This window comes from Pituophis catenifer, unplaced genomic scaffold (assembly GCF_029215685.1).
Source record: "Pituophis catenifer annectens isolate HBS135680 unplaced genomic scaffold, rPitCat1.0.hap2 SCAF_4, whole genome shotgun sequence".
Classification (NCBI taxonomy): domain Eukaryota; kingdom Metazoa; phylum Chordata; class Lepidosauria; order Squamata; family Colubridae; genus Pituophis; species Pituophis catenifer.
Window position 1 is genome coordinate 106851808 of NW_027256884.1, and position 288358 is coordinate 107140165.

A 288358-nucleotide genomic window follows, 5' to 3' on the forward strand; every position below is an offset into this window, starting at 1 on the left:
TATCAAGTAATGTATGTGGAGATCATATTTTTATTCTCCACCAAGTCATTAAGAAATGTACGAATATACAAAAGATGTTTTATCATATGTTCACTGATTAAACATGAGAAAATGAATAGTTTGAATTAAGAAATGCTTTCTATGAATAGAATGTCGCGGTTAGTTGCTGAATGTAATAAGAACAGTATATGACAGAAGTAAAACGTTCATGAGAATAAATTATGTGCTTAGCAAATTGTTTAATACTATGCAGGGACAAGTTGTATAGTGCCTCTTCGATTGTCTAATCTTATTTACAGATAAATGTAACAGGAATGCTTGGAGGGAAAAGGTATGTTGGCTGGGGACATGAATCTATACGTACTTTTATATGCAGACAATGCCCTGCTGCTGGCTGAGAAATCAAGTGATTTGCAGCAAGCGTTAGCTTGCATCTCAAAAGTTGATTTCCATTTGCAATCCAAGCCTTAATGCTTGACAGAGCCAAAAGCATAAATCCCAAACAACAATGTGTTACATTGCGGAACCTTTGCAAAGATCCTTTCATTTTTGAAACCCCAAACGGAAAAATATTCCATCGTTCAAGAAAATTCATGATAAAATTGGTTGGGATCATGCTAGGATGGGCAACTGCCTGTTGACATGAGTATTTGTTTGGAGCAGAACTGCATTTAGAGGGTGCATGCACAATTTCATGCCACTTATTTTCTGATTTCCTCCCAGATTTTGGGAGGGGGAATTGGGAGCCCTTTCATTCATTTTTTTAAAAAAGTGAGTTTATTGAGATCTTATAGCGCATTATAATGCGCATTATAGCGCATTTTCTGTAGATTAAAATTCCAATACTTTAAAAAATACTCCATGATGTCTTGCGATCAATTCTTTCCAACTGTAAAATCATACAATGAAATCAACAGCAGAGACTCTGGCTCAAATGCCAGGGGAAACAGCTACGTTTTCAGAACCTTACGAACGGCTAACAGGGTCAGGACCTCTCTACGAGATGTTGTTCCATAAGGGAGGGGCTGTTATAGAGGACACAACTTCTAGGCCCAACAAAATAAAACTGTTTACAAAATAGAACAGAACAGAATAACAAAGTTGGAAGGGACCTTGGAGATCTTCTAGTCCAACCCCCTGCTTAGGCAGGAAACCCTATACCATTTCAGACAAATGGTTATCCAATTTCTTCTTTAAAACTTCCAGTGTTGGAGAATTCACAGCTTCTGAAAGCAAGTTGTTCCACTGGTTAATTGTTCTGTCAGGAAATTTCTTCTTAGTTCTACAGTAGGTTGCTTCTCTCGATTAGTTTCCACCCATTGCTTCTTGTCCTGCCCACGGGTGCTTTGGAGAATAGCTTGACTCCATCTTCCTTGTGGCAGCCCCTGAGATATTGGAACACTGCTATCATGTCACTCCTAGTCCTTCTTTTCATCAGACTAGACATACTCAGCTCCAGCAATGATTCTTTATACGTTTTAGCCTTCAGTCCCCTAATCAACTTCGTTGCTCTTTGCACTCTAGTTTCTAGAGTCTCAATATTTTTTAACATTGTGACGACCAAAACTGGATGCAGTTTTCCAAGTGTGGCCTTACCTTACAAAAGGGAACCTGGAGCTTGCCTGCTGTAGTAGATCTGTGGGGCAAGGGGAAGAGTGGAAGAAAAGCAGTCCTGCTAGTAGCCTGGTCCTGTGCTATGTACAGAGTTTTACAGGTGAAAACCAGCACCAGCACCTGCCCCTGGGGAATCTGTGTAGTTCATGGAGCAAAAGTGTTATTTGGTCATAGCGACAGATGGTGAAAACTGCCCATGCTGTTGTGGTCTGCATTTCAGCTTCTGAATGCTTTTCAAGGGCAGTTCCATGTACAGCATATTGCATCAATCCAAATAGGAGGTTGCAGACACATTGGAAGAAGTTAGTATGAAAGCATAATGTCTAAGAATAATAATGTAAGAAATGTATGCCTTGGAATAATCCTAATTTGAATTTGAACATTATCATTGTCATTGTTGTTGTCAGCCAGTCATGTCCAATTCTTGGCCATTCTAGGGACCAACATTCTCCATGCCCCTCTGTCTTGCACCACCTCCTTCAGATTCTCTATGCTATGCTCATCCCGATGTCATCCTTTATAACGTCCAGCCAAAGAATATTAGGACTTCTTTTTCCACTGATCACTCTCAGCATGATTGATTTTTTGAGTGAGTCAGCTCACATGACACAACCATAGTATAATAGTCTTTGTCTGGCAGTCTTGAAAATTATCATTATGTTAATTATTACTGTAGAACAGTATTGTCAAACATGCTTTAAACTAAGTTACAAAAAGAGAAATTTAGATAGTCAAAAAAATTTAAATGGCAGTATTCACTGAAATCTTCTTGATTTCACAATCATGTTTTCCCAGGCTAGAGAATTCTAGGAGTTGAAATCTACACATATTAAAGTTCTCAAATTTTGAGATGCTTTAACATCATCTAAAACTCCCAATTTACTGTTGATATCGGAATGTATTTTGGAGGATTCTATGTTCATAGTTTGGTTGTGTGTATGTATGTGTATCTATGTACATACACACAATTAAAAAGCATTGCTAAGATTGATGTTATTTGCAAGAACTCTTTAATTGTGAAGTTCTTAAATAGTAGTTAAGTATATTTTTATGACCTTAAAATCAAACCATTCAAAAGGTTCTTTTTCTTGCTTAGTGGGTACCATAGAGAATGTTTTAAAAATAGTCAAGTTCATTGTGGTTGATTGTCCAGTTCATTGTGTTGTAAATGGTGAGCAGATTCTTAATCTTGATATGGGCTTGTCCTGCTATTTGCACTTCAGGAACAGCCTCATGTAAAGCATGTTGCAGTAATCGAAAGGAGCAGCTACAAAGACATGGATTACTTTGAGCACCACTTCCCAGACCAAGAATGGCACAATTGGCACACCAGTCAAAGGTGCGCAAAGGATCTCCTAGCAATGGCTGCCACCTGCTCTTTCAGGAGGACCCTCATATTGTACGCTGGGTGTTTGGGGGTAGTGCAACCCCATTCAGAATCAAAGATGAAAGAACTTTGTCTCTGGAGATACAAATATCCTATCCACAGCCACTCTGTCTTGCTACGGTTGAGTCAAGAGTCCCAAAGGTGCTTATTCAAAAGTCAACTGGACTTTCTTGGTTTTTCCTTGAAAAAGTTCTATTTCCCATCGAAGAAGCTTCTTCAGTTCTAACTTTTCATCCAAGAAGCTTCTTCAGAAAGTCCAGTTGCCTTTTGGAAAATCACCTTTAGGACAACTATGACCTGGATAATTGAGAATCTCTACAGACATTGATGATCTCTCACCCTGTTCTGTGTACGGAGATCCATGGAGATTGTGAGTTAAAGTCTTTTTTTTTTTTTTTTGGCAGCAAGACATTGGAAGGAACAGATGTTCCAGTGTCAGTAATTGAGAGGAGGAGGGGAAGAAACCATAAAAAAAACATGCCAAAAATGAAGGGTAGTGAAGGGCGTGGCATATGATTTTAGATTACAGGAAAGCATATTTTTCTTCTTACTTATTCAGCTTGCTTGGTCACTCATTCATCATGTGAGTGTTAGGAGCATCTTCCCAATGGTGTTGTATAGTTCTGCTCCATGTCAGACCAAGTGCTTGTTTCATTATTCTTTCCCTGGAGATTGTGTGAGTCTGGGGAAGAATGGACTTCAGCTTATTCCTGAGAAGACTGAGTAGCTATTGATTTTAGGTCCCCTAGATTTGTTGACTTTTGATCTTCAGTTATAAATGGGGTAGCACTCTTCCTAGCAATTTGGGGGTCTTCTTGAATTCTCAGCTCCTGCTCTGTTGACAAAAAGTAACAGTACGATATGTTATTCTATTTTAAACCATTTTGTTTTATTTCACACGGTAAACATAAATAATAATCCATCCCATTCAGTACAAAAAGCATAGTAGATCTGAATCAGCAGATGTATCCATTGTTTAAGGCACTGAGAGAAGGAAATACAGAAACTATAGAAAACAGTGACTCATTTAATTCAAACACTTCAATTCAAGTCATCTTGAGTCAGACCACTGAGTACACTTAAAAAAAATCCAAGCTGCATTCATAGTAAGTGTATACTGCTTTATTGATTTTGATTAAATAATTAATTTTCCAAATTGGCCAATGGTCTAAGAATGACAGTGCTTTGGACCACAATGCTTTGTGCTATTAAAAAAACCCACAAAACTACAATACCGCTTTAAGAATTTTTCTGGTTACAATATAGCAAAGATTGATTTATATCTTTAACTGCCTTTGATGGAAGAAATTTTACAGTATTAGAAAAGTTAGGATAGGATAGTGTACCAAATACAATTTTTTAAATTAAGGCTACAATAAATTTTGCTTGTATGTTTTTTAAGACGAAAGGGAGTCTGAGATGATGGTAGATTAGATGTTTCATCTAATGATCCTAATTTACTTTTTGATTCACTGCATTCAGTTTATTTGTTCCATTAGTATTTCAATGCTGTTAGAAGAGGGGAAAAATGAAGAATCAGTAGAGCTGTGTGCATTTAAAAAATGATTCAACAGAAGTGCTTTGGATGTTTGGGCAAGCACAACACAAAGGCTCTTAAAGCAGACGCAGACTTGCACAGAAGCTTGAAAAAAGGGGCTGTTTTAATGAGTATCAAAAAATAAAAAATGCTGAGCTGCTATGAAGGTGAAACATTTCTTCCTAACCATTTTTGAAGCATGTGCAATCCTTGCCAGTAACTGCTGCTTCTTGAATTGATTCCAAGCAATTAAAGTTCTTATGGGAAACGGAATGCCGTGTTATTGTCACACGGCACTTAAACCTTGCTAGATGAAGAAACAAAATGAAGGCAATACTTTTTACTCTGATTCTGGGCAAACATTTTATCCTATTCTGCTGTGCCGATTTTAAATAATTGCAAAATGATTACATGAGATAAAATATGTATGTGGAAGAGCTATTGTATTTTCTTTCCTTCAAAATGTATTCTTTTCTTTGGGAAGCAAAAGAATTGGAGAGAACAAAGAAAAACTTGTTGATGAACTGGCAAAAGCATCTTAAAGGTGGTAATGATTACAAAATTCTAGGACAAAAGCATTAATTTTAAAACTTTAGGGCCAATAAAAAGAAGGAATAAATGCACAAATAAAAGTTTGCATTCATTTGATTTACAGCAGCAATATTCAGAGCATGGTCTAGTAATAACTGTGGATCCTGTGCGGTGTACACTCACAAGATTTAATATAAACTTATTTCCAACCTATCCTTCATTAGTACCTACACAAAGTAATGCACAATGTGGCAGTGGAGAGGTTAAATGCCTTGTGCAGACACTATATCCCTAAACAGTGGTTCTAATTATGGGATACAAATTATAGTGGTCCAAAAGGAAGAAAGCAGCATACTGTGCCAAAAAGTGGTACTGGATTGTGTCCATATTGTCTTGTACAATATGGGCAACAAATAATTATAAATAGAGCAATAAAATTTTATCTACATTCTAAATATTAAGACCATAACAATATTTAAATACTTTCACAGATTATAAATCCTCTCTGACATGTTTGCTTCCATATTCCAAATCTTGTACTTTTGGAGCCAACCATGTGAAATAAATCTTTACTGGATCAACATTCCAGTGTTTATGAAATGATATTGGAACTTGATGGGATAGGAAGTCCTTCGGGTAATCCATTGGGCGAGCCTAGAATTGAAGTAAAAGAGAGAATGAGTTGCATACTTATAAAATAATTTCTTCAATTATAAAAAAAAAGAAGCAAAGATAATGTATTCTTAAATCAGATACAGATACAGCCCTGTGAAGTGGATGACATGATAAGCACAGTAGGAATGTACGGTGTCTTTGTAGAAAATCTGTTCACCCTGACCTTTACAAATGTAGGTCTTTGTGACAAGATGAATCTAATATGGCAGTGAGACAGGGCTATTATTATTCCAATGAAACTTTGCATATACAATTTGAATGGCTGCAAATAGCTAATGTAACCGCTGTGTATATGGTAAACAAAGCTGTATTTTTTCTTTTTAGGAGAAGCATTACTAAATCCCATTATCTGATAACCAATAATGGATAAAACAAATTGTTCTACTGTCAACAACATTCTGAAAGAAAATAGAAAAGCTAAGCGTATTTTTTCCAGTAAGTTAAAAATATTGTGTTATTTAAGAGAAAGGTAGTTAGGCCTGAGAAAGTAGGATAGTGAAATGAAGGGAAAAGCAAAGCTTCTGGCCTTTGAAGCAATATAAATTAAAAAAATGAGCATTTTATTAGTCCTCCTTATTAAAGTATGGATTTAAATTATGCACTTAAGAATAATATTACCTTCATGCTTAGATGATATAAAAGGATATAAAACACTGTTTTTTCCTCCAAATTCTACAATCTGTCTGCCATGAGAACTGTGGTACTGGATAGACCATAAGATACATTGTACTTTATACCATATATTGTATATATAAATAAATACTGTATTTCTCCAAAAAGGCGACCCACCTTGAAAAGAAGCCCTATCATGTTTTTGAGTGCATGCGATCATATTAAGCCCCACCCTCAAAATTAGCCCTAATTAAGACCCTGCCCACCCCAGGGTGAGGGAGTGGGGTGAGGCACACAGGTAAAAAATTAAGCTAGGGTGGGGATGGGGGTGGTGGAGCTGCCCTACTTACCAGGCATCACACACCCTGACACTTGCCTTGCCTTCTTCTGCGGCTGCTTCTTCTGCGGCTGCTTGCCACCGCCTGCACGCATCGCCTGGCCTCCATTTCGCCTTTAGATGTCTGCTGGAAGGCATCTGCAGCCGATAACAGAACTCTGGATCGATCTGGAGTTGTGGCAAGTGGCCACAGAAGAAGTGGGCCAGCAGCGGACTCCTCCTGGGCATGGCTGTTGGTGCCACCGCCACGACGTGAGTCAATAATTAGAACCCTCCAAAAAGAAGACCTAGCCGTTTTTTCAAGGCTCAAAAGAAATAAGATCTGGACTTCTTTTTGGAGAAACACAGTAAATATATTGAGTTGCCTTTTGCTTCCACAATAAAGAGAATTTTTAAAGAATACAAGAATGTATCAATTTTGATCAGCTACTTGTATATGAAGGTAACTTGAATATACATTTTGCTTCCTCATCTGTTTTGCTTTCTCCATTTGAAATTTAAATGTTAAACTAAATCCCAAGAAATAAGAATAATAAATAAATGAATGGGCTATACTTTAAGAATTGTGCTTGCACTGTAAAAATGATTAAAATCTGACTTAATTTTCAACATAGCAAATGTTATTTATGCTCTGTCCTTAAACTTTCATATTTATTTTATAATAAAATTATTTTGCAATTCAGTGTGTGGCATCTCCAGGAACTTCTTTTTTCATGAGTCAAATACAGCATCCCTGAAAAGTTGCTGCTAATCAAACATCAATATGCAAAATGGATAGTTGTGATCTGGAATTATAGAATTTCCTCTACCTAATTTGTTTTATATTTTAATTTATTATTTAATCAATTTTTATTCTGCTTTCATATTAAGATTCATACATTTTGCCTTATGACTCTGCAGAATGTTAAAATTACTGTGAGGATTTATGCTTCCTTGAGGCCATATTGTACCAGAAGGCTGAATAGATGAAAAACTGGATGACTTTGGATAGCACCAAAGCATTTCTTCATCTGCAGTTAAGCATTTTGGCATAATAAGTTGTTTTACTTGCCACATAATGAGAAGACAGATTGAAATAAAAGCTTAAGAGGTAACAATTTCATAATCTGAATTGTTCAGCCAACAGTTACAGTAACAAGATCATCCCAGGACATTAATTATATACTTATCAAAAATTAAGAGTATTTAAGTAGATTCCCCAGAGTCTATATCTTCTAGAAGGATAAAGTGAAATAGCATTGGACCATTTCCTATTAGAAACCAACTCTATAGTCTAAACATGAAATGGCTGCTAATTGTTGATATGAGAATGCTAATAATATGTATAAATTGTTAATTTATTATTTAATGTAGTTTGCATACTTATGAAAAAAGCAGAATATAAATATTTTAAATAAATAATTGTTTATTTGAAACAGAAAAAGTTGCCCCAGCCACTAAATACGTCTGATATCAATATAATCATATGATCATTTCTTCATGTTTCAACATTTTTCAGAAGTTATACTAATTACATGAGTTTTTAAATGATATTCATGTTTCACTGAAACTTTAGGAGTCCATTTTTCATATAATCCCCCTTTGTCAGCATTTTCTATTGCTTTCACGTTACCATTACAAAAGGGTTCTAAATAAATTTGGTGATAATCAGCATATGTTAAAAAGTTAAGGCATTACAGTAGTGGCCAAAATTGTGGAAACCTTTCGGGAAAAATGTATTTTTGAGGTTTGATGGCTAATAACACCACTTTTTTTTGAGTTTCAAGATAATCATATTTCACTGCTGGAATGGCCTTGGAATAGTCCAGACCTTAATCCAATTGAAAATCTATGGAGCTAACTAAAGAAACTTGTTAGTCAGAAGCGACCCAGCAATAAAACCCAGTTAATAGAAGCAATCATTCAAACCTGGTTTCACATTATAACAGCTGCAGAACTAAAAGACTTGGTCCACTCCATGGGAAGACGTTGTAAGGCCGTAATTCATGCTAAAGGCTACCCAACTAAGTATTAACTGACATGATAATTTTTTTATATCTCATTTTTTCTATGGTGGTAATTTTGGTATATATCATTTTTTCTATGGTGATAATTTTTGTATATCTCATTCTGTGTTTCACTTTTCTTCTTTATACTGTAACTGCTATTCTAATAGCAAATCCTTCATAAAAGTTACTGCATTACATTCTTGATTAAATTATCTTTCTATTGATATATAATTTTATGGTACTACTCCAAAAAAAGTGGTGTTATTAGCTAGTTTTAGAAAATACACTTTTCCAAAAAGGCTTCCACAATTTTGGCCACTACTGTATATTTTGGAAATTACATTTGTTTGAACAATGATAAAACACAACTTAGGGAAGAATATTGTGTAGTTATATGTGGAAATTGAAAACCACAAAATCTGTGGTTAAAACTACAATGAAATATTTAATCTCTCCTGAATTTTTTTTTAAAAATGATCTAAACACGTCTTGTAATATTTTGACAGCTGTGTTGTGAGAAGATGCTCTAGTTGGAATTTGTATCAAGGCCAGATATTGATAAATATTGATAATATTTATGAAAATAAGTATGATTTGAAGCATCGGGATATTCATTGTATGTTCACCTGTTTCCACTTTATTATTCTGGAAGGGTTTAATTTGAGCAGACCAAAAAAAAAATCTTTTACTATCCTATTAATAATGTGTGTTCTGTATTTCATTGCCAAAGTTACAGCCTTCTACTTATAGTTTTGAAATGCCCTTGCATCCCTGTTCTCAGGTCTAAGTAGTAAAGATTCTAAGAAAAAGCAGGAATGGTTTTGTAATATATTTCCCAGCTGTTGTATCATTTTAATTAGGTTTTAAGGAAATTGAACTAATATTAACCATGAGATACTTAGTGACATATAATGACACTCACCTGATGGAAGAGAGGGCTGTGTGTAACTGGAATTCCTAAACCACTGAAACACATTCCAATTACCATATCATCAGGGGCATCATTGCTGTAGCACCTGCACTTACTAGCAAACAGTTTTTGGATTGCTTCTCTATTGAAGACCATCCTTTTAAGGCAAATCCAAAAAGAAATTAATAATCAAGAAGATAAGCATTATTATTGAGTAAAAAGTTTTATCTACTAACAGCAATTATGAGTTCTTAGCAGTCATTGCAAACAGATTATTACTGCTCTGGGTCTCCTAATGAAATCATAATGCCCTATGTTCTTCCATGTCTCTAGTCAACATAACCTAATGGATATCATTAGTTGTTATTGATAGCAGAATCTGTTTTAGGATTATTGACAAATTAGATGCTCAGTCATATACCACTTCCAAATACAACTCAACTGAGGAAAAAAAAAACCTTTCACAATACAACAAGGTTAAAAAGAGAAGCCAATAACTCTTGTTTTATTATCTGTGGGTTATTGACATTAAGCCAGTATTTTTAAAAGCCTGTCAACTTTCTTATTTGGACTAAGCCATGGATATTTTAGAAAAATCATGTAATAGCCTCACTCCCACATGCCTTTCACAGAAGATATTCTACAGCTACAATCTTCTAGTCTTTCAGGGAAGAGGCCCTTCAAATATACAGCTTTAATAAATCAGAAATGATCTCAAACTGTACTCACAGCTTTGAATTTCTTTTTGCTATGCTTATTTGTCTATTGAAATGCTACTGTAAATTACCATATTGCTATTTACAAAGTTAGGACATTTTTATATTTCATATTCTTGTAAAAATTCTGTGACAGTAGGACTACAAAAATCTCATTCATAATGGCAGAGCCTGGTATGAGAAGAAATCTATCCGTCATGAAAGCAACTGAAAACTTAAGTTATTGCTCTTATGTATCTTTACTCCTTTGAATAATTTAAATGACTTACCCTCCTCCACCAGTAATGTAACTATAGCCTCCTGATCCTAAACCATAGCCATAGCGTTCCCCGAGAACCACTGGCTCACTTGAGTCATAGCAACTGAGTAATTTCTGGAGCCTAGAGATGCTAGAACAAAAACCACATAGTGAAATATCATCTAATATATTTAATTACTTTTAAAAAATCCCAAACCCTGAAGCTATCAGCTTAAGCAAGCACATGTACGTAGCTGAAACGGAATATTTAAGAGAATGTCTTTTGAATATTTAAAATTTTCAGTAGTTACTTTAAAAAAAAACCCTCTTTGCTTCTAAAAAAATCTATATAATCATCAAATATTACTATAAAAAGAATAAGCTTTTCTGTCATACTCTTTGGGTCTTTTCTTCCATATAAAGGCCTATAACCTTGTTCCCTCCTAATTTTAATATTCTAAAGCAAAAGTTATTTTTATAAAACTCTTGTATCAGGCTGAATCATTTAACTTATTTCTACAATTACACCCCCACTGGTAAAAATGACAAAAATTCAGGGTTGATGTCTGCAGCAAATCATAATGATGTTGATGATATGTGCTCATCTGTGATTGTAATAAAGATCTGTTTCGATGATTTCATTATCATAGCCCTTGTGTGGTCTGTCCACCTGGTGCGATACCTGAATTGCAGTATTTCCATTGTAAATGTAGGATACACATTTCAACATTTGCCCCTTTCACAGAGGACTGTGAAATAGGATGTAGAGGACTATATCCAAATCTTGGTTATCTAATTACAGAATAAAGGTTTTTCAGCACTGATCGCCCATATCCACAAGCTATTATACTCAGAAAATTAGGGAGCTTCCCGTATGGAACTTCTCAATAATCTTTGGTTTTGCTGGCAGCTATCATTCACTTCTGGATGTGGTCGTTCTCCTCCTGAGAGGCAGGCCCATGGACTCCAGGTTCCTCCTGAACATATAATTCTTCTGGAGCAACGGTTGGAGTCACTGGCCAGTTTTGGCTGGTTTGCCAAATGCAGCACTTTTTAGAGCAGAAGGCTTTAGCGACAGTTACTCCTAGTTTTATTATCTCCCTATTGTGATGAGTACCCAGGACTGTCTATGAAAACAACCTGGACACTATAGTTGCTATAAAATGCCATGAACCAAATTGACATTTTAGGAACATTTCAGTAGTTTTATTTCCAATTCAAGTTTCAAGGTGCTGATATTAACTTATAATGGGGGTCATTTTTATCCTGTTTCTCCCATGGTTAGAATCTTTATTTTTTATTACTGTGATTTTTTAAAAAAGATTTTTATGCTTTATATTGTTTTATTTATTGCTGTGCACTATCCAGAATCACCTTTGGCGAAGTGGGTATCTATATAAATTTGATTAATAAATAAATAAAATAAAGTTGTATATTGTTTAGTACCAGATTTTTTATGGGATTGTCTCCTTTGAAAAGGAATCTGCCTATCCTGTTTCACCTACTTGGATAGGGAAGCTACAAATGCCTGAGCTTGGATGGGGAAAAACACAAAAGCAGATACAGAACCACTTCACAAGGGCATGGCACAACATAGGAGATCAAACCTTGCAGGACAAGATTCAGTGGTCCATCTGCATTTGAAAGACAAAGGCCACTCTTTTCAAGACAACAAAGTCCACATGTTGGATAAAGAGGATCACTGGTTTGAAGGAGGGGTAAGGCAGGGGTGAAATCTAAAATTTTTCCCTACCGGTTTTGTGGGTGTGGCTTGGTGGGGTGTGTGTCCTGTGACTGAGTGGGCGTGGCCAACTCAATGTCATTCACAGCCACGCCCACTCAGTCACAAGACCCCCCCCACTAAGCCACGCCCACAGAACCCGGTAGGAAAACTTTTTTAATTTCTATTCTGCCGCCCGCTCGCCACCCGCTCTCTCTTCACTTTGGGTCGGGGGCCAGGGCCCAGGGATGTGCCATTCCCCAGGGCCCTGGAGACACTGCCCGCTTCGACCAGTTCAGGCAATGCACCATTCCCCAACTCCGAACTTGCCCCGGAGCTGCCGCCCACTCACCCTTCGCCTTGGTTTGGGGTTGGGGTCTGGGGCCCAGGGACGTGCCATTCCCCAAGGTCCGGGAGCCACTGCCTGCTCGCCACCTGCCTCAACTGGGCCAGGGAATGCACCATTCCCCGACACCAGCCTTGCCCTGGAACCACTACCCCCTCTCCCTTCGCCATGCAGCATGTCTTTACCTTTTTCCTGCGCCTGGCTGCCAGGGAAGGCAAGAGCCAGAAAGTTACCGGAGCCACTCTCCTTCTTGAATGTGCCACCTCCATCGTCGCCCTGTTCCACGCACCAGCTGCGCAAGCACACACCCAACCTGCCACTGATGAATGAATGAATTAAACGGTGTGCGCTTGCGCAGCCAGTGCAAGACTTCTGGGCGGGTGGGTGAAGCCTCGAACTGCCATCGCTACCAGTTCTCCGAACTACCGGCCATCATCGCTACCAGATCAGCCGAGTCGGTCCGAGCCGGGAGCATTTCACCCCTGGGGTAAGGTAAAGGTGAAGTTTCCCCTCGCTCATATGTGCTAGTCATTCCTGACTCTAGGGGGCGGTGCTCATCTCTGTTTCAAAGCCAAAGAGCCAGCGCTGTCCGAAGATGTCTCCATGGTCATGTGGCTGGCATGACTAAACATCAAAGGCATACGGAACACTGTTACCTTCCCACCAATGGTGGTCCCTATTTTTCTACTTGCATTTTTTACGTGCTTTCGAACTGTTAGGTTGGCAGAAGCTGGGACAAGTAATGGGAGCTCACCCTGTTACGCAGCACTACGGATTCGAACTGCTAAACTGCTGACCTTTCAATCAACAAGCTCAGCATCTTAGCCGCTGAGACATCGCGTCCCTTTAAGAAGGAGGGGTATAAGAGGCCATTTATTTTAACATTGAGCAGCCCTCTCTCAACAGAGGGGGAGGGATAAGACACCACCTATCTCCAGTCTATAATACAGCTCTTGCATCAGTTCCAGGAAGATTCCACAATCAATTGCACTCTGATTCAGGTGACCCTGAGGGCAAAGATAAACCCCCCAAGTGGCCTCATGGGCTTTCAGAGAGAGTGCTAAGGTCCAGATGACTGCACAGGAATATAATCTTTCCATCCTCCACCCCCCCCCCTCCGGTCAGAACCTATCCTTCCATCCTCCCACTATCCAGGCTCAATTGTCAGTACTATCCTTCCACACACACCCCTACATCAGAATTGATGACACTTCTTGGATGAGAAGCGAAACTTTTTCTTCTTCCTCAAGGAAAAAACCCCCAGCCCATTTGCTTTTTGAAAAAGCACCTTTGAGGTAACTATGACCTGGATGACTGAGAAGCTCCACAGACACAGAAGCAGACCTTTTTAATTTTTGGCTGTTGCCAAAAATTCATATTGCTTGTGCTTTGGAAAGTGGCAAATGCACTGCTGTTCCCTATGGTATTTGTGGGCTGAATATCTTGTTGCATAAAGGTCATTTTTAACATTGCTCTTTAATTTTAGCATTTGATGTCAAATCTGAAATGTTTAATTATTGGTTTGAATTATTATTTATGATGATAATTTTTAGGAGTCTTTGGAAGTTGGTGGGATATTAATTTTTGGAATATACACTATATTGCATTTTTTAATAGGTATAATATATGTACCAAGATAAATAACAAGTGGGTATAGTTTTACTTTTAATTTAATCGCTCTGCTCTAGTAATATAGACTAGCTTTTAAATTATGCAGAAAAGAGGTTTGGGTGAATTTATATGATATAATTACATTTATATTCAAGTGTGATGTACATAAGGATATTTGGCATCAAACGGTGACATTTTAATTACTTCTGCAGAAGTGGTGGCTGTGTGATTAACTTTCCAGTGATTCTGTTGCCAATATGGAACATGAAATATAAGCTATCATAGATCAGCAAAAGCTGTATATTCCAAATACCAAAAAAAGCATGCCTAAATGGATTTCTTCTAATGTCCTATCTGTTTGGCATCAGTTAATTCGTTTACACATCAGTAAATATTAGACTATTGCTTCAAGACCTGGATGCTGGAAAAGATTGAGAAGCATGCCACTCTCATCACTAGTTTCCCCCATCCCCCAAAAAATCTGAAAGTGAGATCTTTTCACATCATATGACCTCTTTTGTTGCCAAAAATACTATATGTACAATCTTTCCTATGTTCCCAATGCAAGAATTGCTCCTTATTGCTACTTTTCCAAATGTAGCTATTCAAAAAGAATATAATCACATTACGTGAAGATTCTTTTTCTTTAAACATTGTGAACATTAATTTTTAAAATGTACTACAGTGATGCTGGCATTTCCATATTTGCTTTAGATAGTGAGATGGGAGGGGTGTGTGTGTGTGTGTGTGTGTGTATAATGCTCTCTCTCTCACACACACACATATATATACATACATACACACACACACATATAAAATAAGTAAATAAAAAATAAATAATATTGTGTAGACTATGTAAAAATAATTCTTAGTACTGGAAATGAATTACATTTTACACCTACAGCCACTGTAGAATTTCACAGAAAATTAGGCATACCTTCTGGTAAATTTCTCGTTTTTAAGTCATGCTTATTTTTTGTATAAGATAAAATTATTGGATGAAGCACTGAATCTTCAATTTAACAAATATAATGGGGTTTTAAACATGCTAGATTTCCTTCCATTCATTAAGCATGCAAGAACACAGGAAAGAGAGATTATTTTTTTCCTATTGTATTAATTGGAAAATGTAATTTTAAATCATACGTGCCATGTTTTAAATTCCTCATGTTCCATGATTTTAATTTTTAATACTAAAATCAGGACATTACCAATGGAATTGAGTATTTGTAGTTCTGAACTGAACTGTGGAGTCCTTGGTTCTCTGAGGTTGTACTGATGATATTACCTAATTTGGTAATGAAATATCTGCAAGGAAACAACCAAGCTCAGAGAGTCCCAAGAATCTCACAATCAGGACTTCTGAGGAAACTACAAACCTGGTACTTGCTTATGTTTTTCAAGGCAGTTTGCCAGAATCAAAATAAGTAGCATTCATACATGGAAAAAACAATTGGAATAAAAAATATAGAAGTCATTGACTTTGCCCATCAGGCTCCAATACCAAAGTTCAGGAAAACCTCCAAATATTTGGAAAGGCTTGGGGGCATGAAGGATAAAATTGTTTTAAAAATCTGCTTTTGTAAAAATCTGCTTGCAAAACTTTTGAACCCAACTTCCAAACATACTCGCATACTTACTAGGGTTGTACATTAGATTTGGTCAAAGCTCAGATGACAAGTTGGAATAGGGTAATTTGGAACAGGAGTTCCTTTTGTTACCCAGACAACAGTAAATAGATCTGAATAGACATCTGTTCTGGCCTTACATGAATAGTCTTGATTAGTTTCACCAGACTGCTGATACTTTAGAAAAGCTGATGAGCGGGTATGCCAAAAGGACAAGATGTTTCTATTACTTAGATAAGACATAATGACAGTGTAGGTGATGGAGGGAAGATACTGTAAGTGGGTGATTAAATCACAATGGCCACCTTTGGTTGCTGCAATCACAGAACTGTGGAAGCTGGAAAAATCTTTGGGATTGAAAAGAGCTCTATCATTTGTAGCCTTTTAGTGTCATCCAGTCTTTTTTTCTACATGGTTGTGTGAAAATGCTTTGGGAGCTACTTGACCTCTCCTAAAAACTTAGTTATTTTAAGATAAAGACCAGCGAGCTATACTGTCAAAACTATAAATCACCTCTACTGTATCCAGAAATAAACACCATCATTCCTTATGAACACTTCTTCCTCTGCATAATCTCCCTTAACCCATCTGTTTGAAATCTGGCATGCTTTCTCCCCATCATATGGTCTCCTAGCATAAAAGACTTCATTGCATTCTGTGCACAAATAGTAATGGTCAGATTTTAAAGGAACATGGCTTGAAAGCGCCTTCATCATTTTTAGTAAAATTTGTCATGCATCGTCCCTTTATAAAGATTTAGTTCTCTTGAAAATCGTATTCCTTGCTAGTGAAAAATAAAATATGATATTAAAACATGTTTTCCTGTTAGGCTAATGGAAAATAGTGTTTTTGCAATAAATTTCTTAAGCCAAGTGATATGTGTACCAGGATCAATCCATCCCCTCCCCTCCCCCCTGCCCAAAAAGAGTCCTGGAAACTGAACTTTGAGAATGTCAGAACCTGGTAACATACCTCATGATAACAGAATAAAAGAAATGGAAGGGACCTTGGAGGTCTTCTAGTCCAGGAGTCACCAATCTTTGGGACCTCAGGGACCACTAAATTCATAATTTTAAATCCCGTGGACCACTAATATGATTTTTTTAAAAAGATAAATAGTATTTAATGCAATATAAAAATGCAAATAATTTTTCTGCGGACCACCAAATTTTTCTCATGGACCACTGGTGGTGACCACTGTTCTAGTCCAACCCCCCATTCAGGCAGGAAACTGTACCATTTCAGATAAATCGTTGTACAACCTCTTAAAAATCTCCTGAAGCCCTTAGGTGACAAGTAAACATTCATGCTTGTCAGCCTGTGTGATCCAAAGATGAGCCATAGTCGATCATCAATTATGTCAATCTCCCCCCGCTCCATGGAAACAGAGCATGATGTGGCAAGGAGATTAAACTGCATACAGAAAGAAATAGTTATTCAGTGAAGAACAGCAGTTGCCAGATCCCCAATTCCAGTGATGGGCTCAGACATGCTGAGTGCTTACTGCATGACCAAGACAGAAGAGAAATATTGTTGTCTTGAACATCATAATCCTCCACTCTGCAGTATTTGAGTGAGTTTCTTGGTTTGGGCAACCAATGCCATCTTATTATTTGTACATTTCCCCCCATATATCCTCAGAAATCCCAATGCTAGAGCAATATTTCAAAATTGTCATCTTTTTAGACACTAATTCAATTTTATGCCACAAATGTCCAGTAATAAATTTATCATTTGGGAGATGCTTTTAATTTGTTCTGCTTGGATTTGTTGTCTGATCCCCCCAAAATTTCATTGCAACATGAATTGTCATGTTTCACATTTCATCTGGAGTCTGCAATCCTGCAAATAACAATAACAATAACAATAACAGACATTAGTATAATTCAATTTAATTTGATTCAGAAATTTTTACCTTATCAAGGTATCATCATCCACAATGACTAACCAAGGCATTTTAGCAGGACTATGATTTAAAAATCTTTCCAAAATGGCAAAAGTCTTTCCACAGTGACCTAGAAAGTAACAAAAGAAAAAAAAAAAGGAAACTGGGAAGTAGATATTGAGTAAAACTTTGGATATATATCCAAATAAGGTATGTCCTGTTACAGTATGGATCGATCAGCTTAGTAACAATTAATTAGAACATCTAAACAAAACTAGGAACTGGAAACACAATCTGCTTGGCTGGCTGCCCTTAATATAGCAATTGAAAAAGAGGGTAATCCTTGGCCATCTACTCTGCAGCACAGATCATTCTGCTAACATTCAACCATAAAAATGCTAACTTGGGACAGTGTTTTTGTTTGTTTGATACAATTAGAGTAAAGCTCTTTTCTTTTTAAACAACCAAGCCCAGCGTCCAAACTCTCAAAAATGGGCTGAACATTTAAATCTCATGTCCATGCCTACTATAGCCCTCAGAGACAGAAAAATAAATGAAAAGTAATGTGGAAGCTTCAATATGATTGCCTTTCCTTGCTGTAATTAAGACAAACATCTAGTCTAGGGGAGGGCTCTGCTCCAATATTTGACCATTCCTGCTCAGCCCAATCCCACATGACAGAAGGTAGAGGAACTGAGGCCACCGTTTGCAGGTATCACTTAAGTATCACTTTTCAGGCTGCAACTTGAAGCCATATTAGCAATAAGCATTTCATTGTTACAAACATTCACGTGGAATACTTGCTACAACTCATGGAAGAAATATCATATTAAAACCCACCTCTTTCGGTATTTGGTACTCCTATGTCAACAGTAGGTATTGAACTTTCTGCATAATCACTGTAGTATTCAATAAAAGTGGCTTCTCCTTCCCAGGTTTGTTTCACAATAGGTACTGAATTTAAAAAAAAATGAAGACACAGGCAGGAGAAGCAAAATGACCATTTGGAAATAATAATACTCATTTAGAATACATTGCCACGTCTTCACACCAAGTTCAATTTAGTATATCCTTTTAGATGGTGTCCTAGTCATAGACAGCTTATGTGTTTGCAGTATTTGGGCTAATGAAATAGTTCTTATGCAGCACTGAAATGACATGAATTTGAAGCCGCTATCCTAGTTGGTGGGATATAGCAGCCACAATATATTGACTTGCAAAGTAATCCTGAGATTAGAAATCCTTGTTTGCACAGGACAGTGTGAAATTAATGCTTTAAATGTTCGCATCAAAGGGGAAAAAAAGGATGAAAAGGAAGACATAAACACTATGAAAATGCTGGTGGCTGTAGAAATATCAAAACATGGATGTAGTCGCTCATGAACTGGAAAATTCAACAAGCTCTTATGTCAGGGCAGGGAAGTGAATGCCGCATTTTTGCTTTTCAAAAATTATTTTTAAAAATTCATTGTGTGTTGATCTAGAGAAAGCATATGACACAATGAATAGAACCAAATTATGGAATAGTTTGCATGAATATGGAGCTGAGGTTTGGTTGCTGCGTGTGATGGAAGTAAAGCAGGCGTGAGAATACATGAAGGAAAAGAGAAAGGTTGTGAGGTATGCAAAGAGCGTAAAACTGTGGTTGGATTTCTTCAGAAAGAGGTAAGGGGTTTAAAAAGCAGCAGACTTTGCTATAATTAAAACAAGTGATGAGTGAAATAGTTGGGTACTGAGAAAATAAATTCTCTCATCATCCTAAAAAGACTATCAAAGAATAAAAGTAATGTCTGAAACTCATTTATCATCTGTGTATATCACACTGATAGAACAGTTTACAGAGACAATAGGCTCAATACATCTTTGTTGTGATTTGAAGGAAAAAATGCTGAAGGCAATTTCCTTCAAACAAGGACATCAGATTAATTTACAATACAGCCTACTAAACTAGTCACTGCCTGACATAGAAGAGATGCAAAAAATAAGAGGACAGTTATGATGAAAGGAAAACTCTTCACGCTTCAAAGAGCTGTGATTAGAAGAGAAAAAAGCGATGCTTCATGTGGGCCAAAATCTTCACTTTCAACAAAACTCTGGTTAAAATTACTGTAAATATTTAACATTTAGATAATATGTATATGTTTATAAAACACAATACTGTATGCAATGGTGTCTATGGAGATTCTCAATCACTCATATCATGGTTGTCCCAAAGGTGCTTTTTAAAAAGCAACTGGACTTCATTTGTTTTTTCCTTGAAAACATTTCACTTCTCATTCAAGAAGCTTCTTCAGTTCTGAAGTAAAGAAGCTTCTTGAATAAGAAGTAAAACATTTTCAAGGAAAAAACCAAGAAAATCCAGTTGCCTTTTGAAAAGCACTTTTGGGATTTTATGCAAAGGTTTTATTCACTTCCATATATACATTAAAATATATTTCAACTAAAATAGAGCATCACTGGTTAATAATTTCTCGTATCACCCAACATTAGAGATAGGCTGCTATTGGCTTTCATTAGGATGTCAATAAGAATCACATAATTATTTGAGTGAAATGTAGGTCAATTCATGGCTTTCGTTTTTAGGAATATACTAGATTCTCAGTCTTATGTATCCAAAGCATCTAAGAAAAAAAACAACAACAACTCTCCAATAGATCACTGCCCAGAGTCACGTAATAGCAAGATGGATGGGAATAAATTTAATAAACAAATAAAATAAATCTCATATGTACATATTTAATAAATAAATATTCCATTGATTTGTTAGATTTATATCCCATCTTTTCTTGACAAGCTAAAGGCATAAGATGTTTTGTTTTGAAAACTGTGAATTTGCACCTTCAATGCAAATTTCAATTTCCTTCCTTACCACTTTTCCGACTAATTTTCTCACAAGTGATTTTTATTATATGTGAAAAATTCAAAAAGAGAATATGCTAAACAAAAAGGCTAGCTATACTTTTCAACATGTTATATAAATTAATAAAAACAGCTTCAGAAAAAAAAATGTAAATATACTCTTAATTCCAGAACTTACTTCTGTCTCCATGGAATTTCCTGCATGTTTTTACAGCAATAAAGATATCCGTTTTCTTCACAGGATCACCCTAAAAATAAAATACCATCTCCATATATTTTTCAATTTATATATTTTTCAATTTAGACTGATAATTATGAATTCATTTTTAAGAAAAAAAAACTATCGAAGAACACAATTCCATTCTCCACAAAATATTTAAAATACATTCTATATCTGAAAATGTAAACAATTTAAATAATCAAATGTTTCCTGGCAGCATTTGCCATTTAAACTATACTAGAAAGTCAGATTGCAGCCATGATTAGTGATAAATAAGAAAAAGGTATAGTCTAATTACCGCAGTCAATGAATACTATACTAAGATAAGGTTGGTTGAATCCCATTGATTTTAATGTGAGGGAGTTAAGCAGGTCATATCTCACTAATTTTGACTAGATCACATTTTCTTAGGATTCTGCTAGGACTTTTTTTTTTTCCTTTTTCCTGTAATCAAGTCAAATATTTATAAACATATATAAATACAAACATACACAAACGTATTTTCAATAAGAGCTATATTTTATGGCTATAAATGGTTAATTTCAGGATTCTTTGGATCTAAGCAGCAAATGTTTTTTATAAGGATTCCTGGTAGCTTCCTGGTAGATGGAAATCCAGTTTTTACAAGCATTCGGTCAAATGGTTTTTTTTTCTTCATGCAACATATCAGAAATAATAGCAGATAAGTGTATCAACTCTCTCTCTCTCTCTCTCTCTCTCTCTCTCTCTCTCTCTCTCTCTCTCTCTCTCTCCCTCCCTCCCCCTCTCCCCCCCCTCCCCTCTCTCTGGGTATCAGACATTGGTAAAACTGTAAATGTAGAAAAGTTAGAAACTAACTTGGGGGGAAAAACCCAAAACCATGAATGGAGAAACACCTCAAATAAATAAATAAATAAACCAGTAGTTGCAGAAAATATTGCTAAGATAAAATCAGAAAACCAAATTGGAAGTAGAGTAGAATAAATGTGTATTAACTGAACAATCATATTTTCCTTAATTTTTAATATTAAAGTTAAGAAAATGAATGGACTTTCAATATCAAAAAGCTAACACATTATTTTCAAAGGAATACAGTTAGTCCTCATTTAACAACCCTAATTGGGATCTGTGACTCTGCTGCTAAGCAAAGCGGTTACTAAGGAGGAAATCATGTGATTGTGACTGTGATTTCTGGATGGAAAGAGACAAGACTAGCCAGTTTCACAGGTTTGGCTTTGGTTTGCATCCTAATCATTCCCTCCATTCCCCTTTGGAATGCCTGCTTGTCTTATACACACCAAAAGTCATGTGATTGTATTGTAGCCTGGGGCTGGAACCAAATTCATGCTATGCATACAGTTTACAGTAGTTTCTTGAAGTCGATTCCTCTCTAATCTCTCCTCTATGTGAGAGGAGATGGGTTAAAAAACAGCAAGCAATTTCTGTAGGCAGCCTCTCCTTTGCCTGACCCTTTCTTGCTGTCAACGCAATCACATTGCTCTCAAATGCGTAGAAGAGCAAACAGCTTATTTTCTTGCAATCCCTTTCTCTTCAGTAAATTTGCCCCGCAAAAGGGGGGGGGGGGGAGAGAAAAAAAACAGAGGTCAAACACAAGATAACGCTACGGACAGTAAAGGTGGTTACTGACTGAGAGATGCTGAAAAGATTGTAAATGATCTGTAAAGTTATTTTTTCAGCATAGTTGTAACTTTGAATGATTGCTGAAAGAACGGTCAATAAGCAAAGACTACCTGTATGGCTTTGTTGTAAAAACTCATATGAAAGTTAAGAAGTTTGCAAAATAAGTGAAGAAAGCTCAGACTACCCAATCATTGCAGTTATCTCACACACAAATAAAACAGTGCCCAGAATTTCTCAATCCAACTTCAACAACCTACAGAAAGAGAACTGCCTGATGTACCAGCTGGGTTTAGAAGGGTCAGGAGCCCTTGGGATCATTTTACTAGCATAATGGAAAAGGCAAGGAAATTCTAAAAATGTCTAATTTTGTTTTGACTATGTAGGCCACACATAAGTTGTGGGTATCTCTTAAAAACATCTCATCTGCCTTTTGAAGAATTTGTATGATAACAAAAAATAAGAGAAGGGAATATGGAGGAACTAAGTGATTCAACTTTGGCACGAAGTGCATCGGGAATGATCTATTGTCACTTTCTTTAATTTATATGCAGAATATATCATGAGAAATGCAGGAATAGAAGAAGTAATATTTGGAATTACTGTAAAATTGTTTGGAGCAATAGTTACTTCAGGTATGTTCATGATATATTATGATAGTAGAAGCAGGCTAACTTAAGGAATCTCTTGTTGAAGATGAAGAAAGGGGAAGCGCCTATCTGACTGCTGCTCAATATTAACAAGAACTGAAATTATGTCAGAAATTCTGGGGTCTGATACAGGAGGTAACTATTATTTGGTGAAAGACTATCACAAGCCTATACGACATACCAAAATGCAAACACTTGCCACTGACATCCAAGTTACATGTTGTCAAAGTTGTTGCTATTAGTTATTCTAGATGGCTGCTGGAAAGTCTTAACAAAGAAAATGATTCCTTCGAGTTGTGGCGCTGGAGAAAATTGCAATAATTTGGACTGGAATAAGAACAAATCACTCAGAATTAGATGAAGTGAAACCAGGCTGCTAAAAGCAAGCATTAATAATGCGCCTAACCGTTAAATATTTTTGGACACATAATGCAACAGCAAGAGTCATCGGAAAAGATTCTACTGTTTGGACAAATCAAAAGCACTGGAAAAGAAGCCAACTGACAATAAGGAGGTTACATGACATAAATATGATCTTACAAGAACACAAAGAAGCAGTTACTGACCCTTAGTCCTGTACAGCGATGATCACTGAATCACCAAGAGTCAGAAGCAATTGAAAAACATATTGAAAGAAAAAGAAAAATATCTAAGCTCACTGATGATTACTATAATACCAGCTTTGAACATTCTAAATGTTTTACATAAATGATTTTATAATTCTTTCAGCTATATGACAGCATTCCTATTGCCATATTGCAAATCCCAGTAATATTAGCCCTATGTAGCAAATCACGACAAACAGATTATGGATGAGGGTTAAAGAAAATGTATTGCCTGCCTGTTGTTTCCCAATCCTATGTTTTCCCCTTTTAAAATAGCAATAGCACTTGTACTTATATACCGCTTAATAGTGCTTTACAGCCCTCTCTAGGCGGTTTACAGAGTCAGCATGTTGCCCCCAACAATCTAGGTAAAATCAGCAAAAACCACTCTTTTCTGAATTTGCGAACAAAAAATGTGGTGTTGGAGATGTTAAATCCAAGGCTAGTCAATTTGATGTAGTGGTTAAAATATCAGGCTAGAAACCCAGAAATGGTGAATTCTAGTCCCACATTCGGTAGAAAGCCAGCTGGGTGACCTTGTGAGGGTCACTCTCTCAGCCTTGGGTAGAAGAGAAAACCCTTGCAAGAAAACTGCAAGGACTAGACCAGGCAAATACCAGGAATAAAAAACTGACCTGAATACACCAACAAACAAACCTCTGAGATGGGTGACATCTTGGAACTGCCCCCCCCTCCCTTTTTCAATTTCAACTTGAAGAACCAGTTTCTACTCTGCAATGTCCCTTTTCTTCTTTCTCCATGCAAAACAGGAGTAGATGACATTGTAGGTAAGCACAAATAGGATCTGGCTCTAAGTTTGCTTTATTTATTTAACTCAAAATGCTAGGATTATAAAAGACATACCAGAGTTCTTCTTAATACAGAAGACAAATTTGCAGTCACAGTATTAACAAACAGTGCAGATTTTTCTCCTTCTTTGCATGAAATGGCATTTAGATATAGTGAATCAAGGAGACCTTTCAAATGTCTTGAGGGAAAAAAACCCAATCTATTTGTATATGGGAAGAAAAGTACCGAGAATCTAAGAAAACAAATTCTGCAGTTTTCTAGCCTATTTGAGAAAATGACTCCCCTTAAAAGCAAATGTCAACTTTGGAATGGATTTGGAAAATAAATCAGATAGATTTCCTTGCACAATTACAAGGGAAATCAAGAAATGATGATGAAACTGACTATAAAAAACAGATTGGTAATGTTTCCCACTCCAATTTTAATTATGTTTTCTGAAAAGTTACCTTTGTTATCAGGCATTTTCTTTGTACCGAAGCAAATAATTGAGAGAGAGGGAGAGAGAAAGACAAAGACAGAGATAGATAGAGAGGTATATGCTGAAAAGGCAATGAAAAGCATCCACTTTACTAGCTTCAGGCATGAGCAAAAGGAAGTGGTAACATTACCTATTTTGTTAAGCCACAATTGCTGCGTGGATAGAAGTTGCAAGTTGCATGCTAAAAACAGATTCATCCCGAAGTGCGGAAGTCTATGGAAATGTCCCTTTTACTGTCTATAAAAGTAAGATTCCTTTACTTTTACAGCAGAAGATTAAAAAGTCCTTTATTTGCATCTAACCAGTGACAAAATTCAGTATAAACTTTTTCTTCATTTCTTTTTCCTTCAATTTTATCAAATTGTTTATGCCTGCAAACTTCCCCATTTGGAAAGTTCTAACAAGATACATATGGGATAGAATAGAATACTTTCTCTATATTCTCTATCAGGAGAAGCAATCAGGAAGTACTTACACATTGTGGGAAGAAATTCGTGAATGTAGTGGCACAGGTAACACCATTAGGAGAGTTGAAGTCTTCTGTACAGAATTCAGGCACCGGTGTGAGTTGTGGTCCATTCCCTTTCTCCCAGATATATAATGCAATCTTTCAAAATGTAATCACATATTTATGTAGATATGCATTATCTATATACATTATCAGAGAGAGAATTACACTTAAAATTATTTATCAACTTTCAAAGAAATGTTATATAAACCCTTGGTGTTCCCTAGAGATTTTCTAAGAAACCTAAAAAAATGCAAAGCAGAAAAAGATGACACTTTCTTCTCAATTAAAATAAAAATCAACCAAAGGAAAATGATACGTTTCCATTACAAAGATGAAAAGTTCCAGCACATAATCCTGCAGACAACTCCTGGCATCTCTAATAAGGCCTGGAAATACCATGCTATGATTGACGAGCCATTCTAGTGGCTCTAGAACATCATTTTCCAAACTTGGCAACATGGTGGCTGGGGAATTATGGGAGTTGAATGCCACACAACTTAAAAATTACCAAGTTTGAAAAACACTGCTTTAGACACTGCAATATGATAGATAGAGCAATGGTCTGAACTACAATAAGGCAACTTCTTATGTTCCTCACAAGAAACATCAGCAAGGAATGTCTAAGAAAAAATGCAGATGGGAATATAAATTTTATAATCTTCTCAGATTCAATTTGGAATTAGAAGAAACAATGTATGACATGTTCCTTAGATGTTGCTTTTGAGCATGCCCAGAAACAATATTTTCTTTGGACCTCTTTCTCTGACACAAGTCACAATTGTTTGTTTCTCTGAGATATGGAAAGGGAAAACTAGGATGGTTGAGGAGGGCCAAGCTTAGAGTAAGGACAAATCAAGAAGACTGAGCACATAATGCTTTGCCTGCCCTATGAAACATCATTCCCACACAGAGGTCAGACTGGTCCCCACCTTGCTGACCTTCCAGAAATATATACAATATATATAATCTAAAATAGTTACATTGTACATGAATTAACTGTGGTCTCGGTTGACTATATAGTATGGTTTTATTTGTTGCAATGTTTGCGTGCTTTCTTTCTTTCTTTTTTTTCCTGGTTTCCAGCTATTGTTTGGTTTTAATCTTGAAGGCCACCGAGAGTCACATATGTAAGATGAATGGAGAAAGAAAGAAAGAAAGAAAGAAAGAAAGAAAGAAAGAAAGAAAGAAAGAAAGAAAGAAAGAAAGAAAGAAAGAAAGATTTTTCAAACTAGGGAGTCTGTATCTCATAGTCCTTTATTTGCAAATTTGCCCTTTTACTAATTTTATCACACGTATTACTAAATTACCTCATAAAACAGCACATACGCTTGGTGAATATTGTTTATTCCCAAGTGGAGAAGACGACAACACAAATTAAAAATAAGTTTAGTCAGGACTGACAAGAACAGATGGCAGGGAGGATTACAAAGGGCAGAGTTGTGTTTGCTTCTCTGTAGCTACTTTTAACATTCAGATACATTTGGCAAACAATCAAATAATAAAAGTAAAAGACTTATTTTAAAACCATGTTTATACCGAAAGTGGAATGATTGAGTATTTCTTAATGTAATATAAAACATGTAGCATTTTAGAAAATAATTAATGATTCAAATGCAACTTGACATTGGTGAAGAATTGGATTAGGGTATAATGCAGTAGGAGCCTGCCATTTCAGATTATTTTCAGAAACTTTTTTTTTTAAGACACTTTGAAAAGAATAATTTTAAAGATATCCATAATACCGTCAGCATGTGCCAGGAAAAAAATGGATTATAATTAAAATACATTAAAATAATTATATTCTATCCAAGGCCATAGAGCACTGAACATAAATGAGGAAATCAAGAAAAATATGACTTGAGGCATCAAATACTTTTCAATGCTTTGTATTGAGGCAGAATGAATCACAATTCTTTTTACTTTAATAACACTATTATTACCATAAAGTGCCACAATAAAAGGAAGAATAGTTAGTAATGTTTGAACATATATCTCATGAATAAATTCATCTTGGTTTCTGGAAAAAAAAAGAATTTTCAATGGCTCTCACAAACTTCTACAATCTCTACATTGTTAAAGAAATAAAACAGAATGTATAAGAAAAAGAAAGATCTAAATGCTTGGTAGGGTGTTTTTCAGAAATATTCCTTATTTACAAAGATTGCCTCCTTCCCTTCAGGATGGAATTCTCACTGCATAAGAGGCAGTTGTAGAGACTGCTGGCATTGGAATTACCATTACTGAACATTTCTATGCTGAAGTGGATGAGGTTGAATTTTTGAGGAAATTTCTGAGGGAAATCAAAGAATCATAAAATGACAGGGTTCTTGAGGCTATGATAGTCACTTTGCTCAACAGAAGAATCAAATCTAAATCATTCATATCATAGGGCTACCTACTCTCTGCCTGAAAATTTGTAGTTATATAAAGACTACCATCTCTCTGGAAATTAATTCACTATAGATTTAATGTCAATTTTTGCCTAGTATTCAGGTGAAATCTCCCTTCGTATAATTTAAATCCATTATTCCTTATCCTGTTATCGGAAATGAAGGAGAACAGATCTTGGCTTTCTTCTAGGTCACATTCCTTCAAATATTTGAAGATTTTATATAATCCTCCTGTGTTTTAATAAAAAGTCTGACCATGCCTAATTTCTTCAATCATTCTACATAGAACACAGATCATCCTTGTTGTCCTTCGCTGAACTTATTTCAGTTTGTCTGAATCTTCTTAAACTATGATGTATATAACTGTGAACAAAGTAGGGTTTGGCAAATGCAAAAGATAATGAAATTATTGTTTTTTTGATTAGGAAATTATACTGGTTCAATATGTCTAAAATTGCAGTTTTTGTAGCAAATCATTACTCTTGGAATCCAATTTCTGACCCTGGTGTCTACTTAGTAAATTTCCATGTATCCAGAACATCCTTAGCTGGTTTGTTATTTGGAATTTCACAGGGTTTTTTCAAATATTTTGCTGAAATCAAGGTAGTTATCTTTATGTCCAGTATTCCTGCTATTTCCATTTGTCAGGTACAAACAACCAGACTCACGTGTGCAGAGTCTGAGCTAACTACTTTTTATATTCTGCCTATACTACAGAAATCTTCCCAGTCTGACAGCCTGCTCCTAGGAACAATTAGATAGGCTCCAAGGAACATGGCGGGGGAGGGGGGGAGGCCTTAGCCCTTTTGTTGTTGCACAGTGACTCCAGGCTAGCTCCACATTTGATCCCTCCCTACTGCCAGGGTAGATGTCAAATCAAGAAAACTATATTTTATCTCTTACACTACTCTTAGAAGAAAAATATAGAAAGAAAAGCTGGGAATTTCCTGAAATAACTATGCTTGGCAGAGTTTGCCTCACAATTATATGTCAGTAATTAATTTTTCTTGGCATCACCACTTGAAACCTGTTTGAAAGATCTAAGTGCTTGTGGAAAGTTTAATCCATATTGTCTTTTTGCTTGGGCAGGTAATAGCAGACCTAAACAACAATGCAATTTTTATACATTCTTTTACTTGTTTTAATTAGATATTCTTGACAGCTTCATTTCCTTGAATTTCTGAGCAGGTGTGAATACTTTTAATATTTAGTTCATTTCCTCCTCCTCCCTTTCATTTGCTTCTGTTCCTTTTGAACAAATTATATCCTTCAGCTGCTGAAGTATAATCCTCAGAGACATCCCACTGGGTCTTTCATACTTCTACTAAATCATCCAGTACTAACATTTCAAACCCATCTTTTTTATTACTTATATGTTGAAAACAATAGACAATGAAGATAATGAATTTTATATGTTTTTTTAATTTTAAGGTTGAGCTCTTTAACAGGGCCCCCATTACATCAACACTCCCATTTCCTTCTGCACTGCACAAATTGCTTAGGATTCCATCTAAAGCCTTCCTGTTGAAGCTCATCATGGCTTGAGCAAATGCAGTTTTATTAGACTTTTATCATCTTATGCCACATTCAAAGGGCAAAATATGTTTATTACATGCATGAGCAGCCATTCAATCCTGGGAAAAGGTGCAACTGCTTATGGTGTTCCTGATAGGAGCAACATGTACTGTATATCCGTTTATATACAAAATCATTCTTTGCTCTTCAAATCTATAATTTCTGCAGAATCCTAGTCCTTAAAAACTATATCTCCTATATCTAAACCAATTCATAAATTGTTCATCAACAGCATTCTTCTTTTTTTCCCCATCCTTTTTGTGTGAACTTGAAAGAAGGATGGGAATACCTTAGGCTCCTGGTTCTTGATCTTTCTTCCTCATTAGATATTTTAGATACTCCTGGCAATATCATTTGTCCCCACATGGATAAGCAGGGAGAGATAATTGAAAGTTGTTCTGTCCCATCAATAATCTGTGCTCCTAGCAGACAGCACACTTCATGAGTCCACGGATCTTGTTAGTTTCTCACCTGCAGCAGTGAGTTGTCAATTATAGTCATTCATTTGTCTTCTTGCAGATGATATGACATGGTTTCACCTTTGAAAAACTCATGAATAAAGCAGTATGTCGATAAGAGTCACTGAATGGCATCCTGCAGAGGACAGACTATGAATACACAGTATTCATAATCCCTGTACTTGCTACTTGCAATTATTCTTAGCTAATGTATTTTTAATACAAAATTCTATAAAGAGGGGTTGTAAACCTCACCTACTTTTAGACTTGCTTTTGCCTCTAGCACTGATCAATAAACCAATTTATGCTACAGCAAAGATGTGTGGATCTCCACATTAAAAAAAAAATCAGCTATTATCCTGCACTAATGTGATTTTTGGCTACATAGGATTGCTATCAGAGATGAGATTATTGATACTTTGTTATCTGAATTTTATTATTGTATATAATGAACAAAAATACTAATATAACTTCTTTGTATTGTTTGGAACCTGATTATATGAAGTAAATCATGTTCAAGTGAATCAGAAAGGGCTTACCTCATGTTTTAAATCTATTGTAAAATCTGACTTTAAAGGTTCATTCTTCAATCTCCTTGCAAGCCTAAGCAATAAGAATAATAAAAACAAAATACTGATATATGGAAAAACATCGATCTTTTTAAATGAAGTTACCAACCATTACATAGTAATTCTGTAACCCTACCTTAGATGATGACATATAGTGTATAATTTCCAAATTTAAAACTGATGAAATATCAATGACTATTTGATAGAATCTGGCCATGGTTATAAAAACGATATGTGATTCATGAAACAGAATACAATGCTTAGAATATAGATAATGCCTACGCTGTTCCAATAATAGTGGAGAACTTCTATTTCTTTGCCCTCATGTCAATCAAAGTAGCTACCAAGATGAACCTTCCTTGGAGGTCAAAACCAGACCCTGCATGGCACTTTGAAGATATAGTCAGCTATATCTCTTTAAACTTGGTATACTACTTTGTTTAGTTGTTGGGTGCAACTATTTTCAACTTTAATATATGGGCAGTACAGCTGATCAAGACAGCCAGTTTGTTGTAGTGGTTATAAGATCAGGCTACAAGCCAGGAGCCTCTGAGTTCTAGTCTTGCCTAGGCACAAAGCCAGCTAGGTGACCTTGGACCAGTCACTCTCTCTCAGCCCTAGCAAAGAGGCAATGGCAAATTATCTTTCTTTGCCAAGAAAACAGCAGGGACTGGTGTAGGCAGTTGCCAAGTGTCAACACTGACTCGAAGGCAGTGTTCTCTCTCTCTCTCTCTCTCTCTTTCTCTCTCTCTCTCTCTCTCTCTCTCTCTCTCTCTCTCTCTCTCTCACACACACACACACACACACACACACACATTAAAAAATTGCATATTATACGATGGGTGAGATAGTTTGTCTTTCTGAAAAGCAGTGTTGTCAACTAACTTGAAAAATGTGTTTAAGCAGGGAACGTCCGGTTGACGTTGCGGCAAGACAGTCGGGGAAATAGTGGGCTCTGATGAGTCCCGCGAAAACCCCGGCTGCCGAACCGCCGCCGATGGGTCTGCGGACCAAACCTGTCCTGTAGGGCAGGGGAAGAAGAGGGGCGCCTCGGAAGACCGAGAGGAACAGGCAAGTTCTTCGGAGGTCAGAGGAAACCCTCTGTGAGGCGGCAGCGGGGGGCGGCAGACATGGCGGCTGCCACGAAGCTGTGACAACTGGGCAAGGAAAGTGCTGGAGGAAAGCGAAGTAAAACGGAGGCTTTTGAAGCTGGATGAGTGACAACAGTCCAGGCTTGCAACAAGGTTTGGAGCTACATTAGTAACTAGAAGACCCCTAGCCTAAAACAGCAGCTAAGTAACAAAGGGGCTTTGGAATGTTTTTTTAAATTGTAACTTTAAAGAACAAAGACCCGAGAAACAACTAATTTTGGAACAAGAACTAAGAGACTTAATTTAGAGATATGGTAAAAGGACTAAACACTTTAAAAATCTGAATTGGACTAAGGAAAAAAAAAAGAAGATTTGATACTTTTTTAACTAAAAGAAGAAAATAAAGTGGATGGTTATATAATAAGAAATAAAATGGAGTCTTGCATGACTAATGGGAAATGTGGATTATAGAGAGACACCATCTGGCATAAAGAGGAACTTTGTAACCTCCCTTTGTTATGAGAACTTTGAGCTCTACCAAAAAAAAAAAAAAAAATTGCTGAACTTTGGAGGAGGATTTTTCTTTCCTGACTGCAAACAGCTGGACTTTGGTGAAGAAGAGGAATTTACAATGGAACTCCTACAGTTGAACAAATAATAATTTGAATGTTAGTGCAGGAATAGAAGAAGGATTAAGCGCAGCCTTAAAAGAAAGAGATTTGATACACTATATCTGGAATAAAATATGAAAAGAGATTTAATTGGATTTATGGAGAATAAAATTAAAAACTTGGAAAATGGAAGGAAATTTATGTTTGCAGACGAGGAAATGAAGATAATGTGATTAAAAATAAAATAAAGTAAAGATGATTGTAATAAATTAAAGGGGGGTTTGGAGGTTTCTATAGAAATTAAAAATGTTAAATGAAACTAATTAATACATGTAAAATTATGTTTAATGCAAGAACTATGTTTTAATGGTAACATGTTAAGGTAAAGAATAAGGGTGAATATGATTCATTGAAAATGTTAAAAGGAATTTAAAAATATACTTAAAAATATGTTTTAAGCAAGAACCATATCTCAAGGTTAAAATGTTATGAATGCTATGAAAAAGGATAAAGAAAAATATGATTAAATGAAAAGCAATGCATAGATGGAGGGAAACAACAAAGAAAGGTTTAAGTAGAGATTGTTAAACCAACTATGAACATGCTTTATTTCACAGCCAAAAAGCTATAATATGCTGTATTGAACAGTCAAACAAATGGTCATGCTGGGTATCAGCCAAAACGAAACTTAATATGCCATGTAACGGCCAAAAAACAAAAATAGAGATGTTGTGTTCAACAGCCAAACAAACCTGAAGATGCCGTGTAACGGCCAAAAAACAAAATTAATATGATGTGTTTAACAGCCAAACAAAAGTCATGCTGGGCAATGGCCAAAAAATAAAAATATGCTATATTCAACATCCAAAACAAAGGTTTACGCTGTGATTAACAGTCAAGAAATAGAAATGATTGGTTTAACATCAAAGATAATAAAAAGAGATGGGATAACTAAAATGAGGAGGTGTATGTTGAGAGTGATAGTTAAGATAAAATGCATGTTAGGTTTAATAATAATTAAATAGTTAATGAATGTTTAATTTGTCTAATATAATTGTAAAACTTATATTGTTAAAATATCCATCTAAGCAAATGAAAGAGAAAAATGAATTGATAACTGATTAGGATTTAAGAAACGTTTTTTTTTGAAATAATGGCATAGTTATATAGATAGATATGAGGGAAATATTTGTTTAAAATATTGAGTTGTGTTAATTGAAAATAAGATTTGTTAATGATTTGTTTTAATTTGTGACCGGAGCAAAAGTTTTGAAAAGATGTGGGGTTTTTTGTTTAAAAAAAAAAAAAAAAAAAATCATCCAAAAAAGAAAGAAAGAAAAGAAAAATGTGTTTAAGCAATAAGAAATTCAGGACCTAAGATTCTTAGTTGTTAATAATATTCCTTTTTTAGGTAGGCAGGGAATATTCAAAACCTCAGGTAAATACTTTTGCTGTAAATCAGCCTTTCCAACCTGGCACTATTTCATTCTTGGACTCCAACTCCTAGAATTCCCATTTCATCATACCCACTAAGAGTTGCAGTCCCAACATAGCCGAAGATAATCTGCAAGCAGTTTATCCAGAAAAACAGATGAGAACAATCTTTTCAAATAATCTCAAGTGCCAAAGCACCAGAGTTGGAGAATATGAAACACACTTTATTAAAAAGCTCAATTTTGTGTATTTCACTGCAAATATTTAATCTTTCAAACCTGTGAGGCAGGCAAATGTGAACCACCTGGACTTCTGGAAAGACTGTTATTGCTAAGTAGCGTGTAACTGAATCTTGAAAACCTGTCTAAGCAATTGTCCTGCTTAGTTTATGTCTAACATAATTAAAGCAGGGTTGCTCCTTCTCATATTCCCCAAATCCCTGGCCTGGAGTGTCTCTTTTGCAACAGTTCTTTTTCCTCCTGTTATTAAAATAGTAATATATTAACTAAAATTGGTAATATGAAATTTAATATGAATATTTATATATTTCATTTTATAGAATTTATATTTTATATAAAATTATATATCTATTAGTTTAATCTGTGATATGCATTCTTCTCTGATATGCATTCTTCGAGAATATTTTTTCTCTTTTAGCTTTGTACTTTTTATAGTTTTAAAGTTTTTTAATAATAATAACGATGCATATATTGTGTTATAACTCTGTTTACTACCCAGAATTACTTGTTTGTGAGATATGGGCAGTTATATAAATTTGAATAAATACATTCTACTCTATAGGTTTTATTTATCTGTGATCATTTCTTATTACAGTGTTTGATTTAATTCTTCACTTCCATTGCTTTGCATTTTATTATGTATCAGATTATTTGAATCATCTTCCATCCTGGATTTTGTACCGAAACAGCCCTGGTGTAAGCAGGTTATCAATCCAGGTATAATCCTGCGATTTGATAAGGAGATGCCTCTGGTTGCCTGACAGAATGCCTCTATTGGAGATAGACTGTAACATGAGTATAGCAATCTTGCTATGTTGATTTATAGTTGGGCATCAGAGGAACATTGCTATAGAAATTCTGAATTTGACTTCAACCTGTGCTATTATATTGTAAAGTCCAATAATGTCTATTTTTCTGTTTTTCAACATTTACATGCTGTGATCCTGTCAATATTGTGGTAACATCAGTCTCTAATTCTCTTTGGACCATTTTCTAAAGCTGAGTTGAAGTGTAGCCATCTTTCACTGATTCACATAAAACTACACTGGTATGAAATGTTCTGTTTCCGCTGCCTAATCTTAACTTGCCTCTATTGATTTTGTTCTGAGTCATGCCGAATAGTTTTCTCCTCATTAGGCATGGGCAATGTATAATAGTAACCTAAATAATTTCCTGATTGTTTCAGCTTTGCTGCCTTCTCTTTCTCTTTAGCACATCACCAGCCAATAGGAAAGACATCTACCAAACCATGATACTGTAGCAGGGAAGAGGAAGGTCTGACTGTATGATCCCACCCATCATCTCTGGGTTCCATCCTATGTCTAATGTTCCATTTTATTGTAACCCAAGTTAAATGAAATTAAAAACAAACAATGGGTCATTCATGAAGAGGTAGCCTTATTGCTTTTTCCTTCACTTTTTTATATGAAGAACAAAGGCTAAGCTGCATTTTCCGGTTTTCTTTTCAGGATCCAATGGAGCAAGTTATTGATCCTATCATTTCACTTTTATGCTCTTTCAGCTTTCTGCTAAATTAGGCCAGAGGGTCAAAGCACTGACAGTTCTGCTGCACAAGTCGTGTAACACCTATTACACAATTTTACTAGTTCACTGTTTAAATTTATTAGTTGCTGATCACTTACACACACACACACACACACACACACACACACACACACACACACACACACACAAATATATAGCATCACATGTTTGTGGAATAGTCACTTTTACGGTACATGAAACTGGATTTTAAATGTTTTAAATGAGATAAAAGCTGGTAAGTAATTAGAGATTCTCAGTACATTTTATATGCATACACACCAAGATGGAGACTTTTAATGTTTAACAGCATTACTTCTCCAAAGTATTTTAAAAACACCAACTATTCAGTAAAACAATTTATAATAAATTACATCATTCAATCTTACTTTTTTACAAGTGGAATACTAAGTGCCCAGCCAGCAGCAAAATCTGGAAATTTGAAAACTGTAGGGTTTTCTGCAAAGGCATAATGGTGGATAATTGTAGATTCATCATCATGTAATGCTTTGCCTAAAAAAAATTCCTGTGGGAGAACAGAAATATTATTGAATGTGCTTAATGAATTTAACTTCACTAAGATCCTGAAGATCTATTACATGGTCCACAGAACCTTATAAGACTATTTTTCTCTTATTCGAGTGCACGAACACACAGAGAGTAAAGGCATCCTTAATTGTATAATAAATCATACTAATGCTTCATCTATCAAACTTAAAATGTAAACCAATTGTGAAGGTTTGGAAACTTGTGACCTTCGAGATATGGAGGAACCACAGTTCACTGCATCTTTCACCATTCGTTATGTTGATTGGAGGTTCTATTAGTGGTGGCATTTCAGCAAAATTAAAGTCTAGGTTTGCACAGGCAAAATTGGCTGGCAGACAAAACTAACTTTTAACCAAGAAATAAGAGATAACAAATAAGTCTTTGCTTACTTGATATATTCATACATCATATCAAATCTATTTTTTAAAAGTATGTTTTGATGAACAAGTGACATGGACTTGTTTGTGCAAAAACAGATGGTTCCAACATTATTCTAAACCTAAAACAAAGGATAAGCTTAACAGCTTATATGTGAGTCAGACCATGCTGCAAGAGTAGGTGAAAAAACAGTATATGCTAACTACTATCTAATTTACAGAAAACTAGTCAAACATTTTTTTAACAAAACAAAGCCTCCCACCCCACCAAACCACCCCAAAAATCCCTGCTTTGGGATAGGAGAAAAACAGGAACAAAAAACCCCCCAGGTAAGAATAAAAATCTGTTAAAAGTTTTTCCTCAATCAATTGCTGAATTTCTCAAGAGAGTACTTTTCTCTTTCTTTAAATATGTCCTCTGAATGCTTATTACATTATCCCCCTTGCCCCAAGAAAAACTAATTTCACTCAACTTCTTTATGAGGACAGAAAATCTCAACTTATAGTAACAGACACAAATTCTATTGTGTGCTTCTTCCACTTGAACTGGTTTTAGGGCTCACTTGTTCTAAATCACAGGTGTCAAACTTGCAGTGTCACGCTGCCATCACTTGACATTTCATGACATTTTTCCCTTTGCGGAGCTGGGGTGGGCATGGCCTACATGTGATGCATCCAGCCCGTGGGCTGCCAGTTTGACACCCCTGTTCTAAATGAAATATGTTTACTATGCTATGCATATTCCTAGCCTTCAGCTATTTGCAAACTAAGTAACACTATATGAATAAGTGTGAACTAGACTGCTAATTAATAGGTGTTAACTTTATGGTAGAATATTTCCATGACCAAGTATAATTTTAGCCACAGATAAGAAACCACTCAGAAGTAATACTTTCACACATGTATGCAAGATTTCCCAACATCTCAGTTTCTTATTAATAGTAAATGAACTAAGGTGAGAACCTGAACTAGTGTTCTTACAATTATTCCTATCAATATGTTGTTGATATATTTAAATATATAATAATTATTATTTTAGAATGTCTTGTACTATTTTTTACTAGTAGATGTAAAATAACTTGTAACTTTCTATATTTCAGCTCTTTGTAAATACTTCTTTAAAAAAATCTATGCAATAATGGTTTTGATCTTTTATACTGAATAGATCTTGATAATTGTAAGTTTCTATATTTCAGCTCTTTGTAAATACTTCTTTAAAAAAAATCTATGCAATAATGGTTTTGATCTTTTATACTGAATAGATCTTGATAATTGTAAGTTTCTATATTTCAGCTCTTTGTAAATACTTCTTTAAAAAAAATCTATGCAATAATGGTTTTGATCTTTTATACTGAATAGATCTTGATAATTGAGATTTTATTCTTATAATGTTGATATAAAACTGTAATTGTAATATAATGCAACTGTCAGTATATAATTTATTATCATTAATTACACTGGTCTAGGTTTTAGGCATGATGCATGTTAAATAAGAAGAAAACTGTTCTTTCTCATCTATTATAGTCATAGGTTTATCAAAATGCAAATTAATTCAGTTTTTGATTCTTTTTCACAGTTTGTAGTACATTTTGGAGTCAAACAATAAGAAATCATTTTTTAAAATATCACCTTAGCTTTGTCATATCTACTAAGTGTTTTCAGTAGTTTTACAATCTGTATTCTTGTATCTTCTTCACAGAAAAAAATCCATGAGGAGTTTTTGCTGTAGGAAACAGAAAACCTGAAAGAAAAAAAAAGTTTCATTTATTGTAAACATGATTTAGAAAGAATTCTGTGATTCAAGTATTTTTGCAGATATTAGGAAATATTTATAATCTTGCTCTATCTCTATTGTGGACATTATATTATTTATTAAAAACCAAATCAATATTGAGTCTTGGTGATTTAAAAAACAGTAAAAAAAGGACTACCACTGTCTCAACGTTAAAATATCTATGGTAAAAAAGTAAAGATAAAGGTTCCCCTCGCACATATGTGCTAGTCGTTCCCGACTCTAGGGGGCAGTGCTCATCTCCATTTCAAAGCTGAAGAGCCAGCATTGTCCGAAGATGTCTCCGTGGTCATGTGGCCGGCATGACTAAATGCCAAAGGTGCACAGAATGCTGTTACTTTCCCACCAAAAGTGATCCCTATTTTTCTACATGTATTTTTTACGTGCTTTTGAACTGCTAAGTTAGCAGAAGCTGGGACAAGTAACGGGAGCTCACCCTGTTATGCGGCCCTAGGGATTCGAATCGCTGAACTGCCGACCTTTCGACCGACAAGCTCAGCGTCAATCAAACTTACAGAAATGCAAGGACAAAATATAAAAGTGACACTGAGAAATACATAAAATTAGTCATCAAAGTCAAATGAAATAATAGTAACAAATCAATATAAACAATTCAAAGTGAAATAGAGTAAAATGGCAATAATGAAGCATTCATCAAATGCGCTTCAGAAAAGTTCATTTCAGTAGCTTTAGGGATGTTAAAAAGATGACTGCTTTGTCTGAACTACACTTGGACATATAAGCCCACTGTAAAAAAATATATATATCTACTGCTGATGCTATTTTCACCCATTTTACAGCAAATTATATTGATTATTTGACATATGTATCTGAACAGCTCACAATGCCATTTCCCACACATGCATTGTGTTGCTGACCGTTGTCCAAGTGACCGATTATTTCCTTGTAAATAAGTAGAGATGTTAAAAGTTATATAAGGCAGCCAGTCAGTTTCCATGGAATCAACTCTTCAACATTTTTATCAGTTAAGTTGGATGAGGGAAATTTATAAGAGCTGCAGATGATACAAACCTTCATGGGGTGTCCCACCAATTTAGATGAAACAGGAAAGATTTGGAAGGATCTAAATGGGCTTGAGGGCCCAGCAAAACTGAATAGAATGGGATTCAACAGAGAGAAATGTACAACTCTGCATCTGAGTAAGAAAAATATAAAGCAAAATATAGGTTGGGGGGCAAAAATTTGCCAATAGCACAAGTGAAACAAATTTTTATTGGGACTTGAAGGTAGCTAATTAGAAAAGACTTATGGAAGATTACTTTTTGTACATGGTACAAAAAATGAGACTATTGCATGAAGTTGGAAAAATACTGAAGGCCAACAATGAAGGATTAGATTGCGAAGACAGAATCTGCAGAAATGTCAAAACTGACCTTTCATCAGGGATAGGTCAACAAGTACTTTTATTAAAAGCTGGAAGCCTCTGTTGGACTTTTTGCTGGAAATGGGGGAAAAAATAAGTTGGTGATTTGTGGATTGCTGGTTAAAAAGGGTTGAATATAGCAGAACTTCGTATTTTTATTGAACAAAAATGAAATGTGAGCCAGTAATGTGATGCAGCTGCTTAAAAGGCAAATATTATTTTGGGTGCATTAACAGAAGCAAAAAGCCCAGTTCACGAGAAGTAAGCGTTCCCTTCTACTTTCCTCCATCCCCATTTGGAAGCCCCAGTTCTAAGCACCAGTTTAAAAAAGACAAAAATTGGAATGAGGATTCCCACTTCCAGATGGTGGGGGAAGGGAGTCTAAAAATGAAGTCCTATGAGAAAGGGTTAACGGATCTGGATATGATTAACCCCAAAAATATGATTCACGAGAAATATGACAGTAGTTTTCAAATATCTGAAGGGTTATCACATAGAAAAGTGGACTTCAGTTTTTAACCTAAAAAACTGAACGTTACAACAAGAACTGACAGAATAACCAATTAGAACAGGTAGCCCATGAATGAGAGAGAAATGAGAAACAACGAGATATTGGAGATATTAAACAGCAAAGGAATATAGAAATGTCTTTGAGTGTCCTATAGAAGAAACAGCCTCTCAATCTCTGGAGGATGACAGTCCTGAAAAGCAGAGGGGATGTGCTGCTATCAGTAAAAGGATAAGAAAATCATAATAATTGGTTACTCTAGGACCTGTCTGATAGAGTAACTTATGTGTTAATGTCTGGGAGCATGGATTAGGCAAATGATGGAGAAACTGCCAAAACTTTCATAGTCCACAGAAGATGACTAGAAAGGGGAAGCATAATATTCCAGCACAATAGCTAGTTACAGAAGTAGCTATTGTAACGGGATACCAACTTTCTGTGTGTCCACCAATGAAATAAACATCTTACGTTTAGCTGGAGTTCCTTATAATTTCTACAGCAGTTCCAGCATTCCATTGTGTTTTAACTCATGTACTATAGACCAGAAGTTTACAAATTTGATTTTATGTCCGTTTACATGGATTATTAATGGACTATTTTAAAGCCTTTCAGAATTATAAATGCACTTTTAAGTTTAACCTTCCCCTCTTCATACAATAGTATATCATGATGGTTTATTTGTTAGTCATACGAATACTTAATAGTTTTATAAATCTGGGTGTACAGTATTATGGGCTGGTATTTTACTCTAATCCTTTGATTTTATATACATATACTAACCTTTAGAATACTTTTTGATGCAAACATGTCTGATTAAGACAACTTTAAGGTAATTGAGAATATATATATATATATATATATATATATATATATATATATATATATATATATATATAAATAACTTAATGTTCCTAATATTCTGTATACTGTAGAAATAAATAATTGATACTGTAGAAATAAATAATTGATACTGTAGAAATAAATAATTATTAAACTTGTTATGTTCAATGACTCAATGAAAACTCAAAGATAACATCTTCTTACAAAGTGCATTCTTCATTTTCTATATACTAATGCTCAGACTATGACTGATAAACAAGATAAGCTTAGTACATATGATTTAATAGGTATGGTATAACTGAGACCACTGGGATGATTTTCATGATTAGAGCACAGGAACTCATGAACACAGCTTGTTCAAAATAAACAGAATTTTTAGAAAAGGAGGCAAATTTCCACTAAATATTGAAAATACTGCAGAGATCCAAGGGAATGAACTTGGCCATACTTAAAGAATCTAGACCAAAATAAATAGAAGAATAACAACAGATGTTGCTGATGTCTCCTGCCAATCACAAATCAAGAAAAAATGTTAATGATGTACTCTAAACCAAACTGCCAATCTTTCAAAGAACCAAGAGATTTTAGAACTTAGAATTTCTTAGACTTTAGAATTACCTGACATCCACTGAGAGACACTGCCAAGGATGGTTCTTCCAGGAAATGTAGGAGCTGTCTTGCTCATTGCTTTTTCCCTCAAAAGGTGAAGAAAGGTATAATGGGATCTGCTATTCTTGACTTGATCCTACCAAATAGGAGAGATTTAGTTGATGAATTGAAAATAGTAGGAACATTGGAAGGATTCTGGACATTAAGGGAAACTAAAACTAAATGTAAGCAAACATGTCTTCAAGAGCTGGATTTTAATAAATTCAGAGTAATGATCAATAAGTTCAGATATTAGAAGATGCAAATGGGAAAATAAATTCATGATTGGTAAGAGTGTCTAAAAATGAAATACCAAAAGTACTACTGAAAATAATTTCAATGAGGCAAAAAAGAAACTACACTAGAAGAAGCTACACAAAAACTTAATAAGGATTTGAAAATAAAAAAGAATATATATAGGGGGTGGAAAATCATCACAAAAAAAGCATATAGGGATAGTCTGGTATTGTATCAGGAAAGCTAAAATTCAGAACAAGAATGAGATTAATGAAGGATAATAAGACCATTAAGGGCCTTTTCAGTTACATTCTAAATTTTAATGGAATAGTGTTTCAACTGTTCAGAGGGAAAATGGTAAGAGATATAGCAAAGAACAAGCGTAACTACTATTTTGGTTCAGTGTCCTCTGAAGTGCATTCTGTCAGGAGATTGTGAAGAGTTGACTGAAAGGCAGGATTTACCTGAAAGCTGACAGAAAACAAGGCATAGAACAACTGACCCTGAATATGCTTAAATCTCCAGAACCTGATAGACTGCATCTTAGGTGACTGAAGGAATTTCTATCCATTATCTTTGAGAAAGTGGAAAGATCCAGATAGCTAGAGGAGGTAAACTGTTTCCTGTCTTTTTCTAAGGCTGAAATAGAGTAATGGATACCAGGGGACATTATAGAGCAGACGACAAAATGACCGTTTGTAAACACCTCAAAACACCATTTATTAGTTGCCAGAAGTATATATGGATTTATCAAGAAGTAATCACACTAATATTATTTCCCTTTTCAATTAGGTAATTTCTTTAGTTTAGCAAATCATAGGAATAATATGGATATAATATAATTTAACTTTCAGCAAAGCATTTGATAAAGTATCTTGTAACATTCTATAAAGGTGGGATGAAGTCCATTTGAAGGAGCCACAGTTGGCTTGAAAGAATGCTCACTGACAAAGACTGTACAAAGATTGCTCAGTGACAGCCTTTCATTAAACTAGGGTGAGGCACGATTGTAGTTAACTGCAAGTTGAAAAGGCAAAGTCAATACAGTAGAAGTATAATTTACATTAACAGAAATAAAAGTTTGGTATTATCAGAAGAAACAATTCTGTTATCTTCTGCACTGGCCAATATCAGAGCCATATTCATTACTGAGCAACACATTTGAAAAAGATACAGAAAAATTATAGAACATGAAAAGAAAGTCTGCAAGGATGATCAAAGTTCTGGAATTAAGTCTTACCAGCAGAGACTGAGGGAAGCGGACATATTCACCATTGAGAAAAGAAAACTGAAAGGGACTATGACAGCACTCTTTGAGTGTCTGAAAAATTGTCATATGAAAAGCCAAGATCTATTTTTTTATCAACATAGATGCAGGACACAAATTAATGCTCTTTTTACAGTATAAGGCAGTTTCTAAAAAATTCTTAATGGTAAGTTTGACATGGAACCAATTATCAAAGAAGAGAGCTTTTCTTTGCTGGATGTTTTTAAGTGGAGATTGATTCATGAACGCAGCAGTGGGATGAAAATTAACAGCCTAATGATCCCTTCCAACTCCAAGAGCCTGTAGTTCACAATGTCATACCTTGTTTTTACACTTACTCATGCATTAATGGTAAAATAGTCCATGTCCCTTCATGTCTGTCCATCTGATGAGTAAGCAGAACGGTAGGCATTTCCTTTTAAGAAAACACATTTCATGAACCACAGAGTAATGAACACCTTTAACAGAGTTAAAAATGGAATACTTTATTTCATGTTTTCCATAAATTAAACATTCCTATTCAAAAATATCAAAATTATTTTAAACACAAAAGAGTATTTTCTAAGGAACAGTAATAGTAATAAGTAATAAGATTAGCTATTCAAGTAAGTAGATTCACATAGGAACCTTATTGAAAATAAATGTTACATTCTGATCCACTGATATTTAGAATATTTAGAATATTGGCATTGATAGAGTATGCACAGAATCCTGAAGGTAAATGAAATGCAAATATCAGGCGTAAATGTTGTACAAGCATATTTCAGATGCTAATCCCAAAGGATATACCTCAGCATTTCTGAGATCTGTGAAAAAGCAACTGAGCTGCAATTCTACCTTTATTAAATTCCTTAAACTTGATTATTCTTTTAATATACAATGCACACTGCACAGGCAAAATGCTGTTTTTGAACACTTAGTGAACCTGGAAATAAAAGGCTCAAAAACAATCAAAATTAAATAAAAGACATTGTTCCATAGATCTGAAAAGAAGAATACCTTTGTATTTTTATTGTTTTGTAAAAACTGAATGTGCAGATATTATTAGGAGTATATACCCCAATCCCACTATAAATGCATTAGAACATTTATTTAGCTTAAAAATCCTACCTGCAGGCAACCCTACCTACTTAAGGCATGCATATATTTTTTAGTATCAGATGCATTTCCAGGTTTGATTATTGCAATTTGAATATATTTGATTGGCACTAAAAGACACTGGGCAGTTGCAATAGTCGACTCAGGAGTTAAATTCTGACCTGAGATTGAGAGTGTGAATCATATTTTAAATACACTGTTTTATTTTGTTTTTAAAAATCAACATAGTTTGATTTTTAAAATATGATATTGATACCCATATTGATACTCATTTTTGAGTCGAGTATATTTTTTTAAGCAATAGTATAAAAGTCAGTAATATAAAAGTTATTTTGTGAACCTAACTATATGTATGTCCATGCAGATATACATTACTGAGATCCATGATTATTTTTAATAAAATGAAGTGCTATTTTCACAATTGTATCTTGTATATTACTACTTTTAGTAAAAATATCTTTATTGCTTATTTTATATTTGCATGATAGAGAACATGCAGATAAGTGGCTGAACAGATTTTAAATAAAGGACAGTTTTTTCTTGTTTCACATTCATGGCTATACAGGAATCAACTATGATAGTATATTGCAAATGGCTGACTCTTACCAATTTTATATCCACCCCATTCATCATTTTTATAAATTTATTCCAGCCAATTTCTCTAGTGATTTATGAGTTTGCTCCTTTCCTCTCCCCCACAAAAAGCAGGGGCTGTATAAAAATGTGCACATTTTTTACATTTCTCCTGCAGCTTTTATTCATACTTTTTAAAAACAATTTTGTGACAAGCAATTAGCTAGTGCTTACTTCATCATTACATATATATTTTGTGATTGTCCTTTTTTAATACAATAGAGAGTTCTAAATAGGGATATAAAAGAAATCTATGATACATTTTTATAAGGGTAGATTTGGGAGATCTGTCAGAAGATACTGCAGTATAGAACAGATTGTAATGAATAAAACCATCTCTAGATATTCAAACTGAAAAATCAATTTTAGATACCGTAGAATTTGCTATTTTCCAGGACCATAAAATTTCTAATTCTGCACAAATGTCAAATTACAATCCTTTTGAAAACTAATCAAATAGGATGGCAGCTTAACTGCAAGCAGTTACACCATTTTTTTCCAAGTTTTTTATTTTATTTTACAATATATCAATATCAATGCATGAACAGTGTGGCATCTGGGTATCATACATTTTAGTACAAATAAAAATAGTGCTATTAATTATATTTCTTACATTCCTCAAGCTTATGTAGTTCTAGTATTAATAGACATATTTGTATTAAATTATGGACTTTCATTATTTAATTATTCAATGTTTCAATGTTATTCCAATGCCAATCACAATATTGTTTAAACATACATAATAATACCATCATTCAATTTCTAATCTTCCCTCTTATTACTTTTGTCTTATTGTATAAAAATGTGTATACTAATATTCCCTCACTTATTTCTATCCCTATTCTAACTTTTAATCATGCCACTTTTATATTTAAAAACAAATCCTTTCTATTCGTCATCTCTTGCCCGCTTTGATTGTTCATTTTTTTAACTTAAAGATTTCTTGAATCTTTATCCCTATCTACATATACATTTTAATACAAATAAAAATAGTGATATTAATCATATTTGTTACATTCCTCAGGCTTATGTAATTCTAGTGTTAATACACATATTTGTATTAAATTATAAACTTTCATTATTGTTGTGGTCCGCCGGTAGCCTGTGGAACTGGCAGAAGAGTCGGACAGTGAGGAGGTTGGGGAGGAACATAGGCCAGTCCTGGAGGCTGGGGAAGACTTGGACGAGGGCTCTGCGTTGGAGGCAGAGAAAGGGTCATCTGAGAAGTACGTGCTGCCTCCAGAGTCGGACCTCAGCAAGGCAGAGGAATAGGGGGAACCTATTCCCAGTACGCGCATGCGCAGAGCTGCCAGAAAGCAAGAACAGTTAAAACAAAATGGATGACTCAGGAGTAGGGCTTGGAGATGATTGACCCCTCCCATAAGACTTAAAAGAGGAGCAAAGGCACTTAGGCCTTTTGTTCTGCTCCAGCTACGGACCCCAAAGAACGCAGCACACACAAAATCTATACAAAGCTTATTTTACTCAAATAACTCAGTCTTTTTCAACCAAAGGCTGTTAATAAACTTTCTTAAGTTTAAGAAAGTTTAAGCCTACGAGATTTCTAAGGTAAGGTAATCACAGTCTTACTAGGGTTGGCAGAAAGCCCAGAAGCAATTTTGCAGAGAATCCAGACATGAAGGAGAGTGAACTAAAGTTGTTCCCTACAGCTTGCTGCAATCGGCGTTCCTCCTTAAATAGGCTAAGAGAGTGGCCAATTAGCCCCAAGCCTTACTCTCAAGGAGACCTCCTCCTGAGGAACTACTCCTGCCTTTTGGCAGCTCTGCGTGCCTGTGCATTGAGAAGAGGCTCCTCCTCTTCGTCCTCTTCACTTAAAGGAGCTTCTGGAGGTTCTGAAGGCACTGGCTGCATCCCTGCTTCTGACACCACATCTTCTCCAGCCTCCTCACTGTCCGACTCGAGCGCCAGCTGCACAGTCTGCTGGCGCAGCACCACACCAGCCTCCTTGTTGTTGGTATCAGCTACAATCTGCACAGGCTGCTGATGGGCCACAACACCTTTGCAGGAAGCAACGTTGTTAATTCTGTTCAGTTCTGTTCAGTCTGAAGCTCTGTTTGATTCTGGACTCCGTGTGGCTTTGCCAATTAGGTCTTTGGCAGCGTGTCAAGGGAGATAAAGATGGGTGATTATCAGCCTTATCCCAAAGGACTCTTTACAACTATTTGGGACTCATCTGTAAATGAGCAGAATTCAGGGCTGTTGCAATAAAAGAGGTTTTTAGGAGTATTCGTGTGTTTTACTGACTCAGGAAACCTAGGTCAGAACAATTATTTAATTTAATTCAATGTTTCAATATGTTATTCCAATGCCAATCACAATATTGTTTAAACATACATAATAATAGCATCATTCAATTTCTAATCTTCCCTCTTACTATTACTTTTAACTTATTGTATACAAATGTGTATACTAATATTCCCCCTCTCTCTTATTTCTATCCCTATTCTAGCTTTTAATCATGCCACCATTATATTTAGGAACAAATCCTTTCTATTTGTCATCTCTTGCCCGTTTTAAAGCTTTAATTGTTCATTTTTTAACTTGCCTCCCATATTCCTCTCTTGGATCTTTATCCCTATCTGCATCATTCTACGTCCTGACTATTCATTTTAAACATTTCTCCCATCTCTGCCCTTTTCCAATATCTAGCTTCCAAAATATCTACCCCTGCTCCTGTCTCCCTTTCAAAAATGTCTTCCTGCATCTCCGGTTTCCTTTTTAAATCTCTTAAAATGTTTTCCCCTTGGTTTATTTAATCAGTCATTATTGCTTTGGCTCCTCCTTTTCCTGGGCATCTTGATCACTTATTGTTCTTTGTATAATATTTCCTAGTTTTTCATCCATGCCATATATTAAATTCTTAATCTCCTTATGGTTTCTTATCAGAATGTCCTTGATGTTTTGAAACATTGACATCATTTATTCCCAAATTCCACTCATTTCACCCTGGTGTAACAGCTTGTCTTGTTTTAATAAGTCCCGCTCTTGTCCAGTAATCCAAAAACCATATAATCAAACCTAAAGTCACTCCCCAAAAAGAATTCAATGTTCACAATTTTTGTATTCCATAGTTAATCAATCTGTTCCTTTAAATAATCCCAAAAGCTTTCCAGAATCTCCTTAAATCCCCTTTATGCATTCAATCTTGTATCATAGCATTCAGGGGTCTCTTTAATGAAAAAATCTTCTTTATTCTCATATTTAAATCTCCAGCAGTCATAACATACGTCCATAAAACATATCCTTGTCAGAATTTTCCAGGATTTAAGAGTATGTTATATTTTCCTTTCGTCAGCAGATGGCACTCTCAGTTTAGATTTCAATGTTAACCAGTTTTATAACTCAAAATATAGAAACGAAGTTAATTTTCTAGGTAAATAGTTCCAGTATTTTTAAAATGCCTTTCCAGAACAACACCTGCTTGCCTTAAAAGTCCATTTTTTTGTTTTTTTAACAGGTTTTTTTTTTTGCTTTACTCCCTTTAATTCTTTTCTTTCAATTCTGAAGTTTTTCTCAAAGTGCTTAGGTGATGCTTTACCAAATAGTTGTGAGCCTCTTTTTCTGGATTATTTCTTTTTGGGGTTAGGTTTTAAATAAGAAAGAAACCTCCCATCCAGTTCCAGACACTGTTCACTAACTCCACTCCAGCAACAGTCTTAGGTGTTCCTCGGCTGTCCCAGCTTCGTGGCAGCCATCTTTAGGCTGCCTCTTCTCCTCGACATGGCTGAGAGGGAAAAAAAACCCGGGGTCCAGCAGGAGAGTTGCAACTCTCTGTGGTATCACAGGGCGCCTCTGGCTCCTTTCAGAGCCCACCAATGGTGAGAACTTGCACGGGAGTGCGGAGACCCACTCTTCGTGCCCGATCTCACTGCAACGTCAACCGGAAGTCACCATCAACTATTTACATCAGTATGAGTTGTACAAGGCAACAAAAAGTTGCCAAACTCCAAATAGATTTCTGGAATGTTGCAGTATAACACTTATATCTCTTAAATTACAAGAATTATACCCATCTAGGTACTTCCCAATGACAGCTATTTAACCATTAAAAGCCCTCAGCTGAACAGCTGTTTATCCTATTTGCTGAAGATATCTGGTTATTTGGAGATGTATCTGCATAAAACTGTTTATATTTCATTCTAGGAAGCCATATATCTAAGCCAATGTTTTTCAAACTTGGCAATTTTAAGATGTTGCCTTCAATAACTTCAACTCTCAGACTTCTTCAGTCCTGCTGTCTGGAGAATTCTGGGACTTGAAGTCTGCTCACCTTAAAGTTGCTAAGTTTGAAAAATACTGATCTCAACCTTTTTTCTTAGAGTTGTCAAAAATGTGATCATTTCAGGAAGGTTGTTTTAATTTATCTCATTTGCAAAAATACCATTGGTCTAATATTTTATCAGCCACCTGTTGTTGGAATGAAAATATAATGGAATATTATTCCTTATCAGAGAAGTTAAAGGTTATGGTCTATTTTTTTAGTGATCTTGGCAAAAAACTTGTAGAAAAAAAGGTGTTTTATTTCCAGGAATATCAGTGGCAAGAAATCTTTGGGCCATGTTGGGAGGTAAATTGAGTTTTGATAATGTGATTTATGAATATTTCACTCCTTGGAAAAAATCTACTGTGGTAAAATTCATTGGCTTATTGGAAAGCTTGGTTAGAAACTGGGATCATTACTTTAAATCAACTACTGTGTAATTACTATTTTAAGGTTTTTTTCCCGACTTCAATTCCTATTTCATCTTCACAATACACAACATTGGAGGGACGTTCAGCTTAATCATGTTCTAATATTCCATTATATTTTCAATATGGATCAGATGCTCTGGCTCCCTCAAAGGCACCTGAATTGCTTTCTTACTTGAAATCCATGACAAAAATAAAATCTGTAACTATCTCTATCAAAAGCTCAATAATATTTTTAAAGTGGATATTTCTGGGATATTACCAACATGAACTAAAATTCTGGAATTTCTGATAAAGCTACATCAATGGCTTCAAGTACTTAAAAAGTTAAAATTTATAGGTACATTGTAAATATAGGAAAAATTGTATTGAGGGTGTAGTGGCATTCCCAAATAATGAGATGTGTAAATATATTTGAGATGATAAGTTATGATTGCTGGGAATGTATGATTTATTAGTTTTGGAAAAGGCTAGATTCTCTACTAATCAAAAAATGCCGCAACATGTGTACTGCAGTATGGCAGAATTTTACATTATTATTATTATTATTATTATTATTATTATTATTATTATTATTATTATTATTATTTTATTAATTAAAAATTATGAACAAACATAGATACAACGAAACAACATGCAAAAATACAAACATAAATCAAGTCTTACGACTTCCTTCTTAAAGCTATCACATCGGTAGACTGTTTTTCTATTCTTATCTATATATCTATGTATTTACATATTTACATATGAGACAGTATAATAAGTTCCATACTTAAATTGTTATATTCCTTAGTTAGTACTCAAATTCTTGTCTCTACATTGACCTCTTTCTTTTGTATCCCTATGTATCTATTTTCATCTTTTTCTCCAACCAGTTATACCATTTTTGCCATACTAAGTAATAATCTGTGTCATCTTTTTCTTGTAGTTCTTTTATAAGTTTATCCATTTCTGCACATTCTGTAATTTTGGTGCAGTATGGCAGAAATTTTGTGATATCTTACAATAATATCTTCTGTTGTTCATGTTATAATAGTGAATTCATTGGTAAACCTTACTATTCACCAATGTTTAGTATAAGATAAAGATAGATTTTTCCCTTTTTTTTCTTTGTTTAAATTTTTAATTTGAACTTTTAACGTTTTCTTTCTGCCTTAAAGTTAAATATTGTGTTAAAAAAACTACGAAAAGTTTTAAAATCACACAATTATAATATGAAAATCAAACACCATATAATATTTCAAATATAATTACACTAGACAAATACCTCACAGTAACAGGGTACAACAGTAAAAAGTCCCAACTCAAAGGCCTTCAGAAATTGGCAAGTTTTAATGATCTTCCCAAATCAATATTGGCCAGAAAATACAATCACATTTCCAGGATGCTATTTCACAGAAGAGACAAGAAAAAAAAAGGATTTCTTCTTTAAGTCTTGATGATGACATTCCCTAACAATAGAAATTAGAAGAGAACCTGCACTTCCAAATTGTATTGGAAGATAAGAAGTCCGAAAGATACCAAGACCTCCAGTCATATAAAACTCTAAAGGTGACAACTAGCACCTTGAACTAAACCCAGGGCTAATAAGAAACCAGTGCAGCTGTCAAAATGGTGAGATGAAATGAACAAATTGATAAGTTCCTGTGACCCCTATTCTATTCTGGACCAATTGTGGCTTATAAGAGGGGTTGTTATTGGTGCACAAAATAGAGTTGTGTCCTCTTAGCTAACTGCCACTTGCTCATCAAACTAGTGTGAGTTAAAGAATCAACCAAATTGTGACTCATGCTTCAATACTAATGCAAATTCATGTACCAAGAGAACTTGCATACAAAGGTAATAAAAATATGATGCTGCAGATCATGTTTTAAAATTTATCATGACATCATAAATCATGTTTTATTATGCATTATGGACAAACATTGTGGCCTTGTGGCCTTCTCTGCCCCTTGTTCCACCCATCCTTTCTAGTATTGATGAAGAAGTACTAGTCTGCGTTTAGCTAGAATTCATCATTATCTTTCACAGTATTTTTACTCCAAATTTGTTGTTCTCCAAATACATTACAGCAGGGGTCTCCAACCCCTGAGCTGCGGCACACTATCGGACCACTGCTTATTCGAAACTGGGCCATACAAAGACTGGTGCACGTGTATAACTCAAGTCACACGAGTCACATGCATGTGCACACAGCTCAACTTGCAATTGAGCGACATGCTGCATGTGCACAGGCCCGCTGCTGTTGTGATCCGCCAGCAGCCTGCAGTTGGCAGCGGAGTCGGACAGCAATGAGGCTGAGGAAGAACATGGGCCAGTCCTGTCTATATTTTAATTAAGAATTTTTAGGCAACATGCATTTCCATCATCTACTGATTATTTTTATTTTCAGGGAATGAAGCTACAATCTTATATATGTAAAACGTATGTTATTTGATTCAATTCCAATTCCTCTTGTGTCAGGAACAAAATTCTTTAATTTACTTGATATGCATGGATGAGATGGTATAGGAAAATGCCCATATGGAATGGACCTCAGAGAATATAACAATTCTATATGAAGTCACTAATAGTGGCTACAATGTGGTAGTAATATCTTACTCTAATTTTTATTCATCATTATTTATCATGCAAATAAAAAATATCTTTCTTCAATATAACGGTTCTTTTCAGAATAACAATAATGCAGCCATTTCTTTCTTCTTCTTAGATATACTATTTATAACAGTACATTTAATAGTTCTAAATAAATGTAATAGAAAAAAGTTTCACTGTGTTTTATTACTGTTTACTCATTAGTTTGTGAAAATATATTGTAGTCAACCAATTCAAGGATACTGCAGTAACATAGAGCGCAGGAAAATTAACAATCCAATACCAAATCAGAAAATACAAAGATCCAGATAGAAACAAGAAAATGCATATCAGGCAGATAGAAAATAGAAACAAAACAATGTATGAAAATCATATCAGATATATTATCATTTTCCAGACTTTTCATGAATTTTATTCGTTTTTTAAAAAATTTACACAGGCAGGGATAATTTCCCTTGGTTGCAATATTAATTTTCCTTGTCTTGTTGATAGAATTGAAACTGCTGTTAAGTTTCAATTTCAATTATTAGTCAATCACCTTCTTGCTTATAGTTTCAAAATATGCCTATTGATAAATAGTTAGAGATAGCAATTTCCTCCGATAGCAACTTTTTGCAATTAGGATGATTATAAAAAAGTAACTTTGTCTCAATGCCAACATTTAGAACAACAAAAGCATTCAAAGTAAAACTGATTAAAGTCTGGTCAGTTTCAGGAAGTAGCTAGAGCCTGCCAGAGGATTCTACAGGAGTCCTTGCTTGCATACTGCCTTGTTTAAGGACTGTTCTAAGTTAAAACAGTGTAAACAAAATAGCTTTGTGACCAATCCTCACATTTATGACCATTGCAGTGCCCATCAGTCATATAATCACCATTCATGTGCTTTGCAGCCAGCGTATGTTTACCAGCATTGCAGCATCCTGTGGTCATGTGATCACCATTTGTGTGTTTACAACTGGCTGTGACAAGCAAGAAAAGTTAACAGAGAAGGCAGAAGTAAAATCATAAACCATGATCACGTGATGTTTCACTTAGTGACCATAGTCTTTCATTTAACAACCAAAGGGGAGGTAAGATTCTAAACCTGTTGTGATTGTGTGATTTTCTGCTTAGTGACTGGCACTTAGTGACTAAATTGCCAATCCAATTGGATTGCTAAACAAGGACTACCTGTAATCAATTAATTACCGTGACAGAACTAACCTTGTTAACTTGCAGCTAGCTCCTCTAACTCCCATGAACCCCAAACAGTCTTGATTTTATTTAAAAGGCAACAATGCAAATAAAGTTCTATTTGACTTTAAATTAAGAACTTAGCATTTATTTTGTCAGTAAAAACAAACATGCAAGAAATACATATTAATAAGTTAGGACCTTGTTATGATCAATTATTAAACAAAACTCAGGTATGAATTTTAATCTGCATGATGTGCCTAAATGAGGGGAAAAAAATCATGCAAAACAAAGGAAAAATCAAATAGCATAAGCATCATGTTAAAAAATAACTAAAGAATATATGAATGGAAGCTTAGAAGTCAACTCTTACCCAGTTGTAGAGGTGAATCTTTTCAGCTTTAAATGAAAAACATATCCTGGAATTATAATATATAGCGTACCTTTCCCAAAGAGGCAGCCTGTTTTAAAATACTTCGTTTAAGATCATCAGCTTTCTTCAAATGATAAGAATTCTTCTGACTCTGGATGACAAATACTATTTCCCTTAGCTCTGTAAATAGAAATAAATAAACGATGTCAACAATAGTTAAGTGAATTCAGTATTATTGTAAATAGCCCACTGAAAAATACCTTGAGTTTTCAAGTAATTTACGCATACATGAGTATCTCCTGAATTCTAAGAAACTGGCTGAAAAAAGCAAGAAAAAAGTTTTACATTTAAATAAAAGAATAATGCCAGAACCTTATTAACCACTGAAAATCCAATTCACAAACCATACTGTGGAAAATAAGATACAATAAAAATACAGATGTAATTTTACATGAATTTGTATAAGGAATTGGATTTTTAAAGTATTTGTTCAATGAACCGAAGGTAATTTACTATTTCATTTAGAGTAAAGAGTTTTAAATGCTACTCATTTTCTCGGATGCATTATGCTCCTGTAAAAAACAATCTAAACTTGTCTCACTGGTACAAAAAAAATTCACACCGTGGTACTTACAAGAATGATGATTTCCTTAACATATATAATAGAATCTATTGGGACTTTTAATTATCTCTTCACTCTTGTTTCAATACCGGTTAATTATCAGATCCTGAAGATAATTATACGTATAATAATTAAAAGGTATTGATTTCTTCTACCTAAAGAGCTGTATGCTGCCATATTATTAGTTGCACCAATAGGTTGCCCTGATGTTTGTCTTTCTTTCCCTTCCTTCCTTCCTTCCTTCCCTCCTTCCTTCCTTCCTTCCTTCCTTCCTATCTCTCTCTGTCTCTACCTACCTACTTACCTACCTACCTACCTACCTATCTACCCATCCATCCATCCATCATACTTCTTAACCACCCATCTTCCTTAGAGAGGGACTTTTTTTTTTTTATTAATTTGATTTATATGCCGCCCTTCTCCGGAGACTCAGGGCGGCTTACAATGTGCTCAGCAATAGCCTTCATCCTTTTGTATATTTATACAAAGTCAGTTTATTGCCCCCACAACTGGGTCCTCATTTTACCTACCTTAGAAAGGATGGAAGGCTGAGTCAACCTTGAGCCTTGGTGAGATTCAAACCTGCAGTAATTGCAGGCAGCTGATCTTAATAACCAGCTTAATAACAGGGTGCCTTAGACCACTGTACTACCAAGGCTCTTAATGACTTAATGTCAATATTGCTATACTGTAGATACAATTACATTAAACCATTTGTGCTAATTATGGCATTCTACATTTTGATCCAAGCATGATGAATGTCTCAATGGTTCAAAGACAGCTCAAAGAAATTATTCATCTTATCCACCAATTAATTTCCCAGGCCATACCTGACACCTAGGCCCTTGTTTCAACTATTACTAAGATCAAGAGAAAGGGGCTCTTACTGATAAACAAAGCTGATTAATATTTATATCAAAGTTTTAAAACAGCTTTCACGTTAATCAATGAGACGTTTAAAGCTTCATTGCTGCCCAGAAAGATTTTCAGGGGCTTTGCTTCTCCAATTCTGCCTGCAACCTTCTCTTAAAAATATTCAACCTTTCATCAAATAATGAAGGGGAAAAACAATGTTTATGTTTTGCTCTAAGACAATCACATCAGGAACCATCTCTGCTAATCTGGACTGTGGTTCTAACTGCTCTTTGTATCACCATCCCTTCCAGTCCATTTCTTTGAATCAAGGTCCCCTCTAGTCAGACCTATACTAAAGTTAACTTTACTGTATTTATGCTGTACCACATTTCAAAATATACAAAGCAGCTCACAATATAAAAATAGAAGACTAAATCATTTATCAAAAGTCAGCAAATAAGAGCAAGTTTATATTAATGTTCATATTAATAATGCACAGTCTCAGGAATATAGACTGTACAACTTCTATAGTATTCAGATGTATAACCTCTTTCAAATTCCCATAAGATATTTTCTGTGCCTAATTACACAGATGTCTGAAGTCAGGTCAGAGTAGCCAAACGCAAATGTACACAAAGGTCACAAACTATCCTACTTTGATGACACTTACTGAAAGACTAAAAACATGTGTCCTTCTCAATCACTCATGCAGGATCCGTATTCCATGAACATGGAGATCTAACTGTACCAGGGGTGAAATCCAGCAGGTTCTGACAGGTTCTGGAGAACCAGTAGCGGAAATTTTGAGTAGTTTGGAGAACTGGCAAATGCCACCTCTGGTCCCAGAATGGTGTAGGAATGGAGATTTTGCAGTATTCTTCCCCTGTCATGCCCACCAAGCCACACCACGCCCACCAAGCCACGCCCACAGAACTGATAGTAAAAAAATTTGGATTTCCCCACTGTACTATGTTGTTTAGTCTTCAGCTCCTAATGCTTTTTGCAATAACGTAATTTCACATCATCTTGTTTCAAACCATTTATAAACACAATCATAGAAAGAATGGTATTCAGCAGATAAACGTCTAATGCAGAGACTAATATAACCTTGCCAAGATGAAGTATAGTAACATCTTTTATCAGAAGTACTTAATCAGAAACAGAAGAGTGAAGAGGAAGAATCCATAACTCAGCAGTCAATGCATAATCCCCTTGGATCTTCACTAAAATTAATCACATTGCAGTGGCAGAAGAGGAGAAAGAACTTTGTCCATATCCATGAAGACCTACTGCAAGTCCCATTCCAACCCCAATATTTTGGACTTCAGCTCCCTTTAGCTAACCCAGTTGATGGCAAATAACTACAGTGCAAGTAGATATCATATTTCTTACTCCTGGAATAGATAGTATTGGGCTAGATCAGGGCTGTCAAACTCACAGCCCACAGGCCGGATGCGTCACACACTGGTCACGCCCAAGCCCGGTGTAGTGAAGGGGAAAAAGTCCCAATACATCATGTGACACCGCAAGTTTGACACCTCTGGGCTAGATGGACAATCTGTCCTAGCTAAATCAACGTATTTTTACTGAAAAGAGAACTTAATAGAGCAGAGGGTATTTGTTACTCTAGACTTTATAGCCTCCCAGAATAGCTTGTAGTTAATATCAACTAGAGTAGAACAGGAACGAAAGTGTGGTTGCTGTTCTTTCGTTATACAAGCCAGACTTCTTAAATGTATCTGGCTGGTGTCTGTGGGAAAACAATTGCATAAAGCATACATTTGTTCTGATCTAATGTGAAGTCTTTTTATGTTCTTATAAGTTGTTCTTGTGAGGATAAAGAAAATAATGTAAACTTGTGATCCAATCACTATACTATGATAGTAGTTACAAGGATTAAGGTCTAAGAAGGTACTACCAGGCATAATGTAACAATGAATGTAACACATATTATTCATCCTGACTAACAGTATAACAGTCTTACTATAAAGGTTAATATCAAATAGGTTGACTTACCTTTGCTTATTTGGCCTGAATGCTCATTTTTTCCTGGCATCTGAATTAAGAAATCAGAAACTACATTAACAATGCAATTGAACAGGAAAAAAAAATAACCCTTTTAAGACAGTTACAAGTGGTTAAAAATATTCACAACCTTAAATATCCACAAATATTCACCATTTACCGTATTTTTCGGAGTATAAGATGCACCTTAGAGGAAAATAAGAAAAAAGCTGATTGTAGGTAGATCTGCCTCCCGGAATACCCCCAATCTGCTGTTTCCAGAGATGAATTTTAGCAACAGGTTTGTTGGTTGTGAGCTCTGTGCCTTGCTTTTTTTTTTTCTGCCTCTGAAACTTCAAACTTTTTTTTCTGCCTCTAAAAGCCTCCGAAAAAGAGCCTCAGGAAAAAAGCCTTTTTTTCTGAAGCTTCTTTCAAAGGCTTTTTTTCTGAAGGACTATCTCTACTTTGTTCAATCTCCTTTCTTTGGTATTGGTTTGTAGATTAACGTCTTCCGATCTGTTGGTTATTGTGTCATTCTCCAGATTTGTTAACATAGTTTGGTTAGAACCTTTACTGATTCTTCTTTTGTTGCTTGCCATATTATTTTAGATAACAGCCTTTCAGAGGCTTTTTTTCTGAAGCTTCTTTCAGAGGCTTTTTTCAGCCTCTGAAATCGCCGTTTGGGAGGCTGGACAGGGCTACATTCGGAGTATAAGACGCACCCAGATTTTCACTCTCTTTTTTGGGGGAAAAAGGTACGTCTTAATACTCCGAAAAATACGGTATATTACAAGTTTTAAATATCTAATGAGCCTCACACTTACCAACTCAGTAATTCTTATAAAAGCCCAGCAAAAGTTAGACTGATCTTATTATTTTCATGTAGCCTAAAGCTGCCAGATGCATTGGTAGTTAAGCCTTTAATTCCCTGTTCACATTCTTAGTTACCACACTACACTATCCCTAGCTTAAATAGGTTTATTAGACGGGCCCCTGGCAGAACATTATTTTATACCACTTTATTAGAAATCGTAGTATAAAAAATTAGCTCCTGTGATCAAATTTGCCATTTTAAATTTTCTGTTTGTTATAATTGACTGGAACTTATATAGATAATTAAAAGAAACTACTTTTTCAAGTAAGTCCATGTGGCCAAATATTGATGAGAACGTACATCCCAGGAAAGCTCAAATCCTAATTATATTACAATCCAAATACAGCTGAAAAGGCCAAAACAAAATCTAATAATTTGGTGTTATGTACAAAGATCTCAGAACTTAGCACTGTGCTTTGGAGCAAAAAGTTCACCATAGCATCACCCTGGAAACCAAGTTCTAAAAATATCTTGACTATTATTCAGTAGTGACTAAGCAACTGATAGCAGATACTTGCTGAAATCGCCTATACATCATGTGGCAATCTCACTACTCAAGGGGAAGCATTTCCTAACCAATGAAATAGAGCAGCATCATAAAGAGGCAGAAGGGAATTAATTGTTTAAAGTATTTCTCAACAACCTGCAACATATAACCTCTTTACCCTATTCCAAATCCTTGCTCACTTTGATTTAACTTTACTGAATTTCTCCTGCAGCCCTTTAATCACTTTGCTTTTTCTTTCCCTTCCTTCCATCAGACATTAGCAGTCTACAGCCCACAATGTCCCTTTTATAGCATTCAGGGCATCCTCTGGCTGCAACTACTGACTGTTCTCATTTTAAGATAGGAAACTTTCCTGACATTTTGAGAGGAAAATATGCACTAAAAGATTAAAACATAAAACATCCCCATAAAAAACCCCTTCAAAATTTCCCAAATTCTGTATGATGCTTGGGTACCAAAAGATTACCGACAGCAGCTTTACAGAGTCCCTCCACCTTCCGCAGTAAAGCAGTGCATACAGGAATACAAAAAAATACTTGATGTAAATTTACGTAGCATTATTTCATGGAGCCTCTTTCAAACGTGTAATGTTCATGCAGAAAGAAAAATGTGTTTCTAGATATTAAGTTTATGCAAGCTGCTTGCATTTGCAGATATTACATTTTGCTTGCTGTTCGGGAAAGAGTTTGTTTTGAAATGTGAACACTTTAGAGGTGGCCCTCACCTCACAACCACTCGTTCAGTGATTGTTCAAACTTACAACGATGCTGAAGAGTGGGACTGACAAACAGTCCTCCAAATTCCACCTGTCCCAGCATCCCTGCAGTCAGGTAATGATTTTTACAAATGTTATTTAGAAAAGCCTTGTTTATATATGTAATTTTATGTGCTTTTATGACACTTTCTGTAGAATTCCTTTAGAGAGACATTTTATATCTTAAAAATTTGAATCAGGATCTGTTGTGCATATCAAATTGGTTACTGGTAATACTCATTTTGGCAATTTGTTTTTATAGACATTTAAAAGATGGTTTGTGTAACTGGGGACATTTTTTGTGTGTACAAAAAGTAAGCTTTCAAAATAATTAATTAAACTATCACTCAGTGATAAAAATCATTCAGTATCACTACTATAATAAATTAGAGCCCTCCGTTTGTGGCGTTGGCAACCGGCTTGCATTTATGACCATTTGAATGTGCCACTGTCACATGACTGAGATTTTCGGCACTTTTTCGCAGTTGCCAGTTTCCAGCAAAAACACAGATCAGGCAAATAAATAAATGTATAAAATTGACTGCAGTCACGTGATTACCCAATAAACAGTCACCCAACTTATGACAATAATTCCAGGCTCAATTCCAGGTGTAAGTACAAGATTACCTGGCTATTGAACCATAAATGAACAGTATTTTTTAATTTTGAATTTATAAGCTGCTCAACTCCAATGGACAGTAAGCGTGTGATGGGTATCAAAGCAGAATTTTAACATATGAGCTTACAAGGCTGTTCACAATCACAGCTGTGAAAAACTTCTTTGCATTTCAAGCAAACCTATTTACCAGTATATCAAAACTTGACATATTTTACAGGTAAATCTTTTCAAAGTTTCTTGCTATCTTTGGACAAGAAATTTAGTACCTCTGACAGAAGTTCAATCCAATCTTTTCCATTTTCAGCAGCAACATGTAGAATTAAAGCTGGAAAAAAGGAGAACAAAGTTATCCTCCCCTCAAGTGTGTGTCTTATTTTTTTAAATATGAGAAATTATGTTTACATAGATATTAAAAAGCAATTTAGATAATAATATCTCTTAAATGTGTAGAATGTCTATAATAGTCATTATTATAGACATTAGTTTCAAGCATGAGATAATTACATTTGAAATTAGTACTGTATTGCTTGCTGTAGTGTGAAAATGTTATGTCCATTCTTCCTGAAATAAAAAAAAATATTGATCTGATCTGAAGCCAATTTAGATAGTTTCAAGTCAAAACCAAATCTATACAGCCTTATATAAACACACATATAGCTTTGTCATCCAGCACTTCACTTTTCTAAATAACATGCATTTCATACCTATATTACCTTTACCCTTAGGTTAAGCTTAACGTTTTTATTTATTAAACAGGACTTCTTCAGAGGCTGAAATTGTTCACAGTTCATTTTTCCTGAAACAATGTCAGGATAACAAGTCTAAGAAACAGCCACAATCAGAATCTGGGCACAATCAGAACAGCAGCAGAAGCACCATTAATATGCTTCCCAAACATTTGCAGTCAAAGGCTTACAAGTCATAAGATAGACAAAACTAACATTATCTGGCATAATTTGAAAATAAGTTTGCCATAAGGGAGAGATTAAATGTTTTTCTATTGAAGCACCTGGTCTACCCCTATATGGGTGGGAGCATACTGCTTTCCTTTCAGCAAATATAAATTTGGTATAAAATGGTTTGTCGTGAATGCGACTGCTTGAGGGTTCCTGGATTGGAGCTGAAAGGCGAAAGGGAAGCAGTATGCTCCCTCCCATATTGGGGTAGATCAGGTGCTTCGATAGAAAAACACTTAATCTTTCCCCTGGCTCAAGCTGATAAAGGGAGGAGAACTTGTGGCTCAGAGATTAATGCAACTGCCTAATATGCAGGCAGCCCAAGTTTGAATCCGAGTAAGGGTATGGCTAGCTGATGAGAGCTAAATAGCTTGAAATAGATCTATGCTAGTCTCCCTTTATTTCTTTACCAGCAAATATAAATTTGGTATAAAATGGTTTGTCGTGAATGCGATTGCTTGAGGGCTCCTGGATTGGAGCTGAAAGGTGAAAGGGAAGCAGTATGCTCCGTCTCATATTGGGGTAGGCCAGGTGCTTCGATAGAAAAGCACTTTATATGTATGTATGTATGTATGTATGTATGTATGTATGTATATATGTATATGATCAGCAGAACTATTTTGAGTTCAAATTTATTTGGTAAATAATGGAAAAATACATAGTATAGTATTTGCCAATGCAGTTTAGTTAATCCAATGAACGGTCTAATACAACCTCAATTAGTTTTTCAAAGAATTTTAATATATTTTATACACATTATTTTTAATTGCTTACAGAAAACCTTATTTCTTCTTGTGATTCTTACTCTCACTGGGTTTTTTCCTTACTCTGCTTTAAAACCCATTACCCTGAATAATTTGATACTATCTTCATGTTTGGTCACAGAGTAGTTTACCTAAATACACACAGGGAAGTAATACTGTACTATATGAATATCGAAAGTGCATTTAATTTTTAAAGCATGATCTACAAGAAGCAGTTGGATACAGTCATTAAAAGACTTGCAGCAAGATTTTATAGGTGTTATACCTGTCAAGTGTGGTTGTATTGTGCGAAATAACGTTATTACTAGTTGTTATGGTGGCTACCTTTCTCAACAATGATAATTTTGTAATATATTGGTAATTTACCAGTGAGCCTGTTGCTTAAGAGTATTGTACAATAAAGTATGGACTCCTTTTAGACAATGAATTTTTGGGGAAAAAATCTTTTAAATAAGTCTGAAATCTGCTAAATAAGAAGAAAATTGTTTAACCTATTTCAGCAGAATGTAGCAGCACAATTGATAAATGCTTTGGGATGATTAACCCACTGATTTAGGTGCTGCATCAGATATTTCCCTTTTCTTCCAAGTGCAATTCAAGCGTTGCATGATTTGGATCAGATTACTTTTGGGACCATCTGCCCTGGTTAAATCTCCCTCTTCGATGTACTTCAATCAATGCTGTTCTGGAAGTTAGAGAGATGGATGAATATCGCTTTTTACTGCCTCAGTATCTCTCTCTCCCCCACCCTCCCTCTCTCCCGTTTCACAATCGTCTTATATGGTTACTCATCTCACACAAGTTTCAATTATATGGCCACCATTCTCACACAAGTCATTGTGTAATTCTACACAGGCAAATTACAACAGGGGACAGATGAAACAAGTGCCAAATGTTGCACAGAGCCAATAGCCTTTCAGATTCTTCTCTGATCTTCCAATTTTTTTTCTCTGATCACTTCTGTTGACCTAGTCAAGCAACCACATCAATCACCAGTTCCATAGGTTTGTATTTCTTGGAAGAAACAGATGACAGTTGGTGACCTTCTAACCCTACACAACTCTGCTGAGACTCTCCTCTCCCCACTGACATTTTGCCAAATGTCTCCACCATGACAGCTGTGTTCTGACCTAGGCTTCCTGATATAGTAAAAAGCACACAATTGGTCCAAAAACCCTTTTATTAATTTTAACGGCTGTGAATTCCTTTCATTCACAGCACGTGCTGAATCACCAAGAGTTTATAAATAGTCCAACAGAAGACTGCTACAGTCCTTCGGATAAGGCTGGTAAACACTCACCTTTATCTTCCTTGACACACTGCCAAAAACCTAATTGGCAATTATCTTGGCAAGGTCACACGGAAACAGAGTCAAAAACGGAGCTTCAAAGTACAAACCGACACCATCCATGTTGCTTCCAGCAAAGGCCCACATGCCTTTGTTCTTCCTTTATGTCTTATGGGAGGGGCCAATCATCTCCAAGCCTTACTCCTGAGTCGTCCCTTTTATTTTAACTGTTCTTGCCTTCTGGCAGCTCTGCGCATGCGCGCATTAGGAACAGGCTCCCCCTGTTCCTCTGCCTCTCTGATGTCCAACTCTGGAGGCTCTGGAGTCCGCACATAACTCCCAGATGGCCCTGGCCCAGAAGTGGATTTCAGCAGGTTCTGACCAGTTCTGGAGAACCAGGAACGGAAATTTTGAGTAGTTTGGAGAACCGGTAGTAAAACTTCTGACTGGCCTCGCCCCCATCTATGCTCTGCCTCCTGAGTCCCAACTGATCGGGAGGAAATGGGGATTTTGCAGTAACCTTCCCATGGATTGGGGTGGGAAAGTGGAAGAAGTAAACATCAAAGGAACAACTGGCCTGGTGTGGTGGTCTGGTAGTTCGTAAATGAAGGAGATGCAGCATAGGAGAAAAGTTCAATTCTTGCCAGCACATAGTTGGCACTAGTGAGCCCTCAAAGCTGCAGCTTATGATCCGGCAGCAGCCTGCAGAGCTGGCAGCAGAGTCAGACAGTTAGAAGGCTGGGGAAGAACATGGGCCAGTACTGGAGTCTGGGGAAGGCTCGGACGAGGGCTCTGCGTCAGAGACAGAAATGGGGCCAGGGCAGTGGTGGGTTTCAAAAAATTTTAGTAGGTGTGGCTTGTTCACACCCAGTTCTGTGGGTGTGGCTTGGTGGGCGTGGCTCGGTAAAATGTCCATTTTCTGCTGTTTCTCCTTTTACTCTTCTTTTTTCATCCAGTTGTGCCTTATACTTCCCCAATAACTCACAAAGGCAGACATAGATTAACTGAGAAAGAGGGTTAGCAAAAAAAAAAAGTTTTTTTTTTAATGAGGGAAATTTACTATCTCTAGTTTGCAGTCTTGAAGACACCTGTTTTTGAATCTGTGCCTATGCAGTGGCTTTCTATTTACATTATGGAAAGGTTGGCCAGTATTATTTGGATGTTCAAAGTTTAATGTTGATGTTTTTATTTGTATGTAAGAAAAAATATTTCCTTTTTTGCATCCCTTGTTTTTTGCATATGAGAGTAATAAAAGACTACAGAGCAAATGCATTCTATGAAACCACTATCTTTCAGACCAGCAACGACATCTTAAAACTGTGAGACTGCTCTTTCTTTCAGGAGGAACGTAACCCTTTTCACAACATGCTGAATGTGAATTCTCAAGTGCTATCTCCTACTGACCCGCAATACTGACCAGATTTAATTTCAGCCTGGCTTTCTTTACTCAGCCTATTAGCAAACTTAAGTAAGGGCATTTATTGCATTCTTAATTTTATTTAGATTATGACTGGATAATCAAAAATATTATTAGCTAATAAAAATTACTTTGTTGGAGAGCATTTAGGAGATAATGAGAGTGCACCATCTGTCCTAATGGGTTTTATTGTACACCTCCAGGAGTAATGCAGATTATGGTGATAAATGCCATGTAGAAAAAAATATATAGATAAGAAAACAGCAATCAATTTATGGAATCATGTAGGAAACCTCCATATTCTGTCAAATTGTTAAATTGTTTTTAAATTTTGTGAGTATATGTTTGTTTTAATATGGCTGTACACCGCCCTGAGTCCTTCGGGAGAAGGGCGGTATAGAAGTTTAATAAATAAATAAATAATAAATAAATAAATAAATGATTAAAGGTAAAGGTCCCCTCGCACATATGTGCTAGTCATTCCCGACTCTAGGGGTCGGTGCTCATCGCCGTTTCAAAGCTGAAGAGTCAGCGCTGTCCAAAGACGCCTCTGTGGTCATGTGGCCGGCATGACTAAACACCAAAGACGAACGGAACACTGTTACCTTCCCACCAAAGCTGATCCCTATTTTTCTGGTTGCATTTTTTATGTGCTTTTGAACTGCTAGGTTGGCAGAAGCTGGGACAAGTAATGGGAGCTCACTGAACTGCCGACTTTTCAATCGACAAGCTCAGCATCTTAGCACTGAGCCACCACGTCAAATGATTAAGTTTGAATACTTTAAATACCTTAAATCCATCCACAATTAAAACAGATAACCCATTTTTAAATTAGCAGATAAACTTTCCCACCAACAGTGACAGAGCAAGCCACTAGTATAAGGGTTTCCAACCCTTAGTCCCTGGACTAAGGGCCGTGGCGTGCCAGAAACCAGGCCATGCAAACAAGCAAAGCCCCATCTGTGGGATGCAGGCAGCATGCAAATCTACACCTTCAATCCGTGGAAAAATCTCTCCATGAAACCAGTCCCTGATGCCCAAAAGGTTAGGGGCTGCTTCACTAGCATACAAAAAGAAATCTATTCCCACTTCCTTCTAGTACTAACGATGTTACCTAGTTGAGTAATGAAATGTCTGCAAGAAAGCAATCAAGTTCAGAGCACCAAGGACCCACAGTTCATCTCTGAGCTACAACTTTTCTGTCAAAAACATTTTTCTTTATGATCTTAACTCTATGAAAGAAACCCTGTAAATAAATCTTACTTGTGTTTCATAATGCAGTCCTATGCAAATTAGACTTGTTGAGTTCAACGAGACTCACTAACACCGATGGGAATATAAAACTCATTTTAGGCATGTTTACACTGTCAAACATACACAGGGCATTTCCTTTTTACATTGAGTCAGTACTTCTCTTTCTCATTTGTTTACTTACTGCTCCACTGCCTCATGCCCCAAAGTTGAATCTATACGGGTATAATGTGCAAATTCCCTTTTGCATGTAAATACAGATCATATTTTTATTTCCTCTTCCTCTTCTCCAATCCTTTTCTCCATTGGTTTGGTAAATTATGCAGTACAGTTAGGTGTCAAAAGTGAATGCTTCCTAAATAAAACATATTCCCAGATCATCACTTAATGAATAATAGGGATGAAGCTTCAGCCCAGCAGTCATACAAGCTTACTTTTAGATTTCTACAACTGAAAAGTTCTAGAGAGAAAATGATTTAATTATTTAACTAAGAGTGTTGGCTTATGTATTATTCAGAAGTAACTCCCTTGAGTTTCTTGGGATTTTGGCAGAGATAAGTGCGAACATGGGATTGCAGATTTTTTGAACATCTATTTAAATCTTGGGTTCTCTAGGCCTGTCAATGAATAGGTGGTCTTATTTGGTTACATTAAATAAGATAAGCTGAACATGAGAAAAAGAATAAACAATAATATGTTTCCAAATAACATTTGTAATTGCTAACATTTCGATGGTATGATTTTAACAGTGCCTGCACTGTTAGTCTTCCATGTGAACTAGCAGAGGCTTCTTGTAACAAAGAGAGGATTTTCATCAATTTCTCCTCCTGCCTCTCAACACTATCTTTCTTGCTGATCTGAAAGGTCCCTTATTGCTGCCGGTAGCACATTTTCAGCAGGCAGCATCTTCAGAGGAAATGGAGAATCAACAGCCTCCCTTCCTCTATGAATAGTACAAGCCTATGTTGGATCCAAAGCTTTTCTACAAATGAAAGAAGACCATTAGAATGAATCACAGAAGTTTATTGGGCTTCCTCTTAGGTTTTATTATGTAATTGACAAATACACAAAAGGCAGTGACAGATCTCAGAAACTGCTTTTTTCTCTCTGTATGCCAAGTGATAGAAGTGAAATTATGTAACTTGGAACTTAATATATTCATTTTCCTTTTTTGTCTTCATTATTTTCCCTTATGTATTATGTTTTGTAGGCCTACAGACATTATATTTTAATTTTTGAATAGCAATTAGAATTAGAATACTACCACCATTAAAAGCATGTGCAAACACACACACACACACACACACACACACACACAAACACACACTTAAGGGCTATCTTTCATTTTTGTTCTTTCCTGGGAGATGTTTTAGTCTTATTTGAATTCAACATGTATTGGGTGGTTTCTTTTATTTATCTTTCATTGATAGCTCTGTGAGTCTCTGTCAATTTACAATCTTAGTTGGTGATAGATTGCTCTGCATAGAGTAAGTACTGGTAAATGTCTGTTCCTAGAGGGAAAAATCTGTTTGTAGAACATCAGGATGAAGGGAAGTACTTCTTATATTTATACTGCAATTTAACTTTCTTGGTTTAATATATTTATGGCATCTATGTGCCACCAGATATCAGAAATAGAAATGAAAATCAAAAGAAGAGATCCAAAAAGCCAATTTTTATCCACTACCTGATAATACTTTATGCTAATACATTTCTAGTTTCTCCATTTTTACTCTTAAGAGGATTTCAGTGTGCAAACCTGAGTAGGAAATGATTACTAAAAGACCGAAAGATAAATAACCCCTTTCAACATTCAATAAGAAAAAAGCTAGTTTTAAAATGCCATCTATCAACTGTCAGGAATCAGTTGAATCTGGAGACATGCAAACAGATATTAAAATAAGTTTTTCTACCATAACAAACATTTTTATTTTATAAAAATGTTGCCCAATATAGGGCAGTATTTACCGTACAGTAATTACAGTAGTATTCAAATATATTTTGCTAGTTTCAAAGCATCTTCTTCATGTCATTGTAGATGCTGAAGCTCTTAAATCCTTTTAACAGAATAGCTATACTACTAGAGAGGCCACAGGGACATTAAACAACTCCAACTCATCAAGGTGCATATGTTGATCAGCTTTTTGTAGCCATCTCACGAAGCTCCCCAGTGGCTTTTCTGCAGTTAATTGTGTTGCCCAAACTTACAGCAGCTGCCATTTTTAACTAGAAATTTAAACTAACGGAAAAACTATGTCTCAAATAAAGGGGAATGTTAACTAGACATGACATTCATTCTGAGTTCATAACCAAGATATAAGCATCGGAAAATTGTCAATCTTGGCTACTGAATCATATGGTCCATGCATGTAGTTGTGGGAACATAGTGTGTTTGTTTTCCCACATATCTGAAACCGATTTGCTTTTTTCTTTACATTTAATACATAATCAGCGTGTAAACTCCAAGCCAGTTCTGCCAAGATAACTCAGATGCCTATTTCTTCCTTCCTTTGTCATACTTAAACTTCACGCATCACTTGTTCAGTGACTCTGCCTTTCTAACTATATCCTATCACTTGCTATTCAACCCGCAAAAACCTATCTGAACGGGAAAAGAGATATTGCAGTAAGGTTATGAACGATAAGCTTGCAGGAACATCACCATACCCCTTGCCCTGCCTCAGAGAAGCAGCAGCCTCTGTGGCAGCTCAGAGAGGCAGGGCGGGTGTTTGTAGGCTGCTTCTTTGGCACACACACACACAAAAAAGAGGAGCTCCGGTGGCATTAAATTTTAACAGACGGCTAAATCTGCCCTGCTTAGCCATTTATCGAAACTTGCCTTTGGCCCAATTATTACGGAGAATGACTCGAGAGACGTTTCCCGCCTGACTGATCTGGTGGGAGACACAAAAGCCTGGGGAATCCATCCACCCTTCCTTGCCTTTTAACGCGTCCTGCACACCAATACATAAGGCCAGCGCGCTTCCCGTCGTCGCATCGGTGGCATAAGGCTCACCCAGCGGGGGCGGCAAATTTGACGCCATGCCCGCTTTCTGGTTTAAGGACTATGGGGGATGGGTGGGGGGGAAGCACTTTGAAGAGAGCTGGAAAGCGCCCTGCCTCTCCGGAGTTTTCAACTCGTTTCCGGGGTTAGTACTCCAACCCCCCTCGGTCCTCAACCTCAGCAAAAACAAAGATTTTGGGCTCTGGACTCCGGACTTTTCCCCCTGCCGGACAGGCTGCAACGCTAAACCGAAGAGGGACAGGAAACAGCGGCCGCCCTGAGCAACGCCGAGGGGTGAAGGGGAAGCGACTTCCCTCGGTTCTCCGCCAGCAGCCTATCCCGCGAACAAACTTCAAGGCGGGGGTGAAACCTCCCGCCGCATCCGCTTCCCCTCACGGATGGGGGAGAAAGCGGACCGAGCAGGGCTAGCGGCTGGAAAGCAGCTCTCGTGCGGCGATTGCTGCTGCTGCTGCTGGTGGCGGTGGCGCCTTTTCCTTTCCCGCCCCGAAGAGGGAAAGAGGCGGCGACAGCAGTTCCTCTTGCTCGGGCTGCCCGCAACTCAGCAACTCACTCACCCCAGGCGCAGCACGAGAGGAGGAAAAAAGCAGCCGAGGCGGAGGGAGTCCCGAGCCAGCCGCGCTCCTCCCCGCGTTGCATTTCAGCGGCGTCTCTTTGCTCGAGTTCGCAGCTCCGGGGGAGGGAAAGCGCTAGCCTGCGCTGGCCTCCGCGTCTTGCTGCAGCGGGAGCCGATTTCCAGCGGCTTCGGGATGGTCTCGGTGCCGGGCAGCTCTGTGGAAAGAAAATAAAAAGCGCCGCGTTGGAGATGGCGACGTCACCTAGTGAGAGAAATGGTCACTGGCCGGTGGGCGCGGAGAAGAGGGAGTGGGGGGGGAGTCGACCCCCAACCTTCGGGACTAGCTTTTCACACACGCCTCCAAACCCGTTTTCTTTCACCGGCGGGGCTTCCTGGTATCTAACCCTCTCCTTGCGGTTCGGTTTTTTGGCCCTTTCAAGCGCTGGAATCCTTAGCAGCACAGATAGACTGCACTGTACTGCTGCATTAGGGTTGCAGGTTATAAATATGCACTGTTGCACTGTCTGCTGCAGGGTAGGGAGCAACACTCCCCCCCTTCTAATTCAGCTGTGCCTCTAGTTCAGCTCAATATACAATGTGAGGTTGAGTATTGTGGTATATGGGAAAAATATCTCTAGTTTTCTTTTGGTCTTGGTAATACACTTTCTTTTCTGAACTAGGGTTCCCAAGGTCCACAGATTGATTTTAATGTATAAAGCAAAAGAGCTGACACAGCACCTCTTAGTGGTTATGTATTAAGCAACCTCTGAAATAATCTAAGCAACAGGTAAATTAGGTGCTATCTTTGCTATCCTGCACTGCTGCAGTCTGGATTTTTGGTTGAGGCTGCAACAATTGTAAAGTAGGACGTAAAGTGAAATTTGGATATAAGAGTGAAATAATACGGGATTGGCTTGAATGATCTCTAAAGGTCCCTTGATTTGTTATTTTAAGAGACAGTTGCTGAGTTCAAAAAGTGAAACTGCAGAGTTAACTAACTCTCCTTCCATGTCAAAATGCAGAACTAAAAACCACATGGATCAGTATGAATCAGCTTTCCTGCCTAAGCAATAAGGGGGCCTAGCCATTAAGACTGATTTCACATATTTCCTGTTTTTGCTACTACTGAAGACTATAAGACTGTGTGTTTTTAACAGAACGTTGTTCAGATGTTAGACGATTATATTTCTGTTTGAACCATTTTGGCCAAAATAAAGTTTCTCTTGATTTCGAAATCCGACTCCTTTAATTTTCTGCAACAATTGCACACACTACCTCCAAAATAACAGAATTTCACTATTGGATGATTTTAATGTTCAGTAACTCACCTCTCACCATCTTATTCCTGTGAGTGAAATTGGTACCAAAAGGGCTCCAAATTCAGGGCAGAATAGGTGGCTTGGCGGATTGCCTCCATGAAAAGTCACCATGTGTGAGTTGGGCAGCTGTATAAATGTGTTTAATAAATAAAAACACCTGAAATTATTTGTTTTTACAGGGTTACTTTTGATGAGAAAATGGCAGAGGAAGAATGAGGGATTCCGGGCTGGCCATCAGATAAACATTAACTGATTGGGCCATCTTTGTACTAACCTATTGGCTAAGGAGACCACATTATGCTTCGCTGTCAGCTCTTTGCAAGCACTATGGCTTCACAAAGCAGTTAACCTGTCAGTTACAGTTGTATCCTGGCAAGTATATAGAGTGTGAACATCACTCACTCTCAGATTCTGCTTTGTTTTCAGTGTCAGAGCAGAAGATTTGGGCAAATGGGATGGTAAGTCATCTGAGTCTGGATGTGCGCAGAATATGCAAGAGGGTAATAGGAATTTCAGACTGGAAAGCTAATATATGACTAATGTGTGAGCGTAACTATATGAGTGTTTGATATGATGAAGTAGTATGGTAAGAAAACATTTCAATACAGATAGTTTTCAACTGCAATTGAGACTAAAATATCCATCATAAATCAAGGAGGTCATAAAGCAAGCAATCAGATGACCAGCTCCAATTTTTTACTCCAGTCATTAAGCAAACCACATGGACATTAAGTGAATATAGCTTCCTCAATTGACTTTTTGTCAGAAATTGGTTGGGAAGGTCGCAAATCACAATTGCATGACTGCAGAACACTGCAGATAGTTTTAAGTGTGAACTGGTTGCCAAGTGCCCAAATTGTGATCACATGATGTAGGTAGGTGATGTGATAAGTGTCTGCACATTCAACATTTTTTGCTAATTAAAACGTGCTTTTTAAACACAAGCAAGACACAGAAATGGCAGGAGCTTCAGGTTCCTCATCTCCAACTTAAAAGAGAAATAAGGAACAGGTTAAATGTTATCACTCTAGAGAAGATTATTTGTGAGTTCTATTGTAACATCACCAAGTGTTCAGAAAATTTAAGAGAAAACAATTATATTTAACATTATCAATTGAACCATGACACTTCAGTAAGGGCATTTCAGAAAGGTTAACAAAAGTAAAGAATGGGCTGCCCTTTAAAGCAACATATTAAAAAATGCAGTAGAAATGCTGACAAAACTAACAATAACAACAAAAAAGGAGCAAGGGCCCTTATTACTAAGTAGATACACCTTGTGTTCTAAATTTTCAGGGTTTTAGTATATTATTTCTTGAAGAGACTGTATATGATTTCTTGAGAATCAATTACGTGCAAGAAATTTTTTTTTCATTGCTTTAAAATAATCTTATTGACTAAAATGAATTTATGTACAGGAAAATTATATGATAAATATCAATACAAATAGTCTATAAGGATTTGATCAGTATAAATTTTACAAAATTAAGTAATACATTAATATCACTTAAAGCAAATTCTAATGATATGTGCATTTATATATATATATATAATTGTTTTAATAACGAATACTCAAAGTAGATTCAGATTATCCTATTTTGGATATTTTATATGAAGATTAAGCTCTGGAAAAAGTTCTATTGCTAGGAAAGAGAAAAAGAAGGCAAGGTGGATGGCCTCAGTTACAGTGGCAATGCATGCAGTATTGGGAAACTTGAAAGAACAGGTTAGGGAAAGATCAATATGGAGAAACTCTATCTCACACGCAATCACTAGGAGTTGAAAATGAGTTGATGACACTTAATCAATCTTTTGTAATGCTTAAAATAAAATTAAGCGCCAAAGGCAATCTCAGAGACAGGACCAGGCAAATACAATTTTCTGCAGTCTAAGATTTCAATTTTACTACTAGATGCACTGAGGAAACAGGATTCTTTAAGTAATTACATTAAGGATTAGACTGTTAAGCTGCACTGATTTAAGTGAAGGCAAGATTATACTTACCTTCAAACTTTAAGTGTGCAGCTGGGAGTTGGGAAAATAATTTCAGAAAGTTTGTGCAGGTAGTGCTTGCTTATAGAGTGCCTCATTTTGTAGTTACAACAGTATAAAAGAAGCAGTTTTGCAAACAATCCTCCCATTTACTACTGTTGCAACATCCTGTGGTCAAATGATTATCATTTGCATGCTTCCCAAACACTTGCAACTAGCAGAATTAATAGAGAATTCAGATGTAAAATTATAAATTGCAGTCATATGATACTTCAGTTAACAATCATGGCCCTTATCAGTCCCAACTGTCACTAAGTGAGGACTATCTGTGTGCAAACATACAATGTTATGACTAGTATATGGCGACTATCTGGACTAATCCCTGCAGTTGTCTTGACATTTTGGAAATAGTTTGCCATTTTCTTCCTCTTAGCGCCTAGAGTGATTGGACCAAAGTCAACCAGCTGGCTTCATGACTAAGGCAGGACTAGAACTCATAGTCTCTCCATTTCTAATACAATGCCTTTAATCACTATATGAAACTGCATCTCATAATGACAGAATGGCATACAACACCCGATCTGTTATTTTACTTGTCCATTTTGGGAAAACAAAAGGACATTATGAATTACATTGGTGCTGAAAATGTATGCTAGAACAATACTAAAATATCATTTTTAAAATACTGTATACTGAATGTTCTCCTGAATGTGGTAATTTGACATTACCCTTCGCCCAACTACAGAATTGAACATGTTTCTCTTAATGAAAATTAAGAGAATTAATACATTATATATGTATTAATTCTCTAGTCCAGGCTTTTTGAAGTCAAATGAATAATCAAAAAAATTAAACTATGGTTGGAATGGCATGTATAATGGGAAAGACCTTGGGAGACTAGGTGAATGGACATTGCCAAGGGAACAGTCAGATATGAGACAGTCAAACAGGTAGCTGAATAGTGGGAAGCTTAGAAAAGACCTTTCCTAGTCTTTTGGACTATAAAGGACAAGAGAAATAGAATTGCAGTTCCTTCCCATCAATGTAGCTTTACAATAAAGTAGAATTAGCCCATCTGGTCAGGATTCCTATCTGCTTTATCCAGCAAGGCCAATAGTACGTGACGTGCTTGGCAATAATACAAGAATACAATAGTTAACGTACTTGAACATATAAGCCTTTTGTTTGGAAATACACATTCCCCAGTTCAGTAATATGCAAAATGGGATAATATGAAACACTTCCTAGTTTTGTGGTTCAGACATCCCATCCTAACCAATTATTAGATGAGCAGTGCCTTTCTTATGAGTGACTTGTTGTACAGGGCCATTAATCTTGGATAATTTAGGAAGCAGCATGTTGCATTTTTATTTTGAATTCTGAAGCCATTGCCTATATGAAATGTTGTCATAAACATTTAGGAACTAGCAATAAATGTTTAACTGCTATTATATAGCTATATATTATATTGCAGACATTTCCATTTGTAACTGATTCACGTGCCATCTTTGAAAATAGAACAAAGAAAACAAGATACCTCTCTAAAATACATAGCAGCAGACAAATACTGCAACAAAAAAGTCAAGTTTGAGAAAACCAGAGATGATAACATCCAGAAGTCCATAGTCAAGAGTGCCAAAACTACTCAATGCATGTATCCCCCTCCACAAACTTCCTATGACTGTGATGGCTAACCTATGGCATGCGTGCTGGAAGTGGCATGCAGAGCCATCTCTCCAGGTACGCGAACTGTTGCCTGTTGCTCTTCCGGGTTCCAGTGTGCCAGTCAGCTGGTTTTTACACGTCCGGGAATGCCGGAAACCAGAAGAGCAGCCACCCGGTACACATACGCATGCTGGGCGGCTGCTCTTCCAGTTTCTGGCACGCGCATGGGCAGCAGCCCCTTGGTCTTCCAGTTTCTGGTACACATGCATGCGCGAAGACCAGCTGGCATGCGCACTGGGCAGCTGCTCTTCCGGTTTCCGGCACGCATATGCACACTGGCCAGCTGGTCTTTGAAACGAAGATCAGGTGGCCAGTGCGCAAGCGCACGCTGGAAACTGGAAGAGCAGCCACCCGATACATGCATGCGCACCGGGCAGCTGCTCTTCCAGTTTCTGGCACACACACATACGCGCGCACACTGCCGTTTCGGCACTCAGTGCTGAAAAAGTTCACCAACACTGTCCTATGGTGAATAAAAATAATGTAAAGAAAGTGTTACCCTATTCAGCTGAATGCAACATGTCCTCTTTAATACGGGAAACAGTAAATCTTCCAGGATGCTCAATTATTCACTAGACTCATGGTTCCCAAACTGTAACGATGGTGCCCCGGGTCACTACAGCAAACTCACAGATGCACCACAGGATATTTTACTAGTTAATGAATGAAGATGTTAGTGAGTTCACTGCAGCATGCCGGAGAATCATGGCTCACATCTTGAAAGCCATTAGAGCACTGTGAAAAAAATACTGAGACACGAAGGTTGCTGTGAATCATCAAAGTTTGGGAAGTAGGCTGTAACCACATTCAATTACATATAATTAATGTCCCATTCTAAGTCAGAGATTAGGAAAAGCAAAATAGTAGCTATACAGCCTAATTCTAAAATGAATTACTCATAACCAGAAGATATTAAGAGTTAATAATCTGGCTGAACACCTAAACAGTCCAAGTCCTAGTAAGGATTCAAAAGGCAAAGTAAAGGCATGTAGGACTTGCTTCAAGTACTGAACATGGGATACCAAGTAGTAGATCTATTAGGCAGTTTCATTCAAGGGTAACCAACCATACAAATATTTGGTATCAGCAACAGAAATAGCAGTTAGACTTATATACTGCTTTGTAATGCTTTATAGCCCTCTCTAAGCTGTTTACAGAGTTAGCATATTGCCCCCAATAATCTGAGTCCTCATTTACCGAACTCAGAAGGATGGAAGGCTGAGTCAACCTTGAGCCAGTGAGAATTGAACTGCTGTCAGTTGGCAGAATTAGCCTGCAGTACTGCATTCTAACCACTGCGCCATCACAGCTCTTGGTGATGTATATTTTTAAAATAATGTTTTAGAACTAATGTTTAGAACTCACCTGACTGTGAGTTTTCTCCAACATTCATTGAACCAGCTCACTTTCTTTCAGAGTTCTGTTTACACATAAAAAAGAGATCCTGATAAATAATTACTATTAATTTATTGATTATCTACCATCAAGTCAGTGTCAAGTTTTCTAGACCACACAGTTTTTCTCCATGACAGCTGTAATGCAGATTTCCTTGACAATCTAACGCAGCTCTTAAAACAATGGCTATTTTTTTTTAAATTTCAGGCTGGCCCAGAAACTTGAAAAAAATTAAACTATTTGCTTATCATAGCACCTATTTGCTAATCTTTAAATTCTTTAAATAAAGATATTCTGCAGTTTACTTTCAGGTATTTTCAAAAGTAGATAGAAAAGAGCTGGGAAAGTTGCAGATAGTAGGCTAGCCTTCCCAAATTTGATCACTTAAGTTGTATGAGGCCTGCAACTCCTAGGATTCCCAGCGATTATGGATATCAGATAGGAAAGACTTAAGCAAACTTTGGGCCAAAACTTTGTTTTTGTGTTTTTCATCTTAAGGACTGTCTATTTTGTCATTAAAATATAAGTTTAGAGTAATTTACACTTAACTCCTAAAATCCTTGATCAATGCCTATTATAATACTTGTTACAAAAGGACCCCTCTTTAGGAATACATTAACAGGCAACAAAATGGCACAGAAGAATGGATGATCAGAATTGTTTCCAGGATATTAGCACAGGCATTTTTCTTAGTCACTTTTGACCCTGTTTCCATTGCATCATCTACAAATCAATTAGAGGTACGTATAGCTAATGTATGTTAAGTAGCTGAGCTTACAAGTTGGCTGTGAAACACAAGGAGGCTAAAAGCAGATTTGGCAAATTTACTTAATTAAATTTGTTTTGCCCGTTTGCAAATAAAGGAAATCACTTATTTTTATAAATGCCACAGCATCTCTACATTATACTCCCAAAACAGATAAATATAGCATTATTTTAGTAGTCACACTGCCAAGGTTGAGGGAACCCCTCCCAGATGAACTCCATATATTCTACCTCCTATGTTGCCCTTTCTGTTCTTGCAAGTTTCTTTTATCTCATTCCCAGCAATTTTGTCTTTTTCAAAAAAAATTTATTTGCTGCTTATTATTTACTGCTGGGGTGGTCAGAGAACGTGGGAAGAACATAGGACTCATAACAACTGCACTCAAGCTCTGTAGTCTGCAGGTTCTGAACTTCTGCTGAGAAGTTGACTCCAGTGGTATTTCTATCTTTTAAATTTACAAATTAAAATGGAAAACCTGCAATCCACACACCACATGCGACTTTTGGCAGCAAAAAGTGGGACCAGTTATGTTAAACGTATTCTGCCCACTTTGCTTGCAGCCAAATAATTACCATGTACGGCTGGCCTTCTAGGAACAGATTGCTCACTTCCTGCCACAGGGAACTCAGTTATCTATATTGGATTCCTGGAATAAATGGGATAGTTTTACTGTCCTTCCTTGCATCCAACAGATCTGTTCATGTTTGAAGGCCAATAATTCTCTTCAGCTGTGCTAAATAGCTAACAATGAGAATGACTACCATATGGCATCCACAAGCAAAAAAATTGCTGGAGCCAAAAACTGCATTATCACTTAATGGGGATAATCTAAGTTGGGTGTTTTTTAAAATCAGTATGTAATGCAGGAGTGGCTGAAATAGCTTCCTTTTTTAAAAAAAACCTGGGGTTGACTTCATATCTGGAAGGTGGGGGATTACTACTATCTTGGTGATAGTAATGATAGGCTGGGTAGTTAAGATATTTGGTAACAGGGCAATTCCTTGTATATTATACCCAAAGATATCCTGAAATCTAGTGCCAACCCAACCCAAAGCCAATCTTGTTTCATCTGATTAATAGCAATAAACAATAGCACTTAGACTTATATACCGCTTTACAGTGCTTTACAGCCCTCTCTAAGAGGTTTACAGAGTCAGCATATTGCCCTCAACAATTTGGCTCATTTTACCCACCTCGGAAGGATGGAAGGCTGAGTCAACCTTGAACCTGGTGAGATTTTAACTGCCAAATTGCAGACAGCCGGCAGTCAGCAGAAGTAGCCTGCACTCTAACAACTGTGCCACCACGGCTCATTATTAATATTAATATTAATACATTAGTTTAAAAAGTTTAATAAACTTTTAAATGTATTTTTAAATAAAATATCGGCCTCTTGTGCCTACGTTTTGCCTGGTTATGCTCAATAGAATCCTTTTTATATTTTACACTGTTACAAACATGATCTTAAAAAGCTACTGACTTGCTCAGTACCTGGATAGAAAACCAGGAAATCTGCAGACTGTAGGCTAGACAGGGAAGTTGAAAGACATGCCAGGCAAAGGGAACGGCAGACCATATCCATATTACATGACAAAAACTACATAGATACATCCATGAAGTGCCCAGGAGTCAAAATATTTTCAAAGAAGACTACCTTTTATAAGCAGGAAAACTGCATTTTCTGCTTGAGTAGATTTTAATAGACTTCTAACTGTTTTGCCCAAAGGTTTGTTACCTAAATTATAATTACGATATAAATAGTGGCTGACAGATGGCTGATAACCCATGCCTCTATTTTTAAATCAATAAAGCATTACACAGTGAGAGAATAGCCACAGGATTTATCTAAAATTCATGTTCCCCCAAGTAAACTGGTGCAACAGAAGTCGACTCTCTTTTCTGCCAAACACATAGATACTCTGAGCATGAAATACCACCATGCCTTCTTTCTGCAACAATCAGGCTGTCTCTCATGCTTCAAGAACCTTCAGCGCTCACTTCTGCCTGAAAGAGATAATGACAATATATTACTTTGGAACATGAAGGTCTTTCTGCAAAGTGCAGCTCTGGCAGTCTATGACTGATCTTAACCTGCAAGGACAAAAACATATATCTGGGCACCAAACTGCTACAGTGCCTGCACACAGCAACTGCAAAAAAAATGGCAATGGAGATATTTATTTGAGGTTTTTTTTTCTAGCTGTCAGAATAATGGAATACAAGGAAAAAAAAGATTCCAGATGTGGGAGAGTTTTCATAAATGTGTTCAGCTGGAAATCATCTTATAAATATTGTTAAAATTAAAAGTTAATACAAGTAAGCAGAACATTAGACAAAAATCACATTAGCATGCTAATCTAAACATTATTTAAAAACCAATTGTTATGTTTCCACATTCAGTTAACAATGTAATAATACCACAAATGCTCATCTTCCCTGCTTTTGGGATGCAAACCTTAGTAGATAACAATCTCATTTTAAATATGAAGCATGCTCCAAGATTCATCTCTGGCTCAGCGTTTTTGTTTGGAGAACCAACAGGTTCTTCATCTCTCACCTGCCTTCAGAATCACTTCCCTCTTTCTTCCTTCTTCCTCATCCCCACCCCCACTATCCTTGCAACCTATTCAGGAGCGGAGGGAAGAGAGACAGAAATCTACTCTATCCCTCACAAATGCCTAATATGCAGCACCAATTTGCAAATGAGAGCCAAGGCCACTGGAGAATACAATTTTCCAGCACCGCTAAGAAATTATTTCTTCTTTTCTATGCCCTCTCATTATAACAAGGAGATAGATGAGATGATAAACTGGAAGAAACGAAAGCAGCAAACAGATGGGTAGGAAAGGGAGAGGGGAGAGAGAGAGGTTAGAAAGTTGGTTAGCAAAGAAAGTTGGTTCTATTCCTGGTGACATCAAAGATACATCAGAATCCAGTTTGCACTGAAATTAGATTTGGAATCAAGCAAGTTATTTACTTGGTTCTGACCGAAATGGTTCAGTTTTTTTAAAGACAGATTATGCATGTTTCCCTTAAACAAATAAGTTCTATAATGTTTGAAGACTCATCTATGAAAGTCTGCAGCAATTAATGAGTTCAAAGATTCTAGATCTCTATCTAGATATAAGTTGTCTTATATTTTTACTGTATCAACTTAAAGATTCAATTCCAGAAAAGGAACCAGCCCCTGATTTAGTTAGCTGACTTTAACACAGTGAAATAGCAGCATTGATCCTGTTCTTCTGCTCCATCACAATCCCATCAATACCTTTCAGCTCATTCTGAAGTCTCTAATGGAAGTTAGATTTGGGCATCAATTGTTATGTCTGGTCTCCTACCATAGTCAAGGTTTTAGTTCTGTCTCGATTAACCTAGAATTCACTTGGTCTCCCAGACTGTTCTTCATAGTTCTTTCCCAATCACAGCTCTGTTTTATTGAGCTACGTACCTTGTCTGCATTTTTACAACCAATCCCATTTCATTTTATAAGTTTTCTATTTGTTTGGTTTATCCAGAATTTTACACTGCTTTGAAATACAAAGCTCTCTTCTTCTGGTTTGGTGTCGCGGGGATGCAGTCGGGGAAATGGCGGGGTTCTGATGAGCCCCACCAAAATCCTGACTGGCTAACCGCCGCTGACAGGTCTGCGGACTTACCCTGTCCTGAAGGGACAGGGGAAAAGAGAGGGACCCCTTGGGCGGCTGAGAGGAATGGGCAAGTTCCTCAGAGGCCAGAGGCAACCCTCTAAGTCAGCGGCGGGGGATAGCAGCCATGGCGGCTGCCTTGAGACTGCGACAGATCGGGACAAGCAAATTGCAGGAGGAAGGAAGAAAAGACAATGTGCTTCGGAGCTGGGTGAGTGACACCAGCCCAGGCGAGAACAACGCGTTAAAGAGGATATTAATAAATAAGACCCCCAGTCTTACTTAGTGGCTGAAGATCTGAGGGGCTTGAAGATTTTGGAAAAAGAAAGGGCGGGGGAAAGAAGTTTTAAACCCTTTAAGAACCTTATTTCACCACTGATTGGAGGGAATTGCTTATTAACAGAGCTGGATATTTGAACTTTCTTGTTAAAACTGAAATGAACTTGAAAAGAGAAAAGTGAAATTAAGGATTTGCCACCTTTAAAAGACAGACAAATAGATCAAACTGATTACATAAATGTTCAAAATAGTGTTTGAAGCTGTGACTAAGTGAAAGTGTTTATTGCGGTAACTTATTCTTTTCTGAAAAGAACCATTTGACTTGTTACATATTGTGGATTGCCTTGAAAAGAACCATGGCTTTTTGAACTTTGGAGATTCCTATTCTGTCATTAGATGGCTACATAAAGAAAGAAGAAATACAATGTTTAATAAACTTTTAATTAACTAGCGCAGCAATAAAAGACTTGGTGCAGGACCAGAAGTGGAGAAGCTGATGTTTTACTGGAAACGGACTTTATAATAGAATTAAAAAGGATATGCCAAGTTTTAAGCGTAGAAGTATTGACTTTAAATTGAAACGCATATGGACAGATAAGGAAAAATTACGTCGATGACCATGAATTTGAGCAAACTCTGGGAGCTCAGGGGAGCCTGACATGTTATAATCCATGGGGTCAGGCATGACTTAGCAACTGAGCAACAACATACTTCATTTTACTTCAAATCAGGAAGCTGATATTTTGCACAGCCAAGTGCATGCCTTGAAAAAAAATATGATAAGGAAGCAAAAGGAAGCAGGATAATTGAAACATCAATAGAAGAAGAGGGGGCTGTCAGTAGTAAAATATGAGGGAGGTAAAGCAAGATACCAGCTTGGAATTGCCTGCTGGTGCATAAAATGATACTTTAAAGGATGTTTTGCCCCAAGTCCTCTCAAACCTTGCAGATAACTGTATAGCAATAAAACATGCCATAACATTATACTTCAGATTACCTAGGTCATTATATAAAATTCCTTAAGGCTGAAAAAGAAAGATGTCTGAGCACCTGCAGCAGTTATATAATAGCAAAGAAAGGCTGTATACATGTTCAATGGTATTCATTAAAATATCTTATGCCTTTAGGCTAAAAACAGGTGCTATTACTTATCACTTAGGAGGCATTGTCACTCATCCCAGGGACCAAACCTGATTACCTAAAGTTCTGAGGAAATAATGACCACTTCTAATAATTTTAATACTGTTGAATCTCAGCAAAAAGTGAATAATGCTAATATTTTCTGTGTGGCAAGAGCTCCCCCTAGTATTCTAATTAGGCTTAAGGATTTTGTATGGCTTTACGTTAATGCTATGCTACTTATCACAGCAAGCTCCCATTTTATTAAAACCATATGAAATAACTTGCAGAATAAGTTCTGCTTTCTAAAAGATCACAAATGGGGAAGGGTTGATTACAATCGCTAATTAAAATTATAAATCAAGTAATCTCTAACTCTCCTTATTGATAGAAAATTCTGAAATATTTGATTCTGGGGAATTTTTTTTTCTAGAAGGCATTGTTTTCCGAAACAGTAGTCTTATTTATATGCTATGTTACTCATTTTATTCAAATACCATATATAGTATACATGAATGTCAGTGCTATGGACGATTTAGAGAAGTGTTTCTCAAACTTGGCAAATTTTAAGACTTGTGCACTTCAATTCACATAATTCTTGGTGGGGAATTCTAGACATTAAATTTTCCAGATCTTAAAAGTTGCAGAAATTGAGAAACACTGAGTAGAGCTAAGGAAATATACATTCCTGCCAGCCATAAAGCATTCTAAGTTGTTTTATATTAGTAATAAAGTCACAATCATGCCTACCAATATTATTGGGGGAAAGGATAACTATACGCACACTTTTGCACCCTGAACTCCTTGAAGGCATCTATAAAACAATTTTAAAGAGTCACAATTTGCAAAGAAAAAATAATATTAGGATGTCACTGTGAAGATGGGCAGTTTTAAAATTTGATAAATAAAATTTTACATCATTATCAAAATGTGTCATCAAGACTACTATAAATTTAAGTTCTAGAACTATAGCCTCATGTATGTAGTCCTTAGCAACATACTATAACTTTTGCTATAATCACTATAGGACTCCTTAATATGAACCTATTATGAGTTTACAATGTATATTAAAAATACCGAATACTAACACTGAAGATACGACATATTAAAAAAAAAACCATCCAACTTGACTTATAACTGTTGCAAACTTCTGTTCCAATCAAGTCTATAAAACAATGTTATTTTTTTAAAAAAATAAGATTTGGATGGAATTTGCATGAATTTTCTAAAGCCTACTCATTTAGTAACATTTAAGAAATATTGTAGCATTATTTGATGTAAAACAGTATTTTTTAAATGCTGTTGGGATTTTCTGCTTTTTTACAAGTATAGTTGCCCTTTCTGTTATCAAACTTCAAAAAGATAGGTGGACAGTCTTTTCTGCTAGAATAGTCTTTATGGTTTATAATTCTTTAAGCAGTGTTTTCAAAAAGTTCAGCAGACACTTTCTATGAAATACTAAAACATGCTAAGTTATGGAAATGATAGGTGCAGACATATTTTTGTTAGACACTCTCAAATGTATTTTTGAATTAAAGATTTGATTTTCCTACTTTTCTATCCTGTTGTTGGATTGCTTAAGTAGCCATTAAATGTACCCCTATAAGTTGACTGACGTACAGAAAACGACAGAATTTGGTCAAGGATTCAAAACTTGTAACTTGAACAGGAGATAACATACAAAGGAAATATAGGTACAAAGATTTATATATTTGGAAAATTTATATCATAGCTCAACTTCAACCCTGCAAGCAGCTTCCAATAAACCAAAACATACAGAAACAGGGTAAGCAATTCTAATTAAAATCACTATATAACCCTTAATATCACTCTCTGCTAAAGGGAACTCGAGTCAACCTAGCCTAGCCCCAATGTGCAAGGAAAAAGCCAGGTACCTACTGGTACATTGCATGTGACAACTGTCAAACTGAAGAAAACCCACAAGCAGGCTTTTATTTTGATCTCGATGGCATGGTAGCAGATGAGACATGAGAGTTTGGTAACTGTTCAATAATAAGGGCATTAGAGCAACATATACACAGTGGTTTCAATAGTTTTAATGCAGGAGAAACAAAAATTTTGACACATGGGGATTTTAGCAAATCTTCCATTAAGCACAGAAGATGGCCAGTGTGACATCCACCACCTTTGCCACATTCTGGCCCAAACAGATCAGCAAAAAAAAAAAAAGCAAAACTAAAATGGACTGCTTTCAACCCATCAACTGTCGTGGTCTGAAGTTTGATGACAATGGCGTATGTTCAGAAATGCAATTTATTTTGTTTTACATAACGTGTACATTAAGTACCCATCCACCATCACCACACTGGAAAGAGCTATTTTTTCCCCATGATGACGCAAATGTAGCATACAAAAATATCTAACAGTGAACTTAGAGCCTGACAGACTCCACCAATTTAAGGTGCAAAGTGTTATGGAAATGAATTTAAATATTTTTTTTAAAAAATGAAAACCAAGAAATGGAAAGCACCTATTAACCGACATTCCACTCATAAGCCCCCAAATCACACAGGTAACTTTCTCCTCCGAGTAACCCAAACACAGCAGCTCTCCAGAACTCCACTCCTTCCCACTAGCAAAATCCGCGCATGCCCCCCGCAGGACTCAACACCCCCCCCCCCCCCGTCTCGCCAGGCACGCCTCTTACCTGCGTCAAGCGGCGAAAGATTGAGAGCTGCTCGGCGTCCGAGGTCGTCCTGGCAACAGCAGCGTCACCAGATTCCGGGCGTTGCCATTGGCCGGGAGAGTTCGAGAATACCCGAGAAGGCGGAAGCGGAAGCCGCACGTGGAGCCGGCGAGTAGCCGCCGCAGATTCTGGAAACTTCTGCCTATTGTCATCTCCAAGTCTTTTTTTCGCTGGAGGTGGCGAGTTTCTCGCGCGCGGGTGGGGCGCGTGAGCGTGGCATCTTCCCTCAGCGGATGAGAGGCTCCTTTCCTCTCCCCCCCCCACCCATCCCTCTCGCGTCTCGGACTGACTTGGGAGTAGAAGGCAGCGAAGCGGGTGTTTCCTTCCAGGAGCGGCCAGTAGAGCTGCCCAGTCATGGCTGTGGTGGGCTTTGATCTAGGCTCGCAGAGCTGCTACATCGCGGTGGCGAGAGCAGGCGGAATAGAGACCGTGGCCAACGAGTTCAGCGACCGATGCACTCCGTACGTAGCCGGCAGCTGAGAGTTGGACGCGGAGGGTCGGTTGCTGCGAGGGGGGGGGGGGAGAAAGGGGGAAGGGTGGCGAATCGCCAGGAAAAGGGGAGGGGGAGGCAGCCCATCCTCAATAACGGGACTTGTCAATTCAGAAACGTGGGAAATTGGGTGTATTTATGGGGTTTAAAGCTGCAGAGTCATCCCAGGTAACCGCGGTTGGCATTCGAGGTTTATGTAGAGCTTATTCTTGAAGAATTGGACCTGGTTTAAGATTATAGCAGCACTCCCTTTTTATAGCGGGGGGGGGTTTGGTTATTTTGATCTTATTTCTTAATCAGTCTGTCTCTTTCCCTCCTTTTAGAGCCCTTATCCCCTTTTCGTTCAAAGTTCCATGTAAGGATGCTTTTGCAAGTTGGTATCCCTTTGTAAAGCCGTAGAGATGTCTCTGGAGTAGTTGTGCCTGCGAGCATCCTCCCTTGTCTTTCAGCGCGAGGCAGAAGGCCATTTCCCTCTAGATCGGAGTAATGGCTGCAACCGTCTTTCCAGCATATGGATTCCCCCCGCTGGGGTTATTTTACACCTCATCAGTGTAGCCTTATTACACGCTTTCTATACCGATCATGCAGGGAAAATGAAATGAACAAACAAACAAAAAAACCACCCCATCCCACCCTCCCAAAATAGCAGCGAGTAGAGTTGCTCTATGACTGGTGGATCTGTTATGGTGGTAGGATGACGTGGGTATTTTGATTTTGGTCTTTTCTTTTGGGTGTTAGTTAACGAGTGGGATGCTGCTGCTGCAGTATCTTTTCACAATTTGTTGCCTAGGCATATTCCCTGGATAATGAGCTTCTTCCACTTGTGACGTTCTGAAGGAGGTGGGAGTAGAGGGTGATGAGGGAGGTGGAAGGAGGAGCCTGCTGGTTTCTGAGCAGGCATGATACTGTAGGATTAGGCCAACTTCAACTAGAATCTGGAAGCTTCTGGAGTTTTCCATTACTAGATTAAGATAGGGAAACATCCTCCTCCCCCCTGAAAGGTTGGGTTTTTCTTTGCCCAGAGTATTAGAGGATCTTCTGGAAAAAGAAAATCAGACTGACATATCCATGATTATTGGGTTGTCCACTTATTTGCATATTCAGAGATTGTTGAGGTGTATTCTTGCAGGAATTAAATTAAAATCAAAATCATGATCCTCTAATAGGTATTTAACACTGTAAAATCCAAAATTGTGGATTTAATGGATTGTATTTTGGAGTGGAATAGGTAATGTTTATAAACAAGATGAAAAGAGGTGTCATAGTTTGTGAAGGGGGTGATTGGACACTGCTAATTCAAAGAAATAGGTATATAGTGACATTTCTTAGATCTATCATATGCAAGCTGCTTCCCTTGCATGCAGAATTTCAGTATGTAATTAACATGCTTTATAATTTTGATCTCAGTGATATGATTCCCTGTTGTTTTTAACTTTAGTATGATTGTTCAGATGTTCTAATCTTAATCCTAACAGCCCAATAAACCATTGTTTATTGGATTCATATATATCTTTATTCTTCTTGATACCAAGATATAAATAGAGGTATATAACTTGTTCCAGGCTATAAAGGACTCACTTGGCTTTGGTAAGCTTGTAGGAGTCCTCAAAATTTATGATGGGGCCTGGAGAAGAACTACTTTTCTTAAAATTGTGCTGTGTAATCTTCATTTAATCTTCAGTGCTGTACAAGAATAAGCACTTTGTATTATGAAAGAGACAAACTCAACCCAAATTTCATTCCCAAATTGTGCTTTCTATAATCTAGTGGACTGTTTGCATACATGGAACACAGCTGTCTTTTGATTTAAGCTTTTTTTAAAAAAAGAAATTAAATTAATTGAGGGTTGCCCATAAATCCTTCCTTGTTTATCTAAATCACGGGTGTCAAACTCGTGGCATCATGTTACTGTCACATGACTTTTGCTATGTTTTCACTTCGCGGAGCTGGGGTAGGCATGGCCTGCACGTGACGCATCTGGCTCGCAGGCCATCAGTTTGATACCCCTGCTCTAAATCATGATCAAATGAATTCTAGCCCTTAAAACAGTTCAAATTGTCAGTGTTGTCAGATTCATATTTTTATCTAACTGCATTACTGTTAAGATTCTTCAGTAATTTTAACACATCAAATGTAAATCTTTGCATAAAATAACTATAATGTTAGCAATTGTTCTTGTTAAAATATTTGCACTGTTGGCTTATTTGTAAATTCTTCAGAATTTTCAAGGAAATACTAAGTATAATGACTTGGTGTTTTTACACCTTTGTATGTCATATGAATAAACTTTCCAGTGATGTTGTTTCTGTATCACTTTACAGTTCTGTAGTGTCATTTGGGTCCAAAAACAGGGCAATTGGCGTGTCTGCTAAAAATCAGGTAAGTTGCATTCTGAAAAGATATGGTATTTGTATCTTTGGTTTACAAATTATAAAAGGTGTGATTAATAAATACATCATAGTGATATTTTTGGAGTAGAGCACAAAGTAAATGGTTCTGCTGTACTGTCTAAATCCAAGAACTAAATCAGAAATCCAAGATTTCATATAATAAGAATAGCCATCTTTAATGTGTCTTCCAAATATGATATATTTCCAGTATCCTGGCTTCATATGAAGGGCACTAGATGTTTAGTCATGATCAAGAACTGAACCGTAACACACAAGAGGCGTGTGTGTGTGTGTGTGTGTGTGTGTGTGTGTTGGCATTTGATATTGGTGAGGTCAAAATGAAAATAGTGGCCCAGTGGGGCCCCATGACACTCCTCTAAATGTAAGGGAATAGTTGCCCAATTCCTATCAGGTAGCATAACAGCAGCAGTTTGATCAGATCCACATTTGCTTCAATATAAAAAAAAACATAATTAGGGCAAGAAATTAGAAATATTTCTTTTCTCTTTTCATCCATAAATTTACTATTATATTTTTAATTAGCAATGGAAAGTGAAGTGTGAAATTTTTTAAACCACTGATACTACTGTCTCCTTTTACAGCTAATTACACATGCTGACAACACAGTATATAATTTCAAGAGGTTCCATGGTCGTGCATATAATGATCCTTTTATTCAGAAGGAAAAGGAGCATTTGAGCTACTATGTAGTTCCAATGAAAAATGGGAGTGTTGGAATAAAGGTAAAAATGTCAGTAATATATTTACAATTTCCTGAACAAAAACTAAACCAGTTGTGAAAAGGTTATGGAGATGAAACAAAAGTAGCATTGACTTGCTTTCTATTTCAAAACAAGGTTTGGGAGGAGTGTTGGAAATTCAGTGTCTAAAAACTAACAGTGAAGTGTTTGAAAATGCTACATAGCTTACTTCCCCCTTATTTCTGCAGGTAACATATATGGATGAAGAACATTTATTTAGTGTGGAGCAGATAACAGCTATGCTGCTGACTAAGCTGAAGGAGACAGCTGAAAATAACCTCAAAAAACCTGTAACAGATTGTGTTATTTCAGTAAGTAAATTGACTAAATTTTAAATTCAGTTGAACTTTTTGTTTGTCTAATAGTTTCTCGAACAATGTAAGCAACTTTGAATATACCTTGAATCTGAAGGCAGAGTAGACCTGTATGCCAGGGTTCCATTACTGGTCTGCAGTGGTGGGCGAGCATATGAAACTTCATTTGCATATGTGCGGGAGCTAGGTTGCGTGTGCGAAAATCATCCCCTCCACCACCATCCTGCCCTGCTGCTGAAAAGTAATATCTAATGATTTCAATGTATTTATTCATTTATGATCTCACCTTTATTCCTTTGTAAATAACTCAAGGCAGCAAACATTCCTAATACTCCTTCCTCCTGTTTTCCACGCAACAACCACCTTGTGGGGTGAGTTGGGCTGAAGACAGTGACTGGCCCAAAGTCACCCAGCAGGTTTTCATAATATCAAAAATTGCACGTTGAGTACCTGTCCAAGTTACAAAGGCTTAAATCAGATAGTGAATACTTTTAAAGATGATCAATCTCATTTTGTAACACCTGGTTGGTTGTTTATGGGGACCGATTTTTTTCTAGCTACTCAGCAAATGATTTGCTATTGTGTAGTAGCTTTCTATATAATAGTTTTGCTATAAAAGAACCAGGTTGGTGTAGTGATTAATGCTTTAGGTTAGAAACCAGGAGTTCTAGCCCCGCCTTGGACATGAAACCAGTTGGGTGACCTTGGGACCAGTCCTAGGAAGAAGGCAATGACAAATTCTGAAAAATCTTGCCAAGAAAACTGCAGGGATTTATCCCGACAGTCTCCGAGAATTGGACACAATTGAAGGAGGGAAAAAAGCATTATATATGAAAATTGATGCTTTGCATGTAATTTATTTTAAAAAGTTGTTTCAGTTAGAATTCTGTTAATTTTGTTTTTCTTTGATATAAATGTAATAAATTAGAAATGGTGCATTATAAAGCTATTTTGAGTTTTCAGAAGGTATATTATAAACTCTTAGAGCTTATTTTCTCATAGTCAGATCTGGAAAAGAAAGAGAGCATTCTTACTAAACAAAAATGTTAATACCTCCAAAATTATTCTCCTTTTCATTGGCTCAAAAAAAATCACTTGAATCCACTTTTTCTTCCATAAGTTAGTTTGCCTTATTGAAATAGTTTAACTACTTTTCCAAAAATTTGCTTATAAAATGAAAAATATTGTTTGTTTTAATTTCTATTTTAAGCATTGCTTAGTATGTTCCTAAAGGGAAATTATTTCACTCACCAGAAGTGAATGTACTTGTGGAGGACTTCATAGCTAATTAAAATCATGTGACTTTTATTTCACAGGAACTGAGTTTTAAAACAAAATATTTCTCTCATGAATATCTGGTTTACATGGGTATAATTGCTTTTTTCAGGTGCCATCATTTTTTACTGATGCTGAAAGAAGATCACTGCTTGATGCAGCTCAGGTTGTGGGACTAAATTGTCTCAGACTAATGAATGATATGACTGCAGGTGAGTAATTTAAGATCATTTCACATTTATTTCTAGCATAATCTACATTATCTATGTGCACTTAATAGCGTTCAATAATAAAACAATGTTGAAACCAAGATAATGATAGAATAATAATCCCTTACAATAATACAAATACTGCACACTCAACAACATTATTAGTTTTCAGAAGGCCTTTATGGTGGGCATTGATTTGATTTTGGTGGTATGGGCCCACAAGAAAAAGACACTCTGCTGCTCCAGCCCCCTTAATCTCTTGGTAATGTGGAACTGTTTACAAATTTTGTCTGGTAACATGTACTGGATGAGTTGTTTCCACATGAAGGTGGTCCAGAAGTTACCTAGGAACCAAACTAAAGAGGCTTTTATAGATAAAAACCAACAAGTTGAATTCCACATTTAGTGGATGGGGATACAGCCAGTCCTTGACTTACAACCACAATTGAGCCCAAAATTTCTGTTTTTAAGTGAAACATTTGTTAAGTGAGTTTTGCCCTTTCTTACGACCTTTCTTATCACAGCTGTTAAGTAAATCACTCCAACTGATAAGTTAGCAACCCAGTTGTTATGTGAATCTGGCTTCCCCATTGACTTTGCTTGTCAAAAGGTTGCAAAAGGTGACATAGCAATGGTCATAAGTATGAACCAGTTGCCAAGCTTCTGAATTCTGATCACATGATCATGGGGATGCTACAAAGATGTTGTAACTATGAAAAATGGTCATAAGTCACTTTTTTCAGTGCTGTTGTAACTTTGAATAGTCACTAAATGAACTGTTGTAAGTCGAGGACTACCTGTAAAGCATCTCAATATTTGAAGCCCTTGACTTGTTCAATTTAGCTTCCAAATTAACATACTCACTGTACTTTACTGGGACTGTTCTTGAAGACCATCTAAGAGCTGCGATTGGTACAAAATGCAGCTGTCTGCCGACTAACAAAGATGAGTTGCCACAGCTATGTAATACTTGTACTTCAGGATCTGGATTAGTTGTGTACATTTCCAAGTCAAGACATTCAAATTCTCCATTATTTCTTTCCCATTTTCAATGTAATAGATATTCTAGTTCTGGCTGTAAATAACACTGCACTTCTCGGCCTGATGTTCTTCAGATATGATAGATTACAGGTGGATCATCTCTCACTTGTGTTTTACTGGGCACATGCAAGTTAACACTGAATTATTTCTATTTCATTTTGTTTTACAGTGGCCCTGAACTATGGGATTTATAAGCAGGACCTTCCAGTTGCAGAAGAGAAGCCACGAATAGTAGTGTTCATAGATATGGGCCATTCAGCATTTCAAGTATCAGCCTGCGCTTTTAACAAGGGAAAACTCAAGGTAAACAGAGTTTAGAAAACGGGGCAAGCTTGCCTTTATATGAAGTCCAGTTTTATGGATGGTCCAATGAAGGGCCAATTGTGAACGTATTGGATTAGATCTGTAGAAATGTAGGTTGAAGTTACCATTCAGCCACAGGGATCATTCAGTGACTTTTGGCCAGTTATTCCTTTTCAGCCTCATCTTCCTCACAGTTTTTTTTATTAGGATATAATGAGAGAATATTCCAATATATCCTGCCTTCATCTCTCAGGAGAAAAGGCAGAACATAGATATAATAGATAAATATCAAAATAAAAGCAAATGAGTGCTATATATTCTCCTAGGTTATTTCTTGCATGTAGAAGAGACAGTAAATAGCGGACAGCAAACAGATAAATGAAGAAAAACATCTCTGTGATGAAATAAAAATGACTTTAAAAGATAAAATTTGTCCAGGCATTCTAGAGTAAGAAAACGGAAGTGGAAAAAATGGGAGAAAAATCTATGCATGCTTGCAAAATGTTACATTGGAATTAATATCTGTCAGGTTTCTTTATAGTCTCTGTTGGAGAAATACATAACTTGATTGGATAGGTGGAAACTTTGGATTCCTGGCAGTGCTGTTTGTCATGCCTTGAAAACACTAATAAATCCATACTTAAGCATTGACATTATTATTAAAGAATGTTAGGTTGTAGGATCATCTCTTTGGCTTAACATCTGTATTGAAAATGTTTCATACATGGATGGTAACAGATGATAACAGTAATTCACATTCTATTCTTTTTCTTCAAATTAGGTTCTTGGCACAGCTTTTGATCCCATTTTGGGAGGAAAAAACTTTGATGAAAAACTAGTGGATTACTTCTGTGCAGAAATAAAATCCAAGTACAAACTAGACCCCAAATCAAAAATACGAGCCCTCCTTCGTTTATATCAAGAATGTGAGAAGCTGAAAAAGTTAATGAGCTCTAACAGCACAGATATTCCACTTAATATTGAATGTTTTATGAATGATACAGATATCTCTTCAAAGATGAATAGGTAAGAGATGAATATGGTTAGAATATTTTTTTAAAAATCATTTTGCTGGTTCAGGCTGCGATCTGTCTTTTCCCCCACAGTGGCCAGCCAGAAGAACATTGAATGCAATAGAACCTTCTTTCGCTTGCTCATAAATTTATATTCAATTCATAAATACGGAGGCTGCCTCATATATAAATTACAGTTGGGAAGATGTTGCTGTCATGCTGAATCCATACTGTTACTTATGACTTCCCTTTGTACTCTAGAAGCTCATCAAATTTATAAAAAACTAATGTTGATGTAGATAAACTTTGTTTAGAGAACACTGCCTTGGTTATGGGCATTTTATTTTTTGTCATTGCTGCAGTGGATTTTATTATTCTCCATTACTTTTCAGATTTTGCTTTGATCCAACCATTCAGAAACTTACTACTCATTCCTTTGTTCACACGTGTTGTTGTCTATAGCATACATAAACATGCCAGGTAATCTACATTCAAAACACGAATGACAAAGCTAGCAATTTCCTTAGACTTCCCAACAGGCATTTTAGAATACCGTATTTTTCGGAGTATAAGATGCACTGGAATATAAGATTCAGCTTAGTTTATGGGGAGGAAAATAGGGGGAAAAATCTGCCTACCAGGTATTCATCTGGCTAGCGTCCTTAATCTGGTCAGCTTCAGCACATTAATTTGCTGGTTTTTTATCCCCTGCTTGGGGATAAAAAACAGCTTCTAAGGCACAGCTGAGAGGAAGCAGCAATGAGAAAAGCAGGCAAAGCAGGGGGAGATTGCTTCACTTGCCTAGCGCCTCGTTAGGGCTGAAAAAAAGCTTCAAAAAAGCTACATTCGGAGTATAAGACGCACCCAAATTTTCAGCCTCTTTTAGGGGGAAAAGGTGCGTCTTATACTCCGAAAAATACGGTATATTATGCTTAGTACCTTCTCACTATTTTCATAAAGCTGTAGGTTCAAGTAAACAACCTTTCAAGGCTAACTGGGATATTTGGAATGTTGAGCATTTGTTGTGACGTTTTGTTGTGACATTTAGCAAATGGGCATTGTTACTCATTTTTTAGAAATGGTTTAGTCTCATTTTAGAACATGGTTCAGGTTCAGGTTGGACTAGTTCTGGAGTACTTGTGGCTGTTTTTGAAGTTGGAATGGCCCATTCTTGAGTCAATTGAGAATTTGGCACATTTTTCATACCTATTTACATGTTTTTATTTTAGATCCCAATTTGAAGAATTATGTGGTGATCTTCTGCAAAGAATAGAGATTCCCCTTCGTTCCTTGATGGAGCAAATCCAACTCAAAGTAGAAGATGTGAATGCTGTTGAAATTGTGGGTGGAGCCACACGTATGCCAGCTGTTAAAGAGAAGATAGGGAAGTTTTTTGGCAAAGATGTCAGTACAACCCTGAATGCAGATGAAGCTGTTGCAAGAGGCTGTGCTTTGCAGGTATTTTCAGGAAAGCAATTTTAAAATCAGAAGTAGGGCTGGATGGAGAAATATGTTTAGTTCTCTTCCCAAACTCATTCAAATCTTTTTATGCCTTTTTTGCATGCAAATTAAGCAGAAAGCAGATGATAAGAACAAGGATAAACTAACCTTGTTATCATTATTTATTTGAAGTGCGTACTTAAATATCACTAGGTATTTATGGACCTTGTTTGGATACTGAACAATTGCTTATTGTGGAAAAAGTCTCCATGGGAAAAGAGTTTGTTTAAAGTCAGGCTGAAGCAATAAGAAAGCTTAATCAGTACTGATTTATTTTCATGAAGTAGACAGTTTTTAAAAGAACAGATTTTGGAAGGAACTTTAATTAGGCATGACTAACAGTGGTGGTGCTTAAATAATGGTGCCCCATAAATTCTGTAATCTTTTCTCTCAAGTTAAAAATAGGGATTTGATAAAGATATACCTGGAATCCAGTAGGAAGAAGTCCCATTTCTATAAGGATTGTTGGTGTAAAAACATGTTCTCCTGAACCATGTCTGTGTTTTTCTTTCCTAAAATAGCTTTAATTCAAAAATAAGCAGAAAAACAAAAACAAGCAAAAATCTTTTGACACACAAAACCCTATTAAGGCTATTAGTTCCTCCCTTAAACTGGATTTCAGATACCAATTTAACAGTTTGTGAATCCTCAATTTTAAACCATTCTTTAAGATTTTGCAAAAACCTTTCATAATTGCAGTTTTAGGCTAATGAGATTATCTGGAAAATTTTGCTCTGTGGATAATAGTAAGCTTAAATAAAGAAAAATTAGGTAATAGTATTTATTGGAGAAAATATAACATTACTCTACTGAAAATATGTTGAAATTAAAAATACTCTCTTTTATAAATTTCCTTTGTGAGATTAGGCTTTGTAATAAATAGTTAGCCAGAACACTTTTTTTCAAATCATAAAATTATCAGTTTTCACTTTCTTTTATAAACTATTTTAATCTGACTTCTTGAAAAGGCAATAACAAAATGCCTTGTATTGCATTTTCATTTTCCAGTGCGCAATTCTATCTCCAGCTTTTAAAGTTAGAGAAATCTCCATCACAGATGCAGTTACGTTCCCAATATCATTGATGTGGAGTACAGAGACGGAAGATGGGGATGGGTGAGTCACAACATTAAATTTCATGTTTCTCTGCAATAGTTCTGTAATCTCAATTCTGCCTCTTAAATTGAAGCTATCACATTTGACTGAATTCTTACAGAAGAGTCAACCAAAGAAATTAAGTCATAAATAACAGTATATTATCGAGTAGTTAGTGATCCCAGTTCAGTGGTAGCCACTTGAGATGAAGACAAATTCAGAAATCTCTTGATCTCCTGTCGTAGTTTCTGTAATAATTTCATTCATTCATTCAATTTATAGAGCCACCTATATCACCAAGACTTATAATAATACAACTAAATAGCAGTTGCAATAGTGATATGTGAACTAGAGCAGGTTTTTTCTTGCTTGTTCACATACCTTTCAAAATGTATTCGAACTCATTTGTCACCATCATCTGTGACATTGATTTTAATATTCAACCTTTTAGGCAATAGAAATTTGTCAGTTGTAGGTTGCAATTATACTAAATCTTTCATATGACTATAAATTGGCAGGTGTGACTACATTGCCAGGTTCAGATCTTAATTATCTTATTGCCTGAGGCTTCAGCTCATTTGCATTGGATTTTCTGGAATATATATTTACAAAAGGGATTTCTCATTGCAAGAGCTCTTGAAATGAGTGGGAATTATGTGAACGTGCTTTATTAGCTTCCTATTTGGTTCATGTCTGATAGTAGAGCCTCCTAATAGTACATTCCTTTTGTTCTCAAAATTATTAACAATTAATGAGTTACTGAAATATTGTATTTATGCACAAGAATTGAAATCTTAGATTATTCTCTCACTATATCCAGTCAGTGTACAAGGTAGAGACTAATACAGGCTGTTGGAAGGAGTTAAAAAAACCAGTTTGAAGGTGCCCCTCCCACACCCACACACCCATACACCACACCTTTAAAGCCCTGGGCACAATACAACTCATTGCCATCCCAGAGCCTAAAGTGACTCTGAGATTGAGGATAAAATATTGTATGTATTAGCTTCCGTATTTTATATTTAGTATGCATGCTATTTGATTAAAATGGGCAGTCATATAGGACTCATGAATAAATAGATAATTGAGCAGTTAGGATCTGGCAGAGCAATAATAATACAATAAGATTATTTTCACATAGCTACCTCCAAATCCTTTTCCTCCTTAATCTAACTAGGATTCATGAAGTTTTCAGCAGGCATCATGCAGCTCCTTTTTCCAAAGTCTTGACATTTTACAGAAAAGGACCATTTGAACTCCAGGCATTTTATTCTGACCTCAGTAATGTCCCCTATCCTGAAAAAAAGATAGGTAAGTGGTTGTGTATGTAAGATCTCTAAACATTTTTAATATTATTGGAGATAGGAGGGATATTTGCAATATTTGGCAATTCAGGAATAGAACATTGTGTTCCCACTCTGGCCCATGCCACACCAGGGGTGATTTGTTTGTGAGAGAAAATACCCCGATGCGGGGTAAAATCTACTTACCTTTCCTACGAGTTCGGAAGTGCATGTGTGTGCACGCACGGATCCTTTGCACATGTGCAAACCCTTCTCCGCATGCGCAGAGAGTAAAAAACAGGTTACCTCCTGGTTAAAACCAGGAAGCAACGACTGGGCGGGTGGGCGGAGCCTTACACTGCCATTGCTACCGGTTCTTCGAACCACCCGCTGCCGTCGTTACCGGTTCAGCTGAACTAGTCCGAACCGGTAGCATTTCAACCCTGCCCTGATCTGAAAGTAGTTCAACATGTTCAGATTGATTTACTTCCAGAATCTGCAAATCATCTTAAAATGCTACAGGCCAAAGAATGAAGCAGAACATTTTGGAGTTTCCAGGAATGATCTGTTCCTCAATCATGAAATTTTCATATCCTTAGTATAAAAGCTGAATAAATTAACAGCAACAAAAATAACTTCTGTATGAAAGGACTTTAACTAAGTTCCTAGACAATACAGGTACTCCTCGACTTACGACTAAAATTGAGCCCCAAATTTCTGCTGCTTAAGTGAGACAATTCTTAACTTTATTGCCACAGTTGTTAAGTGAATCACTGCAGTTGTTAAGTTAGTAACATGGTTGTTAAGTGAATCTGGCTTCTTGTCAGAAGGTAGCAAAAGGAGATCACATGACTGTAACCATCATAAATACGAACCATTTCTGAAGTATCTGAAATTTGATCATGTGACCATGGAAATGCTCAACGGTCCTAAGTGTGAAAAATAGTCATAAATCACTTTTTTCAGTGCCATTGTAACTGAATGATCACTAAATGAATAGTTGTAAGTCGAGGGCTACCTATATCTATTTATTTTACTGTTTTGTTTATGTAACTGAGTTCTGAATAATGAATATTTTTTACTTGTAACACAAGTATTTATAAAACGTCCTAAAACTTGCAATAATATAAGTGAAAACCATTGTGCCGTATGCTGTTACTGCAGTCACTGATGCTGCTTAAAGAGATCTGTGTAGAAATGGAGTATTTAAAAGAAATAAGACAGTCAAGTGCTGGCTGATAAACTTTTGAAGCCCCGGGCCCTTTTTATAAAATGAAAATAGTTTTTTTTTTCCATAGAATTATATGCCAGTATGTTTGGGAGAAAATTGATTTGCTGCTAATAAACATAGTAGCAGTATTATAAATTTCCATCTGTCGTGAATTCTGTTATTGTTACTTAGCATATTTATGTATTTAATGTATCTTAGCATTCATGATCAGAACAGAAATTCATTTGGAACATTCTCTCTTGTACAAAATATGTGTTGGTAATCTGCCAGTTTGCAACACACAGCACTAAATTAATAACAAGATTATATAACAAATGATGGGCGGGGTGGATTTTCTATCTCCTAAAAAAACAACTTGCTGTAGGAAACTCTAAAAACTTCATGCTTTTGGAAATCTAACCTTTTCTTTCCTATTTGTGATTGTTTTCTTGTATTCAGGCAAATATATTATCCAGAACATTGCAGCTCAGAATGATGGAGAAAAAACTAAAGTTAAAGTTAAAGTTCGCATCAATAGCCATGGCATTTTTAGTGTCTCTACTGCATCAATGGTGGAGCAGATGAAAATGGAAGAAATTGAAAGTCCCAATACTGAGGCTGAAATAGAACCTCAGAGTCAAAAACCTGAGAACTGTAATGTAAGTTGGTCTCCTCATATAGAAAGTTTAGAATCTTCTTTATTAAAACTAGCAATGGTAGCATTTCAAAACATAATAATCAAAATGCGTTACGGGTGGGTCAGTAAGAACATTTTTTGCTTCTTGAACTCTTCCAAATTCTAAACCAGGGATGCAAGAAATTGTTTAAAACTGAGTTTAACCTGAATGGGCTTTGTTTTAGTTTAGTAAACAAATGCTTGCAAACAAATGTTTACAAACTATCAACAGGGAACAACTATTGGAGCAGTAGAGTTATTACAGACTGTAATTTATTATTATTTCCCTCGGTAAGGGATTTTGAAACTTTAATCCACAATATCTGAGAGCACGAGATTATCTAGCAAACTCCCCATAGCTTATTGTTAGACTACAGGTTCTATATGTTATGAGTTCAAAGTGCTGAATCCCTTCAGCTATGAGTCTCCGTTAACAGGTAATGGGGGGAAATGACATTTTGTAGAGTTGCTACCAATCAGAATAGCTGATTGATACTGAGTGACAAATTTTTCTGTGCCTGTCTTGGAATAATTCAAAAGCGCCTGGGTATGATATAGCTTATTCATCAAAAGAAGGCATTTCCAACTCAAATCTGGGAAGAGAGGTAATTCTGCGGCATCAAGAGGAGAGTTAGAGATTGTGATAGATTATATAATTTTGCTCGGTATTACCATGTTTCCCCAAAAATACAACCTACCCCAAAAGTACGTCTTGGCTTGATTATTATATGTGTGCCAATATAAGCCCTACCCCCCCAAATAAGCCTTAATTAAAACCCCCATCCACTCCAGGGTGCACGGGAAAAAATTAAGCTAGGGTGGGGATGTGGGGGTTGGAGCTGTACTACTACTTACCTTTGGACAGTTGCAGCCAGGCCTTGCACACCCTGACACCTGCCTTGCCGGCCCATTTCTTCTGCAGCTGGCAAGGCGTTCCTGAAGGTCAGTGCAGCCAATAACAGAGCTCCGGATCGATCCAGAGCTCTGTTACAGGCTGCAATGGCCTTTGGGAAACCCTTGCCGGCCGCAGAAGAATTTCCTGAAGGTTGCTGATAGTGAAAAGGAGGCCGGGGGTGACGCGCACAAGTCAGGTGAGTCAGTGGATGACATCACCCCCCTGAAAATAAGACTTGGTGCCTTTTTTGGTGGCAAAAAAAAAATAAGACGGGGAAACACGGTAATGATTATCTGGAAACATTGAAGAGATGCTTAATGGTGCTTTTCTCTTGAGAGATAAATTTTCATCCATTTTATGATGCTTGTGCAGAAATCCTCTATCTTATATTTCAGAGGTATCAAATGCTAAGTGTATTTTGGATCCTTAATGGCTTTTTATTGTTACATTTTCACATCTTTTGTGCCTGGGCTTCCATTTCAGAAGAATACCCAGCAAGACAACACTGAGGCTGGACCTCAGTCCCAGGTACAAACAGATGGTCAGCAAACATCACAGTCTCCCCCTTCTCCTGAGGTTCCCTCTGAAGAAAATAAAATCCCCAGTGTTGAAAAAGTGAGTGTCTTTTAAATGTATTCTGTTGGGGGGGAAATGTAACCGTATGTTGAAGTAATTCATATAAATGATAATCTACTGGTGCTTTGGCAAATCCATATTAGCTAGATCTCATGGAGGTGCAATGTTGAAACTGCACCCAAGAGAAAAGTACAGTATTGGGACAAACTGGATTCTGTTATACAGGTTTTTTTTCTGTTAGGCCCTGATGTAATCGTGGTATTATATTGTTCACTCTAGGGAAATGAAAAGAAAAGTGATCAACCTCCAGATGCTAAGAAACCCAAAATAAAAGTGAAAAATGTTGAGTTGCCTATTGAAGCTAATTTAGTATGGCAGCTTGGGAAGGATCTGCTGAATATGTACATTGAAACAGAGGTATGTTAAATTATCTTCAGCATCCATATTCTGTTTTTTCCTTTTATTTGCAACTTTGGTTCTAAGGAATGTATTGAGGCTAATTATTAGCTGAAAAAAATAATTGAAAATGGATATTTCACTGATCAGTTAAACTTGAAGATGAGAATATGTTGATTTTTATATCAATGATGGGGTCATTTCCATATTCCAGATCTAATTGTTGATATGATTTTACTCATGCTTAGGGTTGTTGACCCTGACACCATGGGAAATTACTATGCAATCTAGAAACCTGGCTGATTAGGTATTGTAGACTTAAGTGTAGTTTAATTTCTTGCCCCTTCATGAGTGGCAGTTGATTTAGTTGAATCAGTTCCATGAATAGGAGGGGCATGGAGTGCAATGGATGTTCAGCCTTTAGAGCTTACATTTAGTTAGTTGCCAAATTTTATCTCTCAGTGTATATTGTACAAAAATATTTTATAAATGCTCAGCTGCAACCTACAATAGTTGCAGTTGACACTTGATGCTGTAAACCTGGTCAATATTTCTGTGCATATTTTTAGTTACTCTCATTATTGTCATAAATTCCTTATGTGCGATAGAATGCTGTTTACCACATTATTATCTATCAAAGTTAGTGTTTAAAAAGAAAACCACAGCTTTACAACACAGAATGCATTTTGCGAATCATTCACTGATTTGTAAATAAAGCCTTTGAAGAGATTTAATTGAAGAGGCAATTATACTGTACTACTTAAGACTGTTCTGATTACTATTTTTTTGTAAACAGGGCAAGATGATCATGCAGGACAAATTGGAGAAGGAAAGAAATGATGCAAAGAATGCAGTTGAAGAATATGTTTATGATTTTAGAGACAAGCTGTCTGGACCCTATGAAAAATTTGTGTGTGAGCAGGTAGTTTTATTTATTTAAAATATTTCATCCAGAATGCCAGTTTAGGATATTTACAGTGCACTAATTAAATATTATAATCACTCATTGCATGTGCTGCCTAGGGATTCTCTGGATAAGATGCAACATATTATAAAATATCAGATTTAAAAAGGGTAGTTCATTTAATCCACATTTAAAGCCATTTAAATTGGCTTTATTTTTTATTGTCACAGCTTTCAGTGGCAAATTCTTAAGTTTGCAATAGCATTTCAGATTCCATTGTTCAATTCTATTCAGCATGTGTACCTCCCTTCTGCTTGTGTACTCATTTTCTTCATAAAAATGTATTAATTGTGATTACTATTTTATATATGATTAAGAGCAATTTTGTATGCAACTAATCTAACTATTAGCTGGTGGGCGGTGCTGTTAAAAAATAAACTTGTTATTAACTCTTGCTTAGGATCGCCAGAATTTTTCTATGCTGCTGTCAGAAATAGAAGATTGGCTATATGAAGAAGGAGAAGACCAAGCTAAACATGTCTACATGGACAAATTGACTGAGTTAAAGGTATAGCTAACTTTCATTTTATATGTTGGATTTTAAAAGTGCTATTGGTTGCTGAAATAGCCTGTTCCTATTCTGATCTCTTTTAGAAATTTGGGACTCCCATTGAAATCAGATATCAAGAAGCAGAGGAGCGGCCAAAGCTGCTAGAGGAACTGGGGCATAAACTTCGCATATATGCTGGGATTACAGAGGAATATAAGAAAAAAGTATGTAATTGTAGTTATAATACACACTTGAACTGTGAAGTGCTCTGAATTCTCTTTGTAAAATGTATTCTGATCAGTGGTGCATGACATTACTTAACCATTGATAATTTTTTTACAGCTTATGGTTATATAGACTCCACTGCTACCAAAAAAATAAATTGTAAGAAATCCCAGATTTTAGAGGATTATCCTGAAATACCATGATTATCATTCTGGTACAAGACATTGGGGCTTTTCCAATAGGTAGATAGAAAATTGAGTTTTAATAATTAGGCTGAATTGTTCTAATTAGTTCACCGTTTGGCTAAACTAAAACCTGGAACTTTTGGTTGTTGCAGGTTTGTCCAAGACAAATTTCAGAAGGATGTTGTGAGTCAAATAGGATTGTTGTTCATTTCCACTCTAGTATGAGCAGGAAATGATTTTCACTTGCCTGATATTTGGCAATGGGTTGATCTGGTATCTATTTGTGATTATGTGAGAATGTACTCTCACGTCGCTCATCCATTTTCTTGAATCAAATGCAGCAGAAACAGCCAGTCCATCTACCCCTTCTCTCCAAACCTCCTAATGTGTTTTTTCCCCTTAGCATCCCTTAGTTGTGTCCTCCCAATGGTATTTTTCCTCAGTCTTCTGCTAAGAAACATTTGTCTCCAGATCAAACCTGCCCGTTTTGATCTGTGTACAGATAACTTAAACCTGAACTATTTTGAATATCCATAAAAGGCACTCATAACATGAAGTGCCAGCCAAGCACAGAATGCAATATTTTATAAAAATTACTTTTTACATTAATTTACATAACACATTTTGGTCATTGCAACCATCCGTCAAGCTTTAGAATTGTTTTTATTTACATTTTCCATTATCCTTATATTTGTGTGAACACTTGTTTTTGCTTACAATCTGCATAAAATTTGTTAGTGAAGTTGAAATCTTGATGAGCTAAAAGTTATATGAGAAAGTTGATACGATTTTTTTTTTTTTTTTTTTTGGAGTGGAGAGGAAACACATGAGCAGGCTATTTTAATGCCATACCAGAAGATGTAATTTTATGTGAACTTCATAAATCTGATTTCTAATCTAAAGCAGTGGTCCCCAAACTTTCTGGTTTGGTGGACCAGCAAGGGTGGGTGGGTGAGAAGAAAATGGTTTTGTGTGAGTGGCACAACTCCATGGAACTTTGCACATGAACAAGCATGAGCACCTGCCACTTGTGCAGATGGAGCTACATGTGCGCGCATGCTCGCCCACCACTTGCACAATCTGGTTCCTGGCCTAGGGGCTAGGGACCCTTGATCTAAAGTATAACAATCTAATGACTCAGTAAGCTACAGTCCTAAAAAGAATCTCCACTTACCAGAGCCTCTCTAGGAGTCTCTGGAGGCTGGGGACAGCAAAAAACGTCACTTCCTGAAGTTGGGAAATGGGCCCTTTCAGGCGTCCGGAGGGCCTCCGAGGGAGTGGGAAAGGCTGTTTTCGCCCTTCCCAGATGCATAGAGAGGATCTGGAGCCAGGTAAGAAAGAAAAAGGGGCCTTCCCCACGCCCCACCCCCAGCCCTCCAGAGGCAGGAAACAGCCTGTTTCCCTACTTCTGATGGGCCCAGAAGGCCCAAAAATCAGCTGGCCAGCGTGCACATGCGCACCAGAGTTGAACTGGCGTACCCACTGATATGGCTACGCATGCCACAGGTTTGCCATCACGGCTATAGAGTGTGATGGGGGATAGCCTGGAGTCACTGTATCTGAGTTGGGGAGCTATATAAATTTCTTTGATAAATAAATATTATTGGCAAATAAAATAGCCCTTAATTGGTGAACAAAAATATTAGTGCTGAAACTAATTGTAACGAGGCAACATACTGTTTATATAGACATTGAAACTGTTGTTCTTCCTATATATAGCAAAAATAAAATTAAAAAATTAAAAAAAAAGAATATTAGTGCTGATACCTAAAGTTTGAGATAACCTTGGAAAAAATGCTTATAGGAATAACTAACATACTGCATTTTTATTTCAGGATGAGAAATATATTCATATTGACGAAAGTGAAATGAATAAAGTTGAGAAGTGTATCAGTGATACAACAGAATGGCTAAACAACATTATAAACATCCAAGCTAAACAAAATCTTGATCAGGATCCTGTTGTGCATGTAAATGAAATCAGAAGAAAGCTGAGGGTAAGTTTTAATTATGGTGAAGATCTTCATGTCAAAGAAAAAGCTAAATTCCTTGTAATCACATATGTTTCTTATGATTCATTTTTTTGGTCACGTCTAATTTAAACCTGTTCTGAATAAAAGGCAGAGAATAACAAATGTAATGGTATTAGCATAAAATTAAAACGTTCCACTGTCTCTCCTCATTTCTTACATGACTATTGCATGTCAAAATGAGGAGGGCGGGGAATTGAGCAAGATAAAAATGAGTGATGTATTATTTATTTATTTATTTATTTTCTACATGTATGTATTGTGATTTCTTCAGTTATTGAGAATCAATAGGGCTCCTGCATTTCTTAGTAAATATACTTGTACTGCAAAATAATTTTAGCCTCACTTTCAGAGTCATCACATCTAACTCAAGCCTAAATAAAAGCAAAATGTTTGCTTTTTGGACTCACAATGGGAGATGCTTTGTGTCACTCTTGTAATGTTTCTCTCTTGTAGGAAATACACGGTTTATGTGACCCCATTGTTAACCAACCAAAGCCACAAATAGATTCTCCTAAACAGGAAGAGCCACCAGATACATCTTTCATCAACAAAACTGAAGAATTAGAAGAAGAAATCAAAAACGTTGAGACCGCGCAACAGAATGGCGATTGCCACATGAATGAAAGCCCAGTTAGCATGGACTTGGACTAGCCTATTGCATTTCAGTGAGGAATTTCATTGTGGTAAAATGTATTATGTGATATTAGGGAAGATATGTTTGGGGAGTTATTTATATTTTGGAATTATGTTGTATTATGTGGGGAATGAATATATTGACAAGCTAGAAGTTGAAATCATGATAATTTTAAAAGGAAAATTGCCTTGGTAACTTTCAGATTCCTGTGGAATTGTGAACACTGACTAAAATCTTCTGTGCAGGAATTTAACCCTTTGTATCAATTAAGGCTAAAGTGTCTTGAAATCGTTGCAAAAGGCACTGCTCCTTTGAAATGAGTGCACTTAGACCTTTTGTAGATGCCAAGGTAGTTTTTCTTTTTGTCTCCAATTTTGTTATGTTTTTTCCATTGAAAAGGCATTTGGTCAAAAACAAAATGAAAGCCAAGCTTTAAAAAGTTATTTCTATCATTGTCGGAAACATTTGCTAGAAGATGAGAACAAGTATGTGAAGCAGCATGCACAATTGCTTACATTTCACTTTTGTGTGTGGAAAACCAGATGAAGGTATAATACATGGGTTTTGTTGTTGGTTCCTGTGATGCCTTTAGTGAGCTTTAATAAAGTTCATGAAAATGGTTACAATTCTTAAAACATTGGCTTTGTTTGTTTGTCCTATTCAGTTTCCTACCTTTGTCTTGGAAGCCAACGTAGGACATAATATTTTTAAAAGTCTCCCTTTAAATTCAACCAAAATTGAGTCTTTTTTGCTGAACTGATTTCCATCAATAGGCATGCAACAATCTCCAGCTCAAGCTTTGGTCTCAATTTGTGGACTCTCCGGCACTCCAGGAATATTATCCTTATCCTTCACATTGAGAGTTTGGTATATAGTTAGAGGGGAAGTATACAAGCAGCACCCATTCTGTTCTTATGACCCAATTCTCAAATGTGATCCTTAGATTCTCCTATCAGGGCAGAAAACATTCCTGATAAGATTGATATGAATCCCTATGGATCACAGGTAGTCTCCATTCTGTTTTCCACTCTAAGTACACGCTGTGCTGAAATAGGCTATATATAGCCAGGTCAAACTAACAGTGCTGCCAGATTTGAGGGCAGTGAGAAAAGAAAACTCTATTCTTGTGAATTGACCAAAACAAAAAGATACTCTTCAAGACTGAACTATCATCTCAAACAACTGTTCTTGAATAAATTTGCTAATCTTCAAATTTCAACCATAGTAAATGGCGGACAAAAAAAATGTAAGCAGATGTTGGTAACTTCATTTCAGCTAAAATGAAAGCTTAGAAACAAACTGGGAATTTTTGAAAGGTAAAAAGCTTTCAAAAGAACCTTTATGAAAATGCAGTAGAAAGTGCTAGAATTGGTAGATAGTGTGACCAAGTAATTAATAAAGAATTGGATTAAAAATTATGGTGATAGTGACAAAAAACAAGACTTTTCCTTTAACGAGCTGGTGGGGAAAAGGTGTCCATTAAAGCAGCGATCTTAAATTCGGGATTTTGCACATGACCTTTTATGCATTTTATACATGATAAATTGGGAGTAAGATTGTACCTATGTGCAGTAGCACATAAATTTTGTCTACTAAATCCAAAATAGTTAAAGGTCCATTAAATATTTTACTGTGGTAGTTTGAAGAAAAAAGAATTAAGAATGAGAAGCTGAGTAGATAGGCAAGGACTGTAGTTTGAACCAAGGGAATGGAATAGAGGTGAATGTGTTTTGAGTATTGCACAGTAAACAACAATGCAAAAAAAGGTGAAAATGGAAAGTGAAGTGAAGCAATAAACCAAAACTAAGGTCGAGTTCTACATTTTGTGGATAGTTCAGATGATAATTTCAACTGTTTGATTCAGAATATTTCCATGTAACATTTCATTGATAAAAGCTAATGGAAGAAAAATGCAACCACTGGAACAAGAGGCCAATGCCACATTAGGAATTGTAAAGGTAATCTTCAAACATCCAGATAACCACAATATTTTTTATTTCTTTATTTGTATCACACTTGGGTAGTGTTTATTTTAAAAAGCTTTACCCTGTGACAATCAAAGTGTCTCTTGGTAGCTTACAGTATATAGAAAACAAGGATTAAAACTTCCAAGGTCAGGTTAAAACCAATCTCAATAACCACAATAAGTTTCTGACACAAGATCATTAAAAAAGGATACAAAAATAAAACAAAAACCAAGAACCAGATAATATTCAGTGTAAATTTAATAAACCGACCTCCAAAATACGGTTTTTAACATTTTGTGGAAAGCCAGCAAGGAGAGGCTTAACCTGATCTCCATCAGGAGGCTGTTCTGCTGGTGCTATAACAGAAAAGCAGCACTTTCTAGATTCTGCACACATACATGATGTCTTTTCAGAAGCGTGGCATGCCATTTCTCCCTGGATGTTCTAATACATTAGTCTGATGCTGATTGAAGTAGGTGTTGCTGGAGGTATTTAAATGCCAAGACAGTAGCTTTTATAAGTCAAAACCAGCAGTTTAAATTCTATCTAGAAATCAACTGATAGCCAATGGACCATTTGCAGTTTCCAGGTAACTTCTAAAGCCCATGTGAAGCACATTGTGTCAATCTTCAGACGGCAATGAGAGCATGAGTTACTTTAGCCAGGTCCTCCTATTCCAGTTAGTGTAGCTGGGCATAGATCCCTCTGGCCATGGTTTCTACCTATCGTTCAAGCAGAAGATGTGTATCCAGAATGACTCACATATTGCAGACATGTTCTTTCATGAGGAGTGCCTGCCTATCAAAAAATTGTGGCAATGGAGGATCCTGATGTACAAACTGCTACTGTAATTTTACTAGGCTTCCAACTTCAGCCTGTTCTCTCCCATCCAGATGCTTAGAGACTCCAGGTATTGGGAAAGGACATTGATAGTATCTCCCTTATAGCCTGAGATAGTGATGTACAGATTGGATATCATCAGCCTACAAGAAATAAGATATCCTGAGCTGTCACATGGTCTCAGCTAGCTACTACTTATGATTAACAAATGGAGGAAGGAACGGACCCCTTGCATCCCATGTATTGGGCCACTGAGCTGATTTTTGCTCCCCACATCACAATCTGAAATGATTCATTGAAGAAGGAATAGAAACATTACAAAACAATGCCCCCAATTCCCAACCAAATAGATATTATGATCAATGGTATAAAAAAACAAAAGGTCCAACAGGGTCAAAAGAGATGCACTCTTAAGTCCTGACACAGGTTATCCTAGAGATGACCAATGCTATCTCCGTTCTGTCTCCAGGCCTGAACTGTGTTTGAAAAGGGTCCAGATCAGGGGTGAAATGCTCCCGGTTCAGACCGGATCACCCGATCTGGTAGCGATGGCGGTGGGTGGTTCGGAGAACCGGTAGCAAAAATTCCTGCCCCCCCCCTACCATGCCCAGCTGAGCCACACGATCATCAGGGACTTTTTTTTTTACTTTTAAAAGCATTTTTTCTAAAAAGAAAAAATGCTTTTAAAAGTAAAAAAAAAAAAAAAAAAGCCCCTGATGATCGCGTGGCTCAGCTGGGATAGTCAGAGGCTTTTCAAAGCATTTTTTTCTGCAACCTCTTGGCCGAAAAGGTGGTAAAAAAAAATGCTTTGAAAAGTCTCTGACGATCCCAGCTGAGTTGCCTGATCGTCAGAGGCTTTTCAAAGCATTAGAAAAAATGCTTTGAAAAGTTAAAAAAAAAAAGTTGGCCATGCCCACCCAGTCACATTACCCCCCCCACCAAGCCACGCCCACAGAACCGGTAGTAACAAATTTTACATTTCACCCCTGGTCCAGATAATTTGCTTTGTGCAGGATGCTGTGAAACTGTCAGCCACTACCGTATCAACAATCTCCCTACCACCACTACACACACAAAGGGGTATGTACACATGATGGTAGTTCTTTAAAATCCCTGAATTGAAAGATAGATTCTTCAGAAAGGAGTATACCATGGTTGCTGGAAGCTCGGACTCCCAGGAAGAAACATGTGCAATCTCCTGGATCAAAGTATATTAAAGAAACAGCTGAATTGGACTACAACTTCCACGATTCCTAACAATTACCATCCTGCTGAAGGTGACAAGAACTTTGGACTCCAACATCTGGAAAGTCTTGGTTCACTCCTGCAGTTTGAAATATTTTGACGAGAATGGGCACCTATGGATTCACACTGCCATCTAAATCTTAATATGATTTGTCTTGCTTTGATTTCTGCTAATCTAGTCAGAATTGTTTGCACGCCATGATTTATATAGTGAGTGGATAGCTTGGTCCCTTCATCATATGTAGCCTCCTAAAACCTTATTTTGCTTTCCCCACTACTGAATTTCAGTTTACATCATTTTTGAGATGAGCAACCCAAACACCAATTTATTTGTGGAGTAGGTTTAACACAACTTTTAAAAATGTACCTACCAAAGAAACACAGTTTGGCACATTGTGTTGTCCTTCTACCCCTTGCAGCCAAGTACTGTCACAAAAAAAATGTTTAGTTTTAGTCTCTACACTCTAGCCTAGCACTGTTACAACCTGTGTCAGTGGTTTAGAAAACCATGGTTATCTTTTATTAAATGTGAACCCAACCAACTGTGCCTAATCAGTAAAACACAATTAAACAAGCCATGGCTTAGCATGTGTGAAACAAGTCTGCAAAACAGAACCAATTATTAGGTTTAACAGGGAGAAAATTCTCTATGAATTGTGTAAATGTCAGTTATGAGATTAACAAGTTACTGAAGTGTTTTAGTATACAGTATTACTGCTCTGTTGCTCCTTGATAATTAGCACTGAATATGTCTACTCCAAGGACAGACAAGTCAGGTTTCTCACAGTTTCCTGGTAAATTGTCAATTTCATAATAGTCGATGGCATGATAAATGCTTGGTCCCCTGTGTTTAATCCATCTGTTTGAAAGCTTGGATCTCTCATACTTCATCCTAAAAAAAAAAAAGGAAAGGAAATTGCAGGTAGAAAAACAACACTCTGAAAATGCATCCATTCATTTGTTAACCGCAGCTTCTTACCGCCTGCTTGAAGCTTGTGAGTAAAGCCTCTTGTTAATTTCTTCTTCAATATCCTCATCGGTAACAGTAATTTGTGATGAGTGTGGGTTACAAGTAGCTTTCTGATGAAAGTATAAAGATAGCTAATGTTAGCATTGTCACCGCAATCAGAATTGATGCTATCATAATATGCATTACAGAACTCTTGAAAAGCTGTTCAGCAAATTATGTCAGATGACAAAAGACCAAAACAAGGATAGAAAACATTCTAATTTTCTAATCGCTATATAGGTATACTGATCCCTAGGTTCTACTTCTATGCATAGTTGTTACAAAAATATGCACAGGTAGTTGTTTCAGCAGGATACACATGATATCTTATTATCAGGATTACTTTCTTGCCTTCACAGGAGAATTTGTGTATTATTATTCATATGCTGCTGAAAGGTTACATTTAACACCTGTTGACTATATAGGTAATCCTCAAATTACAACCACAATTGAGCCCAACATTTCTGTTGATAAGTGAGACAGTTAAGTGAATTCTGCCTCATTTTATGACCTTTCTTACCACAGTTGTTAAGTGAATTACTGCAACTGTTTAGTAACACAATTGTTAAGTGAATCTGGCTTCCCCATTGATTTTGCTTGCCGGGTCACAAAAGTTGATCGCATGACCCTGGGACACTGCAACCGTCATAAATATGAACCAGTTGCCAAGCATCCAAATTTTGATCATGTGACCACATGGATGCTGCAACGGCCATGTGAAAAATGGTCGTAAGTCACTTTTTTTCAATGACGTTGTAATTTTAAATTGTCACCTAATGAATTATTGTAAGTCAAGGACTATATGTAGATGATTCAGGGGTCTGTATGATAGTGAGTGCTATCATTGGTTTCAAGCATGATTTACAACCTATAACTTTGCTAATCATTTATTTTATTAAGAACTGGAAGAAACATTGCTATTATTCCCAAAGTGGCTTCTTTCAATATACACTATAAAGATTTACTAGAAATTGAAATTTGAAGTTGAAACTCAGCCTTATAATAAAATCCTATAGGTCTACCTAAAAAGGTAGGCTTCATATTGAGGGAGAAATACTGGTATCCCAGCTCTATAAAAGTGAAGTAGATACTAGAGCCGTGATAGTGAACCTATGGCACCCATGCCAGAGGTGGCAAGCAGCGCCCTCTCTGATGGCATGCGAGCCATCGCCCCAGTTCAGCTCCTCTGTGCATATGCGCATGCCTTCTGCCAGCCAGCTGGTCTTCGGGTCTCTGCTGCGCATGTCTGGGGGTGGGATGTGTGCAGGGGGCATGCATGCATGCATGGGAGATAGGGGCTTGTGGGGGCATGTGGGCACATGTGGGGGCATACGTGTACATGTACAGGGGATGGGGCACATGAGGAGGGCCATGTGTGCATGCACCAGGGATGGAATGTATGTGGGGCGGGGTACATGGGGCTATGCATACATGCATGGGGGCATATGTGGGGGTGCACACACATGCACAGGGGCAGGGCACATGCATGGGGCCGCGTGCGCATTGTATTTTGGAGGTTCGGGGGCGCACTTTGGACACTTGGTCCGGAAAAGATTAGCCATCACTGCACTAGAGTAAGAGGCATAGTGGTAGGAAGGATACAAAGGACTGAATTTAAGAACCAAATAAATCACAAATTGATCTGGTTATTCTGTGACAGGAAGTCTTCCCACACTGACCCTATTACATCCCAGTATAGTTTAAATTTTTCCTGCAAGCTGCACCAAAGCATAGTCTGAGTAAGCTTATAGTTAACATAATTAAACCTTGGAAGGATTTTTATTCTCATCTTGACTGATGATCTGCATATCAGAGGAAGTGTCTTCCAGCATAGGATGTATGGGCATACTCTGTGGATCTATCAAAATCTCATAAGGGACCATGGGATGTTTCCAGGAGGATGTGTTAAAAATTTCCCAAGGTTCTTCCTGGCCAAAGGTTCCTATGAAGGGAAGAAGAAAATAAAGTGTAATGCTGAAACTAGCAAATATGAAGAATCTGAGGCCAGACAAGAATTAGTAAAATAGGCGGTAGGTGCCTTCAAAGTTCAATGCTGATAAAGGAACCCCGTCCCAAGAGTTAATTATCCATTAGTGGGAGAAAGAGATGCAGGACAAAAAAAAATGTGGGAGCTAATATACAAATACAGTTAGATTCACAGATACTTTGCCATTATAAGAATTTCTTTACCATTATAAGAGATTTCACATCTGCAAGACTTAACATTAGCTTCATTTCTAATAGTTAACTCAAGAATCTACTTTTGCATTCCTAGAGAATAATGTATTGCTATGTCCAGGGCTTAATAAGGAGGACTATAAGAAAATAGTTTAGAAGAAAAACAAACATATTATTATATAATAGTGGCCAAAATTGTGGAAACCTTTTGGGAAAAGTGTATTTTTGAGATTTGATGGCTAATAACACCACTTTTTTTTTTGGAGTTTCAAGATAATCATATTCCACTACTGGAAATGCCTGGGAATAGCCAATTGAAAATCTATGGAGCTGACTAAAGAAACTTGTTAGTCAGAAGCAATCCAGCAATAAAACCCAGTTAATAGAGGCAATCATTCAATCTTGGTTTCACATTATTACAGCTGCAGAACTGGTTCACTCCATGGGAAGACATTGTAAGGCTGTAATTCATGCTAAAGGTTACCCAACTATTAACTGACGTGATAATTTTTGTATATCTCATTTTTTCTATGATGATAATTTTTGTATATCTCGTTTTTTCTACGTGTTTTACTTTTCTTCTTTATACTGAAACTGCTATTCTAATAGCAAATCCTTCATAAAAGTTATTGCATTACATTCTTGATTAAATTATCTTTCCATTGATATATAATTTTATGGTACTATCCAAAAAAAAAAAGTGATGTTATTAGCTAGTTTTAGAAAATACACTTTTCCCAAAAGATTTCCACAATTTTGGCCACTACTGTATAATGCTATTATAACGTAACATATTATATATTGCTCAAACAGAAAAAAGGGGCTGGAAATACTGCTAATATATTATTCATATCTGATATTCCACTCTTTCATTACAGACCAAGGGAACAAAGCTTATATTACAAGATCATTTTTAACAATAAGCTGGATGTGAATTCAATTAGATGTATTAAAAGCAATAGCATTATTTCCCATAATTTGGTCTACACATGGCAAAGATTACGTTCGCAAAGCTAATTTATGGTTGCATGATTTTGGCTTAATGTGTTTTGTGAACCTAACTATTGTTTGTAATATACAAATCCAGCTATTTGTTTAGTCAATAAGCCACATTAAAGAATGAAACACATTGTGTGAGCCCAGTCAAACTTAGGTGAAGATTGGATGTTGCTAATTATATTCAGTATGTATGCATAACTATTACTGCCATGAGGCCACGGAATTCTTGCTTTTTGTTAAGATGTGCAAACTTGATAGGAACATATAATTCAATAGAAGAGAATATATGAAGCTCAGGGTTTAATTATGGAGACTCTGAGCTTGGTCGCTTACTTGCAGATGTCCACTTGGCGTTTTGATTTCGTATGGACTGTTATTGGAACCCTGCTATCCACTACATCTTCAATTATACTAAATTATATCTTATCTTATATTGTAATGTAAATCATTCTCATTTATCTGATAAAACTCTTATTTGATGATTTATTTAAAATGCCACAAAGTCAGGCAATAAAATTGTGTCATGGTTTTCCATTGCATTATAAAGATTAACAGAAAGATATATATTTAAGTCAACTCTGTTACTACAACTATCCAATTTTCCTTCTTCTAAATGTTTACTAACATTTAAGGTATCGCATTATGCTCATGCTTTACAAACGTATTGATTTACCAATGTACTCTCCATTCAGACTCCACAAACGAATTGTACAATCAATAGAACAAGATAAAAGGATATTATCTTCATCTATAACTTCTAACCTGTGGATTGAAAGAAAAGAATCAGACCTACTATATAAGCATAAATTATTCTTTTGTAATGGTTAAGATCATACTTACGTTAGAACCAGACCTAAATGAGCTCGCCAATGGTTCACATCTGAAGCAAGAAAAAAGAAAAATATCAGTTTATTCATGGACTGTTCAGAATTATATTAATAGAGAAAAACACACACACACACACACACACACACATATATATATATTTGTTTTCTCAGGTCTTCGCGGGTGTTTGTATGTAGGTCTTTGGTTATTCGGGTCTTCTCCCACGTAAAATTGGAAGTGTCTTGGCGACGTTTCGACGAAGTCTCATTCGTCATCTTCAGGCTGGTGTTCTCGGCTTCGTGCTTCCAGGAGCAAATTTGCTTCCAGGTGCTTCCATTTGCTCCTGGAAGCACGAAGCCGAGAACACCAGCCTGAAGATGACGAATGAGACTTCGTCGAAACGTCGCCAAGACACTTCCAATTTTACGTGGGAGAAGACCCGAATAACCAAAGACCTACATATATATATATATATATATATATATATATAACATCTTATATTTAAACATATAATACGTGAGACCTTAGGACTGTAGTCTCTGAAAATATCTGAGTCCAGGATTGGAGCATGAGGTTATAGGGGGATTGTAATTTGGAGCACCTTGCTCTGCTCTTCTTATAACTTCCATAGTATATACGCACTAGCATTCAGAACAGGAAAAAAAATCAATGGAAATTTTGTGGGCTCCAATATTCTTCCAGTCTATATAACACCCACTTTCCCTTGCCCCCAGTGGTGGGTTGCTACTGGTTTGCCCCGGTTTTGGCGAACCGGTAGTAGCAGCAGCGGGAGGCTCCGCCTACCTGCCTGGATATCATCAAATATGCTCTGCGCATGCGCGAGCAAACCGGTAGCAAAGGTAAGTGAAATCCACCACTGCTTGCCCCCATAAACACCCACCATTCAAAGTTTACTTCAGGCTTGGAGGTGAGATAAAAATAATTCCATAACAAGGACTGAAAGAAAATAAACAGACTCGTTTTTCCTGCATTTTAGCTTTCAGGAAGATTCCAAATTCATGTCCCTCAAAATACAGGTAGGGGTGTCTTTATCTGCTAGAATAAAAAAGACTAGGTCTCTTTTCTATGTCCATCATTTACACAAAGCATGATTTGAGCAACATATATGCCCTGTTAAGAAACAACTGACTTAAGTAATTATTTTAGGAGGGTGGCATGCAGAGCGAGAGTAATATGTCTTTAAAAGAAAGATTACAGAATAGTCACTTAAATACTCCATCCAAAATTGCCTCTTACAGCTTTTATAAATATAATATTTTCTCTGTTGTTTCTTGTCTATTGCAATCATTAAATAGGAGTACTACATACAAAAATATAATCAGCTCTTGATTTTACATTTTAAATGATTATTTCACCAGCTGTATTGAAGAATATTGCCTTTTTACAAAATTAAACCATACAGTCTAGGAATACCACTCTGTGAGCGATATCTGGACCAATTCAACTTTTTAAAATAATGCACTCTAATTTTTTAAAATTCGTTCTTCCAGTTCTAGATAAAAAGCTATAATATACATATACACATACATTTTGGTGTTTCTTCTTTTGTATCCTGAAGGGCATAATTTTGGATGTCATGGACATATACATAACCATCTTCATCAGCTGCATACATGTACGAATCATCTGCAGTCATAGCAATGCTGCTGATCAGGGATTTCCCCCTAGACTGGAGTATACAGTCGTACACCGTAAAATTATGCACTGTTTTGAAAATTGCATGACTGCATGACTATACAGTATAAGGAGAAGTATAAATTCCAAAGAATGAGATTCTGATTTGCATGTTAGTCCAGGAATTTCTCATCAGCTATCTGCTCACATTAAATTTCAGGGAGATTGAATTCCTTAAGCAACTCCAATAACATCCATATTGTAGTGGCCATCTCTGCGTTATACCACAAGACAATGTAAAATCATAAAGATTTAACAGAATGAGTACCGGTACTTCATGCGATGATGATCTTAAACTTCAATCAGTGAAACAGGACTGCAAATTTACCAGTATTCATGCTGAAGATCTGTTTATAATTCATCACAATCACAATCAGACAGATATTTAAACTAGATTTAGTATATGATTATGATTATGATGATTGCCTTCAAGTCAATCTTGACTCCTGGCAGCTGTCTGAATAAATCCCAGCAGTTTTCTGAAGAGGTTTTTGGAAAGGGGTTGGCATTGCCTTCTTCCTAGGGCTAAGAGAAAGTGACTGGCCCAAGGTCAGCTAATCTAGAACTCAGAGTCTCCCAGTTTCTAGCTTTAATCTCTACAGCAAACTGGTTTTCTTTCTAACTTTTACAGCCATTAATTTTACCAATTAAACTTACTGGTTGAAAACTTGCTATGAGTGGATCCTCTGAAAACAGGCTCCAGAAATGCAAAAAACCTGAGGGGCGGCGGGTGGCGGGGGGGGGGCGGGGGAGGAATCATAAAGACACAAGATGAAATATTTGGTAACATTTAAACAAGCATACTTCTGTATTAACTGTAACTGAATAACCTGAAGGCAAATTTATAAAACTACAGTGCGTATAGACTTGATTATATAAAGTTTAAGGTTGCTAGGACTCTCTCTAGGATTTCTAATCTCATTGCTTTATCTTTCCATGTTTTTAGCATGATTGATGATGCTGTGACAAGTGGAAACAAGGTTCCTGACATCGAAGTATCATTTCCTTATCTAGTCTGTAAAAACATAAGCAAAATTAATTGAAATAGAATTTATCTCCAAATTGGGCTCATCAATTAAATAAGTTATCACTATGGTTGTTTTGTTAATTATTTATATCATCTATTAATCCTACCTTGTGGCCCATTGGAAACCAGAGATGCAGTAGTTGAATCAAATTTCACAGCACGAGTCTTTAGAAAAATTATCCGTGTCACATCAACTGGTGTGGAAAGAAAAACATATCATCACTGTAATAGCCCAACTGCATTCATCCTAATATATTATTATGAAATTTGTTTGGCTTGACTTTGCATCCAGACATTTATAGTTTGCCAATTAAGTCATAATTAAATTAACCAAGACTTGGCACAATATGTGAATGCAGTCAAATATCCATATTATTAAAGTTAAAAATTTAATTTCTATGATTAAATTTTAGAATAAGTAAATAAAAGGCCCCCTGTTCTGGGAATGTTATATACTTTTTAAGACTACAACTGTAAGCGTATATATCTGCTACAAATGCACTTAATTTAATTTTATCTGAATTGTATATTTGGCAGAGACTTTTTTGGGATCAAACTTTTTAGAAAGGTTTGTAGCTTTAATCTGCTAAATTTTAGCCTCCCCCACCCTGATCTATTGCCTTCTATTTTATTTGTGTCTTTTGCTTGTGAATGTGACCTATCCTTAATTGTGTAAGCCGTGCCCTAAGATCTTACTACAACAGATAAAACCACTTCTGAATGAAATAAATGCATAGAGATCTTATTTTAATGTTCTTATTTCAAAGATCTGAGCTGTAGACCAAGTTCCAGCAGAAATCTGTTTCTAATGTTAGTCAAAAGAGCTGTGTTGAACACATGACTGAGATACATTAATTAAATAGTTTAAGGACTTATGCCAAATAAAGATCATTTCCTGCCCACCCATCTGGAAATCAGGAGGTGACATATATATTAAAATAACATCAACAAAATTAATGGGCTGACTTAACTATTCCTAGTGTGGTAAAACACTGAGTTGTTTTAACTAGCCCAAACATGGGCTAGGCTTCAACTGTGAATTTCCCCCGTATTTTCCATTTCTATGCAATTCCATATGCAATGATTCATAAAGAATTATTCATGGCAATGTGAGAATTATATTCTACAGTCTTTTATTATTTGTAAACTTACTGTGAGAATGAACAGAGGCAGCTGTGGTCATTGGAATGTAGAATCTATGGTCTATGTGACCTGAGACCATATTCCAAACAATAATTTCACCATCATAACTGGATGTTGCAAGAAGATTAGGGGGACACTGAGCAACACAGAGAATGTCTTCTTTGTGTCCCCAGTTCTGGATAAGGAGGAAAAAAAGGTAAGAAAAAAAGTAAGAAAAAAGTGAACAAAACTGATTCGAGTTGTTTGTGTTTTGGTTTTGATTGTATTTTACACAGTGGTAAAATCCAATTTTTTTTACTACCGGTTCTGTGGGCGTTGCTTGGTGGGCATGGTGTGATGTGGCTTGCTGGGCGTGGCAGGGAAGGATACTGCAAAATCTCCATTCCCACCCCACTACAGGGAAAGGATTCTGCAAAATCCCCATTCCCTCCCCACTCCTGGGGCCAGCCAGAGGTGGTATTTGCTGGTTCTCCAAGCTACTCAAAATTTCTGCTACCGGTTCTCCAGAACCTGTCAGAACCTGCTGGATTTCACCCCTGATTTTACACAATATGCAAACCAACAGGTAGATGAAATTACACAATTCAGTATAACTTCATAAGTGTAAGATCTCATGAGTTGCAAAGTCTACAACTTTCAGCATGGCCACTACGTATACCCTGGAAATAAATAAATTTTATAAAATAAAGTTAATAGGCTGACTTTTATGAAAAAAATAAGCCTATATTTTTGGATACTGCCATGTTCATTTACTTTTTTTTTTTTTTGATTTGATTTAAATGCCGCCCTTCTCCAGAGACTCAGGGCACCTTACAATGCGTTAAGCAACAGCCTTCATATTTTTGTATATTTTATACAAAGTGAGCTTATTGCCCCCACAATCCGGGTCCTCATTTTACCTACCTTAGAAAGGATGGAAGGCTGAGTCAACCTTGAGCCTGGTGAGATTTGAACTTGCAGTAATTGCAGACAGCTGATGTTAATAACAGTGCTTTAGTCTGCTGTGCCACCAGGGCTCTTTATGGATGGCCTCAGTCACACTGGCCACAAGAAAGCACCATGTGACTAATTTTATCTTATTGGAAGTCATCAGAAAAAGAGAGTTTGACCCCCATGGAGTAACATCTGATTATCCACATCTGATGAGTCAAGAAGACAAATTGGTCATGTGTTGTTTCCAGGATTTACAGATCATCTATTTGGAGGTGGAAAGCTTCAACTTGTAGGCCTCATCTGATTCACCAGTATAATGCTTCCAGTTCACAAGATATAGATGAGGGTCCCTCTCTCCCTCTCTCTGATTTATTTATGCTTTGTTCTTCTTTTAAGCAAAAGGGTGATTTGTGAATTTATCTGGAGCTAGGTCATGTGATGTATTCCTAGGGAAAGTACAAAGTAGGTCTTTCAAGTTTATCCAGCAGTGCCAATCCACAAAAATGGATCGGATCAGAGATTTATCTCCACTCTTACATTATCCAACTCCCCAAATGTAGTCAAACTGCTGATCCCAAACTGCTTATATAGCACTTTATATGCCAAACATTTCTTACTATGTCATCCTGCCAGTGGGGCTGAGGTTTCTTAATATGATAGAAATCATCTGTGGAATCCTATAACAGAAAATATCTAAATGAAATTATATCTAAGATAATCATTTATAATCTCCAACATGAACTTTGCATTTCCAGACATACAAAAATAAAATTTAGCTCCAATTCTATTATTCCATTAAAGTTACCCAAATCTGATTTGCCTATTTCTCATCTGAGTTGTGCATTCAATAAGTTACCAGCATTTGTTCCTATAAGTAGATTGTGGCTTCCCTTGACGCTTGTACTGCAATCCATCCTCCCACTGAAGCCTTACAATGCTGCCATTTTATTTTACATTTTTCCTAAACAGTTATCCAAGTCTGACATTAAACTGAATTTAAAGTGTGTTGGTCATTCAAAGCACAATTACAAATTAGCTACAAAGCCCCAAAGAGTTGGACAAACATGGCTACAAGTAAACTTTTATTACAGTTTTAGAAGAGTAGCCATAACAAAACAGTCTCTGGGTATAAGAAATCAATCTAGAATTTATATCCAGTCTTATTTATTTATTTATTTTATTTATTTTATTTCGAATTTATATACCACACCTTCTCCTGAGGGACTCAGGGCGGTGTACAGCAGATAAAAACATATAATACAAACATTAAAAAACAATTAAAAGGATATATATTAATTTGGCCCCAATTTAAGATAACAAACCAATTAAAAATTAAAAATATGTTAAAAAATATGTTAAGCCAGCCCGGGTTGCTGAAAAAAGAAAGTTTTAAGGGCACGGCGGAAGGCACTGAGTCTTGGATTCTCCTTATCTCTGGGGGCAGCTGATTCCAGAGGATAGGTGCCCCCACAGAGAAGGCCCTCCCCCTGGGGGTTGCCAGCCTACATTGTTTGGCTGATGGCACCCCGAGGAGGCCCTCTTTGTGGGAGCGCACAGGTCGGTGGGTGGTCGTCAGTAGCAGCAGGTGGTCTCGAAGATAACTAGGTCCTATGCCATGGAGCGCTTTAAAGGTGGTAACCAACACCTTGAAGCACACCCGGAAGACCACTGGGAGCCAGTGCAGCTCACGCAGGAGCGATGTTATGTGGGAGCGCCAGGCAGCTCCCGTAATTACCCGCGCGGCCGCATTCTGGACCAGTTGGAGCCTCCGGGTGCTCCTCAAGAGGAGCCCCTATTGCAATTCTTGTTTCTTGCTCCTCTACATACAGAGAAGTCTTGACTTTCATCTTCTCATGCTTCACAATCCCATCTGTTGAATGCAACTCCATCCTTACATCCTCCGTATTCATATTCTTCTGTCCACTTAAGCTGTGATTCTCTTGCCATTAACAGGGCCCTGATAGCAGCTAACAACCTTTAAAAGAATTTGAAATCTGTTTGCATGGAATTGTCAGGCTGTTTGGCAACTACCTGATTTAAAGTGAGTCTTTTCAATTTAGAGACAACCAGGGGTGAAATCTACTTACCTTCCTTACCGGTTCAGAAGTGCATGCACCGCGCGCAGACCTTCTGCGCATAAAACATGTTAAAACCAGGAAGTAATGACACCCGGGTGGGTGGGCGGAGCTTTGCTCCACCATCGCTACTGGATCGCCAAACCACCGGCCAAGATCGCTACCGGATCGTCCGATCCGGGAGCATTTCACCCCTGGAGACAACATATATTTAGATGTATTATAATGGAAGCTTTCTGATTTTCTTTCTCATAGCTGATAAAGGGGAAGTTTGCAACTGATTATTAATAGACTCATGAATCTTTACTAGCCTGGAAGCCACATTTCACACAATATACCACTGTGATTGTTAATAGAGAAAGAATCCAAAAGAAAGCATAACATACTGCTGCCAAGAAAACCTCATTGATATGCCCATATAATTACTAGGAATCAAGTTCAAATTTTGGGAAATGTGTATACAACACACATCAATCCATACATCCATCTGGTTACATCTTGTGTACAAAGTGGAACAGAGTGCTTCCACTTGTGAAAGGGCCTTTTCATTGCTACATGTGGATTGACCACTGTGAATAATAAGTGGTATTTGCCCGTAGATTCAGGTAGTAGCTAACAGAATTCTCGGATTTTCTTGCTGATCTATTCTTGAATTTGCTACTAGCAGTGTAGAGGCGCTACAGTGAAAGCAGAACACCAACTTTTGGGGACCATAACTAACTAAGTAATGCAATTTTGGCCACTTAAAATCATGGGCCAATAAAGCCAGTTCCTACACTAAAATGGAAAGTGTTCTCACTACAAGGCCATTATTTATGTATGAGGGTACTTTGGCACAGCAATTTTGACAATGAATTAAGAGTGATACCATTTTTTGTATAGAAATGTGTTACTTACATAAAACAAATTTATTCTTCTGTCCCATCCCACACCTATGATATACCTGCAAAAGCAATTAATGTTTACCAAAATTTGAATTATTATAGTCTTTCTGTTATGCAGCAGCCGTTAATAGTCTAGCTGCTAAGGCCAGCTATATTCCACTATCCCTCTTATATAAATTATGCTATTAAACTGTCAGTGAGTTGAATGATTTATTATTCATTTTAAATATAGGTGTAATCTTCAGTTGTCACTAATTTTTCAAGGAGTTCATTCACTTTCAGCTGAGCTGAGCTAAAAAGATCTTTTTTCTCCAGTTCAGACTATAGCTGTCACACTGCAGAATGGAGTTTGTATTTTAAGCAATATGCTCTCAAAAGTTTCATTCATTCTTCATTATTGTAAGAGGTTTCATTTATTAGAGTTCCCCCTTAACAATCAGGCATTCATCTTAATTCTATAACTCTGTCTTCAATATATACTGCTCAAAAAAATAAAGGGAACACAAGCAGAAGACATCCTAGATCTGAATGAATGCAATAGCCTTATTAAATACTTTGTTCTTTACATACAGTAGTTTATACACTGCTCAAACAACTAAAGGGAACACAAAACTACTGTATGTAATGAACAAAGTATTTAATAAGGCTATTTCATTCATTCAGATCTCGGATGTCTTCTGCTTGTGTTCCCTTTATTTTTTTGAGCAGTGTATATCAGCTTCTGAATGACCATTGAATTCTTTTAACAGGATTTTGTATGTATGAAACTGTACCTTCATGCCATTAAGTTTTACATGCTTATTTCTGCATATTTAACTGCTAAAGACAAGAGCAAGCCAAGCTATTTATTCCCCTCTCCAGCACTACTCTATATCCTTGAATGTAATAAAATACCTCAACAATCAAAATACCTATTTTTCTGAACCTGAAGACTCAGATAGATCCCTAACATGAGGGAAACATATGAGATCTTTCCAATGTCATCTGTCAGAACAATGTGATGGATTGAAGCTTATTTTTTCAAGAAGAAAGAGGCCTGTTTCTATGAACCTGCCCCACACACACAAAAAAAAACCCACATTGTTTTCATTAGCCTTTCCTACACTAAAATGTCACACGTTATGATAAATGTGGATAACACTTACTCATTTTTGTTGATCTCCGCATAAGCACAGTCACGAACTTCATCATATCTGTCTTCTGTACAGAAGAAAAACATAATGCTGGATTCGTAATTTTCCCCTTCTTGAAATGAATGTTTAGATAATTCAATCAACGTTCTGCTTACCCTTTTTCAAAGTGTGAAGACACTGTCCATTATTATAATTCCATATTTTCAAGCAGCCATCTTTTCCTCCAGTAATGAGTCTGAAACATGATTGCAATGCCTAATTATTTCTTTAGCAATGTGTAAAAAAATATCACAGCCCTTCTCACACACTGAAACTCTCCAAATGTACCTTCTTCCACTAAAATCAAATGTGAGGCATGTAATTGCAGAATCACCATGAGCATTGCCAAATTCAAATACAGGCTTTCCGCTTTCGAAATCCCATACCTTGACCACCTTAAAAGAAGAAAAAAAGGGAGAGATATTGAAACACTACTGCCATGATCCTAAAACAAGAATCTCACAGAGAAATCTATTCTACAAGCTGCTCTAACAGTGGATTTTTGGATGCAATTCAAAGTACTGATTGTCACCTATAAAACCCCTCATGGCACAAGTCTGGTCATCTAAGAACAGCCTATCCTTCATCTTTTCTTTCCACCCCACACAAACTGACAGAGTTGGCATGCTCCAAGTCCCATTGATTAAATTGTCATCTTGTAAGACCCAGGATATGGAGCTTCTTTAATGAAGAGCAGAGGGACAGGATATTTCTGCTTACACATGATTTTCTTCTGAATTATGTTTGAAGCCCACACAGCTCCAGCAAACAGATCCTTTTTCTTTGGCAACAACCAAGATCAAATGTATGTAAAAACATGTATAGTTGCCTTATACAAGTCACACTATTGATGATCTATTAGGCCAGTATGGTTAACATCACTGACTCTCCAGGGTTCCAAAGAAGTCTTATTTCTTAGCCAGGAGGTGGTGGATATTGGAATTGAGACCTTCTGCACATAAAGCAGCCATACTTCCCTAGAGTAATATTACTTGTGTTTACAAACATTACAACTCATGGCCATGTGATTTCTATATGATCCCTTGGTTTTATCAGGCATTCCTCTCCCTCATTTAACAACACAGCTTATTTGTTTTCCTTCTGTTTTAGAATGTAGCCAAAGAGATGTAGCAGACAGTATAGAAACTTTGTTTGGAAATTAAAGTGCACCGAGCAGTTTTTAAAATATACTGGGCACAAGAGTCGCCTTGCAGCAAGATGGGAAGCAAACAAATTTAATAAACAAGTTTGTTGAGACAAACTTGTCACCTGTGATTGGAGGCTAATTTATTGATGATTAAGTTTTATTGACTTCAATAAGAGTAGATAGGCAGAAGTTTGCACTGTAAAATATAGAAAGAATAGGAATAAGGAATAAGGAATGGGAGTGGGAATAGGAATAGGAATAGGAATAGGAATAGGAATAGGAATAGGAACAGGAACAGGAACAGGAACAGGAACAGGAATAGGAATAGGAATAGGAATAGAAGGAAGGGACCTTGGTAGTCCAACCCCCTGCTCAGGCAGGAGACCCTATACCCGTGATAGCGGACCTATGGCACGCGTGCCACAGGTGACACATGGAGCCATTTCGGTGGGCACGCGAGCGTTGCCCTAGCTCAGCTCCGGCCAGCTGATTTTCGGGCCTTCCAGTCCCACCAGAAGTCAGCAAACAGGCTGTTTCCAGCCTCCGGAGGGCCTCCAGGGGGAAAAGGCTGTTTTTGCCCTCCCCAGGCTCCTAGAAAGGCTCTGGAGCCTGGGGAGAGCGAAAAGCAGGCCTTCCGGTCCGATCGGAAGTCGGCAAATGGGTCATTTCCGGCCTCTGGAGGGCCTCCGGGGGGTGGGAAAGGCTGTTTTCTCCCTCCCTAGGCTCCAGAGGCTTTCTTGGAAAAACGGGCCTACCCACCCACCATGCCATCGTGTGCCAAAAGTGGGGGGCGGGGCGCACTTAATTATGGGTGTGGGCACACGCGGGTGCGACCCCATGCGTTCCCCCCGCTTTTGGCACGCAAGGGCAAAAAGGTTAGCCATCAGTGCCCTATACTATTTCAGACAAATAGCTTTCCAGACTTTTTTTTAATAACACCCACAACTTCTGAAGGCAAGCCATTCTATTGGTTAATTATTCTTACTGTTAGGAAATTCCTCCTTAGTTTTAGGTTATTTTTAAATTTCTTGGTTTTAAGCAGCAGCCTAATGTATCTAGATTATCTGAGAGTAAGCCTTATTGATGACAAAGGAGGAGGAAGAAGAGGAGGAGGAAGAAAATGAAGAAATATATATGATTGGCTATAAAACTGCAATCTAAAACAAATACACAGGAAGACTTGTTTTGTGGGAGGCTACTTCATAATAACATAGAGTGTATTTAAAACAGGGTTTCTCAGCCTGTGCATCTTTAATAGAAGTGGACTTCAGCATGCTGGCTATTCCACAAATAATTTCACACAGCTATACAACTGCACATCTCTCACAAAGTGACTTTTAAAATTGATGAAGCTGAGAAACACTGATATATAGCACACAATAAGCGAATGTTTTTGGAAGAACATGTATGACAGCTTGTCTTTTTAAGTACTTATTTAGAAGCATTTACTTCTGATCCTGAAAGGCATATAGACAGACTAAGAGTAACTAGAGATTACTGCATTCTTTCTTTCTTTTTATTTATTTATTTGTCAAGCATGTATAAGATAACAGATGTAAGTATAAACATTATTATGAATACATGAAATGGACATGAATAAATGGGGACAGTAGGACAGGGACGGTAGGCACGCTGGTGTGCTTATGCATGCCCCTTACAGACCTCTTAGGAATGGGGTAAGGTCAACAGTAGACAGTCTTAGGTTAAAATTATGGGTCCGTTAATATGTAAAAAAAAATTTAAAAGCCATTTTTACCATGCCTTTTGGCAAAGAATTTTGAGAAGGCTCAATCTCGAATCAGAACTCATTTCATATCTAATACAAAGAAACTCAGAATTCTGAAGACTGTAAATAGATTGATTATATAATTACATGCAAAACTGAAGAGAATTTTATAATTATCATTTCACTTACAGAATCTTCAGAGCAGCTCACAACATGCCTGAACACTTTATTGAATTTGCAGCACAAAACTGGTTTTTTATGGGAAGTTACTATATAAAGATCTGGAGCTGATCTACTTTAGAGACAACAACAAAATCAAATTATCAATAAATTAAAATGTTATTTCTCTTGCCACTATTGCTTAATTAGCAAAATATAAATAAATGCATTATTCTATAATTCAAAAGAAAAGCTACCATTACAGTACATCAAACCTATACAAATCAATAGCATTCCAACTATTCAAAAATGAATCCAAAGCCCAATTTTTTATCATATTTTTCCTGAATAACTGTCCAAACAAATTTATTAATATACTAATCTTAATAAGTATGTTTTGTTGAATTTAGTATCTCTAAATAAAGTTGTATGTGTGTACACTGGGAGCTTATGCACCAAAGACAAAATCCTTGTGTATCCAATCACACTTGGCCAATAAAGAATTCTATTCTGTTCTGTTCTGTTCTGTTCTGTTCTGTTCTGTTCTGTTCTGTTCTTCAGTCTTAGTGGCAAGATAAACTTTATGTATCTATAAAATTAACAAAATAGTAGGAAGTGAAGTCTGCATTTCTCTATATTCACCAAAATAGATACATGTCCCTGTCTTGCCTTCTGTATCAATCTTCTAAAACCGCAGATAAAAATAAGACACATTAAAACTTTCCTATATTTAAGAATTATTAAATCACATAACTAGGTTTTTTTAAAAAAAAATTCAGGAAACAAACATAAATATAACGTCTAGCCATTGTAAAATTATTTTTATAATCAATATGTAAAAAGGTAAAGGTTTCCTCTGTCCAGTTGTGTCTGACTCTATGAGGTGGTGCTTATTTCCATTTTTTAGCCAAGGGAGCCAGCATTGTCTAAAGAAATTTCCATGGTCATCTGGCCAGCATGATTATACACCAATACACATGGAATGCTATTATTTTCCCACTAAAGTGGTACCTATTAATCTACTCGCATTTGCATGCTTTCGAACTACTAAGTGGGGCAGGAGCTGGAGCAAGGAACGGGAGTTGCATAGCCCTCAGGTCTCAAAGCCAGAGTTTCTAGCTGACAAGCTCAGCGCCTTTAACCGCTAAGCCCTTGTGCCTCCTTTTGTTTCAATCTGTAGCATTCTTTATATAATATCTTTAGATAACACACTATTCTCTTTGCTTGGCTAAGGCTTCTTTCATTAGTCACTTTTGATACTTACAGATGTACTAGGTTGGGAAAATATCACAAGAAAGTGTTTTCCTGTGATTTTTTCCTCAGAATTGTTATTATTTTCTGGCTTTTAAAAAAGTGTAGGTGTTATAAGAGTAGTGAATTGAACACATAGAAATTTAATTTGATTTCTTTCAAACAATTACAGTCACCTGCAGATAAGTGGTGGGTTTCAAAATTTTTTACTACTGGTTCTGTGGGTGTGGCTTGGTGGGCCTGGCAGGGGAAGGAGACTGTAAAATCTCCATTCCCACCCCACTCCAGGGAAAGGATACTGTAAAATCTCCATTTCCTCCCCAATCTGGGGGAAGGTTATTGCAAAATCCCCATTTCCTCACAATCAGCTGGGATTTGGGAGGCAGAGAATAGATGGGGGCGGGGCCAGTCAGAATTTTTACTACCGGCTCTCCGAACTACTCACAATTTCCGCTACCGGTTCTCCAGAACTAGTCAGAAACTGCTGAAACCCATCTCTGCTGCATATTATCTAAACTAACTCATTCCAGATATCACTGGACATCCACCAGTATCCTTTTCAATTCATTGCCACTGGCAATTTTACAAAGTAAATAGAATAAAAGTCCAAATCCCTAAATTTATCCCTTTGTGAAACAGAGGAGAACAAGTTGACTGATCATATTCTCTTACATCATAAGTTTTATTCTGACATAAACTGACAAACAGAACACTAAAACAAACATTTATATAGCTTGTTGGCTATTCTTTGGCCAACAAGCATTCATCAAATCTAAATGAACTGTATCATATTGTTGAAGTCTTAATTCTGACTTGCTTTATTCATTTCTACTGATTGCATTTTTGGTTATATTTTGATTTAAGATTATAATAACACATATTTGAATGTGTAATCTTTTAGACTTATTGTAGTTTACTTTCATTAATTGAAGCTAATTCTTCACTCAGCAGAATTAAATTGAAATTAGGTTTTTTTCCAAATGAATCTGAAATTATGAAAGAAATAAAATCTTTAAACAAAGTCTTTTGAAGTAAAAATTAACTAAAAGCTGTATTTAAGGTTTAATTAATGTCAGTCCTGTATCTAAACATAAACTGGTATTAGATAAACAATTTGGTACTCCCAAAAGTGCCTAGATATATTTGAGTATCACTTTTCCTCTATGGTTCCTAACCCTCCTGATCAGTGGTGGGTTTCAAAAATTTTTACTACTGGTTCTGTGGGTGTGGCTTGGTAGGTGTGGCATGGCTTGGTGGGTGTGGCTTGGCGGGCTTGGCAGGGGAAGGATACAGTAAAATCTCCATTCTGTCCCCAATCCAGGGGAAGGTTACTGCAAAATCCCATTTCCTTCCAATCAGCTGGGACTTGGGAGGCAGAGAATAGATGTGGGCGGGGTCAGTCAGAATTTTTACTACTGGTTCTCTGAACTACTCAAAATTTCCGCTACCGGTTGTCCAGAACTGGTCAGAACCTGCTGAAACCTCTGCAGGTTCTCTGCTCCTGATATGTATTAGTTTAATATGTGCACATATGTTAATTAAAGATTTTATGAATGTCAATTCCTGTAAGCCTGATTCAACATTGTAATACAATATTGGAAATTTGGAGATTACTTATCCCAAAACAGAAAGTAACACCATAATGACATGCTCTAGTAATGACAATGTCTTAAATTACAGGTTTTAATAGATTCCAACAAGCTAATCCAAAAATCACATTAGTAATTATTTAAAACTACCGTAAATGTTCATCTAGATTTTACAAAATGTTATTTCCTTGTAATATTTTGCTTAAGGGTGCAATCCTAATAAATACCACAACATTTCAAGTATTCTCTTGAAGTGTTCCAACATAATAATCACACTATTTCAGTAAATCCTAGAATTTTTTCAGCAATTTCTTACATTTGGGTTTTCCATAAATGAAATTCTTGGATCTGTCTAAACATCAGGAGCTCTGATAATGTTGCTTTGTACTTTACCGTAATCTTAGGTGAAGAATGGCCAGTGTATCCGTGGCAACACAGAGTGATCGAGTCCCTGATATATAATGGCAAGTAGTAATCTCTCCTTTAATTCCATTGTTTTTTGAACAAGCAGTGAATAAGCAAGTCTGATCCTCCATATCCCATATCTGCAAGGAAAGAATTGTGTTATATTAAAGAGAAAGAACTAGAATAAAAAAAATATATAATTTGAAATATGAAAAAGACAGACCTTAACTGTGTTGTCTGTTGATATGGAAAATATTTTATCCTCCTCAGATATGTAGACATAGAAAATGGGGGCCATATGACTTTTGAGCATGCCTGTGGGTCTTCTGAAATTCAGTGAGAACATTAAATCTTGACCAATTAGAAACACATAATGAAGTATATACTGTTACAATATTTTGAGGATCAGACTCAATAATGAATTCAGAAGTAATTTCTTCAGTTAAAGAAGAGTTTATTCATAATAGGCATTCTACTTATTCTGTCAGATTTACAGTGAGAAGCAAGCATGAGGTAAAAGCACTCTCTATTTATATCAAAGGGGAGGAGTCAAGGATGGGGGTGATTACATATGAATACATTAAAGGAGGAGGAATAAATTAACTCTTAATATCCTGTACATATATACATATCTCTTGTTATAGAATAAGGCATTTACTTATGACAAATCCCCCTCTAAATGCCGATTCGATATATAACAATGATTGCATTCGGATTCAGAGCTATATAGTACTTGTAATTTTGATGTCAAGTATTTGTGTTGTTTAGAAGGTAAAGGTTTAGTTAATATATCAGCTATTTGTTCTGAGGTTTCGCAGTGGATTGCTTTAATGAATCCATCCTGAGATAATTGTCTGACGTGTTTAAATTTGATATCTATATGTCTGGATCTTTGACCAATGGCGTCAGATCTTGATATTTCTATAGCTGCCTTATTATCTTCATGTATGACAAATGGTAGTATTGGATTTTTCCAAATATCAGATAATAAATCATTAAACCATACTAAATTATTTGAGGCTTTAGATAAACAGACGTATTCTGCCTCTGTCGTGGAAGTTGCTACTAAATCTTGTTTCCCAGTGTACCAGAATATTGGGCAACCATTTAAAAATAATACATAACCTGAGGTGCTCTTTCTACATTTGATGTCACCTGCCCAGTCTGCATCAGCGTAACTGGTGATAATAGGTTCTTTAATATTATTGGGTTCTAAGAGTAGGCAGAAATCTATGCTGTGCTTTAGATATCTTAGTATTCGTTTAACTGCTTCCCAATGATACATAAGTGGCTTACTTACATGTCTAGATAATAAATTAAGTGGCAGAGCTATATCAGGCCTGGTCCAATTAGATATATACAAGAGAGAACCAATAATTGATCTATACAATGTATTGTTCTCGAATTCAGGCGAAGATTCATCCATATTCCTTAAAAAATCAGTCTGCATAGGAGTATCGCAAGGTTTGGCATCTCTTAAATTGCATTTTTCCAGAAGTTCTATAATTTTATCTCTCTGAGATAATTTGAATCCCTTTCTTGTCTTATTGATTTGAACTCCAAGGTATTTGTTTACCCTTCCTAGCGACTCTAAAGAGAAATGTTCACTTAGCCTGGATACAAATAAGTCTTTCTTTTCTTTATGTTTGCCTATATACAAAATATCATCCACATAGATTAACACAAATTCTAATGATTCACCTTCCTTTCTAACAAAAAAGCAATTGTCTGCAGTTGTGGCTTTGAAATCCATATTTTTAAGCACGCTGACAAGACATTCATACCAACGCTTGCCGGATTGTTTTAATCCGTACAAGCTTTTGTTAAGTAACCAGGTCTCATTTCTGTTTGTACATTGGCTATGAGGTGCCCTTACATATATCTCTTTGTCGAGTTTTGCATGTAAGTATGCAGTCTGCACATCATATTGAAAGACATCAAGATTGAGTATAGCTGCTATGACTAAAGCTGTCTTAACACTTTCAGTTCTTACAGTGGGAGAGTATGTGTCAGTGTAATCCTCAGGATATTTTTGAGCGTAACCTTGTGCGACTAATCTAGCTTTATATAATTTATTACCCTCTTCTAAATCTTTGATTTTGAATATCCATCTGGTGCCTATAATTGTCTTGTTCTTAGGTGCAGGGACTGGTGTAAATACACCTAATTCACGCAAGCTGTTCATTTCTTTTGTTATGGCTAATTCCCATTTTTCTCTTTCTTCCATGGGAAGTTTTAACACTTCCTCGTATGTGTTAGGTGTTGGTATCTCGTCATTCACACACATTATATAATTCTTATACTTATGAGGTAATTGTCTTCTGTTTCACCTGATTGTTCTTATTGGAATGCTCTCATTATCGTGTAGATATCTTGCTTCCTTTTTGGTTAATGAATCTGTTTTTATCCTGGTGTGGTTACCTGTCCATGTTTTGTTTTTGTCATCATGTGTGTTATGTTCATGTTTCTCTCTTTCTATTCTGTCTTGTTGTTTAATGTTTGGTTTAGTATTTTGGATTATCTCGTTAAGATGTATCTTAGACCAGTTGGCCTGTTCATGAAACACTGCTGTTCTTGAGACTATGAATTTGTTATTACTGTCAATGAATCTATATCCTTTTGTGCCTGTTTCATATCCCATGAATCTGAGCCTTCTGGATACGTTATCTCCCTTACGTCTTAATTGTTTTGGTATGTGTACGTCTGCTGTAACCCCAAATATGTGCATGTGTGAAATTTTTGGTTTCCTATTGTACATTACTTCGTATGGTGTTTTATTTAGGATGCTAGACCAGGTCCTATTTTGGGTATAGTTTGAATATAGTAATGCTTCTGACCAGAATTGTTTTCCTAAACCAGCATCTTCTAATGTACATCTAATCATGGTTTGCAGTGTCGAGTTCTTTCGTTCTACTGTACCATTCTGAAAAGCAGAAAATGGGCTAGTCGTGAAGTGTAGCATTCCTTTGTCTTTTACCCATTGTGAGAATTCTTTAGACATGAATTCGGATCCCCTATCTGTCATGATTTGTTTTATTTTGATATTGTGTTGTGTTTCTACACGTTTGTAAAATTCTTTGAATTTTTGGAAAGTTTCATCTTTGTGTTTTAAAGTATAAACAAATCCATAACGGCTATAGTCGTCTACAATAGTTAGGAAATATCTTTTTTTGTATGTGATGGATGGTGTTAATGGACCAACCAGATCCATATGTACCAGATCAAAAATTTGGTTAGAGGTCCTTGTTGCCCTCTTTGGTTTTGGGTTTGTTCTGAGTTTTGAGGATTTACATACTGAGCATTCCAAATAGTTTTTACAATCCTTTATTTTGACGCCATCAGCATGTTCAATCATTTTTTGTATTACAGGGAAACTTGCATGTCCCAATTTTCTATGCAACATGTGTGCGCATTCATCATGAATTGGTTTGCCTATATTGGGCCTTTTGTTATTGTGTGTATTACTAGTGGGTGTGTCTTTGTGGTTACAGTGTGTATTGGGTTCTTCATTGTCATTGTTGTTACTATGTTCACTGTCTATGTTAATGTCGTCATCAGTGTTTGTATTGATGTTATGCAACCATTTATCTTCTGTTACAAGGAAGGGTAGGCCCCCTTCGATAATTACACTATTCAATTTAGTCCCATCCTTTTCTAGTATTGCTTTTCCCCCAGAGAAGATTATATTTATGTTGAAATCTTGGCTTAATTTCACTGCACTAAGTATGTTATGTGATATTTCTGGTATCAACAATACCCCCTCTACTTTACCTAAACCAGGTATATTTACATCTCCTTTCCCTATGACTTGAACATTTTCTTGATTGGCTACTCTTATCATAAATTTATCATTTGTGAATGAAGACAGTATTTTCTTGTTATTTGTTGTGTGATTAGTCGCTCCTGAATCTATGAGCCAAGTATTGTTTTTTGATTTTTGTGTGATGACATAGTTATGTTTATCTAATCCATTTAATGATCCTGATTTTCTGTCCCTTGAATTATCCCTATCCTTTCTGCGTTCTCTGTAGTTTGGGGAGTCTCTATATCTGTATCTATCAATAGATGATTGCCTGTCTTGATATCTACCCCTAGAATCACGGTTTTGTCTTTCCCTATGAAACATGGGGCAATCTCTCTTAGAGTGTTTTCTGGATCCACAATTGTAACATTCAATTGTTTTTTGGTGATTCTCTTGGAAGGCTACTCTTTTTGCCTGTCTGTGTTCTGTGTATGCATTGTATCTACTTTTCCTCAAATTATCTTCAGCTATTAACTTATTTGACAGACTTTCTATGGATAAGTATCCTAGATTGATTGAGTCTAAATGTGATATGTAGTTATCCCATGATGAATCTAATGAGTTAAGGATAACGCTTTTCATTGTCTGTTCTGATATTATTTCTCCTCTTAGATGTAATTCTGCTCTGGTTTTGTTTAAGGATATTAAATGTTCGCTTATGGTGGTTCCAGATCTTAATTTGGCTGAAAAGAAATCTTTAGACATTCTAGTGGTTGTTGCTACACTTTCACTATGAAATAATTTAAACATGCATTGAATTATTTCCGAAACAGTAAGATTATGCTTAATACTGTAGTACATGGCAGGTGATATGCTAGAAATTATTAAATAGAATGCTCTGTGATGCAGGCAGTCCATTTTTAGAGTCCAAGGTCTTTTGGGAGGATTGGTTATAAAAAATAATAAATTCTCTTTCATAAAGACAATCTGAATTTGTTGACACCATTCCTGTAAATTGATGCCATCAATTCTAAGTTTTGGGAAATCACTAGGTAGATTCCCAATATTACTATTTCCACTACTTACAACTGTGGGTAGTCCATGGTCCTGTAGATGTTGAAAATTGCAGAATGGTGTGGGTATTCTGCTGATGAGCTTGAGAGGTTCTCCTTCTTCATAAAGTTCATTGTAGTTCTCTGTGTTCATCTGCGCATGCGCGTTGGTCATTTCTCTGCTGAAGCCGCTGGGAGAGGTTCTCTTTGCTGTAGCTCCCTCGTAGTGCTCTCCTTCTGATGATTCGGTCTCCGGCTCGATCTTGGGTGTTCTGCTGGCATCTGTGGTTCGTCTCTTTTCTTTGGAGCTTTCTTGCTTGGGGTATTTTGTTCTTTGGATCGTTTGTGGTGTGGGGGAAATTTCGCAGGGCCCTCTGGGTTCAGGCGTCGTCATCATCGTTGTCCGGATCGAGTCGTGCAGGCTTTGAGGTGTTTGTTTATTTCTTCGTCTCTTTTGTATTTTTGCATTATCGGCTTTTATTGATTCTTTTGAAATTGTTAGACTTGTGCCAAATGTTTTAAATATTTTTCTCATGGGTGTTTCGATTTCTTGTTCGGTGGATGATTCTTCTGTATCTGTTTCTGACTCTTCAGAAAAATAAATATATTTTTTGCTATTTTTTGTGTTTTTTCGCGCCAGAGTTTTTGAATGGTGCATTCTGATTGGTTCAGCTGTGTTCATTTCTGTGGCCAGTTGAAGAGAAGATGGCTGCCTTTCAAAATTTTGAGCGGGACCTCTGGTCTTGCTTCTGGTTATTTTTTCTTTCGTTGTAGGTTCGCTCACCATTTTTGTATTTTTGGGTTTGGCTTTTTCAATTTCTTTTTCTCTCGCTGCTCCGTTTTCTTCCAAGAAGTCTCGGAGTTCCGCGATGAGTTTGTGGTCATCTTTTTTACTTTTTATTAGCCTCAGTATCTCCGATCTGAGGTCTTTGTCTTTTATTTCGTTTTCTTCTTGGTTGTCGGTTTCATCTGCTGTTTCTTCGATGTCTGTGATGTTATCTTCAGATTCTTTGATTGTTATATTTATTGGTTCGTCGATCATTTCTTGATCTGTTTTTGTTTCTTTATCATTTGCCCTGGTGTTGGGTCTTTCTTTTTTATTCTTGAGGTTTTCTTTCTTAGGCATGTTGGATTTTATTGAGTCAGTTCAACCATCGACTGCTACCAATTTGTTACAATATTTTGAGGATCAGACTCAATAATGAATTCAGAAGTAATTTCTTCAGTTAAAGAAGAGTTTATTCATAATAGGCATTCTACTTATTCTGTCAGATTTACAGTGAGAAGCAAGCATGAGGTAAAAGCACTCTCTATTTATATCAAAGGGGAGGAGTCAAGGATGGGGGTGATTACATATGAATACATTAAAGGAGGAGGAATAAATTAACTCTTAATATCCTGTACATATATACATATCTCTTGTTATAGAATAAGGCATTTACTTATGACATATACTACAATGAGCCAGTAATAATGGTAATTTATTTATTTGATTATTTTCCTGGGCTCCAAGATCACTGCAGATGGGGACTGCAGCTAAGAAATTAAAAGATGCTTGCTCCTGGGGAGGAAAGCTATGGCAAATATAGGTAGCTTACAAAAAAACAGAGACATCACCCTGCCAACAAAAGTGCGTATAGTCAAGGCTATGGTTTTCCCAATTGCAATGGATGGCTATGAAAGTTGGACCATAAGAAAGGCCAAGCGCCAAAGAATTGAGGCCTTTGAACTATGATGCTAGAGAAGATTCCTGCGAGTCCTTTGGACTGCAAGGCAATCAAACCGGTCAGTCCTAGAGGAGATCAACCCTGACTGCTTTTTAGAAGGCCAGATCCTGAAGATGAAACTCAAATACTTTGGCACCTAATGAGAACGAAGGACTCACTGGAGAAGAGCTTAATGCTGAGAAAGATTGAGGGCAAAACAAGAAGGGGACGACAGAGAACAAGGTGGCTGGTTGGAGTCACTGAAGCAGTCAGCATGAGCTTAAATGGACTCCAGAGGATGGTAAAGGACAGGAAGGCCTGGAGGAACGTTGTCCATGGGGTCGTGATGGGTCGGACATGACTTTGCAACTAACAACAACAACAACAAATTTATTTGATGTTTCAAATCATTCTCGACTCCTGGCAACTAGCTGGACATCATGGCTATAAATATACCCATGTTTTCCTGAAAATAAGACCTGGTCTAATATTTTTTTTGCCACTAAAAAAGGCACCAGGTCTTATTTTGGGGGGATGTATAATTAATGACTCACCTCGCAGTGGCAATACCAACAGCCCCGCCCAGCAGGAGCCTCCTGCTGGCCTAGTTCTTTGGCCGCTTGCTACTGCTTGTGTGCATTGTCCCCGGTCTCCATTTTGCCATCAGCTGAGAAACAGACTCCGGATTGATGCATGCGGCACCCCCTGGCTTCCATTTTGCAATCTGATGCCTTCCAGAAAGCACTCTGCAGCTGATAACAGCACTCTGGATCACATGCATCAATCCGGAGCCCATTTATCAGCTGCAGAGGCATTTCCAGAAGGCCTCTGATGGCAAAACGGAAGCCAGAGGGCAACACACATGCGTGGCGGCAAGTAGCCGCAGATGAAGTGGGCCTGCAAGGCAACGCAGGTGTCGGGGTGTGTGAGGCTTGGTAAGTAGGGCAGTTCCACAACCCCCATCCCCATCCTAGTTTAATTTTTATCCATGTGCCTTGCCCCACCCCATGCAACCCAGAGTGGGTGGGGTCTTAACTAGGGCTTATTTGGGGGGTAAGGCTTATATTGGGCGCACATGTAAAAATCAAGCTAGGTCTTACTTTCGGAGTAGGTCGTATTTTCAGGGGAAACATGGTAGATTTACAAATATATGCAACAAAAATAATTTCACCTGACTCAGTTTTGAATTGTATCTTCAAAAATATTATTAATTTGTGGGAAGATTGGAAAAATGCAAAACAATCACTCTTCAAAGACCAAGAGGTCTCTGAAATGTATTACTAGGAAACCTGCCTTAAGGTTATACTTTTAAAGATTTCATGAAGGGGCAGCTATATTTCAGTGGTCCCAAAAGACAAACCAGTATTGGACGATAGTGGCATATCTTTCTATTTTTCACAGTCAAGGGAGGAGTAAATGAAGCTAATAAATTCTTAGTAGGAGAATGTTATGAGTGAGAATGGAAAAGGTAATGGAGAACTGAATTTGTTCCCTATAACAAATCCTATTTTGCCACGGGCTCCTATAGAAATCCAATGAAAATCTAAAGAATAATGAATAAATAATAAAAAACCCTTACATTTATTTATATCATTGATAATGACAAGAAAAATATTATCCCCTCCTTCCATAACTATAGTAAGGATCTCTTAAAGGATTTTTAAGCTAACTGTGAATTAGGAATTCATTTGTTCTACATTTTTCTTTACAAATCATACTAATTCATGCCTACATATCCTAAATAGAAATAGCACCTTATGCATTTAAAATAACTAATAGTTCGCTAAGGACTATAATAGAGCAGTAGAAGAATAGTTGCAATATCTTACCCAGGCATGTATGGATTCCATATTCGAATAATTCGATCCATTCCGCCGGTTACTATGGCATTATTCTTTTTACTAACTGCAAATGTTTTGACTCCTTTATGAACCCGAAAAATAATCTGATCCCCTTCAGCTCTCTGGGAGGGAGTTCCTAGCATTTCCTGTGATTTCTTCATCTTTGAATCTTTCTTATTTTCTTTTATTTCTCTCATTTGTTGCTCAACATTGGTAGCACCCATAATGCAACCTGTAGAAGTATATGAGAGTTCAGTAAAAGATTCCTACGCAGAATTTAGACTCCAACATTCTTATACAGAGTGAATATTCATTGATTTTTTTTTAATTATGAGAGTTAGTTTGATCTAGTAGTTAAAGCACCAAGCTAGGAAACCAGGAGACCATGAGTTCTAGTCCTGCCTTAGACATGAAAACCAGCTGAGTGACCTCAGGTCAGCCACACTTTCTTAGTCCAACTCATCTCACAGGGTCACACCAGTTCTATAGAACCAGTAGTAAAACCGGCGGGAGGCCCCGCCCACTGACCCTGATGTCATGAAAACGTAAGTAGAACCCACCCCTGCCTTGATTGACAAAAGACAAACTCAAATTATCCTATTTTGGACCCATTACTCACAGACCTCTCTCTCTAGAGAAGGTTCTAATGCTGGGAAAGTGAAAGGAAAGAGAAGAAGAGGCTGAACAGCAGGAAGATGTACTGACTTGATAACAGTAATGATGGATGCACTGGTGGAAGACTTGAAGGATCAGATGTTTATGGATAAATCTTTTGGATAGATAGATCTTTACGGAGAAAATCTATTTATATGGTTACTAAGAGACAACACCAACTTGATAATCAATAATGAAGTAACTTTAAGGGAAGACTTTACAAACAACTTATAAGGAATTATATAATTACCTATTACTAAGGCTGTAGGCTCATGGCTTGATGCAGAAATTATTGCCTTAATGGAATCATAATAATTCAGCTAAAGAGACAGAGAAAAGAATATTATTCAACCAAATACTGGTGAGATGAGAATGTTATTATTATTTTATTTTATTTTTCTTAATGAAACAGATTAAGTTACACAGAAAAAGAACATAGCTGTCTAATTATTACAAAATCCTGGAAAAATATACCCATCAATTCTCCAAAAGGATCATGAGACACAGAGTCAAAGTTTAACTGTGTCTCAACAATGAACTCTTCCTGCCTTTCTGGAAAAAAATATGAGTGTTTTTGGATTGCTGTAAGAAGCTTAAACATGACTTGAAAGTATAAAAAAAACCCGAATAGAACCCCATGTTCTCTCTAGATCAGAAGGTGAAAGACCCTTCTGTTTTTACCTGAGTCACCCAATCTCCATGAACTTTCCAACGGATGTAAGTGACATTTGGGGAAAATATAGCACTCTCAAGCCTTATATTAGGGAGATTTTCCACTTTTGGCAGCTTCTTCCATGTCCTGAAAGACATCAAGAAAAGATAATTATATCATTTCATCTGAAAGAACTGATGCCATATCTCTACCAGGCAGGAATTACAAATTGCCAGCTGAATGCTTCCTGTTACCTCAATTGATATTTGGACTTTTGTGAGCGCTTACCTCAGGGTCTCACCCACAGAATATAACTGCAAGATATTGACACATCCCTATAACAAAGCAAGAGGGAGGGAAGGAAAATACAAATATATATTCATGTTATTTTATAGATTACAAAATTATACATTATAAGATTCTGGTCAGGTTCTGAAAGCAAATTGAAAGGCCACAATTATGCATCTTTGGGGCATGAGGCACTCTGTAATTCAAAGTTTTGAAAGCGATTTTAAAACTCTAATGATTTGAGACCAGAACATTACAAGGAGGGATGCTTCTTTCCATATATAGGTAGTACTCAACTTATGACTGGTCGCTTAGAGACCATCTGAAGTCCCAGTGGACCTACCTGGGGAATACTTTCAATTTAGGATTCGAAGTTCTAATGGCCACCCCCCCATGGTCACATGACTGTACTTCTGGCCCTCAGCAACTGAGCCACATTTATGGCTGTTTGGAGCATCTCACAGTCACATGATAATGTTTTATAAGAATGTTGCCGCAAACCAGCATTAACTTCTGTTTTTTTGCAAAACTGCATCTGTAGCAAACCATTAGTTCACTTAATGACTGCAGCACTCACTTAATGACCGTTGTAAAAAGGATTGTCAAATTGGGTTGGCTGCATGACTGACCCACTTTACTACCACGTTATGACCATGTTGAGTAGGCTTCATTATGGTCATAACTCAAGTACTACTTGTACAATTTGTGGGTTATTCAGTTAATGGTTGCATTTACTGAAGTATATTTCCAAATCACAAGAAGTAATCAGTTCACTATATTCTGCTTCACTATTCCCCACCTTGAATACTGTATTCAGTTCTGGGCATCACATTTCAGGGAACTTGGAGCAGAGTTCAAAGAAGAGTAATAAAAATGGAAATAAAAACTAAGCTTTATGAAAAGAGATTGAGGAAGTTGGGTGTATTTAACTGTAAGAAAAAACCCCCCAACTCAGCAGAGATATTGTATGATACTCTTTTTCAAATGCCTGAAGAAAGTAAAAACCTGCTCTTCTTTTAGAATGCAGAATAATGTATTTAAATTACAGGAAGAGAAAGAATCTCCTGAAAATTAGAAAAAGCTTCCTATCAAAGGTGGGCTACCATTTGTTCAGGATTCTTTCATTTACATTCATGCAATACGCAGCACTTTGGATCTAATCTAACTTCTCTCTTCACACTCTACATAATTCTGTGATTATACCTTTAGAAATAAATATCACACTTCCATTTCTTTTCTTTTCTCTGAGCAAGTGTTTTTAGGATACATACCTGGTCATCGCCATAAAGAATCATACATTCATCATGATCTGTGTAGCTGAAAATGAAGTATAGGAGAAAATGAAGAATTTCCTGTCCCTCATAAATAAATTTCATACAAGTTTTCAAGGAAATCTGAATCCTGCAAGTGTATATATGAAATCTAAACAAGATGGCGTTCTTCAAACCCTTATAAACATCTAGGCATAGAGAGGAGCCTAGAATACAGATATGAGCTCTGATGCTTATGACATCAGTACATCAGAAGATTTGTAAACAAATTGTAATCAGTTTCATCTGAATATGCTTTGCACAGAGGGTAGCAAAGTGCAATCAAGACTTTCAGTTCTGAGCTGAACAAAATTCCTTGGCTGCATATCTTCCTGCCAACGGAGAAAGTCAGAGATGAATGAGAATAAGCCAACATTGTACAATTCTCCTCAGAACAGAGTAAGGTTAACGTGCTTTGAAAATGATTCAGAAGGGGTGCTTTGAACCCCATGAAAGGCCAGCACCCCCTCTCTGCTACTTATTAAACTGGCCTACTTTTCTTCAGGCTTCTATATAAGCTTAAAAATGCTTTAAGAACTGCCTCATTAAAACAATTCTTAAAGTAACCATTATCTTTTTTTTTTTCCAATTTGAGCAAGAAATATAAGAAAGGATAGGTTGATTTTATAACCAGCAGGGAGCTGTTAGGCTCATAAAAAATTCACAGAATGTCCTCTGAATCATTCTCTTAATGTGCATAATCATGCACGGAAATTTTGAACAGGACTTTTGGAATATTGGCATTTTAACCCTCTAAGGTCCTGACCTGTTATAAAGGTTCTCATACTTAACAGTATAATGATGCTTTAATGATAAGCTATAATGATGCTTTATCTCATAAGTGCAGGACCTGTGGCTCTCTGGATACTACTGAACTATCATTTCCACCAATGCTAGGTAGTGTGGCCCGAATGCCAGCACAGCCACAGGAAATCTGTTTCCCCAATCTTCATGACTCTTGGACCCTCCTATGCACCCAAACAATTAATGCAGCAACATTTTGGACATTATGGGGAAATTAAAAGAATGTCTTCTGATGGTTGCTGACCAACTCAAGGAGAGCAAAAGAAAGAATCATAGCCAGTGAAACGTATTGTACCACTGACCTTCTACAACAATATAAGACAGAGGTGGTATGCAGCGGTTCACGCAAACAGTTGGCGGAAATTTGGCCAAGGTCGCCAAACCGGTAGCAATGGCTGGCTGGCCATGCCCCAGAACTGGTCCTCCGGTTGGCGCTCGCTCACCCTGCCCACCATGTTCATCGCCGCCATGTTCTTTGCGCACACGCATCCCATTGCCTTGCAAGTCCAATGGGATGCTCATGTGTGAAGAACATGGCAGCGATGGCAGCAGCTTTTTCTGTGACCAGTGGTACTTTTTGGCAGCCTGTGGCCAGCCGTCACCGCAACAGCAAAGCTGGGGGCTGCCAAAAACTCCGGTCAGCTTGCCTTCAGCTTGCCTTCCGGACTCTGGACCAGCCACCATGGAAGGTCAGTAGCCCGAACAAAGAGGTGGTGGTGGAGGAGGAAACAGGGCTAGGGCTGGGGCTGCTAAAGGAGTGGAAATGGGGGCGACTGGCAAAGGGAGGGCGGGGGTAGATAGGTGGAAATTCCAAAAATTTTCCTACTTTTTCTTGTGGGCATAGCTAGGTGGGGGGGGTCATGTGACTGAGTGGGCATGGGCGTGAGTGACATCAAGTTGGCCACGCCCACTCAGTCACATGCCCCACCTAGCCACACCCATCGAACCGGTTGTGCAAATTTTTGAAACCCACCACTGATATAAGAGTACCAAATACCAAAACAGAGCATCGTAATAGATCTATTGTCATACTGTATATAATAATACGGAATTATTATGTGGTAATAAATGATAGATGATAGGGATTTGTATTGGCTTACCAGTAATCTAGATTCAAAGGTATAGCTTCCAAACCACTAATCTGAAGGTATGGTTCAAAGTTTGTGCTTTCATAAAACTGAAGTTCACGATCCCTATCACAAGTTAAAGTATGATCAGATGTTAACATCACAGACTTTATAAACATACTTTTCCCACAAGTAAGACAAACAGTGATAAACAACAGCTGCAGACAAGGATTAGTTAGGGTTAATTTTAAAATGGATTGAAAATAAAACCAATTTTGTAATGTCATTAGATATTTGTGACAGCGTAATTGAACATACTGTATGATTCTATTTATGTTCAGATGGATGGTATTCTGACATTTGTGTCATCTTATAATCATGCAAATGATGCAATTTATGTATTTGCAACAGAGGCCACGATATTAATAATATGTTATTAATCATTCATGTAATGATGTTAGGAAGCACATATTGTAATTTTGTTGGTGCTGTAGCTCTTTCCACATGCTCCTCATAGCAGTTCTGCTATGAGAAAAATGTAAATGGTTTTAGTGTAAGCGATGAAATGAGTTTTGTAAAATTATGGCTGTTGTGGATATTTGATTCCACCTTCTTCCAAAGTTCCAGAATTCACCTTTAAAGGAGGATTAAATAGACACGAATCTAAGGCATGGTATGGTTTGTTTCATTTTGATTAAGTGTTATGTGTATCCACTTATTCTGGATTGTACACTAGCTGATATTTCCTTACATGGAAATAGAAGACTTCTATAATTATAAAAGCTATTGTTTCATTTAGTTAAACTATTAATTGTAATTTAGTGTCCCCACACCACCACTCTTATTCTCTGCATTCAGGAGAAGTTGGAAAATGATGCATAATTGTTTGGCCTTCTGCTAACTCTAACAATATTGGGTGGGTAGGTGGGTGGAGAGAGCAAAAATCCCTGCAGCCACAAGAATCCCTCACCTCCACCCCATTTGCAAAGAAAAGAAGGGAAAGATACCCTGTCCCATTCTAAGAGCCCTGAGTCCGAAAGGAGAAGGGCGGTATAGAAATCTGAAAAATAAACTAAATAAATAAATAAATAAATAAATAAATAAATAAATAAATAAATAAATAAATAAATAAATAAATAAATAAATAAATAAATAAATAAGAGAAAGAGAAATTGACGAAACTCTTGTCAATTTCAGCTCTTCTCCTTTGTCTGGGTTATTGAGGGGGAACTGCAAAACCTAGATGGCAGCATTTCCTTTACAGTAGCAAGAGTTGCATCCATTTATGAAATGGACCACAGGTCACATCCACATAGTTGTTTTACCTGCTGCGTCCTTGTTCCAAAGAGGCAAGAAATCATGCCATCTGTTGTGGCCCGCCAGCGGAGCTGGCAGCAGATTCGGACAGTGAGGAGGTTGGGGAGGAACATGGGCCAGTCCTGGAGTCTGGGGAAGGCTCTGATGAGGGCTCTGCATTGGAGGCAGAGAAGGGGCCAGGGCCGTATGCCAGTTATCAGCTGCCTTTGAAGTCAGACATCTGTGAGGCAGACAAACAGCTGGAGTCTATTCCCAGTGTGTGCATGCAAGACAAAGGGAACAGCTAAAGAACAAGGGTCGACTTGGGAGTAAGGCCACAGGTGGATGATGAATGGCCCCTCCTAGAGGGAATAAAGCCGAGGGATTGAGCCGAGGTGGCGCAGTGGTTAGAGTGCAGTACTGCAGCTACTTCAGAAGACTGCTAGTTCAACAGATCAGCAGATCAAATCTCATCAGCTCAAGGTTGAGTCAGCCTTCCATCCTTCCAAGGTGGGTAAAATGAGGACCCAGATTGTTGGGGGCAATATGCTATTTAGTATATTGTCTTTGGTGTAAGCCGCCCAGAGTCCTCGGAGAGTGGGCGGCATAGAAATATGACAAATAAATAAATAAATAAATAAATAAATAAATAAATAAATAAATAAGCAAAAGGAGAGGGGAGTTTGCAGGAGACAATTAGTTTGCTTAATTGGTTCGTGACTCCTTGCCAAGTTTTGAAGATATCGGTCTGGCAGCTCTCCAAGCCAGATAAGATCTGTGACTACAAATTCTCCCTTGAAAGACTTTGCTGGATGTGAATGAGAAAAATTCACAGTAACTTAATAAAAAGGTTTTTTTTTTTTTTTGTCAGGACAAGGAATCTGCTTCATGCTCTTGGGAAGCCTAGATCAGAACACCATCCAAATGTTGTTGCCTTCACAAACAGGTTGCTGTACTGCATACCCAGAGTGGGTCTATGCTGTGTTGCTGTCTATATGGCTTTTATGTTCTATACTCAAAGAGTTGTGGTTGTTGGTTTCCGAAATTCCAGGCCCACCCAGCAACATCCACCTCAAGAGGAATCTCCTCCAGCTGGCATGAACAATATTCTGGTTACTCATGCACTGCTATTTTTTTCCCATTTTCCTTTCCTATTGCAGCATCCACTAACTGATGTTAACAACACAATGGTACAAGCTTTGCTCACAACCTGTATCCATCCTGAATTTTTTTACCATATCCTGTAGCCATTGCTATGTTCAAGTAAATGTTTCACTCAATGTTCTGCAGTAAAAAGAAATGATCAATCAGGTTAGTGGGTGTATATATGTGAGATACTTACCCAGTTCCCAGAATTAGTTTATTGTAGGGTGTCATGACAGTAAAATCCATCAGCCACTTAGATTTTCTGTGAATTTTCTCCTACAAAGGGTACAAACAGTTAAAATTTAGCTGGCATTTTTGAATCATTAATTAGGCAACTCTTCTTTCAAAATCAGAATAAATTTAAAAAATCAGTTGGATACAGGAAAAAGCAGAGTGGACATGGCTGTACAGAGAGAATAACAAAGGAAATAGTTTTAAGAAGAAATTCTTGCCAGTACACTAATATAGGAAAAGAGATTTATTTGGATTGTCTAAAGAATGCTATTGGAGTGAAGTGGGAAACACACAGTTCTCCAAATATTGCTGAACTACAATTCCCAGCTGTCCAGTTACCATAGGCAATTTTGATGGACCTTGAGAATAGTTGTTCAGCACCATCTATAGGGTACATTTCTCTCCCTCATGTTAAGACTTAGGTCTGATCCATACTCCCTGCTTCTTTAAGTATACAGCATTTTTCTGGGTGTTTTGAAACACTGGCGTATTTTCTTTAACACACACATAATATAATCTTGATGAAAATAGAAAGAGTTCTTCCATTTTTCCTTAAAAACCAAAGAAATAAGAAGAGTGCCAAGATTGGTGTTTTTAAATTTTTTTCTTGCAGTCCACAAAAAAAAAATATCCAAGGAAAAGAAAGCAATTAGTGGGAGGAGTAAGGAAGAAAACGATCCATTGGTGGGGGTAGAGGCAACTGGTATTCTATTGGGATACGTGGCTATCACTGAGGCTAAAGTGAAGAAAGAGTCTAGAATCCATAAAGATATTTCATAAACCAGCTTCATTTCTAGCCACAGGTATGAAGATATTTTCTTGAGATTCAAATGGGAAAAGGCTGTGGTGCAAAAAGTCATGTAAAAACCATTCCAAAGAGATGAGACAATAGTCCTCCTAATCCAGTGAGTATCAGATGTAATGCAATGCTATTTCCTTCAACACCAGCAAACATCTGGAAGGTCATATTGGAAAAGGCTGTATGAAGGGCCAAGAGAGGTGAATTTGAACAATTGGGGATTCTACTTAAGCAGAAAGATATTTTAAAATGCAACCTCATCGAGACAGAACACAATACAAATGGAAACAAATAGAACTACATTCCTAAATACTGCAAAATAAAAACATGTGACATACAAACACCATCTTGCTTCGTTTGAGCTTGAACTCTGGTGACCAGAAAGAAATTTGCCCATCTTCCTGTGCTGTTATTAATGTGCTGTCCACCAGGGAGCAAATGCGCAGCACAGGCTCTCCATGTGGGATCTCTTGCATTGTAGCAGGAAGTGAAAAGGCAACCTCTTTCAAGCGCATAGATGAGCTGTCCAGTTCAGCATATTCTATCTGCAAGTACGTGCAGAAATCATGCTGCATCGAGAAAAAGAGACCGTTACTATCCTGGTGTCTATTCATGCAAGTGGAATGCATGGTTATTCAAAACTGAATCCTTCAGTATCCAATAGGCTTATTCCTAAGCGAACATAGAGCCAAATTTATTTATTCCAGCCTACAAACATGCCAAGTAAAAGATGTAACATTTGACAAGTAACTAACTTATGGAGTATGGTGCTATACATATTTACAGAAGGAACAAAACCTTTGTACTAATTTCAGTACCTCCACAAATACTGTAGCGCCATTTATTTCCAACACTTTCGATCAAGCGTTTAAGCTACTTGTGTTTCAAATCTGAAACATCTGCCATTTTGTGATTATTTATTTAACGCTTTTCTAATGCTGCCACAAAAATATTTCTGCTAATTCACATTAAAAAATTTTTTTTTCTTATTTTGTTGTGGCCAAATGCTTGACTACACCTCATCTGATTTTCCATTAAGCAAAATATATATGTACCCACTGAATGTTGCCAGTTGCCAAATAGTCTATTTTCATGAACAGTTTTTCCACTTCTTCATCAGTCTATAAAGAGAAAAAAATGTGCAAAAGATCTTTACATTAACAAAGCATTGAAATTTCACGAGACACATTTTGTTGGAGCTCAGTCCACAATTTGATGCAGCACCTAAAAACAGGGCAGGAAGGAAGGCATTTTCTATCCCCATCCCCCTTTTACTTATAACTTTTGCTACACGTTAAAATATCCCAAGTAATTTCAAACTACTTGCTTACTGCATTATGTGGTCCCACACATGTCTTTAATATGTGCTTGAAGCTTTCTACATCCACAGATTTATGTCCACTTGTTTCCAATCCCTGGAGGCAAATAAAGCAGCAAAACATTATTAAGTATTAGTATAGAGCAGTAGACATGGCAAATATTAGCTTTTAGGTTTTCAAATTCTTCTGTCACTTCTTTCTTTCTTTCCGAATAATTCAAACATGAGAGCAATGTTAAATATTAAACTAAAGTACCATAATGTCAATATTATCTTCATCAGAAATCAGATATTGTGAAGAAATGTACAGCTGAAGAAGGAGTGGGGCAATGTTTTTTTTTTGTTTTTTTTTAATTTGATTTATATGCGGCCCTTCTCCGGAGACTCAGGGTGGCTTACAATGCGTTAAGCAATAGCCTTCATTCTTTTGTATATTTTATACAAAGTCAGCTTATTGCCCCCACAAACTGGGTCCTCATTTCACCTACCTTAGAAAGGATGGAAGGCTGAGTCAACTTTGAGCCTTGGAGAGATTCGAACCAGCAGTAGCACTGCGACTTCCCATGGAGAAGGCAGCACATTCCAAACAAGGGTTCAAGACAAAAGAGTCTGTGTTAGGGGTGAAATCCAGCAGGTTCTGGAGAACCGGTAGTGGAAATTTTGAGTAGTTCAGAGAACTGGCAAATATCACCTCTGGCTGGTCCCAGAGTGGGGTGGAAATGGAGATTTTGCAATATCCTTCCCCTGCCATGCCCACCAAGCCACGCCCACAGAACTGGTAGTAAAAAAATTGGATTTCACCACTGGTCTGTGTAGTTCTGAATTAGAGGGGGGAGGAAGGAAAAGATTAAGGGTAGCCACGCCCTAGAATCTCCCAGGGTATATCAGTTAGGTTAGAAATTTATAGCTTTAGCCTGGCAAGATTCTGTCTATTAGATATAAGCAAATAAAGAACTGGATTCACTATGTCGTCTTTGGGCTGAGGCTTGACAGATACAGCAGTCCCCAGGAATTCAAGAGGGATTCTGATCCACTTTCATTATAGAAAGATGACTCTGTTTCTCTACCAAAGTTATAAATTTTTGTTTCTATCTCTATTGATACTTTGACCTGCCTCAACAGCACACTCAATAAATCATGCCACCTGATGAGAACAGTCCTTGTAATCTGTATTGTTTCTGGTCCTGGGTAAAAAGACATCCACTCACCTGGACCTTCTTTCCACCTGGCTGTAGAGGCCTTCAGTAAGTAGGTGAAACATTTTCCCCAGTCCTGTGGCAGATAATAGGCTGCCCCCTTTATAGCCAATGCCAAAGCAGAGAGGAAGACTCCAGTGATGGATTAATGGTTAATAATATATTATAACCATTAATCCATCACTGGAGTCTTCCTCTCTGCTTTGGCATTGGCTATAAAGGGGGCAGCCTATTATTTTCCCCAGTCCTGTGGCAGATAATAGGCTGCCCCCTTTATAGCCAATGCCAAAGCAGAGAGGAAGACTCCAGTGATGGATTAATGGTCAATAATATATTATAACCATTAATCCATCACTGGAGTCTTCCTCTCTGCTTTGGCATTGGCTATAAAGGGGGCAGCCTATTATCTGCCACAGGACTGGGGAAAATGTTTCACCTACTTACTGAAGGCCTCTACATATTTTAATAACAGAATAACAGATTGGAAGGGACCTTGGAGTCTTCTAGTCCAACCTCTGCTCAAGCAGGAGATCCTACACCATTTCAGACAAATGGTTGTCCAGAAAACCTCCAGTGTTGGAGCACTCAAAACTTCTAGAGGCAGGTTGTTCCACTGATTAATTGTTCTCACTGTCAGGAAATTTCTCCTTAATGTTAGGTTCTTTCTCTCCTTGATTAGTTTCCATTCACTGTTTCCTGCCCTGCCGTCAGGTGCTTTGGAAAATAGATTGAACCCCTCTTCTTTGTGGCAGCCTCTTAGATATTGGAACACTGCTATCATATCACCCCTAGTCCTTCTTTTCATTAAAGTAGACATACCCCAATCCCTGCAACTTTTCTTTATATGTTTTAGCCTCCATTCCCCCTAATCATTTTTGCTGCTCCCAAAGGTGCTTTTTCAAGAGGCAACTGGACTTTCTGATTTTTCTTTTGAAGACATATTGCTTCTCATCCAAGAAGCTTTTTCAGCTCTGACTGGATGGAGGGGAATGGAAGGATTTATATTCTTTGCAGACAGTAGATCATTTCCATTATTTTAGCAAGTCGTTAAATCCACCTGGAGGTTTATCTGTGCCATCAGGGTCATCTGAGTGGTGCAAATAGGGGTGGAGATGTCATATCCCTCCCCCTCTGTTGAGAGAGGGCTGTTCAATTTTGACATAGATGGCGTCTTTGATCCTCTTCAAAGAAAATCCAGAAAGTCCAGTTGCCTCTTGAAAAAGCATCTTTGGGAGAACCATGACCTAGATCAGTGGTCGCCAACTGGTGGCAGCTCCCCTGCAGGCCGGTGCATCCGGGTGGAGGAGCTGCTTCGGGATAATCAAAGGGCCAGTCCCGTGACTACTAGCTCTGGAATATCAGACCGATTTTCCCACCAACGTCAGCAAGCCACCGTCAGTCTGCCCATTTTCGTTTTCCTTCACTCAGATTGACCAAACTTCTTGAGAGAAGGAACACAAAAGAGATTTACAGGCTGTGTACCTGGACCAGGCACTTTCTCTTGGGCCTCCCACCTTGAGGCATTGCAGAAGCAGACAGGTAGGCCCAAAAGGCAGCTGAGCCTCCCCTCCCAGTGGTCTAAGGGATTTAAAATTATGAATTTGGTGATCCCTGAGGTCCAAAAGGTTGGAGACCCCTGATCTAGATGACTGAAAATCTCCATAGACATATTTGCTGCTCATCTCTGCAATCATTTCTACAGTTTCAACATTAATTGGCATATTAACTCCTGAACATTTTTCATGAAGAGGAACTCATTCAGTCATGTTATACTGAGTCACTGTTATAAGACGGGCAGCAATAAATCTCAGCTGAGAGCAGTGGAAAAAAGTTGGGAGGTGACTGGAGGAAAAGGTGTCCTAAATTTGTTTGAACATTTTCAGCCCATTTTGTGGTAAAGGAGGGGGAAAAGCCATTTTTTTCCTCTTTCATTTTATTTTCTCTGTGTTACCCAATTGGGTTTTCTTGAGTAGCTCAAGTCCCTTTGAGATTTCATCCAGTTACAGATCAAAGAGTTATCGCAAATGCACTCTGTGATATTTGAGCAAGACTGAAAGCAAAATTTATTAAATTAGTCATGGCTTAGACTCCTCAGTTTGCGCAGTTCAATTTTGAGTAATATTTTATATTTATTTATTAAATTTATATGCCATCCAAAGTGAATACAGGTAGTCCCCAACTTACAACAGTTCATTTAGTGACCATTCAAAATTACAATGGCACTGAAAAAAGTGTCTTATGACCGTTTTTCACACTTATGACCTTTGCAGCATCCCCATGATCACATGATTAAAAATTCTGATCCTTGGCAACTTACAAATTTAGAAACACTTCAATCCCAATTAATCTAAGTAATGTATGCACCATCTGTAGCAAATATTAAAACAATAAAATAGCAATTCTTAATCATCATTCATCGTACTATGCCAAGATAGGCAATCACATATTGCAAGGATTATATTTCTTGCTTGACATCTCTTGACACTGACCTTTTCAAGAATGAATACTTTCTTTCATGATCACCTTACATTAAAATCAAACCAATCCCAAAGCATAAATATTTTATATTAGACAAACATTTTTAATCAAATGATGCCTTTAATCTATGTTTTCTAATGGGATAACATCTACAAACCTTCTCAACTTAGATCCTCCCAGATATGTTGCAACTGCAACACCAAAAATTCCACGCAAAGATCATTCTATACTTTGACACCAATCATTTAATAGGATGACTGTACCTGAAAGGCTGTGTATAGTTTCTGCAGCTGATCAAGTGTAATCTGCTGTTCAATCTTGCCAAGACAAAGAGCAGGATGGATTAATGCAAGCATTGTATGGTACACAACTAAATTTCAGAGAGAAGTTTCTAGTTTGATGTTTTGAGTCAATATTTAATATCTGCCACAAATGCTTTTAGTCCCCTTACAGCATCAGGAAGAATATACATTCTTAGAAGGCAAGTAACAAAATAGAAATAATACATGAAAACAGTATATAAATGCAAAATCTTAATAAATAAACTCCCAAATGTTCAACTCTGCCCCTCTGAGCTAAGCTTTCAGATGTTTTAGAGAAACAAAAAGCACCATTAATGTTGAATATATCCAAAAAGAAGGTAGAATATGAGAAAATGTTTTAGCAGAGAGTGAATTAACTTTCCCTTCATTATAATAGTTTTATTTATGTGCCTTCGGCTGGATATATACAGATTAACACTTACCAGAGCAACATAGGCAACAAAACATATTTCATACCCTTGAATATTAGGTCCAGGTCTTTGTCCAACCCCTAAACTCATAATATTTTAAAGTAGAAAAATAGATATGGGTCCCCATATCTTTGCTTCGTATTTCAGTAGTTGGTTTTGAACAGACTGCAGGGCCAATTCTGTGGCATCTCCATGGAGACTGAGACGTGTGCTACAGTCCTAAATAATCTGATAAAAATGTATAGCATGACCTAAAATATGTGTCTCAGTTTTCACCTGACTTCTAAGCAACTTCTAAGCAGATGCTCTCTGTACAAAGGACATTTGAATAAGCTTTTAACTTCGTAGCCTTTTACTCTGGAAAATCCTTACTAAAGCCAGCAAAGAGAATGTGTTATACTTTGCCTTTCCAGTGGCTTCTGGAGGAATCAGCACGGTGATGAATACTTTCGCTCTCTGAGATGTTTTCCATGAGTCCAATGGAGTGACTCCTTTGCTGCCGTTTCAGCAATTCCCTCACCAGCCATTCTGGAGGTCTGGGAATATTCTTTTGATCTTCTGAGAAGCTGCCAATAGAAACTGGAGAGGCAGTTTGCAATCTGGGGCCTGCAAACGAAGTCTGCGCCCTTCCAAACAGAGAGTCTTTTGTCAATGTCGGCTCTGTTAGCTCATTCAGAATGCTGTCCAAGCACAAAAACAGAAGGTGACCATGAGGGAAATGGTATTATTGTTCATTCATTATTAACCAGTTTTGGGAACAATAGTAACAAAAGAAGTAAAATTCCAGACTGCAGTTAGAGTTAATTCTCTTTGACACAATGAGACAGTTTTTTTTCCCCATCCATAAATTACAATTATTCTATTAACAAATAAAGATGCCTGAGCAGTGGTGGGATTCAAATAATTTAACAATCGGTTCTCTGCCCTAATGATTTCTTCCAACAACCAAACTGCTCAGAAAATTAACAACCGGTTCTCTGGTGCGAACTGGTTGAATCCCACCACTGTGCCTGAAGTATTAAAAGGTGAAGTGACTGTCTCAAATTTGGACTAAAGCTGCAGATAACAAAGCAAGAAAGAAGGACAGAGGAAGAAGGAAGGAAGGAAGGAAGGAAGGAAGGAAGGTGCTTCATTGTGGATACTTTCTATGTCAGCAACATCTAAGAGTTTCTGTCTATCTATTTATATGCTATACAGTTTTGGAAATCCCTTATCTGTATGGATTCTCAGTGGTTTACAAGAATACTCACAAAAATCAAATTAAATCCATAACCTAAAAACCAACACAGCATCCCAAAACCATTTGATTATGTACTAACAGCTCTACAAAAGAGCTTCAGTTTGGCTGACTACCTGAGTTTCAACAGGGAGAATGAGGTGAATATTCTGAAGATGGAATACTCCATAGACGGACAATACCACCACAGGTTCTTTTATGATCCATGTCCCTGATCTTGCAGATCACAGCATGATGATTAGGTCTGTGTACTCTTAACAACCTAACCTGAGATTGATTCAAGTGATCCAATTCTATCTTTTTTTTTTTATTTGATTTATATGCCGCCCTTCTCCGGAGACTCAGGGCAGCTTACAATGCGTTAAGCAATAGCCTTCATACTTTTGTATATTTATACAAAGTCAGCTTATTGCCCCCAGAAACTGGGTCCTCAATTTACCTACCTTAGAAAGGATGGAAGGCTGAGTCAACCTTGAGCCTGGGGAGATTCGAACTACCGGTAATTGCAGACAGCTGAATGATAATAACAGGCTATTAGTCTGCTGTGCCACCAGGCTCATCTGACAAATATACCTGCAAAGCCATGAATATTTCCTTTTCCTGAAATGGCTCGCCCAATTTCTTCTGCTGTGTTCCCCAACCCATCCCAATTGAAGTACATCTGCCCACAAACTCTCCAACCACTTAAACCTACTTGATCGGGTTTGGACTTCATAACCTAAACTCTCTTTTTCAACTCTATCATTCTTTCATTCTAAGTTAAAATAACAAAGCAGTTATATGTTTCTTAGTTTTTATGATACTTCAAAGCTCTTGCTCTCTTTTGTTGCAGGATTAACTTGAAATCTCCCCCAGAAACTTGTGCGTTTAGATCAGAGACAAGGGATTTATCCATTCTGTAATGGCTTTTGCCTGACGCTGGAGTCTTCTGCTCATATGCTAAAAGATCTTCAGCTTGCAAGGGCACAATACAGGGTATATGCAGGGTAGTGTGGTAAACAGAAATGTTTTTATGTCAAGGGTCATGCTTGATCTTTAAGTGGCGTTCTGACAGTTATGTTTCCAGACATGATTACAACCAGCAATGGAATGATGGTGATTTAAGTAAAATAAAATTGAATTAATCATATATTTCTTTTAATGAAAAGAAGGACCAGGGGTGTCATGATAACAGTTTTCCAATATGTCAAGGGTTTCCACAAAGAAGAGGGAGTCAAGTTATTCTCCAAAGCATCTGAGGGCAGGATGAGAGGCAATGGATGGAAACTAATCAAAGAGAGAAACAACTTAGAACTAAGGAGAAATTTCCTGACAGTTAGAACAATTAACTAGTGGAACAACTTACCTCCAGAAGTTATGAATTCTCCAACATTGGAAGTTTTTAAGAAGAGATTGGACAACGATTTCTCTGAAATGGTATAGGGCAGTGACAGGGGGGAGCGCGGAGGAGTTTGTGGGCGGGCATGCCCACACCCATAATTCAATGCACCCCGCACATGCGTGTGTGACCCCCCCGCTCCCCCAGCTTTTGGCAAGTGATGGAAAAGTGGGCCCGTTTTTCACCCTCCCCAGGCTCCAGAGGCTTTCTAGGAGCCTGGGGAGGGCAAAAACTGCCTTTCCGACCCCCCCGGAGGCCCTCTGGGGGTTGGAAATAGCCCATTTCTCGACATCCAGTAGGCCCGGAAGGGCAGAAAATCAGGTGGCTGGTGCATGCATGCGTGTTGGAGCTCAGCTAGGGCAACGCTTGTGTGCCCACAGATATGGCTTCGCGTGCCACCTGTGGCACACGTGCCATAGGTTCGCCATCACGGGTATAGGGTTTCCAGCCTGAGCAGGGTGTTGTGCCATCCAACTCTGTTCTTGTATTGTACTGTACTGTACTGTACTGTACTGTACTGTACTGTACTGTACTGTACTGTACTGTATTCTATTCTATTCTATTCTATTCTATTCTATTCTATTCTATTCTATTCTATTCTATTCTTTTTGTATATGTTTAGAATTTAGAATAAGATACTATTTTATTATATAGAGCTAGTTAGGCTATAGTTTAATAATTAAGCTACATTTTAAATAAGTTAATAATAATAGTAATTTTCATGCAAACGAAATGGTGAGGAATCATAATGCCATGATCCACTTTTCTCCTGGTTTATATAAATTCCACATTATTCTTTATCATCCAGTATTATACTACTTGTTTGCTTCTGCACTCTGTATCAATTTTTTTTATAAAAATATATACTGCTCAAAAAAATAAAGGGAACACAAGCAGAAGACATCCGAGATCTGAATGAATGCAATAGCCTTATTAAATACTTTGTTCTTTACATACAGTAGTTTATACACTGCTCAAACAACTAAAGGGAACACAAAACTACTGTATGTAACGAACAAAGTATTTAATAAGGCTATTTCATTCATTCAGATTTCGGATGTCTTCTGCTTGTGTTCCCTTTATTTTTTTGAACAGTGTATATTTACTGTACTGATCTCGATGCATGTGCACCTTCTGTCCTAAACTTATGCTATTTATCTCAACCTTATCACTCTACTGAATAGAGGAGTAACTTTCCAAAAGAAAAGTTGAGTTGTTGAATTCCAGGAAGAGACATCCCTGAGCAGGCATCTTCAGGAGCTAAAACAGATCACTCTACTACATTTATGTAAAAGTACTTAAGCCAAGAGAAGTCAGAATAGGATTGGCACTTGGTGTAGACATGACTGGGAAGTTTCTATATTCCAGCTGGCCCAAGAAGGGGTTCCCCTAAAATGTTTTTCAGTTTTAACTGCAGAAAGGATATTTAAGTATACATTCTCCTGTAATTTATATTACTTTAATAAACTATTGGTCTCTTTGCTTTATGAATATTTTTATTGCTTTGAATCCTAAATAAATCTACTGGTATCCAATTGGCCCCTGGATGTCAGAACTCCTACTTCTTGGGAATGTAATACTTTTTCCCTTCTATTACAATTGAAAATTAATTTGCCAGTAATTTGGGTTCTTAGGATTTCTCCAAAGTCTTTGGGGAGCTACAGATTGCATCCCAAATGTTGTGACAAACCTACATCTCCAGAACATCCACCTCCACTAGAAAACAATTGAGCACAATGGATGGAATATATGTTTCCTGGCTTCCCAGGAAGAAATGTGCATTTCTTAATGGTTAAACATATGACAATAAATAAAATGATGTATAGAGGAATGGGCTGAATTCTCTTTAGTTTTGACTATGGTTTCCTTAGATCAGGGGTGTCAAACTTGATTTCACTGAGGGCTGCATCAGGGTTGTGTTTGACCTCGGGGGGAGAGGCAAGCTGTTGTGGATAGGGTGAGCGTGGCCAGCTTGATGTCACTTGTGTTGGGGGAACCCATGGTGGCCTGAGTCCTCTGCCAGCAAAAACAGGCTCCCAAGCTGTTTTCAGCTGCAACAGCCTCCTGCAACCCTCTTCCAGGGAAAACGGAGCTCAGGAGGGCCACCACAACCCTCCTGAGCTCTCTTTTCACTGGAAGAGGCACCGTGGGCCGGTCCTTTGCTGTTTCCAGGGCAGCCCTGTGGGCCAGTTCTAAGCATCCCCCAGGCCGGATTCGGCCCCTGAGCCTTGAGTTTGATACCTTTGCCTTAGATCAGGAGTGTCAAACTTGTGTCGTCATGGCAGCATCATGTGACGTATCAGGACTTTTCACTAAACCAGGGGGGACCGGGCCAGCATGTGACGCATCTGGCCTACGGGCCATGAGTTTGACACCCTTGCCTTAGATGAACCTTTTTAAATGCACAAGCCAGTTACCTGGCTGAAAGCCAAACTAAAAATAAACATACACCAGAGCTTTGTGGTGAGTGATAGTTTTAAACACTGTTCTCATGTTTTGTTTACTCTTCAATGTTGCTTGGTTACACTTAAGCTAATTGGAAAGCTCAAGACATGATCTTTGCTAAAATATCTCTGTGGTATTTCCTTACTGGAGATTAATTATTCAAATATCCTGGAAAATACAATAAACCAGACTATATAGAAATAATTTTAAAAAGACAAAATCTCCTTTGAGTTGAATGCCATGAACAGATCTGTATATTTTTCTTATTAATACTATCAAAGGGTTTGTCATTTACTTTTTTTTTTTAAGGCCCATATAGTAAAAGTTCTCATTCACTGTGATTAACTAAAGCACATCTGGTCACAGCACTAGCAAGAATATGAAATCCTAAAGTGTGGTTCACATATATGTGATATAATCATTCTATATAATAACAGTAACAGAGTTGGAAGGTACCTTGGAAGTCATCTAGTCCAACCCCCTGCTCACACAGGGGATTCGAACCACCAAACTGCCAATCTTTCTGATCAACAAGCTCAGTGTCTTAGCCACTGAGCCACCTAGTCAGGGAATAGTTTTGTTTATTCTTGCAGATACTTAACTGGGATGGGCTGGAGAGGGGAAGGTCTCATTTTATCCATATCAAAGCAACTTTGTCAGGCCTGGCTCAAAGCCATTCAATGATCTCCACTGGATATTTGGACTTAACATAGTTGAGCATGATATAGAGTTGAGCATGATATAAGCTACATATATTGTTTTCTATTGGTTCTTGAGCATCTCTGGCTGAGAATAGCTTATTGGACAAACCACGGGGTGGAATTCTGTGAAAAGAGGAATGTGTAATTTGTTTATATACAAAAGAGCAGAGGAAACCTAATGTAACCTTGGGACTAAGCATATTGTATGGGCCCAACTCTTAAGATGTATACATCAAAATGGATTATTTAGCCAAATTCTACAAAATATTGTATTAGGAACATCACACTTCATATCACGGTGGTTTTTGAAGGAGAAATGCTTATCCTTTTTGAAAGGCAGAGGATAATTCAAATATCAGGGGATGTTCACTTAGCCCTCGTGTTAATTAAAAGAGTTTTAGAAAATTACTGAACTTCTCCATCAATGAAATGGTGAAGTTCACAGTTTTTTAAAGGTAACCATTAACTGTGCCCATTTTCTGAATAATTTTGTGAGACCCTGAGACTTTTCAAGAAAAGAATGAATGACTAAACAAAATTAGACAGCATAGTCTAGGTTTTTTTTTTTTTAATTTGATTTATATGCCGCCCTTCTCCGGAGACTCAGGGCAGCTTACAATGCATTAAGCAATAGCCTTCATACTTTTATATATTTTATACAAAGTCAGCTTATTGCCCCCAGAAACTGGGTCCTCAATTTACCTACCTTAGAAAGGATGGAAGGCTAAGTCAACCTTGAGCCTGGTGAGATTCGAACTTACAGTAATTGCAGGCAGCTGGTGTTAATCACAATGCTATCAGTCTGCTGAGCCACCAGGCCCTGTAGTGGCGGCACAGTGGCTAGAATGCAGTATTGTAGGCTAACTCACTACTCACTGTCAGGAGTTTGAACCAGTGGTGGGTTGCCCCTGGTTTGGACTGGTTCACAAGAACCGGTAGTAAAACCGGCGGGAACCTCCGCCCACCAACCCGGACATCGTCAGGAAGCTTCTGCACATGCGTGCAGTCCCGTTGCGAACCGGTAGTAAAAGTAAGTAGAACCCACCCCTGGTTTGAACCTCACCGGCTCAAGGTTGACTCAGCCTTCCATCCTTCTGAGGTCAGTAAAATGAGGACCCAGATGGTTTGGGGCAATATGCTAACTCTGTAAACCACTTAGAAAGGGCTGTAAAGCACTATGAAGTGGTATATAAGTCTAAGTACTATTGCTATAGTAGTATGTTGCACGTATTGCAAGATGTCAATGGATAAGATCAGAGATGAGTTTCAGCAGGTTCTGACCAGTTCTGGAGAACCGGTAGTGGAAATTTTGAGTAGTTCGGAGAACTGGTAGTAAAAATTCTGACTGGCCCCGCTCCCATCTATTCTCTGCCTTCTGAGTCCCAGCTGATCGGGAGGAAATGGGGATTTTGCAGTAAGCTTCCCCTGAATTGGGGAGGGAATGGAGATTTTACAGTATCCCTCCCATGCCATGCCCACTAAACCACGCCCACTAAGCCATGCCACGCCCACCAAGCCATACTCACAGAACCGGTAGTAAAAAAAATTGAAACCCACCACTGGATAAGATTGTGTGACTGAATAACTGGCTTTTTTTCTTGTCCTAGAAAATTGTGATAGATCAATGGTGAGTGACAGCTCACCTCTTTAAAGGGTTCAGCTTATTCCTGAGTCAGAATGCCACTCCTGATTGAGATAAAATACGCAAGAGAACAAGATTTTCCCTCCTTACAAAAAGTGCTTTTGCTGAGATGTGCACTCTTAGCAGGAATCCTGCGAAAGTTATGTTAAATGTTATTAAAAATATTCCCTCTGCTCTGTGAATTTAATCACCAGCATGCCAGAAATTTAACATGCTTTTTTTTTGCAGGAACACAGTGGCTTTATTCTTAAGTTTCTCCTGTGAGAGTAAGCTTTAGGTTATGCCATCAGAAACTCCTCAGGGGACTGAAGGTGATTATAATGTACTGCATCTTCTAAAAAAAAAAAAAAAAAAGAGCTAGCAGACCATCCTAAGAAATGTTCACACTTTTCACTGAAGCTAAAACCACAGGTCAACTGTGCATACTGAACTCCTGGCGAGATAGAATTGAGGAGGAATCATTGCTAAGTAAAAGAAGCCATAGTGCCAAGCATAGACAATTATAATTCCTACACAAGGAGAAAAACAAACGCTAAACTCCAACAGCTTGGGTTCCTTGACAACCACAAAAGCTTTCCAAACATGACTGCCTTTGGCAGCTGCAACTAAATCTTGTTTTGTGTTGAAAGAAAAAAAAATAAAGGCAGCAATGTGTTTCTGTTTAATGTATAGAGATGTAACATCTTCCTTTCCATTATTGCCCCTTACCTGGTCAGCGTGGAGGTCTCTAACTTCCCAGAAGCAGAACTTGGTCGCACTTTTTTCCTCAGAGGCATTATGGAATCTGAATCGTTGTCTTCCTAATTCCAGTGGCTGAAATCTTGGATTTGTTTTTCGTTCATAAGGCAACAGCTTGTGCTTACTTTTATTCAGGAGCCTGGAACCTGCTGTTAGGTCTGTCTGCAATGCTCAGGTTACTGCAATCTTTGCACCTCCCTTAAGTCCCCAAACTTCAAAGGAGGAGAAGTCTGGGAATAGTCCTAGCTACTGGTGGAGTTGTCACATGTATTTCAGAACACACGTTTCTCAAAGTTATGACAAGTTTCAAGAAGAACTACAGCAAATAGTCAGGTACAATATATTCATACCATTTTGGCATCTTTCCGCAGATCTCCTGTTGCATTCAGTATGGATCAAATGGACCCAGATGTGCAACAGTTTATTGCATCATGCTGCACATCTCTGTGTTGGCTAAAGTTGGCAGGGGTTTAGACTTGGTCTGCACAAGCAGTCCAGAATGCAATAGTGAACCAATGGACATGTCTCGGTACCCTGATGTAATGATGCTTGTTCACAAACTGAAAAGATTACCAGTATGTTTCTGGGTGCAATTAAAAGTGCTGATGGTCATTTATAAACTCCTTCACAATCTGAGGACTGGATACTCGTGGGACCACCTCTCTCCAATTGTTTCTGCCTTTCTGATTAGATCTGACAGGTTTGCATTACTTAAACAGTGTCACCAAAAAAGTGAGTTGAAAAAAGGTGTGTCCACATGAGAGGTCAAAAACATTGTGCCCTTAGTGGCCACAAGGATACAATCAAAGCTCAGTCCTTTTATAGGCATTGTGACCTATGTAAAAAGTGGCAGGACTTCAGTCAATATCTGTGGCTTCCATCGTGACTTTTTGGACATCTCTCCCTCCAATGAAGGGGAAAAATAATTTTTATGAAAAATACTTGTGAGAAAAAAGCTACAAATCAGACGGTCATTTATACAAAACACATGTACAAAAATCGTCTGGTGAGCTCAGAATCTTTTAACGGGAACACAAATATGAAAATAGCTCTAAATGATTCCAGAATGTCCTTTTCTCTTTTGGGTTACACAAGACATAAGAATGTGGCTTTGAAGCCTTCCCCAGTTTTCTGAAGTATTGTTTGCTGTATTTCTGATTAAACAATCAGAAGTGGAGAAGTTCCAAAATGATTCATAAAAGACTTCTAGACAGAATATTTCAGAGATGAAGAGAACAGACACAAATGGGCCGCCAGTTTGGCAGGCCTAGGTTATAGTATACTAAGGTAAAGGTAAAGGTTTACCTCGCATATATGTGCTAGTCATTCCTGACTCTAGGGGGTGGTGCTCATCTCCATTTCAAAGCTGAAGAGCCAGTGCTGTCTGAAGACGTCTCCGTGGTCATGTGGCTGGCATGATTAAATGCCAAAGGTGCACAGAATGATGTTACCTTCCCACCAAAGGTGATCCCTATTTTTCTACTTGCATTTTTTACGTGCTTTCGAACTGCTGGGTTGGCAGAAGTTGGGACAAGTAATGGGAGCTTACCCCATTACATGACACTAGGGATTCAAACCGCTGAACTGCCAACCTTTCAATTGACAAGCTCAGCATCTTATCCACTGAGCCACCACATCCATCTAGTATGCTAGGATTGCACTAATTCTAGAGCTATGTAAAACATTTGAAGGGAGCATGTTGCACCAAACCAGCTTTCCTAGATGTATTAAAACAACTGGATATTGTCCCTCTTGCATTGCAGCAAAGCAGCTGTATTAGCTTTGTCCTGGTATTTAATTCCTTGCACTTCTATCTGATTAGAGCAGAGCATTTTATTTTTATCCTTCCCTATCCTCATACACATACTCAGCTGAATCTGAAAAGAAGTATTTTCATAAACATTCTAATTTGCATATGTTTTGATTAGGCTGTTATGAAGCACAGCAGGAATATTATATATTCTATCATAATGTCAAGGGTCTTAGATTTCTAATAGCAGGCTTATTTCCAAATAAGTGTGCAAGTGACTGTAAGCCTTAACTTCCCCTTCTAACTTTGTTCCATGTCCTTGGATGTATTTATGGTTTTCAATGTAGCTGAGTACTGAATTGACTGAAAATAATATAAAATAAACATATACAACAGAAATATTTTCTAATGAGGTTGTCTTGGGTTTTTTGTTTCTGGCCAGATTAATTTATAAAGCAATGAACATAATTAATATGTAAAAATAGTTCTTTATCTAGCAATATCTAAAAATATGGCTTCCAAGAAATAAAGAAGTTCATTGAAGAATGAAAATCTTGCAAGTATAGTTGATAAATTAAAATGGAGTGTTTAGTTGACCAAAAGTTAATGTTTAACCAGAGAAATGTTCACAGAAAATATGTAAATACCTAATGCCAGATAAAAATAGTTTTGCAATGACAAAAACACTTATGGCATTCAGTTTTTTCATACTCTGTGATGGTTCTTTTAAGATGATACTTCCTACTTTTACTTGTGCAAATGTAATTATTTAATTGTGCCTATATATTTTACCTATGCAAATGCAATTGTTTAATTTTGTCTTTTGGGGATTTTTCAACTGTTTTGGCATCAGTATTTTGGCTGGGTATTCTAGGGTGCAACCCTAACAAAATTGAAAAGCATCAGGTTGCAAAGAAAAAAAGAAGAAGCAATTTGTCAACTAAAACTCATCCATTTATTAAATTTGTAAGGTTAGAGTCCCAATTAAAATGTCTGATCATTATGTCAGTACATTTAAGCAAAAATAAGTGTGTGTGTGTGTATGTGTGTTTAAAATCTTTATTTAAAAATTTCTCAAAATTGCAACAAGTCAAACAAAGGTGTGAAATTAATGTAATTAATAATGTAATTAATTAATGTAATTAATGTAATCTCACAGCAGGATGAAAATCAACCTCCAGTGCAACTGGAATGGATTAAGAGTTTTGATCTGTAATATATCAAGCATACCACATCTTACGGAATAATAACTGAAAACTGCTTCAATTCACATTATATTGTCAGTGCTAGGGAACTAGTAGTGCCACTGCAGTCTTTTAAGATTTCTAAAGAAACTCTCAAGTATAAGAAAAGTAAATGTAGTCTTCAAATGGTTTACTATTAAGACAGATCATAAGGATATTGCATTTTGAAACAGCCACCCTTCCATTTTGATGAATTTCCTTCTGAAAAGTATCAGACGCATCTGATTGGATTTTCTTTTGACTTCTTTGATGAGGAAGGTCTTTGTAACATTCTGTCTCCACTGACTCTATCAAGGAAATTCTGAAGGATTATTTTTTCTGGAGAAAAATGGAAAGAAGGTTATCGCTTACATCTGAAGAGGCAGACAAAATATATGCCATTAATTATTTCTAATTCAGAGTATGGATTGGTTGCCAACAAGATTTGCCTAGATGAAAATAACTCTCTGTATTTAATACATATTAATCTTTTTTCTAATGCAAATTACTGAGGAAGCTTTGACAAGAATTAATGATTAGAAAGGGAGTAACATATTTTTCTTGTTGTGGTATATATACAAATTATTCCTCAAATCATGGTATTTGTCACAATGTGAGGTTTCTATTAAAAGCAAATTATTTCAGTTGGATAGTTTTCATTTAAACTGAAGTAGGAAAGGGCTAAAATTATAAAATTGTATTCTGACATTCACTACATTGCCCATTATTCCCTGCCCTTCCCTGACACATACTAGCTATTCAAATTTCTGTAATAATCTAAAAGCTTTGAGTCTCAATGAGGTCTAGTGGAGAACTATAATATAGTAATACTTCTCATATTAATACATTTTGTTTTCATATTCACCAAAGGGCTTCTGATTGTCAGGCATGCAGACATCCATACTTCCAAACAGAATCTGCTTTCCACTTCTGCTTCTCTTTATCTGTTCAGTTGGCTATCAAGGTCTCCATTAAGGGCAGATGATTCTACTGACTTATGTGTATCAAGTGCTCCAGATGCTAATATTGTTTTTCATTTCCCCAAAAGATTTCTAAGATCTTAAAAGGTAAAAGGTAAAGGTTCCCTTTGCATATATGTGCTAGTCGTTCCTGACTCTAGGGGGCGGTGCTCATCTCCGTTTGAAAGTTGAAGAGCCAGCGCTGTTCAAAGACATCTCCATGGTCATGTGGCCGGCATGACTGAATGCCAAAGGTGCACCGAGTGCTGTTACCTTCCCACCAAAGGTGGTCCCTATTTTTCTACTTGTATTTTTTACATGCTTTCGAACTGCTAGGTTAGCAGAAGCTGGGACAAGTAACGAAAGCTCACCCCATTACGCGGTACTAGGGATTCAAACCACTGCACTGCCAACCTTTCAATCGACAAGCGCCTTAGCCACTGAGCCACCGCGTCCCTTGTTCTAAGATCTTACAAGATGCATTAATATGAATAATTAGTTGTTGCTCAAGTATACTAGGAATTAATAATTCTGTGCCTGAAGATTCTCAAACAACCCATGTGACATTCGCGAAACCCAAACACAAATATATATTTAAAATCAATAGCTTTCAAAATCTTACTTCTGATGTCTCACATCACTTTATATGAAAATGGTGAACAGCTTTTAATATAAACACATTACCTTTTACAACATGCTTAATATTCATTTGTTGGGTCATGGTGCCTGCCATATTAAAAGACTGTTGACTCCTACCTTGTATGTTTTAGGTTTATTTAGGTAGGCAACAGATCCAGGTCTTGAAAGAAACTTTGGAAATGGAACAATTTAAAAAACATACTATGTAGATAGAAAGGACAATTACAAAGTCTTACCATATTCAACACATCAAGTCCTCTACAAAATCCCCCCTCCCCCTACAATCATCCACCTGGTTTAGGAGCTCTTTCCACATATTCTTTAATTTCTTCTGGATCTACAGAATTCAGAACTGATAGGATATCAAGGTAATCATCTCCAAAATCCTTCTGATACGTGGACAGATGTTTGCTGTGTTCATGATTCCAGATCTGAGCAATTGTCATTGAAGGCACTGTGAAGGCAAAGCAGTAACAGTCATGTCAAACTAGAATTCAACAAAACAGAGTATTGTTCACATTTTTAAATCTTTCTGTTTTTCCATGTCTCAAAATCTTATGCCCCTCCTTCATAAGAAGTGGCATGTTGTTGCCCATACACTCTATGTTCTCTTACAATTATAGGCCTTGAATCTTTGGGAATCTAAAACTGTACTTGTCCATTGAGTAACTGAGCAGAGTGCTACTTTATACCCCTTAAGATTGAAACTCTTGGAGTAATCCAAGGAGAAGATACCTGGGAGCATGAGGAGCAACATGGCGGACTGGTGATATTTTGCCAGGAGAGTCGGAATACTTGCACCATGATGTTGACTAGCATTCTTTAGCTCAGAGCTGGAGCACATATGTCTCTCCCCCCAGCACTTATTCTTCTGAAATTTGGTGACAAATCTGTATACAACCTCATTTCTCTCTTTCTTTCTTTTTATTACAATAAGAGACAAAATGACTCATCCAGAGTCCATGAAATTTAATGCAGAACTATTTCACACTCTAGGTTATAGGGTGAACATTGGCCTAAAAATCTGACCCTTGTGCATTCTGGTGAAGATCATTGTCTACCGCATTTGTGATCATTGGAAGCTGGAAAGAAAAATCTAACCATGGAAGAAAACACACCTACGTAGTTAATTTATGGAACTATGTAGCTGAGCTGTAGAAACACACTGCTTACCAGCACCTTTGACCGGAATTTTACGTTTTGCATTACACCCATACTTCCAAGTGAAATCCATTAATTCCGGTGCACGGATTTGTGGCTGATAATGGCGCCTGACTTCAGTATCTGGGGGCTTTGGGAGTAATGTTTTCCAATCTGGAGGGACAGCAACATCGTCCCTTGGAGCACCTGAAAAGATTTAATAATAGAATTATTGTGAAAGGAATGGGGAAAGGGGTATTAAGTAAAAAGCAAATAACAGAAAATTATTTCAATTGCAGTTTTAAATACACTTGAGAGTAAATCCTATTAATCTGACCAGGGCTCAATAGCAATAGCACTTATATACTGCTTCCCAGTGCTTTACAGCCCTCTCTAAGCGGTTTACAGAGTCAGCATATTGTCCCCAACAATCTGGGTCCTCATTTTACCGACTTCGGAAGGATGGAAGGCTGAGTCAACCTTGAGCCTGCTGAGATTTGAACTGCCAAATTGCAGGCAGCCGACAGACAGCAGAAGTAGCCTGCAGTACTGCATTCTAACCACTGCGCCATTGTGGTTCTATTCTCAAACTGAAGGAAGGCACCTTACCAAATACCCTACATGTAATTCACTATAAATTCACCATATAAATGTTCAATGCATGACTTCATCCGAAGACCTCTATTTTCCATGTTCTCCAAGGCTGGGGTTCTGTGTGCGGTTACTTTTTATAATCTCCGACTTAATCAGAATATTTTCTGGGGATGTTTTCAGCTTTGAGTCAAAACTTTTAATGGGCACTTCATCACATATTTCAAGAAAGGAAGGAAAGCCACAATGTTCACCTGGTTGCATTCCTAAATAATCTCTTGTGTATACTGTTTTGTACTGCTTCTTTAGTACCTCCTCCAAATCTTGTTTACTAAAAGGTTTTGTCCATGGTGAAAAGCTATCTGTAGGTAATGGTGCTTCTTCTCGAGGCAGTTGCCATATTAGGAAGCGCTAAAAAAATGGAAAGAAAAAAATGATAAAGAACAAAAACTTTTTTAAAAGAAAGAATCCATCCAATTGTGCTTTCAATTATCTTTTTAAAGCAATTTAATTTTTTGTTATCTTTGTAAAAGATGCCTCTGATCACAAATATTATTTATATCTTCCATAGCGCTGAACTGCTTGTTTTAAATTTTTATCAGTAAAAGGAAAAAAAGCTGCCAAAGAACATGGTGGCTGGACATCATCAAGGCTGATACCAGCAGGACAGTGGTGGGTTGCCCCCAGTTCGCACCCGTTATATAGAACCGGTAGTAAAACCAGCGGGAGGCCCCACCCACTGACCCTGATGTCATGAAAATGCTTTTGCGCATGCGCAGAAGAGTGCATGTGCATGCGAGCGAAGTGAGTGCGCGCGGCCCCGTTGTAAACCAGTAATAAAGGTAAGTAGAACCCACCCCTGCAGCAAGAGCATAGAGCAACTCAAAGAAGTAGTGCATGATTGGAAGTCGTGAAGAGACCTGACCCCAGGAGTCAGAAGCAACTGAATGGATAACATCATCATCATCAATTGAGCACAATTGTATAAGAATAGCAATTTCGGGCCACTGAAATCTTTTTTAGGCAGAGAATCTTGTTTCTAAAAAGCTTTCCTAGTTTCTTTCCTGCCCTTCTTAAACTCCACAACTGCTCCTATTTCCTTTGGGGAAATTTTCATATACCATGTATATCTGTATACCGTGAAGCCACAAATACAATTTTGTACTCCAGTAAAATAACTGGTGAACGATTGCCTAGGTACATATTCAGCATTATAGACAGTCCTTGGGTTATACCAGCAATTGGAAACAGAATTGCCCTTGCTAAGCAATGTAGCTGTGAAGTGTGATGCCATGTGACATCGCTCAGCAATGGCAATCCAGGCTGTCCCAGTTGATGTCATAATCCAAGACATGTGGGTCATTAAGTGGAAAGTGGAGGAATTGCTCAGGAAGGACTCTGGGGAGAGGTGGGGAGGGGAGGGCTAGAACAGGACACACACGAGTCAGGGAAAGGGTGCCTGGTGTGATGTGAGCTCAGAAACACCAGGAAATGAGGGATCAGGGTGCATGCAATTACAGGGAGGATGTGGAAAGAGGATGTGGGTTATATGTGTGCATGTGTGCAATTGCAGGGTGGCCAAGAAAAGCGGGCACAGTATGCATGCGATCTCAGAGAGGACATGGAAAGAGCATGCAGAGTGTGTGCAATCACAGGGAGACCATGAAAAAAGGGTACAAGGTGCGTGCATGTTTGTAATCATAGGAAAGCCATGGAAAGATGGTGTGGGGTGAAACAGGCCAGAAGACCGTATGGAGTGTGTGCATGTATGAGATCACAGGAAGTCCATGGAAAGGATGTGGGGTCCATGCATGCATGTGTGCAATTGAGGTAGATGGTGCAGGATGTAGAATTACAGTGAGGCCATGGAAAGAGGATGTGGAGTGCAGGCATACCGTATTTTTCGGAGTATAAGACGCACTGGAGTATAAGATTCAGCTTAGTTTATGGGGAGGAAAAGAGGGGAAAAAATCTGCCTACCAGGTATTCATCTGGCTAGCATCCTTAGTCTGGTCAGCTTCAGCACATTAGTTTGCTGGTTTTTTATCCCCTGCTTGGGGATAAAAAACAGCTTCTAAGGCACAGCTGAGAGGAAGCAGCAATGAGAAAAGCAGGCAAAGGGGGGGTGGGCAGGGGTGAAATGCTCCCAGTTTGGACCGGATCGCCCGATCCAGTAGCGATGGCAGCGGGTGGTTCGGAGAACCGGTAGCAAAAATCCCTCCCCCCCCCATGCCCAGCTGAGCCGCACGATCATCAGAGGCTATTTTTTTTTACTTTTAAAAGCATTTTTTCTACAACCTCTTCCGATGAAAAAATGCTTTTAAAAGTAAAAAAAAAAAAAAAGCCTCCGATGATCGCGCGGCTCAGCTGGGATCATCAGAGGCTTTTAAAAGCATTTTTTTTCTGCAACCTCTTGGCCAAAGAGGTGGTAAAAAAAATGCTTTGAAAAGTCTCTGATGTTCCCAGCTGAGTTCCCTGATCGGCAGAGAGGCATTTTTAAAAGAGCCTCTCTGACGACCCCAGCTGAGTTCCTGATCGGCAGAGAGGCTTTTCAAAGCATTAGAAAAAATGCTTTGAAAAGTTAAAAAAAAAAAGTTGGCCATGCCCACCCAGTCACATTACCCCACCACCAAGCCACGCCCACAGAACTGGTAGTAACAGATTTTACATTTCACCCCTAGGGGGGGAGAGATTGCTTCACTCGGCTAGCACCTAGTTAGGGCTGAAAAAAAGCTTCTAAAGAACAGCTGAGAGTCAGAGCAAAGCACAGAGATCACTTCACTCGCTAGGGCCTTGTTAGCACCTCATTAGGGTTGAAAAAAAGCTTCGAAAAAGCTACATTCGGAGTATAAGACGCACCCAAATTTTCAGCCTCTTTTGGGGGGGGTGGAAAGGTGTGTCTTATACTCCAAAAAATACGTTATGTGTATGCAAGTACAGGGAGGCCGTGGAAAGAGGGCAGGGGTGTGTGCAAGTGAAGGGGGATGCAGTGGGTGCAAGTAAAGAAAGGCTCGGGAGGGATGCTTAACCCAGTGACCTTTCCTGTCAGCTTCCCCATTGATTTTCTAGGGAAACCGGTAGGGAAGGTTGCAAATGGGAAGGATCAAAGATTGCAATCATGAGACTGTGGGGATGTTGCAATAGCCATCACTTCAGGGGAGTGGTGATAAATCCCTTAATTCAGTATCATCAAAACTTCAAGTGGTTGCTGAACGAATGGTTGTCAACAGACTTGCCATAAATGATGCTAAGCATTTAGCTGGCTCTGTGTATAGAACAGAACAGAATAGAATTCTTTATTGGCCAAGTGTGATTGGACACACAAGGAATTTGTCTTGGTGCATACATTCTCGGAGTACATAAAAGAAAAGATACATTTGTCAAGAATCAAAACACTTAATGGGAAACAGTCAATATAAATCTTAAGGATATAATTTTTTGTTAAAAAGCAGTAAAGTTTGAATGGAGAAAGGTTTTTAATTTTTTTGCCCTGAGTTGTAATTCTAATCGGGACTGAAGGCTTCCTACTTGGTGGAAATATCATTAGACTCCATAAAACTCAGTGATAAATAAATACATATAAATTTGGATACAAAATTCAGGCAATGCAAAGCAATAAAAATACATTCTATGCAAAGCGTAATAGCAAGAGTGGAGCACGCTATTAAAATAGCTGCATCCTTTGCAAGGCTCACATCGCTGTTTTGCACATTGTTCACATCTCTAGGAGTGGATGGATGTGTGTATACAGCCACTTCACTCTACTGGGACTTTTCAGTTCAGTGGAAATGTTGTCTACAGGTGCAAATTTAAGTGCAGAAAACAAGAAAGTCTTTGAAGCATATAAACCTGGCCTGCAAGCAGATCCAGCTGTTTTAACACTTCAAAGAAGAATAATTTGACATTTCAAATGCTTTTCACAACTCTATTAAGTATTTCTTATAACTAAGCCTTCCCTTTCCCATGATATCAACTTTGAACAATGATTTCAAAACCAAGTTATCATATATCCAAAATCATAAAAAATTAAAATATGAAGTATAAGGCATGTTCTTGAAATAACAATAACTTGAACCCTACTTCTCCAGGTTGAGGATTGTTCCTGTCCTTTACTGTCACAAAGCCATTCGTTATAGGCTCTGCTTTGGAATATGGCTTCCAGCAGAATTCATCTCTGTAGATGCTTTTTGCAGTTGGTTCATCTACTTGAAAGGGAATGACGTGTCCCGTCCCGGCTCTGGCACTGCAAGAAACAAGACAATGGCAACGACAATGCAATCACGTACCTATTATCTCTGAACCTGCAGCTATCTCTAATTCTACTCAACCTCTCTTTTCAATAAAGTGTATCTATATATATGATATGAGCTCTTATTAAATAAATAGGCCCATAAGAAAATGGCTTGATACCAGTGGTGGGTTGCTCCTGGTTCGGGCAAACCGGTAGTGGTGGCGGTGGAAGGCTCCGCCCACCCACCCAGACGTCATCAAAAACGTTCTGCGCATGCTACCGATAGCGAACCAATAGTGCCAGGATTTGAAACCCACTACTGCTTGATACCATAAGTTTATCTAGGTTGTTATTATCTTCATTAGCATTCCCCCACTTAACTTTTCTGGTGTGTTGGGATTTCCCACTCAATATGGCCATGGGCAACTGGACTAAAGGATGAAATATTGGCAAACCAGATGACCATGATCCAGGGAATATAACACCATGACAACTACCCTGATATCAATTGGGAATCAAATTCTGTGGGAATTATTGAATACAGATTATGAAAGGATGGCAATAACTGGGGCTTGTTAACTTGAGGTAAAGGCAAGTAAGGAAACTGTAGTCTATAAAATTATATGCTGTAAAAAGGAGGGGTTGTTAGAATATGGACAGACCCATGAAACTAAATGCAATAATAATATTCAAGTCTGATAAAAGGAACTATTTATACAATATAAAGGGTGGAATTGGGTGAAACAGAGTGCTAAATGAACTTCTGGCCTATTCAAAGGTCTCTATTACATTCTTTAGGAAAACAAGTGATTGGCAAGATAGGCGTACTGGTGAACCATTCTTTCATTCTCTTCTATAGCAGATCCATATCATGTATAAATCATAAGATCTGCAATCAAAAGATACATAATAGTTGGACTGTATATAATGCTAAGTCACTATACAGGCTGTTTCCATCTAGCTCAGCAATGTATTGAACTGATCTTGTTTAGCAAACCCTAAATTAGAACATCTTGGTTTAGTGATCTATACATAAATACAGCTATGACTTTAATTTTTTTCTAGCCAGCCTTGAAATTAAAAAAAATGTAATTTTGTTGACCCAGAGTTTTAATAGGAAAAAAATATTATAACAATGGATTTTGTCTTGTGAATTTCTTAAAGGCAGAGAATGGTCACTACAGTAGTAGATTTATTCTTTGGCTTCCAGTTGGTAGCAGATAATTATTGAAACAGCATTCTCTGGGGCGTGAATACCCATTAGGATACAAGGATACCTTATCTATGAGGCCAAAATGTTGGCAATAAAATAGCCTTCTATCTGTCTTTCTGGCTTCCTATCAATAACACTTGATATATATTATAGCAACAGAATCTTCTATAGCAGAGAATTAGTTGAAGGCTAAAAGCATATTTTTGTGGAATATATATCTTCTAGAAAACTAATTTAGGAGTGGTTATCCTACTTGATTTATTTATGCTCTATTTATAATGTATAAATAACTCTCTTTTCCAAAAGAAATAAATCCAGGTAGGCCATATTTTGAACATTTGACCATTTGGGAAATTGGTAAACCTGTGAATATACTGTAAAGTTTGTATGACCTATTACAATGTTTCTTATACCTGTATATATTTGCAATAAATGATATGAAAATACTATAGATATTTAATACCAATTCACGGTAATCAAAAGGTATTTGGGGTGAATGTTAAAAATCTAGCTAATGCTATTTGCAATGGCATATTACATGAAAATAAGATGGTCCAGATTCTGGAAATATGTATCATGGAAAAATTCATAAACTGAGGATGTTTCTGCCTCAAGAGGAAGTATAGAATCAACATCCCTGACTAAAAAATTGTCAACCCTAAACAAAATATGTTCCACTAAAGAGTAAGGACTTCATTTCCAATCATATCCTAGTTATAAAGATCTAGAAGAGCATTATGAGTTTTTGATATTCCCTCCATACTGTAATTTATATTCTTAAACTAGATGCTTCTATTCCAGAAAAATAATTCTGACTGAAAATATGCTTCAGATTTGGGAAAAAAAAATACCCTGAATTTACAGATGGAGGGGGGATTACATTTTATGTGGATTTTTGGTTGAAATAAATCATGTCTATCATGACAAACAGCAGATGTGAGAGGGTAATCTTTGGCAAGAAATGAGCATGGCAATCTGATACTACTCAGAACCGGTTCTAGACGGGGAGCTTATGTGGCATATTTTCCTTCAGCAGAGAGGTGGCTTAAACCCACTTTAAAAAAACACGAGGGATGTATCAGTTGGATCCTGAAAATATTAATTTAACCTACTTTAAAAGTTTAACATAGGGGGAAATTGCAATTACACACTAGTTTGGTGGGAAAATATAGATAAAATAGAAGGAACCAGAATTATTCTCAGTCTAAATAGTCTCCAGAACATATAAAACATAATCAATCTTAAAGCTACTCTCCTTTTCCATATATACATCGTATGCCATCAGAAAAACAAAACACAAAAGTTTTAAGAAACAGATTAATAAAAGAACATGAGAATGTTTCAAAAGAAGTCAATAAACCAAATATGATTAAAAAGTTTAAATCAGTTACGGTAAATTAGTATATTCTTACCAATCTGCTTCAGGGTCTGTTGTAGATTTAAAGACAAAATCATGTTTCATTGTCGATTCATAAGGATCCCACTTTAGTCTACCTACTAAAAACAGTATGTGTTAAGTGCTAGACATTTTACATACTCCCTAAGGTTTCTTGTCTTACTAACCAAGAATGAACAAAATGATGGTTAGGCAACAGATCTTTCGAAAGAGTTTTGGCAATAATTTGGAATTACTTATAAAAATAAATGGCAGATTGGGTGGGGAATCTGGATCAGGTCTCTGATAGACAAAGATAACACTATCTGTCTCCATATTATCATTTTCATCCAGTTCATTTCTCTCCCACCCAAAGGTACTATTTACTTTTATCACACTAATAATAATAATTCAACAACTTCTTATAACAGTAAGAACTTATCTATCACCTCTCTCTATATATATAAAAAGAAAACACTTACAGTTTAGCGAATTGAAGAAAATCTCTTTTCTGCATTTCTGTTTCTCATAGTCAACTGGCAATTATAGAACCTTTACCACACAACATTCAGGCTTCTCACCTGACTTGTTTTAAAGTAACGGTATCACAGAAACTTTCTTCTCTTCATCAAAGTGATATAAACTCATTCATTCATTCCGTTCATTCATTCATATATATTTCTTTCTAGCATTTTTTCACAAATGCAAGGTCCAAATTTGGGGAGGATCAACTGAGTATTGGTTGCATCAGAAATTGACTGACTGGCTTGTTGCCCGAGCTTGATATTATGGGCTGAGAGAGAATGACTGGCCCAAAGTCACCCAGCTGATTTTTATGCTGTATCTCCTAACTGTACCCAGAAATGGAGGGGGCAGGGTGTTAGGATATGGTTTGAGCCTAACAAGTTGTCCAGGCAATATATGTGTTCTGTGACTTTAATATGAATATGTATTGTGTGACTTTAAAGTTTTCCTGCTGATTCATTGTAATGCTGAGTCATGCTGTAATTATATAATCATTAGTTGTGAACGTATTTAAGAAAGGTACTGTAACTATTCAGTTGATGATAAGCTACCATTGTGTGTGGAGTTGCTATCCATTGTGCTATCATCGGTTGGATGGATCTGCTACCATCGTGGTTTGTGAACCAGAGTGAGTTTGTTATTCTAACCAACTACTGTTTGTGTGCTAAGAAGATTTTGTATCACTGGACTGATTTAACTGGCAAAGACTTGGATTTGTTTAAAGACTATGAGATTGTTTTTTCACTATAAAGTAAACTTTTGATAAACCAGTTTGCACATCTTATTCATTGCTCTCAGCAACGTTTCTCTGTGCTCTACACTCTGCTGGTTGGTAACACAACAGCAACATCCTTAACACAGGGTGTAGGAAAAACTTATGAAAATGCCTCACAGAATGCCACAATAAATGTGTTCTTCTTTAAAGTGTCACACATATCATGATTGCTTTTGTAAGAGTAATCTAAAACAGGAAGAGCTCCAGGTTTTCCTTCTCTAACCTGGGATCTTGCAATGGAATTGCAGTGACTGAACTCCCTTAAACTAGTAACCGCTCCAATTTCAGAACACTCTTATGATCCCCATTCGGAATATACTCTTTTTGTTCCGTTTGGCTTATTCTCTTCCCCTGCACTCATCTGGCACTTCGGGCCAAAGGCAAATACAAAGCAAATTCAAATTTTGTACCTTTTCTCCACTGTAAGCATTGCTCGGGCCCAGAGGTTCTTGTTAAAATGCAGGCCTCATAGTTGACTACCTCAACTCCACTGCGAGAAAATATATTTTGGGTCAAATATTGCACTATGCCATTGTTTGTGGAGTCACACTTGGTTAGAATATAATTATATTCTAAACCATCAACAAGATTTGGACGCTCCCAGTGCCTATGTGAATTCCCCCAATAATTTAAGTTCAACTCAACAAATCCACATTGTAACTTTATACAAAGGTGCACAATCTGAATTCATAGAGCTTACATCGGAATCCTCAAAGCCTTGAAAATAGTGCCCAAAGACCCTTAACAATTCTTATAAAATTGTAAGTGTTCATGCGACACAAGGAGAAAATTATTAAATTTTTCAGAGAAGCAATCATATTACTGTAATTTTAAATAAAATTAAATGAAATTATTTTTTTCTTGGCCCACCCACTACTCAGCATGCTTCTGAAGCACAAATGTCTGGAAAAAGTTAAACACTATTAACTTAGTTCAATGTATGAATCTAGACAGTACAACAGAGCAAAACGCTTTTCCTGTCTTAGTAAGCCTGAGTTATAAGACAAAAACAAACTTGGATTCTGCATCTAGCTTACTCAGGAACAAAAAAGCACAAATGATCAACTGCTGAAGGAGCCGTCCAGACTTATAGTCATTTGCAACAGGAAGAATTGAGGAAGCCCTACATAGCTGCTCCTTCAAAATGTAATGCAATAAATACAACCACTGTACTGTACTCAACAGTAGCCCATACTATACTCAACTCAAAAAGCCCATTTCCTGAGCTTTTTATTTTTAAAAGGATCTTCTGCTAAAAGACTTCTGGGTTTCTTCTTCAATCATGGAAAGCAATATGCAGCTTTTTCTTGCTGTTTTGAATAACACCTAAAATATCTGTTTTAAATCACTGAAGAATCTGTTCCATCTTTCCTTTCAAAAGAGCATAAAGAGGCATTCCCCATCAGGCATCTTTGAGGAACAATAGCCCCAAAATCACCTGGTGAGCTTTACTGGTGAGCTGGGCAATATTGAACTAGTTCTTGCCTGTTACAGTACAGCAGGGGTGTCAAATTTGTGACACCACGTCGTCACGCGACATATCACAACTTTTTTCCCCTTCGCTAAACTGAGGGTGGGCTTGGCCAGCGTGTGATGCATCTGGCCCGTGGGCTGCAAATTTGACACCCCTGCCCTACAGGTAGTCCTCAACTTACAATCATTTGTTTAGTGACTGTTCAAAGTTACAATGGCACTGAAAAAAATGACTTATGATCATTTTTCACATTTAGGACCATCGTAACATCATGCGATCAAAATTCGGATGCTTGGCAACTGGTTCATATTTATGAGAGTTGCAGTGTCCTGGGGTCATGTGATCCCCTTTTGTTACCTTCTGACAAGCAAAGTCAATGGGAAAGCCAGATTCACTTTACAACCACGTCACTAATTTAACAACTGCAATGATTTAGTTAACAACTATGGCAAGAAATGTAAAAGTGGCATTCACTTAACAACTGTCTTGCTTAGCAACAGAAATGTTGAGCTCAACTGTGGCCGCAAATCGAGGACTACTGTATAACCACACTGAGAGGTGTAACACGTTGTTCTGGGCCTTGCTTTAACCATGAATTATTGAACAAAATCCCAATTAGCTTGATGGAAGCATAACAACCCCAAATACCCCAGCCTTATTGTGACACATATTGTGAAACAAGCAGTTGAGTGGCATCATTTTGCTTTCACTGGGACAGCCGTTTCTCTAACTTGAAAATTTTAAGATGGGTGGACCATCTTCCAGAATTTGGGGAATTCTGAGAGTTGGTCCTCCCATCTTGAAATTGCCAAGTTGGAGAAATGCTGCCCCAAGAGATAGGACAGGGCTCTTTCTGCCTCCAAATATCTGAATATTGGAAGACTGTGATTTAGTTTTGTCGTCGTTGTTTTAAAACCCAAATGCTCTGTTATAAAAGGCAGAACGTAAACAAAAACTGTGGGGGGCGGGTTTGGGGAGGGGGGCTTGGCCTCATTTCAGTCCGTTCCATTCCGACCCTCGCCTCCAGCCTTCGTCGTATTCGCAATGTTTCCTCGCCTCGAGAGTTTAAGGGCGCGCCTTCCAGCTCTCCAAGGCGCAGACATGCTCCAGGTAGCGGCGCTCGGATCTCCTCAGGCCCCGTTTGTTTCTTCCCTCCCTCCAAACCGGCCAAGAGTGGGATTCTCACCAGCAGGCGGCGGCGGCGGCGCCGTTCGCGCAGACCTGGGTCTCCATGGTGGTGCGCCTGGGAGGGACGCGGGAGGCGCTGGGGCGGCCCCATTAATCGGGGGAAGGAGAGCGCTCTTGTCGCGCTCCGGCAACTGCATGCGGGTGGGCTAATCCAACTCAGCCTCTTCTTCCTGGCTCTCCGACCGCAAAGCGATAGCTCTGGAGCAGAGAAGAATTGGAAATGGAGACGAGGGTGCGTAGGGGGGGGGGGGGGAGCCTGTCCTGTCACCAAGCCGCTGGCAAAGCGGGAGACGCAATAAACGCCTGTCTGCCTGCGCCCAGACCTGCTTGTTGCCCAGGCACCAGTTTTGCGATTGTGACCCAGGGAGCGAGCAGGCTGCACCTTTCTCCCGCCGGCTTGGCAAAGGCGCCGGGGACTGACCGCGATGGGGATGGTTGAGGCAAAGCAAAACTGGGTTGGGCATTTTAGGCCAGCCTGTTATTTAAACCAAGGCGACTGAGTTCCTGGATTCCATCCAAGGACCAAGGGAATGGGGGCACCTTCTTCCCCAGTTGTGTGCGCTCCCTGCCCTTAATTCCAGACTGACTCCAGAGAGAATGAGAGAAAATAAAAACAAAGGAATGGGGTGTATGCTGAAAGAAATGTAATAAGACACTAATGCATGGATCCTTGAAGGATTGGCAACCTATTAGTGACAAAGGGTCTCCTTTAAAATTAGGGGGGCAGAGGGCAGTAAAGGGGGCACTTCTCAAACGTGGTTGGGTTGTTGTGGATTTAATAAGACAAACACAACTTTTGGGTTAATCAGAGACAAATTTATATATTGCGCAATAGGTTCAAAGCTCTGTACATGAAGCCTTGAACAAAGACAGAAATTAGGTACAATGGTTTTATACCCTTCTAGACAAAGGATTCTGTTAACTCAGCAATTCATATGGTCATATACATTTATCATTTTTAATTGACATTTCCTAATTACAGAGTTTCTTTGCAAAACAGTTATAATTCTTTTTGTAGATTACTGAAGCATAGATTCAAATCATCTTCTGACGATAGACAACTTTTAACTCATGTAGATCCCCTTGACCTAACCAACCTTTAAGCTGTATGTCATTAGAATGTTCCTTTCTTCTGACAACTTAGAGGCCTCCTAGAGGAACCAAAAGGATTTTGGCTGAGTTTGTACTTTTTCCAACCGGATGCATTGCTTTTTAGAATAGAGTGAATAGAAAGTTATCCAGTGGTCATCTATCAGAGCCCACTTCATTACATTAGGGTCTCCCCCCCCTTATCTGTAATGAACGGCTGCTATTTATAAACTGCAATATCAGGTTAATCATTCCATGGCTTCAAGGAGCTTTCTGCATTTCTTTCCTTCTAGTGAGTTTGGATTTTTTTACAGCTCAGATGTGTGCTGGTGTTTTTCCAATTTCAATGTTATGCTCTAGCTTTCACTGTCTGTCTAGTGAAAGTGGCACAAAACTCTGCTTCTAGATTTTCAGCCACTTATACTCAGAAATAGTATAATGTATAGTCAGAGGCCTGACCCCCAAGGACCACAACAAAGGATGACTAGTACTTAACAATTGTCCTTTTCTTATGATCAGATAAACTCTCTTTGGAGCTTATCTTTATATAGACCCCACAGCAAAAGTAGCCAAACATAATCTTGCCTAGTCTGAGCAATCTGATAAAAGTACAAAGACTCCTGTGGCACCTTAAAATAGAATGGAGTGTTGTCTGGGAAAGGGGGATTATTTAACAGTGGAAAGGGGCAAGGAGGAGCACTTTATATGGAGAATGTTTTAAGTTTGCAATGCCTTAGTTATGTTGAGATTCCACTGGGTTCTTTTTTCTTTCTTTTGTAGTTGTTCAATGATACTTTAAAAGAAGAACATGCTGACTTTTCTGGAATTTGAGCCTTTAGGTGGTGAGTGAAGTGAAGGAATTTAGAATAGAAGCCAGTGGGTCACATGGAAGGCTCTGCCAAAATTCCTCCTTCTCTAAGAAAACAATAATTATAAGTTGTTTAGCCCTTCATTGAATCTAATACAGTAATAGTATGGTTAGCAAGCTAAGCTTGTCACCTTTTTAAAAGTAAGGTCCTTATTCTTTAATAACTACATGTTAGGGGGAAAAATAGATAATGCAGATTTTCTTGGCATGCAAACACAGTAATAGAAAAGTTCATTTACAAATGCTGATGTTTCTGATTAAAAGTTTTGGGGAAGTATGGAAACAGCAATGAACTAGCTTGAATTTACAAAGGCATCTCTTTGTGCAAGCCTTTATGGCAATGAATTTAATATATGTGCTTTTAACTTATGACAGATTGAAGATAAAGATGTAGGAGATGGTATTGGTCTGTGGCGCAAAAAAAAATCAGGAATCTGATAAGTTTTTTTTCAAATCAACAAATTTTATTAAAAGGTATAAGCTTTCCTGAGCTGCGCCTTACTTCATCAGATGCATCAGAAGATACAAATGGATCATTTTGTGGGGGTGCTTAATAGACACTTTCAAATCTTCACATTAGATGATATATATGGCTACAAATGTTTATTCTGCACTTTCAGTCATTATATGTATCATTTGAAATTCCTTTTCAAGTATAATATATGAAATTTAGTAGTGGAATTGCATTAGGGAGTAATAAAAATAAAGGTTTCCCGTGTGGTGTCCTACACATAAGTTATTTATATTTCATATTTTTAAACCATTCATCTCTCTCAAAGAGAGGAAGACTTTGACTTAATCAACCCATCAAGCTCCTAATTGTGAATGCTGTTTAAAACAAGTCCCCAAATGTGTAAGCTCTCTTTAAAGCTATGATCATCAGCTTTACAATGGACTGTTTATTTGTGCAGGCTTTTTTTTTTAGGATTCTGCTATATCAAAGCAAAGTTTTCAGTGAGCAGGCAATGCAGGCTCCAGCCCTTTTTATACAATGGCTGTATAGTCACTAGCTTCTCTAGCTATGACAGCCACCAGCATTTACATAATCATTCTAGGTTTTAGAGAGAGACGTGCACTGTAAGATGCAGAGGATAATGGAGCATGTTCCTTTTTCTGTTTCCTGTCTGTATCCAATCTAGACTGCCACCTTGTGGTTGCCATAGGCAGGCCACCTGAAGGGTCTGGAAAGCTCTTGAATCTCAAAGTTCAAAAGGCAACTGGATTTTTTTCTTTGAGGAAGATGTTTTGGTCTCATTCAAGAAGCTTCATTGGTTCTGGCAGGATGGTAGGGGTGGGGTGAGTGACCCATGAAGCTTCTTAGATGAGAAGCAAAATTTCTTCTTCTTCAAGAAAAAAAAGTGTCCAGTTGCCTTCTGAAAAAGCACCGAGACAACTATGACCTGGATGAATGAGAATCTCCAGACTTCTCTTCTTAGAATTTTGACATTTGTAGATACCCACATTAACCTACATCCTATGTGTTGGATGATATTTTTTTTTATCCCCATCTTTTATTTTACATGGATATGTTGATTTTTTTAAAGTTGTGATTTTATTGTCCAGCTTATTTGTAAACTACTTTGAGATATTTTTGTATGGATACTGCTATGTGAGGATGTACACACACCCGGCCTACTTTGACAGAGGTGACAGTTACTAAGAAGCACATAGAAATTCTCTGCTGCAGATTATCTCTAGTGTGACGATATGGCAAATCTAGACAGCATACTAAAAAGCAGAGACATCACCCTGCCAACAAAAGTGCATATAATCAAGGCTATGGTTTTCCCAGTTGCAATGTATGGCTGTGAAAGTTGGACCATAAGAAAGGCTGAGTGCCAAAGAATTGAGGCCTTTGAACTGTGGTGCTGGAGAAGACTCCTGCGAGTCCCTTGGACTGCAAGGTGATCAAACTGGTCAATCCTAGAGGAGATCAACCTTGACTGCTCTTTAGAAAGCCAGATCCTGAAGATGAAACTCAAAATACTTTGGCCACCTAATGAGAAGGAAGGACTCACTGGAGAAGAGCCTAATGCTGGGAAAGATTGAGGGCAAAAGAAGAAAGGGACGACAGAGAATAAGGTGGCTGGATGGAGTCACTGAAGCAGTAGGCATGAGCTTAAATGGACTCCAGAGGATGGTAGATAGGAAGGCTTGGTGGAACATTGTCCATAGGGTCGGATACGACTTCACAACTAACAACAACAAAAATTATCAGTCACAATTCTGTTTTATTTCAAGGCCTCTTAAGTGGAGGTCCTTTGTGTCCATCTCTGTCTGGAACCCTTAAAATGGCATATGCTGTAGTTAGGTTTTAACTAAAAATTGATTTTAAAGAAACTAAGAATACAAGCTCTATTAGAAAATGAAGTTATAATTAAAATCTTTTTTCAGTTATTCATATGCTAGAAAGGTCATGCAGCATAGCTGTCTAGTTGCAAGATCTGTTGAGCTGAATTCAAAACTATTAACATTCATACAAACCTTTTATCCTGCCAAATTGTTTTCAGATTTACTATACGAGTTCACTCTTTCAAGATTTTACTTCTGGGAATTACCAGATGTTGGCTGGTTGCCCAGTCTTAGACTTTTCTTAGTCGGAGCACTTTTAAATAGAGGAGCATGAGTTGCTAGAAATCCACAATGGAAAATTAATATAATGTGGCATGGGGGAAAGATGTATCAATCAGAACTCTTCCTAATAATAAATTTAGAAATTTTTATTAGCCCCAATAAGGGCACTGAGAAATAAAGGGTTAACTATGTTTAAAGAAACCTCAAAACTAGCTGAAATTAAAAAAGGATTTTAAAAAATTACATAGAAAAACCAAAGAAAGACAGCATACTTAATAGCCGAACATGCTTATGTTTAGAAGAAAAAAACAAAGCACACCAACATGGAGTACCATTGAAACAATGTCACTGGGCTGAAACAGTGAACAGGAATACGGCACAACTATCTGCATGGCACCCTTGCATTTTATAATGCATTTGTTAAAAATATCAAGGGATTCCATTGCTAGCTTCGCCAATAGGAATGTTAATTCCTCCTGTGAATTTGGCAAATTGTTGGGGACAGTAAATGATATTCAAAACAAAGGAAGAACTGAGGTGCAAGTGGCAATAGACTTGTGTTACAAAGCTTGAATTTTGAAGGTTGGTTTGAATATTAAGTGTTCTTGCTTTTTGTGAGGGACTTTTGTGTTTGATGAATTTTGTCCTTTTGAAAGCATCTTTTAATTTGCTTTCCTTTTCAGTTATTCTCATTTCTGTCCAGTTTTCTATTTTCTTTGCTTTCCAGTGCGGTTACTCTTTGCTGTCATCTTCATCCTAGTTTTTCCTTCTTTTTTGTCGTTTCTGCTGGAAGGAGGGGTGGGAGAATATATACGTATCTATGTAGGGTGTGAGAATGGTTTCTGAATAGTTGGTATTTGCATGAGAGACAAAACAATTTCTAAATGAAATACCTTGTTATGGAAACAACATTATTACTGGCGTTATTACTACTATTGTTATCATTACTATGGTTCTAGCCCTGTTTTTTTTTTCTAATCTGACCTCTATCAGACTCTCCTCCTCTATCAACAAGTGTATCGTGGGAGAGAAATATCCAGAATTGGTTTTCACTATAGTTAGGGAAAATATTTGTGTGTTTATAATTCTTTCTTGCTTATTTCCATTTCTGGAAGGATTCTCTTAAATTTGCTTTTTTAATTTATTACTGAATTTGCCCCATTTTTGTTTGTAAAAACAATCAAGTAGGGTTATCAAAAATGCCCCAATCTGGGATGAGAACATTCTGGAGAATCTGGAAGATTCCATTCCCTCACCAGATCATGGTCATCTGGGGTGGTGTATCATTTCCAAAAATAAAACCTCCAAGCTGGAATCCGTTTGAAATATCCTAGATATAGCATTTGTTTTGTTCAGAATTATACTGTATGTCATTGAACTTCTTCCGGTTTGCAGGATTTACTTCTGGGAACTCCCAAACTGCCTCCAGAACTGTGTGACTGGAGAGAGGTTTGCTGTCATCTGCTGGAAGAATGGGAAGTTCCAAAGATGTATGGAACGCTCCATGCCCAATCAAGTGAATTGTGCACAGCCCTGTAACAATGGTAGTTTACAGCTATTAATTTCCTTTTAAATAAAATGTATTGTAATACATATAATTCTTGATTTAGGACCATAATGGAGCTCCAACCAGATGATCAGACCCAATTTAACTATTTTGGCTCATGGTGGTTGTTAAGCAAACCAATGTATACCATGGGCTGGAAAGGTTGGAAACAGGAAAAAAACATAATAAATCAGTCATGTGACCACAAAATCCTGCAATCATCTATATTGGGGGGGGGGGCTTGTAACTTTGAACAGTGACCAGTCTTTAAATGAGGACTACCTGTATTTATAAATTACAGGAGCTCTCAGCTTTCTCTTAGTGGCCTTTCTTACAGCCAGATTCAATGCCATTAAGTTTCCCTGGATTTCACATGAATAGAGGGTTGCAATTCCAGTCATGTTTATAAACCTTCCTCTCCTTTAACCTTTTAATTCTAATTTTTAAACTCTCAATGTTATTCTCCATTTTCAAATTAAGATAGCTCTTAGCATTTATTAGTTACGCCTCCTCTAGTTTTAGGGCTAATTTCAGCTATTTTATACCTCAGGATTTTACATATTCAGTGCTTTTTAGTGCTGTGTTTTTCCCCTACTTACTTCCAACCTTTATTCAAATTCCTGCTGTGTAATCTGGCTTAATATTTATAGCAGTTTTGACCTTGTGCAACATGGAAAGCTAACTTGAGAAAAGAGAGAGAGATCCATATAACCTCCGTTTATTGTGAAACAATGATATACAGAAGGCACTGATTAGGCAATTGTTTATACACGAGGTCTCTTCAATATAAAGAGACTGAATATTGCATTCCTTAAGATGTAGACATTTAACTTAATAAAAAAAGCCTACTAAGAAAAAAAGAGATACTTTTATGACATATTCATTCCAATCATTCTTTAAACCTGCTGGCACTCTCCACATTGGGCGGGCCTACAGCCAGAAGGCCATTCAGTGGGAAGTTTAGAAGCTGCAGCTCTAGAAGACATCAGTGAGAAAGGCTGCTATAAGCCCAAAATATACCATGCAATTCAAATTTAACAAGGTCAGTTTTTTATGATGCAAAAATTATACTTTATAAAAATTACACTCTATCAAAACAATGTTTTAATGTTATGTCATAAAGAAAAAGTAAAATATTCATCGGGTAGCCCCAAGGTGACTCCTCAAATTACAACCATTCAGCCCTTGCACCTCCCATTTACTGTGGACTACATAACACTGACATTTTCTATAACCTTCCAAGATAGTAAGCTCTGATTCAAAGCACCTCTATGTGTTATGTTTACATATCCCAGTACTATCTGAAAAGAATGTTTATTCTGTATTTGAGATGTACAAATAAATGCAGGCACACCTCTTTGGATTCACCTCTTTGGATTCAATTACAACGAAATATGGAGTGCATAATGTAGCACCTGTCTGCTGCTATTTAAAGCAGTCTGTCTTTTCCTAGGAGAGCACGACAGCTTGCAGCCACATAATCCTGGAAAAGATGTAGCTGCTTTAAATAACTGGACAGATGCTCTGTTGAGTATCCTGAATTTTCTTTTTGGATTAAATCTGAAACACTGCACAACCTTTGTGAAAATAATGCCCAATGAATGACAGTTAGGCCACGCAGCAAAATTTTCCAAACCAGAATACAGCCAAACTCTGATAGCAGCTGGCTTCTGGATCAAAAGACATGCATTTGAGTATTCCTTCTGCCAGTTCTTTACCACCATCCATTTTAACCAAAACCAAACCCAAAACTGTCATAGCTACTAACAATTCAAAGCTGTTTGGAATTATCAACTTGCCAGGGTATGATAAATGTTCGAGCAATCACAAAAATAATGTATTTTTCCATGATTCTGAAAACCTGGCAGTTATTTAGAAATTGCTGAAATAATCCAGAATTTAAAATCATTCTAGCTATACGGATAACTGCAATACCAAAAACTCTAGGCTTCAACAGCCTTTAATGGTGAATATAGTACCAGATCTGTAAATAACACTTTAGTAACCAGGAGTCTTGCCCTGAAATCAATGAAAGCAACATAGAATGCAGATACATCCTATTACTTGCAACAAAAGGCAGAAATTCCTTGCATTCTGCAATAAGATAATCCCAATGTGGTTATCTTCCTTCTTTTTTCAATATATCTTTCTCGATGTTAAGAAAATCAGACTTCGATACTTGACCTGTCTCCAGACTTCCGAGACCCTGTAACTGTCCAGAGAGCTAAAGGAGATTCCATCCAAGTTGATTGTGATGTGAAGTTGCCATTAAACACATCATCTACTGAAACTGCAAGATAATACAAATACATATGTAATGTCTAAAGAAATAGTAAACTTCTTCATCCTGACAAAAACACTCATAATTGATCCAAAACTCTCATAATTTCCAGACATTCCAGTTTGTTGGCTGAATTGAACACATTTAATTTTTAAAAACTGAAAAAGTGTGTAAACCTAGTGGTTTGTAATCTCCAGCTTATCATGTTATCAGTTTATCAATCTTCTGCTTACCATGTTGCAGAAACACAGTCCGTTGTGTCAACAAACAACGCCTTACAGAAATGTGTACTGAACTTAATCACAGAATAAAGTTGTTCTACCTATGAAGAATGTAATATTTAAAATGTCGTAATATATTACCAACTCACCTCTAGAGATAATGCTGAACTTCCTGTCTGAAAAGCTGTTTGAACGCAAATTTGGTTCACTCATTTTATCCAGAAACTTAGTTATAATTTCTTTCTTCTCTGGATTGGTACTTGATAAATTAAGAACTTTCCCATTCATTGAAACAGTTCTCTTGCTGATCCCAAACCAATAAAAGAAATCGAATAAGGCATCAGTTTTGAACTCATAGGAGAAACTTAAACTTTCTTCATGAACCAGATAGGCTTCTGAAGGAAAAAATTTCTTTACAACATCTTGGAAGTTAAACTGTACAGAGAAAAGGAAAATGATTATTATTGATTGATTGATCTAATGCTCCGTGAATGGATGCAGCCCTTAAAGCCTGTTCCTCTGCTCCCCATTGGAGCCCCTTACAGCTACCATTTCTGAAAATTAACTTCATGGTTTCCTCCTATCTTGAAATAGGAAATGCCTTAAAATTGCAACTCTACATTTAACGTAACTTCTAAAAAACAACTATGTTTCTGAAAGTTAGAAAAGAGCTTGCAAAATTCCAGCCGTATTTATCCATGACATAATATCTCTCATTCTCCAAAAACTTAAATGAGCCCGCCCCCCATTGTTCAGGTATATAAACAAACAGGTATTTAGCATGGATGACTATAGTAGTATTAAATCCCAGTACCTTAAACATTTGAGATTCAACTAGCTTTTCCATCTTTAGAACTGAAGATTGGCTTTTACATTTTTGTTCCAGAATGGTAGATAAAATCTGATACCAGTAATATTAACAGGTGACTAATGCATTTTTCAGCTTGAAATCTGATTTTAAACAACAGGCCTCATGGCTATTATAATGCCTGAACTCATTCTTGGACTGTTTTGTTTCTTCTCCTTCTTTTCTATACATGGTATTGTCAAATATTATATAGTCTTCCAGAATTTTGGGAGGGCTTAGCGGTATAGAGGTGACAGTAGAATTAAGGGCAAGACCCCAGTTGCTGGAAACATTGTAGACATGCAATTTGTCTATTATCATTATTTAAAATGGTCACCAGAATGTACCATAGAATTACACCTGTTTGGGAATACTGTATTTTACAAAATGGGGGAGAAGGAAAGTAAAGCACTGTGTATCTACACAGATCATCAGAAATGTTGCCATCTACTAGGAATTTTATGCATATAGCAACATACATGTGGACATATTCTATCCCAAAGAATCCTACAGCTTAATTAAAAGCTGCTTTTGGAGCAAGTTTGAGCCCCAGCTCCAGGAACAAGATGGTTTTAGTAACTGTTGGATACCAGGCTTGAGCTGCCACATAGCAAAACATTAGAAAACTTCACATTCACTTTTCACTGTCTTTGGTGGATTTATGGCTGTCCCTCCAGGGGAAAGGCTTTGCCTTTCTAATTTATTCAAAGAGCAATGTTCTTTGTTCCTTAAAACTTCTCCAAAATGCTAACTTGAAGATAGCAAGCTTATGTTCAACAAAAAATCTGCTCAACTTACCTGAAGCTTATAGCTTTCCCCAAACACAGATGATATTATATTGTTCATGCTGTTCTCGATTTGCCTTCTCATCTTTGGGTGTCGAGTATTCACAAGCAAAGCATACGTTTTTTCTAATGGGATTTGACATCGGTAATGTAGACAATAATAATAAACATTTGCAGATCTCAAATATTTTATTACTTATACATCATACAATTTTGCCCCTGGCTGGTTCTATTCATTACAAAACAAGTATTTTGTTTTATATCTTTTCTGAACCTGTACATTCCTAAGAAGGCATTCTTATGGAGAAGAACTAAGTTTTCTTCAGACTTCCTTATCGCTTTCTAAAATATTTTCTTATCTTGGTGCTGTTTAGAAACAATTTCATACAGTACAGGGAAGTATGATGTTTGAATTCCCTCCTATACAGTTATGCTGGCCCCAAGTCAGTTTAAGACATTTCAATTCTCCAAAGCTTTTAATTGGACAACTGTGCATTTGAGCAGGATAGCCTTCGTTTTACAACTTTTCAAGAAATTTGTGGTTTTATCTGTTTCATGTTAAGTTTATACTGAATTACAGTGAAACCATTTTTTACAGATTCCTAGGGGGAGGGGAGGTCCATTATTCTTAACTACATAATACATATGAAAGTCATTGTGATTTGTGTAATTATGCCATAAGATAAATGAGGCAAATCACATCATATATCTCAATTTATGACATTGCCTCTGGACTGTTTAGGATTAATCAATCTGCCTGTTGTTTGGGGTGCATCCTGATGAAAATCCGGACTGTTGCATTGGAAATACATTAAATAAAGTTTTTTATAACACTACAATTATTAATGTTTAATTATAATTATTCTAAAGGGTTATTAATTGTAAATATCTTTACAATTAATATTAGTATAGTTATTAAAACAAGAATGTGGAAAAATAAGTAAAAATAAATCCGCTAGGTTTTTTTTTTTTCTGTTTTAATTATTAACAGGTCTATTAGCGATGTTTCAAAGTCACCTAAATTGTTTTATTGCCTTCTACTATAAATGGTTTTAAGGAGAGTCAAAATAATAAAATTTCAAAACAAATAAGCCATATCAGAGAATTTTTATTTAAAGTCTATTTTATATTTTACTGCTTTGATGCTACATATTGTCAGATCTAGAGTTAAATACCGAACAAAATTCTTGTCCTCTGACTTTCTAAGATGCAATGACTATCATCCTGTTTCACTTTAGTAAATCTTATGAATAGCACCTTTGTTGATATAACAAGCTCAATTGCTGAAAGTTATACAGACTACTCCATTTTCTTGCAGCTGGCTGGAGAAAGGCTTGGATTCAGTTGAAAGTGCTATTGTTCTACTTAGAATCTCTTAAGAAAAGCAACCTACTTAATCATATGTAAGAACCCAAAGTCTGTTAAAGCACTTTCATAAGCAACATGCTCCTTGGGAAGTTAGCATTTTTAAACGTAATTCTATTACAGCAAGAGCCATGTTGTTATAAAATTAAGTATTTCATACCTTTGCAATCTAATCTTACCAGTTTCACAGAGACATCACAACTTGCTCTTTTATCCAAATTCAATCATGCCATTTTAAAGTAAGGATCCAATTATCTTTTTATAAGCAAGGCGGTCAGTCTGAACATTTTACAATAGCCTTATGGTACATACCTTTTGAAGAATTATATTTTGTTCTGACGTTAATGATAAACACCAATGGCCGACCCAATATAGTCTCTCTGTAGTTTTTATAATCATGATGGCTATTCAACTCTACGTGCCTGTTCAAGAAAATAAAGTGTAAATATTCAGCCATTGGTGAAATGTAGAATATACAAATGCAATGTTGTGTGAACTCAAGATAAGTTCTTGAAGGAACTCTAAAAGCATAGCATTCATTTAGTTTCTTTCAAATCTCACAGTCTGTCCCACCATAGATTGTATGGCCCACCCTATGTAGGAAAAGGAATTAATAAATGTGTTAAAATTACAGGAGCAGCAAAAAAATGGAAAAGATAATTTTTGGAGGATGGCAGGACAACTAGGAAAAGCAGTATTTTGGTCATAACTGAGATGACATTAGTCCTGACCACAAGTCTTCCTCTTTCTCCAGAAAAATAACTGGAAAAAGAGGAAATGGTAGCAATGCAGATTTACTATTATAAAAATAGAAGATCTATGCAAAGCTTCACTCCAAGAAATGCTTTGAAACACATTGGGATGCAAATTTAGCACCTACCTGCAATTACTTAAAGCAACTATCCTTTTCGTAGGATATTAATGACAACTGCATGATCCCAGAAAAAGATACAGCAACTTTAAGGACTTGTCTGCATTTTGATGTGCTCCAAAGCACTTTTTTTTGGAATAAAACTCTTAAACACTGAATACTTCTCGTGAATATTGTAAATCAACCTAATGACTTAAGGTCATTAATGACTGAGTCCCTTAGGAATAGGGCGGTATATAAGTTTAATAAATAAATAAATAAATAAATAAATAAATAAATAAATAAATAAATAAATAAATAAATAAATAAATAAAGTAAAACATGCCCATAGGAAATCACAGTCTCTGCTGCACTCCAACCAGGGTGGCTTTGAAATGCCAATTTGGATAATGTATACCTTAATATATCAAAACAGGATGTACACTGATTCTGTTCGCACCTATCTGGAGAATGTAGGCATAAAGGTTTAACAGCTGAAGATCATTTATCAATTGATTAGTCAAAGACAGGATGCATACACTAGCCTCAAAACAAGGGAGAGAATATGGTTAACTTACAATTTTATCAGTCCTGGATTGTCCACAAGGATGCTGGGAGCCAAAATTCAACAATATCTGAAGAGCCATAGGTTTTCCATCCTTATACTAAACTTATTTGCAACAATTATTTCCAAGGTTCTCCAATTGGGAGGCAGAGATAAGGGCATGTTAGCAGAAAAACAGCAGAGCTGTTAGCCTAATTCTGTATAGAGGTAATCCTTGACTTATAAATGCTTGTTTAATGACTGTTTGAAGTTACGACAGCTTAGAAAGGATGCTTTGTGGTCTGTCATACACTTCTGGCTCTTGTAAAATGTCGTTTGCACCCATCCTCTGCAGTCACGTGATTATGAGCTGGGTGTTTGGCTCATGTGATTATCATTTGCAATCTTCTCTGCTGGCTTCCTCAGAATGATTTCCCCTCCCCTCCATGGGGGGGGGGGAGAGAAATCAAGCTCAGATCTTTAGAATCCAAGCTGAATGTCTGCAGCCCGCCATAGGAGTTCCCTTCCATGCACACAGGGAACAGTAACTCCTGCACTGGGCGGGAGAAATGAAGCTTGCAATCTAAAAATATGAGGTTCATTTCTCCATCCCAGTGTAGGTGTTCTCTTCCATTCATGGAGGGGAGCTATCTGCCCTCCTTTTGGCAGTCAGCTGTTTTGCTCTGTCCACTTAATAACCCCTGCAGTTGCTTAATTTTCTGAGCATTTTACATACTGTAATTAAGCAGTACAGTTATTAAGCTAACCTGTTTGGTTGAATAGTATTTGTCTGTGAACTGGATAGAAGTACCTGAATTAAATAAAAATACGTCATCTTAAAAGAAAAACTTTATTCCTGTGTAAGACATCCAGACTAGTGTAAAATTAAAAACCTCTGGTTCAACTTTAATAGACTGATGCAGTTCCTTTTCATATAAACTATGGCTCAGATCCATGGATACTCTAAAAAGCTGTAGTAAAGATAATGCAGAAAAATCAGCATTCCTTAACTCTGCTTAGTTTTCAGTTAAAACAGATTCAAATAATCAGTACAGCATGCCATGTAGGCCCAAGAAGCAGAAAAATTAAATGTGAATAGCTCACAATACATAACTTCAAAAACTTCCTAATTAACTAGGTATATTTTAACCAAGAGATTCTGATCTTGCTTAGGTACCAATTGTGGATAGTTCTGTGGACTAGCCAAGTAGTTTTGTTTGCTAAAACAAACAAACGGACTGTATTTATTAATTGCATACAGCAGTATGTGTTCATCTACCTTGACTAACATCTCCCCTGTAATGGCTGACAACCTTAAGGTATATATTTTCTCCTCTCCAGAAACAGTTTAGTTATGGAAGATTCTATTGTTTAGAAATAGAACTAGTTATTTTATAAGCATATTGCAGCAAAACTGGGTGTTTCATTTTCCTACCAGGGCTAATGGGTTTGATGGAATAAAATACTGCCAGCTAGATCTAAGAAAAGTTGGAAATGAGCTGGAAGCAATAACAGGCATCCATGAGTCAGCTAACCCAGACATGCTGGTTATCCATTGAAAATGATTCATTTGCAGTGCATAAAATGTGAGGAACAAGTTAAGATGGTACAGCTTTCTAAAAGGAAAAAGTAATGGAAAATTGAGATCACCATTTGCAAGCTCCAATTTCTCAGAACTAAGAAAAACAATTAGTGACAAAAGCTGAGAGATGTTTTTATCATTGTTTTATGTTTATGAGTGCCCTTCCTTCCCTGTTTGCTTTTATGTAAGCATATGCTTATAGCCTGTTACCTAGTTTACTTCTTCTACATAAACTGCACCTCGATTCGGTTTATTATTATGGTCAGGCCATCAAGCCAAAAACACTTATTGTACCTTTTTTAACTTCTGGAATACCTAAACCTGTATAACAGCCTACAATGTTAGATTCCAACAAAGTGCTCCCGTAACAGGCCCTTGTTCATAATGACTTCATCTCATGGGTCTCTGCATGGAAGCAAATGACAACATGTGTGTGATATCACACAAGACTGCAACTTACATAGCGTACTTGCATAAGTTCACCAAAAAGTAAGTTGTCTTCAGTCAAAAAACAAATATCAAATTAACTTTAGGGTATATGTTATAGCTGTTCTGTCTTTCTCACTTCCAAAAGATGAAACCCTTCAACCATTTTGCAATACAAACTCTCTCTAGGCAATATTTCAGACACATCCAGTGCTTTTTCTTCCTGTATAGAGCCAAACTATCTTATTCAACTTCCTATTAAAAAATTACATTTCGATGATTTTGTTCAGATAGAGGTTAATCCTTATCTCATGTCCTATTCAAGTGTCTACTTGTATTCAGTGGCACTCTAGCAGTGGTGAAATTTCTGATTTAACTTATAGAAAATAAGTGTCTCCTTCACAATTTTGACTGTTTGGTTTTCACATAATTTTAAAATGCATTTTAAATTTTAAACATTATGTTTAATGTCTGTTGGTTTTGGATTGTTAATAACAGTATTAAATTACATTGCCTTGTGAAGAAGAACTCTTCCAGCTAACTGGTAGGTGTTATGCCAAGAATAAGCTGAAGGGTGTCACCGGTTGGTACTGTTGGACAAGAACCAATGACTCATTTGCTTTAATAAAAAGGTACTTTTCAAACGCTTCCTCTCCTACAGCAAGTTTCCAAAGGCTAGATAAGATACGTGCCATAATAATGTACTTTACAGAGATACCTTCATAAAGTAGAGGAAAAGTCACACCTGTTTACTTATCTTTGAAAGGCCAAGTTTTTATATTATGAGCCTTATCAGACAACAAAGAAAACAAGTATGCAAGAATAACCTGTTACACAATTCTGTCAAACACATCAGGATTAATTAACAAAGAAGCTATAGACTACTTGTTTTACATACCAACCCCTAGGCAGAAATTTTTAGAATGTCCTAGAAGAACCTATATAACAATAATAAAGCCTCATTGCTTTGGTGACTACACACTTGTTACTGGTGGGAGAGGAGTTAAGTTTATTAATAAAAGCAGTTTAATTAGTACAGTTAATTTCATACTAACAAATAGAATCCACAACCGTTCCATTGAAATCTAACCAACCTTGGAGAACCACATTGAACAAATATTAACCAACAACCTGGTGGTATATAGCACCATCTCTGGTAACCTCTGGTATTGCATTTTTTTCTCTCAGCAACTGGAATTCCCATATACTCACTCATCCAGTCTGTCCCATTCAACCCACCACATTTTGTGTGTTCTGTTGGTAGCCATGTCTTAGCTGTGCTATCTAGATGAGACAAGAGTTTATCAAGGCCTCCTCCTGTTCAGTTAGGTCTACTCTTCGATTCCTCCCTTCAAAGCAGGGCCTGGAGCAATCATTCTATTAAGTTGTGAATGAGTGGTATGCATAACACAGATAAGACTAAGAACTAGTTCAGGTGGGACTAATAGCCTTTAAGCACACACTCACAAATGTCCTTCTTTGGAAAAATCAATCTATCTAAGTGGCAGTCTTGACTGATCCAAGAAACACAAAAAGTGGAGAATTACTGTATTGTCATAGGAGATTATTATTATATTCACAGCTGATATTTAATATTTCCTCTATCTACTGGGTCCTTGTTCTTTTGCTATCAGGTCTTTTAAACAGCAATCACATGGTGAAATGCAAGCCTGATACAAGGCATGGTAAATAAGTACTCCCGTCAGAGAAGGCTGGCTGAAGGTCCCTCAGAAGGCTCCAACTTACTACTGGATTGCTTTTAGTTTTTAAAATAAACTGCAGAATGTGGGATGTCTTACATTTAAGGAGCATCAACTGGCAAGCTTACCCAATTGTATTCATGTTGTTTATTAACCAGGAAATAGCTATTGATTTTGCAATATTGTATATTTTTCTGTCCTGTACATCTATTCAATCTGGCTCCTAGTTTAAGATTATGGTTAGAGGGGGTGCTCTTCTGCCATTAAGCTTAATGCAGGGCAATTATTTTTGAGAAGGAAAGGCACCAGCTTCTCTCCTCCAAGCTTACTTTCCCTAAAAAAATCCCTCTCCATCTTTCCAAATCAAGCAACAGTAACCTACTCACCCACCCTAGCATTTAACAGCCTGCAAACCAGAGATACCAAAATACCAATTCAGTTTTTAGATCGTGATTAGTCGTTGTGGCACAGGCCCACAAATAAGGAGCCGTTTTATGGCTTTTAGTTCTAATACCATTTGCTAAACACCCGGCAGGTAGCCATGCAACAGGTAGATTTTGTTTCCAAAATAAATAAATAAAAATTGTTAAGTGGCAGATCCTTTTTTTCCCGCGACCTGTAGGATGCTTGATTCCTATCCCCTCACTCCTGTTTTTTTTTTAAGAAGGCAACCCCGGCATCAAGACGAGCGCGGGGAAGGAAAATTAGAAAAGCGTCTGCTTACCTCTTGAAGTAGCCGGTGAGCCTGCACTGCTGCCGGCCATCCAGCTGGAAAAACCCGTCGCTTATCACCGTGAAGCCGCCTCCGGGCCGCCGGTCGAGCGGACTCAACACCGTCAGAGTGTCCCCTTGCAGTAGAAAAGAGTCTGGCTGTAGGGAGAGCAGCTGCCGCAGCGGTAAGACCGCCATCTCGCAGTTGCACGTCCGAAGGCTCTGCAGCTCTCCCGAAGACACGGAGGTCAAGCTGGGCCTGACCAAGGTTGCCGGGACGGAACCGGACCCGCTCCAGACAGCCATGGCAATTCCGCTCAGGGAGCAGCAGAGAGAGAGAGAGAGAGAGAGAGAGAAAGATGAAGGGGAGCGTGTGGGTGGGAGAACCAACAGCTTGCGCGCCAAGACCGAAGGCGCTGCTAGAAATTGGCTGCCGGTTCTCGGGGAAGAAATAAAAAAAAACAAAAACACTATTATAGCTCCGCCTCTGAACCGCCGGGGAGTAAGGGCGGAGGAACAAACCGCTTTGACTGCTCGCCCTCAATTTGTCACCCTGCGCAGCCTCGCGGAAAAACGCAGCTGCGGGGCAGGAAAGTCCGCCGGACTGGCGAGGGCGGGATGGCGGCGTAGCCTTCAAAGGCTTCTTCTCCCCCACCTCAAGACTTGCCCCTGCCTCTCGCACCCTTGGTGGAGAGGCTTTGTAGCCTTACTACGCGTTTTAAGTGTATTCGCCAAGGAGACGGGCTCGTCCATACGTGCAATCACACATATTACACAATCTTTCCTTTGGCTAACCGGAGGAGGATGTTTAAGGACGACAGCCCTAGGAAGTTACAAGAACTTGAGAACAGGGTATTTTTAGGCAAAACGGGGAAACCGGCTCATGCTCAACTCTAATCACGTGTTAAACGGTTACAAGGGAAGCTTTGCGGCGCTGTGAAGTTGAGCTAAAGAAGAATAAACCCGTTTTGTAGAACCGGCTCTCCCCTTCTCTAAAATTGCGTTGGGAAACCACCTGAAAGGTTGTGTGTGTGTTGTTGGGGTTTTTTTTTGCATTTAAGAGAATCTAGTTTTAGCCTGGAATTCCCCGTCAGGTAGAGAAGCCCTGCATACCTATATTGTTATGCACCAAGGATCCTATCACGTGGTTGCGGAATATGTAGCTGAGGGCAGAGATATTTTTTAAAAAGAGTCTTTCAATTGAAGGGGGATGGCACTGTTAACGGTACCCCATCATTATCCTCCTGTGCCTGCTGGCAGTATTGAGCAAGGAAAATCAAACCTTGTGCTGGCAAACGTAATTATTGCAGGAAGGTAAACATAGAATGTTTGGAGAGAACATGAAAAATTATTTATTGATGGCGATTTGTTGGGGAAAAGGTATCCTCTTTGAGGGAGATGGGTAGTTCAGAAATGTGAAAAATAAATAAAAAATAAATTGATGGTTCTCAGTTTGATTTCTGATAGAGCCAAGTCTACCGTGTTGCTCTTGGTTGCACAGTATTTTCTGTACTGGTTGTCAATCATTACATGGTGTTGCAGGCATGCTGTATAAATTAACCTTATTTTAAAACTTGGTTTATATTTACTAAATATAGACCTATTTTCCAAATGATGTTGCTTCATTTGAGTAATGTAAAGTCTGCAAGAAAACAAGCTGAGAGAGCACCAAGGGCTTTTTTTTTTATTTGCGATATACACCCAGTTTAATAAGAAAATAATCCTTTCTTTGTACAATATTGGTTACTGTATTGTCTGATGGAATTATTTCCTTTTGGGTTTGGTGCTTCTTTTAAGCTCAGTGGAATTTTTTTACCCATTAGCAGCTGGGTTCTATAACGGGGCATTTATTTGACCCATGAGGAATGATTTTGCTTAGGCTGGTTGATGCTGTTCCAAAAAAGTCAGGCACAAACTCCACCCGTGAAATGATGGATGTGCATGATGAACTTTTAAGAAGTAGCCTGCAGACCTCATCGACTGGGCAACATCATGCAATGGATAACCTAATTTCCTTCCTTCTGGCCCTTTCTGACAACCTCTTCAATGCAGAGGGAAAGTGAGAGAATGGAGTAGTAGAAAGAAAAGATTTATTAGTGGAAAAGGATAAATCTTGATGCCTGTGGAGTCCTTCCATCCCTCCCACCTTCATCAGAATTGCTGAAACTCCTTGAATGAGAAGCAAAATGTTTTCTTCTTTTTCCTCAAGGAAAAAAATAGTCCAGTTGCCTTTTGAAGAAAAAAAAATGCACCTTTGAGATAAATCTTGATCATTGCATTTACTAGCAACTTCACTTCCATCGAATGAAGGCGAATATATGTGTCCCCAGAATAATGTTGCAGAATCCAATCTGGGTCGGTCACCAGGACCTTTTGTTTTGTATCTGAGTTTTTGGACTCATGCTGGAGCAGACTGTGTGCTGTTGTCTCTGCTGGACAGAAGTTCCCAGAGGATGGGCTCCAGCACGAGTCCGAAAGCTCGGAAGACAAAACCTCTGGTCCCAGTGACCGACCCAGATTGGATCCTTCACTTCCATTCTCTGCCAGTACCAGGCTTCTTGGGAATCTATTCCTGATAGTAGATGATCTTTAAGAGAAATAAATGTTCCTTGCCCCCCCCAAACAAAACATATTGTTGATATGTTTTACAGATCTACCCCAAGTAAGATCAACTGTGTTACAAGCTTCAGTCTTGTGCCTTCTTAGTTGGCATCAAGGAAAAACTTGGTATTTAAAGTGAAGTGTTTTAATCTATGCTGAAAGTATTCTTCATTGAGGATTACTAATACAACTTAAATATATAAGGTATGATTCTTGCTTTATTAATTTTAAAAAAACATTTCAATAGAATGTTTGTGACTGCCTGTGCAATGGTATTAGTTAGCTTGGAAATTAACTGCTGATTTTTCATACATTCTCATTCATAGGCTACATACATAGTATGCTGAAGACTATAGGAAGTCCTCGATTTACAACCATTCATTTAGTGACTATTTGAAGTTACAACAGCACTGAAAAAAGTGGTTTATGACTAGTTTTTACACTTATAACCGTTACAGCATCCCTATAGTCATGTCAGAATTCAGATACTTGGCAACTGGCAGGTATTTATGACTGTTGCAGTGTCCTGGGGTCATGTGATCACCTTCTGACAAGCGAAGTCAATGAGGAAGCTAGATTCACTTAACAACTGGGTTACAAATTTAACAACTGCACTGATTCACTTAACTGTGGCAAGAAATGTGAAATGACCCCAAACTCAACAACTGTCTTGCTTAGCAATGGAAAGTTTGGATTCAGTTGTGGTCATAAGTAGAGGACGACCTGCACAAGTGCTTTTGATGCTGAGATTTGACTGTGAAATGGGAAGTTATAAAGCAGCAGCAGTTTATACGAGTTCTCTGGAAAGAGTAAGTCCTGTCATGGTATCCAGGGAATGCTAAATGGAAACTGATGACTTCATTCAGCTGTGAGAATAAAATTCCAGGGTACCCAGAGGATATAGTGAAGAATACCACTATAGCCCTTTTCATCCATTCCTGATGCATCAAGAATTCTTTAGATTTATAGGTTGCTGAAGAGGAGAATTTAGAGTAGGAGTCCTTGGATATGTGTATATAAACAAGGAGATCAAGAAACATGTAAGCCAACTATGCATATTTAGGGTCATTTTCTTCAGAATGCATGGCTTCCATTTGATGTATGGAAGTCAAGAAAGGGATGGATGCCATGAGTAAAGCCATGAGCTATTCGTTGTTTTCTTTAGGATTAGGGGATCTGAATGGAATGCATGGATCACTCTCATTGCACGACTAAGGGATTCCAGTGGCATGTGGTTTGCATTACCAAACAGCTCACTGTCCTGGGTCTGAAATGCACAGCAGAGTCACCCTTGGCTTTTCATATTAACTTGCACACAGCAATGGCCAATAGAGCAACTGTAGGGAACCTCCATATGCATTAATTTACAACTGCCATAGTATCTTGCCATTGGCCGTGTTACATAAGGGCTGGTGCAAACCTTGAGGCAGTAGTAACAGGAAATAATGGGACGTGGTGTTAATGTTTATCGAAATGAAGACTTTCTACAAGTTCTAGAAATAACTATGCAACTACAGCAGTTTCTGTAGATGGGGTCACTATTCCTGAGAAAGGTATTGTATTAAGAAAAACAAGGTTATTAGAATTATGTGGGATTATAGAAATTATATAGTTATTAATCTTATGGTAAGAGTTGGATGTATTTTATCTGTATCAAAGAAAGTTGGAAACTGTTCTTTTTCTTTCTTTTTTCTTATTGCACTTTAATTTTGATTTCTGTCTGACATTTCTTTCTCTTCAACTTTGTTTCTACTGTGCATTTTTATTCTTGAATTTGAAATTTAGTAAAATGGTGTTTTAAAAAAAGAGAAAAACAAGGTCATATGATATATCACATTCAGTGTTTTCCCAAGACATCTCTTTATTGTTAAATTTGCCATTTCTAGGGAAAAAAAGTTGTTTCTGTAACAACATTGTGGAATCTGTTTATGTAGTTAGAATAGAATAGGATAGAATTCTTTATTGGCCAAGTGTGATTGGACACACAAGGAATTTGTCTTTGGTGTATATGCTCTCTCTGTTCATATGGAGAATAAAATACATTCATCAAGAATAAAAAGATACAACACTTAGTGATAGTCAAGATTACTAATAAGCTATCAAATTTTACTAGAAAACAAAAAACAATATAATTGAAAGATACAAGCAACATAGTTATAGTAATAAGTGGGAAGAGATAGATACTAGTCAGGAAGAGAAGAATAATAGTAATACAATCTTAATAAATTATTTGATAGTGTTGTGGGAATTAGTTGTTAAGCAGAGTGATGGCATTCGGGAAAAAACTTACTTTTATTTTATTTTATTAATTCATAAGAATCATGCAGTCTCTAGTATAAATGAACTTTGTATTTATCTAGATTGATAAGATTTCATCAGAATCATTAATCTGCAGTTCTCATACCTATGGATAATCATTTGGTAATTTATTTCTTTATTTTAAAAAAATCTACATTTCTTTAGAAATTCATTCCTATCCCATTCAAAAATATGCACACCTCTGCCACTTTATTAGATTCATAGTAAGTATAATCAAGGTACATACATAAGAACAGTGCCACAGTACAGTAGTCTGATGTTGCCTCTGTTATCTATGCCTCTTCAACCTTTGGCATAGTTTTTGAGTTGAAAAATTAACTAAGCATTACTGATACCAATGTGTCTCATTTATTAAAAAAATCCATTCATTGCTTCCTGGTCAGCATTGGCCACTATCATTAATATTTATACCTTTGCCTTCCCATATATCACTTTATATTTCAACTTCCTAGTGTGTACTGAAAATGGTGAATTTCTAAAGAACTGTTCATTAACAGTTAGTCCTATTATGAGAAAATGTTTGGGCTTTCTTTTCTTAATCTATTTTTTTAATGAGAAAACAATTTCATTATAACGAGACATACAGTCTATATCTGAGTTGACTGAAAACATGTGAAAAAAATACTTCAGGGACACAAAGCAGTCCAGACATAGCATGTGTCTGTATTGCTTTAAAGCGGGGTTTTCTTCCCTAGAATGCCACAGCTGCCTTTTGTAACTTTATTTGAAATCCTGGGAAAAGATGGGTTTAATTTAAATTGCAGAGAAGTGCTAATTTTTCACTTTTGGACTCCAAAGCACTTTTCAGCCCAGTGAACAGAGGTGATATTCAGCCAGGTCGGGAAAACCTGTAATGGAAATTTTGAGTAGTTCAGAGAACTGGCAAATACTACCTCTGGTTGGCCCTGTCCCCGCCCGCCTGCTCGTCAGCTCACTGCTTGCCCTGCCTGCTTCTCACCCCCACCCTCCACCCTGCCCCACCCCTCCCTATATATCTTGCCTTCACCACACAGCTCAGCTAATCTCCATGCCTCGCCTCTGCGCCTCGCCCATCTGCTCATCAAAAGTAAGCATGCCACCTGCTTACCCTTTGCTTCGGGTCAGGGCCCAGGGACATGCTATTCCCCGGCTCCGGTCTTGCCCCGGAGCCTCCGCCTGCTTGCCATTCGCCTGGGCTGGGTGGGGGAATGTGCTATTCCCACGCTCTGGCCTTGCCTCCAGCCTCCACCCACATGACACCACCCTCCTCTGGACTCAAACTATGGCACCTGGGCCGAAGCACTTTATTCGGCCTGCGGCCTGCCACATTAGGCCAAAGGGCCGTGGGGGGGCATGGGCGCAGGAGGGCCAAAGAATTTGGGAAAGAGTTTGGGAATGGACCAAAGTCTGGATGGTTCTTCTTGCCTGTAAGAAGTCCCATCTGGAAAGTGCTGCAGCAGAGATCTTGCAGCCGCTTCCTCCTTCCCTTGCCAAGCCTTGGTTGCTCGCGGAGACACTCCATGTGGTCTCCGGGTCGGCAGCTGCTTCTCTCCACTGCTGCTCTTTCTGGGAGAGCGTCTTGTGCAATTTAGCAGCTGTGAGGCGCCACTTTCCTCTAAGTCTCATGATGGGACGTAGAGGAAAGTGGCGGCTCATAGCTGCTAAATTGCACAGATGCTCTCCCAGCAGTGTGGAGAGAAGTAGCCGTGGGAGCAGAGATTGATGGGAGCAGGCCCTGAAAGGCTGCTTGGTCAAGCCTCGCTGCATGGCATGTGCAGAAGCCATGTGCACGGGCGCATTTTCAGTGAACCAGTGGTGGAATTATTTGAATCCCACCACTGCAAGTGGAGTGTTGGAAGGAGACTCAGATTCTGTTCCTTTATTAGCCGCAATGCTGTAATCTGATTTAAAGATTATTAAAGATTTCTTTTGAGAATAAGAGGGAGAACCATGTGTTCTGTCTTGAAACTTCTCAGGCTAAGGGAGGAATAAAACTAGAATAAACATAAATAAACTTTTATGAGAAATTTGATTTGTCAATATGCTTATTACAGAGCTGGCAGCTTTGCTTTAAACAATTCTTATAAATTCTATTGCAAAATTATACGCAGGAAAAACAGGAAATGATTTTGGATGATCTCAGCTAAATTTCAGTCATAATAGACTGGAAAATGAAACGAATGTTTATTTAAATGGTAATAAAGCATTTGGTGCCTTTTTTAAAAGAAACACATGCCTCAGTTTTTAGTTTATGATTTTATAGTTGAACGGTTCCCCTTTTGAAAGTGTTCTATTGACAGATAAAACATGCTCAAATATGAACAAATTCTGCAAATCAAGTGTGTGATGGGATAGAATATGACATGCAAATAAACATTTTCATTTGAAATAAAGTATTTCAGAGCTACAATTTGTAATTACCATGAAATCCTAGATCAGTGGTGTTTTTTAATAAGATACATCTACGCTTTTAAAAGCCATGATGCTTTTAAACTCTGGTTTGTTGAATAAGCCACAATGGCTAAGTTGTCTATCCAAATATAGTTGTTCTGTTTGGGCTGCAAAACTTGAATGAAAAGACGATTCAGTCATACAAGTAGAGTAAAGAAAGTCAGAAACTGTAAAGCTGATCTCAGGAAAAGAAAAAGAAAAAAAGTTTAGCAGAGGATGCTAAGAATAATCAAAGGGGCATCAGATATGTTCAAAATAAAAGGGGAAAATCCATATGCCAGATGCTGAATGAAAATAGCAAGATGTGAATACAATGCTTTTCAGCCTCAACCATATTGGTCTTTAATGCTGTTCGGCCTCAACCACATTGGTTGTTAATGGTATGATCTTCAACTCTCAGAAGCTGTATTAAAATGGCTGCCTTTGAGAAACATTGTACCCATGAGTCTATGGAGATTCTCAACCATCCAGGTCATGGTTGGCCCAAAGGTGCTCTTTCAGAAGGCAACTGGACTTCCTTGTTTTTTCTTTTAAAGACGTTTTGTTTCTCATCCAAGAAGCTTCTTCAGCTCTGACTAGATGGTGGGGAATCTTGGGACAACCATGACCGGAATGACTGAGAATCTCTATAGACATTTAGCTATGCACTTTGGGATGATTGAACACCCTTCAAATGATATGGGAGTATGAATGGATCTCTAGAAAAATTGCAGACTACAGGAACCATTTGCATTTCAGTTTGAGAGGCAGACAGCACTCATCACTAAGAGCCTGTGCCTTGCTCAGCAGTCCAGGGACACAGGACAGAAGACATCCTGCAGCCAAGAAGCCTCCATACCCATTTGTACTACTTAGGTGACCCTGAGGACACAGATAAACCTCCACGTGGCCTCAATGACTCTTTAAAGAATGCAAATGACCAGCTGTCTGCAAGGAATATAAATCCTTTCATTTCCCACCATCTAGTCAATGCTGAAGAAGCTTCAGCTTGGATGAGAAGCAAAATATCTTCAAAAGAAACAAGAAAGTCCAATTGCCTCCTGAAAAAAACACCTTTGGGATTGTACCAATGAATTACACAGAAAAGACAATACTCTATTTGGAGGATTTTCAAAAGACTAGCTGTTCTTTGAAGTTTCTGTTTGAAAGTCTATGTACTTCTAAATATTTATATTCATTGACTTGTAGTTCATTAAAAGAAACCCCAAAAGCAGGATCTAATTCTGGTTTTCCCAATTGTAGTCAGATATATTGAATTGCATTTTAAATAGAGACTGGATTACTTGTTCACCAAGTCATATTTAGTATAAGCATGCTTTTAAAGCAACAACTGGCATTACACATTACATTCTAAGCCATAAACCTTGGTTTAAAAACCAGAATAGTTTTCCTAACGCAATGTGGTCAAACAAATCACTTTATGGTCTAGTATGCAGTGTTTTTGAAACCAGCCATGTCATTTCTTTAGAGTGCATCTAGTATACAATATATTATACTTGAGCATATCCAAAACATCCCATGCATTTTCTCTCTTTTTTTTGGCAATGTATGAGGGGTAGCTCACCGTTTTGCTTGCCTATTCCTAACGGTATTCTAAATTGGAAGTGTGAATGATCAGTTTGACATTTTACTGAGAGTCTAAACCAGCTAAGCTGATACGCTAAGCGAATTCAGCCTCAAACCGAACACTATTATGCTTAATCTATACAGTTTTTTTTATAATTCAACATAAAGTCTGGCATACTTCAACCTATTTGATTCCATCTGCTTTAGTTGTCAGTTTCATGAAAGAGTTTCAGAACTTTTATTTTTATGGAGAGGAGTTTAAGACAACAATAAAGACAGTTTCCACCACAGAAATTCTTCAGAAGGGTGAGTCTGTTGGAGTGCATGTTGGTTTAACCTATTTGGGAATCTTTTATTAAAGAGAGACATACCAAGCAAATCCTTGCTTGTGGCTTTTGACCAAAGTGGAGTCAGAGGATATATTGGCGTAGGAAGTTAGTTTTATCTGCAACTGAATAGTTAACCACAGGGATTGAGAAATTGCTCACAAGTTCCCTAAGTCAGCTTTGTCAAACCAGGAGGTGAGGCTAGTTGGAAAGAAGAATAGCTTGATTTTTCTCAATCCCTTCTCCACTGCACAGGAATTAGTCATCAGGGTAATATTTTTTTTCCTTCAAGAATGACTCAACAGACTTGCAACATCACAAAGAAAATAGAAAAAAGCTCTTTTATGTTTTAGAACATCTTGTTTATTATTCTGCTGCCTCTTATTTCTGTTATTTTCTTTTTCTACAGGCCTGAATATTCTGCAGCCATCTTTCATGAAATTCTTTCAGATAGGAAGCTGACATTTAAAAAATTGATGTTAGGTTTGTCACACTAAGTTGGGCCATAAGCTCTAGTTTTTTAATCACAAAATAGGCAAAATAAACCAAACAAACCACATTAGAAAAATTGCAATTATGAAGGTGGACAATGATCTCACTTCATTTTTGACATGTTTGTTGAATAGTCATCGAGGACAGGGCTGCAGGTGAAACTAAGTTGTAAAATCAATTTAACCTTTAAAACAAACACTCCTAGCTCCATTGCTTGGCAGAATGTGTGAATCCAGCCTAGAATCTTAGAACATGAAGAAGAAAAGATAAGATCTAGTTTAGTGTTCTCAATCTCAGCAACTTTAAAAATTGGTTGGCTGGGGAAATCTGGGAGTTGAAGTCCGTACATCTTAAGGCAGCTAAGATTGAGAAACAGATTCTTGCTGCTAATAAAAGGAAATGCTCTGCTGCAGCATTTTTAAAAGTTGGCAATCCAATTCTTGCTTAAAAATTTCTACAAAAAAATGCCCACCAAGGCAGCAAAGACTAAACTGCCATTTGCACCTCATACTCAAGAAACACCCATAGATACCTGAGTGCTTAACTTAGAGCCAGATCACCGCTACTGCTACTACTTCCTTCTTTCAAGACAATACAACGCACAATGAGGAAACCCATAATTAAGTCAACCATCTTAAGGTATGCTGCTGTATATGAAAAACAAATTCCACATTTAGTCAGAGCAGAGCAGGGCCACTTTGACTGCTCACCCTCCTCTTTACCTTACTGGACAGGTAAAGGCTGTGTTCAGGCATGACTTTCCACTTGTACGGGAGGAGGGATACATTCTCTCCAAGCAACAGTAAGGCGTTGAATCTGGTCCTAGGGTTGACCCTTTATGAGCGGGATTGCAGGGTGGATCTGTATAGAAGGAAGCCATTAGGTTTCTTCCCTGCAGGAAGAGGCAGCAAAAAAATTGGGCATTTTCAAGTTGCCACTTCGTGATATCCCCGGGGTTGATGCCAGAGCATAGCAAAACCTACTTTGGCAACTGATCTAATTAACAAATATTTGGACTGCTGTGCAAACAGAATACCTGTAAATGCAGATTTGCAACAGGGAGACAAGTTTGGGGGAGGATGGTTCTCTGTGGTCAAGAACTCTATCATCTGGTTTCTTAGTGTTAGATCAATTTAGGCTGGAAACAATTAATCCAAAGAAGTGTCAAGGAGCTCTGCTTACTGGTATTTATTAAAAAAAAGTTAAGATTACAGCTCCCTATTTTCAGATGAGGCAGCTTTATGTAGGTAATCCAGGACTGCAAAACTTTGTTTTGTTCCACTTGTTCAGCACAGAGGAGGGAATATTTGCCTCTTTTGCAAAGACATGGACTTGCATGGCTCTTGTTTTGGTAACCCTTTTAGCAATATGAGAAATTTTTCTCTCAGCCCTGAGCTTCTTCGCATGGTTAGGTCACCAGTTTTTCTAATGAGCAGGAATGGTTTAGAAACTCCCCTTGGAACAATAATCACATTTTTACAAAGTCAGAGAGGAAATAAGTGGATCATAAAGTACAGATGGGCATGAAGGCAAGGTTCTGGCTGGATACCAATTTAGGGCTAAATAGGGACCCACCATTCAGAAAATTCTCTTTGTGACATCCAGAGAGACCAACCATGATGTCAAGGTGGTGTTCTTATCTGTACACGAGCTATAGAATCTGCATTAAAATAATAAAGCAGTTATGCTCCGTCAATTACAATAGGAAGCAATGCATATAGAAAATCCACAAGAATAGTAGGTGGATGACTTCAGTTGTCTTTAATTTAAGCCGTGTGACTCAAGGAATACTGCCATGTTAGCATTATGTAAGTTATGCTTCGTTTTCAAACAAGTTGTTTCTAGAGCAGGCCAAGAAATAGCTTTGCTTTGCTGAGTCCAGCCAAAATGTTTTGCTGCAGAGGAGAATGGCAGACAGCCAAATTGGCATGTGGTTCCTACTTCAACTCTGGAGAAGAAACAGAAGAAAAGAAGGGTTGGGTGGACCTGCTAATAGGAGATGATAGAATAACAAGAGAGGACAAGAAGAGGGCAGGCAACTCAACACTCTTTCACTGCATTGCTTTTCCCAAAAGGGGACCTCTGTTCCAGTATTTCTAAGCAGAACAGTTGCCACAAGGCACACAAGTAGAGATATTTAAGGAGTAGTTGATTACTAGACTTATAACAAATATAAGTCTTCAGAATCAGATGGATTACATTTATGAGTTTTGAAGGAGACTGTGAAGGACATCTCAAATCCCTTTCTAAGATCTTTGAGATATAGCATAGGACCAGAGGATTGGGAAAGGGAAAATGTTTTGTGTCCTCAAAAAAATAAACAAAGAAGATCCAAATATCTACAGAGATCAGTCAGCTTGATATCAATACTGGCAAAACAAAGCTATGAGTTTCTGAGCATTTAGAAAAGCTTAAATGGTTTGACAGAAATCAAGAGCTTTGAAGAAGAAAAAACTTTTACCTGACAGAGATTATTGAAGTTTGAAAGCATGGAAGACAACAAAATTGAGATTGCTAAAATGGGAACATAAAAGACAAATCAAGAAAAGGGTCTCAGCAAGAATGATGCCTCTTTATGGGAAAAAAGAGTGCACATGGAACAGCTGTGACACAAAATGCTGGATGATGCCTGTTTATGGGATTTAAAAATAGGCTGGTAAAAGTTTGAAGGGGCTCTTTTTTAATTCAAAGTTTTCTTTCTGTCTGGTGTTCTGTGAGTGTTTTCTATATAAGACTAGTTGGCAGAATTTTATAACAATCTAGTTCTTTTAGACTATTTGCCAAATGTCCTCAGTTTCTTAATCAGAATGTGAATCAAATTTCTGAGAAATAAGTGAGAAGATCGCAGGTGGTTCTGAAAACAGCTATTATAGTTTGCATAAGGTTTAATAGGCTACAAGTTTATTTCTCTTTTGTGGAATAGTCTTGGCTCTTTAGATTTCTTTAAGAAATTACAAACCTAAAGATTATGCACTTCTGAAAAGAAAAACTGGAGACATGGAAAAGCATGTATGTTTTTATTTGGATAAAAACCAAAATTGATTATAAGTGACTGGGAAATGCCACAATTGGTTGTAAAAGTGTTCAATTGCCAGCTGTCCGATATACAGTCATGTGACCACAGATGAGACAGCACAACCTTTTACAATGGCCAGGAGATGTTAAATGAATATAGCTTCCCATTGACTTTACTTGTCAGAAGGCCACAAAAGGTGATCACATGACTCTGGGACACTGCAACCATCATAAATACATCTAGTTGCTAAGTGTCTGAATTTTGGTCACGTGATCATGGGGATGTTGAAACAATGGTAAGTGTGAAAAACAATCACAAATCATTTTTGTCACTGCCATTGTGACTTCAAATGGTCACAAATGGTTGTAATCTGAGGACTACCTGTATTAGTAATAGTTTATTTTTATTTATTAAATTGGTTTGCCATCCATCTCACCACAAGGCGACTCTGGGCATTTTACAACATTAAATACAGCATTTGTATTTGGTTTGCATTTATACCTAAACGTAAGACCTATCTTTCTCATCACAACAGCGGTTGTTTGAGGTAAGTTGCTGACATACAGAAGGACTGTCCTAAAGTCACTCACTGAACTTCCTGGTGCAACACTTCAGTCACTAAACCACCACAAGGTTCAGAATCGATCTGTTGATGCTTCCTGGTTTCAGATGGAAGTTTAAGATACATTTTGTTCCTTTAGGCTTAGTAATTTCACAATATCAGTCTAGAACTAATAGAACCTGGCATTCACATGAAATCTTTCTGCATTTTGTAAATGCATAGTATTCTGTGTAAAAATTTCCCACCTCTTGTACTGTTTACTATGATTTGCTTCTTGTTACCTTTGTGTATCTTTTGAAAATAAATCACCCAGCCTGGATGTTTCACATTTTAAATGGAGAGAAATTTTGTTAGTACTACCATCTGCTGGTTAAAGCTACTGCTGGCAATTAAATGAAAAAGCGGAAAAAGGAAAGTTATTTTAGAGATTTTATGAAAGTGTACTTTGCTGTCTGTATTTGTGACAGAAATGAGCAAACTGGAAATAGAATTGGAGGGAAAGAATATGAAGGATGCTTAACTGGATCAAACTAAATTCTATCTCATCATTGGCTGATCGTGTCTAAGCTCAGAAGCAAAATGGAGTTGAGCTTAGTTAATATTTGGCTCAAATCAAGTCCAAATCAAGACCACACTAACTTATTCCAAGGCTTGAAACTGGACTGGGAAATTTAAAAAATATCCATGGGACACTAGTGGAACTACATCTTTGGTACTTCTACAAAACCACGCACAGACATTCCAACAGACTTATCTAGAGTTGGGCTCAACTTGAAAGGACATTATTTTTGTATGTCCATTTGATCTAGCTTTGTTGAGAGGACTGACAGAAACCTAATCCCTTCTCAGTACCTTCATTTTCCATCTGTCTTTTGATTAAGGAGCTGGCCAATCAGTGTAGACCCCTGACTTCTCAGAGCTGGCCAGCCTGATTGATTGATAGGTGGAAAAAATAGATGGAACAATTGACTCCTACATACAGTATACTCTTCAGGTTGCCTACTAATAGATAATATTTTATGATGTTCTGGTAGACACATGACTGTTTCTCCTGTGATATATGTTTGCATTAATCAAAATGCAGAATACCTTAGGAAAATGCACGGTAGACATACACTGTATTTTCTCCTGGCCACTCTATTGGCTGATTAAAAAGGGGAATTTGCAAGGATATGGGCCGCGTATAAGCAACAAATATACAATCTCCATCAAATCAACATATTGCTTATCTGTGTAGAGCAATCATTAAAGACCTCCTCAAGAGGCTAAAGTTAAGGAATGCCTTATTTTTCACTGGAACTCAGAAGCTAGTACAACCTGGTTTCCATATATCCATGTTGTACAATATCATTATTAGGCCAGCTCAAGATTACAAAACTGAGTACACGCTGTTAAATAATATTTCATTGGATAAGATGGCTAAAAGAAGAAATCCCAGTCGGAGGGAAGACTCGGTTCATGAGTTCATAAGTGATAACTCTTTTTACATAATTTTTAATAAATAAGGAGTATAAGCGATTCCCCACCATCCAGTCAGAGCTGAGGAAGCTTCTTGGATGAGAAGCGAAACGTCTTCGAAAGAGAACCAGAAAGTCCAGTTACCTCTTGAAAAGCACCTTTGGGACAACCATGACCTGGATGAATGAGAACCTTCATAGACATTTTTATTAAATATTTTTTTTAAAAGGAACATAAAACTAATACAAATTAATATAAAATAAGTAAAAAAATAAAATAAAAAAGGAAGCGAAGGTGAAATAAAGGGGAAAAAGTAAAAAAAAATAGAAAAAAAAAGGAAAAAAATATGCTAAGAGGTAACTTTTGATCTTCTTTACAACCATTACAAATACAAGAATAAATTTACCTCTTTTTCTGTATTTACAAGATGGACAAGATAACTCTATTCTTTCTGTAATTTATCCTGTCTGTATAACCATTAAAACTGCACATCCCAAGTTCATTATTTTGCGTTTTATGCAAAAAGTCCATAAGGGTTTTCTAGTCAGCAATAAACATGTTGTCTTTTCTTTGATCAAAGAAGTCAAATCTGCCATTTCACATCAATGATACACTCAACTGGAATGTGGAACTAAATTGCAAAGGGGTTTTTATCAGATGCAAACTGATGAAATCAAACATTATCTTAACTTTTAAAAAACTCAGACTTTTTTGGCAGATGAACAACAAACCCAGAAGGCCTAGTTTATATAATAATCTAGGATATAATGTGATTGGGATGAGTTTTGTTGTGCCTCTCTTACATACTCATTTTTTTGGTCTTATTTAGTACATACAATGAATCGAACTACAGGTGAGCAGGATGTATAGATTTAATAGAAAAATGGGGGAGGACGGACAAATATTTTTATAATTGGTGACCATGTAAAAGAGTGCTGATCACCGAGTATTGATTCTGTGCAGTGGTGAAATCCAAAATTTTTTACTACCAGTTCTGTGGGTGTGGCTTGGTGGCATGGTGTGGCTTGGTGGGTGTGGCAGGGGAAGGATACTGCAAAATCTCCATTCCCATCCCACTCCAGGGGAAGGGTATTGCAAAATGCCCATTCCCATCCCACTTTGGGGCCAGCAAGAGGTGGTATTTGCCGGTTCTCCGAACTGCTCAAAATTTCTGCTACCGGTTCTCCAAACTGCTCAAAATTTCCACTACCAGTTCTCCAGAACCTGTCAGAACCTGCTGGATTTCACCCCTGATTCTGTGTGAATATAGTAAACAAGTTCCTTTCTGAAGTTGGAAACAATCAGACTATTAAAAAAAACCCTACTACTAGATTTGCTGCTGCTTATTTTCCCTCTAGTGGTAAAATGTGACTCTTGCTATTGAAATATTTGGGGGTTTTCTTCTGTGAACTAGACATAGGTGAGACCCATTTGGTAAATTAACAAATCTGAATGTGGCATAATTTCAGATGAACATTCAGATTAAATTCCTGTCTGGAAATTACTATGTCAAAGATGTCCCCTAGATGGCACTTTCTAACTCTGGTAAAATATTTTGGGGTCTGAGTTATTAACAGTCTTTTAAAAGGCAGTATCTGCAAAGGTTTCTTTAGATAGTAGAAGAAGCGAACTAAAATTCAGACCTGAGCAGACATGTGTCCAGGACATCTTGGGCTTTTCAAACCAAAAATAAAAGAAGTTTAACTAGAATGTATCTTGTAAATCAGGTGTATCCAACTTGGTTAACTTTTAAGGCCTATGGACTTCAACTACAAAATATCCACCACTGGCCATGTGGCTGGCGAATTTTGAGAATTGAAGTCCACAAGTCTGAAAGTTGCCTAGGTTGGACACCCTTGCTGTAGCTAGAGAAAGATAGCATAACCATTTTCACACTGAAAGGAACCCAATGTGATATATGGACCCACTCAGAAAAGTTTTTAGGTGCAAAGAATTTTCTATCACAGAATAGAAAGCTTGCTGAAAGAAAGAATGAGAAGATACACACTTTATCAAGAGCAATCAGACAATGAAGAAAGGTAAGAATCTGAGGAGCACTGCTGGAATTCACCACCACTATGTACACACCTACACATAATGTATCTTCATATTATCAACTGTAAAGTGCTTGGATTATTAGAACTGATAGAGGTGGCTAAGGAATATAACATGATTGCAGATTTACTGAGAAAATGGCAGGCAAATCCTATATCTGAACTGACATTTACAAGAAGGGAATCTGAAGAGTTGACAACTCCAATGAGAAGAATGTTAAAGGATGATAAATATTTAAAATATTCAAATATAAAGCTGCTGGCTTTCCAACAAAAACATAAATGCTTGAGGACAGAAAAATGGCCAATCAGAAAACTCCAGGGTTGGGAGGGAGCTTAATTTTGCTCACTCTTCTCTCAGTGAAGGATTGACCAAAGCAGTATTTCTTAATTTTGGCAACTTTAAATATGTTGACTTCAATTCCCAGAATTCCCCAGCCAGCCCTTCTGGAAGTTGAAGTTGCCAAGGTTGAGAAACACTGAATGAGAGCATCAACAGTATCACTATCAATCTGTTTTGAAGACCTCCTGTGAAAGAGAACTAACCACTTCATGTTGTAGCCTCTTCCTCTGGCTGATAACTCATCTAGTCAGGTAGTTCCTCCCCTTTGGTTTGCTTTTGGCCCCATCCCTGGGACAACAGAGAACGACGATCACTCCATCTTCTATCAGACAACTTCAGAAGTAGTTGAAGATTGTTACCATAGTTACTCCCAACTTTAAGCTGTCTGGTCCCAGAATTTCCCAGCTGGCATGTTCACTAGGGAATTCTGGGAGTTGAAGTCCACACAGCTTAAAGTTGATGCAGTTGCAAAACATTGACTTGGCAAGGGTGTCAAACTGGCGGCCCGCGGCCTGGATGCATCTCACCCACCCCAGTTCCATGAATGGGAAAAACATTGTGAAACATCATGTGATGGCAACTTGACGTGGTGAGTTTGACACCCGTGACTTAGAGGAACAGGAGATGTGGGGGTCACATTTGATCTCCAAGTAGCACTTCAGGGATTGTGCTCCAAAATAGGAAGATCTGGACAAAGAAGTGGGTAAAGCAAAATTAAAAGCCAAATTCTATTTAATTTATATCTAATTAAAATGGACTCAAACTATTCGTTAATATAATACCTCCCTATTCCAGATTGTGTCTGCTTGTTACACAAAATAAATCTTGTTGGGAGAAATTGATATGACTGTAGAGTACAGCTGGGTTAAAGTTTGAATTGATAAAGATACTGTACTTAAAACATTTCTTAAAACAGCAACTAAATAAATATATGTGCTGAAAGAAAAAAGTACAGTTTTCATTGGATTAATCCAGATTGTAACAATTTTGAATAACTCAGAATTGCACCGGTCCTGAAATGTATTTGAGATTTTGGTCTTATTGTGGTGCTGCATAATCTTCACATTAATAGAGGCTTTCAGATCGCCACAATGACCTTTAAAGGCCATCTGACATGAGACAGAATTAATTGTGTTATAGCCACTGATGTATTGTGGTGATGTTTATGCATCTTTCAGCACAGGGGATGTCATAACTTGCTTTGCTCATTCATGCCAGTGTCTCATTAGCACAACAATTAGATTTTTTTTTATCTGCAATTCCAATGTATTCTTTCTTGCCTGGCTCTTAGGATGAAATGAAATCTGCCTGCAGCTGTGACTCTTACTAGAGAAGGCAGCAACTATCTTTCACTTAAATCAAAGGTCATGAAGAGTAACTGCTCAACAGAAGACTGCATTCGCTCTCCTGCAAAATGGCATCACTGTTGCTCATTACAACCTCCTACTTTCTTGCCAGTTCTATTATGGTAAACAATTTTTTTTTAAATCTCAACTTCTCGAAAGAAGCATGATTGCTCATTTAACTTCATCCCTGGGGAAAAGTATTCTGCACTGCAAACTGATGCAGATCTTGCTTGCTTCAAATTTAAAACAAACAAACAAACAAACCAAAATCACAGAATCTTGGGGAAAATGTAATTTATTTTGCAGCTGGCATTTTCTGGATTCCTTCTGCAACTCTCATTGTTTCACACATGGACCACATTTGAAAAGGCAAATACAAAGACATATTCTGCAAGGCATGCAAATGTGAGCACAGCTTGTATAGTGGAAAACATAATGGCATCAGTTTATCTCAAAGTATACAGTAGGGCATTTGAAAAACCAATGTCAATGTCAGTGATTTCCCTGTTTTGTGTGTATGTGTACAATATTACATCTGGTACTATGCTTTGAGAAATACAGGAACATACTATACATACTAAAGAACTGATTTCATCACTCTGAACAACTTTATTTTAAATGCCAATATGATACAAAACAATCCAACTAAAGAGATATTTTCTGTTTTATTATTAAATTAAACTCTCTGGGCTGAGGATAACTACCACACGATTGAATCTATACTCTGAAAAACAACCTGAATTTGATTGACAGTGATAGATATATAAAATCAGTGGACATTTTGATGTAAAATCAGACACTTATTATTTTTTACCTTATATTAAAAGCAAAGTAAATAAACCAAAAATAATAGAAAACTACAGGGACTAAACCCATGGTGAGTTCTATAACTTGCAGGAAATTATTCTTTTCCTACCACAAATTTGCTGGTTGGGTACAATAAATCACTTTCTTGTAGGATGAAAAAAAGCTGTGTTAAATCAAAACCACAAGAGTCTAGGAACATTAGATTTATGGCAATCTAAGAGGAGATTTATGCATCCATTTCAACCTTTTTTCTCCAATTATTGATTGGCTAAGTACAGACATCTCTTCTGTGCTATCTCACCTTCAATTCTACAAGGATTTAAGGGATGAGCAATAGTGGAGAGATAGTATTGGTTATAGTTTTTATATACATTTGAAAGTCACTTCCAAAAAGGATACCCAGGTAATAATTGAGGATTCCAGCAACAGACATCAGGAACAGAAAAAATATGATGCGTTTTCCAAAGATGTAACCTGGAGTGCTTAAACGAGAATGGAAGAATGTTATTAGTTCATTAGAAATGCCAAAATCTCTCCATCTGTTATCAAAGCAAGATTCATTTGAATACAGTATAGCTTAGACATTTTGGGAGTAAAAATTTGCATGAACCCACACCTCTACAAAAGAGTTGTAAAAGTAGCACATAAATTTCATGCAATACATTTTAAAGTATATAGGGATCAATTTAACATGCCTTTTAATTTATGTCTACTTAAGATGATATTGATAATTTTGGCAGTGTGATTTCCCCCCCCCCTTTTTTTAAAAATCATCACTAGAATACAGTAAACCTGTGAAAACAGTTTTATTAAAATACCTGTTTTAGGAATCCAAATACCAGTACCCACCCAATAGGAGGTTGAAAATTCCAACACCACCCCTCCTGCTAATATCATAGCCTCTCATTAAAGATTGTACTTGTTAAAGATTAAAAAAAAAAAAAACTTTTGTTGCAAAAAATATTGCTTGCCTCTGCTTTAGCTGACTATCCCACAATCCCAGTGCTTACTATTATAAATTGATGTGGCCTGTGTACAAAACACTGCAGTGGCTATGAAACCTGTGGTATTTGACTGCAAAAGTGCACACTCATGATCTTAAATACGTAAGACACCACTGTTCTGTGTTAAGTGATTTTGATTTTAGACTTGGTTTCAGGATATAATCATCCCTTCTGTTCCACCATTCTGCCTTTGTAAGAAACCCAATAACCACTATGCACGTTTCTAACACCATTAGAAATAAGTGACTGATCTCAGCATAGTTCCAATTTATTTTTAGCATCCTGATCTCAGAAAGGGTGTGGAATTGTCTGAATAGTGAGGAACAATGTTGGAGAGTTTGTGAAGGAGAAAACTGTTCACCTGGATGTGCTATAAATTGTCAGTTTATATATGCAGTAACTCATGCATATACTGTATAACCATCTATCTATCTATCTATCTATCTATCTATCTATCTATCTATCTATCTATCTAAATGTTTGCATATGGATTTAAAGCACAAGGAACTGCACAGAACAAAAGAAGATAGATCTATTTCCTTTATTCTGTTCATTTCCTCCTCTGCCTGGCAATCCCCCAATCCTATTTAGAATTGCAGTGTTTTCACCTTTTATTTGTCAGGCAGAATTAGTTTGAGAGGGCAAATCTGAAACAGTCTTTCCTGGCTTAGTTTTTTTTCCAAATGTTTTGCACTACAACTCTTGCAATTCCAGCTGATTATGAAAGATGTAGTTTAAAACATCTGGAGAGAGACAAGTTAGAATTACAGAATATGGGATTAGTAATTGTAGCACTGGCAGAAGGGAGAAATAACTCATAAATGCTCATCTGACAGTTCTGGAAAAAAGATAAATGATGGATTTACCTCTGGTATCTTTCTCCCATGTATCCAACAAAGTATTTTTGTCTCACAAACAAATACATCAACCCAGCAAAGGCAGCTGGAACTGAAATAAAGAAAGGAGAAACCTATTTTTAGCTGGCTTCACACATTGTTGTAAGTCACGTATGCTATGGTTTACATAAGCATCTGGTAAAAGCCACAATGATGTCATAATGCACATGATATCACACGCCCTTCTGCAGATGCTGATGATGGTTTATTGCTTAGGCCACATCTGGTTGGTTTCATGTACTCTGCTAAACCATGAACCATGGTTAACAGAGGATTGCTGTTTACTGAAAACATTTTAGTAAATGTTTGAAGTATCAAACTGCAGTTTCAAAGGCAAATCATACCAAGCTGGGGGAAACTGCTAGCACTTTGGAATATAGTCTCAAGAGTCAGAAGGATCTTGACAGACTTGAACATTGGACCCTAGGCAACAAGATGCAGTTCAGTGGTTAGAGAAATAAGATCCTGCACTTAGGCAGGAAAAATCAAATGCATAGGTACCGAATAGGCAGAACCTGGCTCAATAATCCAAATGATCTAGGTCATGGGTGTCACACTCGCTGCGTCATGTTGCTGTCACATGACATTTTGCGATGTTTTCCCCATTCGTGGAGCTTGGGTGGGTGTGGCCTGCATGTGATGCATCTGGCCCGCGAGCCACCAGTTTGACACTCCTGATCTAGGTGTTCTAACTGACCACCACTTATACTTAAGTGTGCTTCCAATTGCCAAAAAAAAGCCAATGCAGTCCTAGGCTGCATCAACAGAGGGATAGTATCAAGATCACGGGAAGTTATAGTACCACTTTATACTGCACTAGTGAGGCCACGCTTCACTTCCCTGCTCACTTGCAATATTGCATCCAATTCTAGTCACCATGATACAAAAAAGATGCTGAGGAATAGTACAGAGACTATAACAAAGATGATAAGGGCTCTGGAGGTTAAAGAATATGATAAATGGCTAAAGAAACTAGGTATGTCTAGCTTAACAAAAATAAGGTGTAGGGGTGACATGATAGCTGTCTTCTGGTAATTGAGGGGCTGTCATAGAGAAGAGGGAGTTGACTTATTCTTCAAAGCATTATATATTTGCATCATATATTTGAACCTAGTCATAATTTTAGTCAGAATTAACTATCATTTGAATCAAACTTTCCAGGTGTTATCTGCCAAAATTTCCTTGCTATAGAATAATTAAAGGCATAAAAGATCTGCCAAGAAAAAGGTTGTTGGCCTACATTCATGCCAACATCATGCTATAAAATATATCTCTATGTGTATGCATTAGGATGATAGGTATATTATTAGATCTCTTCCTATAGCTTTTAAATGAAGCTACCTCACTTACTTTTCTTGATCTCTCTAGCAGGAATCTTTCAAAAGGAAAATTTAGCAGTATTGTTTTATTCTTAATCAATGGAACGACTTGCCTTCAGAAGCTGTGGGTGCTTCAACACTGGACGTTTTTAAGAAGAGATTGGACAACCATTTGTCTGAAATGGTATAGAGCAGGGCAAGGGTGGGTTCTACTTACCTTTACTACCAGTTTGCAATGGGCGTGTGCGCTCACTTTGTTCATGCTTCTGTGCATGTGCAGAAGCTTCTGCGCATGTACAGATCATCAATTATGACGTCTGGGCGGGTGGCGAAGCCTCCCGCCGCTTTTACTACCGGTTCTAAAGAACTGGACAGAACCGAGAGCAACCCACCACTGGAGCAGGGGTGCTCTAGACTCAACTCAAGGCCCGAGGGCCGAATCTGGCCCACAGGGTGCTTAGATCTGGCCCGCAGGCTGCCCTGGAAACAGTGAAGGACCGGCCCACAGTGCCTCGGCTTGGCCCTCCCAAGCTCCATTTTCACTGGCAGCATGCTGGAGCAGGTCATTGCAGCTGAAAATGGAGCTTGGGAGGGCCGCAGCCCATTTTTGGCCAGCAGAGTGCTACTGGAGGCGGGGGGGGGGGCAAAAACAGCTATGCGGAGGCCTCCCGGGGCCTCCTCATGGCCGGCAGAGTGCTGCAGGAGGACTGGATTGGACTGGATTGGACTGGATTACAATTATGTGGCCTCAAGTAAGTGCCTGATCTGGATAGAAAACAAGCAACATTCTATGTTAATACTGCAGTTTAAAGCTAGATTTTACATACTGTAGGTCCATTTAATCTACAATCAACCATCTATAATTGACAGCCATTTCTATTTACTATCCTGGAAATTTACCTCTGTATTAGGTCTTGTTATTTATGCTATTGTATTTTTATTATTAGTTGAATAATAAAAATACAATAGTATAAATAGCTTTTCTTCCTGGAAAAGCAATTTACTATTAAACAATGGGGTATAAATTTAGAAATAAAAAGTGTAAAATGCCCACCATGACCACGTCCACCCCAGCCCTCCGAGGTCAAACACAACCCTGATGCGGCCCTCAATGAAATTCAGTTTGACACCCCTGGTATAGAGTTTCCTGCTTGAGCAGTGGATTAGACTAGAAGACCTCCAAACTCCCTTCCAACTCTGTTACTCTCAACAACAATAAAAGGGATCGGGGGAATAAATTTTAATATAAGGTCCATGTGATGATAAGAATTAGCATCTATTATTTCCCTTTCCCTTCTCCACCCATTTTTCCTTTTGTTATGTTTTATTACATAAACAAACAGTTGGGGTCCGTCTCTGGGAGCTTTTCAGACTGAAGAGCAGGATCTGAAGAGTGGATTGATTACCTACCTTGGTTGCACAGCAGGCCAGCACACCAAAGGACAGCAAGAAAGGTAGGATATGCATCTCTGCAATTTTGGCTAGAGAAAAATTAGGAAGAGGAAGAGTGAGGGCACATTCTACTGAGATTAAGAGACTGTATCCATAGCAGGGGTGGGTTCTACTTACCTTTACTACTGGTTCGCAATGGGATCGTGCGCACACGCTTGCTTTGCTCGCGCACGTGCCTTGCTTCTGTGCATGCGCCTTGCTTCTGCACATGCGCAGATCGCTGATGACAACATCCAGGGCAGTGGGCGGGGCCTCCCACCAGTTTTACTACCAGTTCTTGCGAACCGGTCCGAACCAGGGGCAACCCACTACTGAGCCATAGCCATGAAATTTTAAAAAGTAGTTAACAAGTAGTGTATCAACAAAAATAAATCCTGTCTTACCTATTAATTTGTTAAGTATCTTAAATAAAATTGTTCACCATAAATAATATTTACACAAAGTTTAGTTTAACGTAGGTCTTACTCAGTGCTCTGCTTCATATACCAGACTCTGTGACCATTGCTAAGCATGCATAAGACATTTGTTTATTTTGCATTTATCCAGTTTCTTGTTTTCATGATTTACATTTGTCTGTGTATTTTGCAATGAAACAGCCAGTAGTTACATGAATTTAAAAATTGGAAATATCAAATGTGGATATATTAAGAAAATAATGTATAAAATGCAATATGTTAGGGAAACTTACTAAAACTATGCTTTTGAAGAAATGTGTACGCGTGGTGTATGTGTGTACATAACTACATATTTCAAAGTGAAATTTCAACTGAAATATTTGAAAGTAAAATTAGTATGCACACAGTACAGACCACTGGGTGCTGTGGCTACCAGATTTGGGTTGCAAAAATCTGCATGACCACTAAAGGACAGCAAAGAGAAATAGAAAACATTAACCCTTTACTATCTACTACAGATTGTCTGATTTGTCTTGCAGCCAAAATATATAAGCGAAATACCCTTTTTATCTCCATTGACTCAACCAAGAAATAGCTTCATAATTGAAGGCCAGCCTTCTAGGGCTGATGAGGTTGATAGCAATTTTGTTTAAAAATCAAAATTCTGTATAGCTTGGCTGCAAGTAATCTTTAAGGAAGCCACTTCTGTAACAGGTAAATTTAGCAGCCTTAGCAGATTTGAGTTCCAGAATACCTCTTTAGATTTTGCCATTCTTGCAGCCACATCTGCAACACTTAGAGTAAATAAGGTATATAATAATAATAATAATAATAATAATAATAATAATAATAATAATTATTATTATTATTATTATTATTTTATTTCTATACCGCCCTTCTCCCTAAGGACTCAGGGCGGTGTACAGCCTACTTAAAAACACAAGACAAAACAGCGATTAAAATTTAAAATAATTAAATAGATATTGGCTCAAATTTAAAACCCCAGAATTTTAAGTACCCCAATTAAAACTATTGTGTTGATAGCCCGGCCTGGCGGAACAACAGGGTCTTGAGTGCGCAGCGAAACACCTGGAGGTCTGAGATCTTACGTATTTCCGGGGGCAGTTTGTTCCACAGGGCTGGGGCTCCCACAGAGAAGGCCCTCCCCCTGGGTGTCGCCAGCCGACATAACTTGGCTGATGGCACCCGCAGGAGACCCTCTCTGTGGGAGCGAACTGGTCAGTGGGAGGCTATTGGTGGCAGAAGACGGTCTCGAAGGTACCCAGTCCTATGCCATGGAGCGCTTTAAAGGTGGTGACCAGCACCTTGAATCGCACCCGGAAGACCACTGGGAGCCAGTGCAGCTCGCGCAGGAGGGGTGTCACGTGGGCGCAACGAGTTGCACCCATAACCACCCGTGCAGCCGCATTCTGGACCAGCTGGAGCCTCCGAGTGTTCTTCAAGGGGAGCCCCATGTAGAGAGCATTACAATAGTCCAACCGGGAAGTAACAAGGGCTGCAACTGGTGAATCAGGTGAACCTGATAAAAGCCCCTCCTGGCCACGGCCGTCATATGCTCTTCTAAAGACAGCCGTGCGTCCAGGAGGACACCCAGATTGCGAGCCCTCTCCGTGGGGGGCAAAGATTCACCCCCAATAATCAGCGATGGCACCTGCTGACTATATCGGGGCGCTGGAAGCCACAGCCACTCGGTCTTGGAGGGGTTGAGTCTGAGCCTGTTCCTCCCCATCCAGACCCGCACGGCCTCCAGGCAGCGAGACATCACATCAAGGGCATCGTTGGGGTGGTCTGGGGTGGAGATGTACAGCTGAGTATCATCAGCGTACAGATGACACTTCACCCCCAAACCACGGATGATCTCACCCAGCGGCTTCACATAAATGTTGAACAGGAGGGGCGAGAGGACCGACCCTTGCGGCACTCCCCATGCGAGACGCCTTGAGGTCGACCTCTGTCCCCCTGCCAACACAAACTGCGAGCGGTCGGAGAGGAAGGGGGAGAACCACCGCAGAATGGTGCCCCCCATTCCTAACTCCCTCAATCGCTGCAGCATGATACCATGGTCGATGGTATCAAAAGCCGCTGAGAGATCTAATAGGACTAGGACAGAGGAGCAACCCCTGTCCTGAGCCCTCCAGAGATCATCCACCAATGCGACCAATGCCGTTTCTGTGCTGTACCCCTGCCTGAAGCCCGACTGGTATGGGTCTAGATAGACAGCTTCATCCAGGTGCCGGGGAAGTTGTCGTGCCACCACGCTCTCAACAACCTTCGCCACAAAACGAAGGTTGAAGACTGGACGATAGTTGGCTAATTCAGCTGGGAATATGGAAATGTTTCTCTCTTTGAACATTAATATGAAAAGGAATACTCACTTGGCAGTAAAGACACGGTCAAAAGCAGATGGACAGCACAGGTTTGTTTTGCCTTTGATGCTTTTGCTTTCTTGTTCGACTTTGCTTGCAAAAAAGGCTGAGGGTTTTTTGGGGGGAAAAAATGCACAATGAATTTTTATTGTAGGTTTTGCTTTTTCTTGATGTAGAATACCAAAGTTACTAAGATACATGAATATAATTATAATATCAAAAACAGCAATGTGAAACATTTGTATTAAGCACACAGTTAAAATTACTAGTTTTTCTATTAAAACTGCAATCTGTTAAAATACGTGAAAATATTTCTATGACAATATAATAGCTAGCTAGCAAAATGTCGGTATGAAACAGAAATATTGCATTGCAACAGATAAGTTTTTTAAAATTCAGAATAGTATGGTTAGATGTAATAAATCTACCCAACCTATTAAAAGCCTTCTTCCCATCCCCTCAAAGTCCTGCTGTGCCACCTCATTGTGGTAGTGGTGAGGTGTTTATTGGAGGAGTATATTGCAAGAGTATATAATCTCAGCAAGGTCATGCAAGGTGTGAAGGTCATCCCAGCTGCCCAGCAAAAGCAAGCAAGCATTATAATGGGCAACAGCGAGATAGGAAGGTGCTGGAAGCAGATTATAAGGACAATGGCAAAGGTATAATTTCATACTGTGTGGGAGAAGGTAAATCATTCCTGTACTTTATCAAGAAAATCACATGGATAAAAATATAAAATGATTGATAATATATTTATTTATTGTTTATTTATTGGTTCGATTTATATGCCGCCCTTTTCCGGAGACTCAGGGCGGCTTACAATGCATTAAGCAATAGCCTTCATACTTTTGTATATACCTGCTTAGTAGGGCTTTCGCCCCCCCCCCCAAGCGGTCTTCTTTTTTATACAAAATCAGCTTATTGCCCCCACAATCCGGGTCCTCATTTTACCTACCTCGAAAGGATGGAAGGCTGAGTCAACCTTGAGCCTGGTGAGATTTGAACTTGCAGTAATTGCAGGCAGCTGGTGTTACTTAACAGTGCTTTAGTCTGCTGCGCCACCAAGGCTCTTTGTACTTTGTACTTTGTATACTCTCATATACTGCTGGATAATAGACCTATTGACTTGGATAGCACTTAACATGGAACAAGGAAGAACTGAAGATCATTTAGAAACAAATGGTTATGGGGTAGCTAGAGTAAAGCCCTTGAAATATCTAGTTTTCCAGGTTACCATGCAGAAAAATAAAATCCAAAGGTTGAAAGACAGAATTACAATGTGAATGTGGAATATAAGAAGCTTGAATATGAGAAATTTCAATGAAACAATGAAAGATGAAATGAACTGACTTGCTGAATTCAATACCTAAAATGGGACAAAATTCGCTTAACAACTGTCTTGCTTAGCAACTGAAATTTTGGGCTCAACTATGGTCGTAAGTCAAGGACTACCTATATCGAGAAGTGTCCAGGCTGACATTTCTGCAGATAGGGAAGTTTGAAAACCACTGCTGTCAAGCTGCTCACTCACAATTATATAGCCATCTGCATGCAAAGAACAATACTGAACAGAAGAAGGAAGGAAGAGAGATACTAATTTGCTCTATTGAGAAAAAGCAATGATTACTAAGGAATTTTGTCACTTCCCCTTAACTGATGCATGACAATGCCCCAGGGGACACTTTCTTCATGTCCACATCAAATAGTCTTTGTGTCATCCCCAGCACAAAGAGCTGAGGCAGCTTAAAATCACCCTTAGTTGTGCTCCTGTTAAAGTAACATTTTTCCTCTTCACTTGCCATGTTTTGGCTGTTTTACTGATGATATAGTTGTTGATGCAGCCATGGGATGGGATCTATCCAGCTCAGAATGGCATACCTGTTCCCTTCCAATGGCTAGAATGTGCCTTTCAGGGCCATTTTAGCTGTGACTATAGGGATAGGTTGCACCAGTGGTGGGTTGACCCCGGTTCAGACCGGTTCTATAGAACCGGTAGTAAAACCGGCGGGAGGCTCCACCCACTGACCCTGACGTCATGAGAAGTGATAGTAAAGGTAAGTAGAACCCATCCCTGGGTTGCACCCTTGGCATCTTCAGAAGCATCTGCCCTTGTAATGCCTCACTGGTATTGGTCAGTCTAATTGGGGCTTCATATAAAGATGGGCTTAGAAAACACTAGTCCTGTATTTAAAGAGAGGGCACTAATCCTGTGCCACCCAGAAGGTGAATTTAAACTAGGAAAGAGAGCCAGGTTTGCCAGAGGTATTTCTTATTTCTGCCATCATTAAGTGCTTTTCTACTGCTTCTGCCAACATTGAGTTTGGCATGGCTGTTCTTTAATTTTTTGCTTCCTTACTTGTGTGCCAATGATTATGTGCCATTAAATCATTTTTTTTATTCCTAGTGACCACATTTTCTCCCTGACAATCTATTGCTGACCTAGCCTTTCAGGTCTGCAGTGATACGCCCATCACTGTGTCCATCCATCTTGCTGCTGGTCATCTTCTCTTTTTTTCCATCTTTCTCAGCATTACAGTCTTTTCCAGAGATCTGGATCTTCAAGGCCTTCATCAAGGATGAATTCTAAAATGATCACTGTGATCAATATCAAAGCACTAATGTGTGTGTGTGTGTGTGTGTGGGGAGCTGTATGTTCAACACTGTTCTGATTTTGACATCCTAAAATGCCATTTGTCATTACTGTTGTTACTACGTTTTGATGAATCACAATGACTATTACTATCTAAAAGGATGTTTTTCAGATACTTCCAGAACATTGCTGGTCATGAGGTCAAAAGAAGATTGCTCTTTTCTTGCACTTTTTGCTTTTTCTTTGATCTCTTGCTTTTTTTTTTTTGTCTTTACTTAATAGTAGTTTGTGTTTGTTTTTAACATCTTATTTTGCTTCACCCCACATTCTAGTCTGCATGTGTGTGACCTGTAATCCAGGCTATTTTTGAACATAGGCTTCTATTGTGCTAAAATGATAAATCCATATTCAGAAACACCCCAATTGCCTGATCCTAGGTATGGAGGAAGAGTCGTCCTGAGCATGAATTCGGAAAAAGCTCCCTTCTACTTCATCCCCTCCTTAAGCAAGTGGCTTAACGCATCCAAACCAGGATCATCATCTTTTAAACGGGATGGGTGGGAAAATGGAACCAGAGGAATCCCCAGTTGCTTTCTATGACTTGGCCCCAGGAAAAGGAAAGCTGGCCTGATTTGTCACGCAAGAAGGATAACTATGGGGGCAGCATAGTTGATGTTGGACATGCTTTTAAGGGCTGGTGGAAGCACTTTAATGCAATTATCTGAAAGGCCAATCTTCTTTTTTATTTTTTTTTTTAAAATTTCCCTCTAAACAACCAAGGTCCATCTACACAGTTGCATCACAACTTCCTGAAAAGAAACCTCAACTTCGTTTCCAAATGCTGCACTTCCTTTGTCTATGCTTTGCACTCATCTCTGCATCCAGTTCAGATTGATTCACAAAACCAGAGTAGTGGTGGAATTATGTGTCACTCTCCCTGTGCATTGACATGCCTTTAAGGTAACAGAAAATTAAGCTACTCCTGCCTGCAGGTTGTACCTCTGAGGTCATCTGGACTTTATTTGCACATATCTATGATGCCTGGATTCCATTTTTAAAGAAATTAAAGGCAATTTTGGGGAACATTTCAGGGGAGGAGCACTATCACGATGGAACTGAATTCTTTCAACACACAAACTCTCTTTCAATGATAGAGATAATTTTCCATATTTCATCCATTTAGTTTAAAATACAGGTTATTTTTGAACATTGCAGGAAGGAGGTATATGAAAAAGTGGGAGGATAATGAGAGAAAACATTAGAAAAAAGAAGAGTGCAATTCAAATTTCTAAGGGCTATAGCACCCCATGTTTCTAACCCAGTAGTAAGAAGAGAGGCAGATTGTACAAAGTTGAAACAGATGCATGGATTTGTATTATAGCATGCTGGCTGAAATTACTGTTCTTTCCCACAGGTCTCAGCCCTCGTCTTATGGAGGATAATTATATGTCAACATGGATTAGGACTATTTTACTGAAAACCCAACATATCACTTCTGCAAGGAGGAGTTCCTATTGATGGGCTATGAGCGTGGCTTTAGTGCACTTAGACAATGTATTAAAAATCAGGAAATCCAACAGGATCCATCTGCTCTACCCAAGAATGTTTTCTTTAACAGCCAGACTCTCCCTTCACAAACCAGCAAGATATTTATATCATATAACCGTCTCTAAACTTTAGGAGGACCCTAACTCTAGCACATTGGTCACCCTTTGATGATTCCGTCATTAACTGCAATACACTATTATGTCTTCTTCTATTCTGTTTTATTTTATTTTATTGTAATGTTTTAATTTTTATTCTGGTCTGTGACCAGAATAAAAGATTGAATTGAATCAATAAGCAGAGGAAGACTGGTATCTCTCTTCTCCGCTTTAAATTTCATTTCTATATACTTTTTTTTAAAAAAAGAAGAATGTTTGTACCTCAGGATTGAAATGAGGGGCCCTTGGTGCTCTCTGAGCTTGGTTGTTTTCTTGCAGATGTTTCATCACCCAAACTAGGTAACATCATCAGTGCTAGTAGCACTGATGATGTTACCTTAACTGTTACCCAGTCTGGATAATGAAACATCTGCAAGAAAACAACCAAGCTCAGAGAGCACCAAGGCCCCTCACTTTCATTTTCTTTCTGTTCTTATTAAATTATTTGGGAACTTCAAAATATTATACTGGCCTGTAAAAGAGTGGAATCTTCAATAAGTCTTAAGAAAAAAATGTCAGGTAAAGTAAATGGTTCCAATCTAGCACTAGAAAACATTGCCCTAGGAAGACCTTCCTTAGCTGTCTTTCCCCATGGCTGAACTGATATCTCCTCCACTGGTTCTTGAATCAGTTGGAAATTCTTCTAGTATGTAATGTGCTTATCTTATTCTGCTTCTATTGCCTTTGTTTCCTGGCATTGGTTGATAGAACCTATGAGATTTTATACAACCAAGGCTGGCTTTGGATGTGTTTGGAATAAGGGGGAAAAAAAGCATTATTTCAAAACTATTTACTATACTATTACTATACTATACTATTACTACAGCTAAGTGCCCACTCATGGGCTGAGGACTTGGAATTTAACAGAAAAGAAATGTTGCCAGGACATATTTGTATCATGGTTAAGTGCCAATTATTGTGTCCAGTAACTTTTGCACTGATCTCATGCTACTATTTCAAGGAGTTGAATCTAAAGAGAGAAGATAGATGACTGCCAGTAAAGTTACTTTTAATCCATTTTAAACAAAATGGAATGGTTTTATGGAATGGTTTTATTCCTGTACATATAAATACACATACATTGTTTCAATACATCTGCAGTAGGCTTCTTTCTATTCCCCACCACCACCATTTCAGTTGAATATGAAGCTTGCATGAACAACTGTATACTGAAATTAAAGACTTAAAAAGAGAACATTATTAAGGCCATTATCCTAGCAAGGCAGTATAAATGGCTAATATTTCAGCATAAGGATGGTTGGATGTTTCAAAAAAAATGCTGCAAATGACTAGTGAGGAAATGGCCTAATCCTTCTTCCTCTTCTCATTCCCCTTACCTACCCCAGACATTTTTATCATATCATCCAGTCCAGCAGAGAACAAGGAAATGGATTGGAAGACTTGCAACTGAGTGGTAGATTCCATGTTTTACATGCAAAAATTCTAGACTTAATTCCTGGCATTTCCACTCTATACACTTATAGAACCTTTCCCATCACTGTAGAGTTTAGCCAATACTTAACTATGAATCAACAAGCCTGAATCAGTACAAGGCAGGTGGTTGTTACAGTTATAGCCGTTGTTAGAAAGAAATGCATATCCTTTTTCCCTCTGAAAAAAATGTTGCTCAAAATAAGCAGCAAGCTTCAAGAAATGTATGAAAACTATTCTAACTCACAATAAACTAAAATAGCTGTAAAGAGAAAACACACATAGGGGTTGTTATTAGTTTTAACAACAACAAAGGAATGGGCTTATTGAAAGAAAAATGATGGATCAATAAAAAGGAAGGTAATTTAACCTCTGGAAGGAAGGAAGGAAGGAAGGAAGGAAGGAAGGAAGGAAGGAAGGGCCAGAACTGTTGCCATCAAGAAACCCCTCTGATGCTAATCATATATTTGAGAGCTGAGGGATATTAAGGCCAAATCAATGCTTTAAGTCATGCAAATATAGTGCTGGATAATAAACTTCTAGTCCCATTTGTAATTTGTCACATCCAACTTTTTTTCTTACAATTTTTGTCAAGTTAATTTTAGTTTAATTTAGTTTAATTTAGAGCCTTGATAGTACAGTGGTCTAAAAGCACCCTGTTATTAACACAGCTGCCTGCAATTACTGCAGGTTTGAATCTCACCAAGGCTCAAGGTTGACTCAGCCTTCCATCCTTTCTAAGGTAGGTAAATTGAGGACCCAGTTTGTGGGGGCAATAAGCTGACTTTGTATAAATATACAAAAGGATGAAGGCTATTGCTTAACGCATTGTAAGCCGCCCTGAGTCTCCGGAGAAGGGCGGCATATAAATCAAATTTAAAAAAAAAAAAGTTGAAGGTGCATACTATTAATTCATATTAAATACTTAAAAGCATAATATTAAAACTGCTGAGTTTGACCCAGGAAACACCCAACACTGAAGAAAAAGGAAAGCAAATAGCTGGAAATTTTCAAATGATATCAACAGGCATGAAGGCATTCAAAAATAAGTCCATGAAAACACATCAATCCACCCACCCAAAGCAAAATATATTTTTCTTTCTTGGGTTTGTATACAATTCTTGGTTTCATATACAATCTTCAGCCTTACCATTTTGGATGACACTTAGGAGGGTGACAATCACCAGAAGAACAATGTATCCGACCATGTCTTGGTCCATGCTGACAGCTTGTCTTGTGAAGGTTTTCTGTATAGTTCTCTTTGGCAACTCAGCTACACAAACCACACAAAGAGGAAGTTATTGTCTCCCTTATCTTGCATAATGGAAATTTTTTTATGGCTTCACAGTCTGCAATTTAATAGTGTGTAATATATTCAGTTCAACTGTTTTCATTTATGAATACAATAAATTGATCAGCTGCAGTTAAAGAACTCTCATTCTATTTTTGCATTTTTCATCTGACAGTCCATTGTTACCATTCTTAAGGATATACTAATCATAGTGTAGCCTGATACTGTATGTACAATTGAAATAAATTTGAATCAATCTTCCTGTGTTCAAAACCTGTCATTCTTTGTAGCTTTTTTTCTATTTGTCCATTTCAGTTTATCTCTGGTTGGTATATACTAACTTATATCTTTTCAAAATATGTGCAATTGTCTGTAATATGGTTTATGTACACTGGTTTAATATTTTGGTTAAATAGGAATGATATTATATATTGTTTTCCTGAATGTATGAATTTTGTGCAGGTTTTTACTAATACAGTATCAGAGGTGGTATTCAGCAGGTTCTGACCAGTTCTGGAGAACTAGTAGCGGAAATTTTGAGTAATTTGGAGAACTGGTAAATACCACCTTTGACTGGCCCTGCCCCAATCTATTCTCTGCTTCCCCTGAGTCCCAGCTGATCAGGAGAAAATGGGGATTTTGTAGTAACCTTCCCCTGGAGTGGGGAGGGAATGGAGATTTTACAGTATCCTTCCCCTGCCATGCCCACCAAGCCACACCCACAGAACCGGTAGTAAAAAAAAATTGAATCCCACCACTGTGTAACAGTATGTATTATTACTGCTTGAATGATAAAGTGCTTAGAAAGATTCAGAGGTGCAAAAAAGATAACTGAGTTTTCATTGAGTGATGGTTCAAAAAGGCAAAGCTTTGAATTGTAGCAGAATCCCATCTCTAACTTCAATGGAGTTTCAGAAATAGAAGATTGCAATTAACATAGTCTAGTAGGGAGTTACCTTTTTATGTCATCTCTGAAAACATGTTAATGTAAGCTGGAGCATTGGCTATGTTAATTTTTCAAAGCAGCAAATCACAAATAGGCATCTGGGATCTTAAATAATTATTTAAGATGATTTATGAGGGTGTAATTAGCAAAAAACTATTGAACAGTAATGCCGTGTTCCCAATTCAGAATGTATGTATACTGTATTTACTTAACATTTTTAAATATCAGGGTAATTCTATTTGAAAACTCTGTACAATTTTGAAAATATATCTGAATTTCTGAAATTCTTTGCTTTCAAATGCATTTGAAAGTTAGACTTATTATTTCTGGTTCAGTTGCAACCTTCAGTTGCAAGACTTCACTTGAAATGCTGTAGTTCTTTAGAAACTGTGGTTAGTCCATTGGCATAAAGACATCCCACATTGTTTTTCGGAAACTAAATTTAGGAGGCTTTGTTGGAGAAAGAGGGTTTAACACTTTTCAGTTTTCCGTCATAAAACTGTGCATGTCTGTCTGGTTGTCTGTCTGTCTATGTATCTATCATCTAATCTATCATCATCTATCTATCATCTTTCACCTAATCATTTACTCTATTTACCTACCTACGTATCTATCAAGTGACTCAATCTCAAAGTTGCTGTGACTTGCGTTTCCCCCCTTTTGTCCTCACCAGTGCCAGCTTAAATGCACATTTCCCAAAGGTGGAGATGCCAATTTGGGGAAGTGAAGTCTAATTCCCAGGGAGAGTGGCTGGCAGTTGTTAAGCTTACAGCAGCCTTATTCCTAGGGTCTCTAAAGAGGACCCAAAGAGGAAGGCAAGAAACCACCTTTGAGACTGAGGGCATCAAGGAGCCAGGACAAATGGGAAAGCACCAGTCCTTATATCAGTGTACTTGCTGCCCATACTCTGATTGGGACTCCTCTAATTACCCTCCTAGGGAGAGCAGGTTGAATCTATTTCTACTGTTCAACTGGGCTGAAGCCTGGGATGATCCAAGAAGTCATCCAGTTGGAGATGAAAAACTGAAACCCGTGAGAATCCTTACTTCATTCTGACTTTAAATTCAGTATAAAAATTCCTCTTCATTTGCTCTCCTTTTAATATATTGTGCATGGATGGGTTCTGCAGTCTTGGCCCTATGTATGATCTTTGCCTGATGTTTTGTCTGAAATGGCATCCGGTTTCCTGCCTGAGCAGGGGATTGGACTAGAAGACCTTCAAGGTCCCTTCCAGCTCTGTTATTCTGTTCTGTTCTATCTCAGGAAAATACATGCTTGAGTTAAGGAGTTGTTAAAGAGGCGTTGACCACATGAGCCCAAAGAAAGGCACAGGATCTACTGAAAGTATAGTAAGTGTACTCGCTCTCTAAATGTTGCTATTTTCTTTACATGGAATTTGTCCATAATTGCAAATCAAGGGCAGTCTCTTGTGAAGGGAGTGCACCATTGACCCTTCCAGGGCAATTGCTACTACGTCCTTTTTTCAAAGAGTCATTCGCAGTTTCATGAATCTGGTCCTTCTTCCCTCTCTCTGGCCAAACAAATATGCTAGGAGAAGCAAGGATTCAAGTTCTCATCTCACAGAGTATCTCATTGAGTTCATTAGAACCAGGGGTGAAATCCAAATTTTTTTACTACTGGTTCAGTGGGCGTGGCTTGGTGGGCATAGCAGGGGAAGGATACTACAAAATCCCCATTCCCACCCCACTCTGGGGCCAGCCAGAGGTGGCATTTGCCGGTTCTCCGAACTGCTCAAAATTTACGCTACCGGTTCTGCAGAACCTATCAGAACCTGCTGGATTTCACCCCTGATTAGAACCCACAGGCTGAAATGAATCTCAGGCACCGAAAGGTACCCATATCATCATTTCCTTGGGCTCTGCTCAGCCAAGGTTGTAAACTTTTCCCCCCTAAAAGAGGGTGGAAATGTTGGTGAATCTTACACACTGAATACAGACATTTTTGGCCTCCCGAAGCCCCATCCAGAGTATCCCATTTTTGCAAAAAACAGGGCGCGCAGATGCTTGGAGAGGCCTGCAGAGTGCTCCTCGGGGCTGTGGAGGGCAAAAACGCCCTCGTTTTTGTGAAAAATGGGTCAGTTTTTGGCCTCCCAAACCCCCCACGCATCACGTTTTTGCCCTTCCCAGCCCCCAGGAGCACTCTGCAGGCCTCCCAAACCCTCTGCACCAGGGGTGAAATCCAGCAGGTTCTGACAGGTTCTGGAGAACCTGTAGCGGAAATTTTGAGCAGTTCGGAGAACCGGTAGTGGAAACTTTGAGTAGTTAAGAGAACCAGCAAATACCACCTCTGGCTGGCCCCTGAGTGGGGTGGTAATGAAGGTTTTGCAATATCCTTCCCCCAGGAGTGGGGAGGGAATGGGGATTTTTCCTCTGGAGTGGGGTGGGAATGGAGATTTTGCAGTATCCTTCCCCTGCCACGCCCACCAAGCCACGCCCACAGAACCGGTAGTAAAAAAAAATTGGGAGGAGGGGGGTAAAAAAATGGAACCCTGCATCTGTGATTCTGATGTTCAAGCCCTGTCCTTGTTTTGCTGTGTCCAGGACGCCCCTGGTACTGTTGCCTCTGCAGAAAGACCTATAATCCTGGCTTAATTTTATTTCTTCCTCTCATGGGTGGGGTGGAGGGACAGTTAATTCTAAAACTGCAAAAATCCGGATTATCACTGGATAGCAGAAAATCTACGCAGCCCGGATTTGAGTGGCCGTAACTAATTTGAATTTGTAATCACAAAGGAGGCCTTAGAAATCTTGGACCGTTTTGTGTTCTCAGTCAATTCTCTTTGTTCGCAACTTTAAAGGCTTTCATGCAGGGAATTTATCAATCTTCCTTTAATTGTTCGGGGGAAAAACATACATACATTGCAATCCTAATGGGGGCACTGATTTTGGAAATTGATCGCTCAATCGTTCTGAAGAAATGCAAGGTAATGTTAAAGGATTGAAAGTATTAGTACATCTGCGGCAAACGTCAGAAACCAGCGAGTCTCTGTGGCGCAATCGGTTAGCGCGTTCGGCTGTTAACCGAAAGGTTGGTGGTTCGAGCCCACCCAGGGACGGGTCTCTTTTATCTGCCTTGAGTCTATAAAAACGCATGCAGTTTGGAGAGAAACCTCTGAGGATCATAGCCTGGTCTTCGGTTTCTACTTTTTTATGTGTGCTTGACACTCTGTTGTTGAAAGTTGGATGAAAATGCCTTCGTTTTGCTCCAATAAAAGCGCCCAGCAGAACAAAATACAATTGAAGAATTGTAAGTTGGATGGCTAGATATTAGATATATGTATTAGATATAATCTAACATTGTATTTGCGAAAACGAATAGGATATTTTTAAAACGTGAAAGAAAAAAAAAACTACTGAAAAATTTTCAGTATGTTTTCTAAATACTGTTTCAAGAAAGATTCGCAACAGCCAGGTTTCCGTAGTGTAGTGGTTATCACGTTCGCCTAACACGCGAAAGGTCCCCGGTTCGAAACCGGGCGGAAACATTTTCTTAATCTCCTCTCGTTTTGAAATCTTACATTACAGGAAGCGTGTATATCAGAAGCCAAGTAAACTCCTTGCAAATGAAATCCTTGCTTAATAAAGAGACCGACAGAGATTTATGTCTGTCTGCCTGTGTTTCCCCATAAGCCTTGCTCAGTGAGAGACTTTGAAGGAAACACATACTTAAGTCAATGTTGAAAATGGGGTTTCTCCCAACTTTACAAGGTGGAGAGCAAATCCCACCAGCCAAATACTCCAAACTAGGTGATGCTGAACTAAAGAGCAGCTAATCTTGTCTTTATAATCAAGTATATTGATTTTAATCTTAGGTAAATTAACACCACCAGCACTTCACTGAAGACCCTATTATTCCGCCAGGCCGGACTAACAACACAATAGCTTTTAAATTGGGATATTTAAATTTATTGGGGTTTTAAATCTGAGCCACTTTATTTAATTATTTTAAATTTTATATTGTTGTTTTGTTTGTGTTTTTAAACAGGCTGTACACCGCCCTGAGTCCTTCGGGAGAAGGGCGGTATAGAAATAAAATTATTATTATTATTATTATTCACATTTAGTAGTTGCCGAAGCAACAGTACTGACGCTTCACATTGTATTTGCTAAAAATTATATCCTGTACTGATTTTCTTGTTCTTTTCTTAAATTCCACAATAAGATCTGAACTCCCATTTTGTTTAAATAAATCTGAGATTGCTAAAATGCTCTTAGTGACGCTACTTCTATTTATTGCCACAAGCATGCTGAATTATTGTTACCATCACCTCTATGGCCCATGTAGGTATTCCTCAAATGAAACTTAAAACTAAACTAGGCTGGTTTAAGTCTCTTGTGACTCTTACATTCTATGACAATTTATACAATTGTCAATACAATCTATACATAGCCAATTTTTATCTGTGGGCTCTCAGACTCCTGAATGCGAAATAACACAACTATGTAGTACAATGGACTTGCAGGGCCTGCGCAATGTGTAATATGTTCACACTGGTGTAATAGAACTGTTTGTTAATATGATTTATTGGGTTAGGGATTTTCTATTGAGTTGTATTGTGTTGGGGATGGGTGCACTGAGGGAGCTCCACCAATTTCATTGTACATGTTGTGCAGTGACAATAAAGGTTGTTGTTGTTATTGTTATTATTATTATTATTAAATTCTCCTGGATGTTTCCCCCACCAATTCTCATTCAAGTTGGTGAAAAGCAAGTTGCTTTGGAAATCACACTTTAGAAGTGAAGTCAGAGACAGCCTGACTGGTATGGGCATAAATAGCATTATTTCGTTGTACGATTTCTTTAATCTTCCTTCCCTCTCACTCTTCAGTTACAGCCCTCTCATATGATAGTTTGAAGGAAGTCCCAAAATCTACCAAAATTAAACGGGGGGGGGGGAAAAGTCTGAGAATGGTGTGCTAAGTTTGGACAACATGGTGGAAGAAATCCATGGCTATTTTCAATATTTGAAAGGCTGTTATGTAGGTGGAGCACTTAAAAAATGAACCAATTATGTTCCCCCGTGATATAGATTTTCTGACATTTTGAATGTCACAGGATCATTATTTTAGCTTAGAAACATTTCAGGGTTGTTTGACATTTGATAAATACCAGTTCTTCTCTTGCTAGGATTATTGCTTTTGGGGGAGGTTATTCTTTCCCCTATTTGCTAAATTTCTGTTTGTAAAGCTTAAATAAATTTAATTCTAAAAATATAGAGGGAGATGGAGAATTGTTCAGTTGTTCCAGAAGACAGGATAAGAAACAGTGGTGTAAATTGTAAGATTTCAGTTGGTCATCCCCCCCCCCCAACTGTAACTGGTCAAGAAAGAAAAGAATAAGGAGTCGGAAGCTGATGGGACTGTCCTCCTCTGGCAATATTTAAACAGATTGATGGAGATCTGTCATCTGTAGTGGATTCCTGCATTGGTCAGTAAGTTAGACTACACAATCTTCAAAGTCTCTGTGACTCTTACATTCTATGACAATTTATACATAGTCAATTGGTCAAAATAAAAGTATTTGCAAGTAGAATTGTTACACAATGTAGTGTTTGTAACAACCCCATTAGCTGCTGGAACTGTGATGATTTCTTTGTGCCTTAGAATCCAAATTCTTCTTAATCCATCTTCTCCAATAATGGTGCTTCACTGAAAATCATTATTCTAGGGATACCACTCTTTTAAGGTGCAGCAGTGACTCGTGATTTTAGTGCTGGGTCTTTACTTTTGAACTATGACACCCACCCACCGCAATTTGTAATCTTCATTGTAGTAATTTGAATTCTATAAATGCACTTCTTCTTCAACCCAATTTCAGAACAGCCAGTTTAATACTAGCAGTTTTCAACTTACAACTGTTTGCTTATTGACAATGAAAATGCATAATTGTGAAAAAAAAACATGTTTGTGGAATTGCAATTCAGGCACTTTGTAATCATCTTGCAGCATCCCACGTTCGTGCAATTGTGATTTATTTATTTTTTTTTTACCATTAAATGCTATTGGTTAATCTAAACTCACAATTCTGAGCATGGTAACTCAACTCATGACTACGACTTATGATGGAATTTATAGAACCACATACCAATTTATACCACACATATCACAATTTCCATTATAAGTTGCTGTGCTGAGTACCCCAAGATTCTGTCTTGTCTTGGGTACCCCAAGTTTCTGTCTTAGCCCAGTACTTTTCAATATCTTCATAAATGATATAGATGAGGAAATAGAAGGGGTACTCATAAAATTTGCAGGTGACACCAAACTGGCAGAAATAGCCAACACCCCAGAAGGATCTCAACAGACTTGAACACTGGGTCCTATCTAACAAAATGAAATTCAATGAGAAATGGTTTTATACTTAGGCAAGAAAAACTATCAATGAGCAGATACAGAATAGGTGGACCCTGGCTCAATAGCAGCAACTGTGAGAGGGATCTAGGAGTTCTACCGTAGTAGACAACCACTTAAATGAGCCACTAGTGTGCTGCAGCTGCTAAAGAAGCCAATGAAATCCTAGGCTGCATTAACAGAGGGATAGATCACATGAAGTGTTAACACCGCTTTATAAGGCCTTGATATGACCACACTTGGAATACCGCATCCAGTTTTGGTTGCAACAATATAAAGATGTTGAGACTCTGGAAAGAGTGCAGAGAAGAGTAACAAAGATTAGAGAGGGGAAGCTAAAATTTATGAAGAACAGTGGCACAAATTGGTGATGTCTAGTCGTGAAAAAAAGGACTGGGATGACATGATAGCAGTGTTCCAATATTTGAGGGGCTGCCAGAAAGGAGAGAGGATCAACCTATTTTCCAAAGCACAGGAAAGCAGGACAAAAAGCAATGGATGGAAACTAATCAAGGTGAGAACCAACTGAGAACTAAAGAGAAATATCCTGACAGTGAGAACAATTAACTAGTGGAACAGCTTGCTTTCAGAAATTGTGGGATTAATATTCCTGGTTTATAGCCTGCTAATTTGGTTTAATCATTAAACCAAATTAAAACACAATTGCCCAAGCGGCCAGTAAAAAAAAAATCCAGTAAAATGTTTTCACAAGAAAATATTAAAATCAGGTAACAGTACTTTTAAAACATCAAGTTAGACTACAATGAAAGTAAGGCAAAGTCTTCATTGGGTCACGCTCGATTGCTCATAACTAAGTGTATTTATTTAGCAACAAAATTCCCATCTTTTGGAGAAAATGGATTGGCTAACTCACTTACTTCTAGAGGTATGCTTGTATGTGTATTTACTTCTTTTCAGAATTAACCAAACTGCTAGATGCTGCCATCTCTTGGAGTAATCTAAATAATTAAAACTAAAGCATAATTTATATTTCTTATAATTTTTGATATTTATCATCCAAGAAACAAAATTTTAGGATGAGATGATGAAGTAAAAATTGTGTTAACTAAGTGTTGCAAAAAGCCTGATGTTAGTAATCTGCAAATAGTAGTGTGGCACTTTTAAAAGTGGACTTTTCTGACCAGGAGTAACAATGACTATCCTATTGCACACAATCTACTAAGCAATAAGATTTGTAATGATATGAAATTAAACTAAAAAAGAAAGAAAATTAATCTGTATTTATCTATATCAGGTCTGTGTGAACGGAATTGCCATCTTGTATTGCAGGTGATGGGGTAGAATATTTAATACACTAGACCCAAAGAGCTATAGAAGAAAAAGAAATATGGTTGTAACTTCAGAAGTTGCTTTAATACTTCAAAACCACATTTCAAAGGATTGGGGATTTACAGGGTTCACAGATCCCTAGGTTTTAGCAGAAATCTCTCAGAGTTAAATCTTAACCTAATTCATCTGCATTATGGCCTAATGTTTAGCAAAACAACAACAACAGGCAGGACAGATTATAAATTAACGTTCATTCACACTGTTACATAGACCGAAATTTTAGATAGGCATTTCACTGGAACAGGAAATGATTTTTTTAAAAAACGGCTTCTTTAAATTTTTTAGTTTAGCCTGCAGGCCTACTTTTGAAAAGGGAGGTTTATCAGAAATGAAATTACCATACCATGATTATCATGGTATTCTACATTTTTAGAGATGCTTGCAGAGTATTTTTTAGCTCAGCCATAGATGAGAGATCTTAGGTGAATACTACTTTATTACGATGGCTTTTAAAGTGTCAAACATTTATCACTGTGACTTTGTACAAGAATCAGTCTTAACTCTTCCAGCGAATAGTGGTTTTGAGGCAGAAAAACAAACCCAATTTATTAAGAATAAAAATATAAAAAACAATCATTTTAAATAAAGTCAAGTGCAAATTAGGTTGAATTTCTTTTTTAAAGACAACCAAAGAAAAATATTGAAATTGTTAAAACACAATTCACCAAACTAACAACGATTCATCAAAGTGATGCAAATCTTCAGTGTTAGTTACTATTGAATTCAATGAACATGAAAACAGATCATCCAGAAGATCCTGTTTTGCAGAACTTTCAAAATCGAATTTCTTCAGAGGTGATTTGATTGCTGATGGGTCTCTGTGGTCTTCAAGTCCATTTTCCTTTCGAGGACTGAAGTAATTAAGGTCATTATCTATGGCCTGTAGGCTGGTATTTTGGTCAGTAGATATCGGCAGGTCTGAATTGTCACCTCCCATTTCCAGGTATCTACATTCCTCTTCCTGTGGAAATTCTAAAGAACCAACAGTTGTAGCTGGAGACAAAAGCAGCTCAGATAAAATGTCATCGTAATTTGAACTGCTGCATTGGGACATGTCAGTGCTTTGAGAATTAACAGATTTAGTATCCCAAACATCAGCCTGCATTTCTTGGGTATATAACAAGCCTGTCTGCAAGGGTCCCATCTGTTTTCGTGGCTGGTCCTTGATAGTTTTCTTGCAATAGTTTTTGTGTCTTGTCTTAGCTTTTACCAGTTTATCGAGTGAAGCTAATTTCTCTTTTTTAGCCTTAAGCTGATGTAAAAGTGTTAAGCGTAGTTGATGAGTTTTATCAATAAATGACCCAGTATTTTCAACAGGTATAAAATTCTGATTTTCATGGTGGGCATTTTTCAGCAAATCTTGCTTAGTAAAAGCATCCAATGAAGCTGATCTATTACTTACAGCTTCACCTTTTCTGTCCGGGACAAGATTTTTGACACGGATGTTTGCAAGAGAAAAAGTAGTCAGAGGTGATGTTGGAAGAGTTCTACCTGAAGAATGCAATGTTACCACTTTACTTTTCTGTGAAGATTTAGTTTGGAAACCATCGAAGTGGCCTGCTTGCCTAACAAGTGAACCGGAATTTGTTTCTTTTTGCGTTGATTTTTTACAGTTTTTTGATTTGTTCGGAACCACCACACTTTTAGGCATAAAGGAAGAATATTTTCCAAGTAAGCCATTTACCCAACTGGCTACAGATGGCTTAATTCCATTTGTACTGGATGCGTGAAAGGTAGGACATTGGGGAGATGGAACAGAAATGTGAGAATTTATTTTTATTTCTTGACTGAACTCTATATTAGACATTCCCAAGGCAGTGTTTCCCAATTTTGTTTTGCTGGTATTTTTCTGAGGATTCTTTGGATGGTAATTGCTGCTCTCTTCTACTGGAACTAAGGTAACTGCAGTTTCTGCCCCTTGTGGTAATAGTATTTCGGATGAGAAATTTATTTTGCCATTACTTAAAGTAACTAGGTTACTTGCATTAGATGGCTGTCCTTCATGCATGGGAGCACTGGTATTTCCTAACACTACACTTCTCTTTTGAGTATCTCCTTCAGGGGTAAGTGGGCACATATCTTTCTGATCCAACTCTTGCAACTGCAATGGACTTGTTGCGATTATCTGCTTATTTTCTATATGTCTATTTTCTAACAGCTGTTCACCTGAGTCAAGATTCAGCGTTACAACATCATCATCAGATAGGTTGTCCAAGCCATGAAGCAAATTATTTTTCTGACTGCTTGCTAAATTTTCTATTTCCTCTATATGTGTGTTCAGCATGTCAACTGCCTCGTGACAAGTTAAAGGTACACTCTCTGCAGTTTCATCATTGGAGTGTTTAACTGGAGTTTTTGATTGTGCTGCCATTGTTTCATCAACTTGTAAATCCAGATAGTTGGTCATTTGTGGCGGCTTTCTTTCCCAAATGACAATATGTATTTCTGCAGAAGGAACCCCAAAGTTATGGTGTCTTCTGGAGAATGAACCTTTTAAGTCATCACACTCAAGCCATATTCCTAAAAAATAAAATATGAACAATTCAGAATATTAGGGTACATTTCTTATCATTCATTTCAGATAAACTAATCTTTAATACTCACTGAATATGTCTATGTTCAACTATAATTTATGCATGGTTTGTTGAAAATGGATAATTTTGAACTATGTGTACTGAAATATATCTGGTTTCTTTTTTCATTCTTCCTCTATACCTATTGATTTGCAGCTCTAGGAATTTGATAGAGAACTAGGAATAGCCAGTCAACCACTAACCATGTTTCCATGATTTAACTGAAAACCAGTTAGCCAATCATAATGCCCCCAAGATTTCAAAATATTTTTTATTGAATTCTCACAATAAAAGCTTGTGGCTTATTTATTGACATTGGATTATACCTTATGCAATATATGCGTCTCATATAAATCACAATTATTAATAGGTCTACAAAAGTTTTGAGTCACTTTCAAATGTTTTCTCCCTCCCCAAACATCTACGTAAATCGCAAATATTCCATCGAGAGTCTCAATAGAAAAACATCATTATTTGATATTTTGCAAGGCCATCTCTGCTTGTCTGCTTGGAGGCTTGGTCCTCACCAAGGGAGATCAAGAAAATTGTTGCTTATAATTTATTTAAAGTCTCCTGTAAGTCTCCATTAAGCACAGGTGGTTATCAGGTAATTCACACAAAAAGATGTGCCTTTAACTTTATTACTTTTAATTTTCTTCAAGTAGGGCGAGCTTTCTGCTTCTTTGAGATAGGTAGCTATTTCTGTGAATGCAAAAAATCAGAAAAAACAAGCTAAAATCTAATTAGATTTGGCTTGCTCTGAAGATTTACCCTAAAGATCTTTATATATTGTATACAATTAAACCAAGAAAGAAATACTAAACTAGTCCCTACACACCTACAAACTCTTCTTTGGACTTTAAGTTCCACGAGGTTGGCTCTGACTAGAAACTATGTAAAGACGTGTTGATGCAGGAATTATTTGGAAGGTTGTTTCCCATGTACTTTGAAGCATCGTATTATCATATGAAAGGGATAAACGGATACATACAGGTAGTCCTGTACTACATACAGGTCAGTGGTGAAATCCAAATTTTTTTTTACTATCGGTTCTGTGGGCGTGGTGTGGCTTGGTGGGCATGACTTGGTGGGCTTGGCAGGGGAAGGATACTGCAAAATCTCCATTCCCACCCCATTCCTGGGGGAAGGATGCTGCAAAATTTCCATTCCCACCCTACTCTGGGGCCAGCCAGAGGTGGTATTTGCCGGTTTTCCGAACTGGTCATAATTTCTGCTACCGGTTCTCCGAACTGGTCAAAATTTCTGCTACAGGTTCTCCGGAACCTGTCAGAACCTGCTGGATTTCACCCGATACAGGTTGAATTATTACATGAAAGGGATAAACAGTTACATACAGGTAGTCCTCGACTTATGACCACAATCGTGCCCAAAATGCCAGTAAGGAAATTGTGAACTGACATCCTAAGAGACATGACAAGTAGCTCTCAACTTATGATCAAAACTGAGCTCAGAATTTCCATTGCTAAGCAAGACATTTGTTAAGTGAGCTTTGCCCCATTTTATGACCTTTCTTGACACAGTTGTTAAGTGAATCACTGCAATCGTTAAGTTAGTAACAAGGGATGTTAAGTGAATCTGGCTTCCCCATTGACTGCTTGTGAGAAGGTCACAAAAAGTGATCACATGAGTCCGGGATGCTGCAACAGTTGTAAATGTGAAAAGTGGTCATAAATCACTTATTTCAGTGTCACTGTAACTTCGAATGGTCACTAAATGAACTGCTGTAAGCCAAGGACTCTGTTTGTGTGTGTGTGTCTGTGTGTGTGTCTGTGTAGTGGGTGGGGAGCTAGCAGGAGGGATTTATAGAATATTTTCATTTCAAGCCAGCCTCTTTGAAGGATGCTCTTGATCTTTCTTCACCATCACACTCACTATTTTGGGGCAATGTTCTCAGGCTAATTCACCCCCCCTCCTTTATCACTTTTGATCCCCCCCCCGATCTTTATGCTCCTAAAATGTCTTTTATATTTCTGTAACCCTTGGTCTCCTCCAAATGTGCCTCAGATACCATTGTATTATTATTTATATTTTATATTATTTTATATTTATTTTATATATATATAGTTTTTCTATCGAAGCACCTGGGTTACCCCAATATGGGAAGGAGCATACTGCTTCCCTTTCGCCTTTCAGCTCCAATCTAGGAGCCCTCAAGCAATCGCATTCACGACAAACCATTTTATACCAAATTTATATTTGCTGATAAAGAAATAAAGGGAGACTGGTATAGATCTATTTCAAGCTATTTAGCTCTCATCAGCTAGCCATACCCTTACTCGGATTCGAACGTGAGCTGCCTGCATATTAGGCAGTTGTATTAACCTCTGAGCCACAAGTTCTTCTCCCTCAGAGCTATTCTATTTCTATTTCTATTTCTATTCTATTCCTATTCCTATAATCCCTATCCTATCCATCCTATCCCATCCTATCCCATCCCATCCCATCCCATCCCATCCTATCCTGACTGTTGGTATTACTAGCCAATTCAGATAGATGGATATTTAAGAAGGATAACGCTGATATGGGGAATAGTATCCTTACCATCTGAAGTCAGGATCCAGGTTATGAAGTGCTTTGCCTTCTGATATTGAATCACAGCTGTTACTTGATATGAATATTCTTGAAACTGAAATGAGTAGGCCATCAAATTGTTATGTGGCAAGCCTTCAACAAAATGCACCATCAGAAGTGAGGAGATCCTACCAAATAAACATAACAATTTGTGATTTTAGAAGTAAAAAATATCCCTGGTGTTAATTACTTCACCAAAACTGAAAACATGCAGTGGGATTAAAAGCTAAATATCAGTAACCTTTCTATGAGTTTTCACAAAGACCTTAAGGAATGCAAAACATTTGGCAATCACACCTCAAGTGAGATTATATAAATGAATACAATTTATATAATTTTATTTGGGATGTTATTGTAACTTAGAATTGTTAAAGAGCAGACTCTTAAGAAGATACGTTTCCTAACTGACTTCTTTATATAATGTCATTCAAGAACTGAATTAACACATTATGTTAAGCCACGTTAGTTAACCATGATTTACTGAATAAATTACAGTTAAGAGTAATATAGAATGCACTGTGAAAAATATGGTATGGCTTGGCTTAATAGATGAATACAAACAATAATGCTCCCAACTATGAAATCAAGAAGACATAAATACAGATCTTAAAAATTTACATTAGCTGTCACTTATTATCGCTTACCAACTACTGATGTAGTTTTATCTCATTAGGGGATTATAATAAAATTCTCACTTACTTTTCTAAAACCATTTTTCTTCTTTGAGATGTGTGATTACACTTATTACAGGGAGCAACATGAACAGCATTCAGTGGGTGCCACTCTGGGATTATATTTGTAAACGTTGTCATTGCCTGCTGACAGCTAAAAATAAAATGAATATATATTCAAATAAAACATGTTTACTAATTTATTCCTATATTTACAGGATGTCATCAGTTGGGACAATTAATATTTAAAGAATGGTGCACATTTACTTCAGACACTATTCAATATTATAAAAGTTGTATCTTCTGGAATTTTAAGCTCTGGAGGGATAATTTGAGATTGAACTCAATAAATCCACCTGAATTTTTTTGTAAAATAAAGCTATTTTACTTCTATTTCAGAAACACATAAAAATTTAACCATCAAGATACAGAACTGTATAAATCTCATATCAATTACGACTACTTTAGATTTTAGATGGGTAATAATCAAATTGGTACAAATTATCTCTTTGAAAATTTAAGTTTTTAATAGATGCCTTCATCTATTAAATTATGGGGTTTTCTGCATCAAAATATTGAATATGGGTGTTTGATTTTTCTGAAAATTACTGTACTTTTATGTATATGTAGTCTCAATGTATTTGTTTTCCCGCCTGCTATTTTATACCTTATTTTTTCTTCATCCTTTATGTTTTGCTTTAGTTTAAAGAGCAGAATCCAGCAGAGCTAAATATGAATGCTAATCTGGGATAGTAAGAATTGATTTGACCATCATAAATAAAATGATTGAACTAAGATGTAAATTTAGGCTAACACTGAAGGGAAGTTCAGGATGAAGTTACCACCTGTAATTGGCTTCCTATTTTATGCTGAGAGAAAACATATACTAAGACATTTTTAAAAATTATGTTTATGTCTCAATGCATACAATAACATCAGTTAGGATAAATCCTGAATGGCAAGAATAAAAACTCAACCTCTCTCAAATATAACAGCAAAAGGTTATGCTGTTTCAGAGCTGTGACTCAAGATGCCCAGGAGGCAAATCACATGCTCACAACTGCCCTCTTCTGCCTGTATAATGTATTATTTGTGAAATACTGATTGAAATGCATGGTTATACCAAGGAGGAAGGAAGTGCAGAACTTAAAAGAAACTAACCTATTGTTGATATGGTAGCCGCACTGCAAACATTCAAACTTCCAGGAGAAAGAATGGAGAAAGAGATTCTCTATATGAGGATCTTTCCGCAGAAGTAATGGAAAAGCAAAAACTGGACTTTCTTCCTCCCCTTTGAAGAAAAACACAAGACAAAAATGTAGTTGTAATACATGTAATGTTGATCATTTCAAATGAGATGTGAAGAATATAATTCTAAATATACTTATACTCTATTCTCTAAAAATGTGTTTTAAGTGTTAAGAAATTGTAAGAGCCAATTCTTTTCCTAACAAGTATTTCTGAACCAGTTTATATTACTGTAACATGCATAGTATATATTGCCGATGGTTCATATAATGAAAGGATAAGAGATGAAAGGATCAAAGGCATTGATACATCTATATTTAATATAAATCTCTCTAGTTAGAAAGATCTGCAAGTAGACATTCGGACTACAGATTACACATCGTGCTTTCTAATGACGAAAAACTAAAATACATTTTTTTCAGAAACTGACACTATAAACTTTACATTATGTAAATAGGGGAGTACATCACTGGGAGGGGGCTCCTGGACTAATTAACTGACCCCACCTCCCTCCTGTGCTTCCTGCTCTCCCTCCACACATCTTAATTTCATATTATTGTACTTCCATTATTTTTATTGTTCTATTCCTTTGCGATTGTCAAAATGTTTACATTTTGTTATCTCCCCTCCCCACCTGTTTTATTGTTGTAAGCCACCCAGAGTAGCCCCATGGCAAGATGGGTGGCAAATAAATTAAATAAACTTCAGTTGAAGAAATCCTGCCAAATTCTTATAAAGTTGTAGCTTCACACTGCTTTACAGATATAAAGTAATAGTACAGTACAGTACAGTGTATGTTATGTTCGTATATAAGAAAACAAAAAAAAACCCAGTTACTTAAAAGATCTAATTCTACTCTTCATATACACCCTTTTGCTGATGCAGAATAAAAAGTAGAAAACTGACTAGCTTACTAAACAGAAAATTACTTGCTAATGTTAGCCAACATTCTGGGAATTCATCAACTACATACTTTATTTTATATTAGAATAGAATAGAATAACAGAGTTGGAAGGGACCTTGGAGGTTTCCTAGCCCAGGCAGGAAACCCTACACCACTTCAGACAAATGGTTATCCAACATCTTCTTAAGAATTTCCAGTGTTGGAGCATTCACAACTTCTGCAGGCAAGTTGTTCCACTTATTAATATTAATATTATTACAGTGCTGGTACAGCTAATGCCAAAGTTAGGATATGGTGCTACAAGAATTAAATATAAAGGACTCTTGGGGCTCACATTTGATCATTTTTCTTTCTTTCCTTGCACTAAACAGTTCCTTCTTCCTTTTCCTTCTTTGTCAATTTGAACAGTTACAAACTAGTCTCTGTGGAGTTTGACACTGTTTTGTAGAAGCAGTAGAAACCATACTTTGCTGTCTCAAACAACGCTGCTTACAGTGTGTCTTACATCTAGGGTCTGGAAAGAATGAAGTGTCTTGAGCTCCTAAAGTGCAAAACTATCTAGCAAGGCAGGATAGCACTATCAATTCCTGTTTACTATTTCAATATTCAAATGATTTCTCTGCCTTTTCACCAATGCTTAAAACAACAATACTGCATTGAGTCAAAAAACAGTTCTATTCCCTTCAAGAAGCCCAGAAACGTTAGTACTTCTGCACCTTTCTGTTCAGGTTCCCTAGCAACTGATATCCAGAGGAACAGTGCTTCTGAAAGTGGAGGTAATATACAGCTATCATGACTAGCACCTTTTTCATCAACTTGTCCATAGTCATCTGGTCTAAGAGAGCAATGTGATGATTGGTGGCAAATGCCATAGTTCATTACTTTGTTTTCATTATCCAGGATTTCCCCACATTCAGCCTTGTACAAACACAAGGTTTGCTTTCAAAAATGTTTCAGAATTAATCCCTACCATCTTTATACAGAACCAGGAAAGACTCATCTGAAAATCCCAGTGTGCTACTGCTAATGGGTGTATGGATAAGCAAGAAAAATCTACTTTTTGTCTCAATAAATGGCTGCTTCCTATGTACTAAACTGAAACTCAAAATTCTTTATATTCAAAGGAAGCATACCGCTCAATATTCAGATATTAGATACTAGTGACTAAAATATTAGCTCATGTCTTCATGCTGAGTTTGAGTGTTTTCCAGGACCAAATGGTCGACCCTCATGAGATGAAGAAAGCTGGCTGTGTGGACTGATTTAGAGTAGGTAAGTAATACACGGCTCAGAAAGTAGCAAGAATATAAACACTGACCATAGAAATTAATGACAAATATAATCAAGTTTCCAGCTAATGAACAGATCAAGTTTAGTATGTTATAGTATATATATTAATATATAACTCATAATGTTTCTTCTGCTGCTCTATCAAAAGAATTGGGGAAGGGGAGAACATGTAAGAAAGCAAATTGCAGTGGTTAAAAATGCAGTTCACTGTTTAATCGTTCTTCTCCCCAGTTTGCAAAACAAACTAAAACCCCTCACAGAAATACACATTTTAGCAATTACTTACCAAATTTACACCCAAGCAATGGCTGAAGTTGGAGAAATATGGTATTCCTAATTTCATTTAAATGGGATTCAGCTCTTGACAAAACATCCAAAGGAACTTCTGAAGCAAGTTCATCTGTACAAAATAGTTTGCTAATCAATATCCTTTTCCCCCCAAAACACCTCATTTCAGTAATGAACTAGATACAGTTCAGCATTGCAGATATTTATAAGGAAAATAGCTTGCTACATAATTTGGTTCCCGCAGCCATCAGAAAATATGCTGACTGGAAGCTGCATAAGAACTATTAGTTAATATGCTTGCCAAAGACAAATTTGTATTCTGCTCTTATGAAATGCTTTTTAAATAGCACTCTGAGGAAACTTAGGATCCTACAAAAATTGATCCGATATTTCCCTAGTCACCCATTAGAAAAACAGGATTACTGATATATTAGCATTATTGAAAAATGTTTGCAAATACTAATAATCATTCTTTATAAAATGAGGAGGCCAGAGAGGTGCTATGTTTTGTCCTCACTCTTGTTCAAAGATACCTGAAAGATATCCCAGAATCCATTCTAATGTGCCTGGATTTCCTTATCAAACATTTAGGGGCTCTTTAGCAGATAAATAGATGTAGGAAGAATTTCCAAAAGATCAATCTGAACATTAATTATATGCCAGGCATATTTGCTACATTGGGACAAATTCAAGGTCATGACAGGATTAAATGAAAATTATGTTCAATATCAAAGTACCATTATATTTGTATTTTATCTGGTCATAGGATGCTAATACTGGATGGCAAAGTGATCAGCAAACATGGCGCTTTAGGAATATATGTTTATTTAGGGAGTAGGATAGAGATGGTAAGAATGGCATGTGAAAGTGGAAATGAGACCCACAAAAAAAATAATAAAGCTTAACAGCTTTTTAACTGACCAGCTTTCATTAGAGCTGATTTGATTATTCTAAGGTTTTTAAGAATCCTAAATTTTCATTTCCCAGTATTAAAGGTTGCTGGACATTCTAGAAACAAATCTGATTCCAGAGGGAAACAAGGATACCATAAACCCTATTACAACAATTTTTACTTTTTATATATACCACAATATATAAGTAACATGTCTCCAAAATAAACAACCTCCTGCTCCCAGATTGGGCTTACCCCTTTGGCAAGTGTTCACAAGTGCAGCAGCTTCGTTATATTTTGTGACCAGACTCTGGATTACCGACATGTTTTGGGAGAGTCCGGTCAGAATTCTTAATGTTTCCAAATGTACCAGTATTGACAGAATGCAATCTAACCAGCAGAGAGCATGTGCATTTCTCCACTGAAGCGACAAAGGCTCTTGCAGAGATGATTTGCTTTGTTGTAGATCCTGAGACACTGATGGAGCCATCTCAGGGGCTGACAATAGCTGTGTTTGCACACTGAGGACTTCTGGTGAGTGTTCTTGAGCTCCCAAGCCCATTTTCTGGTTGATGGATTCAGCTTCATCAGAAAAAGTTGGCTGCTTGGCTTCTGAAAAATCAGACTGCCCTGACCGAGTTCTAATTAGATTATTTCCATTGCAGTTGGGAATAAGATCAGATCTTAATGTCTCCTCAGTGTCCATCAAGTCATCAGTCCTAATCAATTTTAAGCATGGTTCAATAGAAGAGGTCAATAGGTTTGTGCCAAATAACTTTCTTTTCCCACAAGTGCCCTGAGATGAATAACCTTTTGCATCACTGGGAATTATAATAGTGCTTAGTGGTGCAGACCCTAGAGGGTAAATGCACTGAAATAAAAGCAAAACAAAGACATTACATTTACATTTAGTCTCAGTAGATTAACAGCATATGATGCACATTTCAGGAATGAAATGGAGAAACAGTCACAGAAATATTAACTACAGTCATAGTCCTCAACTTACAACCACAATTTGGACTAGAATTTTCTTTGCTAAGCAAGGCAGTTGTTAAGTGAGTCACATCTGATTTTATGACCTTTTCTGCCACACTTTTTTTTTTTTTAATTTGATTTATATGCCGCCCTTCTCCGGAGACTCAGGGCGGCTTACAATGAGTTAAGCAATAGCCTTCATACTTTTGTATATTTATACAAAGTCAGTTTATTGCCCCCATAATCTGGGTCCTCATTTTACCTACCTTAGAAAGGATGGAAGGCTGAGTCAACCTTGAGCCTGGTGAGATTTGAACTTGCAATAACTGCAGGCAGCAGATGTAAGTGGATGTTAATTAGTCTGCTGAGCCACCAGAGCTCTTTTTAAGCAAATTGTTTAGTTGTTGTTAAGTTAAGTGAATCACATGGTCATTAAATGAATCCACCTGGGAAGGTTACGAATGGTGATCACATGACCCTGGGGCAACTGTCATGAAGATATGGTTGCCAAGTGCCCAAACTTTGATCACGTGATCGTGGGGAAGCTACAATAGTTGTAAGCGTGAGGACCAGTCATAAGTTACTTTTTCCAGTGCCGTTGTAACTTGGAAGTGTAACTAAAAGTAGAGGACTTCCTGTACAGAAATTAGGCATCCAATTAAAAACTATTAAAATCCTTGTCTATTCTAAACAGTACTGTTCTCTGATACAAATTTTTTTCCTCAAAAAAGCATCCCTGATACTGCACAGCAACAAATCTATAAAAGTATTTCCTTTGCATGGACTGTCTGTTTAAAATTATTTATGAGGTGGGGAAGGTAGCGTTTTTTTGAAGGCTATTTTTAAGTGTTACTTTTCTAGACATCTGTGTGCTTAGAAATACAATTCTGCTACTGGTTCCTTCCTGAACTCCACATAAATGGAGGATATTTCTAGTTTCCTTGAATCAAGGTTAAACTTTACAGACTGCAGGCTCTAGCCACCCTCTTTTTTAGTTTTTTTCTTTCTTTCTACTGATTAACCTGCCTTCCCTTTCATTGCTGCAAACTTTTTTCATGTCTTTATCCACAACCAGAGTGGTACCATTGCCTCTTTCTCACTGAGTGTTCCAGTCTACTCTGACAAGTAAATGATGGGAATGGGTTTAATATCAGAAGAGCCAATACGTCCTTCTTTTCGGGTTCTTCCTTCTTCTTCTTGTAATTTATTTTTTGTGCTAACATGCCTCTACAATTCCAAACACTGTGAAGGCTCCATAAAGGATTCTTCTTTTTCTGATAAACTTTTTTTTATCTATAAAACTTTAGGGTGCGAGTAGTAAAAGGCAGGATTCATGTTCACAGATATACCTGAGGTAAGCAGGGACTGAAGCAGACATTTAATATCCATAAGTTAAGAGATGCTTAACCACATGAGGGGCATAAGAGGAGGGAGGGAAGCTAAGGATTCCTTCGCTTACGGAAAAGGGCCAACTATTTTGTATTGTGAGTGGTCTAGGAAAATTAAACTCAACATAAGCACATTAAATTTATCTTAGACTTTAAATATCAGTTTTAGTTTTTATTTTATATACCATCTACGTAAATTGGGGAAAGTAATTCTGGGACTTACAAAATGGGTTGGGGAATTAAACAAATCCACAGATTTATCAATGCTAATTAATATAAAAACGTGTCTAAAAATTAGCTACACTATTTTACATTTAAAAATCAAGAGACGTTATAACTTTAGGTATACTAAGCAGACTAATCTATAAATTATCTATGAAGTCTAAGAATGCTACAGATAATAGGAGTGGAATGGGTTCTTTGCTTTCAAATGAGTTTCCTTTCATATTGTACATCATATCACTCACTATATGTAGATTTTCTTGAAAACCATTTTGCTGAAAGGTATCATGCTCGACCTTAATAGAACCTAGATAGTTGATATTCTTGTCTGTGAACTACTCAGTGATGAAGTACAACAATAATTATCCGGTTTATCACAAAAGGCATCCAGATTAAGGAGGACAGAATATAGAAATGTTAGACAAACTTTAAGTCAATAACTTCCCAAACTACTGAAATACCTGTGGATTTTCACACAGAAAAATAGATTCTTCAAAATTGATGTGGTATTTTCTTATGTGTCGCATCAAACCAATCCTTTTACAGGCTGGGCAGCATCCATCTGGAGTTTCTTCAGAATTACAATTCTGAAAAGATTAATACCAGATAACACATGTATTGAGCTGAAAGATCAAAATGCTACAAAATAATTTTTATAAAATGCAACACTGAATTTGACATCAATAACAGTAAAACAAATAAATGTTAGAACAATTCATATCATTGATCATTTGACTTTTATAGAATGTTCACTTGTATTTATATAGAGCATAACACATTACTATAATTCTGAACTCTTGTAAATTTCATCAAGTAGAACAAATATTTTCACATATATTTGTACTAAGATCTGAAAATAGTAAATCTTTCGCCATTTCAGTAAGATTTCCGTGGAAAAAATATTTTTATAAGAAATTAAGAGGTCATATATTAAAATTAGACCTGTAAAATCATTTTTTTTAAAAAAAAAAATCTCAAAATTGAGAAGGAACTTTGCACAATGTGAAAAAGAACTGAACTGACTTTTCCCAAATACCCCACCATGTGGAGTGCAGATGTCCCTATATCAGTCACTTGCAAACCATTTCCAATCTTCTGGGAATCCATCATTTCTCAGGCACTGGCTAAATTACCATGTCACTTGTAACATTTTCAAGTCCTAAGGATTTCTTTCCATATATCCTGAAAAATAAAAAGTGGACAGAAAAAAAGTTACATAAGCATTTTTCTCATAGCAATTCTTAGAAAGCATAGTCTAGAAGAAATGTGTGGGAATGGGATAAGAGGACGGTGCTTAATTACTGTATATATCAAAATAAATAACAAAGAATAGAGTAGGAAAATGTGATATACACTACAATGGAGATATACCACCTAACTAAACTTAGAAATGTACATCTCTTACAAAACAGGTGAATTAATCACCTCAACGCTCTTTAAAATACTACTGCATTTCATCTGTGTTTACAAACAAGAATGTTTCAATCACTACCTATGCTCTTTATCAGATCCAAATGCATGAGGACTTCACATTTTGTCCTATTAATGCAATGCTGTTGGGCAGAAAGAATCACCTACATTGTATGCTAGATTTCGTGTGGCCCAATAGCCCTGTTCCTCTAACTCACAGGCGCTCGAGTAATACCCTCAGCTCCTTTTTTTGAGACCCACTCCTCCTATAATCAAACCTTTTTGCAAGAACCCCAGCAAGATACAAGAGGGCGAACCCCAGCAAGATACAAGAGGGCAAACCCCAGCTAAATACAAGTGGGAAGAGCACTCTATTTCAGAAAAAGATTCCTGATGATCAAGAAGGGTCTGGGGAGAACCTGCTGTCCTGCACTTCCACCAATTAGAGAAGGTGGAGATGGCATACATCTTTCTGTATAAAGCAGAGAACATCAGGCAGGGTATCACAGGAAGAACTGGCCTCAGTTTGTTCAGTGCAGAGCTCTTGTCTCATCTAGAAGGAGAGTGATGTTTTTCTCTCCATAAGAATGTTAATTACATCAGGAAGCTGATGACAGTTGACATCTTCATTCCTTAAGACTCCTAACAATCAAGTGACAGCTGATCCTGATCCAGTTCTGCTTATCCCAGGAATATGTGATATAAATATGCATGATGGCACACAATACTACCAGCTTTTTAGGACTATGCTTAGGAAGGCTTGTGGTCACATCTTTAGCTTCATATCATTTTCTTGTTAGCTTTAATGAACGTTAATTATGGTGTAGCATTACAAGAGCTCCAATATAATGATCAGGATTTCAAGGTAACTTTAAAAAGGATTATATAATGCAGTACAGCTACAAGAAATGTGAAAAAGGGAGGGACACAAATAATCATAGGGAGGCTGTAGAATAACGCAGGACTATAAAATAATCAAGAGAACAGCAAATGTATCTCGAAAATTAAACATAAGAGGAACTAGGAACCTAAGAAGTACATTTACATTGAGGTAATATTTTCCTCAGTCCTGTAAAACTGATATTTTAAGTAAAACTATTTAAAATATCTAAATTAATTTAGAAGCTTTAGAGCTCATTATTTTATTATTACTACCAAAACTCTATTAAGTGTTCTTCTTATGAAGTGTTTACTTATATAAATCAATCTGTCTTTGGTAAAATGCATTCATTGCTTGCAGAACTATCATATACTGCAATTAATGCCATATTAATTGCAGTATATGAGTGAGTAAATGCAATATATGCATTAAGAGTGCCTAAATGCCACTGCCACATTTGTTTTATTCAACAATTTTGAATAAAATGTATACTTAGGTTGTGCATATAAACATGAAAGAATGTACATAGAATCCTTAACCAGGTTTATCTATTGCCTGTTTCACATATAAACTACGTGCTTAAGAAAGAAATATGAACTGGAACTTACTAAGAACTATTTAGTTCAGATAGTCTAGAGATAATTAACAGGCTTCCTCCACCTATTTTGGACTCTATTCCAATAAACATGGTCAATGACAAACCATTGAAGTTCTAAAACAAAATATCTAATAGGCTATCCCTGAAATAGCATGCATTCTTTCAGGAGTTCAAAATGACATGCACAGCATTCCCTCCTCTAATGTTTCCTCAAAACAGCTTGGCTTTATCAAATGAGCTTCCATGGTTAAGGGTAAACTAATGTCTGTCTTAATATGGTGATATACAAGCATACACACACATACTTTTTTTCTTGTTTTTATTTCCAAGGAAATCTTATAGGTTTCAATATATTATTTAAAAAGAAAACATTAAACTTAAAAATAATTATATAGGAGAAAAATGAAAATAGGAACATTCGTATGCCTATGAAGGTACATTGGGCTTATCCAAATTAGCTTCCAAATTCTGTACACATTTGAAAAGATAAAGACAGAGGATAAGATATGTATTAATACATACATTCAACTAAGCATCAGATCTAGATGTACTTGAAATATCTGGCTGAGGTTTTGAAGTTCTTGATGCTATGGCACTCACAAATGCAGTATATGTATACACAATGCCAGGCATTAGATATGGAAATACATATATCTCTGAGATAGATTACTCCAACAACCTCTCTAATATAGATTGGCTGACCATAAATAGAAATTCTGCCTGCTGCTGCCTTATTATTTATTACTTACTCATTTTTGTATGTGAAAAATGTGAAACTCTTATTTGTCTTATACACAGATGCAATATTGCCCTATTCTGCAGCAGGATACCAAATCTATGTGCATTATTTCTTATTTCCTTTAAGAGCTGACATCTGGAATGTGATTGGTTCCATATTCATTATGATTTTCATCATAAATCAGGAATATGAACAGGAACAATTGTTCTAAAAAATACATGTATATATTTTGCAAAAGAAAAACACAGGAAGTGGCATCAATGTATAAATATAAAATCATGATGATCAAAATAAATGACATCACTTGATATAGATGTCAACTGATAAAAATGAAAGTTATTTGAGAAACTGGGGATTGCTGTTCAATGAAATAGGAAAAAAACTGTAAATTGAATAAATATATAAAACTATCAATCTTTCATATATGACTATTATAAGTAAATTAATACTCATGATGTATAGTTCTTTCGTCTATTGGTGCATATGCAATATCCTTGTTGCAAGGTGTTTAGTGCAAAAAGTACACACAATGCACAGCAAATGAAAACTGTAACACTAAGATGCTCTACGCACAGATAATTCATAGCACAATGTAATGGCAAGCATGACCTTGCAATCATGTCTGTGTGGGAGAGCAGTATTTCTTCATTTCTCCTGAGGAATGGTTGCAGCTCCAAGAAATCCAAACTAATGGACAAGGTAAGACTCTTTAAACTATAAGTCTACTGAGATTTTGATTCTTCATATAAAGATTGTCCTGTGCCATATTGACTTAAGAATTCAAATTAGAGGAGCTATGCTTTTTATATTTCTTTATATTTATATTTATATTTCTCCTTTCTCTCCGACAGGTCGCAGTCTGTGTTGACAGGGGGGCAGAGGTCGACCTCAAGGCCACAGGGGTGCCACAGGGGTATGTGGGGTGCCACAGAGGTCGGTCCTCTCGCCCCTTCTGTTCAACATTTATGTGAAGCCGCTGGGTGAGATCATCCGTTTCAGGGTGAAGTATCATCAGTACGCTGATGACACTCAGCTGTACATCTCCATCCCGGATCACCCCAATGATGCCCTTGAAGTGATGTCCCAGTGCCTGGAGGCCGTACGGATCTGGATGGGGAGAAACAGGCTCAACCCATCCAAGACCGAGTGGCTGTGGTTTCCGACGTCCCGATATAGTCAGTTGGTGCCATCACTGACTATTGGGGGCGAGTCGTTGGCCCACACGGAGAGGGCTCACAACTTGGGTGTCCTCCTGGACTCATGGCTGTCTTTAGAAGAGCATTTGACGGCTGTGGCCGGGAGCACTTTCTATCAGGTTCACCTGATCCGCCAGTTGTGTCCCTTTCTGGATTGGGACTCGTTACATACGGTCACTCATGCCCTCGTCACTTCCCGCCTGGACTACTGCAATGCTCTCTACATGGGGCTCCCCTTGAGGAGCACCCGGAGGCTCCAGCTGGAATGCGGCCGCGCGGGTGGTTATGGGAGCGACGTGGCACTCCCATGTTACTCCCCTCCTACGTGAGCTGCACTGGCTCCCGGTGGTCTTCCGGGTGCGCTTCAAGGTTTTCGTTACCACCTTTAGAGCGCTCCATGGCTTAGGACCGGGATACCTACGAAACCGCCTTCTGCCACCAGTATCCTCTCACCGACCAGTACGCTCCCATAGAGAGGGTCTTCTCAGGGTGTCGTCGGCCAAACAATGTCAACTGGCAGCCCCCAGGGGGAGACACCTACCATCTGGAACGAGCTCCCCCCAGAGATACGGAGGATCCCGGATTTGCGCACTTTCTGCTGTGCCCTCAAAACATTCTTATTCCAGCAGGCTGGTCTGGCCTAACCTCCCTTTTAAATTGTTTTAAATTTGTTTTATAAACTGGGGTGTTTTAAATTTGTTCATGGGCCAAAGTGTTTAATGTATTTTTAAATGGTTTTTTAACATTTGTATTATGTGTATTTTATCTCTTGGCTCTTCACCGCCCTGAGTCCTTTGGGAGTAGGGTAGTATATAAATTTAATAAATAAAATAAAATAAAAATAAATATTTCGATGTTACAACTCTACTACTATGTTAAAAAGAGTATTGTCTCTACACTTTGTTGTTATAGAAACTGGGCAAAGCTGGAAGGTAAAGGAGAATATGTGTAGCTCAGGGTTGAAATGAGGAGTCCTTGGTGCTCTCTGAGCTTGCTTGTTTTCTTGCAGGGTTTCATTACCCTTACTAGGTAACATCATCAGTGCTAGTTCTGGAAGCCTGAAGGTTGAGATACAAAACTACAGTTTGGAGAAAAACATTTTGATTAAAATTAGCATTATTTATCTCCAACTCATAGGCTACAATTCTTTCTTTGCGAACTTCTGACAGAAAATACTACAAATATCATCATCACTATAGATTAAACAAAGTATCTACCTGAAACACACTGACAAATATTTATCTTGTACATATTGAACCACAGCGATTTCTACTATATCCTAGTATATTGTGTGTGTGCGCGCGCGTGACAATAAGTTAGATAACATGGCTATACTGGAGCTTCTTAACATAAATTGGCAGCCTATCACAGTGGAACACAATGAACAATTAAAGGAAGTGAAAAACAGTGATGTTGGATATGAAAAACAAGCACAATAGTTTCATGAAGAATGCTATGAAATATTAAAAATCCAATCACCTTTAATGCACTTTCTGGCATGGGAAGGATGAATTAGAATGTCACTGCTCCAATGTAATAATGTTTGGGATGCATGTTAAGAAATGCCATTTTCAGATATGTTTAATCAATTTCAGTATTATGGTTGCTATCTGAATTGGTTCCACTCAGTTTTATATAATAATGTACTTTATTACCACATAAAGGAAAGCATTTATACAAATAAATATCATGAGAACATACACATGACAGAAAACAGCAAATATGTTTGCCTATGTCCCTGATGACAAAGAATCACAACTGTACTATTAATCCTATTCTGTGCTAAACAATATGAAAATATTATGGATTAATGAATATGGCTACACGGTGCTATAAATTTTCATAGATTAAGTACAATTATTCTGTATGTACATTGATATAAAACATACTGAAGGGTATTAATTTCCTTGAAAGTTTTCTGCAGTTCAGATTAAGTAGTAGTACTGTGCAACTGAAAAGGAATATACTTCATAAACACATAAATAGCTATTACAGGTATTCCCGACTTATAACCATTAGTTTAGTGACCATTCAAAGTTACAATGGTATTGAAAAAATAACTTATGACCGTATTTTACACTTACGACCGTTGCACGATCAAAATTTGGACACTTGGCAAACTGGTTCATATTTATGACAATTGCAATTGTGGCTGTAAATTGAGGACTACCTGCATATTGAATAAATCAGCATTCAAAGAATTCAATTTCATACCATTAAAATCATATAGCACAAAATACTATTTGTACCTGTTTCCAGCTTCCTTTGTGCTACACATTTACCACTTAATCACTTAAAAGCATTGTCTAACCATCACTGAAGCAATATGATGTCTGTCCTCATTTTTTTTTTTTTAAATTTGATTTATATGCCGCCCTTCTCCGGAGACTCAGGGCGGCTTACAATGTGCTAAGCAATAGCCTTCATCCTTTTGTATATTTATACAAAGTCAGCTTATTGCCCCCACAACTGGGTCCTCAATTTACCTACCTTAGAAAGGATGGAAGGCTGAGTCAACCTTGAGCCTGGCGAGATTCGAACCTGCAGTAATTGCAGGCAGCTGGTCTTAATAACAGGGTGCTTTAGACCACTGTACTACCAAGGCTCATTACTGTTATATTAGCACAATGATAACCAAGAAACAGGTAGTAAATATGCAGTGGTGAAATTGCCTTTAGAAAATATGTTATACCCTTATTAAAGTGCTCCAAACTAAAGGATATAGAATTGAACAAAAGTAAGTACTAATATCATGATAAAGTATCGTAAAAACAATGCATACTAGTCATATGCTAAAAACAAAAGGGTATTCTTCAACATGTTTATGCGCCATGTAATAGGTCCACAATAATCATTTTTTAATTGAAGTCCTCCAAGTTTCACTTATAATTAGATATTTCTCTGGAAATTTCTGATACAAGGTCAGTATACATAATTACACTGTTTAAAAAAATAAAGGGAACACAAGCAGAAGACATCCGAGATCTGAATGAATGAAACAGCCTTATTAAATACTTTGTTCATTACATACAGTAGTTTTGTGTTCCTTTTAGTTGTTTGAGCAGTGTATAAACTACTGTATGTAAAGAACAAAGTATTTAATAAGGCTATTTTATTCATTCAGATCTCAGATGTCTTCTGCTTGTGTTCCCTTTATTTTTTTGAGCAGTATATATATAATTTAAAAATATTTTAACCAGGATAGTTTCAAAGGTGCTTTTTAAAAAGGTAACTGGACTTTATTTTTCTTTTTAAGATGTTTTGCTTCTCATCCAAGAAGTTTCATCAGCTCTGACTGGATGTGCTGGGAGGATAGAAGGATTCGTTCTGATAGATGCTAATCCTTCCAATCCCACCACCATCCAGTTAGAACTGATGAAGTTTCTTGGATGAAAAGCGAAACGTCTTCAAGGAAAAATAAAGGCAGTCTAGTTGCTTTTTGAGACAACCATGACCTGGATGATTGAGAATCTCCATAGCCATTTACCATAACCAAAATAATGTTGCTGTTTAAAAATACACTGCATATCAAGGATGGAATTGGCAAAACAGTGGAATCCTGTCTCGTGTATAAACCAGGTGTGCAGAAGTCAATCCTATGGAGTTCAATTGAGTTTACTTTCGGGGAATTCCTGGCTCTCCTTTAAAAGATTCACGCCAACACCTGGCTTCCATATGGGGGGAAAAAAAGACAGGTGAGTTTTCACCCACCCGATGAACTCCAGGTGCACGGAATTGCAACTCTGAGACCCCAGCTAATCTCAGAAACTTCTGGAAGTTGCAGTCGGACAGAGCTGAACACTTGAACATTGAACATCTTGAACACTGATGCTGGTGAAAACTCCTTCCCCGTCCTAGCTGCTTATGCCCAAAGCTACCTGCACACACGACAGTGCAGGAACACAATGAAACCCGTGTTCCAGCATGCACCAAGCCCGGTTTCTCTACCCGTGGAGGACCGCAGGCAAAGGAATCACTTACACCGTATATATAGAACACGCTGCTACTCGTGGTGACGCCAGACCACGCAGCAACCTGGTGAAAACTGGGAGTAGCAAAACGGGAGCACGGACTCCCTTCCCCCCCTCCTCTCCAAGGAAACCTGTAACCCGGGCACGATTTAAGGGTTCAGCTCACCTTCTTGGGTCTCCACGCATTTAGCCCGCGAAAGCCACGTCGGGTCAATCCTCCCTCGAAAAACCGCCCGCTGCGCTTTCCAAGCGACGTTTGCAGCGCGTTCAAGGCCGGCTCAGGCCTGGTGCAACTTCCGGCGAGTCCTCTTGAAACCGTCACCCGCGAAAAAAGAGTCCTCGCCCCGAACTGCCCCGCCTCCTCTTCTGAGCCTATGAGCCAGGCGGGGGAGGGGGGGAGGGAGGGAGGAATAAGGCCCTCTGGAAAATACGCCGGTTTGAATTTTCTTTTTCCTTGGGAAACGCCCACCGAGGGCCCCGGGAAATTAAGAGGCCGATAATGCTAAAGTTATTCTGTGGGATTTTTTTTAAAAAAAGATTTTTTCCCCCCTCTTAGTTTTGGGACGTGGGAAATTTAAGACTCCCGATTTAAGCCATGGTTCCAGATCCATTCCTTCAGAGGAGGAGTTCCCTTACTAAATACCGTATGCTTCTTTGAAGCTATACTCCTACTAGAGATGCAATTATTTAATAAATCCTGTTGAGCCTCCGGAGGGGATGATCTACTGCAAAGTAAGTTTAGAGGTATTTTCCTCTAAACTTTTGCTTTGGGGTTTCTTTCATTGCCATGTTATGGTATCAAAACGGGTTGGTTCCATATGTTTGCCGAGAGGAAACATATAGTTTGATCTGCTCGGCGTTTTATGTCATTTTGTTAAGAACTGGACAAGCAAACTAGTTTTAAACAACAAATGAATTTTTAAATAACGTGATTTAAAACTGATCTCTCTTTGGGGCTAGGCTTTATGCATTTCTTGTGTTTTAAGACTTGTGCATGAATTCTTCATTAAAAAGTTGGATGTTCGGTTAAAGGGCTCTTTGGCAGACACAGAGTTTGGGAACCTTAAATGTATTAGGTCTAGTCAGTTATTCTTAATAACAGTAAACTGTTAAAATTAGTTGTTTGGGCAAAGGGGCCTGTAGCAAACAAGGCTAACAGAATGTATACTTGCCTGTTCTGCAACTGGGAGTCTTTATCCTCCACGAATTTCTCTGTACTTTGTTTAAAGTTTTTTGTCCATCCCTCATGCAAACACTATATTTCACATTGTAATTAAGAATTGTACTCCATGAAACGTTATGTATGTATGTATGTATTTATTAGTTAGATTTATATATGTCGTCCTTCTCCGGATACTCAGGGCGGCTTACAATGCATTAAGCAATAGCCTTCATACTTTTGTATATACCTGCTTAGTAGGGCTTTTTGCTCCCCCTGAGCAGTATGTATGTATATATCCTCTTTCTTTTTTTAGATACTCAAAAGTGAAGGCACTGGCACTTAAAATATACACTACAAAACTCTCATTATCAAACTGAATTGCAACTGTAAAGCTCTGACTGAAGAAAATGATCCTGATGCTTTTTCTGAAATTAGAAAAACAGACTGAAAAAGAGTTACCGCTATGTTCTACAATTTGGGACCTGCATAGAGAAGGCTTTCCTTTATGTGTACAAGAAATGGACCTTAGAAAGTGAAGGTATTTTCAAGAGGGCCTCTCCTGCTACTGTTAATGTGCAGACATCTTCATATCAAGATAGACTATCAAGCTTACAGCATCTAAGCTATTATTTATTTATTTATTTATTTATTTATTTATTTATTTATTTATTTATTATATTTCTATACCGCCTTTCTCCCGTAGGACTCAAGGCGGTGTACAGTTAAGAAAAATATAGACACACAAACATCATAAAATTGCTAATTAAAATTATTACTTAGTTTGGTCAATTAAATAAAACCCAGAATTAGATAACATTTAAAAAATCATTCACATGTTTGTATGTTTAGCCCTGCCTGTTGGAACATCAGGGTCTTGAGGGCACGGCAGAAAGCACGGAGATCAGGGATATTCCGTATCTCCGGGGGCAGTTCATTCCAAAGGGTTGGAGCCCCCACAGAGAAGGCCCTCCCCTGGGAGTCACCAGTCGACATAATTTGACTGACGGTACCCTGAGTAGTCCCTCCCTGTGAGAACGAACTGGTCGGTGGGAGGCTATTGGTGGCAAAAGACGGTCTCGTAGGTACCCAGGTCCTAAGCCATAGAGCACTTTAAAGGTGATAACTAACACCTTGAATCGCACCCGGAAGACCACCGGGAGCCAGTGCAGCTCGCGTAGGAGAGGTGTTACATGGGCGTAACGAGCTGCGCCCATAATCACCCGTGCGGCTACGTTCTGGACCAGTTGGAGCCTCTGGGTGCTTTTCAAGGGGAGCCCCATGTAGAGAGCATTACAGTAGTCCATACGGGAGGTAACTAGGGCATGAGTGACCGTGCGCAAGGCGTCCCGATCCAGAAAGGGACGCAACTGGCGGATCAGGCGAACCTGATAAAAGGCACCCCTGGCCACGGCCGTCAGATGATCTTCTAAAGATAACCGTGAATCCAGGAGGATACCCAAGTTGCGGGCCCTCTCTGTGGGGAGCAAGATCTCATCCCCTATTGTCAGTGATGGTACCAGCTGACTATACCAGGACGCCGGAAGCCACAGCCACTCGGTCTTGGAGGGGTTGAGTCTGAGCTTGTTTCTCCCCATCCAGATCCGCACGGCCTCCAGGCAACGGGACATCACAGCAAGGGCATCATTGGGGTGGTCTGGGGTGGGCATTATTATATTATATTAGGGCGTTCAGCTTTAAAATTTAGAGTTTGGATTGTGAGGAGAAAATATTTACAGGATTGTGAGGATGATTAATTGTCACAGGGTAGTTGTTCCAGTTTCTTGGACAACTTGCAACTTCTTCAGTTATATGGTATCCTTTTTGTGCTACTTCTAGCAAACTTGTAGATATATTCCAAGTGTGGATGTATTATAGATTTGTACAAAAGCATTATAATATTGACAGATTCAGTTTTAATTCACAATTACCTCCAAGCACTTGTATTGTGTCTTTTTCACAGCAGGAGCACAAGCAAAGCAACATTTTTTGTTGATCTATCTGCCATAAACTCAAGATCCCTTTCATGGTCAGTTATTATTACTTCAGTATGTATGTGAAGTCAGAATTTTGCTCTAATATGCTCACTTTATATTTGTTTATTCTAAACCATGCTTGGCATTTTAATATTTATTCTTTCACAAATTATTTTTGTTTAGTAATTCTTAATAAGCTGATGTTGTTTGCAAACTTAGTCATCTCATTGCTTATTTCTGTATCCCAATTCATGTGTTGTGCTAAGCCAAAATGTAATTTATTTGGTTTTTAGCTTTATATATTGAGTAGCTACAGATATTGGTTTATAAACCATAGTCAATGTCTTAAGACTATCATGTGAATCCCATTAATTGTGCTTTATTCAATAAATCATTTATTTAAATGTATTGGCTACCCAACTCGAGTGTTCATATGGAATTATATGAGCCATGGCTTTGTGTATATTTGCATCTGGCCCTAGTGATTTGGAAACATTGATCCATTAGGATGTATGAAACCAGCCAATTTGTACTTTTTTCAGTAAATAAATATATAATAAAGGAATTTTTAAAGTTGTGAATTGTGAAAGGACTTATATTTGCCCTCAACTCACATCCATTTATTTAACAACTGTTCAAAATTACAATGAAAAAAATGACTTTTTACAACTAGTCCTTGCACTTACAATGGTCACTGTGTCCCCATGGTCATGTGATCAAAATTTGGACGCTTGGAAATTCGACGTGTATTTACAATTGCATCCTCCAGGAGTCATGTGACCACCATTCTAACTTCCCTGGGTGCTTCTGAAGAGCAAAGTCGATGGGGGAAACCTGATTAATTTAATAATGACATGATTCACTTAACTACAATGATTTACTTAACAATTGCAGCAAAAAGTTGTAAAATTGGATGTGACTCACTTGACAGCTGCACTTAGCAATAGACATTCTGATCCCAATTTTGGCTGTAAGTCTAGAGCCACCTGTATGTATACAAAAATCATATTGATTCTTTGTTAGGAAAATTTCCTGTTTGTGCTTGATAATTTCTATCTTTATTCATCTATTTCAGGAGTAATTCACTAGGTCATCTAGAAAAGACATTAAGTAATCAGTCTGTAATTTAGTGGATTCTGATGTTCCCAGATTTGTTGACATGACATCTTTTTATTTAGAAGTGCCACTGAGTTCAGCATAAATATACAATTATAGTCTTAGTTTGGACCTATCCAACTAAAATACGGCAGAGTAGTATTTTTGTTATTTATCTAGAATTGTTTTATTATTATAGTTAGTCCTTGGTTTACAACAATATTAGGGTTGTTAAGTGAGTCTTAAGCAATTTTACAATTTTTTTGTCATTATCAAATCACTGTGGTTATTAAGTAAATCATGCAGTTGTTAAGTGTATCCAGTTCCCCAATTGACCTTTGCTTGCTGGAAGCTTCTGGGAAGGTTTCAAATGAAGGTCACAGGACCCCAGGATGCTGCACCCATTGTAAATACATGTCAGTTGTCAAATGTCCAAATTTTGATCACATAGCCATGGGGATGCTGTGAATGTTGTAAGTGTAAGGACCAGCCATTTTTTCAGTGTTGTTGTAACTTTGAATGGTTACTAAATGAATAGTTGTAAGTTAAGGAGTACCTGTATGTAAGGCCCAGTTTGGTATAGTGATTAAGATATCAGGTTAGAAACCAGGAGACCGTAAAATTTTAAAACAGGATTAAATTACAATAGGCTAATTCTTGTAAAATATCAATACAATCCCAAATGGGATTACTGACAGCTTCTAATAACTTCAGTGGGACTTTTCCCCTACTAGGTGAATTTCTCCAAAATGGTCTACTTGCTTCTTGGAGAGAAAATTGGAATTAATGCGACCACTGAATATAAATAATTTATACGAATACAAATTTTGATGCAACAAAGTGCAGTAAACACATGTTTCATAAATGGTTAATATGTAAATCAGTTGTTTTATTTTAAAGATTCATGTTCCTTTAATAAATTGATAACTTTATCATAACAAGTGTCTGGTGAGGTGGACTGTAATCCATGAAGGTGTGTGCTGTAATACAAGTATCAGTCAATAAGATGTCAGAAGACTTTTTACTTGAAAGTAATATCTTGAAATGTCTTTGTTTCCATTGGGATTTGTACAAATAAATTGCTCATTCTTTCCTCTATAGATTTCTATATAGAACACGAATGGAAAAAGAAATTTAAGAGTAAAGCCAGATGAATGGGAGGTAAGAAAACAGGTAATTATTTTAAGGTAAAGAGGAATTTTTTAAAGGTAAAGGAAATAAAATAAAATAGAGACAATAACAAAAATAAAAGTATAACAACAAGATTACATTCACCAGGCAAATGCCTGTTTCAAGGAACAGCTGATCTTCCAGTTCACTTTCAAAGGTATCCATGCTTTTTAGCAGGTAGCAATTTTTACCTCAAGCCAGTCCCTTGTTTTCAACATTGCTCTCTGTTATTCTTAGTAAATTTAAGATGATATTCCTTCCCCTCCAAATTCACAATTAAATGTTTTTTTGGGGGAAAATCTAGATAGATAAATAGACAGACAGACATTGTATGTTGGTATTTTTGGTCTTCCCTTTTATATGTATTCATTTATTAACTCTATTTCTTATTCCAAAATAACATCTAATAGGTCAGTTTGTCCTGAAAAAGTTGGATGACACATTCCATTCCACCTGAGGGTTTATGCCGTTCTTACTAAGAAGACAAAAAGGATTGATAAGAAAAATAATTTTATAGTTTTGCAGATTTATTAATAGGGAATCTAAATGGATCTAGGAAGAAAACTTTAAAAGTAATCCTCTATTTATTTACTTATTTGATGATTGTTTGATGATGATCGATTATTTATAACTTTCCAATCTACAAATGTTGCTTTAAAAAACTTGATCTTGCAAACAAAATTGTGCATACTTTTTCCCCTTTCTTTTGTAACCCTTAACAATTATTTTGAAATCAGTAATGCATCTAATGCATTAAATGAATCTCTAGGGGAGGTTTAGGAGCCATAGGTAGAGCTTGGGTGGTAATATCTTCTAAATTCTCCTCAGTTACTTCTTGCTTTTTTCTTCAATAATCCTGCTTTGCAAACTGATTAAAAAGAACATTGAAGACAACAGTATAAAGTAAAGCAGAAACCAAAGCAGGTGGGATATATATGTGATGTAGGATGCTTAGTGTCATTTGTTGAGATGCATGGCTACAAAAATTAAATAGTTGGATTATTTTTATGCCAAGTACCAAATATAGATTGTAGGTTGCCAATTTCTGTTTTCCATCTTTGGATGGATAGTATTGACTCTTGGATAAGGAATAACAGAAGCTAGTCAGAGATGTTTTTCTAACTAAAATCACACAATGGCCAGCTAAACGAAAAAGCAGTAGTGAACATATCTAATTAGAATTTTCACATTCTGGAATCTATTCCTTCGTGAGAGGTTAACAGGTGTGTGTTATTTCAGTGTCTAGAAAATATAATTAATATAATTTAAGCTATGCAGTACAATATTGATTCAGGTTTATCTCCCTTACATTTTTTTTATTGTTTTCAATTTGTATTATAATTTTTTTTTACTTTCTTCTCAAAAACAGATAGGAAGATTTAAGTATGAAGTAAAAGATTATGCAATTTTAATTATTTTTACATCAAAAAGAAGATATCACAGTACAAATACATAGTGGTGATAGAATTGTGTATAATAAATAAATAAAATACATGCAGATTAATACCTGACGCTGAGCTTGTCGATCAAAAGGTCGGCAGTTCAGCAGTTCAAATCCCTAGTGCCGCGTAATGGGGTGAGCTCCCATTACTTGTCCCAGCTTCTGTCAACCTAGCAGTTTGAAAGCACGTAAAAAATGCAAGTAGAATAATAAGGGACTTTGGCATTTAGTCATGCCGGCCACATGACCACGGAGACGTCTTTGGACAGCGCTGGCTCTTCAGCTTTGAAACGGAGATGAGCACCGCCCCCTAGAGTCAGGAACAACTAGCACATATGTGCAAGGGGAACCTTTACCTTTTAATAATAGAAAGCAAAGAGTAGTAATAATGGAAGGTTCTCACTAGTTGACAAAAAATTAACTCCCTCCCGTGTATCTCTCCCAAGGAACTGTTTTGGGAGTAGGTCTTTTCAAATTCATGAATGAATGGTTTTTCTTGATTTTCTGGCAATATGACACATTTTTTAAAATAGCTAAAAGTGAAAGATAATTCAAGCAGTCTCAAAAAGGTCTTTCAAAATTTAGGGAATGCGTATTTTAAACACACACCTTTTCCCAATTTAAATAAATACAGATAGGATCTGATTTGTCAATGACTGACCAGGAAAGGAGTAATGAGGTTCTGGTACATAATTTTATTAAAAACTATAACTGCTGTTCAACTGTACATTTCATGTTTGGCTTCTTGAAAAAAGGGTAAAAAAAGTAGCTGCTTGTATTGTAGTGCCTGTATACAAATTTATTGTGCAGCTGTTCTTGGAATAGTATATACAGATCAGTTCACTAACCCCAAAAATAACATTATAAAACTGGAGAAAATGCCAAAAAGAATGACCAAAATAACTTAGGAGCAGGAACAATTAAGGTCATAGGCTGTAAGAGTATAGCATTACTCACTAAAAATAATATCTAATTAAATTAAGATTTGATTAGGGACAAAAAAAAAATCTAAAACTGCTCACTTTGACGTTTTCATGGTGACACAATATACAATTATTCCTACATGGAAAGATGCTTTTAAGAAATTGTGCAAAAAGAACTATTTGAAATACCAACTTTTCTTACTGTTAACATTACTGTACAATAATACAATATTACAATAATATAAGCCGCCCAGAGTTACCCTGTGGTAACAAGGGTGGGGAATAAATTGGATAAATAAGTATAATGGTCTGTTACATTTATGGATTTTATGTCAACAGAAAACTGGGAAACTTTAAACATACTTTTGATGGAAAACTTGAAAGTTGAACAGAATAAAACTCTTAACAGAAGTTTGTGTCACCAAAAGCAGTTCAGACTTCTCATATAATTTGGAGCGTTTTCTCTTCCTAATTAGAGAAACTTTTCTTCAATTGCTGCTATTAGTCTTTTTGAATTTTGTGAGATTTCCAGTACAGGTATTGCATAAAATAAATTATGAAATAGCCACATGAATTACATAAAATTCATGAATATCTAATACATTGTTTCATAATATTATGTAGTTGATGCTAAAAATAGTAAAAACAGTCTTTAGATAAGTAATAATGAACTGGATAAAGCTAATAAGCTAAACAATAACATAAATAAAACAGAATATCTAGGAATAAATTTATGGGATCATGGATGTAATACTTGATTTGTACTGGATATGAAATTTGATGTGTCCCCATGGTCCAGAGTTTTCGAGAAGTTGTAAATGCCTAGCATTTGGGACTTGATATGTTAACTTATTCTTCTCTCCAAAGGGACATCTATATGTGAAATATTAGTTAACAGTACAGAGATATTTTGTTTTTTTTTACCATATACATTGTTTTAATTTGATTGCTCTATCAGGTATATATGCAGCCAAGAGTCTACTACAGCCTAAGAGCCCAAAAAATAAACACATATAAAAGTAAATAAATCTATTTGAAAGTTGGTTGTACTTCTAAATCCACTTTTGCTTATTGATATACATGTAATGTGAAATGTTTTTGTCTCCTTTGTTGTAATACTACTTGCCACAATTTCAACAGTTATCCATCTGTTGTAATACTGATTAGACTCACAAATTATGTTAAATAATAATGTAGCTTGTTTGGATTTGTCCAAGTGCATTGATTTTATAAATGATGCTATCATTTATAAAATCTGGTCTGTAGACTTAATGTAATTTATGAATCTAGTGCCTACAGCCTTTTCAATAATCCATGTAAAAGAAACATAAATTAATGTACAATGTGGACCCATTATACTAATTCCTGTGTTATTTAGAAGGCTGCCTTTGAAAATTTTAACAAATGTCAGTACAGGTGGTCTTTGCTTAATGACCACTTTTTCACTGTGTATTCAAACTTTCAACAGCCCTGAATGAGTGATATGTGATCACCATTTGCAACCTCCTTTGTTGATTCCCTACAAGCAAAGTCAGTGAGAAAGCTGGCAAGAGGTCACAAATGACTACATCTATTAGCAATGGAAATTCCAGCCCCAATTCCCATCATTCCATCCTTTCGAGGTTGGTAACCTGAGGACCCAGATTGTTGGGGGCAATATGCTGACTCTGTGAACCGCTTAGTGAGAGCTGAAAGGCACTGTGAAGCGGTGTATAAGTCTGAGCACTATTGCTATTAACCAAGAGCTATGTTTGTTAGAAAGCAGAGAATAGGTTCCTTCAGACATACATGTCCGTAGGTCTAAACTATTATTTAAATTTGTATTCTATCTTTTTACCTTAGAACCAAAACTCAAGAAACATAACTATGTTTAACTGCATTTAATTAAAGTAATAACACAAATTGATACCATATAAGTAACTCATCAAAAGCTCAAGAAACATTACAAAAACGATAACTATATGTAATTGCATTTAATCAAAGTAACAACACAAACATAAAATAATACCATATAGTAACACATTTAAATTGTTCAAAAAAGTAAATAAAAAAAGATGCATCTTGATATATTTCTTGAGTGTAGACTAAATGGAGAGTTACAGCAACTCTAAAAGGAATTCAGTCCGGGAGAAATTCTGCTACAGATCTCATCCTGTGTGTCCAAAAAAATAAGAATCTATAACAGATCTGTGATAAGCCCTTCCTAATTTTTGTCCCTCAGATAGCCATTGAAGAATTTAATGATTACAACCAACATCAAGCCCACAAAACAATTGGCCAATATAAAGATTTTTTCAGCAAACATGTTGACAAAATACATTTCCCTGTTATTATTCTGACATTGATGTTTGCTTTTGCATGTGGATTTTAACAAAATCAAATTACCGGTAACTGAATGCATACATGCCAGTTTGTGGTGGTAACTAAGGTGCTGGCCTAGAAACTACAAGACTCTTAAGTTGTAGTTCCACCTTAGGCATGAAAAAGCAGCTGAATGACTTTGGGCCAGCCACTCTCTCTCAAACCAGTCCTCCTCACAGGGTGGTTCTTGCTGGAAAAAAGAAGTCAAAGAAGTTTTATGTATGTACACCATCTTGACTTCTTTATAAAGTAATAAAGATGAGATAAAAATATAATAAAACTAAATATTTTAAAATTAACAAAATTATTATAGCCTGGGTTTTTTCATTTAATGACCAAATACAACTTGAAAAAGAAACACAATATATGGAAACTGTATGACAATGTTTCATAATTTATTAATCTACCATAATAAATATGTTCAGTTTGACAGACTATTTTTGAAAACTTACCTGTGATTCCCAGAAAGTCCTTCTTTTAAGTATAATTTAAAAGAGCTTGCTTTATAGGTCAAAAGTTACAAAACAAATTACTTTGTCTTTGGTAATAGGTTAGAAGTTATAAACAAATTGCCCAAGCCTTTCAGGATCAATGCAACACAAAATTCTTGTAAATTTTTACAGTATCAGTACTGATACGGTGACGTAGTGATATGTGTACCGGTATCACTGGTTACAATGGGACATGTTTTTGAATATGCATGTTTAGAGAAGTAATTTAAGATGAAAACAGCTTTACATCCTCAGGCAACAGATGGCCTCAATGTGGACATCCTGTTTTGAAAAACAATGTATACACAGGATAGGTTTTAGATATTTTTCTAAAACATTACTGAATTTGAGGTTTTGATGGGTTATCAAATATTTCACGATTTAAGTTTTGTGTTCTCTTCTGTTTTTCCTCTGACATTCTAGATGTGTTCATGAAAACCTATTGTTTCATTCAAGCCTTTCTTTTGTGAATGCCAGGAATGGATATTCATTGTATTTCATTTCTTTTCCTGTCCAATATAATATATTTTATGTTAAATATTTACAGTTCTTTAATGTTTGCATTTAAAGAGTTTCTATTAGCATTAGGAATTTCTGCAGACATAAGAGTAGAGCCAGCAACAAGTCCAGAGAGTGAATAATCAATAACATGTATACCTGTTCTGTCAAGATGACAGGAAGAAAGCAGGTACATGCCCTGGAAATTTTATCATTTTTTGCAAACTGGGCTGGAAGCACTAATTTGAGAGGCCACAAATTAAGCTTTCAGTGGCAGTGACTGCTGTGTCCAAAGATAAGTGTATTTCTGGGTGGAGATTAGTTGGCATCCATCATGAGGAAAACTGGAAGTCAGCATGAGCAGTAATGGAAATAACAAACAGCACAACTTGACAATGAGATGGGCAGCATATAAATTTAATAAATAAAGTGCTGCAGGAAGGCAAAGAACGATAAAAGGAACAAGAAATGAAAAATTGTGACTGGGAATTAACTGAGTACCGGATGTATAGGTAGGTGAAGACTCCATTCCACCTGATTTTATTCAAGGATTATAGCTTGGTGTGAATAAGTAAAGGGACTTAGTAAAGGGAACATTGGAGGTATGGCAAAGAAAGTGATGAAAAGGACAGTTTCATTTCTTTGGTGGGAGATGAGGAACGGAGAAGAAAGGCTCCCGCTCAAAGTGAGAGAAGAGGGAGGGCTCCCAACTTTGGAATGAGATGAAAATTCACTGGAAAGGATGGGTTAGAGGTGTGTGCTATAAAAGAAGTAAAATTGAGGGTGTTTTGTTAGATGAATGTAGGAAAGTGTGAAAAGCAGTAACGGGTTATTACTGAGTAGCTGAGGGAGATATGGGAGGAACTGAGGATGAGCTGTTATAGAAGAAAAGAGATAGGTATGTATGATCACTCCCCAATTCTAGCTCCCTAATCTCAACTCAATATACAGTTAATTAGATTATTACTATCACATTAGCTTTACCCTCTTTCTATCACTGCTTGTACAGCTCTCTACTTTTCTTCATGGAGGTGGGAAGGAAACAATAAACTAAGTATTAATTTTAAAAGAAGAACTTATTTGCCCATCTTTAAGAGGCCATTTTTGCACCTGGCTTTATTAAATGATTGTTGTCCAGTCTCCAAATTTTCTTTTCTAGAGAAAGTTGTTTAAAAGGTGGTATGGTAGCTACAAATAATTCTGAAAGAAATGGGTTATATAAAGACTTTTAAGCAAGGATGCTTAGGCATGTGATAAAAATCATATTGTTTGGTCTCATCAGTGCCCTCTAATAGAATGGGGTGGTGGGAGCATGATTCTCATACTATTGAATCCTTCAGTTTTCAATATTATCAACCTTCCAAATTGCTGTGATTCTGTTCAGTTATGGTTCCATTCCTTCCTACCTGAGCAATGTCAGTCAATGATTGTGCAAAGGAGTCTTCCCTGGAATGGGGATTCTGATTACAGTCACTCATGTTTTTGACATTTCTTAATTGGCCTACTGCAGCACATTGTATACGAAACCCACCTAGAAATTTCAGATGGTACAGAATATGATTGCCTGTTACTAATGGATTAAACCATGTACAACCTTTTAATCCCTATTTAATGTAAGCTGTACTTGTCTACTAGTTTATTTCTGGATGCAATTCAAGGTGCTGGTTAATGTCTATATGGCTTGGAACGTGGATATCTTTGATGCTGTACACTCCAAATAAAGGTAGCCCTCGAATTATGACTATACTTGAGCCCACAATTATGGCCATTAGTTATGGTCATATAGTGGGTCAGACATCACCGCAACTGATTTTATTATCTTTTTTACAGTGGTCATTAAGCAAACGCCGCAGTCATTAAGTGAACACATTCGCTATGTGGTGGGTTTTGCTGGAAACACTGATTTCCAGCAAAACATTGTAAATTGTGGTGATGGAACATTGCAAATGGCTGTAAATGCAGGCTGGTTGTCAAATGCCACAAATGTAGTCACCTCACTGGAGGGTAGATGTCAGAACTTCAGATTTATGTCATAAATCCCTTTTGGGGTCTGTCATAACTTCAAAGGATCACTAAGTGACCAGCCATATGTCAAAGACTATCTGAATAATCTGCACCAATCAGATATGTTTGGTAATCCCAATCAATAGGAATTCTAGTGGGAAGGGAGCTCAAAAATAAGCATTCTCTTATGAACCCCACTTCCTCCTGTGGAATAATTTGTCTGATAGTAATTTGGATCTTCCCCTTATAAGACACTTGTAAACAGTTGGCTATTTTAGAGAGCCTTCTGGGAATGATGATATAATAATAGAAAATATCTAGTAAAAATATGAAATTATGCAAGATTTGTGTCGGGTTCCAAGTAATAAATCCATAGCAAGCAAGACTCCGAGGCATGTAGATTCCTCAAAAAATACTTTTATTTGGAATTATCATATTGGCACGTATTTGGTGAAAACCGACTCTGAGGTCTCCTGTGGTTTTCACCTAATTAAAAGTTTCCCTACTTTCCCCCAGAGATTAGAATGGGCCCTAATCTAACACTCTTCCAGAAGGCGCTGAAGACCTGGTTCTGCCAGCGGGCCTAGGGAAACCAGAGCGGAATGGAGCCCATTAAATGGCTTGTGTGATGTGCTGTCGCCATGGCAGGGGATGGGGATGATTTTATTATATTAATTTATTTGATTCTTTTTTATTAGTTTTATTGTTTTAAATGAGGTTTTATATTTTGTAAGCCGCCTTGATTTGCCATGTATGAATAGGTGGTGATATAAATTCAATAAATAAATACTTTCTCAAAACAATCATCACATGGTCCAATCACAGAACGGGCTGGAAACCAGGTGGCATCACTCCGCCTTCTTCTGACTAGGTGTGAGAAAGTCCTTGGTTCCCAAGAGAAAATATGTTGTTTTGGCTATATGTTCCCTTCAATTCTCCCATCCCTATCCCTCAGCTCCAGTGGGGCAACACCGAAGCGGTCAAAATGGCTTCAGTTAGGTCAGGTTCACAGTTGACAATTTGTGGAAAATTTTGATTATGATTATATACAACATTATTGTTTTGCTGGAATTTCCTCCATCTTGTAATTTGGTTTGATTGATGTGTAATGGAAGTTATAGTCAATAAAACATATTAATGAACTATACCCAGTAGTAACATAAAAACTCCACAAGTGAAGAGAGCACAGCAGTTTTGCTGGTGACAACTTCTGATCGCTGCATATTACAGACTCTGACCCCAATATTGTTATCATTTAGATATAGGTGTCTCATGAAATAGAAAAAACCTTGGTGCACTAAAAAGTATGTTTTATCTTGGAATTCTGAAAACAATTCTGGATTAGTTTTGGTCCAGCCAAAACAAAACCTGGGTTATTTTGATTCCAGGTTTTGTCTGAGAAAGAATCTGGAAGAGTAGTGCAAGATGATGAGGACAAGGCTGATGCAAATAGTACTGCTCCTAGTTTCTTCCTCTTTCACATTCCCAGTGTGTCAGCCTGATTTCCCTTGCCTCCCATTTGTTGCTATTGTACCTGAATTCAAGTGCAGCATACCACTACTGTTCCTTTCCTTTAGTTGTCATATGCCTGCCCAGTCCATTTGTCCTTCTCCCCATCTTTCTTCCCTGTAGCAGCCTCACATGTGTCTTCCTTTCTCTTAGCTGTGACTGTTGGGCTTGAATTTAGTAGTTCTTAGTAGATTGCCTGTCCACAAATAAGGAAGAATTCATCTTGTTAGCCAGGGAAGTTTACCAACAGGAGTATAACAGTTTACTATATAGGTCTCTATATACTGTACTATACTGTATTTATTGATTTTGGTCGACCATTTTGACTATCCCTGAGCTTTCAGGGCAAGGATGCAGATGGAAAGATGTTAATTTAGGCCTCTGAGACTATTCTTCCCAGGTTAGGTAATTCCAAAATGGTAAAATATACTGTGTTTCCCTGACAATAAGACCCTGTCTTATATTTTTTTGAACCCTGAAATAAGCGCTTGGCCTTATTGCCATGCGCTCAAAAGCCCGATTGGGCTTATTATCAGGGGATGTCTTATTTTGGGGGAAACAGGGTATGGAAGGCTGCAGACTTAGCTTCAGATTCTAACTCCAAGGCCTACTACTGTTAGGAGATAAATTAAGCTTATTTTGCCTTTCCATATCCAGGATTTATAGTTTAAGAGGTATTGTAGTTTGATCAGAACTCATGGACAGGAAAATATTTAGTAATAGGATGTTGGGAGTTTATCCAATAGGGTCTGGTTCCAGATTAATAGGAATTAGCCAGAATTTATTAAGGGAACCAGGGACATTGGATAAAGTTAAACTTTATTTAAAAAAATTAAAATTGCTAGCAATCACAAGGTTCTTGAAGTAAACCAGCCTCCATCCAGAGGATGGCATTTGGGACATACTTGGAGATTTAGAGCACTGCCTTCAGGAATTTACATTGAACCTTTCCAAGGATAATATTAAGGATATACTATAGATCTAACAATTTTTATATACTGTAGGCTTTAGCTTCAAATAACTAGATGGTCACAAGTACAAAGCTTTCCCTTTTTACCTGGAAGAAATTCAAGATACTTGAAGCAAATTTTTGTTTATCTTGATTTGAACTGGACTGTTTTCTTGCTTGGGGCATTGAAAACTCCCCCATCTCCCATATTTAAAATATTGGATATGTTCAGTCATAATTCCGTGGATATGGACGAAGTGAGAGTAAAATAAATTGTTAAAATCATATGTAGTGCTTTGGATTACCTATCCAAACTACTGCAGAGGTCTTGGATTTTGCATATGGAAACATATTAGCTATTGGAAGCAAGTGGGAAATGTGGAAAGCCAAATCGTCAATGATAAGTCATTCTAGAACTACTGCATTTTGCATTTTGAGCACAAATTTTGAAAACTAAAGTCTTTATATTATAAAATTAGAATATAACTTCATTTTCATTGTGCTTATGAAAAAAAAGCAAGTACCCATATAGCAAATTTTAATCTTTAAAATAAGACCTGAAGTGGAATCTCTGTACCTTCTGTGAATAAGAGTCTTTAAATCCACAGCTGAGCTGCAGGTCCACAGTGAGAATTTGAATGACTATAAAATATAAGGATTTCAGAGATTTCCTATTTAGGTCATGTTATATGCTGTCTACCTAAATAAAGCTTATGTAAAAGCTTGTCTTAGGATATTTGTATAAAATGTAGTTTTCAAAAAGTATTAAGACCAGAGTTTTATAGTAACAATATGTATTTAGTGTGTAGATGTGTTCCCCCAGAGTTTATAATAGACCTCAGTTTATTCATATAGAAAATGGGATTATTTTGTAAGATTGGATCAATTATTTTGGATCTAATGAGGTAAACTACCAAATGTATTTAGCTGGCAAGTTATGTATACTTAAGATCCATGAGCCGCTTGGTTAAAGTTAGCACAAGGGCATCACACTAAATATTCCCTTATTTTTGTTTTCTGTATTTAATAACAAGGACTGGTTTGGTGTTAGGAGTGTTTTTAGAACCCTCTACTCAGGCTTCAAAAGGGTTTATTTGACGGTGCGGATGACGGTGCGGCTAAAGCAGTAAGGCTCCTTTTGCCTGCACTGAAAGTTATGCCATTGCCTATGAACCGCTCTCTTCATACACTGTACTAGAGCAGCAGTTTCAGCCTCAGAGCTGTACATCCCGCCTCAGCCATCTCTCTTCCACTCATTTTTACATTTGCGCGCCCTTTCAATCCCAAGTGACGTATCTCCCGCCGTGACCAATCAGCAGTCTCTTCTGGTCAGGACAATGGAAGGTGTTCCTCCAACCCGCTTAGCTCCTGCCTCGGCGGCAGCCAATGACAAGAAGCCTGTGTTGAGAGTAATGTTACCAGTGCCGAGAAGAGTGAGGAGGCTGCGTATCGATCCAGCTCACAGCCATTGCAGTGCATTGGACTACATACTAGATCCAGGCAGCCGTGGTGGCCAGTGTGAGCGTGTTTGCGACTTGTTTGAACTGCGGTTCTTGAGTGTACGAGAGTGTGGCACAGGGTAAGTATATTGCGGGTCCTCGGCTAAGAAGCCAGCCGGAGTTGAGGAGGCCGACGCTCCCAGCCTGGCAACGGTGAGGCTTTGGGGTGCGAGGGGCAGGATTCGTTCCTCACAGCCACACACACAAAGGGGGGAAATCGGGCTGGGACCGAGCACACACTTTCCCTCGTCACCTCGGAGGCGGAGGAGGGTGGCGGGAAGGCGGTTAAGTCATTAAAAATAAAACCGCCTGGGGAGTTTCGAGAAGTGGGGGAAAAGGGACCATAAATCCTGGGACTCCCTCCCCCTTCCCCGTCGTGCCCCCAAATCCCCACAGTCACGATCGGGATCGACGCCGTAAATCCGTGTAAATGGAGGAAGAGGACTCGGATCCGTTTTAGCCCGGCAAGCGAGGCGGCGGAAAAGCGGTCCAAGTGTGAATAAGCTGCTTACATAGCACGGCGATATAGAGCCATCTAGCCATTGCTGCAGCGTCTGTGAAGGGTTGGTTGGTTGGTTGGTTGGTGAAGGGGAGGGAGGGAGAGAAAGCGGCGGACTCTCCACACGGACGCCGTGGTCGGTCGAACGAGGAGAGGGGGGGGGGGAGAAAAAAAAAAGGAAACGGAGGAAAAAATGGGGAGTGGGCGCGGTGTGTGTGTGTGGTGGGGGGTCGCCTCGCCCGCAAGGAAGCCCCGCGATGCTGAATTGCAGGAGCGTTTCTGGGCGTTGCTGGCCTCGGGGCGATAAATCACCTCGGGAACTGCGCTTGCTGTAACATGGCTGACGAGAGCCGTGTGTAGAGCAAGAGAAAACAAGGCGAGAGGAGGGCTGGCTTGCGCGCAAGGCAGGGAAGGGGGAGGCGCGGACGGGCGGGGGCGCAGTTCAGGGGAACTTTTTCAAGGCGCCTTTTCTCCCTGGGCGAGAAAGAGCGCCGGCGACCGTTTAAAAGTCCAGATCGGCCGCAGGTGAATTTTTTTTTTTTTTGCCTTTTTTTTTTTTTTATATTTTTCACCCCTCCACCGCAACCCCCCCCCTTTTCCCCCGCCCCGGACTTAATGGGGGCTTTTTAAAAATAAAAATAAAACTGAACGGAGAGGTTCTGGCGGGCTTCAGGAGAAACGAGACACTTCTCTCTCTCTCTCTCTCTCTCTTTCCCCCCCCCCCGTTCGCATTGCTTGCAATGGCTGAGTGTGTGCGCCAGAGTACAGAGCGCACCGACACACACGCACGCACACACACACACACACACACACAAAGGGAAGGAAGGAGCCATATTCTCTTATGAAGCAGCGGCCATTCCGAGAAGCGGCCTCTCTTCCTGCTGCAAAGGCAATGCACGGGCTATAGAGGCGCCGCCAAGCAGCGGGCAGGGCTCGGGGTCCCGCGCACCCGCTGCCAGCCGAGCCTTTCCGCCGTAGCGAAGCTTCCGCGAAGCGCATTTCAAGGGGACTTTCTCTCATCAACAAGGCGTTTGCACAAAATGGAAGGAGAATCGCTGCTGCCGGTGGTGACCTTCTTAAGCAGAAGCCTGCGCCATTATTAAAAAAAAAAAAAAAAATCCGCCTCGCTTCTTCGTGTAATACTAAAGCACATGGAATTAGAAGGAGCCCCTCGGTTTTACGGTTTTAGCTGTGGCGTCTGCGTCCTTGTAAAAGAATGCCTATTAGTTATTAGGCAATTTTTTTCCCCTCAACCTTTAAAAAGAAAAATACCCGCACGTGATACTTCACTTGCCCATAATGTGGACTTCTCGTTACTTTATTGCCCAGCTTTTTTAAAATCACATACCTGACTGCATTACTTAATAAAGTATGTTTAAAATGCTTATTATGGTGTGGTTATTTTTCTATTTTACTTTTAAAAATGCCTTGTATTATAGGATGTAAATTAACAAGTAAAAGTTTAAGATGTATTACACTTTTCGTAGTGTATGTTTGGAAATATATTTAAAATAACATTTTCTTAGAGTAAGGCAAATTAAATATAGTAACCTCTTTATATATTTCTCTTTTTTCCCCTATTTTTTTTTATTATTGAGTCCAATTATTCAGATATCCTTATTTATTCCTGAGAGTTTTTCTGACCTCTATTTCCATATAGGCATGAGTACTTGTTTGTTTACCTGAGAGAAACTTTAGACTGGACATGTTTAGTTAGGAAAAAAAATATTTTCGTGTCCACAGGCCAAACTGATAGGAAATTGCTTTTATGGCAATACTGGCCAGAACTACATTTCCATATTTAAATTATGCAAATTAAGGCAGAAGTGCTTCTTGAATACCTAAGAACACTCAGAACAGTATTTTTGCTCCTTAATAGAAAAGTTTAATGCAAATAAGAAAAACCATTTAAACACTTGAAAAAAACAAAATACTTAATTTAAATTATACACATTAATTTAAATATTGCTGAATCAAATTTAAGGTCTATCTAGTAGGAAACTACTGTAGTTATATATTTTTAAGACCTTACTAGTCTAATTCACACTGGGGCAGTTTTTTATTGCTTTACCAACATCTTTTTCTAAGTGTTGGTGGCAGCTCAGAACTCAATTGTTTTTAAGAAGTAGAACTTCTCTTTTTGGCTCAGTTATAAAAGCCTGCAGAATTACATTTGTCATTGCCTATTATGTAAAAATAATAATAGAACGCTTCACAACCCTTTTTTTTTTAATCCACAATTTTCCTAACCAGTTTTAATATTCATAAACTTGTTCTGAAGTGGCACATAGAAATTCCTGTCTTATGAATATGCTCACTGTGTGCTTATGTGCCTGGAAAAGTCCATAATACATGCATTCCCCTCTGACACAATGTTGTAGAACTCAGAAAAATTATATTCACATAATCCAGAGAATAGGTGAAGTATTAGCATGTCAGTCTGGTTTGAAAACATCTCCAGAAATGTTGTGGCTGGTCTTAATCTGCCAAAAATGTTCTGGCATTCTAAAATGTGGCATGCCCCTTCACAGACAGTGACCTGTTTCCATCTGTTGGTGAAATTGGTTGTTGCACATGAAATTGGATAATTTAGTACCAATTTAGTATTTGTGATTAAATACCACATCATAAGAAGGTTGAGTAAAGGACAATGTTTCTGCATGAATTTCATGTGGACAGATCTCATATATGAAAGGTTGTAAAGGAACATGGTAAAAAAAGTATTTGATTTAATTTTATACATGGAAGAAGAAAATGAAAAATAGAGTACTTGATATGAAATATAGGAAATAGCTGGGGCAGATTTTTTCAGGTAAATGTACATACATACCTGTGCATGGAGGATAGTTTTGGGTTATTATATAACAAGGTATGCTTGGCAATTTAGTTTAAAAGAAACAAAAAGATTCAGAAGTTGTAGATTTTTTGACTTCTAACCAAATTAGTAGAAAATATTTTTTTCTCCAGGATTTAGTATCAATTTATGTTATGTCATAAAATTTATAGATATGTGTTATGTATACACATTCCTTGCAGTTAAGGAAAACATTTTGAAACTCTAGTGTAACATTTTGTGATAATTTGTATAAGCCCAGGCTGTTTGAATTCTTATCAGTAAAAATTAATATGCATCCTGTAACATAATTTTTGTAAATGGAGCATTTGTCACTGATAATATCTTCATTATTCATCTCCAAACTGGTGCTGGCAACTACAGCACCAGGAATCTAATGTACAGTATATGCAGACTTCTGAGATTCTCCTTTCCTTACGTCTCCAGAGGATTTCCCAATATTTGCTACAAATTTGCATATATTGCTATAACAATATTTAATTTCTTGATCAGGAAATATTTCCTAGGCTAAGGGCTATAGTTGACCTTTGTTTTCCAGGGCCACATTTCAAAAGATAGTGGGCAGCAAAGACATAAATTAGATATATATTCTCTGGTCATGCATTCTAGTATTTTTCCCTTCTGTCAGAAGGGAAGGGTTTTGGGGCTTTGCACATACTTAAAGGAACTAATGCATTTCTAGACTAGATAATATTCAGAGAAAGTTTGATTATAACTTAAAATAAATAGTTGTCCCCAAAGTCAGAAAAGAGTGCTGGTTTATCTCAGTGTAAATTTGACCATTCTTAATCAAATTACTTACTATGAAATTCAAAATAGTTTGTCAAGAATTTCAATTTGTCTTTTAGAAATCTTCAAAAATGGGCAAAGGTGATCCTAAAAAGCCAAGAGGTAAAATGTCCTCGTATGCCTATTTTGTGCAAACCTGCCGGGAAGAGCACAAGAAGAAACACCCAGATGCTTCAGTGAATTTCTCAGAGTTCTCAAAGAAATGTTCAGAAAGGTGGAAGGTACTGTTTGCTAAGATGATAATACAAAGCACAATTATATTAATATAATTTTAAAATTATCATTTTTGATTATTTGAATGTCATTTTAAAATATTTTTATTCATAAGAGTTTCCATTCCAAACTAGAAGGGACGATAAACTTTCATTAAGGATGCTTTTTGGTCATGTTTTATATGTATAGACTATGTCCGCTAAGGAAAAGGGGAAATTTGAAGATATGGCACGAGCTGACAAGGTTCGTTATGAAAGAGAAATGAAAAGCTATGTACCCCCAAAAGGAGAGTCAAAAAAGAAATTCAAGGATCCAAATGCACCAAAGAGGCCTCCGTAAGTAGATTTTTATAGTTTGTATATATGTAGTATTACACTGAATTGTTTTGAAGCTGCTATGTAAAATTCATTTGTTAAACCTTAATTGTTCTGTAAATTTATTTTCAGTTCGGCATTTTTCTTATTTTGTTCTGAGTATCGTCCAAAAATCAAAGGAGAACATCCTGGTCTTTCCATTGGGGATGTTGCAAAAAAACTTGGAGAGATGTGGAATAATACATCCTCAGAGGATAAACAGCCCTTTGAAAAGAAGGCTGCTAAACTGAAGGAGAAATATGAAAAGGTAAATTACAAATCCATTTTAACCTAATAAATTCCAGGCATTTATTATCAGGAGTATAGCCATGTTTGTGCATTTTTTTCTGGAGTATTGAATACTTTCTCTCTTCATATTAAAATTCCAATTTGGTTGAAAAAACAAATCAGTGCATTTAGTCTTGTTTGCTTTTTAGTGAAATGGGAGTTCAAATCCCACCTTAGTCATGAAAGCCAGATGGGTGACTGGGTCAGTTCTTCTCTCTCAACCTAACTCACTTCATAGGGTTGTTGTGGGGAAAATAGGAGAAAGGAATATTTGGTATGTTTGCCACTTTGAGTTATTTGTAAAAATAATGGAGGCAGAATTTAAATAAAATATATTTTTAAATGAAACTGGAGTATTAGGAAGACTCTAGTGGTAATTTTTAAAAGTAATTTGGATTAATAATAATTACATCTTGTAAGCAACTTTAATAGATTCATAATATTATGGCTTTACTGCATGTTGATTAATATAAAATATTAGGATCCTATTTTAGAAATCCTATCTTCTGTAAAAGAAGTATTTATTGAATTGTCACAATCATAATAGGAATTTTATGAATTTGGAACGTAAATTTATGGTACTGCCAAAATATACTATATAAGACCAATTTTAGTTGTGGGATTATAGCACATGGTTTGTCCCCTTGTTTCAACTGAGAATAGGGACTAGGGAAGGACTGAATAACATGAATGATGACTTGGTATTAGCATGATGAATTTATGAGTTGAGCATCAACACTAGAGTACTCAGAATATTTGTCAATATAAAATGCAATTTAGAATATGAAAACAGACTTGGGGCAATGGAAAAAAGTTTTAAAAAACAGATGAAGCAAAAATGAATTACTTGAGAATTGGCTTATTGGGTTTTACTATGCAGTTCAAAGGAATATAGTTTATACATGCTGAAGGTGGCACCATCTACTCTTTAAGTGAAGTGTGAAAAGTTGAATTCTTTCATTAAACTTTATTAACTGCAACCAGTTTTCTGTGACATCCAAACATGTTTTACGTTTAGTTACAATTTTGACTTATGTGCATTTAAACTGAATATTGATCCCATTATAAACAAGAGTTTATGTTGTGTAAACAAAATTCTTTTTGCTTTTCAAACCAAGGATATTGCTGCATACCGAGCTAAGGGAAAGCCTGATGCAGCCAAAAAGGTAGCTCCTAAGCCTGAGAAAAGCAAGAAAAAGAAAGAAGAGGAAGATGATGATGAGGACGATGAAGAGGACGACGAGGAAGAAGAGGAAGAAGAAGAGGAGGACGAGGAGGAAGAAGATGATGAATAAGTCTTTTAGATCAGATTTTCTTGTCTATAAAAGCATTTAACCCCCCTGTACACAACTCACTCCTTTTAAAGAAAGGAAAAAAAATTAAGCATAAGGCTGTGTAAGATTTGTTTTTAAACTGTACAGTGTCTTTTTTCCTTTTTCTTTTTTTGTATAGTTCAAAACTACCAAATATGTCTTTTGGTAGACTTGTTCTTTAGTGGTATCTCAGTGGCCACTAATGTTGCCTAGTACAGAATGGGGGTTGTAAATTGGCATGGAAGTTTAAAGCAGGTTCTTGTTGGTGCACAGCACAAATTAGTTATACATGCAGATGTAGTTTATTATTCATCTTGAGTTGTCTGCCTCATAAAATAATAGTTGTTCTGTTAACTAAATACCACTCTGTAATTGCAAAAAAAAAAGAAAAAAAGTTGTAGCTGTTGACATTCTGATTGCTTCTAAGTAAATACATTTTTAAAAAATTTAGTATTGTTGTCCTTTTAATAGGTGCCCTTGTAAAGTCAACATTTCCCTTTTTTTCCTCTGGAAACTTTAACTTTTTATGTTTTTGCCCGTTTGGGATCACGTCAGAATTTTGTCTCTTCATGTAATAAGTTGATAGAATGATAACAAGAGCTTTGAGCAACATGCCCTATATAATCATGATAGGGTAGAAAATAAATATATACCGGAATATGCAAAACATGTTTTTCCCCATGTAACTGGTCACAATAAAAAATGTTCTTAACCAATTTGTATTTGCTCAGCTTTTGCTATGTACAATATTCTACTGAGTTGTATAAATTTGCCAGTTTTGGAAGGATGAGAATTAAAATACCATTTCTGTGGCATGAAGTACTTCCAGGAGAAAAATAATTTAGGATGCTTCTGCGACCACTAAATATATTCTCACTTTGATCTGCAAGGAATTTACATGTATGACTTCATTGGCTAGTAGTAAGTTGAATTTGCAAATACTTTAATACAGAGGAGAGTACTCTAAGCAGGTAAAGTTAAATACTAAATTACTGTAATCCTTTTAGGATACCATGTCAAGTGATGATTGTGGGCTTTATGCCATGGATACTCCTGGTAGTAAACCTCCCACAATAAAATACTTTACTTTGCTAATGTTTTTTATAAGTGATACCATTGATTGATTTGTATAAATTCATGTTTTCAATCCACTACTAGTTTTAGCCCATTTTCAAAATTTTGTATTGTCTCAAATTAAAATGAGATGTATCTTTTTCTGTTCTCTTTTATAACATTTTTGATGTCTGCCCATTTTGTAAGTTAAAATAGCAGTAGGGGGGGAAGTACATTTTTTCCATTTAGCTGTGAAATATAACATGGTATTCCAACAACCTCTGATTTGATAAAATATAGATTGCTTTGAAAACCAAAGTTAAATTTTTTGCATTTTCAATAAAAATGCTGGCAGTTATGAACTCGGCGGAATAATCTGGGGATTGATTGAGAACTCTGTAGTTATGAAATAATGGTGCCAGTGTTTAAAAAATAGCATTCTTGTAATTTTACACACTTTTTTGATGGAGTATTGTTTTGTTATACAATTTTGACTTTTAAGATTCTTACTTCAATTTTGCATTTGTTTATGTATAACCTCAGGAGAATATTGAACATCTGATTTCCTGGTTGATACTAATAAAATAATAATTACAGAGGTTTTATATATTTAGTTAAGTTATTTTACTTAAAATAATTTTCACTGATTTAAACCACTCCAATATATACCTACACTATTGAAATTCCATAAGCAGCAATATTTATCATTAACATGCAATAGCATTATTACAAATTACCTTCAAAAATACAAAAAAATGTTCAAGGAAGGTGTTTCATGACCCCATAAATTGCTTCAGTGGGTCTGTAGTTTATACTAAGGTGTCCCTTGTGGAAGGACAAAAAATATTTTTATGTAATTTCTAGACAATATAAACCTATGAATATCAAGTAAGAAATAAGACTCAAGTCAACATTTCTCCAGATAGCTAAAAAATTCATTCCATGTTAAGTTTTAAAACAAGTTTGATTCGTAATTTCTCTTTGCCCTAGCAGCTTGTTTCTTGCACATTTAGGAAAGCCACCAGCTCTTATAAATACTGACAAGTAATAGTGGTACTTGTTAATCAGGTAATGTAAATAAGTAACCCACTTAAGAATATTGAGAAATCAAGCAACATTTTGATTTCCAAGGTTTTGTAAAGTAATTATCCCAATTATGCAGGCAGTAAAGTATAGAAAATTATTTAATACTGAAGTGAAAGGATAAATTGTTAAAAGGATTAAGAGGCCTATAACAACTTTTTGTTATAAAATGTTAGAGGTAAGGCACCTTTGTAAGACCAGATGTAGTTGCATAATAACAGTCTAAACAGAGAATCCAATCTGGATTTTAGTGTTTCCCAAAATGGTGCTGAATAAACTACGATTAAGCTAAGTATTGCAAATACAGTACCTCTAGGATGAGAATCCAGTCTTTTTAAAGTGCTATTTTCTGACACTAAAAATTTAACACTAGGCATTTTTAAAAGACCTTTGGTCAGATTAGGTTTTGGAAATGTATCCTCTTTAAGTGTCTTGAACAAATTTTAGGTCTTCAATATGTAGTCGGGCAATTTCAAAATCTAAAACTGATTTTCAAATTAAAAGTTTCAAAAGATTTTTTGTAAAGATTTCAAATTTACAATATTTTAGCCATTCTTAAAAATCATGTAAGGTAAAAACTATAAGGGCCTTTCTGAGGCAGCAGCTGAATATGACAATAGCACCTTCTGTCTATATCCTTGGAAAGAAGTTTTGAGAGACATCTTGTCTCCCAACATGAAAAGTTTTGCCATTATGATATTAGCTGAATACCATTATCTTATATAATTTTGTTTATTCACTTGTGAGGCCATAATTCAGACTTCTAGTACACAATTATTTTTCTGTCCCAAATCTGATTTCATTACATGATCATAAATTGTAGCATTCATTGGGAAACAACGTTTTCTCTCTTGTCTGAAAAAGTTCCTTTTCTGTCTGAACACTTCCAAATATTTAGTGTCTTATCTCTTGGGTTGCCATTTCCTGCCATTTTTCTCAGTTCTACAAAGTGACCTGATAACTTCAACATTTCCATGTCTTAAAACGCACACATACATACACACACATGCAGACACAAAATAACCAGGTGGAGCTTTTATCTCCACCATCTTGACTTTTTTTCCCCAACCATATATTGGACACCTCGTCTGGGCTTGAGTTTGTATTCCAGGGTGTCTCCCTTTGTGCTGATGCAGAACTGCACTTGTCTTTTTCATACTTGTTTTCACAATGATGCTTCTAGAGCTCTTTGCATTATAGTTGTGATTTTATAAACCTGAATAATTTAGTGCTGCTAAAATTAATATATACTTTTTAGGGATAAAAGCTTTAAACTGAGGAAACCAGGGATGGGTTTCAGCTGTTCCATGAGAGAATTTTACAAATGGAGATGAGGGAATCCAGTTGATTTTTCAATATTTTGAATCCATTTGCTAGTTTAACAAGAAATAGCTTCTTGTTGTGTTACAGCATTTCTGTTTAATCTCCCAGTTACACCAGATGTCTCTCAATTGATTACAAATGGTACAGGAGAATCAGTTTATTAGCCCAAGAGATATACCACCTTTGATACATTAATAGGAAAAGTCTCTAGGAGCAACTTAATTGTTGGCTCTTCAGAAGACATAGGGGAAATTTGTTAGCAATGCAATATTGCTGAACCTCTAGGCAAACATGTTTGCCCACCCAACCCTTACTGGCCCTGGACAACCACTTTGCACTGGACTCACTAATGCACCCTGGACATGATTCCAACATGCAGTATTGCCCTTTACCAGTGGAATTCAGATTTTTTTACTATGGGTTCTGTGGGCGTGACTTGGTGGGCGTGGTGTGGCTTGGTGGGTGTGGCAGGGGAAGGATACTGCAAAATCCCCATTCCCACCCCACTCTGGGCCAGCCAGAGGTGGTATTTGCTGATTCTTTGAACTACTCAAAATTTCTGCTACCAGTTCTCCAGAACCTGTCAGAACCTGCTGAATTTCACCCCTGCCCTTTACCTGAGGTGCCAGGGGCATGAAAGACCATCCTAGAGTGGGCAAGAACCTAAGCCGTCTTTTCCCTGCTTGCAGGCTTCCTACTGTGTAGGCTCCCTCATAACTGTTAGGGATTTAGACTGAAGAAAATGCAGCTCTGTGTCCAGACCAAGCCAGACCAAGAACTTCTACAGTCTTAACTCGGTGCCTTGATACAGGGCTAAGGGCAAACACCTTTTGGCCTGACCCATTTGGGTGCAGGCTTCTGATTTCTCCGCAACCTAAAGATAGAGCAAGGAAAAGCCATGATGGTGGAAGAAGTAGCAGTCAAGTGGGGAAGATTAGGCCCCAGCCTTAAACATGACTGCAGGTATTCCTTGGTCTGACCTGTGCAGATGGAGTTGTTTCTTCTCAGTCTAAAGAAGGATCTATAGTGCCTGGCCAAATTTGGAAAACTCCACGGTGTTGCTATAACTTTCAAGCTGTTCCTTCTTGACTCTGCCAGCCTGGCTTGATCTCATCTTATTGGTTACACTCATGACAATGGGCAGGAACACTGCTGCTCTCCTTTCATGGACTCCTTACCATTAAAGAGATTCAATTTTACAAAGTTTCCTAAATATTCTTTCCTAAGTATTGTGAGTAGTAGCAACCTATTTGGAGGGCTGCATACCACCCAAAGATGGTAAGTTAAAAGCTCCTCTCCTAGCCCTTACACTTGATACTGAGGCAACGGTGTTCTTTTTGTTTTTTAATGCACGCATGTGACCTGTAACACATTCTGAGTGCAGGTGCCAATTCAAGTTGAGGCTTAGTTCAGAGAATTCTTAGGAAACACAAATCAAGAGAAAGATAGCAATTCATGCAACTAAAGATTTCCACCTTGTATTCATGTGCCATATTTAATAAAGCAATAAAGCAAATCTATGATTTTTCTCGTGGTTTTTCTGTCTGGAAAAATCGCATTAAAACATTATTAAGGCACTCTAAGTAATCTCCATAAAATATGCCCTGCTTTTTAACTGGGCCTGCTTGCAGGAAGAGCTGGTGGTTAAAAGTAGGTATTGATTTCTTTGTAAACTTAACATGTCCATGTGTATATGAAAAGTTACTTACAAAAGAGGAAGTTGTCATATATTTATATTCACAATGTTTGTCCCCTAGTTAAATGCTAAATCTAGAATCATTCATTCATTCATTCATTCATTCATTCATTCATTCATTCATCCATCCATCCATTCATTCATTCACTCACTTATTCACTCACTCATTCATTCATTCCTTGTGATTTGATTTTGCCCAACTTCAAATGACTGAATGATTCTTTGAAAATGTCCATTATAAGAAACATGCACAGGAACTATGCATGTAGGTATTCTGGCCACATGACCATGTAAAATGTCTTCGGACACGACTGGGCAGGGAAACCTTAACCTTTATCTATAGCAGGGGCATCAAACTCAAGACCTGCTGGCCGGATCTGGCCCACGGGGTGCTTAGATTTGGCCGGCAGGGCCACCTTGGAAACAGTGAATGACCAGCCTACAGTGCCTTTGCCAGCAAAAATGGGCTCCCGAGCTCCATTTTTGGCTGCGACAGCCTCCTATAACCTTCTGCCAGTGAAAATGGAGCTCAGCAGTGCTGCTCCCGAGCTCCGTTTTCACTGGCAGAGGGTTGGAGGAGGCCATTGCAGCCAAAAACAGAGTTCGGGAGCCCATTTTCATTGGCATACCGCTCGTGCCACCACAGGCGCCAACACGAGTGACGTTGAGCTGGCCACGCCCACCCTCAAACATAACCCTGATGTGGCCCTCAATGAAATCGAGTTTGACACTCCTGACCTAAAGGAACTAGTTGATTTACAAAAGTTAAAAAGTTTAATAGAAACATTTGGCTGCATATACAGAAGAATGGCTGAAAAATAGCTCGCTAAGTGAATAAGATTGCTGCATAATATACACTGTAAGTGGTAGACGCCAGTTTTCTATAGAAACACCATACGTATAGAATGCAACAAAATCTCAGTAAAAATTCTATCTGCTTTTTTGTTGGCTGCACTGGTTGGTCACGTGCAGCATTCAAAAATGAGACCCCATTTCTATATCTGAATTTACACTGTCAATTTCTACTACCTCATTTTGCTCACATATACTCAGGGGGTCATTTTCTGTTGATCGGAAGCAATGGTGGGTTGTCCTCGGTTCAGACCAGTTCTATAGAACCAGTAGTAAAACCGGCAGGAGGCTCTGGCCCCCGACCCCGATGTCATCAGAACGCTTCTGCGCATGCGCAGAAGAGCGCACGTATGCACGAGCGAACCAGTAGTAAAGGTAAGGAGTACCCACCCCTGATCAGAAGTATTTATGTCTAGGCATCGAGAGAAACCTGAAGTAGCTATTTCCCCACAATTAAACATTGAGAAGCAAAGAGGAAGGTTCGAACCTTGGCTGTTTTACTTTTCTATTTGTATAAAGTTTTTCATGTATGGAAGAATTTAGAAATGGCTGTCTGAAATGGTCCGGTCTTGTCTAGCTCACCTCAAGACATTTCTTTCTGCTTTGTGTATAAAGCAGGCAAAGGGCCAAGCAATTTTCAGAAAGGTAGCTGTTTAATCTTTCTGGAAAAAAACTTTGGGAGGGGCGAAATACAGCACCCTAAAGAACCTTCTCTGTAGACTTCAGTCATCAAAAGCTTACAAATCCATTTATGATTGTAGTGACAAATTAGCGTGAGTAATGTACCTTGTATAAAAAGTAAGAGCTTATGCCATAAGGAATCAGTAGTATATATTGCAACCCATAGTTTGATAATTAGAACCAGAGTCACTGGCATATAACAATAATCTCTGTTTTTTCTAGGTGTCAAAGTCTTCTCTGCTGTGTTTACTGCTCTGATAAATGTTAAACACTTTCAGAAAAAAAGCCAGTAAGTCACGCATTGAACTAACATCTAAGTGGAAATGTTCATCCAGAGTTTTCAAATTATATTATTACAGATTTAATCGATGTCTGTCTTTGTGCTTTAATAGGCTGTACACCGCCCTGAGTCCTTCGAGAGAAGGGCGGTATAGAAATAAAATAATAATAATAATAATAATAATAATAATAATAATAATAATTATTATTATTATTATTATTATTATTATTATTATTATTATTATTCAAATTTATGACAGGGACAGCAGTCTTTTTATGTGGGAACTTGGGAAGCATCATATGCAATTTCATGCATTGCTGCAGGCAACCATATATTATATAAATTACATTTTACAATTAAATGTATTTAATAAACAAACAAACAAATACAATATATTTGTTTTAATTGAAAGGACCTTCATCTTATAACATTTCACGGGTGGTTTCAAGATTTAGCTCTCTTGACCTCTCTTGGATTATTGTTGTTGTTGTTATTTAATTTTGAAGGTAAGTGAGCTCAGTTAAGGGTGTCGTGAGTGCTAAATG

At 37.4% G+C, this 288358-nt stretch overlaps 8 protein-coding genes, 1 long non-coding RNA gene and 2 other non-coding genes across 14 annotated transcripts; 5 read left to right on the forward strand and 6 right to left on the reverse strand.

Moving 5' to 3' along the window:
• Positions 1-5369: 5369 nt before the first annotated feature.
• B3GLCT (beta 3-glucosyltransferase) lies at positions 5370-69262 on the reverse strand. The gene is made up of 15 exons (XM_070943862.1): positions 69070-69262; positions 60081-60139; positions 57072-57111; positions 53649-53758; positions 43335-43411; positions 37950-38061; positions 35784-35920; positions 30448-30511; positions 25450-25581; positions 20773-20842; positions 18576-18689; positions 17766-17865; positions 10577-10696; positions 9604-9748; positions 5370-5723 (listed from the first exon to the last, which is right to left on the reverse strand). Exons 1-15 carry the CDS (start codon positions 69149-69151, stop codon positions 5562-5564), a joined length of 1524 nt encoding a protein of 507 aa, XP_070799963.1. The 5' UTR covers positions 69152-69262; the 3' UTR covers positions 5370-5561.
• Positions 69263-84289: 15027 nt separating this feature from the next.
• Positions 84290-104461, forward strand: HSPH1 (heat shock protein family H (Hsp110) member 1). 3 transcript variants are annotated; one of them, XM_070943866.1, is made up of 19 exons: positions 84290-84475; positions 86826-86883; positions 87497-87637; positions 87844-87966; positions 89357-89456; positions 90664-90797; positions 91579-91823; positions 93040-93268; positions 94319-94425; positions 95582-95715; positions 97357-97551; positions 98538-98554; positions 98955-99083; positions 99324-99461; positions 100237-100362; positions 100805-100912; positions 100999-101118; positions 103140-103301; positions 103791-104461. In XM_070943866.1, exons 1-19 carry the CDS (start codon positions 84369-84371, stop codon positions 103986-103988), a joined length of 2571 nt encoding a protein of 856 aa, XP_070799967.1. In that variant the 5' UTR covers positions 84290-84368; the 3' UTR covers positions 103989-104461. The 3 variants fall into 3 exon arrangements, with proteins under 3 accessions (XP_070799967.1, XP_070799965.1, XP_070799966.1); XM_070943864.1 differs by lacking the exon at positions 98538-98554 and having other exon boundaries at positions 97357-97556; positions 98952-99083; XM_070943865.1 differs by lacking the exon at positions 98538-98554 and having other exon boundaries at positions 97357-97556.
• A 4273-nt stretch (positions 104462-108734) lies between these two features.
• On the reverse strand, positions 108735-158735 carry LOC139317222 (cilia- and flagella-associated protein 337-like). Its single transcript, XM_070944219.1, has 30 exons — positions 158668-158735; positions 150957-151236; positions 150087-150140; positions 146163-146246; positions 145887-145952; positions 145170-145400; positions 143995-144074; positions 141390-141482; positions 139447-139492; positions 138176-138222; positions 137917-138034; positions 137486-137555; positions 136570-136813; positions 128464-128566; positions 128229-128380; positions 125026-125131; positions 122252-122358; positions 122080-122159; positions 121937-121991; positions 120805-120850; positions 118450-118509; positions 116909-117074; positions 115864-115950; positions 115387-115445; positions 114583-114724; positions 113050-113089; positions 112883-112971; positions 110799-110974; positions 109003-109103; positions 108735-108915 (listed from the first exon to the last, which is right to left on the reverse strand). The coding sequence occupies exons 1-30, from the start codon at positions 158733-158735 to the stop codon at positions 108735-108737; spliced, it is 3231 nt and encodes a 1076-aa protein (XP_070800320.1).
• A 3167-nt stretch (positions 158736-161902) lies between these two features.
• Positions 161903-175964, reverse strand: TEX26 (testis expressed 26). The gene is made up of 7 exons (XM_070943867.1): positions 175779-175964; positions 171856-171940; positions 169080-169242; positions 165254-165410; positions 164442-164615; positions 163561-163722; positions 161903-162009 (listed from the first exon to the last, which is right to left on the reverse strand). The coding sequence occupies exons 1-7, from the start codon at positions 175915-175917 to the stop codon at positions 161903-161905; spliced, it is 987 nt and encodes a 328-aa protein (XP_070799968.1). The 5' UTR covers positions 175918-175964.
• Positions 175965-182559: 6595 nt separating this feature from the next.
• Positions 182560-193692, reverse strand: MEDAG (mesenteric estrogen dependent adipogenesis). Its single transcript, XM_070943868.1, has 5 exons — positions 193183-193692; positions 187669-187778; positions 186005-186117; positions 184509-184794; positions 182560-184147 (listed from the first exon to the last, which is right to left on the reverse strand). Exons 1-5 carry the CDS (start codon positions 193473-193475, stop codon positions 184023-184025), a joined length of 927 nt encoding a protein of 308 aa, XP_070799969.1. The 5' UTR covers positions 193476-193692; the 3' UTR covers positions 182560-184022.
• A 19116-nt stretch (positions 193693-212808) lies between these two features.
• ALOX5AP (arachidonate 5-lipoxygenase activating protein) lies at positions 212809-226894 on the reverse strand. The gene is made up of 5 exons (XM_070943869.1): positions 226817-226894; positions 219952-220048; positions 217119-217189; positions 214360-214441; positions 212809-212971 (listed from the first exon to the last, which is right to left on the reverse strand). The coding sequence occupies exons 1-5, from the start codon at positions 226884-226886 to the stop codon at positions 212809-212811; spliced, it is 483 nt and encodes a 160-aa protein (XP_070799970.1). The 5' UTR covers positions 226887-226894.
• A 4011-nt stretch (positions 226895-230905) lies between these two features.
• On the forward strand, positions 230906-230979 carry TRNAN-GUU (transfer RNA asparagine (anticodon GUU)). The gene has a single exon. It is a non-coding gene; the product is annotated as a tRNA-Asn (tRNA).
• Positions 230980-231335: 356 nt separating this feature from the next.
• On the forward strand, positions 231336-231408 carry TRNAV-AAC (transfer RNA valine (anticodon AAC)). Its single transcript has one exon. It is a non-coding gene; the product is annotated as a tRNA-Val (tRNA).
• Positions 231409-235626: 4218 nt separating this feature from the next.
• On the reverse strand, positions 235627-257711 carry USPL1 (ubiquitin specific peptidase like 1). Of its 2 annotated transcripts, XM_070942814.1 has the most exons (9): positions 257628-257711; positions 249691-249849; positions 249129-249254; positions 246338-246953; positions 245189-245302; positions 242622-242751; positions 241489-241614; positions 240760-240917; positions 235627-238144 (listed from the first exon to the last, which is right to left on the reverse strand). In XM_070942814.1, the coding sequence occupies exons 2-9, from the start codon at positions 249775-249777 to the stop codon at positions 236286-236288; spliced, it is 3216 nt and encodes a 1071-aa protein (XP_070798915.1). In that variant the 5' UTR covers positions 249778-249849; positions 257628-257711; the 3' UTR covers positions 235627-236285. The 2 variants fall into 2 exon arrangements, with proteins under 2 accessions (XP_070798915.1, XP_070798916.1); XM_070942815.1 differs by lacking the exon at positions 249691-249849 and having other exon boundaries at positions 257628-257705.
• A 1368-nt stretch (positions 257712-259079) lies between these two features.
• Positions 259080-263412, forward strand: LOC139317217 (uncharacterized). The gene is made up of 4 exons (XR_011600418.1): positions 259080-259161; positions 260584-260649; positions 262793-262852; positions 263272-263412. It is a non-coding gene; the product is annotated as an uncharacterized lncRNA (long non-coding RNA).
• Positions 263413-274449: 11037 nt separating this feature from the next.
• Positions 274450-282503, forward strand: HMGB1 (high mobility group box 1). The gene is made up of 5 exons (XM_070942817.1): positions 274450-274616; positions 278738-278899; positions 279081-279226; positions 279338-279512; positions 280651-282503. The coding sequence occupies exons 2-5, from the start codon at positions 278750-278752 to the stop codon at positions 280825-280827; spliced, it is 648 nt and encodes a 215-aa protein (XP_070798918.1). The 5' UTR covers positions 274450-274616; positions 278738-278749; the 3' UTR covers positions 280828-282503.
• The last annotated feature ends 5855 nt before the right edge of the window (positions 282504-288358 follow it).

Excerpts from the sequence above, each read along its gene's own strand:
- B3GLCT (XM_070943862.1), bottom strand. The coding sequence starts at position 69,151 with ATGCAACGCGGGGAGGAGCGCGGCTGGCTCGGGACTCCCTCCGCCTCG. Across the intron at positions 17,866-18,575 it reads AGTACCAAATACCGAAAGAG|GTCACTGTGGAAAGACTTTT; the intron begins GTGGGTTTTAAT and ends GTTACTTTCTAG. Across the intron at positions 10,697-17,765 it reads GATGATGATACCTTGATAAG|CATCTCTAGGCTCCAGAAAT; the intron begins GTAAAAATTTCT and ends TTTTTGTTCTAG.
- LOC139317222 (XM_070944219.1), bottom strand. The coding sequence starts at position 158,735 with ATGCCTCTGAGGAAAAAAGTGCGACCAAGTTCTGCTTCTGGGAAGTTA. Across the intron at positions 128,567-136,569 it reads TGGAATCCATACATGCCTGG|AAGACCCACAGGCATGCTCA; the intron begins GTAAGATATTGC and ends ACTGAATTTCAG. Across the intron at positions 117,075-118,449 it reads CCCACTGGCAGGATGACATA|AACTGGGGACACAAAGAAGA; the intron begins GTAAGAAATGTT and ends CTCCTTATCCAG.
- HSPH1 (XM_070943866.1), top strand. The coding sequence starts at position 84,369 with ATGGCTGTGGTGGGCTTTGATCTAGGCTCGCAGAGCTGCTACATCGCG. Across the intron at positions 87,967-89,356 it reads TAACAGATTGTGTTATTTCA|GTGCCATCATTTTTTACTGA; the intron begins GTAAGTAAATTG and ends TGCTTTTTTCAG. Across the intron at positions 103,302-103,790 it reads AAATCAGAAGAAAGCTGAGG|GAAATACACGGTTTATGTGA; the intron begins GTAAGTTTTAAT and ends TCTCTCTTGTAG.
- USPL1 (XM_070942814.1), bottom strand. The coding sequence starts at position 249,777 with ATGATGGATTCCCAGAAGATTGGAAATGGTTTGCAAGTGACTGATATA. Across the intron at positions 246,954-249,128 it reads TTCTGTGTGAAAATCCACAG|TGCATTTACCCTCTAGGGTC; the intron begins GTATTTCAGTAG and ends CTTTTATTTCAG. Across the intron at positions 241,615-242,621 it reads GGCTACCATATCAACAATAG|CTGTCAGCAGGCAATGACAA; the intron begins GTTAGTTTCTTT and ends TTTTATTTTTAG.
- MEDAG (XM_070943868.1), bottom strand. The coding sequence starts at position 193,475 with ATGGCTGTCTGGAGCGGGTCCGGTTCCGTCCCGGCAACCTTGGTCAGG. Across the intron at positions 184,795-186,004 it reads GGGAAAGCTATAAGCTTCAG|TTTAACTTCCAAGATGTTGT; the intron begins GTAAGTTGAGCA and ends TTCTCTGTACAG. Across the intron at positions 184,148-184,508 it reads GTTCAGCATTATCTCTAGAG|TTTCAGTAGATGATGTGTTT; the intron begins GTGAGTTGGTAA and ends ATTATCTTGCAG.
- ALOX5AP (XM_070943869.1), bottom strand. The coding sequence starts at position 226,886 with ATGGACCAAGACATGGTCGGATACATTGTTCTTCTGGTGATTGTCACC. Across the intron at positions 220,049-226,816 it reads CCTAAGTGTCATCCAAAATG|CCTTTTTTGCAAGCAAAGTC; the intron begins GTAAGGCTGAAG and ends AAAAACCCTCAG. Across the intron at positions 217,190-219,951 it reads GACCGTGTCTTTACTGCCAA|CCAAAATTGCAGAGATGCAT; the intron begins GTGAGTATTCCT and ends ATTTTTCTCTAG.
- TEX26 (XM_070943867.1), bottom strand. The coding sequence starts at position 175,917 with ATGCAGTTGCCGGAGCGCGACAAGAGCGCTCTCCTTCCCCCGATTAAT. Across the intron at positions 163,723-164,441 it reads AATTCCGGTCAAAGGTGCTG|TGCCTTCAATGACAATTGCT; the intron begins GTAAGCAGTGTG and ends TTGCCTTCACAG. Across the intron at positions 162,010-163,560 it reads GGAAAGAGCTCCTAAACCAG|AAAAAATAATCCTTCAGAAT; the intron begins GTGGATGATTGT and ends ATTTTTCTCCAG.
- HMGB1 (XM_070942817.1), top strand. The coding sequence starts at position 278,750 with ATGGGCAAAGGTGATCCTAAAAAGCCAAGAGGTAAAATGTCCTCGTAT. Across the intron at positions 278,900-279,080 it reads AATGTTCAGAAAGGTGGAAG|ACTATGTCCGCTAAGGAAAA; the intron begins GTACTGTTTGCT and ends TTATATGTATAG. Across the intron at positions 279,227-279,337 it reads AATGCACCAAAGAGGCCTCC|TTCGGCATTTTTCTTATTTT; the intron begins GTAAGTAGATTT and ends ATTTATTTTCAG.